Source organism: Palaemon carinicauda, chromosome 26 (genome assembly GCF_036898095.1).
Source record: "Palaemon carinicauda isolate YSFRI2023 chromosome 26, ASM3689809v2, whole genome shotgun sequence".
Lineage (NCBI taxonomy): Eukaryota > Metazoa > Arthropoda > Malacostraca > Decapoda > Palaemonidae > Palaemon > Palaemon carinicauda.
In genome coordinates this window covers 98,036,743-98,325,100 of record NC_090750.1, presented here as the reverse complement: position 1 = coordinate 98,325,100, position 288,358 = coordinate 98,036,743, and the positions used below count along the sequence as shown (strand labels likewise).

The 288,358-nt window shown below is 44.1% G+C and overlaps 3 protein-coding genes and 1 long non-coding RNA gene across 5 annotated transcripts in view; 2 read left to right on the top strand and 2 right to left on the bottom strand.

Annotated features, from left to right (window-relative positions):
- Positions 1 to 19,372: 19,372 nt before the first annotated feature.
- LOC137620343 (uncharacterized) lies at positions 19,373 to 96,099 on the bottom strand. 2 transcript variants are annotated; one of them, XR_011040048.1, is made up of 4 exons: positions 95,929 to 96,099; positions 51,886 to 52,124; positions 39,089 to 39,188; positions 19,373 to 19,495 (listed from the first exon to the last, which is right to left on the bottom strand). It is a non-coding gene; the product is annotated as an uncharacterized lncRNA (long non-coding RNA). The 2 variants fall into 2 exon arrangements; XR_011040047.1 differs by lacking the exon at positions 51,886 to 52,124 and having other exon boundaries at positions 95,929 to 96,064.
- Positions 96,100 to 109,832: 13,733 nt separating this feature from the next.
- Positions 109,833 to 110,348, bottom strand: LOC137620082 (uncharacterized). Its single transcript, XM_068350357.1, has one exon. It carries the CDS (start codon positions 110,346 to 110,348, stop codon positions 109,833 to 109,835), a length of 516 nt encoding a protein of 171 aa, XP_068206458.1.
- A 16,029-nt stretch (positions 110,349 to 126,377) lies between these two features.
- Positions 126,378 to 258,290, top strand: LOC137619717 (putative peptidyl-tRNA hydrolase PTRHD1). The gene is made up of 3 exons (XM_068350006.1): positions 126,378 to 126,534; positions 183,626 to 183,813; positions 257,794 to 258,290. Exons 2-3 carry the CDS (start codon positions 183,628 to 183,630, stop codon positions 258,013 to 258,015), a joined length of 408 nt encoding a protein of 135 aa, XP_068206107.1. The 5' UTR covers positions 126,378 to 126,534; positions 183,626 to 183,627; the 3' UTR covers positions 258,016 to 258,290.
- Positions 258,291 to 284,952: 26,662 nt separating this feature from the next.
- Positions 284,953 to 288,358, top strand: part of LOC137620341 (U-scoloptoxin(11)-Sm5a-like) — a 108,858-nt gene continuing 105,452 nt past the window's right edge. Inside the window, exon 1 of the mRNA XM_068350577.1 lies at positions 284,953 to 285,579. Within this exon, the coding sequence (XP_068206678.1) occupies positions 285,445 to 285,579 (135 nt within the window). The 5' untranslated portion in view covers positions 284,953 to 285,444. The remainder of the gene's footprint in view (positions 285,580 to 288,358) is intronic.

Here is a 288,358-nt window from a genome sequence, read left to right as displayed (position 1 = left end):
TTAAATGGTATTAGGGTGGAAGAATGGCCGTGTGATTTGGAAGCGTATAAGAAAGTTGTTAAAAGATTTATTGTTTGTAAGAATATTGTGTATTTTTTGCATAGGGGAATGGATGAAGATACATATGTTCCTGTATTTCCAATGCATGCAGCTGTAAGTATGTGTATGGTAGTGCATGACAGGTATGGGCATATGGGGAAGAATAAATTGTGGGAATGCATGCGAGAGAGGTTGTTTACGCCTGGGTTGAGTCAAATTTGTAGGGATGTAGCGACCACTTGTGAGGATTGTCAGAAGGGGAAGTATCAGAGCATGCAAGCAAGTCCGCCTGTTCTGAGATTACGTATGAAAGAGCCATTTGAGATGTTTGTGATTGATTGTGTTTCGTTGCCTGTGACTGCGAGGAGACATGTGGGAATGATTGTCATGGTCGATCATATGAGCAAGTTTGCGTATGCCGTACCCATCAAGAATAAAAGAAGTGAGACTGTAGCGAGAATGGTAAGTCAAGTGATGTTGCCGATGAGTGTGTGTAAGCCTGCGAAAATGTTAAGTGACAATGGTCTGGAGTTTGTTGGATGGGAGTTTGAGCAGATGTTGAGAGAATGGGGCATTGAACATGTGTATTCGACTCCGTATATGCCAAGTGCGAATGGTTTGGCTGAAAGGACTGTAAGAACTTTGACAGAAATTTTGCGGATGATGAGTACATGTGATAATGATTGGGATTTATATGTTGGGCGTGCGTTGTGGGCGTATAATGTGACGGTGCACAAGAGTACTGGTATGTCTCCGTGTAAGTTTGTGTTGAATTTTGAAAAGATAGTAAGACCGAGATTGAGTGTGTCCGAGAATGATAGAGATGTTTGGAAGAAAGCAAATGAGAGATTTGAAAGCTACAAAGTGGGAGAGAAAGTGTTAAAAGAAGTAATTGAAAAAGGAAGAATGAATGTCAATAAGGTACGTGATAAGTTTGAAGGTCCATATGAGGTGTTAGATGTTGGTTCTAGTGGGTTGAGTTATATTTTAGGTAAAGTAAGTGTGGATGGTAGTGTGGAAAAGGTTAGGGCACACCACAATCAGTTGCGGAAATGGAAGGAGGTACCAAGATATATTCAGGAGAATGGTATGAATAAATGGCTGAAAACTAACAAGTATGAACCGAGTATGTGTGAGGCATTAGGTTTAGAAGATAAGCAATTGGTGTTAGTAGAGTATGGAAAGAAAAAGAAGTCTGAGAATTTTACTGGGGATAAAAGACGGGAAAATTTTGTAGTTGTAGGCGGGAATCAGAATAAGCAAGACAAGGGTGTAAATGTACAGGTGAGTATGGAAGATAAATGTATTAATACAGATGAAACTTGGATGAGTATGAATGATACTTATAGTGTGTGTGGTTTTTCGTTAGATGAGGCAAGAGAACGTATGACGGACACGAGAATGAAAGATAGGAGAATGATAAGCAGTATGAATGATTCTTTTGTTAAAGTAGAAAATGGTTTAGATGTAATGGATGAATTGTTGACAGAAATTAGTGGGATTTTCGAGCCAGATGAAACTGAGGTAGATGAAATAGTGACTGATATCTTAGACGAGCAGAGCATAGACGGGAATCGTAATAGTACGTTGAATGAAAACGACATGGAAGAAGTGAATGAGAGAGTGCAGGTATATGAAGGCCCAGTTACCCGAAGCCGAGGCCCTGTTCCTGATTGCGACTGGGTAATGAGAAAATAGGTAAGTGTTGTGTGAGGATTTGGCAAAGTAAGGGGGGAGGAATGTGGAGGATTAATTTTATTTTAATTTATTTTTGTTTGCCAAATCGAGAGAGAGAGAGAGAGAGAGAGAGAGAGAGAGAGAGAGAGAGAGAGAGAGAGAGAGAGAGAGAGAGAGAGAGAGTGTGTGAGTGTGTTTATTTAAGTTTTGTCAGAGAGAGAGAGAGAGAGAGAGAGAGAGAGAGAGAGAGAGAGAGAGAGAGAGAGAGAGAGAGAGATTGTTTACAGTATTGGCTTTAGTTTTGTCACAGAGAGAGAGAGAGAGAGAGAGAGAGAGAGAGAGAGAGAGAGAGAGAGAGAGAGAGAGAGAGAGAGTTGTTTTAGTATTGTTAAATCGAGACATTTTATTTGCTTTAGTTTTGTCAGAGAGAGAGAGAGAGAATTTAATTTGCTTTAGTTTTGTCAGAGAGAGAGAGAGAGAATTTAATTTGCTTTAGTTTTATTAGATCGCGCGTGCGCGAGAGAGTATGTGTGTATGTGCGTTTGTGTGTGCGTGTTTTGTGTGTCCGCGGTGCGCGCTGAAGAAAAAGGGTAATTAGCGAATGATTGTTTGAAGTTGGAAAGATTGTTGGTATAATTGAGGTTGTTTGTTTACCTTTTTAGCTAGGATAGGGTGGTGATGAATGTCTTGGGCGAAAGCATTGGATATCGAACGATAGAAGGAGTCGGTTGTGTATTTTTTTTTGCTCTTCGAAAGCCGGCTGTGAAGCTTTTTTTTATATTCTGAGTAAGTACTGTTTTTATTTATTTTTGTTAGGCGCGTTCATGAGTGATAGAAAGTTTATTGTTTATCTTTGATTATGGTGCGATAGTTAAGTTAGTTAGGAGTGTTCATAAGTGTTTTTTTTATTTTGGCAGGCCGCGATTCCTCCTTTGGAGAGATTTAATTGATTTGAATGACGATCTTTAGTTGCTGACCTGGCCTGTAATCGATTATACTTAGACTGCTCTTGTGGATTGACCGACTGTAGATGACCTGGATTGTGTTCAAGAACCGGATTTGATTGTGCTTTTGTATTTCGATTGACGATGATGATGATGCTGATGAGGATAACGCGCACAACCCAAACCAACTAAAACATATACGTACTAATATTTAACAGTGATAAGGTTGCTGCAGAGTTGTGGTTTTGGGCTTTTAATGACTGTTGGCCCTTGTGTGGACAAAGTGGTCCACACATAAACAAATATTGGTTTTGGGTGTGTTAATTTTAAGTTGTTAAGGTTTTTTTTTATTTGAATGGTGTTACGGTTTATATTTAATATTGTTTGATTCGTGAAAAGTGTTATTTTGTCTGTTTTTGTGTTAATTTTGTTTAATGTATGATTTTTGTTTTGGTTGCGGTGAATATAGTTTTAAGGTTATGTTTTGTTTGTTTTTCCCTTCGTGCAATAGTCCAGTTTAAAGTAAAGTAAGGGGAAAGTTTGTGTTGTGGGATATTTTGAAAGAAGAGTGATCAAAGGTGTGGGGGTTTGTTTTTGTTGACATCCCGCTACATAATTTGGCGCCCGAACAGGGACGACTGTTGAAGGTGGGATTGAAACTGGACTGTTGGACAAGGGTAAATAGGTTTTGGAATTACTTGAAATATTAATGGTATCGAAATGGAAGAACTGGAAGAACAGTTGTATATTTTAAAGGAGGAATTGCGGTTGTCTAATGAGCGAGAGGAGAGGTTGTTGTTGGAGAATGCGAGGTTAAGTAGTGAGAATGAGGAGATGCAAAGGAAACTTAGGGAACTTCAGGGAACTGTAGAGAGAGTGGAAGAGGGTGTTGAGATGAGGATGCGAGAAAATGAGAAACGAATGGAAGCTATGATGGGGCAAGTAATGGGGATGATGAAAACTGTCATAGGTGAAGGTGCAGTCGGAGGAGTGGCTTCTGCTTCTGGTAACGGGTTGATGGTGGAAGAGGATAGGGTAAGTGATAATGGGGAAGGTAGTGATAGTGATATTGAAAGTAAAGGGCCTAGACATAGTAAGATTGGAACGAAGGGTGATAGGAAGAAGGAGAAGAAAGGTAAAGATAATGTGAAGAAAGAAAAGAAGAAAGGTCAGGGTGTGAGTGAGGATGATCATGAATGGGTGAAGGTGGTAAGTAAGAAAAAGGTTAAGAAGGGAATAGTTAAAGATAGGACTTTGAGTGTAGAACTAGATTCATTGTATTCAAATGAAGAAGGCAACAAGAAGGGAGTAGACAGTGAAGATAGTAGTGAGAATGAAGTAGAGGAAGTTTGTAAGACAGTGTTTATGAGAGAGGTTCCTAGGTGTGCAAGTTTTAATGAACATAGCAGTAGGGATGTATATGACTTCTTTAGGGAATATGAAAAGTTTTGTCAGGCTAAGTATGGGGATAGTAAGAGAGTTTGGGCTAGGGAGTTGGGAGAATTTTTGTCAGGATATTTGTTGACGATGTATGGGGTGATAATGAGTGTAGGAGAGGTTGAGTATGAAAGTGTAAAGAATAGGATAATTGAACAGGTAAAACGTATGAAAGGTAGTGTTAGGTATAAGCGAAAAAATGATTTTGATGAAGCACGAATGAAGGTGGGTGAAGCAATCTCGATGTATGTATGTCGGTTAGAAACATTGGCTAGAAAGAAGTATGGGGACGAAGGAATAAATGAAAATAAGGAACTAATGAAGAAGTTTTTGGGTACAGTACCAGAGAGTGTGTGTGAGTTTATTAATTTGAAACGGAAGGAGAAAATGAGATGGACTAGAGAGAGATTGACTTGGGATGATATTTTAGAGATAGTTGAGGATTACGAGTTGGATAGGTGTATGAAAGAAAGTAAATCTGTGAGTGTAAGAACTGGAATGGAGGAAAGTGTGCCAGAATTTGGTAGTTTTAGAGATGCTGTTATGAGAGGGCCAATGAGGGTAGCTGATAGTGTAGTAGATAGAAGTGTTAGGGTGAGTAATGTAGGAATACCCATTCCGAGAAATGACGGGTTTAGACAGGGAAATCAAGTTTGGAGAGATAGAAGTGCTAGTACGCAGCAAGTTAGGTTAGGTAGTGGTATCCGTGAAGAGAGGTGTTATAGGTGTGGGAAGGTAGGACATAAAAAGAACGAGTGTAGATGGGCATTAGGAGCATGTTTCGGGTGTGGAGAGACAGCTGCCTCCTTCGAAAACCCTCGAGCTCAAGAGAGTCTTTCGATAGTCTGAAGGCAGTTAGACGAAGCGTGGGGAGGCTTTGATGAAATCTCTTTACGTGAGGCTGTCGCAAGAGATCCATCCGTAACGGCAGACTTCTTGGAACGTCTACCAGCCATAGAAGTACCTCTGTGAACCACTCTCTCGCGGGCCAGAGTGGAGCAACCAATGTCAACCTGGTCCCTTCGTGAGAGGTGAACTTCTGCAGCACCTTGTTTAGGATCTTGAAAGGTGGAAAGGCATAAACGTCCAGGTGAGACCAGTCCAGCAGGAAAGCGTCTATGTGGGCTGCCTCTGGATCTGGAACTGGAAAGCAGTAAGTCGAGAGCCTCTTTGTCAGTGAAGTCGCAAAAAGATCTATGGTGGGTTGACCCCATGTCATCCATAGCTTCTCGCACAGTCTTATGCAACGTCCACTTCATGGAGATGACTTGTCCTCTTCTGCTGAGGCAGTCCGCCAAGACATTGATTTTTCCTTGCACAAATCTCGCCAAAGGAGAGATGTTACTTGCCTTAAATGGAGTCCCTTCTGATCCGTGGATCAAAGACCCGAGCATTCCAGACTGTCCAGTGGAGCTCCCTAACCCAAATCCGATGCATCTGAATACAACACATGGTTTGGGTTCTTGATCGCAAGAGAAAGACCTTCTCGAAGTCTGATGTTGCTGTCCCACCAAGTCAGACATGTCTAGACTGAGTTGGAGATTGGGAAAGAGATACTCTCTAAGCCCTTCTCCTTGTTCCAATGGTTTAGGTGAAATTGGAGATGGCATAGGTTGAGTCTCCCCAGAGAGATAAACTACTCCAGCGATGAAAGAGTTCCCACGAGGCTAGTTCAAACTCTTACAGAGCAACTGTTTTTCTCTTGCAAGTGAAGGACTTTTAACAGAGCTTGTTCCATTCTTGTGGGAGACGAAAAGGCCCGAAAAATCAGACACTGTATCTCCATTCCCAAATAAAGAATAGTCTGGGATGGGGTACTGTAAGTTACGACTTCTCTACGTTCACTATGAGACCTAGCTCCTTGGTTAGGTTTAATGTCCATTAGAGGCTCTCCAGACAGCGATATGATGACGACGCCCTGATTAGCCAGTCGTCAAAATAAAGGGAGGCTCTGAATCCTCAAAAAATGTAGAAAGCTTGCTACATTTTGCAAGGGCCTTGTAAAAACAAGAGGAGCAGGAATGAGGCCGAAGTACAGTGCTCGAAATTGGTACATTACTTTCCCGTCCACAAACCTCAGATGTTGTTGAAAGTTTGGATGAATCGGGATGTGGAAGTATGCATCCTGAAGGTCGAGAGAGACCATCCAGTCGCCTTCCCTTACTGCTGCCAAGACAGATTTGGTAGTCTTCATCGTGAAGTTTGTCTTGACAATGAACACATTGAGCGCACTTACATCTTAAGTACTCCTGCAGTGAACGTGGCTGCCAGATCATTGGAGCCATCCCTGATAGCCTTGTTCCTGCAGTGAACGTGGCTGTCAGATCATTGGAGCCATCCCTGATAGCCTTGTTCATGCATGACATAATTGTACAGCAATACATTGACAGCTGGAGAGACCTTCTTACTTAAGGCTCCCAGGGACCAATCCAACAAATAAAAACTTCAAACGCTCGAAAAAACTCCTAACAGGAGATGGTCTAGCTCTGAAGCCGACCATAAAATCTTGGAGCGTCTCATGGCTAGACGACGAGGAGAGTCCACAAGGCTTAAGAAGTCTCCCTGGGCAGAGGCAGGTACTCCCAAGCGAGAACTTCTCCTCGAGCTTCTCCTGTGTCACACCAGATGCCCGAGCGAGAAGCTAATTAAGAAGGAGGAAAAGCAAAAGCAGACTTTCCTAAACTTCTCCTGGATTCCAACCAGTCTCCCAGGGAGAGCATGGCCCTCTTGGAAGAACAAGAGAGAACTGACTTCGTAAAAGCAGGCGTCGAAGAAAGTCTAGGACAAAATTTCACTCAAGAAATTCATAATTACAATACAAGGGATTGTTGGACCACCCTAGGTTACTCCTCTTCTGAATGACTCCCCAAAGGTACATTAGTTGAAAGGGGGTCATCAACTTCTTCAGAAGGCACATCATCTGATAAAACTAAAGTCTTGCGAGAAGGAGATTTATATTCAGAATGACGTGAAGGAAAAGCCTGACAGGCTACATCCACTTGTATATGAACAGAAGTTAAAGTTGGAGGGTCGATGTCACGTTGTGACTGCAGAGAATGTTATTCTACTACACGTCGTGACAGAAGTAACTGACGTTCAAACGTCCCGTAGTAACAGCGGTGACTGCTGTTCGATGCTATATCGTGACTACGATGACTGACCCTCGATGTTACGTCATGTCTACGGCGTCCACCGCTCAACGTCACGTTCTGCATCTCAACGTCACGCTGTGACTGCGGTGGCTGACGTTCAAAGCGATCAAAGTTACATCGAGATTTATGCTCCGCATCTCGCTTAACAGCAAAGCTGTCACTAGAGATAACGTCAGCGTGGCGTAACAAAGCTCGTCTAGAAGGTTGAAGACCCGAATCACGTATCCCAGAACCGTGACGTACAAAAAGCAAAGGATCCTTTCGCACAGGAACAGGATCGAAAGCTTCTATTGAAGAAGAAAGCTTTAACAGCATATCTAACTTCGGATCAACCTGTGACTGCAGTGGCTGATGTTCAAACGTCACGTAGTAAACAGCAGTGACTGCTGATCGATGCTATATCGAGACTACGGTGACTGACACTCGACGTCACGTTGTGTCCACGGCGTCCACCGCAGAAACGTCTGTACATGAACGTCATCGCTATGAACGGGACTCTTATTATGACTACTGTACAGCTAGGACGTTGAACTTGTTCTGAAGGAACTAATAAACGTTTCAACCGTCTCGAAACTATACGCCCAGGCTTTTAAAGAGACGAATCATCGGAAGACGAGGAGAAACTTCGTCTCTCCTGTCTTATGGCAAGGATCTGCTTGCCGAGCAACGTCTGATATCTTTGAGGGAACGTCTGTTCGTTGGTTTACACTCCTCACTCCCTTAGGTCCTACGACATTCCTTCTCCCTGGTGCAGGGGAGCCTGAAAGAGGTCTCGGACTAGGCAAGTGACAAGCACGAACAAACGAACAGCTGGAGAGACCTTCTTACTTAAGGCTCCCAGGGACCAATCCAACAAATAAAAACTTCAAACGCTCGAAAAAACTCCTAACAGGAGATGGTCTAGCTCTGAAGCCGACCATAAAATCTTGGTGCGTCTCATGGCTAGACGACGAGGAGAGTCCACAAGGCTTAAGAAGTCTCCCTGGGCAGAGGCAGGTACTCCCAAGCGAGAATTTTTTTTTTTTATTTTTTTCATTTTGCACTTACTTCACTGATATCGTATTTTTCAATAATTTCACATTAGACATGAATAAAACTGATTTCTACCTGAAGCACGCAATTCTCCCTTACATCAAAAGGTTAGAATTGCGAAATGAGTCGTATAATGTAAGCACATTATTACAAAATGAAACACACATGCAAAAATCAATAAACATATACATATATATCGAATAAAACGGAAATATATAAAGTTAAAAAGATCAGTGACTGGGGAGGAGACTAAACACTAGTTCACTAAGGACTACGTTTTCAATCTCTCACCGTACAGTGCCTTGGGACGAGAATAAAAGCTAAAACATTTTATTCTCTCTCCCCGTACAGAGACTTGGGACGAGAGTAAAAAACTGAATCGAGAACAACGTTACTCGCTCCCAAACTCCTTGTACAGAGACTTGGGACGAGAATAAAGATCGGATCGTTCTCTCTTTCTCTCTCTCTCTCCGTCTCTCTCTCTCTCTCTTGTCACACACAAGAGAATGGCCCACTCACCCTTCGTCAATAACAGGTTAATTGACCAAAGGAAAAAACTGAAAGGACTAAGAAATTGAAAATTAACAAGTTCCTTTAAATTAGTATCTAAAACACTTCAGTTTGAAAGAAGAATGAACAAAACGTCAAAATCGATTTACTCTTTCTGCAAAGTGAAACCGTGATTCTCTCTTTCTCTATCGTAACGATAGAGCGCAAACTGCGTAGCATAAATAAACCAAACGTTAGTTCATCTTTGAAAACACAGCACGAAGACTATTCAAAGAATATATATCTTAAAATATTTCCTAAAAAATATTCATCTCATAACTCTTACAGAGCAATTGATTTAAACTTAACAAAAATAAAAGTTGAATGGGCTCAACGTTGTTTAACTTCGTTTTCCAAGTTAGGACCGCCTACAAGGAATAGGTAAAGGCCGCATATAAACAAAACATAAAATTTATCTTGATGTTTAATATAAATGGAAAGCTAATCGAAGAGGCCTAATAAAGGCGGGTGAGATATAAAATATATAGAGGAAAATCTATAAATATCAACAATAATTTATAAAGTGATAAAATAATTACTAAAAGCCTTAAACACACTTCCGTACACTGAGGGAAGGGTCGGCCATCTTTTCTCTATGGAAAAACCAGAGATTAAAAAAAAAAGCAAGGACAAAACACTTTTCCTCTCCTTTCAAAAGCATTTCTTTTGAAGATAGTATTGAATAATCCAACACGGCGAAAGCAATAAAACCAAAACCAAGTACTTCACCAATTCGGTAGAAAACTCGAGGTCATAAAGCGAGCGGAACCAACTTGTCGACAAGACCGACAGAGAAGAACTGGAGATGCTGACAAGTATATGCGGTATCTGGCCGATAGTCGGCGCTGGTGGTCACACCCGCAACCTTCACGGCGATCGCTCGCGAGTTTTTGGAATCTGTCGAGCCGTCGGAGACGTCAGCTATTATATATTCACCGGCTAAGTTTAATATTCAAAATATGAAAATCATATCTCCAAAATTCAAAATTGTTAAAATCCTTATACATGACCGAGAGTTTAATTGAGATGGATGATAGAAACTAGATATGGAAGTTAATACAGAAAGGAAGATGCCTTTCAAATATGATAATATAATGGACACAGAGCTAGAATTATTGCTACATGGATAATTTCCCATTTAGGAATTTGGCCACGGAATATTGACGTCCATTTTCATATTCAATTTAAATAAAAAAAAAGAACACATCAAATATGGGGAGAAATGAAACAATGAAAAGGCAAAATAAGTATTTTAAAAAGCTAAACCATGAAGAACACAGCTGATAATGATATTTAGAAAGACTTGTTTATATAACAATGTCCATGTTGTGAGGAGTAGAACATAAATTCCTCACTTTATCACCACAAATACCATATTCAGGACTACTGTATATTCTTTATTCTAGCATTCACATCTTTGTGCTTTTTATCATAAAGAAGTGAATCACCTCACTCAAAATTAATTTGCTCAACTGCTACTAGGCGTTTCTCATCTTTGAGTGCTGTAATTAGTCGAGATGAGTGCTGTAATTAGTCGCAAGATGTTTGAGTGTTAATGATTTTTTAAAGAAAACTATGAAATGCCTCCACATTGTTATTTCTGCGCTGTAAAGAATTGACATCGTGAATATAGACGTTCCAGAAACAGATCGGAAATGTGGATGTAGCTCTTCGTGTCTTATTCCGCATTCCTCTCTCTACTCCGAAGTATGTAGATTCAAAATATGTGAGAAATTCCTGCAATAGCAGAAAAAATTCACATTTTCAAAGAAAAGCCATTCTTGAGGTAGTCTTGTTTCAAACCAATGTCAACCCTTATCTTATAGAGTGATTGTGAAAAATATGAGAGAAAACTGCCATTAATCCATTGATATAAAACTTTTCACAATCAATTGTTATATTTTAAGTTTAATTAGCATCTACTCGATTTTTCGTTCATGAATGTCTGTTCGTTCACATTAAAAAATTTCAAAGTCATCGTTGAATATTTCTGTATGTAGTTTCAACTTGCAGATCCTATATTTTGTTGGCTACACACCCAGTATATGACTGTACTGTTATTATCTGACTCAGGTTTATAATACATAAACTGTTGCTCATCAATGAGGATGCCATTGCTGATGGATACCATTATGGGCTGAAGCTATCAGAAATACTAAATGGAATCAGTTGCTATAAACTCTATAAATGAGTAATTAGTATTCTTTTAATAAAGGGATTTTGACGTAGGAAAAATCTATTTCTGGGCGAAGGACCTGTGCCGCCCAGTGAATAAGCTCCATTTAGCACTTATTCTTAGGTAATTTACTGCTAAATATACCAGAGAAAAAATGTAAAGGAGTGCTAGGTTAACTAGCTCGCTCACCTATTGGTGTCGGTATAAAATTGGGCGTATAATCCAGAGGTCCCGCACTATTTAGATTCATCCACGACAGAAACCCCAATAGAGGAGAGCCGTTCAACCTCACTCGGTACTACTAACACTGCATCCGCTCAGAACCCAACTCCTTAGCACCCAAAGTTTGGGGACTCCAAGGGAGAGGAGCTGGGAGGGTTCACTGGGCGGCACAGGTCCTTCGCCCAGAAATAGATTTTTCCTACGTCAAAATCCCTTTTCTGGGCTCGAACCTGTGCCGCCCAGTGAATCTATACAAGAGAAATGTCACCAAACTTGCAAAATAAAGGAAAAAACATAAGCGTAAGGGAAATACAGGATGCTTTTAATCAGAGATGAGTACCAAAAAACAATTATAAGGGTATCTTAAATATGAACATAAATCCAATAAGGTAGGTATAATAATGCCGTGAGTGATAATATATACAGATACTCAGGAGTATAAAAATTTACAAATATAATAACAGTATTCAGGTGCGAGACCAACGAATACAATAGGGTATAAATGAGGCAGGTAAGAGGGAGAGATAAAGAGACAAGGCATTAACCTGTGAGTTACCTGGGAGTAACTACGCTCCCTGCGGCTACTGTAGAAAATTTTAGGGCTTCCAAATGTTTAAGGTAGTGTTTCTTGAACACTGACGGTGATTTCCACCCTGTATACCTGGAAAGGTCTGTAAAATTCATGTGGTGAAAAAAGTTCACCGAGGTAGCAACCGCCCTGATATCATGTGCAAGAGGAAAAGAGTCAGGGTTAGCTTGTTTAATAAAATACAAAATTTGTTGCCTGATCCCTTTAATAGTAATGGTACCGCCTTGTTCTCTAACGAATAGAGGCCCCGAGGAGTTAGAGGAGGTCCGGGATAAATAAGACCTAAGAGTAGTAACAGGGCACAGAGACGGATCTTGCGTGAGGGGAACAATTTTCCAGGAGGACCATCTGTTCTGAGGGTCTTCGTTCTTAGCCAAAAAGAATTTGTTAGGAGAAAGAAGGACTTCTCCCGAAGGCAGGAAGTCAATATGACCCGGGTCTCTCGACAAGGCTGCCAATTCAGAAATTCTTGCCCCGGAAGCCAAGCTCACCAGGAAAAGTGTTTTCCTGAGAAGGGGAATGTAATCACAAGAACTGTTAATGGTATCAGAAGCCAATTTGAGTACGTCATTAAGGAACCAGGTCACCGGGGTAGGACGAGTAACCGGTTTCAGTCTGGCACAAGCTTTCGGAATTGAAGCTAACAAAGAGTCGGTTAAGTCTATGTTAAAACCCACTAGGAAGATCTTTTTCAGAGCCGATTTAATAGTGGTGATAGTATTGGCTGCCAGACCTGATTCTAATAAAGATCTAAAGAAAGTGACTGTAAGGTTCAAGTTCATACAGTTCATGTCTGAGTCTATTAAAAATTTTGCCAACTTTTTAACTGCAGAGTCATACTGGCGGATGGTGGAATCCCGTTTATCCGATTCTAGGAACAAGGTGTTTTGAGGATCAATATTGGCACCATGCATAGCCGCAAACTTCATAAAGTCCATAAAGTTAGGGCGCTCTGAATGTTTGAGAAAGCGTACACAACGCGTGTTTGTACTATCTGAGACAGAACCGGATTGGGTATCGGGTGAGGGTATAGTCTCAACTCTCGCAGGAGAGGATACCAGTTGCTCTTGGGCCAGTTGGGTGCGACCAAGGCTACTTATCCCTTGAAGGATCTCAGCTTGTCTAGAACTTTCAGCAAAAGATTCACCGGGGGAAAGAGATAAATCTTTTCCCAGGTGTCCCAATTCTGTGACATGGCGTCTGTGGCGTAAGCCTGAGGGTCTAGATTGGGAGCCACATATACTCTCAATTTGTGGTTGGATTCCGTGGCGAAGAGGTCCACTTGGAGACCGGGAACCTGAGAGAGAATCCACCGAAATGACTTTAAATCGAGTGACCATTCCGATTCTAGAGGGGAGGTCCGGGACAGGGCGTCTGCCACTACATTCCGGACTCCCGCCAGGTGGACAGCTGAAAGATGCCAACGGTTCGAGGCTGCTAGGGAGAATATGGCTACTAGAACATGGTTCAGAGGCCCTGACTTTGACCCGCCTCTGTTGAGGCAGCGGACCACCACTTCGCTGTCGAGGACCAGACGAAGGTGTTGTTTCTTGGGAAGAGCGAGACGTTTCAGGGTTAGAAGAACTGCCATGGCCTCCAGCACATTGATGTGAAATTGGCGGAACAAGGGAGACCAAAGACCTTGAACTTTCTTGAGCTGAGAATAGCCGCCCCAACCTGATAAGGATGCGTCCGTGTGAATGATTAATTTCGGAGGCGGAAATCGAAGGGGAACTGACTTTGACAGACTGTTTGCTCTTGTCCAAGGAAGAAGTCTTTCCCGTAGAATGGGAGGAAGGCGGACTTTCCTGTCCCGGAGCTTCCGGTTCGCCCTCGAACGCCAGACACGATTGATATCTTTAAATTTTGCCTTCAGAAGAAGATCCGTCACTGAGGCAAACTGGAGGGACCCCAGAATCCTCTCTTGGAGTCGTCTGGAACTTACTTTGTCTTTGAGAAAGCGTTTGGTGTTCCATGCAATCTCTAACCTCTTGGGTTTGGGAAGACACAGAGTATGAGATATAAGATCCCATTGCAGGCCGAGCCATTGGAACTTCGATTTTGGAAGAAGACGGGACTTCTTGAAGTTGATCTGGAAGCCTAGAGATTGAAGATAATGGATGATTTTGTGAGTGGCTTTTAGGCAATTTTGGGAGGTGTCTGACCAAATGAGCCAGTCGTCCAGATAGGCTACTACTTGAATCCCTTGATTCCTGAGTTCCTGAACAGCGACTTCTGCTAACTTTGTGAAGATCCTTGGGGCGATGTTGAGCCCAAAAGGCATCACCTTGAAGGAGTAACTTTTGTCCCCTAAGCGAAAGCCTAGGTACGGACGGAAGTGTCTCGCTATCGGAACGTGATAATAGGCGTCTGTAAGATCGATAGAGGTGGTGACGGCCCCACGGGGAAGTAAGGTCCGCACCTGCGAGACGGTAAGCATTCGAAACTTGTCGCATTGAATGGACAAGTTGAGAAGGGATAGGTCTAGAATCACTCTTCTCTTGTCTGAATCCTTCTTCGGGACACTGAACAGCCGACCTTGAAACTTCAGGTGTTTCGTTTCTATTATGGCGTTCTTTTGTAAAAGATCCTGGACAAATTCGACCAGGTCCGGAGTGGAAAGTTGACGAAATTTGTTCGGAGGAGGAGGTCCTTGAATCCAACTCCACCCCAGTCCCTTGGAGATGATACTGAACGCCCAGGGACTGAACCTCCATTTGTTGCGGAAGGCATAGAGCCTCCCCCCTACCTGCTGCACCTCAGTACTGGTTTGAGGAGTTGCCTCCACGTCCGCCTCGGAAGTTCTTTCCTCTGCGAAAGGCTCTTCCCCTGCCTTTGTTCTGGTTAGAACCACGGTGGTAGCCTCTACCTCTACCATAACTCTGGGAAGAGCTATGAGCCTCATACGACTGGTTAAAGGCAGGAGAAGTGGCGGAGGCACCAGAAAGCTGGCTCTTAGGAAGCAGAACGGTGACATAGTCGTCCGAAGGAGCCTGAGAGGTGGAAGACTGTCCCGGGGCAACAGGAGATGGGGGAAGAGGCAGCCGGAAAATGGACGAACCACTCTGCTGTTGCCTGAACTGGGTGGAGGTATATGGACGGAGCTTCTTCCTACCCCGGGCTTGGTAATTTGCAGGGTCATATTTACGTTTAGGAGTCAAACCCCAACGGCCTTTAAGGCTCTGGTTGACTCTAGTGGCCTCCGCCAAGACTTCCTCTACAAGGTCCTCAGGGAAGAGGTTTGAACCCCAACAGGAGGACCGGATAAGCTTATTAGGTTCATGCCTAATAGTCGCCTCTGCCAGGACATGTTTGCGACACCTGCGTTTAGCAGTAGCGAAGTCATACAGGTCATAGTATAATGACTGCAACGTAGCCTTGTTGAGAGACTTAAAAATACTCTCAGTATCGTAAGTCAAGGCTATCGACTCCGTGGAAGTGGCCAAGTTCAGAGTACGGCCAACGCGTAGGCGGGAGTCATACTCCTGTTTAATGAGGGATTCCGGGAGACGGGGAAGCCGCTCACTAAACATTACTGAAGCACAGTCTGCTGCTAGCTTTCCAGAGGTAAAAGTGGTATGGACGTTGTCCCAACACTCAATGCCTGAAGGAAGAAGGAGGGAGATTGGATCCACCTCTCGGATGGGAGGCAAGGGCTTCTCCTCCAGAGCATATTGGAAGGCAAGCTCTGCTACCTTATTGACACATGGAGTCACGGTGTTTTTGTCCATTAAGAACATTGTGAAGGAGCTCATATAAGGCGTCAACATAGTGTTGGTGCAGCCGATGTCATTCAGGAATCTGGCCCACACAGATTGGGCTTGCTCTTTTGGGAAGATGACTGTCTCCTTGGGGACCTTGTCTAACCGAACCAAAGCTTCCTCGGTAAGCCTGGCATAACCATGAAATGGAAATGCCAGACCAGGAGGAAAGAATTCAAAGTCCTCTAGGGGACGAGTGCCAAGACCCTCCAAAGTTAACATTCCGTCTGAGAACGGGGAATGAAGAGCCATACGCCAAGGGTTATTTTTGGCAAACGGCGGGAGCTTAGAGGCATCCGGGATGAGAGAGCTTTGGACTCGCTCCGGAGCACCTTGCTCTAATGCCCCAAGTCTCTGACCGATGTTAGAGAACATCGTGTCCATCTTAGACTGCATCTCTGATACCAACTTAGCCTGCATCTCCGACACGATGCGAAGCATGGCTGATTCGGAAAGGCCCGGGCTAGCAGCAGGTGTGGCGGAATGAACTCCCGGGTCGCGAGACTTAGAGGAGGAGCCGGAAGCCTTAGATGACAGGTTTGTATTCTGTTTAGAACCATGAGAAGCCTTATGAGGCTTACGAACTTTAGGTAAGGTTCTAGACTTATTCTTGGGGGGAACCGGGTGTGATCGTTGGGACGACTCACGGTCCCCAGAAAAACCATGAAAGGAAGAGCGATCAGATGAAGAAGAAAGAGAGGGGCTGAGGATAGGAATCTCAGCGCCGGAAACACCTGCCTCACTTACCACCCTACCTGTATCTGGATCATCCAATAACATGGGTTCCACGTCAAGGTTCATGGAGGCAACATTGTCTTCTAGATCTCCGGGGGCGTCCGACGGATCCTGCTCTGGATCAATAAACCCCGCTATGGTGGCATCAATGTGGGCAATGATGGGAGCTGCAACATGCCTAGCCACAGCGGCTGAAGACTTGGCGTTGGGGTAAATCAAGGAACAGTAGTCCTCGGAGAGGACGTACGGCCGCTTGGACTTCACGTTCCGGGCAAAACCACCAACCCACACTTTCAGTGTGGCCCGAGCCGCAGACTTTTGCTCCGGGGATGCCTGAAATAATAGTGGGAATTAAAAAGGGAACACTCCCAGTGGTCCTTCAAGACCATAGATATCTTACTAAATAGTGTATGTATGCCAAAAAAGGTAAGATAAATAAGAAGGCAACATAGCCAACGGGACTCACCGAGTCAGATCCAAGGGTGGTAACGAGGTCAAAACAGACCATACAGTTATCCGGGTGCCATACCACGACATCCTCCAGCTGCACTCCGCAGAGGGCGTGAGACCGACAGACGGTATGGCCGCAGGGCTGATGTAGAACAGCTGCACAGGCCGTCGTCTGACAATGCACCATCTATAAAAAGAATAGTATATGAGAAACTGTAATTCTCTTAAGTAGGGGTGGGTCCGGAGGACCCGGGCCTAACATAAGCCTAACACAAGATTAGGGCTTAACTGTAATATTCTTAAGTAGGGGCGGGTCCGGAGGACCCGGCCTAAACATAAGTCTAGCTTAAGACTAAAGTATAGCCATCCATTCCGGTCGAGCCGGGAGCATAAAAAAGGATGCAACAACAAGAAATTAAGACACATGGTGTCTGATTTCCCAGGGCGAGGCTAAGCCCCGGGCCGGGAAATAAAAGTATCCATTCGTATAGGAACTCCGGGGTAGTGATCTGTCATATAATCATCATAGGAACTGTTATAAATTAATAGGGGGGGGCGGAACTGTAGATAAGAACCGCCAACCGAACCCAGAGGGTTTCATATAACATAAACCAGTGTGATAAGTGAATATAAAATAGGGTGCACCGGGATCCAACTCTGTTGACCGGTGGCCAACCAGACTAGACAGAGACGAACCCGCCGGGACACCCGGAGGACAAAGTCCATAAACACTGAACTACCCCCTCTACAAGGAGGGAAGGCAACGGTCCCCTAGGGGAGGGGGGGAGAGAAGTCTAGCCGCCCACCTAGCGAGAGGGGGAGCATGGGGGAGGATCACGTGATACGGAGCAGCAGGGCTACCAACTGACGATCCCCAACCAGACAGACCAAACGGAGTAATAGCACAATATTCATTATAATAGTAATAGCGCTAATAACATAAAATAAACACATAAAAATTTTTGGGCAAGGCATGCAACATAATAATTAAATCACAAAAGACACACCTGATGGCTTAAAAAATAACATTGCCGCCTAGCAACGAAGGTCGGCAGCCATAACGATACGTAAATGATATCGGCCCAAAAAGTGAACCACGAGGGTTCTAAACGCTAAATAATGAATATCCATAATAACAAATAAAATTTAATAATAAAAATAATACATATAGTAACACCGCGAGTGAAACTAAAAGCTCTCAAAACAGGAGTACCAACTGTAAATGGAATCAAGCAAGATCGGTATGAACGAAGAGAATAAACTCCTATAATTCAAATATTAAACGATCTAGGTTGCTCAAAACACATCAAAACCAAGCTTGGTACTTAACTTAGACGGTGTCTCCAGGGAAACCGACGAAGAAGCCATAATCCAATGAAAATAAGTGGAAAAACGAGAGCACAACAAAAAAGCGGGTTACACACAAGACGTGCTAAAAGGAGTTGGGTTCTGAGCGGATGCAGTGTTAGTAGTACCGAGTGAGGTTGAACGGCTCTCCTCTATTGGGGTTTCTGTCGTGGATGAATCTAAATAGTGCGGGACCTCTGGATTATACGCCCAATTTTATACCGACACCAATAGGTGAGCGAGCTAGTTAACCTAGCACTCCTTTACATTTTTTCTCTGGTATATTTAGCAGTAAATTACCTAAGAATAAGTGCTAAATGGAGCTTATTCACTGGGCGGCACAGGTTCGAGCCCAGAAATACGGGATTTGGAGACAGTTAACAAAATAATAATTAATGTGAGAGAATGTTGAATGATAAACATAGAAAAATTAGGAACAGAGTATATTAATTTTCCCAATGGCTATGTTCCCTGGTGGCAATATTCCTAGAAGGGCAATTTTCGCAGTGGCAATGATCCCATTGGCAATTGTCCGCACATGGACAGTCATATCTGAAGCCTCAAGAGCAAGTTGTTACTTGAAACTTCAACTTGCTATCAAGTTGAGAAAAAATTAAGTACAGTACAATCAGGACACTCATCCAAGGACAAACTGAAGGATGGGTAATATTGAAGCTAGAAGGTAATACAGTAAGAAAGTTACACTCCAAGTGTGATAGTCATATCATGATTCATGGTATGACAATGAAACAATCTCCAATAGATTTAGTAGATTTGAGAACATGGATTTGGGAGTTCAATGGCAGGATAGGATTAAAATGAAACTATAAGAGAGATTACTTAAGTGCCATATGTGGATATTATGATGAGGGGTATATGGAGATGGTTTGGTCATGCTCTTTGCACTCCCCAAGAGAGATTAGTTCATCAAACGTTCAGCTGGGCTCCACAAGGCACTAGTAGAGTTGGAAAACCCTTGCCTACATGGTTAAGGGCTGTGGAGCACGAAGAAGGAGATGATGAATGGAGAAGTATTGAATTAAAAGCTCAAGATAGAGACAACTGGCAAAATCTAACCGTGGCCCTTTGCATCAATAGGCGTAGGAAGAGATGATGATGATGATTATGAATGAGATTAGAAAAAAAAATGGCATTACAATACCTCTTTGATCACTTGTCCCACAGAACTATAGACATTTATGACTATTTATTGAAACTTAAACATGAATAAACTTTCTCAACAATATGTTAAATAATATTTACCTGCACAGAAATGGACGGTGCCTTATCTGGATAAGAATGCAAGAGCATGAAAGTAACAGTGATTTTCAAACTTGGGTCATTAATTGGATTTGTGGTGACACTGAAAGTTACAGAAGATTCTCCTAAAAAATAGGGAGAAATAAGTATCAATCTGAAATGTTTCAAAATCAAATACATTTAAAAAATTTCTGTTTCATCAATACAAACGTGTTAATTTACTAATACCAGGAGTTCTCAGGCTTAACAAGAGTCACATGAAATGGGCTGATATGGAACTTAGTTAATAAAACTATAGGCTGTATTCCACAAGGGAGAATTCTACAGTAAACAAAAATAGGCTCCTCCTCCTCCTCCTCCTCCTCCTCCTCCTCCTCCTCCTCCTCCTCCTTATTATTTGTTTACAAGAGCGCGCTCTCCATTTACTCCAAAATTATGCAATCCTCCAGCTCTCCTCTTTTTGTACAGTAATTAGGAGGTTCTTTAAATGCTGGGAAAGCACAAAATATCAAGATATGTTGCGCAAGGGGGAGAGGGGTTGGTTGGTTGAGGAGGTACTAAAAGACATTTTGCCAAAAGACTTTCAAAAAGTTTAGATAATATGGGAGTTATGGAAATTGGGCAGTAATCAGTTGGACTTGAGCTACCACAAACACATTCACCTAGTTGGGTAAGTCTGCTGTAGAGACTCACACCAAAATCCTAAAATGCAGATTAGCACTTGGGTTCCAACTTCTTTTAGAGCCTACGGTGACATGATTGATAGCGACCTGGCCTTTCCTTTAAAGGGGCTAGGGTGTGATTCCAAAATGAGATAGAAATCTATTTTTATTTCAGCATGATATTGTGTTGATTTTCATCCATAATGACTCATTAGGGGTAATTCAAATTAAAAAAAAGCTATCAATCGTGTCACCTGGTGGGTCAGGAAGTCACGTAAAAACTCGCTGGTATGAAACTGATGTCTCACCAGCTAAATCCTGAAATACAGATTTGCACTTAGGTTCCGACTTCTTTTAGAACCTCTGGTGACATGGTTGGTAGCGACTTGGCCTTTCATTTAAAAGGGCTACTGTTCGATCCCAATATGAGATAAAATCTTTTATATACATATAGGTTATGAGATGTACGAGAAGGGAAGGTGGTGCGATGTTGAATGGAGAGTTACTTGAGGAGGTGGATCAGTGTAAGTACTTGGGGTCTGTTGTTGCAGCAAATGGTGGAGTGGAAGCAGATGTACATCAGAGAGTGAATGAAGGATGCAAAGTGTTGGGGGCAGTTAAGGGAGTAGTAAAAAATAGAGGGTTGGGCATGAATGTAAAGAGAGATCTGTATGAGAAAGTGATTGTACCAACTGTGATGTATGGATCGGAGTTGTGGGGAATGAAAGTGACATAGTGACAGAAATTGAATGTGTTTGGGATGAAGTGTCTAAGGAGTATGGCTGGTCTATCTCCAGTAGATAGGGTTAGGAACGAAGTAGTGAGGGTGAGAACAGGTGTAAGAAATGAGTTAGCAGCTAGAGTGGATATGAATGTGTTGAGGTGGTTTGGCCATGTTGAGAGAATAGAAAATGACTGTCTGCTAAAGAAGGTGATGAATGCAAGAGTTGATGGGAGAAGTACAAGGAAGGCCAAGGTTTGGGTGAATGGATGGAGTGAAGGAAGCTCTGGGTGATAGGAGGATAGATGTGAGAGGCAAGAGAGAGTGCTAGAAATAGGAATGAATGGCGAGCGATTGTGACACAATTCCGGTAGGCCCTGCTGCTTCCTCCGGTGCCTTGGATGACCGCGGAGGTAGCAGCAGTAGGGGATTCAGCATTATGAAGCTTCATCTGTGGTGGATAATGTGGAAGGGTGGGGTGCGCCACCCTAGCAGTACCAGCCAAACTCGGTTGAGTCCCTTGTCAGGCTGGGAGGAAAATAGAGAGGAGACGTCCCCTTTTCTGTTTCATTTGTTTGATGTCGACTACCCCCCAAAATTGGGGGAAGTGCCTTGGTATATGTATGTATATGTGTGTGTGTGTATATATATATATATATATATATATATATATATATATATATATATGTATATATATAAATATATATATATATATATATATATATATATATATATATATATATATATATATATATCTATATATACCATGCTAGGCAGTATATCTTAGCAATCCATGTTTGCCAACAGTTATAGAAGCGGCTGAGCAACTTGGTGGAGTAACGAGAACTTTGGGTGTGGAGGAAATGCCCCTCTAAATCTCAATGAAGTCCCTGGCAGCAGGGTGATGGATTGGGTTTAAGGCAATAAACAAGATCTCAATTCAGCTTTTACTTCTTATGCCTGGCGGACGATCTTATTGGAATTAGTATGGACCAGCAGGGGTCACTTACCTTAGTTAGATATGCACTGCGCATCACAAAGGCCTAAGAAAAATGACATAATGGCTCCCAGTCCCATGCATAGAGGGGTTTAAAGATTTAAAGGCCATTCAAGAATGGCAGAGGCAAGGGACAGTGACATTATCCTGTCGAGCAGGACAATGCCCTAGAAATGATCAGCTCCCAAGCCACCTCTCCACTCAAGGTAGGACCAAGGAGGGCCAGGGGTGCTAAGAATCCCCCAGTTTATAAATACTAAAGAACAATTTAAAATTGGTAATTTGAATGTTAGAACCATGAATCAGATTGGGAAGTTACAGCAAGTGGAGAATGAATTTATGAAATATACTTTGAATATCTTGGCACTAACTGAAACACGTTGTAAGGGGATTGGTAAAGAAATCTTAGACCTAGGCTCTATATATATATATATATATATATATATATATATATATATATATATATATATATATATATATATATATATTTCTGGGCTTGAACCTGTGCCGGCCAGTGAATAAGCTCCTATTAGCACTTATTCTTAGGTAATTTACTGCTAAATATACCAGAGAAAAAATGTAAAGGAGTGCTAGGTTAACTAGCTCGCTCACCTATTGGTGTCGGTATAGAATTGGGCGTATAATCCAGAGGTCCCGCACTAATTAGATTCATCCACGACAAAGACCCCAATAGAGGAGAGCCGTTCAACCTCACTCGGCACCACCAACTCTGCATCCGCTCAGAACCCAACTCCTTTTTAGCACGCCTGTGTGGTAACCCGCTTGTTTGTGCTCTCGTGTTTTGCCTTATTTTTCACTGGATTATGGCTTCTTCATCGGTTTCCCAGGAAACACCGTCTAAGTTAAGTACCTAGCTATGTTTTGCTGTGTTTTGAGCAATCTAGATCGTTTAATATTTAAATTATAGGAGTTTATTCTCTTCGATCATATCGGTCTTGCTCGATTCCGCTTACAGTTGGTACTCCTGTTTTGAGAGCTTTTAGTTTCACTCGCGGTGTTACTAAGTGTATTATTTATATTATTAATTAAAATTTTTTATATGTTTTATTGTGGATATTCATTATTTAGCGTTTAGAACCCTTGTGGTTCATATTTAGGGCCGATATCAAGTTACGTATCGTAGATGGCTCGCCGACCTTCGTTACTGGGCGGCAATTTTTATTATATAAGCCATCAGGTTGTTGTCCTTTGGGATTTATTTATTATGTTGCATGCCTTGCCCTAATTTTTTATGTGTATATTTATAGATTTTCAACGCTATTACTTTTATAATGAATATTTGTGCTTATTACTCCGTATGATCTGTTTTGGTAGTGTTTGGGGATCGTCAGTTGGTAGCCCTGCTGCTCCGTATCACGTGATCCTCCCCCAAGCTCCCCCTCTCGCTAGGTTGGTGGCTAGGCTTCTCTCCCCCCTCCCCTAGGGGACCGTTGCCTTCCCTCCTTTTAGAGGGGGTAGTTCAGTGTTTATGGACTTTGTCCTCCGGGTGTCCCGGCGGTTTCGTCTCTGTCTAGACGGGTTGGCCACCGGTCAACAGAGTAGGATCCCGGTGCACCCTATTTTATATTCACCTATCACACTTTTATTATGTTATACGAAACCCTCCGGGTTCTGTTGGCGGTTCTTATCTACAGTTCCGCCCCCCTCTTAATTTATAACAGTTCCTATGATTATATATGATTATATATGACAGATCACTATCCCGGAGTTCCTATATATATTGGTTTATGGATGTACTTTTATTTCCCGGCCCGGGGCTTAACCTCGCTCCGGGAAATCAGACACCATGTGTCTTAATTCTTTGTTGCATCCTTCTTTATGATCCCGGCTCGACCGGAATGGATAGCTATACTCTAGTCTTAAGTTAGACTTATGTTTAGGCCCGGGTCCTCCGGACCCGCCCCTACTTAAGAGTATTACAGTTAAGCTCTAGTCTTAAGTTAGACTTATGTTTAGTCCCGGGTCCTCCGGACCCGCCCCTACTTAAGAGAATTACAGTTTCTCATATACTATTCTTTTTATAGATGGTGCATTGTCAGACGACGGCCTGTGCGGCTGTTCTTCACCAGCCTTGTGGCCATACTGTATGTAGGTCTCACGCCCTCTGCGGAGTTCAGCTGGAAGACATCGTGGTCTGGCACCCTGATAACTGTATGCTCTGTTTTGACCTCATCACCACCCTCGGATCTGATTCGGTGAGTCCCGTTGGCTATGTTGTCTTTCTAATTATTTTACCTTTTTTTTGGTATACATACACTATTTAGTAAGATTTCTATGGTCTTGAAGGACCGCCGGGAATCTTCCTTTCTGTAATTCCCACTATTATTTCAGGCATCCCCGGAGCAGAAGACTGCGGCTCGGGCCACACTGAAAGTGTGGGTTGGGGGATTTGCCCGAAACGTGAAATCTAAACAGCCTTACGTCCTATCTGAAGACTACTGTGCCATGATCTACCCTAATGCCAAGTCTTCAGCCGCTTTGGCTAGGCATGTTGCGGCACCCATCATTGCCGACATTGATGCCACTATAGCGGGATTCATCGACCAGGAACAAGATCCGTTGGATGCCCCCGGAGATCTGGAAGACAATGTTGCCTCCTTGAACTTGGATGTTGAACCTATGTTGTTGGATGATCCGGATGCAGGTAGGGTGGTAAGTGAGGCAGGTGTTACCGGCGCTGAGATTCCTATCCTCAGCCCCGCTCTTTCTTCTTCATCTGATCTCTCTTCTTTCCATGGTTTTTCTGGGGACCGTGATTCGTCTCATCGATCACACCCGGTTCCCCCAAAAGATAAGTCTATATCTAGAACTTTGCCAAAAGCTCATAAGCCCCACAAGGCTTCCCATAGTTCCAAGTCAAATACAAACCCGTCATCTAAGGCTTCCGGCTCCTCCTCCAAGTCTCACGACCCGGGAGTACAATCCGCCACTTCTGCTCCTAACCCGGGCCTTTCCGAATCAGCCATGCTTCGCATTGTGTCGGAGATGCAGTCTAAGATTGTGTCGGAAATGCAGGCCAAGATGGACACGATGTTCTCTAACATTGGTCAGAGACTTGGGGCATTAGAGCAGGGTGCTCCGGAGCGAGTTCAAAGCTCTCTCATCCCGGATGCCTCTAAGCTTCCGCCGTTTACCAAGAATAACCCTTGGCGCATGGCTCTTCATTCCCCATTCTCAGACGGGATGTTAACATTGGAAGGTCTTGGTACTCGTCCACTAGAGGACTTTGAATTCTTTCCTCCTGGTCTAGCATTTCCATTTCATGGTTATGCCAGGCTTACCGAGGAAGCTCTGGTTCGGCTGGATAAGGTCCCCAAAGAGACTGTCATTTTCCCAAAGGAACAAGCCCAATCTGTTTGGGCTAGGTTTCTGAATGATATTGGTTGCACCAATACCATGTTGACGCCTCATAAAAGTTCGTTCACAATGTTCTTAATGGACAAGAATACCGTGACTCCATGCGTCAATAAGGTTGCAGAACTGGCTTTTCAATATGCTCTGGAGGAGAAGCCCTTGCCTCCCATCCGAGAGGTAGATCCGATCTCCCTCCTTCTTCCTTCAGGTAATGAGTGTTGGGACAATGTCCATACCACCTTTACTTCTGGCAAGCTAACAGCGGACTGTGCGTCAGTAATGTTTAGTGAACGGCTTCCCCGTCTCCCGGAATCCCTTATTAAACAGGAGTATGATTCCCGCCTACGTGTTGGTCGAACTTTGAACTTGGCCACGTCTACGGAGTCGATAGCCTTAACTTATGATACTGAGAGTATCTTTAAGTCTCTTAATAAGGCTACTTTGCAGTCGTTATATTTTGACTTGTATGACTTTGCTCTGGCTAAACGTAGGTGCCGCAAACACGTCCTGGCTGAGGCGACTATTAGGCACGAGCCGAATAAACTTATCCGGTCCTCTTGTTGGGGTCCAAATCTTTTCCCTGAGGATCTTGTGGAGGAAGTCTTGGCAGAGGCTACTAGAGTTAATCAGAGCCTTAAAGCCCGTTGGGGTTTGACTCCTAAGCGGAAATATGATCCCGCAAGTTACCAAGCCCGGGGTAGGAAGAGGCTCCGCCCGTATACCTCCACTCAGTTCCGGCAACAGCAGAGTAGCTCGTCCGTTTTCCGGCAGCCTCTTCCTCCATCTCCTGCTGCTCCTGCACAGCCTTCCACCTCTCAGGCTCCTTCCTCGGACGACTATGTCACCGTTCTGCTCCCTAAGAGCCAGCTTCCCGGTGCCTCCACCACCTCTCCAGCCTTTAACCGATCTTATGAGGCTCAAGGCTCTTCCCAGGGTTATAACAGAGGTAGAGGCTACCACCGTGGTTCACACCAGAACAGAGGTAGAGGTAGATTCTTTCGCAAGGGAAAGAACTTCCGAGGCGGACGTGGAGGCAACTCCTCAAGCCAATACTGAGATGCAGCGGGTAGGGGGGAGGCTTTATGCCTTCCGCAACAAATGGAGGTTCATTCCCTGGGCTTTCAGTATCATCTCCAAGGGACTGGGGTGGAGTTGGATTCAAGGACCTCCTCCACCGAACAGATTTCTTCAGCATTCCACTCCGGACCTAGTCGAATTTGTCCAGGACCTGTTACAAAAGAACGCCATACAAGAAACGAAACACCTGAAGTTTCAGGGTCGGCTGTTCAGTGTCCCGAAGAAGGATTCGGACAAGAGAAGAGTGATTCTAGACCTATCCCTTCTCAACTTGTCCATTCAATGCGACAAGTTTCGAATGCTTACCGTCTCGCAGGTGCGGACCTTACTTCCCCGTGGGGCCGTCACCACCTTTATCGATCTTACAGACGCCTATTATCACGTTCCGATAGCGAGACACTTCCGTCCGTACCTAGGCTTCCGCCTAGGAAACAAAAATTACTCCTTCAAGGTGATGCCTTTCGGGCTCAACATCGCCCCAAGGATCTTCACAAAGTTAGCAGAAGTTGCTGTTCAGGAACTCAGAAATCAAGGGATTCAAGTAGTAGCCTATCTGGACGACTGGCTCATTTGGGCAGACACCTCCCAAAATTGCCTAAAAGCCACTCACAGAGTCATCCAATACCTTCAATCTCTAGGCTTCCAGATCAACTTCAAGAAGTCCCGTCTTCTTCCGAAATCAAAGTTCCAATGGCTCGGCCTGCAATGGGATCTTATATCTCACACTCTGTGTCTTCCCAAACCCAAGAGGTTAGAGATTGCAAGGAACACCAAACGCTTTCTCAAAGACAAAGTAAGTTCCAGACGACTCCAAGAGAGGATCCTAGGGTCCCTTCAATTTGCTTCAGTGACGGATCTACTTCTGAAAGCAAAATTGAAAGATATCAATCGTGTCTGGCGTTCGAGGGCGAACCGGAAGCTCCGGGACAGGAAAGTCCGCCTTCCTCCCATTCTCCGGGAAAGACTTCTACCTTGGACAAGGGCCAACAATCTGTCAAAGTCAGTTCCCCTTCGATTTCCGCCTCCGAAGTTAATCATTCACACGGACGCATCCCTATCAGGTTGGGGAGGCTATTCTCAGCTCAGGAAAGTTCAAGGTCTTTGGTCTCCCTTATTCCGCCAATTCCACATCAATGTGCTGGAGGCCATGGCAGTTCTTCTAACCCTGAAACGTCTCGCTCCATCCTAGAGACAACACCTTCGTCTGGTTCTCGACAGCGAAGTGGTGGTCCGCTGCCTCAACAGAGGCGGATCAAAATCAGGGCCTCTGAACCATGTTCTAGTAGCCATATTCTCCCTAGCAGCCTCGAACCGTTGGCATCTTTCAGCTGTCCACCTGGCGGGAGTCCGAAACGTAGTTGCAGACGCCTTGTCCCGGACCTCCCCTCTAGAATCGGAATGGTCACTCGATTTAAAGTCATTCCGGTGGATTCTCTCTCGGGTTCCGGGTCTCCAAGTGGACCTCTTCGCCACGGAGTCCAACCACAAATTGAGAGTATATGTGGCTCCCAATCTAGACCCTCAGGCCTACGCCACAGACGCCATGTCACAGAATTGGGACATCTGGGAAAGGATTTATCTCTTTCCCCCGGTGAATCTTTTACTGAAAGTCCTAGACAAACTGAGATCCTTCAAGGGACGAGTAGCCTTGGTCCCACCCAACTGGCCCAAGAGCAATTGGTACCCTCTCCTGCGAGAGTTGAGACTACATCCTCACCCGATACCCAATCCGGTTCTGTCTCAGATAGTACAAACACGCGTTGTGTACGCTTTCTCAAACATTCAGAGCGCCCTAACTTTATGGACTTCATGAAGTTTGCGGCCATGCATGGTGCCAATATCGACCCTCAAAACACCCTGTTCCTAGAATCAGATAAACGGGATTCCACCATCCGCCAATATGATTCTGCGGTTAAAAAGTTGGCTAAATTTTTGATAGACTCAGACGTACACTGTATGAACTTGAACCTTACAGTCACTTTCTTTAGAACTTTATTAGAATCAGGTCTGGCAGCCAATACTATCACCACTATTAAATCTGCCTTGAAAAAGATCTTCCTAGTGGGTTTTAACATAGACTTAACCGACTCTCTGTTAGCTTCAATTCCGAAAGCCTGTGCCAGACTGAAACCGGTTACTCGTCCTACCCCGGTTACCTGGTTCCTTAATGATGTACTCAAATTGGCTTCTGATACCATTAACAGTTCTTGTGATTACATTCCCCTTCTCAGGAAAACACTTTTCCTGGTGAGTTTGGCTTCCGGGGCAAGAATTTCTGAACTGGCAGCTTTGTCAAGAGACCCGGGTCATATTGAGTTCCTTCCTTCGGGAGAGGTCCTTCTTTCACCTAACAAATTCTTTTTAGCTAAGAACGAAGACCCTCAGAACAGATGGTCCTCCTGGAAAATTGTTCCCCTCACGCAAGATCCGTCTCTGTGCCCTGTTACTACTCTTAGGTCTTATTTATCCCGGACCTCCTCTAACTCCTCGGGGCCTCTATTCGTTAGAGAACAAGGCGGTACCATTACCATTAAAGGGATCAGGCAACAAATTTTGTATTTTATTAAACAAGCTAGCCCTGACTCTTTTCCTCTTGCACATGATATCAGAGCGGTTGCTACTTCGGTGAACTTTTTTCACCACATGAATTTTACGGATCTTTCCAGGTATACAGGGTGGAAGTCACCGTCAGTGTTCATGAAACACTACCTTAAACATTTGGAAGCCCTTAAATTTCCTACAGTAGCTGCAGGGAGCGTAGTTACCCCCAGGTAACTCACATGTTAATTCCTTGTCATTTTATCTCTCCCCCTTACCTGCCTCATTTATACCCTATTTGTATTCGTTGGTTTCGCACCTGATTACTATTACTATATTTGTAAATTTTTGACTCCTGAGTATCTGTATATATCATCACTCACGGCATTATTATACCTTACCTTTTTTGTCAATTGTTCTACCAAGTGGATTTATGTTCTTTTTAAGATACCCTTATAGCTGTTTTTGGCACTCATCTCTGATTAAAGCAACTTGTATTTCCCTTATGTTTATGTTTTTTCCTTTATTTTGCAAGTTTGGTGAAATTTCTCTTGTATATATTCACTGGCCGGCACAGGTTCAAGCCCAGAAAAGGGATTTTGACGTAGGAAAAATCTATTTCTGGGCGAGGGACCTGTGCCGCCCAGTGAACCCTCCCAGCTCCTCTCCCTTGGAGTCCCCAAACTTTGGGTGCTAAGGAGTTGGGTTCTGAGCGGATGCAGAGTTGGTGGTGCCGAGTGAGGTTGAACGGCTCTCCTCTATTGGGGTCTTTGTCGTGGATGAATCTAAATAGTGCGGGACCTCTGGATTATACGCCCAATTCTATACCGACACCAATAGGTGAGCGAGCTAGTTAACCTAGCACTCCTTTACATTTTTTCTCTGGTATATTTAGCAGTAAATTACCTAAGAATAAGTGCTAATAGGAGCTTATTCACTGGGCGGCACAGGTCCCTCGCCCAGAAATAGATTTTTCCTACGTCAAAATCCCTTATATATATACTCAGGAAGAACAGATGGAGTTGGAAAAAAGAGAGTTAGAGAGAGAGAGAGAGAGAGAGAGAGAGAGAGAGAGAGAGAGAGAGAGAGAGAGAGAGAGAGAAAATTGTGATTGGTGACTTCAATGCTAAAGTTGGAAGGAATAATCAAGGTATAGAGAATGTAATGGTTGTTGAGGGTCTTGGTAAAGTTGCAAATGAAAATGGGGTACATTTTATAAGTTTTTGTTCAACAAACAATCTTGTTATTGAAAGCACTCTTCTCCAGCACAAGGACATCCACAAATATACATGGACTTAACCATATGGCAATTACAAAAATCAAATATATCACATAGCTATTAATAAAGAGGGAAGGAGAACTCTATTAAATGTAAGAAGCTATTGGTAGTAATCACCAGCTCCTCATCGCCACACTGAAATTAAAACTGATATCGATAGAATACCTAGGTTTGATACAATTAAGCTTCTAGAATATGAGCACAGACAAACCTTTACACTTAAATGTAGGAATCGATGTGCAGTCTTAGAGACTTTAAGACACAAAGAGCAGACACTTAATGAAGAATGGTGTGATATTAAGAACATATAACACTTGGTAGTGAAGTTTTGGGACACGCAGTTATAAGGAGAAAACCATGGCTATCAAATGATACTTAGGCTACTATAAAATGAGGACAAAGACAGAAATTGATCATTAGAAGTTTTTGAGGAAGTCATGAAAATTACATGGTATAGCATGCTAAGTATTCCAGTATTGATAGTGAGGTCAAAAGAAAAGCCAGAAATGATGAAAGAATATTTAGACATGAAAGCAGATGGAGCTGACGAAGCTATGAATTCAGGGAGTGGCTATGGTGTAAGAGTTGCTCGCAAAATTAATAATGATATCTGTACTGGGGCAAAGAAGAAGAACCATATACCCCTTAAAAAGAGAGACGGATCTGTTATAACAACAGAAGATGAAGAAAGGCAACGTAGGATGGAACATTTTCATGAGGTAATGAATAGGAGATATGAAGGGAATAATTTGATTGATATACCTGAGGCTGAGGAAGACCTTGATGTGCAAATGAATTAATTCAGTGTGTTTGAAATTGAAGCTATCATTAAAAAACTCAAGAGATGGAAAGCTCGTGAATACAAGTGAATATCTGCTGAGATGATATTGCCGAAAATGAAATAACTCCCAGAATACGTACATAATTATTTAGTAGAATATGTCGTGAAGATGCAAAACCTGGTGAATGGGAGCTAGGAGTGTTGGTGAAAATGGCAAAAAAAGGAAATCAGATTGATAGCAATAAATACAGAGGCATCACACTTGGGCCAGTTGTCATGAAAATATATAGAATGCTCATTTTAAAGAGACTAGAAAGAAAGATTGATGAAAAGCTGAGAGATGAACAAGCAGGATTTAGAAAATGTATAAGTTGCACTGACCAAATTTAAGGATATTCGCGCCAGGAGTTAGAATTCTGGATACCTAAAGGTATAATTCTCTGGGAATATCACTGTAGTACATATATCCCTTAGGAAGCTACTTATAGGAACTTCCATCAGGACGACATGGCCATCTCACCCAAAATTAGATTTTTCGCTTCGCTAAAAATCCGTTTTATATATATATATATATATATATATATATATATATATATATATATATATATATATATATATATATATATATATATATATATATACAGAAGTATATTTCTTTTCTTGGCTCGAACCTGTGCCGCCCAGTGAATAAGCTCCATTTAGCACTTATTCTTAGGTAATTTACTGCTAAATATACCAGAGAAAAAATGTAAAGGAGTGCTAGGTTAACTAGCTCGCTCACCTATTGGTGTCGGTATAAAATTGGGCGTATAATCCAGTGGTCCCGCACTATTTAGATTCATCCACGACAGAAACCCCAATAGAGGAGAGCCGTTCAACCTCACTCGGTACTACTAACACTGCATCCGCTCAGAACCCAACTCCTTTTAGCACGTCTTGTGTTGTAACCCGCTTTTTTGTTGTGCTCTCGTTTTTCCACTTATTTTCATTGGATTATGGCTTCTTCGTCGGTTTCCCAGGAGACACCGTCTAAGTTAAGTACCAAGCTTGGTTTTGCTGTGTTTTGAGCAACCTAGATCGTTTAATATTTGAATTATAGGAGTTTATTCTCTTCGTTCATATCGATCTTGCTTGATTCCACTTACAGTTGGTACTCCTGTTTTGAGAGCTTTTAGTTTCACTCGCGGTGTTACTATATGTATTATTTTTATTATTAAATTTTTATTTGCTATTGTGGATATTCATTATTTAGCGTTTAGAACCCTCGTGGTTCACTTTTTGGGCCGATATCATTTACGTATCGTTATGGCTGCCGACCTTCGTTGCTAGGCGGCAATGTTATTTTTTAAGCCATCAGGTGTGTCTTTTGTGATTTAATTATTATGTTGCATGCCTTGCCCAAAAATTTTTATGTGTTTATTTTATATTATCAACGCTATCACTATTATAATGAATATTGTGCTATTACTCCGTTTGATCTGTCTGGTTGGGGATCGTCAGTTGGTAGCCCTGCTGCTCCGTATCACGTGATCCTCCCCCATGCTCCCCCTCTCGCTAGGTGGGCGGCTAGGCTTCTCTCCCCCCCTCCCCTAGGGGACCGTTGCCTTCCCTCCTTTTAGAGGGGGTAGTTCAGTGTTTATGGACTTTGTCCTCCGGGTGTCCCGGCGGGTTCGTCTCTGTCTAGTCTGGTTGGCCACCGGTCAACAGAGTTGGATCCCGGTGCACCCTATTTTATATTCACTTATCACACTGGTTTATGTTATATGAAACCCTCTGGGTTCGGTTGGCGGTTCTTATCTACAGTTCCGCCCCCCTATTAATTTATAACAGTTCCTATGATTATATATAATGATTATATGACAGATCACTATCCCGGAGTTCCTATACGAATTGGTTTTGGATACTTTTATTTCCCGGCCCGGGGCTTAGCCTCGCCCCGGGAAATCAGACACCATGTGTCTTAATTTCTTGTTGTTGCATCCTTTTTTTATGCTCCCGGCTCGACCGGAATGGATGGCTATACTTTAGTCTTAAGCTAGACTTATGTTTAGGCCCGGGTCCTCCGGACCCGCCCCTACTTAAGAATATTACAGTTAAGCTCTAATCTTGTGTTAGGCTTATGTTAGGCCCGGGTCCTCCGGACCCGCCCCTACTTAAGAGAATTACAGTTTCTCATATACTATTCTTTTTATAGATGGTGCATTGTCAGACGACGGCCTGTGCAGCTGTTCTACATCAGCCCTGCGGCCATACCGTCTGTCGGTCTCACGCCCTCTGCGGAGTGCAGCTGGAGGATGTCGTGGTATGGCACCCGGATAACTGTGTGGTCTGTTTTGACCTCGTTACCACCCTTGGATCTGACTCGGTGAGTCCCGTTGGCTATGTTGCCTTCTTATTTATCTTACCTTTTTTGGCATACATACACTATTTAGTAAGATATCTATGGTCTTGAAGGACCACTGGGAGTGTTCCCTTTTTAATTCCCACTATTATTTCAGGCATCCCCGGAGCAAAAGTCTGCGGCTCGGGCCACACTGAAAGTGTGGGTTGGTGGTTTTGCCCGGAACGTGAAGTCCAAGCGGCCGTACGTCCTCTCCGAGGACTACTGTTCCTTGATTTACCCCAACGCCAAGTCTTCAGCCGCTGTGGCTAGGCATGTTGCAGCTCCCATCATTGCCCACATTGATGCCACCATAGCGGGGTTCATTGATCCAGAGCAGGATCCGTCGGACGCCCCCGGAGATCTAGAAGACAATGTTGCCTCCATGAACCTTGACGTGGAACCCATGTTATTGGATGATCCAGATACAGGTAGGGTGGTAAGTGAGGCAGGTGTTTCCGGCGCTGAGATTCCTATCCTCAGCCCCTCTCTTTCTTCTTCATCTGATCGCTCTTCCTTTCATGGTTTTTCTGGGGACCGTGATTCGTCCCAACGATCACACTCGGTTCCCCCCAAGAATAAGTCTAGAACCTTACCTAAAGCTCGTAAGCCTCATAAGGCTTCTCATGGTTCTAAGCAGAATACAAACCTGTCATCTAAGGCTTCTGGCTCCTCCTCTAAGTCTCGCGACCCGGGAGTTCATTCCGCCACTCCTGCTGCTAGCCCGGGCCTTTCCGAATCAGCCATGCTTCGCATCGTGTCGGAGATGCAGGCTAAGTTGGTATCAGAGGTGCAGTCTAAGATGGACACGATGTTCTCTAACATCGGTCAGAGACTTGGGGCATTAGAGCAAGGTGCTCCGGAGCGAGTCCAAAGCTCTCTCATCCCGGATGCCTCTAAGCTCCCGCCGTTTGCCAAGAATAACCCTTGGCGTATGGCTCTTCATTCCCCGTTCTCAGACGGAATGTTAACTTTGGAGGGTCTTGGCACTCGTCCCCTAGAGGACTTTGAATTCTTTCCTCCTGGTCTGGCATTTCCATTTCATGGTTATGCCAGGCTTACCGAGGAAGCTTTGGTTCGGTTAGACAAGGTCCCCAAAGAGACAGTCATCTTCCCTAAGGAGCAAGCCCAATCTGTGTGGGCCAGATTCCTGAATGACATCGGCTGCACCAACACTATGTTGATGCCTTATAAGAGCTCCTTCACAATGTTCTTAATGGACAAAAACACCGTGACTCCATGTGTCAATAAGGTAGCAGAGCTTGCCTTCCAATATGCTCTGGAGGAGAAGCCCTTGCCTCCCATCCGAGAGGTGGATCCAATCTCCCTCCTTCTTCCTTCAGGCATTGAGTGTTGGGACAACGTCCATACCACTTTTACCTCTGGCAAGCTAGCAGCAGACAGTGCTTCAGTAATGTTTAGTGAGCGGCTTCCCCGTCTCCCGGAATCCCTCATTAAACAGGAATATGATTCCCGCCTACGCGTTGGCCGTACTCTGAACTTGGCCACTTCCACGGAGTCGATAGCCTTGACTTACGATACTGAGAGTATTTTTAAGTCTCTCAACAAGGCTACGTTGCAGTCATTATACTATGACCTGTATGACTTCGCTACTGCTAAACGCAGGTGTCGCAAACATGTCCTGGCAGAGGCGACTATTAGGCATGAACCTAATAAGCTTATCCGGTCCTCCTGTTGGGGTTCAAATCTCTTCCCTGAGGACCTTGTAGAGGAAGTCTTGGTGGAGGCCACTAGAGTCAACCAGAGCCTTAAAGCCCGTTGGGGTTTGACTCCTAAACGTAAATATGACCCTGCAAATTACCAAGCCCGGGGTAGGAAGAAGCTCCGTCCATATACCTCCACCCAGTTCAGGCAACAGCAGAGTGGTTCGTCCATTTTCCGGCTGCCTCTTCCCCCATCTCCTGTTGCCCCTGCACAGCCTTCCACCTCTCAGGCTCCTTCAGACGACTATGTCACCGTTCTGCTCCCTAAGAGCCAGCTTTCCGGTGCCTCCGCCACTTCTCCTGCCCTTAACCAGTCTTATGAGGCTCATAGCTCTTCCCAGAGTTATGGTAGAGGTAGAGGCTACCACCGTGGTTCTAACCAGAACAAAGGCAGGGGAAGAGCCTTTCGCAGGGGAAAGAACTTCCGAGGCGGACGTGGAGGCAACTCCTCAAACCAATACTGAGGTGCAGCAGGTAGGGGGGAGGCTCTATGCCTTCCGCAACAAATGGAGGTTCAGTCCCTGGGCTTTCCGTATCATCTCCAAGGGACTGGGGTGGAGTTGGATTCAAGGACCTCCTCCTCCGAACAAATTTCATCAACATTCCACTCCGGACCTGGTCGAATTTGTCCAGGATCTTTTACAAAAGAACGTCATACAAGAAACGAAACACCTGAAGTTTCAAGGTCGGCTGTTCAGTGTCCCGAAGAAGGATTCAGACAAGAGAAGAGTGATTCTAGACCTATCCCTTCTCAACTTGTCCATTCAATGCGACAAGTTTCGAATGCTTACCGTCTCGCAGGTGCGGACCTTACTTCCCCGTGGGGCCGTCACCACCTCTATCGATCTTACAGACGCCTATTATCACGTCCCGATAGCGAGACACTTCCATCCGTATCTAGGCTTTCGCTTAGGGGACAAAAGTTACTCCTTCAAGGTGATGCCTTTCGGGCTCAACATCGCCCCAAGGATCTTCACAAAGTTAGCAGAAGTCGCTGTTCAGGAACTCAGAAATCAAGGGATTCAAGTAGTAGCCTATCTGGACGACTGGCTCATTTGGTCAGACACCTCCCAAAATTGCCTAAAAGCCACTCACAAAGTCATCCATTTTCTTCAATCTCTAGGCTTCCAGATCAACTTCAAGAAGTCCCGTCTTCTTCCAAAATCGAAGTTCCAATGGCTCGGCCTGCAATGGGATCTTATATCTCATACCCTGTGTCTTCCCAAACCCAAGAGGTTAGAGATTGCAAGGAACACCAAACGCTTTCTCAAAGACAAAGTAAGCTCCAGACGACTCCAAGAGAGGATTCTGGGGTCCCTTCAGTTTGCCTCAGTGACGGATCTTCTTCTGAAGGCAAAATTGAAAGATATCAATCGTGTCTGGCGTTCGAGGGCGAACCGGAAGCTCCGGGACAGGAAAGTCCGCCTTCCTCCCATTCTACGGGAAAGACTTCTTCCTTGGACAAGAGCAAACAGTCTGTCAAAGTCAGTTCCCCTTCGATTTCCGCCTCCGTTAATCATTCACACGGACGCATCCTTATCAGGTTGGGGCGGCTATTCTCAGCTCAGGAAAGTTCAAGGTCTTTGGTCTCCCTTGTTCCGCCAATTTCACATCAATGTGCTGGAGGCCATGGCAGTTCTTCTAACCCTGAAACGTCTCGCTCTTCCCAAGAGACAACACCTTCATCTGGTCCTCGACAGCGAAGTGGTGGTCCGCTGCCTCAACAGAGGCGGGTCAAAGTCAGGGCCTCTGAACCATGTTCTAGTAGCCATATTCTCCCTAGCAGCCTCGAACCGTTGGCATCTTTCAGCTGTCCACCTGGCGGGAGTCCGGAATGTTGTGGCAGACGCCCTGTCCCGGACCTCCCCTCTAGAATCGGAATGGTCACTCGATCTAAAGTCATTTCGGTGGATTCTCTCTCAGGTTCCCGGTCTCCAAGTGGACCTCTTCGCCACGGAGTCCAACCACAAATTGAGAGTATATGTGGCTCCCAATCTAGACCTTCAGGCTTACGCCACAGACGCCATGTCACAGAATTGGGACATCTGGGAAAAGAAGATTTATCTCTTTCCCCCGGTGAATTTTTTGCTGAAAGTTCTAGACAAGCTGAGATCCTTCAAGGGACAAGTAGCCTTTGTCGCACCCAACTGGCCCAAGAGCAACTGGTATCCTCTCCTGCGAGAGTTGAGACTATACCCTCACCCGATACCCAATCCGGTTCTGTCTCAAATAGTACAAACACGCGTTGTGTACGCTTTCTCAAACATTCAGAGCGCCCTAACTTTATGGACTTTATGAAGTTTGCGGCCATGCATGGTGCCAATATTGATCCTCAAAACACCCTGTTCCTAGAATCGGATAAACGGGATTCCACCATCCGCCAGTATGACTCTGCTGTTAAAAAGTTGGCAAAATTTTTGATAGACTCAGACGTGTACTGTATGAACTTGAACCTTACAGTCACTTTCTTTAGATCTTTATTAGAATCAGGTCTGGCAGCCAATACTATCACCACTATTAAATCTGCTTTGAAAAAGATCTTCCTAGTGGGTTTTAACATAGACTTAACCGACTCTTTGTTAGCTTCAATTCTGAAAGCCTGTGCCAGACTGAAACCGGTTACTCGTCCTACCCCGGTGACCTGGTTCCTTAATGATGTACTCAAATTGGCTTCTGATACCATTAACAGTTCTTGTGATTACATTCCCCTTCTCAGGAAAATACTTTTCCTGGTGAGCTTGGCTTCCGGGGCAAGAATTTCTGAACTGGCAGCCTTGTCGAGAGACCCGGGTCATATTGAGTTCCTGCCTTCGGGAGAGGTCCTTCTTTCTCCTAACAAATTCTTTTTGGCTAAGAACGAAGACCCTCAGAACAGATGGTCCTCCTGGAAAATTGTTCCCCTCACGCAAGATCCGTCTTTGTGCCCTGTTACTACTCTAAGGTCTTATTTATCCCGGACCTCCTCTAACTCCTCGGGGCCTCTATTCGTTAGAGAACAAGGCGGTACCATTACTATTAAAGGGATCAGGCAACAAATTTTGTATTTTATTAAACAAGCTAGCCCTGACTCTTTTCCTCTTGCACATGATATCAGAGCGGTTGCTACTTCGGTGAACTTTTTTCACCACATGAATTTTACGGACCTTTCCAGGTATACAGGGTGGAAATCACCGTCAGTGTTCAAGAAACACTACCTTAAACATTTGGAAGCCCTAAAATTTTCTACAGTAGCTGCAGGGAGCGTAGTTACTCCCAGGTAACTCACAGGTTAATGCCTTGTCTCTTTATCTCTCCCTCTTACCTGCCTCATTTATACCCTATTGTATTCGTTGGTCTCGCACCTGAATACTGTTATTATATTTGTAAATTTTTAAAACTCCTGAGTATCTGTATATATTATCACTCACGGCATTATTATACCTACCTTATTTGTCACTTGTCTACCAAGTGGATTTATGTTCATATTTAAGATACCCTTATAATTGTTTTTTGGTACTCATCTCTGATTAAAGCATCCTGTATTTCCCTTACGCTTATGTTTTTTCCTTTATTTTGCAAGTTTGGTGACATTTCTCTTGTATAGATTCACTGGGCGGCACAGGTTCGAGCCCAGAAAAGGGATTTTGACGTAGGAAAAATCTATTTCTGGGCGAGGGACCTGTGCCGCCCAGTGAACCCTCCCAGCTCCTCTCCCTTGGAGTCCCCAAACTTTGGGTGCTAAGGAGTTGGGTTCTGAGCGGATGCAGTGTTAGTAGTACCGAGTGAGGTTGAACGGCTCTCCTCTATTGGGGTTTCTGTCGTGGATGAATCTAAATAGTGCGGGACCTCTGGATTATACGCCCAATTTTATACCGACACCAATAGGTGAGCGAGCTAGTTAACCTAGCACTCCTTTACATTTTTTCTCTGGTATATTTAGCAGTAAATTACCTAAGAATAAGTGCTAAATGGAGCTTATTCACTGGGCGGCACAGGTTCGAGCCCAGAAATAGATTTTTCCTACGTCAAAATCCCTTTTTTAAATTTTGAAGGAATGGCAATGAATTTCAGGTAAGATTTGTCATAATAATCAATTTTAGGTATGAAACAATGGGCAAGTTGTTTAAGAATTTTGCACAGTACAATCATACGCAGTTTGTGTGTTAATTCAAGAAAACAATTAAATTGTAGCCATAATACCATACCTTTTGAACATAAAGAGAATTCATTCTCTCCACAGTAAATTGCTTGGATGGCTTCAACTTCTTCAAGAACTTCTTCCATTCTTTAGCGTAGTAAAATGGTCTGAAATAAACAATTATATAAACTATCACAAATTTTTAAAGAAATTTGTATTTTTCCTAACTCTAAAAACCAGAGTCCTTTACTAGAAGTATTACTTCGGCGAAGCTAGAATGGCCATTTACAATTTTAACAAGATGATCATAGTTGCTGGTGGGTAGAGGATAGGCTCCTCCCACTTGCCAGGAATAGCAATACTCACTTTGACTTTAACCTGGGACTTGGTGGGTGGTTGAAGCAGGCAGTGTAACATAAAGATATGGTTCTTAACTTACGGTCTGCAGACCCGTGCTGGTCCGTGGTGTATGATTTACAAGTCTGCCAATTTGCTCTACTTGTTACATATCATATTATTCAAAATCTAATAAAAATAATATTCTGTCAAACTAACTTTAAATATTTTTATTTCAAGTCAGTAACAATTAAAAATTAATGAAATATATTGAGTGTGAATGTACAGTATTATTTGTACAAGACAGATGTACCATAAAGAACTGTACAATCAACGCCAAGGCCACTCCACTTCCGTTTTGATATGTTGCCTCATGTATTGATGATCAGAGAAAGGAGTTAAATATTGACAGTTTGAAATGTAACCTTGAAAATCATTTCAATCATCTTTCTAATCCCTTTTCTACTTATTTTCTGATGAAGGTAAATAAGGGATTAAAATCTGTATGTAAGTAGCACAACATTAGAGTACCTGCATTTTAGATCATACAACATTACCTGCATTTTAGATGATACGACATTACCTGCATTTTAGATCATACGACATTACTGTACCTGCATTTTAGATCATACAATATTACTGTACCTGCATTTTAGATCATGGCCAGGGAGATTTTCCTGAACTAAGTGCCATTGATTTGAAATTGTTAACTTCATTCTCTTCAAGTTACCTGTGTAGCAGTGTTCTCAGTATTGGTTTCAATAAAGACTAAATATAAATACAGTCTGAATATAAAATCGTCAGTTCATCTTGCACTTGGTGACATTGAACCACATCTTCAGAAAATTATTTCAACAAAGCAAATGCAGAAATCTCAATAATTTAGCTACCCTGGTTAAGCTAAGGGTATTATGTAATTTTGATTGCCTTTATATTTAGACCCATTTGGATTTAATGACACCCAGCAATCCACTTAAATTATGAATTATGGTAGATTTGCACATACAGTACATGAAATTGTATAAAATTTAAATGGCAAAATATGATGCATGATTTACATGTGTATTTTGTTATTGCTTATATATGTAGGCTTAAGTAGGCTTATATATGTATTGATAGTTTCTTGGAATACATGAATTTGTCACAATGACTCCTGTTTCTACTGTAGTAATTTTTTCCCACCATGGCATTAATTTGATTTTGAAATTTTGACCTTTTTAATCAATTTACTCTCTACAATGTGAAGTACATAATCTATATTATGATTACATGGCATTCTCACATAAATACTTCAACTGCTAAAAAAATAAATGAAATGTGTTGAGGATATGCGCAATTATTAAATCTTTGGTTGTTTTGATGATTATTTGGACTATTTAAATGTCAACGTATGCCTGGGTGTTTGTACCGGTCAGCAGGATTTTTTTTACTCTTTTGACTGATCCGTGAAATTCAAAAGGTTGGGAACCACTGACTGAAAGGACTTTATAAATTTGTGATTCGTTCCTGCAAGAATACAAATCACCATCCTTTATTAAGATACTCATTCTTTGGAGGGTGCAAGTCTCTAAAATAAAACTGGCTGATTTGATAACAAGGGAAATGTCAATGCCTTTTGGTCCTGTGGAGAAGCAAAAGTAATGACTCCTTTCAGCCTCCTAAAGGTTGGCCAGGGCACCAGCCACTCATTGAGATATTACCACTAGAGTTATGGGGTCTTTTGACTGGCCAGATAGTACTACATTGGATCCTTCTCTCTGGTTACGGTTCACTTTCCCTTTGCCTACACACTCACACGCCAAATAGTCTGGCCTATTCTTTACATATTCTCCTCTGTCCTCATACATCTGACAACACTGAGAATACCAAACAATTCTCCTTACTGCACTGTAATATGATATTTTCAATTTAAAATAAATTTTTGAATATACTTACCCGGTGAATATATATATAGCTTACGTCTCCGACGGTCGACAGATTCCAAAAACTCGCGAGCGATCGCCATGAAGGCTGCCAGGTGTGCCCACCAGCGCCGACTATCGGCCAGATACCGCATATACTTCTCCATAAGTTCAGTTCTTCTCAGTCCGTAGGGTCTCTATCGGGGAGGGAGGGCCTTTAATTATATATATTCACCGGGTAAGAATATTCAAAAATTTATTCTAAATTGAGAATATCATTTTTAAATATTAAACTTAGCCGGTGAATATATATATAGCTGATTCACACCCATGGTGGTGGGTAGAGACCAGTATTAAAACAATAAAGGCGTATATGCTCAAGAGTTTTTGACAAATATTCAAAAAAACAAACTTAAGTACAGTGAACCCTCGCTACTTCGCGGTTCGACCATCGCGGATTTTTTCCATAACCCATATATATACAGTAATATATATATATATATATATATATATATATATATATATATATATATATATATATATATATATATCTAAAGTAGGAAGATGTGATGTAGTTCTAAGGGAAAAGTATGGGAAATATGTCTGGGTAATAAGCAAAGCTCTACCTCCAGTTTGTTTCTTCATTATGATCAGAGATAAACGTAAACAAAACATTGGTTGCTATTTTTTATCATGCTTTTTAGCGTGTTTAGGAAACGCATGATATAAAATCGCCTTTAATATTTGTGCCTGTTTTAGTTCAGGGTACTGTAGTACATGCATTAAGTGTTCTGTACATTAAAGGGTAGTTTGTTAACAGTACTACGTACAAGGGAAGGTTTTAAAAATCTGAATATACATGTTGAATAAATAGGTAAATATGGTGTCACTACTTCGCGGATTTTCACCTATCGCGGCCAGGTCTGGAACCTATCTACCGCGATAAACGAGGGTTCACTGTATAGGTACCTGATAAGGAAGCTGACTCTGATGAATACTCTGACTCATTAGTCCGCTATCCTTATGAAGCCCAGCGATCCTCTCAGGATGCTGAAAGACTTCTAGGAGCTGTTATAATCAGGGTGAACTCCCCTACAACAGGACCTCATCAATACCCTTAATCTGGGCGCTCTCAAAAAACAATATTTTGACCACCCGCCAAATCAAAAGATTGCAAAAGACTTCTTAGTCTCCCGTACAACCCAAAACAAGATTAAAAATTTCAAGAGAAGATTAAAAGGATATTGGGATTAAGGGAATGTAGTGGTAGAACCTTCACCCACTACTGCACTCGCTGCTACGAATGGTCCCAACGTGTAGCAGTCCTCATAAAGAGTCTGGACATCTTTCAAGTAATATGAAGCGAACACCTACTTGCTTCTCCAAAAGGTCGCGTCCATAATACTTCTAAGGGATCTATTTTGTTTAAATGCTACTGAAGTTGCTACCGCTCTAACTTCATGAGCCTTAACTTTAAGCAAATTACGATCCTTCTCACTTAAATGAGAGTGTACCTCTGTAATCAATAGTCTAATAAAATAAGACAACGCATTCTTCGACATAGGCAAAGAGGGCTTATTAACGGAGCACCATAAAGCCTCTGAAAAACCTCGCAGCGGTTTAGTTCTAGATAAATAAAACTAAGAGTTCTAACGAGGCACAGCACTCTTTCAACTTCATTCCCAACAATCTCAGATAGACTGGGAAGTTCAAACGATTTAGGCCATGGACGAGACGAAAGTTCATTTTTGGCCAAAAAACCAAGCTGAAGAGAGCATACTGCTTTATTAGCGGAGAAGCCGATATTCTTGCTAAAAGCATGTATCTCACTAACCCTTTTCGCAGAAGCCAAGCTCACCAAGAAAAGTGTCTTGAGGGTAAGATCCTTCAGGGAGGCCGAACTTAACGGTTCAAACCTGTCTGACATAAGGAACTGCAGGACCACGTCCAAGTTCCAAGCAGGAGTAGAAATATGACGCTCCTTGGAAGTCTCGAAAGACTTAAGAAGGTCTTGAAGGTCTTTGTTATTAGATAGATCCAAATTTCTATGCCTGAAAACAGAAGCTAACATGCTTCTGTAGCCTTTAATGGTAGATGCAGAAAGGGAGCGACCATTTCTCAGATAAAGCAGAAAATCTGCAATCTGCGCTACAGAGGTACTGGAAGAGGAAAAAGAGGAGGACTTGCACCAGTCTCTAAATACCTCCCATTTAGATTGATAAATCCTGATGGTAGAGGATCTTCTAGCCCTCGCGATCGCTCTAGCTGCCTCCTTCGAAAACCCTCGAGCTCTAGAGAGTCTTTCGATAGTCTGAAGGCAGTTAGACGAAGCGCAGGGAGGCTTTGATGAAATTTCTTTACGTGAGGCTGACGCAGGAGATCCATCCGCAACGGTACACTTCTTGGAATGTCTACTAGCCATAGAAGTACCTCTATGAACCACTCACTCGCGGGCCAGAGGGGAGCAACCAACGTCAACCTGGTCCCTTCGTGAGAGGCGAACTTCTGAAGAACCTTGTCTAGGATCTTGAATGGTGGGAAGGCATAGATGTCTAGGTGAGACCAGTCCAGCAGGAAAGCATCTATGTGGGCTGCCTCTAGATCTGGAACTGGAAAGCAGTAAGTTGGGAGCCTCTTTGTCAGTGAAGTCGCAAAAAGATCTATGGTGGGTTGACCCCATGTCATCCATAGCTTCTCGCACACAGTCTTGTGCAACGTCCACTCCATGGAGATGACTTGTCCTCTTCTGCTGAGGCAGTCCGGTAAGACATTCATTTCTCCTTGCACGAATCTCGTCAAAAAAGAGATGTTTCTTGCCTTAAATGGAGTTTCTTCTGATCCGTGGACCAAAGACCCGAGCATTCCAGACTGTCCAGTGGCGCTCCCCAACCCAAATCCGATGTATCTGAATACAACACATGGTTTGGGTTCTTGATCGCAAGCGAAAGACCTTCTCGAAGTCTGACGTTGCTGTCCCACCAAGTCAGACATGTCTTGACTGAGTTGGAGATAGGGAAAGAGATACTCTCTAAGCCCTTCTCCTTGTTCCAATGGTTTAGGTGAAATTGGAGAGAGCAAAGGTTGAGTCTCCCCAGAGAGATAAACTGCTCCAGCGATGAAAGAGTCCCCACGAGGCTCGTTCAAACCCTTACAGAGCAACTGTTTTTCTCTTGCAAGTGACGGACTTTTAACAGAGCTTGTTCCATTCTTGTGGGAGATGAAAAGGCCCGAAAAATTCGACACTGCATCTCCATCACCAAATAAAGAACAGTCTGGGATGGAGTAAGTTACGACTTCTCTACGTTCACTATGAGACCTAGCTCCTTGGTTAGGTCTATGTCCATTTGAGGTTCTCCAGACAGCCATTTAATGACGACGCCCTGATTAGCCAGTCGTCAAAATAAAGGGAGGCTCTGATCCCTGAAAAATGTAGAAAGCTTGCTACATTTTGCATGAGCTTTGTAAAAACAAGAGGAGCAGGACTGAGGCCGAAGCCCAGTGCTCGAAATTGGTACACTACTTTCCCATCCACAAACCTCAGACATTGTTGAAAGTTTGGATGAATCGGGATGTGGAAGTATGCATCCTGAAGGTCGAGAGAGACCATCCAGTCGCCTTCCCTTACTGCTGCCAAGACAGATTTGGTAGTCTTCATCGTGAACTTTGTCTTGACAATGAACACATTGATTGCACTAACATCTTAAGTACTCCTGCAGTGAACGTGGCTGCCAGTTCATTGGAGCCATCCCTTATGGCCTTGTTCATGCATGACATAATTTGTACAGCAATACATTGTCCACTGGAGAGACCTTACTTAAGGCTCCCAGGGACAAATCCAAAAAAATAAATACAGTACTTCAAAAGCTCGAAAAAACTCCTTTCAGGAGATGGTCTAGCTCTGAAGACCATAAAATCTTGGAGCGTCTCATGGCTAGACAACGAGGAGAGTCCACTAGGCTTAAGAAGTCTCCCTGGGCAGAGGCAGGTACCCCCAAGCCGAGAACTTCTCCTGTGTCACACCAGACACTCGAGCGAGAAGCTAATTTAAGAAGGAGGAAAAGCAAAAGCAGACTTTCCTAAACTTCTCCTGGATTCCAACCAGTCTCCCAGTAGGAGCATGGCTCTCTTGGAAGAACGAGAGAGAACTGACTTCGTATATGTAGGAGTCGAAGTCAGTCATGCCAAGAGAAAACTCAGACGGCGGAGAACGTGGAGCAGCCGTTACAAAATGAGTAGGACAAAATTTCCCTAAAGAAATTCATAATTAAAAAAAACAAGGGATTGTTGGACAACCCTAGGTTCCTCCTCTCCTGAATGAATTCCCAAAGGTACATTAGTTGAAAGGGGGTCATCAACTTCTTCAGAAGGCACATCATCTGATAAATCTAAAGTCTTGCGAGAAGCAGCTTTATATTCAGAATGACGTGAAGGAAAAGCCTGACAGGCTACATCAACTTGTATATGAACAGAAGTTAAAGTTGGAGGGTCGATGTCACGTTGTGACTGCAGAGAAAGTTATTCTACTACACGTCGAGACTGAAGTGACTGACGTTCAAACGTCACGTAGAAACAGCAGTGACTGCTGTACGATGCTAAATCGTGACTTCGGTGACTGACGCTCGACATCACGTCGTGTCTACGGTGTCTGCCGCTCAACGTCACGTTGTGACTGCAGAGAAAGTTATTCTACTACATGTCGTGACTGATGTGACTGACGTTCAAACGTCACGTAGTAACAGCGGTGACTGCTGTTCGATGCTATATCCTACGGTGACTGACACTCGACGTCACGTCGTGTCTACGGTGCCTACCGCTCAACATCACGTCGTGTCTGCGGTGTCTGCAGCTCAACGTCACGTTGTGACTGCGGTGGCTGACGTTCAAAGTCTCGGCGGAACTGCAGTGACTGCTGATCAAAGTAATGACTCGACTTAACTGACTGTCGATCAAAGTTACATCGAGATTTATGCTCCGCATCTCGTTTAACAGCAAAGCTGACACTAGGGATAACGTCAGCGTGACGTAACAAATCTCGTTTAGAAGGTTGAAGACCTGAATCACGTATCCCAGAACCGTGACGTACAACAAGCAAAGGATCCTTTCGCATAGGAACAGGATCGTAAGCTTTCATCAAAGAAGAAAGTTTTAACGGCATATCTTGCAAAACACTTAACTTCGGATCAACCGCACTCGGAATAGATCGTGACGTCGGAAACATCTGTACATGAACGTCATCACTATGAACGGGACTCTCATGATGACTACAGCTAGGACGTTGATCTTGTTCTGAAGGAACTAATTTACGTTTCAACCGTCTCGAAACCTTACGCCAAGGTTTTTTAAAAGACGAATCATCGGAAGACGAGGAGAACTTCGTCTCTCCTGTCTTATGGTAAGGACGTGCTTGAAGAGCAACGTCGGATACCTTTGAGGGAACGTCTGTTCGTTGGTTTACACCTCTCACTCCCTTAGGTCCTACGACATTCCTTCTCCCTGGGGCAGGGGAGCCTGAAAGAGGTCTCGGACTAGGCAAGTGACAAGCACGAACAAACGAACCCTCAGCAACACTGAACATGTTTTTCGCACTTTCTTCACTAATATCGCATTTTTTAATAATTTCACATTAGACACGAATAAAGCTGATTTCTACCTGAAGCACGCAATTCTCCCTTAATCAAAAGGTTAGAATTGCGAAATATGTCGTATAATGTAAGCTCATTAGTACAAAATGAAACAGATGCAAAAATCAATAAACATATACATATATATAGAATAAAACGGAAATATATAAAGTTAAAAAGATAAGTGACTGGGGAGGAGACTAAAACTAGTTCACTAAGGACTACGTTTTCAATCTCTCACCGTACAGTGCCTTGGGATGAGAATAAAAACTAGAACGTTTTATCCTCTCTCTCTCTCTCTCCCCGTACAGAGACTTGGGAGGAGAGTAAATATCTGAATAGAGAAGAACAACGTTACTTACTCCCAAACTCCTTGTACAGAGACTTGGGACGAGAATAAAGATCGGATCGTTCTCTCTCTCTCTCTCTCTCTCTCTCTTGTCACTCACAAGAGAATGGCTCACTCACTCTTCGTCAATAAAAGGTTATTTGACTAAAGGAAAATACTAAAAGGACTAAGAAATTGAAAATTAACATGTTCCTTTAACCCTGGATAGGTACGGTCCTCGGACACCCCTTTAAGGGTATACTCGGACGCGAACGACCCCGACGCCAAAAAAAATTCTTGAAAAATCAGTTTTTGCAGTAACCTCCTTTTTTCTTTTGCCAAAAAAAACTTCAATGAATGCTTAAAACAACTGTAAAGATAAATACTACTCATCTGCAGAAAAACTATTTATTATAAATATTTTAAAAAATTAAGTAGAAAAAAAATAAGACCTGACATAAAAATTCATAAAAAAAAAGTTTATACATATATACACAAATCCTTTTAGGAATTGATTCTTGAATGTTTAGGACACATCTTGATGTATTTTGGATGAAGTCAGACCCATGGAGGTGAAGATCTGAAATGAGAAAAAAAGGGTAACTTTTTTTGGCCAAAAAAAATTGTCCAAATTTCATGAATTTTTTTGGGTACCCAAATGAAATAGGAAGTGGCTAATTTTTTTAGGGAATAAACATATGTTATCCTAAAATAGAAATATGTAAAAAAATCTTCATTATTTTGTAAATTACATTTATATCAGGGGCCATATCTAAAGGTAATTTTTTGAGTACTTAGAAATTTCGTAAAAAAATACATATATTTAATATATAATATGATATTTATGCAGGTAAAAATATAACAAAATATCACAAATTCTATAGGGAACAAGAATATATATAGATAGGGCAGCTTACGCTTCGGATATGTCCACAAAATGGCCGCCAACCACACTGACTCAGACTCCCTAATCTGCCACTTGAAATGTAGGAAGGGTATGTCAATTTCAAGGTGTTATTTACTAATCTAATTATTATTGGATATGCATAAAAATTGTATGGTGGGTTGCTGGATAATTGTCGATTATTTTACGACTATAAAATTAAAATTCTGACCCAAAAAATTTTTTTTGAAGGGAAATAAAATCGAAAAAAAAATGTAAAACAATATTTTAGCTAAAAAAATTTTTTTGATATTCAATCAAAAAAAAGTAAACAAAATTTTCCGACAAATAAACATCTAAAGGAATCATTACTCTGTGATAGTTCCTTAGTACGTAGTAATTTTGAAAGAATTGGGAAAAAACGAAAAAATGGCAATCACCGGAAAATCGAACACATACCTATATATACGCCATATCTGGCTAAAAAAAAGATAGGCATGGGTAGCCAGATCATCTAGAAACACTTTCCAACACTATAAAAATATAAGTTTTGCGACACTACTTGCCAATTCCTTACGGTAACATGACTAAGCAAAAAAATGCAAAACAAATAAAAAGGGGCACTCGTGGAAAAATGGCCATTCTAATATACGGCATTTCAGAAAAAAAAATTTCAGCCACGTGCTAGGCAAACCATCAAGGCATATTTTCCGACAAATAAACATATAAATGAAATATTACTCTGTGATAGTTCCTTAGTACGTAGTAATTTTGAAAGAAATGGGAAAAAACGAAAAAATGGCAATCACAGGAAAATCGAACACATACTTATATATATGCCATATCTGGCTAAAAAAAAAATAGGCATGGGTAGCCAGATCATCTAGAAACACTTTCCAACACTATAAAAATATAAGTTTTGCGACACTACTTGCCAATTCCTTACGGTAACATGACTAAGCAAAAAAATGCAAAACAAATAAAAAGGGGCACTCGCGGAAAAATGCCCAACATTCTAATATACGGCATCTCAGATAAAAAAAAAAGACATGCACGTGTTAGCCCAACCATCAAGGCACACTTTCTAACACATAAACATGAAAAAAAAATCAATAATATACGGCAATTCCTTACTACGTAGTAAATTTTTACAAATATTGAAAAAAAAACAGAAATTGGCAACCGCAGTTAAATACCCAATATACCAATAACTACGTCGTATCTGACAAAAACAAAATCACGCATTGGTAGCCAGATCATCTAGACACACTTTCCAACATTAAAAAAGCAAAAGTTTTACGACACTATTTCGCAATATCTTACGGAAAAATGACTTGGCAAAAAAATTAAAAAAAATTAAAAAGGGACACTCGCGGTAAAATGCCCGACATTCTAATATACGACATCTCAGATAAAAAAAAAGACATGCACGTGTTAGCCCAACCATCAAGGCACACTTTCTAACACATAAACATGAAAAAAAAATGAATAATATACGGCAATTCCTTACTACGTAGTAATTTTTACAAATATTGAAAAAAAAACAGAAATTGGTAACCGCAGTTAAATACCCAATATACCAATAACTACGTCGTATCTGACAAAAACAAAGTCATGCATGGGTAGCCAGATCATCTAGACACACTTTCCAACACTAAACAAGCAAAAGTTTTACGACACTATTTGGCAATATCTTACGGAAAAATGACTTGGCAAAAAAATGAAAAAAAATGAAAAAGGGGCACTCGCGGTAAAATGGTCCTCGTGGTGATGAACGACATTTTAACTAAAAAAAAAAACATGCACAAGGTAGCCAAACAATCCACCAAGACTTTCCACAACTGATAACCTATACAAGTTGCACCATTCTACGACAATTTCATAATACGTAATAACTTTGATAATTATGCAAACTACCTCAGAAGGGTAAACTCGGACGCGAACGACCCCGACGCGTCTCAGAAATCGGGGAAGGAGTACAGCTACAGCAATGCACATCTGGACACTACTAGAGCGTGTAGGGGAGACACCTCCTGCAGGTCGATCACCCACAAATTCAGTCACAGGGGTGAGTCACGTGAGAAAAACCTGTTTTTTTTTTACGCTCGGGGTCGCAAACGACCCACCGTACCTATCCAGGGTTAAATTAGTGTTTAAAAAAACTTCAGTTTGTAAGAAGAATGAACAAAACGTCAAAACCGATTTACTCTTTCTGCAAAGTGAAACCGTGATTCTCTCTTTCTCTATCGTAACGATAGAGTGCAAACTGCGTAGCATAAATAAAGCAAACGTTAGTTCATCTTTGAAAACAGCACGAAGACTATTCAAAGAATAAATTTCTTAAAATATTTTCTAAAAATATTCATCTCATCAATCTAAACAAATATAAAAGTTGAAAGGGCTCAACGTTGTTTAACTTCGTTTTCCAAGTCAGGACCGCCTACAAAGAAAAGGCATAGGTCGCTTATAAACAAAAATATAAAATTTATCTCAGTGTTTAGTATAAATGGAAAGCGAATCGAAGAGGCCTAATAAAGGCGGGTGAGATATAAAATATATAGAGGTAAATCTATAAATATCAATAATAATTTATAAAGTGATAAAATAATTACTAAAAGCCTTTAACACACTTTCGTACACTGAGGGAAGGGTCGGCCATCTTTTATCTATGGAAAATCCAGAGATATTAAAAAGAAAAAAAAAAAAAAAGGGTAATAAAAAAAAATTTCTCTCCTTTCAAAAGAATTTCTTTTGAAGATCGTATTGTTTGAGAATAATCCAACACGGCGAAAGCCATATAACCATGAACAAGTACTTCACCAATCAGTAGAAACTTGAGGTTAAGCGCGAGCGGAACCAATGCTGTCACTACCACCGACAGAGAAGAACTGAACTTATGGAGAAGTATATGCGGTATCTGGCCGATAGTCGGCGCTGGTGGGCACACCCGGCAGCCTTCATGGCGATCGCTCGCGAGTTTTTGGAATCTGTCGACCGTCGGAGACGTAAGCTATATATATATTCACCGGCTAAGTTTAATATTTAAAATGTTCAGTGGCCACTTTCCTCTTTGTAAGGGTAGAAGAGACTCTTTAGCTAAGGTAAGCAGCTCTTCCAGGAGAAGAACACTCCAAAATTAAACCACTGTTTTCTAATCTTGGGTAGTGCCATAGCCTCTGTACCATATTCTTCCACTGTCTTGGGTTAGAGTTCTCTTGCTTGAGGGTACACTCGGGCAAACTATTCTATCTTATATATTATTTCTCTTCCTCTAGTTTTGTTAGTTTTTATAGTTTATAAAGTGATATTTATTTTAATATTGTTGCTCTTCTTAAAATATTTAATTTTTCCTTGTTCCCTTTCCTCACTGAGCTATTTTCCCTGTTGGAGCCCTTGGGCTTATAGCATCATGCTTTTCCAACTAGGGTTGTAGCTTAGCAAGTAATAATAATAATAATAATAATAATAATAATAATAATAATAATAATAATAATAATAACTGCCTGAGAATGAAGTTGTTGCAGTATCTGAGCTATGTCCCTACCAAGGAACTGGTAGACTGTCAAGGATGAATCGATATCTGTAAAGGTATGATGTCCAAATGTTTGGTCATTTATAAGAAATGGGATTGCATGCTTCCCCTTGTCAGGAAGGATGGGGGGAGATACCTGATTAAAAAAAATCATAAAAATTTAAAAGTAACATTTTTCCTTGAATCCTTCAAGAGGAGTATGCTTCCAGTAAAGCTAGATATCACACATTATTGGTAATTTGTATTTTTCCTAACATACTTACCGAGAACTACTTTCTTAGGAGTTACCTGGAACCTCCTCTCAACCGACCAGAGTTTTGTGTAGATTACCCTACTTCCGTTTTCTGTGGTGATAGGCCTATGCGGATGGATACGTGCCCTGAGGGCAATCTCGAGGCAGGCCTCATGTTATCTTGGGTCTCGACCTTCAGTAAGTTCTCTGGTCGCGTCGTGATATCATCCCAACGCTTTCCATATCTCAGTGCGACCCTTTGTGTCCCAGCTGTTAAAACAAATAATGAAGTGGTGGCAGTTACTGTTGGATGGCAAGTATGCCCCACCTACCTGACAGGCACTTTGATCTTAACCTACAACCTGATGGGCGTTTAAAGTGGTAAGTGTAACTTAAAGGACTCAGGTTTGAATAGTTAGGACATTTTTTTTGGATAAATTTGTATTTGTTCCTACACATATACAAACCATTATCCTTTATGTAGGAAATATGTTTCAGTGCAAAAGTTGGATGGTCATTGCATTGTTTATTGGGCAGTTAAGCAACAGGTGACAGTGAAGGCGAGGAGCCCCACCCCCTTACCTGTCAGTCTCTTCATAATTATTATTATTATTATTATTATTATTATTATTATTATTATTATTATTATTATTATTATTATTATTATTATTATTATTATCATTATTATTATTACTTGCTAAGCTACAACCCAAGTCAGAAAAACAAAATATTATAAGCCCAAGGGCTCCAACAGGGAAAATAGCCAAGTAAGGAAAGAAAATAAATAAATAAACAAGAGAATTAATATAAAATTAAAACAAAATATTTTACGAACAGTAACAACATTAAAATAAATTTTTCATATCCATATATAAGCTATAAAATCTTTGAAAAAACAAGAGGAAGAGAAATTAGATGATACAGGTGTTATGGCACTAGCCAAGACCAGAGAGCAATGGTTTGATTTTGAGGCGTCCTTCTCCTAGAAGAGCTGCTTACCACAGCTAAAGTCTTTTCTACCTTAACATAAAAGAAAGTAGCCACTGAACAATTACAGTGCAATAGTTATCCCTTTGAGCAAAGAACTTTTTAGTAATCTAAGTGTTGTCAGGTACATGAAGACAGAGGAGAATATGTAAAGAATAGGCCAAACTACTTGGTGCATGTGTAGGCAAAGGGAAAATGAGCCGTATCCAGAGGATCCAATGTACTACTGTCTTGCCGTTTCACGTACTGATCTACCGATGTGCCCTCAAGCCAAATTTTAATTTTTTTTTTTTTCAGGAAGTGTGGGAGGATGGTCTTTATATCCAGTGATTTTTGTTAAACTGGCTGTAAATCCACATACTCTGTGCTCTTGCTAGGGGTACGATTGTTCTAAATCATCACCGTATGCTGAAAGTAGGTCCTGGGCTCCTTACTATGGTAGATGCATGAGATCTTTCAGGAAGGCTCCCCAGTGCCAGTGTCTCTAGTGATGCCAGTGGTAAAGGGCATATCAGTATGTCCCCAATGTCAATGTTACGGGGATGTCTGCAGTGGTTCCTCTCCCTAGGGGTCATGGCGTGGTCCTCCAGTGTTGGGTAAGGGAAGGGGGTTCCCTGCATCTCCCTAACCCGGTCACTCCTGCATCCCCTTCCCATGTGCTTTACCCCGATCGTTGTGCCTTGTGTTGCCAAGTGTTGTGGTTCCTGTTGGACCAACCACAGAGGTTTTTCCCTTTAGAAAGTGTTGTCGTCTGGATTTCTCAGACTTCGATTCCTCTGCTTGTAGATCCAGAAGGGAGGGTTGTTAAGAGAAAGAAAGATGTGCATTCATTTTTCTCCTCTACCTCCTGGTTCATAGCTCGGAGCCCCATTTGTCCTCTTCATCTTCCGACTGTCAGTACAGGAAGAGGTCAAGGAGGGCTTGTCATCCGTAGTTATAAGAAAAGATTCCTTTCGACACCACCTCTATTAAGAGGGGTAAGCAGTACCTAATGTCATGGGAACACAGCAGCACCTGCCCTCATGGGGAGCAAGCCACGGCCCAATACATAAATTATTACATGTACTGTACTCTACAATATGTAAATGTAGGCTACGTGTGTAATGAGTTGTCAAACAGTGCGAGTCGACCGAATGAAAACATTTGGTGCTGATCGAAGGACATCCACTGTCCACTTTTCTGCCCCACCTCCTCAAACTGGACTACAGGTATCCTCACTCTGGTGGTATAGTAGGACTAGCCCTCCTTAACAGGGTCATCATCCTTGACTTTTCCCCTGTCCCTAGCACCTTCCTTGGCCTTGGCGGGCCGAAAAGGGTTAGCTCGATGCCTTCTTAAGGATCAACACCTCAGGTAGAGAGTTGCCCCTCTGAGCCTTATGGGGCTGTGGTGGCTGAGATGTTACTCTAGCCTGACCTAAGGTGGAGGCAGCCTGTGGTTACCGAAAGAAAATGGCTTGATGCAGCAAAGAATCTTGACTATCCCTCCACTTTTCAGTTGTCGCTTCTACTTCTGATGCTGGAAACAGGATAGGACTCTTAAGGGAGGAATCACAAAGGTTCACTCAATCCCTCCCAGCAACCGATTCGTTTGCGAAATTTGAAAGTCACATCACGTCGCTTCAATACCCAATTGGCCCACTGGTTGGCAGTTTTGTGCATAAGGAATTCTATCGCTCTGGCCCCATCAGAACAATGTCTTTCAGACTTGTCTCTTGTCTAGGTCTGACAAGACTTCAGTGTCAGCTAGGTAGCGAACTGTTTCTGCCCAGTGGTTAATCCACAATGCTACTTGTAATATCACCATAGTCATGGCTTCCCTATTCAACACCTTCATCACCGAGAAGGAGATAGATGATGTTGCCAGCCACTCTATCATGACACCTGGCGTCAGAGTGGCCAAAGCAGAACCCAGAGGAAGAGAGGAAGGGAGAGCCTCCTACGTACTGTAGTATTTCTGCTGCCTTGAAAAGGCTGCCGGAAACAGGTGGGAGGATCTCTCCCCCTTCTAGGAGTCTTTCTCTCCATATACTTGTGTATCCACCTTGTCCAAAGCTTCCTTAGCCAAGATTTACCAAGGAAGCTTCAGATGAGGTCTAGAACTGCCAGATGCTCAACAAAGACAGTTGATAGCCACCTTCCTACCCTTTAGAGGGTAAGATAAGGCTTCTTCTAGGCCTAGACCATTGATCTTCTGAATACAGTGAAGGACTTGGAGGAAGGTTGAATCAGACTTACCCTCTTCTGTATCCAGAGGCTTTGATCCTGCTGGCTGAGGAAGAATACCCTCAGATTCTTTCAAGTCATATGCGGGTTCTTCTCCCTCAGAGATAGTCATCTAAAAAAATATCTCTCCCAATCACCCTGACGGATGACAATGACAGACGAGGAACATTTGCCATGTTCTTGCTGAACTATCCTAAAGACTAGGAGTCCTGAACTTGTTTGGGCATCCTTGGATCTGTTGGTCAAGATGACTTGGGACTGTCTTTCAATCCTTGCTCTCTTTGCAGCAAGAGACTGCCACTAAGGGAAAGAGGTGACTAAAAGAAACCTTTCTTGTTCCTTGGAAGTGTTCATGACCTGGGCAGGTTGTAGGTCACTGTCATCTTTCATTTGTCTCTTGGGTGATAGGGAGCAAGAGGAAGTCGCAAGTTCAATTGGCGAGAGGCGGTGGTTATCCACTAGGGTGATCTCCCTTGGAGAGAGATCCACTATGGGTCCTCAGCCAGGTATCTCCTCAAGGAGGCATATCCTGCATCTTTCCTTCATTATGTCTCCTAGTGTACAACTTAACGAGCATCAGATGCTGCTCTACGTATTTGGCGTTGAACTCTGGAGGAACCACTGGTCTGGTTGCTTTCAGCACTGAAGCTGGAGATGCAACAGCCGTTGAACACTTGATGCACTTGGATAACTCGCTTCTGTCGACAAGGGTCTATGAGAGGTGCCTTTTGAAGAAGGAGAGGGTTCCAGTGAAGAATGTTCTTGCAAAATGTGTCAAATACGTTCAAAACAGCATTCATTTAGGGCACGATTAGTGCATTTAGAGGTAGAGTGTCTAGCGCGTATGGGTGACCGGATTGTAGTGTGTTTTGAACAGGATTTTGCAGATTGGTCTCGATCAACGCATCGAGAGTGTTTAGTTGAGAAGTATCTAACGTGCTCAGGAGAAATGCGTCTAGCGTGTTCAGAGGAAATGCGTCTAGCAAATTCAGGGGAGAAGCGTCTAGCTCGTTCAGGAGTGAGCCATCTATCGCTTGCAGGAGTGACACATGTAGTCACTTCAGGAGTGACATGTCTAGTGTGCTCAGGAGAAACAAGCTTAGTTCTTTCCCTTGGACAGGAAGGACGATCGACACGTTGCCGATGTGGGCTGATCATCGCGGGAACAGAAAGACAGGTCCACAATAGTAGGTGAGAGGCATCTATCCTACAAGTGGGAATTTAGGCCTACACCTTGAGGAATGTCTGCAAAGAAATCTTACGAAGAGTATTCAAAGGAATCCTCCGAAGAGTATTCAAAGGAATCCTCCGAAGAGTATTCAAAGGAATACTCTAAAGAGTATTCGTACAGTACTGCACTGATGTTGTCAGCCAAAGCAGAATGAGGAGGGAAAGGCATTGAAGTTACTCCAGCTATGGAAACAAGAGATTGTTTCATTGCGCAACAGCTGGTGGGTCTAGGGGAAGGATTGGTTGACATCCTGGGTGAGTAAGCCTCACTCTCATCTCGTGTCCCTTCCCGGCGAACCTCTAAAAGGCATTCCCTAAAGGGGGCCACAGCTGACGTACTGCGACAGCGGATAAAGATTCCCCTGCAGAGAAAGTCCAAGTTGTTTCTCTACGGGAAGCAACAGGAACATCCGAACCACAAAATTGTTTTAACATCAAAATACATACACTCTCACCTGATTGATCCCCAGAGGAGACCGATCGGGCAGAGTCAGGGTGATGGGATTGAGCCGCAGGAGTAAGATGGGGAGGTTTCCTCGACTTCAAAGATGAACCCGAAAGAGAAGAATCCCTCTTAGCCTCTTTTTCCTATGTTTACCAAATCACTGCCACTAGGAGGGAGGCCACTCCTTACACAAGTTACATGGAGACTCCTGCGTACAGGTGTGCCCTCTGCATGCAGGACAAAGTGCATGCAGGTTCGTCTCCAAGGAAGACATGAAAGTACCACAACAGCGCCCTTCCCTGCATGGAGAAATCCACATTCTTTAAGAATGTACACACTCTTTTATACAAGAGAAAGGGAAAGTTCAAAATTTTATGCCAGTTGGTTCTTTAATAGGTTTCTAAACTAAGTAAAGCATAAGATATCGACTACAACTGTTCTCTTCCTAGCCAAAAAAAAGTGACGTGCTGGCTAACTAGCAGAGGTTAGTAGCACCTTGCTAAAAGTTTTATGGCTAGTTTCAGTTGTCGCCGAAATATGTTATTTTCATTAGTAAAATAAATTTTTGAATATACTTACCCGATAATCATGTAGCTGTCAACTCTGTTGCCGACAGAAATCTACGGTCGGGATACGCCAGCGATCGCTATACAGGTGGGGGTGAACACAACAGCGCCATCTGTGGTCAGGTACTCCAGTACTTCTTGTCAACACCACCTCAATTTTTTCCTCGGTCCACTGGTTCTCTATGGGGAGGAAGGGTGGGTCAATTAAATCATGATTATCGGGTAAGTATATTCAAAAATTTATTTTACTAATGAAAATAACATTTTTCAATATTAATCTTACCCGATAATCATGTAGCTGATTCACACCCAGGGTGATGGGTGGAGACCAGCATACATGTTAACAAAGAAGCTAAGTATCCCGTATTTTATTTTATTAGTTATTCAAAAATAACATAAAATAAATAAGTACCTGGTAAGGAAGACGACTTGAACCATTACTCTGCCTTTATTAAGTACGTCTTCCTTACTGAGCGTAGCGGTCCTCTTAGGATGCTGAACGACTCTTAGGTGCTGAAGTATAAAGGGCTGCAACCCATACTAAAGGACCTCATCACAACCTTTAACCTCGGCGCTTCTCAAGAAAGAATTGACCACCCGCCAAATCAACAAGGATGTGGAAGGCTTCTTAGCCGACCGTACAACCCATAAAAAGTATTCAAGAGAAAGGTTAAAAGGGTTATGGGATTATGGGAATGTAGTGGCTGAGCCCCCGCCTACTACTGCATTCGTTGCTACGAATGGTCCCAGGGTGTAGCAGTTCTCATAAAGAGACTGGACATCTTTGAGATAGAATGATGCGAACACTGACTTGCTTCTCCAATAGGTTGCATCCATAACACTCTGCAGAGAACGGTTCTGTTTGAAGGCCACTGAAGTAGCCACAGCTCTCACTTCATGTGTCCTTACCTTCAGCAAAGCAAGGTCTTCTTCCTTCAGATGAGAATGTGCTTCCCTAATCAGGAGCCTGAATAGGTAAGAAACTGAGTTCTTAGACCTTGGAAGAGAAGGCTTCTTGATATCACACCATAAGGCTTCTGATTGTCCTCGTAAAGGTTATGACCTTTTTAGATAGTACCTAAGAGCTCTAACTGGGCAAAGTACTCTCTCCAGTTCGTCCCCCACCAAGTTGGACAGGCTTGGGATCTCGAACGACTTAGGCCAAGGACGTGAAGGAAGCTCGTTTAGCAAAAAACCGAGCTGCAAGGAACATGTAGCCGTTTCAGATGTGAAAACTATGTTCCTGCTGAAGGCGTGGATCTCACTTACTCTTTTAGCTGTTGTCAAGCACACGAGGAAAAGAGTTTTTAATGTGAGGTCCTTAAAAGAGGCTGATTGGAGAGGTTCAAATCTTGATGACATAAGGAACCTTAGGACCACGTCTAGATTCCAGCCTGGAGTGGACAACCGACGTTCCTTTGAGGTCTCAAAAGACCTAAGGAGGTCCTGTAGATCTTTGTTGGTGGAAAGATCCAAGCCTGTGTGGCGGAAAACCGCTGCCAACATACTTCTGTAACCCTTAATCGTAGGAGCTGAAAGGGATCTTACGTTCCTTAGATGTAACAGGAAGTCAGCAATCTGGGTTACAGTGGTACTGGTTGAGGAAACTGCATTGGCCTTGTACCAGCTTCGGAAGACTTCCCCTTTAGACTGATAGACTCTGAGAGTGGATGTCCTCCTTGCTCTGGCAATCGCTCTGGCTGCCTCCTTCGAAAAGCCCCTAGCCCTTGAGAGTCTTTCGAAAGTGTGAAGGCAGTCAGACGAAGAGCGTGGAGGTTTGGGTGTACCTTCTTTACGTGAGGTAGACGTAGAAGGTCCACTCCTAGAGGAAGAGTCCTGGGAATGTCGACCAGCCATTGCAGTACCTCTATGAACCACTCTCTCGCGGGCCAGAGCGGAGCCAACCAACGTCAGCTGTGTCCCTTTGCGAGAGGCGAACTTCTGAAGTACCCTGTTGACAATCTTGAACGGCGGGAATGCATACAGGTCGAGATGGGACCAATCCAGCAGAAAAGCATCCACGTGAACTGCTGCTGGGTCTGGAATCGGAGAACAATACAACGGGAGCCTCTAGGTTATCGAGGTAGCGAACAGATCTATGGTTGGCTGACCCCACAGGGCCCAAAGTCTGCTGCAAACATTCTTGTGAAGGGTCCACTCTGTGGGGATGACCTGACCCTTCCGGCTAAGGCGATCTGCCATGACATTCATATCGCCCTGAATGAACCTCGTTACTAGCGTGAGCTTTCGATCTTTTGACCAGATGAGGAGGTCCCTTGCGATCTAGAACAACTTCCACGAATGAGTCCCTCCCTGCTTGGAGATGTAAGCCAAGGCTGTGGTGTTGTCAGAGTCCACCTCCACCACCTTGTTAAGCTGGAGGGACTTGAAGTTTATCAAGGCCAGATGAACCGCCAACAGCTCCTTGCAATAGATGTGAAGTGTCCTTAGCTCCTGATTCCATGTTCCCGAGCATTCCTGTCCGTCCAAAGTCGCACCCCAGCCCGTGTCTGATGCGTCAGAGAAGAGACGGCGGTCGGGTTTCTGAACAGCCAAAGGTAGACTTCCTTGAGAAGAAAGCTGTTCTTTCACCACGTGAGAGTAGACCTCCTCTCTTCGGAAACAGGAACTGAGACCGTCTCTAGCGTCATGTCCTTTATCCAGTGAGCCGCTAGATGATACTGAAGGGGGAGGAGGTGGCGTCTCCCTAACTCGATGAACAGGGCCAGCGATGAAAGTGTCCCTGTTAGACTCATCCACTACCTGACTGAGCATCGGTTCCTTCTCAGCATGCTCTGGATGCATTCTAGGGCTTAGTAGATCCTTGGGGCCGACGGAAAAGCCCGAAAAGCTCGACTCTGAAGATCCATACCCAGGTAGACAATGGTCTGGGATGGGACGAGCTGGGACTCCTCAAAATTGACCAGGAGGCCCAGTTCCTTGGTCAGATCCATAGTCCATCTGAGAATCTCCAGACAGCGACGACTTGTGGGAGCTCTTAAAAGCTAGTCGTCTGACGGAGCCGGACACAAGATCATGGTACTGCTGCACAGTCTGTGAACTGTCAACCATGGGGAAGCGAGGAAGTACAGCGACAACCCGAAGCTGTCTAGACTGTCTGGGTCGTACAGACAACTCCTTATCGGGTTGCTGAGGTTGCCGCACTGCGTCACAACAAGTCACTTCTGCTGGTTATTGAACGTCTTCCCAGTGACACACCGACTCCGTAAACAAAAAAATCCTCTAACAAGGACTAAGCTTGGACTGCATGTCTTGCAACAAAGCTCAAGGTCTATGGGAGCAGGTGTGGTAACAGACGGGGTTAGCGACTGAAGTGGAACCATTACCCTCCCTGGAAGCATGTTATGCTTAAATAAAAGTCCATAGGAGGCTAAGCAGCTAAAGGCTCCTCTCCAAATGACAGAGTCCTCAAGGGAATATCAGAAGGAGGGAGAATAGCACTTTCTCATCTACAGGAACCATATCCGAGAAAAGCTAAGTTCTCTCAGTGAGGGTTTCACTGGTGCAAAATCAGCAGACTAGAAGGCAACGTTATGAAACTGCTTGACAGTCTAGTGAGTTGGCAACAACCAAAGATGTGTGACTGAGGAGCATGCGGTAAGGTATGCAGAGCATGCTGTATGCAGAGCATGCTGTATGTAGAGCATGCTGTAAGGTAAGCAGAGCATGTTGCATGGCGTGCGGCTTATGCTGCATGGGAAGAGGCTCATGCTGCATGGGATGAGGCTCATGCTGCATGGTATGAGGCTCATGCTGCATGGGATGAGGCTCATGCTGCAAGGGATGAGGCTCATGCCGCATGCGTTGAGGAGGATGCCGCATAGTATGAGGCTCCTGCCTCATGGGTTGAGGCGGTTGCCGCATAGCATGAGGCTCCTGCCTCATGGTTTGAGGAGGATGCCGCATAGCATGAGGCTCCTCATAGCATGAGACTCCTGCCTCATGGGTTGAGGAGGATGCCGCATAGCATGAGGCTCCTGCCTCATGGGTTGAGGAGGATGCCGCATAGCATGAGGCTCCTGCCTCATGGGTAGAGGAGGTTGCCGCATAGCATGAGGCTCCTGCCTCATGGGTTGAGGAGGATGCCGCATAGCATGAGGCTCCTCATAGCATGAGGTCCCTGCCTCATGGGTTGAGGAGGATGCCGCATAGCATGAGGCTCCTGCCTCATGGGTTGAGGAGGATGCCGCATAGCCTGAGGCTGCTGCCTCAAGGATAGTGGAGGTTGCTGCAACGCATGAGGCTGCTGCCTCAAGGATGGAGGAGGTTGCCGCAACGCATGAGGCTCCTGCCTCAAGGGAAGAGGAGGTGAGTTGAGGTTCTTGCCTCAAGAGTTGAGGTTCTTGCCTCAAGAGTTGAGGCTCTTGCCTCAAGAGTTGAGGCTCTTGCCTCAAGAGTTGAGGCTCTTGCCTCAAGAGTTGAGGCTCTTGCCTCAAGAGTTGAGGCTCTTGCCTCAAGAGTTGAGGCTCTTGCCTCAAGAGTTGAGGTTCTTGCCTCAAGAGTTGAGGCTCTTGCCTCAAGAGTTGAGGCTCCTGCCTCAAGGGTTGAGGAGGTTGCCGCAACGCATGAGGCTCCTGCCTCAAGGGAAGAGGAGGTGAGTTGAGGCTCTTGCCTCAAGAGTTGAGGCTCTTGCCTCAAGAGTTGAGGTTCTTGCCTCAAGAGTTGAGGTTCTTGCCTCAAGAGTTGAGGCTCTTGCCTCAAGAGTTGAGGCTCCTGCCTCAAGGGTTGAGGAGGTTGCCGCATAGCAAGAGGCTCCTGCCTCAAGGAAAGTGGAGGTTGCTGCATAGCGCTGGTACCTGGCAACTCCCAATGCGGCAGCTCACGCATGGAGGCAGGAGGAGCCTCAACATCATACGTCTGGCAGGGTGGACTGCGCAGAGGTGGAGGAGCGCTCGCAGGAGGAGGTGTGCTAACCTTCTCGGCCTGAAACTCCTGCATCAACACCGCAAGCTGAGACTGCATTGTCTGCAGCATAGACCACTAGAGTCTAAGAAAGACAACAACAAACGGAGCTACTGTCCGTTGAGACTGAGGGTCTAAAACAGCTGGTGCGGCAACAGACGGAGTTACTGCCTGTTGCGGTACCACCTTGCCTCTCTGGGAGGTGTGCAGTTGTCGTACTGCAGCAAGTCCGAACTGACCCAGTGCTAATGGCTCCACCTAGGAGTTGGACTTGCGCGGAAGGGACCGACTTGCACTTAAAAGCTGCAAGATTTGGTCCATGGTTTCTGCGAGAAACCTCTTCCGCAGACGAGGAATAAATGGGCTCTCTCGTCTTTGTGTGGGTGGGGTGATCACGTCGGCTACGTGAGTTGGTTACACCCGAAACCACGGAGGGAAACGTCTGTTCGTCGATCAAGGCCTGATGAACCCATAAGTCCTTCGACGTTACTTCTCCCCTGGCTTGGGAGCTTGTAAGAGGTCCCAGACTAGGCGAACAACTGGCACGAACAGACGAACCCTCGAACGCAACACTGTAACACTTTATCACTTTTGATTTTCTGTTTGCACTTATTTCACTGAACTCGAAACTTTAAGTGGTTTGTACCTGAAACACGCAATTCTATCCTTCATTAAAAGTTAGTAATTGCGAAAACAGTATTACAATGTAACAGAAAAACATAATGAAAGATAAATAATTCAGTGGCTGGAAAAGAGACTAAACACTAGATCAAATAAACTACGTTTAAAATCTCTCACCGCATAAAGCCTGGGAACAAGAATAAAACTCTAGAAACGTTTACCTTCTTCCCCTAAAGAGACTAGGGAGAAGAGCAAAAACGATAACAACGTTACCCGCTTGAACGAAACGTTTATCCTCCTCTCTCTCCCTCCGTCTCTATCTCTCTCTCTCTCTCTCTTGACTTAGAACCTGAGAGATGAGCCCAATTATATATATCGTTAAAACATATTATTGTTAAAGGAAAAAAACTGAAAGATTTCCCAAATAAAAAGTTCCTTTATTAGAATTAAAACCATTTAAGCTAAGAAAGAATGAACAAAACGCTAGAATCGGTTTACTCTTACTGCAACGTGACACCGTGAATACTCTCTCTCTATCGTAACGATAGAGCGCAAGTTGAACGTTCTGAACGTCAACAACTGCAGAGACAAACAAAACGTTAGTTCAACTTTGAAAACAGTACGAGACTATCAAAGAAATTCTTTCAAAAACATTAAAATAGCATAATATGTTAACAGGTAAAAACGAAATGACGGGCTCAATGTTAATTAACTTCGGTTCCAAGAAAAGACCGCCTACTATTAGGAAAGGTCGAATATAAACATTAATTTTAATAAGTTTATAATAAAAGGAAGTTAATCGAAGAGGCCTATAAAAGGCGGAGAGATATAAAATAAATCTATAACTTTTGTTAAGCAAAATTAAGAAAGAGAGTCTATACTCTCTTCGACACCAACACTTCCGTCTAAGGGAAGGGTCGGCCATTAAAAGTGAAAGAGAGTTCATACTCTCTTCGTCACCAAAATTAAATCAAAAATTAAATCAAATTAATTCCAAAAACTTGCTAAGCTAATGATAAAGCTTCCTGAATAGCGAAGGCTAAACTCTAGAGCAAATACATCACCAAATCGTGAGCAATAACTCCAGAATCAACAGCGTATCCATGTAGGTCTAGCCGGAGGCACGACAGAGGAAAAATTGAGGTGGTGTTGACAAGAAGTACTGGAGTACCTGACCACAGATGGCGCTGTGGTGTTCACCCCCACCTGTATAGCGATCGCTGGCGTATCCCGACCGTAGATTTCTGTCGGCAACAGAGTTGACAGCTACATGATTATCGGGTAAGATTAATATTGAAAAATATCTCCATAGTAAAGAGCTGAATGATTTGTATTTGGTGCCAAAACAAATAAAAAATTAAAGATTATTATGATTGATAATTTTGAAAAAGGTCCTTTAAAAAACAGGCAAATTTTTTCATTAATGAGTAAGGAAGTTAAAGATTATCATAAATGGCCATTAGACTTTTAACAAGATAATCATAGTTGGTCGCTGGGTGACGTATAAGTCCACCTACCCAACAGGTAGAGCAACCTTCACTTTGCCCTTTCGCCTAGGTGTTTGTGGGGTGGTTGCAGCGGGCTGCATAACTTAAAGATCTCAAGTTTGTATAGTTAGGAAAAATACAAATAACTTTAAAATTTCTGATTTGTTCCTACATATAATGCAAGTCCTAAAATTTTAATAAGTGATTTATCCTAAGGAGGGAGGAAGTTCCTATGACCAAAACTGGCCTAGTTAACTAACTTGAAAATGTCAATGACCTTCGGTCCTAAAGAGGAGTGAATGAAAGTCCTAACTCCTGTCATCCCCTACCTTCTTGTGCTTAGTGATACAAATGGAGTTTTGGTAGGTTATTAACTAAATTGATAAGTGAGTGAAGAATCAATATCCATAGGATATGTTGTCCAGTTTACAGGCATTATATAATTATTGAAAGTGTATACAACAGGTCCAATATCTGCCTTGCTCGAAGAATGGGGAAAATACTTCAAATCCAAAAACAAAATGCAAAGAAAAGTCACTCTGGTACATAGCTTACCTACTATTAGCATCCCAGAAGAGGGGAAGACGAGAGAAAACAATGACAAATTAGAAAGTAGTTTGCATTTTTCCTAACGATACAAACCGGTAGCTATTCAATAGGGAATATCTTTCAGTGAAGCCAGAAGACTAGCCATTAAGACTTTAATGCAAATTGGCAACCACAAAGCCACTACTTAGTAGGAGGGTTGAGGGGGTTTAAAAGCCACTTATGACTGGCTGAGGCAAGGGACAGTGACATTGCCCTATCAAGCAAGACAATGCCCTGGAGACTGACCATATATACATATGATCAGCGCTCAAGCCCCTTCTCCACCCAAGCTAGGACCAAGGAGGGCCAGGCAATGGCTGCTGATGACTCGGCAAATAGACCTATAGGCTTCCCCAAACCTCCCATCCTTAGCTCACAAGAATGGCAAGGTTGCAGCGACCAAAGGAACTAAAGAGTTTGAGCGGGACTCGAACTCCAGTCTAGTGTTCACCAGTCAGGGATATTACCACATCAGCCACCACAACCCTGGCATCTGGTAACCCCTGGATTACCAGCTACCCCCACTCACTCACACATCAGTGATATTACACCACTTTTTATTACAGACAGGACTTACGGGGGACAGGTGATGGCAGGACAATTTGTATAAATAGCAACAGGTTTGTATCATTATGAAAAATACATATTACTTCCAAATTTGATTCAATAGCGATGACTCACCCATTAGGAGGGTAGTAGTCCAACCTCTGGCTTAGACTGTCACAGGGAAATAAACTTGACACATCGCTAAAAGGAAAACATTGTGTAATGCACTAGCTGTGTGGTTGTGAGAAACTAGAAATGTGACTGTCTAGGTAAGAATATTCTGAGTTTAAAAAATGGAATGTTAATTCAAAACATAGACGTTTCTCAATAACCCTCGTGGTGAGTATCGAGAACGTGTACAAGTATGAAAACTATGTTACACAAGGGAAATGGTTATTACCTGCAGATGGGTGAGGCCAGCTTGTAAAGGACCCATGGTGCTGTTCCCCAAGAGAGGGGAAGATGAAAGAAAAGAAATGAGCCAGACATTCTTATCATTCATACAGACTAATCCCAGCCAACCAGTGTCCTCAACCAACTGCTACTTGTCCAACAACTAGCCTGAGGAATTTTTAAACCATTTGTTGTGCAGCCACCACATGACCAATGGAAAATGTATCTATGTTCCTGTAGGTCATGTCTTGCAGGTGGTGAAGGTGGTGAAGGTCGTTTGACTCTTCCACACAACTGCTTGCAACATCTGCGCCAAAGAGTAGTTGCATTTAAACGGCAGGGACATGCCTACGCCCCTGATGTCATGAGCTCTAGGTCGGCAAGTAGGAGGAGGGTCCGGATTCAGTGCATGGTCTGGTCAATGACCCTGCGAATCCAGGGTGAGAAGGTATTCTAACTGACCCTCTCTGTGCTAACGAAGATTGTTGGCACACGAGGACGAGCTGCTGCAGTGCGTTTAAGGTAATATCTTAAACTCCTCACTAGACAAAGTAACAGTTGATCTGGATCCTCAGCTACAGAACGAAGACTCGCAATCCAAAAAGGCCCGAATTTAGGATCTGTTACCTCTGGATTTTGAATCTTGGCTACAAATTCATTTGCAAAGCAGAGTGTCACCTCCCCCCATCCCATTGAATGGGCAATGTTGTAGGGTAGACCTTGAAGTTCACTAACTCTCTTTGCAGAAGTTAAAGCGAGTGGGAACACCGTCTTCAAAGTGAGGTGGCAATCTGTTGCCTGGCGTAATAGTTCGTAGGGAGCGCCCTTCGGGGATCAAAGGACACGAACCACATTCCAAGGAGGAGGTCTTACTTCTGACTGAGGCAAGTGATCTCATAGCTTCGTATGAGAAAAGATAACTTCAACAAAAAGGAAAGATCAACTCGTTTTGGTCTAACCGAGCCGAGAGGAGCTTTTCGTGCCAAAAGTATATAAGGAACTGCTGTTACTGTACTGGAATAGTGGCATCGAGGGGAGAGATACCCTTTCTCTGTCACCAACCACGAAAGACTGTCCACTTTGCCTGGTAGACTGACGCAGAGGATCTTCGGAGGTATCCAGACATCCTTCTCACAACTAGTGAAAAGCCTCTCTGAAAGAGGATATGCTGGATAGTCTCCGAACTTGAAGACGAAGAGAAGCTACTGCTTTGTGGAAAATGTTCATGTGTGGTTGAGTAGATCTGGACGTTGAGGGAGTTCTCTCGGGACCTCTATCAGGGGCTGCAAAAGATCTGGGAACCACTTTGCGTGATGCCATACCGGAGCTATGAGCATGATGAATAGGTTTTTGAATAAACTGGTATTATTGAGCACCATTCTCCTCAGACAGAACAGGAGAGAGGCAACAAGTCGATGTTGTCCCACCGTTCATGGAATGTATCTTGCCACAGAGCCTGAGGGTCTGGGACAGGGGAGCAGTAAAGCGGGAGCCTGAAGTTCAGAGACGTCGCAAACAGGTCCACAGTCAGGGAACCCCCCTATAATGTCAAGACTTTGCTGGCTATCAGATGATTCAAAGACCATTCAGAGCCCACTATCTATGTTGCTCTGCTCAGTTTGCCTGTTAGCACATTCCTCTTGCCCCGAATGAAGTGAGCTGATAGGGACACCAAATGTTCTTCTGTCCATATTAGGGTATCTATTGCTAGATGGTATAGGGGCTGCGGAAAGGTACCGCCTTGTTTGTTTGTGTACTCCACTTCCGTGGTGTTATCGATCATCAAAACCACAGAACTGTTGAAGAACTAGAAAGGCTGGTTTTATCTCTAAGAATATGTGCTAGTACCTTTCAGATTCAGACAATAGCCCGAGGCCGTGTGATACAGCATGTTGGTCCCACACCTTTTGATGTGTCTGTATACTGTAGACCATCAATTCCGAGGGAGAGATGAGAAGGTATATCCCTATGCAGAGGTTTTCTGTCACCCACCAGTGAAGACCCATCCTCTGCTCCTGTCCTATGGGAACGAGTATCCGGGGAGCCGGTGTGTTAGCTCCACCTGGCTTTCAGTTGCCACTAGAGAGAACAAATCCTGAGGCGACTGTTAGGAACTAAACGGACCAGGGATGCTAGGTGACCTAGGAGACACAACTACTGTTGGGATGGAAGCGGTTCTCGTCTGAGGAAGGGGCTTGCCACCTCCCTCAGCCTGTGTACTCTGTCGACTGATGGAAAGACTTTCTGAAGATTGGTATCTATTATCATAGCAAGGTATACCAGTCTTTAGGAGGGAAGCAGTGCTGACTTCTCAAGATTTATTACAATCACCATATCCTAACAAAATTTGAGTAGTCTGTCTCGGTGTTGAATCTGGGTCGCCACCTAGTCTGCTGGAATCAGCCAATCGACGAGGTATCGAAAGAGACGAATGCTGATTCTGTGAGCCCAGGATGACACTAGAGCAAACACTCTCGTGATGACCTGAGGTCCTGTTGAAAGGCCGAAGCACAGCATTTTGAACTGTTATTGCCTGTTTTTATGTATGACCTGCAGATACTTACTTGAAGACGGATGGATTGGTATCTGGAATTAAGCATCTTTGTGATCCAGTGTGCACATAAAGTCCTGAGGCCTTACTGCTTGAATGACAGTGTCTGCCGTCTCCATCCTGAACGGAGTTTGTAAGACAAACTTGTTCAGGGGCAAGAGATTGATGACTGGTATCCAGCCTGCAGACGCATTTTTTTTCACAAGAAATAGTCGACTGAAGAAACCTAGGGAACCATCGAGGACCTCTTGGATATCTCTCTCCAACATCATCAGGACTTCGGCCAAAAGGGCCAGCTCCTTTGCGGATCCCTTCGTACAGGATCTTGATGGAACTGGATCCTGAGTTAGTGAAGGGGAGATTGTGTGAATGGGACGCAATACCCTACATCAATCACGTATATTGTCCCGGGATCTGCCCTGTACTGCAGCCCCCTCTGCCAGTGGCGTTGCAGGCATAACCCCACCGGTGGGCAGGTGAGAGGAATGCACCTCCTAGCGGGAGTGACTTCTGTCGCTTCCCTTACCACCTTTTCCTCCTCTGGGGGGTTTGGAGCCCTTTGGGTCTTTGGCAGGAAAGGAATGCCGAGACAGCTTTTTCTGGAGACCCTGCCATCCTACTTGTCGAGGGCTTAGGGGGCTGCGGCTGTTTCTTGAGAGGTGGAGGAGCCTTCCCGTAGGGCCTGGTCATTAAGGCCCTGTGAAGGAGAGAATCCTTAGTGGATTTCCTCCAACGCTCAGCCGCCCTCTAGACTTCATCCGGCTTGAATAGAGAGGTTCCGTCCAGAGAGGAGTTCCTGAGCTTGGACACTTCAGCTCTAGGAATTAGCCTGTGAAACCTTTACATCATGGCATCTCTTCGCTTCAGAATTACATTTGCCCATATGTTGACAACCTGGTGGGAAAGGAATTTCAAAGTCTGAGAGCCAGACAAGAGAAAGGTCTCTATGGACCTCCTTGTACTCTCCTTGGACCAATCCTCGGTTCGTACAAGGCGGCCACAGATACAGCCTACAGCCATGAAGCAGCTTACATGGCATACTTTGCGACTTTTTCTTAGCCTTCCGAACAACCTATAAAACAATATTAAAAACATTTCAAGAGACAGATTAAAAGGATATTGGAATTAGGGAAGTGTAGTGGTAGAACCCTCACCCACTACTGCACTCGCTGCAACGAATGGACCCAGTGTGTAGCAGTCCTCGTAAAGAGTCTGGACATCTTTTAAGTAAAATGACGCGAACACTGACTTGCTTCTCCAAAAAGTCGCGTCCATAATACTTTGCAGAGATTTATTTTGCTTGAAGGCCACGGAGGTTGCTATATCTCTAACTTCGTGCGTCTTAACCTTAAGCAAACATCGGTCTTTCTCATTCAAGTGAGAATGAGCTTCTCGTATTAAAAAAATCTGATAAAATATGACAAAGCATTCTTTGACATAGGCAATGAAGGTTTCTTAACTGAGCACCATAATGCCTCAGATTTCCCTCGTAATGACTTAGTACGAGCTAAATCGAACTTAAGAGCTCTAACAGGACATAATACTCTTTCCAGTTCGTTGCCTACGATCTCTGATAAGCAAGGAATATCAAAAGATTTAGGCCAAGGACGAGAAGGCAGTTCATTTTTGGCCAGGAAACCAAGTTGAAGTGAACAAGTGGCTTTTTTCTGTAGAAAAGCCGATGTTCTTACTGAAGGCATGAAGTTCATTGACCCTTTTAGCCGAAGCCAAGCACACTAGGAAAAGTGTCTTGAGGGTGAGATCCTTCAGGGAGGCTGAATGTAATGGCTCAAACCTGTCTGACATGAGGAACCTTAGGACCACGTCTAAGTTCCATTCAGGAGTTGCCAAACGACGTTCCTTAGAGGTCTCGAAAGACTTAAGGAGATCTTGGAGATCTTTATTGTTGGAAAGATCTAAGCCTCTATGTCGAAAGACCGAAGCCAACATGCTCCTGTAGCCCTTAATCGTGGGAGCTGAAAGGGAGTGAACCTTTCTCAGATGTAAAAGAAAATCTGCGATTTGGGCTACAGAGGTACTGGACGAGGACACAGATGCTGATTTGCACCAGTCTCGAAAGACTTCCCACTTCGACTGGTATACTCTAATGGTAGAAGCTCTCCTAGCTCTTGCAATCGCACTGGCTGCCTCCTTCGAAAAGCCTCTAGCTCTTGAGAGTCTTTCGATAGTCTGAAGGAAGTCAGACGAAGAGCGGGGAGGCTTTGATGGACATTCTTTACGTGGGGCTGACGTAACAGATCTACCGTTAGAGGAAGACTTCTTGGAAAGTCTACCAGGCATTGAAGTACCTCGGTGCACCACTCTCTCGCGGGCCAGAGGGTAGCAACCAACGTCAACCTTGTCCCTTCGTGAGAGGCGAACTTCTGCAGTACCTTGTTGACTATCTTGAATGGTGGGAATGCATATAAGTCCAGAAAAGACCAATCCAGTAGAAACGCGTCTATGTAGATTGCTTCTGTATCTAGGACTGGAGAGCAATAGATTGGTAACCTTTTGGTCAACGAGGAGGCAAAGAGGTCTATGGTGGGTTGACCCCAAGTAGCCCAAAGACTCTTGCCCACGTCATTGTGGAGGGTCCATTCCGTGGGTATCACCTGACCCCTCCGACTGAGACAGTCTGCCAAGACGTTCAAGTCCCCCTGGATGAATCTCGTCAACAGGGAGATGCCTCGAATACTTGACCATAAGAGAAGGTCCCTTGCGATCTCGAGCAGCGTGAAGGAGTGTGTGCCTCCATGCTTGGAGATGTACGCCAAAGTTGTGGTGTTGTCTGAGTTGCCTCTACCACTAAGTTTCGAAGAAGCCTTCTAATATCATCAAGGCCAAGTGGACTGCTAATAGCTCCTTGCCGTTGATGTGCATGCTCTTCTGACTTGAGGTCCACAGACCCGAGCATTCCCGACCGTCCAGGGTCGCACCCCAACCCAAATCCGACGCGTCTGAGGACAACACGTGGTTTGGGTTCTTGACTGCTAGGGATAGTCCCTCTCTCAGACTGATATTGCTGTCCCACCATTTCAGGCATGCCTTTACTGGTTCGGAGACTGGGAATGATACCGTCTCTAATGTCTTGTCCTAGTTCCAGTGAAAGGCTATATGGAACCGGAGAGGCAGAAGGTGTAGTCTCCCTAGTGAGACAAACTGCTCCAGGGATGAGAGAGTCCCTACGAGACTGTTCCAACTCCTGACTGAATAAACGTTTCGTTTCAGCATTAGTTGGACTTCGAGCAGGGCTTGACTGCGAATCTCCATCCCCAAATATAGAATAATCTGGGATGGGATCAGTTGTGACTTTTAGGTTGACCAAAAGTCCCAACTCCCTGGCCAGACTCAACGTCCAATGTAGATCCTGCAGACAGTGAAGACTGGACGATGCTCTGAGAAGCCAGTCGTCCAAGTACAGGGAGGCTCGTAAACACGAGAGGCGCAGGACTGAGGCCAAAGCACAGGGCTCGAAACTGGTACCCCACATTCCTGTAAACAAACCTCAGAAACGGTTGGGAATCCGGGTGTATAGGAATGTGGAAGTATGCCTCCTGAAGGTCGAGAGAGACCATCCAGTCGCCTTCCATAAATGCTGTCAAGACAGCCTGGTAGACTTCATCGTGAAGTTTGTCTTGACAATGAACACATTGAGCGCACTTGCCTCTTACGTACTCCTGCAGTGAACATGGCTGCCAAATCATGGAGCCATCCCTGAGGGACTTGTTCCTGCAGAGAACGTGGCTGTCAGATCATTGGAGCCATCCCTGAAAGCCTTGTTTATGCATGACATAATTGTACAGCAAAACTTCAAAGGCTCGAAAATAGCTATGAAGTCGACCTGTAAAATCTTGGAGCGTCTCATGGCCAGGCGCCAGGGAGAGTCTATGAGGTTTGAGAAGTCTATCTGGGCAGAGGCAGGAACTCCCAAGCCGAGAACTTCTCTCGTGTCATATCAGACTCTCGCTCTATAAGCCAGTTTAAAAGAAGGGAAAGCAAAGGCTGTCTCCCCCAAACTCCTCCTGGTGATAAACCAGTCGCCTAGCAAACGTAAAGCTCTCTTAGAAGAGCGAGAGAGCACTAGCTTATAAAACAACGGCTTCGAAGTAGCTAGGCCTAGTGTAAGCTCTGACGTTTAGGCGAACGAGGAGCAGCAGTTACAAAAAAGATCCGGACAAAGATCCTTAAAAATCAGCATGATTTATTTAAAGTCCATAGAGGGCTAAGCAGCTTTAGGCTCCTCTCCGTCTGACAGAGTCCTCAAGGGAATATCAGTAGGAGGGGGAACAGCAACTTCCTCATCTGAAGGAACCTTGTCCGATAATAGCCGAGTCTCAAGCAAGGGAGAGACCTACCGTGGTGGCAATGCTTTACAAGCAGAGTCCACACGCACTGGTGCATTAGTAGCGGACCAGGACGCAACGTCATGTAACTGCTTGACAGTCTGTGAACTGTCAACAACAGGTGCGTGAGACCAGGACGCAACGTCATGTAACTGCTTGACAGTCTGTGAACTGTCAACAACAACAGGTGCGTGAGGACGCACAGCGTCCACTCGAGACTGCTTTGACCGCCTAGACTGAGCAGTCAAAACAACTCTAGAATGCGGAGGTTGACGCTCAGCGTCAAAACAAGTCAACTCCGATTGTTAGCGAACGTCCTGAACGTCAACAGGAGCATCAGCAAGTGGCCTAACGTCCAAATGTGGCTGAAAATCCACACGAGACCGCATCGAGTGTGGTTCTAAACAACCTGACTGACGTGACTTGAACAAAGGAACGTTAGGGTGGCTGAAGGCCAGGATCTCGATGAGATAAACGGCTAGGCTCAACGGACTTATCGGCAGAATAGTCTTCCATAAGGGAGGCAAGCTTATTCTGCATGTCTTGCCGTACAACCCATTTAGGATCAACGGGAATGGTTGCGGTAAGAGACGAGGGTAACGTCTGTGACCGCAAAACCTTGCCTACAAAAAGACTCTCGGAGTCTGTGTTACGCTTTTGTTAGGCGGCGAGCAGTCTTCCGATGACTGCATAGGGTCAGAGCTGTCCTAATGGTTAAAACCAGGACGCTGGACCTGTCCTGAAAGGACTGACTTTCGCTTAAAGGGCCTCGAAACCTTGTTCCACGGTTTCTTATGCGAAAAGCCTTCGGATGACGAGGAGAAAATCGTCTCTCTCGCCTTATGGTAGGGGTGATCTTGGTAAGATACACCCGATACCATAGAGGGAACGTCTGTTCGCTGATCAAGGCCTCTCGAACCCATAAGTCGTACGACATTACTTCTCCCCTGGGCTTGGGAGCTTGCAAGAGGTCCCGGACTAGGCGAACGACAGGCACGAACAGACGAACCCTCGGTCGCAACACTGATAACACTTTGCGCAATATCACTTTATCACTACGATTTTCTGTTTTGCACTTATTTCACTGAAATATGATATTTTAATTATAAAATAAATTTTTGAATATACTTACCCGGTGAATATATAATAGCTGCAACTCTGTTGCTCGACAGACACATACAATAAAAACTCGCCAGCGATCGCTATACAGGTTGCGGGTGTGCCCACCAGCGCCAACTGTCGGCCAGATACCACTCTCGATGTAAACAAAGACTCAATTTCTTCTTATCCCACTGCGTCTCTATTGGGGAGGAAGGGAGGGTCGTTTAATTTATATATTCACCGGGTAAGTATATTCAAAAATTTATTTTATAATTAAAATATCATTTTTAAATATTTAACTTAGCCGGTGAATATATAATAGCTGATTCACACCCAAGGAGGTGGGTAGAGACCAGAGTTAAATATGTTTACATCGTATAAGCTAAGAGTTTTTTATTTCATTTTGGCAGTTATCAATATAACAAAACCAAAATAAATAGGTACCTGGTAAGGAAGTCGACTTAGACGATTACTCTGCCTTGTAAGTACGTCTTCCTTACGGAGCCCAGCGATCCTCTTAGGATGCTGACAGACCCCCAGGAGCTGAAGTATCAAGGGCTGCAACCCATACAACAGGACCTCATCAAACCCCTAATCTGGGCGCTCTCAAGAAATGACTTTGACCACCCGCCAAATCAACCAGGATGCGAAAGGCTTCTTAGCCTTCCGGACAACCCATAAAAACAACATTAAAACATTTCAAGAGACAGATTAAAAGGGTATGGAATTAGGGAATTGTAGTGGTTGAGTCCTCACCCACTACTGCACTCGCTGCTACGAATGGTCCCAGTGTGTAGCAGTTCTCGTAAAGAGACTGGACATCTTTCAAGTAAAATGACGCGAACACTGACTTGCTTCTCCAATAGGTTGCGTCCATGATACTTTGCAGAGATCTATTTTGCTTAAAGGCCACGGAAGTTGCTACAGCTCTAACCTCGTGCGTCTTAACCTTAAGCAAAGATCGGTCTTCCTCACTCAAGTGTGAATGAGCTTCTCGTATTAACAATCTGATAAAATATGACAAAGCATTCTTTGACATAGGCAAGGATGGTTTCTTAACCGAACACCATAACGTTTCAGATTGGCCTCGTAAAGGTTTAGTACGAGCTAAGTAGAACTTAAGAGCTCTAACAGGGCATAAGACTCTTTCTAGTTCATTGCCTACGATCTCCGATAAGCTAGGAATATCGAAAGATTTAGGCCAAGGACGAGAAGGTAGCTCATTTTTTGGCTAGGAAACCAAGTTGCAGAGAACAAGTAGCTTTTTCTGACGAAAACCCGATGTTCTTGCTGAAGGCACGAAGCTCACTGACTCTTTTAGCCGAGGCTAAGCATACCAGGAAAAGAGTCTTAAGAGTGAGATCTTTCAGGGAGGCTGACTGTAAAGGCTCAAACCTGTCTGACATGAGGAATCTTAGGACCACGTCTAAATTCCACCCAGGAGTAGCCAAACGACGCTCCTTAGAGGTCTCGAAAGACTTAAGGAGGTCTTGCAGATCTTTATTGTTGGAAAGATCTAAGCCTCTATGCCGGAAGACCGAGGCCAACATGCTTCTGTAGCCCTTGATAGTAGGAGCTGAAAGGGATCGTACTTTTCTCAGGTGTAAGAGAAAATCAGCTATTTGGGCTACAGAGGTACTGGTCGAGGATACGGAAACTGACTTGCACCAGTCTCGGAAGACTTCCCACTTCGATTGGTAGACTCTAATGGTAGACGCTCTCCTTGCTCTAGCAATCGCACTGGCTGCCTCCTTCGAAAAGCCTCTAGCTCTCGAGAGTCTTTCGATAGTCTGAAGGCAGTCAGACGAAGAGCGTGGAGGCTTTGGTGTACCTTCTTTACGTGTGGTTGACGTAGAAGGTCTACTCTTAGAGGAAGACTTCTGGGAACGTCTACTAGCCATCGAAGTACCTAGGTGAACCATTCTCTCGCGGGCCAGAGGGGAGCAACTAACGTCAACCTTGTCCCTTCGTGAGAGGCGAATTTCTGCAGTACCTTGTTGACAATCTTGAATGGTGGGAATGCGTAAAGATCTAGATGTGACCAATCTAGGAGGAAGGCATCTATATGTATTGCTGCTGGGTCCGGGACTGGAGAGCAATAGATTGGAAGCCTCTTGGTCAGCGAGGTTGCAAAGAGATCTATGGTGGGTTGACCCCAAGTCGTCCAAAGTCTCTTGCACACATCCTTGTGGAGGGTCCATTCGGTTGGAATTACTTGACCTTTCCGACTGAGACAATCTGCTAGGACGTTCAAGTCGCCCTGGATGAACCTCGTTACTAGGGAGATGCCTCGATCTTATGACCAGATGAGCAAATCCCTTGCGATCTCGTACAAAGTCAGTGAGTGGGTACCTCCCTGTTTGGAAATGTACGCCAAGGCCGTGGTGTTGTCCGAGTTTACCTCCACCACCTTGCCTCGAAGGAGATTCTCGAAGCTTATCAAGGCCAGATGAACCGCCAAAAGCTCCTTGCTGTTGATATGCATGCTCCTCTGACTCGAGTTCCACAGACCTGAGCATTCCCGACCGTCCAGCGTCGCGCCCCAGCCCAAGTCCGATGCGTCCGAGAAGAGAACGTGGTTGGGTATCTGAACTGCCAGGGGAAGACCCTCTCGTAGGCTGATATTGTCCTTCCACCAAGTCAGACAAGACTTTATCTTTTCGGAAATCGGGATCGAGACCGCCTCTAGCGTCTTGTCCTTTTTCCAGTGAAAAGCCAGATGGAATTGAAGAGGACGGAGGTGTAGTCTCAAGTCTCAAGCAAGGGAGAGACCTACCGTGGTGGCAATGCTTTACAAGCAGAGTCCACACACACCGGTGCATTAGTAGCGGACCAGGACGCAACGTCATGTAACTGCTTGACAGTCTGTGAACTGTCAACAACAACAGGTGCGAGAGACCAGGACGCAACGTCATGTAACTGCTTGACAGTCTGTGAACTGTCAACAACAACAGGTGCGTGAGGACGCACAGCGTCCACTCGAGACTGCTTTGACCGCCTAGACTGAGCAGTCAAAACAACTCTAGAATGCGGAGGTTGACGCACAGCGTCAAAACAAGTCAACTCCGATTGATAGCGAACGTCCTGAACGTCAACAGGAGCATCAGCAAGAGGCCTAACGTCCAAATGTGGCTGAAAATCCACACGAGACCGCATCGAGTGTGGTTCTAAACAACCTGACTGACGTGACTTAGCTACGCCAACGTCAACGGGACGCAGAAAGGAACGTTAGGTTGGCTGAAAGCCAGGATCTCGATGAGATAAACGGCTAGGCTCAACGGACTAATCGGCAGAATAGTCTTCCATAAGGGAGGCAAGCTTATTCTGCATGTCTTGCCGTACAACCCATTTAGGATCAACGGAAAAGGTTGCGGTAAGAGACGAGGGTAACGTCTGTGACCGCAAAACCTTGCCAACAAAAAGACTCTCGGAGTCTGTGTTACGCTTTTGTTAGGCGGCGAGCAGTCTTCCGATGACTGCATAGGGTCAGAGCTGTCCTAATGGCTACAACCAGGACGCTGGACCTGTCCTGAAAGGACTGACTTTCGCTTAAGGGCCTCGAAACCTTGTTTCAGGTTTCTTATGCGAAAAGCCTTCGGATGACGGAGAAAAACGTCTCTCTCGCCTTATGGTAGGGGTGATCTTGGTAAGATACACCCGATACCATAGAGGGAACGGAACGTCTGTTCGCTGATCAAGGCCTCTCGAACCCATAAGTCGTACGACATTACTTCTCCCCTGGGCTTGGGAGCTTGCAAGAGGTCCCGGACTAGGCGAACGACAGGCACGAACAGACGAACCCTCGGTCGCAACACTGATAACACTTTGCGCAATATCACTTTATCACTACGATTTTCTGTTTAGCACTTATTTCACTGAAATCGAAACTTTTACTGATTTCTACCTGAAGCACGCAATTCTAACCTCATCAAAAGGTAGTAATGGCGAAATCAGTCTTATAATGCAAGCACATTAATACCAGCAAAAAACAGTAAACATATTTTAAGATAAAAAATTCAGTGGACGGGGAAGAGACTAAACACTAGTTCATTCAAAACTACGTTATCAATCTCTCACCGTACATTGCCTGGGGACGAGAATAAAAAACTAAAAACGTTTTATCCTTTCTCCCCGTACAGAGACTAGGGACGAGAGTAACTCGAGAACAACGTTACCCGCTTGAACGGAACGTTTTCTCCCCTCTCTCTCCCTCCGTCTCTATCTCTCTCTCTCTCTCTCTTGATTACGCACCTAAGAGAAGAGCCCACTTACGTTTCGTCAAAAAAACATGTTATTTGACCAAAGGAAAAAAACTGAAAGGTTTTTCAATTAAAAAGTTCCTTTAAAATATAATTTAAAACATTTAAGCTTTGAAAGAATGAACAAAACGTCAGAATCGATTTACTCTTTCTGCAAAGTGAAACCGTGATACTCTCTTTCTCTATCGTAACGATAGAGCGCAAACTGCGTAGCATAAATAAACTAAACGTTAGTTCATCTTTGAAACAGTACGAAGACTATTCAAAGAAAATCTTTCATAAAATATCTATTAAAAAATATTCATTTAAAAAGTTTTAAATCATTAGCTCTTTAAAAGCTAATTACGATTGAAAGGGCTCAACGTTGTTTAACTTCAGTTTCCAAGTTAGGACCGCCTACTCTCAGGAAGGTCGCATATAAACAAATCATTAAAATTTATTTTTATGTTTATTATAAATGGAAAGTTAATCGAAGAGGCCTAATAAAGGCGGTGAGATATAAAATATATAGAGGAAAATCTATAATTAATTTATAACGTGATAAGATAATTGCTAAAAGCCTAAACACACTTCCGTCTAAGGGAAGGGTCGGCCATTTAAAAGTCAAAGAAAGTCCATACTCTCTTTGTCATCAAAAAATTAAATCTATCCAAAAACGAGTTCAAGATTTAAGATGAAGATAAAACACCTGCACTGCGAAAGCTCAAACCAAATTAAAGTACTTCACCAAATATGATGGGAAAAACTCCAGGTTCTACAGCGAGTAAAAGTACGTCTTGTCGACACGTCGACAGAGAAGAAATTGAGTCTTTGTTTACATCGAGAGTGGTATCTGGCCGACAGTTGGCGCTGGTGGGCACACCCGCAACCTGTATAGCGATCGCTGGCGAGTTTTTATTGTATGTGTCTGTCGAGCAACAGAGTTGCAGCTATTATATATTCACCGGCTAAGTTAAATATTTAAAATGTTATTTTCATTAGTAAAATAAATTTTTGAATATACTTACCCGATAATCATGTAGCTGTCAACTCTGTTGCCGACAGAAATCTACGGTCGGGATACGCCAGCGATCGCTATACAGGTGGGGGTGAACACCACAGCGCCATCTGTGGTCAGGTACTCCAGTACTTCTTGTCAACACCACCTCAATTTTTTCCTCGGTCCACTGGTTCTCTATGGGGAGGAAGGGTGGGTCAATTAAATCATGATTATCGGGTAAGTATATTCAAAAATTTATTTTACTAATGAAAATAACATTTTTCAATATTAATCTTACCCGATAATCATGTAGCTGATTCACACCCAGGGTGGTGGGTGGAGACCAGCATACATGTTAACAAAGAAGCTAAGTATCCCGTATTTTATTTTATTAGTTATTCAAAAATAACATAAAATAAATAAGTACCTGGTAAGGAAGACGACTTGAACCATTACTCTGCCTTTATTAAGTACGTCTTCCTTACTGAGCGTAGCGGTCCTCTTAGGATGCTGAACGACTCTTAGGTGCTGAAGTATAAAGGGCTGCAACCCATACTAAAGGACCTCATCACAACCTTTAACCTCGGCGCTTCTCAAGAAAGAATTGACCACCCGCCAAATCAACAAGGATGTGGAAGGCTTCTTAGCCGACCGTACAACCCATAAAAAGTATTCAAGAGAAAGGTTAAAAAGGTTATGGGATTATGGGAATGTAGTGGCTGAGCCCCCGCCTACTACTGCATTTGTTGCTACGAATGGTCCCAGGGTGTAGCAGTTCTCGTAAAGAGACTGGACATCTTTGAGATAGAATGATGCGAACACTGACTTGCTTCTCCAATAGGTTGCATCCATAACACTCTGCAGAGAACGGTTCTGTTTGAGGGCCACTGAAGTAGCCACAGCTCTCACTTCATGTGTCCTTACCTTCAGCAAAGCAAGGTCTTCTTCCTTCAGATGAGAATGTGCTTCCCTAATCAGGAGCCTGAATAGGTAAGAAACTGAGTTCTTAGACCTTGGAAGAGAAGGCTTCTTGATAGCACACCATAAGGCTTCTGATTGTCCTCGTAAAGGTTATGACCTTTTTAGATAGTACCTAAGAGCTCTAACTGGGCAAAGTACTCTCTCCAGTTCGTCCCCCACCAAGTTGGACAGGCTTGGGATCTCGAACGACTTAGGCCAAGGACGTGAAGGAAGCTCGTTTTAGCAAAAAACCGAGCTGCAAGGAACATGTAGCCGTTTCAGATGTGAAAACTATGTTCCTGCTGAAGGCGTGGATCTCACTTACTCTTTTAGCTGTTGTCAAGCACACGAGGAAAAGAGTTTTTAATGTGAGGTCCTTAAAAGAGGCTGATTGGAGAGGTTCAAATCTTGATGACATAAGGAACCTTAGGACCACGTCTAGATTCCAGCCTGGAGTGGACAACCGACGTTCCTTTGAGGTCTCAAAAGACCTAAGGAGGTCCTGTAGATCTTTGTTGGTGGAAAGATCCAAGCCTCTGTGGCGGAAAACCGCTGCCAACATACTTCTGTAACCCTTAATCGTAGGAGCTGAAAGGGATCTTACGTTCCTTAGATGTAACAGGAAGTCAGCAATCTGGGTTACAGTGGTACTGGATGAGGAAACTGCATTGGCCTTGTACCAGCTTCGGAAGACTTCCCCTTTAGACTGATAGACTCTGAGAGTGGATGTCCTCCTTGCTCTGGCAATCGCTCTGGCTGCCTCCTTCGAAAAGCCCCTAGCTCTTGAGAGTCTTTCGAAAGTCTGAAGGCAGTCAGACGAAGAGCGTGGAGGTTTGGATGTACCTTCTTTACGTGAGGTAGACGTAGAAGGTCCACTCCTAGAGGAAGAGTCCTGGGAATGTCGACCAGCCATTGCAGTACCTCTATGAACCATTCTCTCGCGGGCCAGAGCGGAGCCAACCAACGTCAGCCGTGTCCCTTTGCGAGAGGCGAACTTCTGAAGTCCCTGTTGACAATCTTGAACGGCGGGAATGCATACAGGTCGAGATGGGACCAATCCAGCAGAAAAGCATCCACGTGAACTGCTGCTGGGTCTGGAATCGGAGAACAATACAACGGGAGCCTCTAGGTTATCGAGGTAGCGAACAGATCTATGGTTGGCTGACCCCACAGGGCCCAAAGTCTGCTGCAAACATTCTTGTGAAGGGTCCACTCTGTGGGGATGACCTGACCCTTCCGGCTAAGGCGATCTGCCATGACATTCATATCGCCCTGAATGAACCTCGTTACCAGCGTGAGCTTTCGATCTTTTAACCAGATGAGGAGGTCCCTTGCGATCTAGAACAACTTCCACGAATGAGTCCCTCCCTGCTTGGAGATGTAAGCCAAGGCTGTGGTGTTGTCAGAGTCCACCTCCACCACCTTGTTAAGCTGGAGGGACTTGAAGTTTATCAAGGCCAGATGAACCGCCAACAGCTCCTTGCAATAGATGTGAAGTGTCCTTAGCTCCTGATTCCATGTTCCCGAGCATTCCTGTCCGTCCAAAGTCGCACCCCAGCCCGTGTCTGATGCGTCAGAGAAGAGACGGCGGTCGGGTTTCTGAACAGCCAAAGGTAGACTTCCTTGAGAAGAAAGCTGTTCTTTCACCACGTGAGAGTAGACCTCCTCTCTTCGGAAACAGGAACTGAGATCGTCTCTAGCGTCATGTCCTTTATCCAGTGAGCCGCTAGATGATACTGAAGGGGGCGGAGGTGGCGTCTCCCTAACTCGATGAACAAGGCCAGCGATGAAAGTGTCCCTGTTAGACTCATCCACTACCTGACTGAGCATCGGTTCCTTCTCAGCATGCTCTGGATGCAATCTAGGGCTTAGTAGATCCTTGGGGCCGACGGAAAAGCCCGAAAAGCTCGACTCTGAAGATCCATACCCAGGTAGACAATGGTCTGGGATGGGACGAGCTGGTACTCCTCAAAATTGACCAGGAGGCCCAGTTCCTTGGTCAGATCCATAGTCCATCTGAGAATCTCCAGACAGCGACGACTTGTGGGAGCTCTTAAAAGCTAGTCGTCTGACGGAGCCGGACACAAGATCATGGTACTGCTGCACAGTCTGTGAACTGTCAACCATGGGGAAGCGAGGAAGTACAGCGACAACCCGAAGCTGTCTAGACTGTCTGGGTCGTACAGACAACTCCTTATCGGGTTGCTGAGGTTGCCGCACTGCGTCACAACAAGTCACTTCTGCTGGTTGTTGAACGTCTTCCCAGTGACACACTGACTCCGTAAACAAAAAATCCTCTAACAAGGACTAAGCTTGGACTGCATGTCTTGCAACAAAGCTCAAGGTCTATGGGAGCAGGTGTGGTAACAGACGGGGTTAGCGACTGAAGTGGAACCATTACCCTCCCTGGAAGCATGTTATGCTTAAATAAAAGTCCATAGGAGGCTAAGCAGCTAAAGGCTCCTCTCCAAATGACAGAGTCCTCAAGGGAATATCAGAAGGAGGGAGAATAGCACTTTCTCATCTACAGGAACCATATCCGAGAAAAGCTAAGTTCTCTCAGTGAGGGTTTCACTGGTGCAAAAGCAGCAGACTAGAAGGCAACGTTATGAAACTGCTTGACAGTCTAGTGAGTTGGCAACAACCAAAGATGTGTGACTGAGGAGCATGCGGTAAGGTATGCAGAGCATGCTGTATGCAGAGCATGCTGTATGTAGAGCATGCTGTAAGGTAAGCAGAGCATGTTGCATGGCGTGCGGCTTATGCTGCATGGGATGAGGCTCATGCTGCATGGGATGAGGCTCATGCTGCATGGTATGAGGCTCATGCTGCATGGGATGAGGCTCATGCTGCAAGGGATGAGGCTCATGCCGCATGCGTTGAGGAGGATGCCGCATAGTATGAGGCTCCTGCCTCATGGGTTGAGGCGGTTGCCGCATAGCATGAGGCTCCTGCCTCATGGTTTGAGGAGGATGCCGCATAGCATGAGGCTCCTCATAGCATGAGACTCCTGCCTCATGGGTTGAGGAGGATGCCGCATAGCATGAGGCTCCTGCCTCATGGGTTGAGGAGGATGCCGCATAGCATGAGGCTGCCTCATGGGTAGAGGAGGTTGCCGCATAGCATGAGGCTCCTGCCTCATGGGTTGAGGAGGATGCCGCATAGCATGAGGCTCCTGCCTCATGGTTTGAGGAGGATGCCGCATAGCATGAGGCTCCTGTGAGGTTCCTGCCTCAAGAGTTGCGTCTGCCTCAAGGGTTGAGGAGGTGGCTGCGCAGAGAGAGGCTCTTGCCTCAAGAGTTGAGGCTCTTGCCTCAAGAGTTGAGGTTCTTGCCTCAAGAGTTGAGGTTCTTGCCTCAAGAGTTGAGGCTCTTGCCTCAAGAGTTGAGGTTCTTGCCTCAAGAGTTGAGGTTCTTGCCTCAAGAGTTGAGGCTCTTACCTCAAGAGTTGAGGTTCTTGCCTCAAGAGTTGAGGCTCTTGCCTCAAGAGTTGAGGTTCTTGCCTCAAGAGTTGAGGTTCTTGCCTCAAGAGTTGAGGCTCTTGCCTCAAGAGTTGAGGTTCTTGCCTCAAGAGTTGAGGCTCTTGCCTCAAGAGTTGAGGCTCTTGCCTCAAGAGTTGAGGTTCTTGCCTCAAGAGTTGAGGCTCTTGCCTCAAGAGTTGAGGCGGTTGCCGCATAGCATGAGGCTCCTGCCTCAAGGAAAGTGGAGGTTGCTGCATAGCGCTGGTACCTGGCAACTCCCAATTCGGCAGCTCACGCATGGAGGCAGGAGGAGCCTCAACATCATACGTCTGGCAGGGTGGACTGCGCAGAGGTGGAGGAGCGCTCGCAGGAGGAGGTGTGCTAACCTTCTCTGCCTGAAACTCCTGCATCAACACCGCAAGCTGAGACTGCATTGTCTGCAGCATAGACCACTAGAGTTTAAGAAAGACAACAACAAACGGAGCTACTGTCCGTTGAGACTGAGGGTCTAAAACAGCTGGTGCGGCAACAGACGGAGTTACTGCCTGTTGCGATACCACCTTGCCTCTCTGGGAGGTGTGCAGTTGTCGTACTGCAGCAAGTCCGAACTGACCCAGTGCTAATGGCACCACCTAGGAGTTGGACTTGCGCGGAAGGGACCGACTTGCACTTAAAAGCTGCAAGATTTGGTCCATGGTTTCTGCGAGAAACCTCTTCCGCAGACGAGGAATAAAAGGGCTCTCTCGTCTTTGTGTGGGTGGGGTGATCACGTCGGCTACGTGAGTTGGTTACACCCGAAACCACGGAGGGAAACGTCTGTTCGTCGATCAAGGCCTGATGAACCCATAAGTCCTTCGACGTTACTTCTCCCCTGGGCTTGGGAGCTTGTAAGAGGTCCCAGACTAGGCGAACAACTGGCATGAACAGACGAACCCTCGAACGCAACACTATACACTTTGCGCTTATCACTTTATCACTTTTGATTTTCTGTTTGCACTTATTTCACTGAACTCGAAACTTTAAGTGGTTTGTACCTGAAACACGCAATTCTATCCTTCATTAAAAGTTAGTAATTGCGAAAACAGTATTACAATGTAACAGAAAAACATAATGAAAGATAAATAATTCAGTGGCTGGAAAAGAGACTAAACACTAGATCAAATAAACTACGTTTAAAATCTCTCACCGCATAAAGCCTGAGAACAAGAATAAAACTCTAGAAACGTTTACCTTCTTCCCCTAAAGAGACTAGGGAGAAGAGCAAAAACGATAACAACGTTACCCGCTTGAACGAAACGTTTATCCTCCTCTCTCTCCCTCCGTCTCTATCTCTCTCTCTCTCTCTCTTGACTTAGAACCTGAGAGATGAGCCCAATTATATATATCGTTAAAACATATTATTGTTAAAGGAAAAAAACTGAAAGATTTCCCAAATAAAAAGTTCCTTTATTAGAATTAAAACCATTTAAGCTAAGAAAGAATGAACAAAACGCTAGAATCGTTCTACTCTTACTGCAACGTGACACCGTGAATACTCTCTCTCTATCGTAACGATAGAGCGCAAGTTGAACGTTCTGAACGTCAACAACTGCAGAGACAAAACAAAACGTTAGTTCAACTTTGAAAACAGTACGAGACTATCAAAGAAATTCTTTCAAAAACATTAAAATAGCATAATATGTTAACAGGTAAAAACGAAATGACGGGCTCAATGTTAATTAACTTCGGTTCCAAGAAAAGACCGCCTACTATTAGGAAAGGTCGAATATAAACATTAATTTTAATAAGTTTATAATAAAAGGAAGTTAATCGAAGAGGCCTATAAAAGGCGGAGAGATATAAAATAAATCTATAACTTTTGTTAAGCAAAATTAAGAAAGAGAGTCTATACTCTCTTCGACACCAACACTTCCGTCTAAGGGAAGGGTCGGCCATTAAAAGTGAAAGAGTTCATACTCTCTTCGTCACCAAAATTAAATCAAAAATTAAATCAAATTAATTCCAAAAACTTGCTAAGCTAATGATAAAGCTTCCTGAATAGCGAAGGCTAAACTCTAGAGCAAATACATCACCAAAGCGTGAGCAATAACTCCAGAATCAACAGCGTATCCATGTAGGTCTAGCCGGAGGCACGACAGAGGAAAAATTGAGGTGGTGTTGACAAGAAGTACTGGAGTACCTGACCACAGATGACGCTGTGGTGTTCACCCCCACCTGTATAGCGATCGCTGGCGTATCCCGACCGTAGATTTCTGTCGGCAACAGAGTTGACAGCTACATGATTATCGGGTAAGATTAATATTGAAAAACGAATTTTTTAACAATTCACATTAGGTATGAATAAAACTGATTTCTACCTGAAGCACGCAATTCTACCCTCATCAAAAGGTTGTAATTGCGAAATCAGTCGTATAATGTAAGCACATTAATACCAGCAAAAAACAGTAAACATATTTTAAGATAAAAAAAAAATCAGTGGCTGGGGAAGAGACTAAACACTAGTTCATTCAAAACTACGTTTTCAATCTCTCACCGTACATTGCCTTGGGACGAGAATAAAAAACTAAAAACGTTTTATCCTTTCTCCCCGTACAGAGACTAGGGACGAGAGTAACTCGAGAACAACGTTACCCGCTTGGGACGAGATAAAGATCGGTACGTTTTCTCTCCTCTCTCTCCCTCCGTCTCTATCTCTCTCTTGATTTCGCACCTAAGAGAAGAGCCCACTTACGTTTCGTCAAAAAAACAGGTTATTTGACCAAAGGAAAAAACTGAAAGGTTTTTCAATTAAAAAGTTCCTTTAAAATAGAATTTAAAACATTTAAGCTTTGAAAGAAGAATGAACAAAACGTCAGAATCGATTTACTCTTTCTGCAAAGTGAAACCGTGATACTCTCTCTCTCTATCGTAACGATAGAGCGCAAACTGCGTAGCATAAATAAACTAAACGTTAGTTCATCTTTGAAACAGTACGAAGACTATTCAAAGAAAATCTTTCATAAAATATCTATTAAAAAATGTTATTTTCATTAGTAAAATAAATTTTTTAATATACTTACCCGATAATCATGTAGCTGTCAACTCTGTTGCCGACAGAAATCTACAGTCGGGATACGCCAGCGATCGCTATACAGGTGGGGGTGAACACAACAGCGCCATCTGTGGTCAGGTACTCCAGTACTTCTTGTCAACACCACCTCAATTTTTTCCTCGGTCCACTGGTTCTCTATGGGGAGGAAGGGTGGGTCAATTAAATCATGATTATCGGGTAAGTATATTCAAAAATTTATTTTACTAATGAAAATAACATTTTTCAATATTAATCTTACCCGATAATCATGTAGCTGATTCACACCCAGGGTGGTGGGTGGAGACCAGCATACATGTTAACAAAGAAGCTAAGTATCCCGTATTTTATTTTATTAGTTATTCAAAAATAACATGAAATAAATAAGTACCTGGTAAGGAAGACGACTTGAACCATTACTCTGCCTTTATTAAGTACGTCTTCCTTACTGAGCGTAGCGGTCCTCTTAGGATGCTGAACGACTCTTAGGTGCTGAAGTATAAAGGGCTGCAACCCATACTAAAGGACCTCATCACAACCTTTAACCTCGGCGCTTCTCAAGAAAGAATTGACCACCCGCCAAATCAACAAGGATGTGGAAGGCTTCTTAGCCGACCGTACAACCCATAAAAAGTATTCAAGAGAAAGGTTAAAAGGGTTATGGGATTATGGGAATGTAGTGGCTGAGCCCCCGCCTACTACTGCATTTGTTGCTACGAATGGTCCCAGGGTGTAGCAGTTCTCGTAAAGAGACTGGACATCTTTGAGATAGAATGATGCGAACACTGACTTGCTTCTCCAATAGGTTGCATCCATAACACTCTGCAGAGAACGGTTCTGTTTGAAGGCCACTGAAGTAGCCACAGCTCTCACTTCATGTGTCCTTACCTTCAGCAAAGCAAGGTCTTCTTCCTTCAGATGAGAATGTGCTTCCCTAATCAGGAGCCTGAATAGGTAAGAAACTGAGTTCTTAGACCTTGGAAGAGAAGGCTTCTTGATATCACACCATAAGGCTTCTGATTGTCCTCGTAAAGGTTATGACCTTTTTAGATAGTACCTAAGAGCTCTAACTGGGCAAAGTACTCTCTCCAGTTCGTCCCCCACCAAGTTGGACAGGCTTGGGATCTCGAACGACTTAGGCCAAGGACGTGAAGGAAGCTCGTTTAGCAAAAAACCGAGCTGCAAGGAACATGTAGCCGTTTCAGATGTGAAAACTATGTTCCTGCTGAAGGCGTGGATCTCACTTACTCTTTTAGCTGTTGTCAAGCACACGAGGAAAAGAGTTTTTAATGTGAGGTCCTTAAAAGAGGCTGATTGGAGAGGTTCAAATCTTGATGACATAAGGAACCTTAGGACCACGTCTAGATTCCAGCCTGGAGTGGACAACCGACGTTCCTTTGAGGTCTCAAAAGACCTAAGGAGGTCCTGTAGATCTTTGTTGGTGGAAAGATCCAAGCCTGTGTGGCGGAAAACCGCTGCCAACATACTTCTGTAACCCTTAATCGTAGGAGCTGAAAGGGATCTTACGTTCCTTAGATGTAACAGGAAGTCAGCAATCTGGGTTACAGTGGTACTGGTTGAGGAAACTGCATTGGCCTTGTACCAGCTTTGGAAGACTTCCCCTTTAGACTGATAGACTCTGAGAGTGGATGTCCTCCTTGCTCTGGCAATCGCTCTGGCTGCCTCCTTCGAAAAGCCCCTAGCCCTTGAGAGTCTTTCGAAAGTCTGAAGGCAGTCAGACGAAGAGCGTGGAGGTTTGGGTGTACCTTCTTTACGTGAGGTAGACGTAGAAGGTCCACTCCTAGAGGAAGAGTCCTGGGAATGTCGACCAGCCATTGCAGTACCTCTATGAACCACTCTCTCGCGGGCCAGAGCGGAGCCAACCAACGTCAGCTGTGTCCCTTTGCGAGAGGCGAACTTCTGAAGTACCCTGTTGACAATCTTGAACGGCGGGAATGCATACAGGTCGAGATGGGACCAATCCAGCAGAAAAGCATCCACGTGAACTGCTGCTGGGTCTGGAATCGGAGAACAATACAACGGGAGCCTCTAGGTTATCGAGGTAGCGAACAGATCTATGGTTGGCTGACCCCACAGGGCCCAAAGTCTGCTGCAAACATTCTTGTGAAGGGTCCACTCTGTGGGGATGACCTGACCCTTCCGGCTAAGGCGATCTGCCATGACATTCATATCGCCCTGAATGAACCTCGTTACTAGCGTGAGCTTTCGATCTTTTGACCAGATGAGGAGGTCCCTTGCGATCTAGAACAACTTCCACGAATGAGTCCCTCCCTGCTTGGAGATGTAAGCCAAGGCTGTGGTGTTGTCAGAGTCCACCTCCACCACCTTGTTAAGCTGGAGGGACTTGAAGTTTATCAAGGCCAGATGAACCGCCAACAGCTCCTTGCAATAGATGTGAAGTGTCCTTAGCTCCTGATTCCATGTTCCCGAGCATTCCTGTCCGTCCAAAGTCGCACCCCAGCCCGTGTCTGATGCGTCAGAGAAGAGACGGCGGTCGGGTTTCTGAACAGCCAAAGGTAGACTTCCTTGAGAAGAAAGCTGTTCTTTCACCACGTGAGAGTAGACCTCCTCTCTTCGGAAACAGGAACTGAGACCGTCTCTAGCGTCATGTCCTTTATCCAGTGAGCCGCTAGATGATACTGAAGGGGGCGGAGGTGGCGTCTCCCTAACTCGATGAACAGGGCCAGCGATGAAAGTGTCCCTGTTAGACTCATCCACTACCTGACTGAGCATCGGTTCCTTCTCAGCATGCTCTGGATGCATTCTAGGGCTTAGTAGATCCTTGGGGCCGACGGAAAAGCCCGAAAAGCTCGACTCTGAAGATCCATACCCAGGTAGACAATGGTCTGGGATGGGACGAGCTGGGACTCCTCAAAATTGACCAGGAGGCCCAGTTCCTTGGTCAGATCCATAGTCCATCTGAGAATCTCCAGACAGCGACGACTTGTGGGAGCTCTTAAAAGCTAGTCGTCTGACGGAGCCGGACACAAGATCATGGTACTGCTGCACAGTCTGTGAACTGTCAACCATGGGGAAGCGAGGAAGTACAGCGACAACCCGAAGCTGTCTAGACTGTCTGGGTCGTACAGACAACTCCTTATCGGGTTGCTGAGGTTGCCGCACTGCGTCACAACAAGTCACTTCTGCTGGTTGTTGAACGTCTTCCCAGTGACACACTGACTCCGTAAACAAAAAAATCCTCTAACAAGGACTAAGCTTGGACTGCATGTCTTGCAACAAAGCTCAAGGTCTATGGGAGCAGGTGTGGTAACAGACGGGGTTAGCGACTGAAGTGGAACCATTACCCTCCCTGGAAGCATGTTATGCTTAAATAAAAGTCCATAGGAGGATAAGCAGCTAAAGGCTCCTCTCCAAATGACAGAGTCCTCAAGGGAATATCAGAAGGAGGGAGAATAGCACTTTCTCATCTACAGGAACCATATCCGAGAAAAGCTAAGTTCTCTCAGTGAGGGTTTCACTGGTGCAAAAGCAGCAGACTAGAAGGCAACGTTATGAAACTGTTTGACAGTCTAGTGAGTTGGCAACAACCAAAGATGTGTGACTGAGGAGCATGCGGTAAGGTATGCAGAGCATGCTGTATGCAGAGCATGCTGTATGTAGAGCATGCTGTGAGGTAAGCAGAGCATGTTGCATGGCGTGCGGCTTATGCTGCATGGGAAGAGGCTCATGCTGCATGGGATGAGGCTCATGCTGCATGGTATGAGGCTCATGCTGCATGGGATGAGGCTCATGCTGCAAGGGATGAGGCTCATGCCGCATGCGTTGAGGAGGATGCCGCATAGTATGAGGCTCCTGCCTCATGGGTTGAGGCGGTTGCCGCATAGCATGAGGCTCCTGCCTCATGGTTTGAGGAGGATGCCGCATAGCATGAGGCTCCTCATAGCATGAGACTCCTGCCTCATGGGTTGAGGAGGATGCCGCATAGCATGAGGCTCCTGCCTCATGGGTTGAGGAGGATGCCGCATAGCATGAGGCTCCTGCCTCATGGGTAGAGGAGGTTGCCGCATAGCATGAGGCTCCTGCCTCATGGGTTGAGGAGGATGCCGCATAGCATGAGGCTCCTCATAGCATGAGGTCCCTGCCTCATGGGTTGAGGAGGATGCCGCATAGCATGAGGCTCCTCATAGCATGAGGCTCCTGCCTCATGGGTTGAGGAGGATGCCGCATAGCCTGAGGCTGCTGCCTCAAGGATGGTGGAGGTTGCTGCAACGCATGAGGCTGCTGCCTCAAGGATGGAGGAGGTTGCCGCAACGCATGAGGCTCCTGCCTCAAGGGAAGAGGAGGTGAGTTGAGGTTCTTGCCTCAAGAGTTGAGGTTCTTGCCTCAAGAGTTGAGGCTCTTGCCTCAAGAGTTGAGGCTCTTGCCTCAAGAGTTGAGGCTCTTGCCTCAAGAGTTGAGGCTCTTGCCTCAAGAGTTGAGGTTCTTGCCTCAAGAGTTGAGGCTCTTGCCTCAAGAGTTGAGGTTCTTGCCTCAAGAGTTGAGGCTCTTGCCTCAAGAGTTGAGGCTCCTGCCTCAAGGGTTGAGGAGGTTGCCGCAACGCATGAGGCTCCTGCCTCAAGGGAAGAGGAGGTGAGTTGAGGCTCTTGCCTCAAGAGTTGAGGCTCTTGCCTCAAGAGTTGAGGTTCTTGCCTCAAGAGTTGAGGTTCTTGCCTCAAGAGTTGAGGCTCTTGCCTCAAGAGTTGAGGCTCTTGCCTCAAGAGTTGAGGTTCTTGCCTCAAGAGTTGAGGCTCTTGCCTCAAGAGTTGAGGTTCTCGCCTCAAGAGTTGAGGCTCTTGCCTCAAGAGTTGAGGCTCCTGCCTCAAGGGTTGAGGAGGTTGCCGCAACGCATGAGGCTCCTGCCTCAAGGGAAGAGGAGGTGAGTTGAGGCTCTTGCCTCAAGAGTTGAGGCTCTTGCCTCAAGAGTTGAGGTTCTTGCCTCAAGAGTTGAGGTTCTTGCCTCAAGAGTTGAGGCTCTTGCCTCAAGAGTTGAGGCTCTTGCCTCAAGAGTTGAGGCTCCTGCCTCAAGGGTTGAGGAGGTTGCCGCATAGCAAGAGGCTCCTGCCTCAAGGAAAGTGGAGGTTGCTGCATAGCGCTGGTACCTGGCAACTCCCAATGCGGCAGCTCACGCATGGAGGCAGGAGGAGCCTCAACATCATACGTCTGGCAGGGTGGACTGCGCAGAGGTGGAGGAGCGCTCGCAGGAGGAGGTGTGCTAACCTTCTCGGCCTGAAACTCCTGCATCAACACCGCAAGCTGAGACTGCATTGTCTGCAGCATAGACCACTACAGTCTAAGAAAGACAACAACAAACGGAGCTACTGTCCGTTGAGACTGAGGGTCTAAAACAGCTGGTGCGGCAACAGACGGAGTTACTGCCTGTTGCGGTACCACCTTGCCTCTCTGGGAGGTGTGCAGTTGTCGTACTGCAGCAAGTCCGAACTGACCCAGTGCTAATGGCTCCACCTAGGAGTTGGACTTGCGCGGAAGGGACCGACTTGCACTTAAAAGCTGCAAGATTTGGTCCATGGTTTCTGCGAGAAACCTCTTCCGCAGACGAGGAATAAATGGGCTCTCTCGTCTTTGTGTGGGTGGGGTGATCACGTCGGCTACGTGAGTTGGTTACACCCGAAACCACGGAGGGAAACGTCTGTTCGTCGATCAAGGCCTGATGAACCCATAAGTCCTTCGACGTTACTTCTTCCCTGGCTTGGGAGCTTGTAAGAGGTCCCAGACTAGGCGAACAACTGGCACGAACAGACGAACCCTCGAACGCAACACTGTAACACTTTATCACTTTTGATTTTCTGTTTGCACTTATTTCACTGAACTCGAAACTTTAAGTGGTTTGTACCTGAAACACGCAATTCTATCCTTCATTAAAAGTTAGTAATTGCGAAAACAGTATTACAATGTAACAGAAAAACATAATGAAAGATAAATAATTCAGTGGCTGGAAAAGAGACTAAACACTAGATCAAATAAACTACGTTTAAAATCTCTCACCGCATAAAGCCTGGGAACAAGAATAAAACTCTAGAAACGTTTACCTTCTTCCCCTAAAGAGACTAGGGAGAAGAGCAAAAACGATAACAACGTTACCCGCTTGAACGAAACGTTTATCCTCCTCTCTCTCCCTCCGTCTCTATCTCTCTCTCTCTCTCTCTTGACTTAGAACCTGAGAGATGAGCCCAATTATATATATCGTTAAAACATATTATTGTTAAAGGAAAAAAACTGAAAGATTTCCCAAATAAAAAGTTCCTTTATTAGAATTAAAACCATTTAAGCTAAGAAAGAATGAACAAAACGCTAGAATCGGTTTACTCTTACTGCAACGTGACACCGTGAATACTCTCTCTCTATCGTAACGATAGAGCGCAAGTTGAACGTTCTGAACGTCAACAACTGCAGAGACAAACAAAACGTTAGTTCAACTTTGAAAACAGTACGAGACTATCAAAGAAATTCTTTCAAAAACATTAAAATAGCATAATATGTTAACAGGTAAAAACGAAATGACGGGCTCAATGTTAATTAACTTCGGTTCCAAGAAAAGACTGCCTACTATTAGGAAAGGTCGAATATAAACAAATATAAAAATTAATTTTAATAAGTTTATAATAAAAGGAAGTTAATCGAAGAGGCCTATAAAAGGCGGAGAGATATAAAATAAATCTATAACTTTTGTTAAGCAAAATTAAGAAAGAGAGTCTATACTCTCTTCGACACTAACACTTCCGTCTAAGGGAAGGGTCGGCCATTAAAAGTGAAAGAGTTCATACTCTCTTCGTCACCAAAATTAAATAAAAAATTAAATCAAATTAATTCCAAAAACTTGCTAAGCTAATGATAAAGCTTCCTGAATAGCGAAGGCTAAACTCTAGAGCAAATACATCACCAAATCGTGAGCAATAACTCCAGAATCAACAGCGTATCCATGTAGGTCTAGCCGGAGGCACGACAGAGGAAAAATTGAGGTGGTGTTGACAAGAAGTACTGGAGTACCTGACCACAGATGGCGCTGTTGTGTTCACCCCCACCTGTATAGCGATCGCTGGCGTATCCCGACCGTAGATTTCTGTCGGCAACAGAGTTGACAGCTACATGATTATCGGGTAAGATTAATATTGAAAAATATTCATTTAATAAGTTTTAAATCATTAGCTCTTTAAAAGCTATTTACGATTGAAAGGGCTCAACGTTGTTTAACTTCGGTTTCCAAGTTAGGACCGCCTACTCTCAGGAAAGGTCGCATATAAACAAATCATTAAAATTTATTTTGATGTTTATTATAAATGGAAAGCTAATCGAAGAGGCCTAATAAAGGCGGTTGAGATATAAAATATATAGAGGAAAATCTATAATTAATTTATAACGTGATAAGATAATTGCTAAAAGCCTAAACACACTTCCGTACTGAGGGAAGGGTCGGCCATTTAAAAGTCAAGGAAAGTCCAAAAAAACAATCCAAAGTCATCATAAATTAAATCTATCCAAAAACGAGTTCAAGATTTAAGTTGAAGATAAAACACCTGTATTGCGAAAGCTCAAACCAAAATGAAGTACTTCACCAAATATGTTAAGAAAACTCCAGGTTCTACAGCGAGTATGAATACGTCTTGTCGTCAACGTCGACAGAGAAGAATTGAAGGTTTTGTTTACATACAAGAGTGGTATCTGGCCGACAGTTGGCGCTGGTGGGCACACCCGCAACCTTCATAGCGATCGCTCGCGAGTTTTTTGAGTGTGTTTTCTGTCGAGCCGCAGAGTTGCAGCTATTATATATTCACCGGCTAAGTTAAATATTTAAAACTAATGGTTCCTGCTATGACGTGCGATCGCTTCGCCAGCGGAAAAATTAAAACATCAAGCTCAGTATGTACTGGCAGGCAGTAATGTTGCGCTGCCCATGCCTACATCAACGATTGATTATTGTTTCTTAGTTAATTATTCCAAGTAATTTTTTTTTTCTAGAATAACTAATGGTTCTTGCTTCACCGTGCACGAGCGAACATCAAGCTCATATGTACTGGCAAGCAGTAGATGCTGAGCTTTGCACAGCCCCCCACCCCCCCCCCATTTGGTTCTTATTTCTTGGTAATTATTCGACAGATTTTTTAAAGCTGAAAATCACAGACCCTAAAATTCAATAAAAACAAACTAATGACTTACTTTATGATCAGGCCATTGAGGGTGCTTCTCTTCCCCGAAAGATAACAAAGAACGAAACCTCGGGCACTGTAATTTTTGCGGTATGACATTATGCGATTCTAGAAACGTGTTAGTTACACTTGGTGACACACATAAAAAGGGTCTGGAAAGGAGTGAAGCGAAGCACTTAAAGTGATAACAAAAGAAGGAAAAAATATAACCCCCCTATATAAGTTTCCATACGTGCAGTTACGTGATTGGTTAACGGAAACATCAGTGTAACAGTACAGTGTCTATAAAGTAAACTTGAAGGGTAAACTCGTTCAGAGCAAGTATTTTCTTTGTGAAAACTGAATGTAATACGGCAATGACAGGAAAAAACAGAAATGATGAACAATTAGTATGATAAAGTGTAGGAAAGAATAAATACTATTTTATAGGAATACATTAAAATGCTGTAATAACAGAGGAAACGACTTTAAACTTGAGAAAATGAGAAATATACACGTAGGTATTGCATCAACAAATATGTACATACAAACGGTATTAGGAGCGACAAATACTTGAATGCCGTGGGTAAAAATGAGGAGGGTTTATAAGAAAACGAGTAATCCTATTGGTCAAAATAAAGGGGGACGGGGGTTATGCCCCGAAGTTCTATAACTGGTTAACAAGCATGTACATACAAATGAAAGGGAGAGAATACAACCGCTATGTAAACTGTCATCAAACAAATAAAAAATATACCAATAGTATAGGATATAGATAATTTGTGCAGTTTTTCATGGATTTATTATAAGGACAAAAAAAAATAATGTTTAGAAAGGAAAATGTTTGTTTTACCAATATAAACCGTTTTCCCAGTATGTTTTCCCCACCCAAAAACCCCTCATTATCACCGGATATGGATACATATGTATTTAACCGAGTATTTATTTGCGGTGAAAAAAAGTGTCATTTCCGAGGAAAATGGCCACTTTTCTCGTAGGAAAAAGCTGTTTATAGTATTGAAGCTTTCCCCGTTCGTAAGTATAATAAAACCAAAAATCAAAGACCTTTTTCTTAAATGTCATTTCTAACGTCAAAGCATAATAAAGAAGATATTCATTTTATTATTAATTTAAACATGGTTTTTTATACAATAATAAGGGACATCATGATCGCTAACCTTGTCACTGTTCAGTTGGTTCCTAACCTCTGTTATTCTATAGGAATAGGATATCCATGATTCCATTCAGGTTCCAGGCTTCTAGTTGCTCTCTCAACACTACTGTGATTCCAGTTTCCTCATTGCTCTCTCCACAACAACACAGAGTGATTGTGGGCAGACTACTAGAAGCGCATTATCATTAGTTACCTCCTCCACAGACAACACAGCTTACATACTTTTACTTCTAACTTCAAAGGCCTTTCTAATATACCGGGCAATATCTTTAGTTGGTGTTTCTAAATTCCCTATTTCTATGTCATTTTTTTTTTTAAATTTTCTTAATTCATTACAGCAAAACATAGGCCACGTAGTATCCTCTGACGCCCTATACAACACACAAAGTCTATCTTTATCATTCCTGTTTCTATAATTTTTTCTTTTAATTCTATCATATTTAACCTGGTTTTCATAACAATTACTGCCTCATTAGGGTTATGTTATATGTAGTTTCTTCTGCCATGACTATTCACAAACCCTCAGTTTGGTCATCTGCTTTCTTTTCTTTTTTTTTTCTTATAATCTCATTTGCAACTTTTGTTTTTATTTCTTCTTTGAGTTCTTTCTTTTAAACCGTTTCGCCTCTTCTAATTTAATATGCTTATTGCATATTTCAATGATACTTCCCCCCCCCCAGATTCCCCGTAGGGTTCTCTTATTTGATCTTCCACTACCTCCTTAACTAGTCATTTGTCAACTGATGTTATGATCTTTTTGTTTGTTGTTGAAGATTGCCTGACCCTTTTGGCCAGACACGGGCTCTTGCATTTATGCAGCCCGTAGGTGTTTTGATAGTAGTTTTGGATAGGTAATTGGGGTAGGGGGTATTCTGCAACTTTTATTTTTAGGATATTGGGTTAGGTTTTGGGTTGTGGATGGTAACAGGCGATGGTTCGGTGCCTGTTTAGAGAGTGAAGAAGGTAACAGGGGGAAGGGGATGTCCTTCCCAGGAGCCCACTGGCTCCAGTCTTTACTTAGAGAAAAAGAGGTATAGTAGTAAGTCCCAATAAGTAGGAGGGCTCAGGAAAGAGTTGAAAAGTTTTAGTTGGAGATGTTGGTATAGGTGAAGTAAAAAAAACTTCGTAGTGGTTTAAGCTTAAGTTATTAGGGAGGGGTATAGTGTGAGATTTCAGCTGAGTAAGAGAGAGCTGAAAGGAGAAAATAGTAGCTGCTTAAGTAGTAGGGAAAGGGTGGAATAAAACATTCCTGTACCTGTAAAACTAGAACAAAAATAAAAATAAAAATTTACTTGTAATTGTGATTATTGAGACATCAGTGAATAAGTGGTTAGGGAGGATGCCTGAACTGAAAAGAGAGAGGTGTCAAGTGGAAGAGGTGTTAGGAAAAAAAAAAAACAGCCGACGGCTCCGCCCAACCCCCTCAACGTTGAAAGGAAGGGTGGGAGAGCAAAACTGTCTCCTTATAAGGAGTACAAGTTATTGCCCTCAGCCGCCAACAATCGTTTTGATTTCAACAGAGAAGTTGAAGGGGTTATTCAGATTGCAAACTGGTGCTGTTACTACGTTATCTTGGTGGAGGGTAGCTGCAGAGAAAGGCTGAGAGGGCATCAACATTGGCAATTATATGTCTAACAATTGCTTTTGCAGTTGCAGGATTGTTGGGGTTGAGATCCTGCCGAAGTAGTCTCATTTCCTGACAGTGCAGTAAGTAGTGCTGTAGCGGTTCTTCTATGTCTTGATCACAGTAATTGCACGGTCTTATTGGTCTATGCTGTGTTGCTGGGTCTTCACCGTTGTCCAGGATGTTTTGCCAGCTGCATAGATATCCTAGTCGCAGTCTGCAGATGATGACAGCGTCCTGGCGTGGTGTTTGTCTTGCAATTGGGTGTGTCTTGGGGTTGAGGAAGAAGAGTCGATGACGATTCATTGTTTAATAATCAGATACCCAGATTACAAGGGCCTGCAATAGGCTCCGCACGTCTTTATAAAAGAGCGGGAAAACATATCGTACACACGGATCCCACATGCCCCTCCAAGATTGACATGTAATAATTACAACAATTACACTGCAATCTGATAATTATCAAATGGGGTAAATCAGTAACAAAACAGATAGGATGCACGATGTAGCATCTAGCTACACAAAAATAATCAGAGTAAATAAATCAATAATTGCTTAATAAAATGGGTCGAATTGGCATAATAGCAATGGATCAACTGCATACTGCAAACATAGCCATACAAGAAAAAATTAAAACATTCACAGAACAAAGCAATGTGAGCAACACTATCAGATGTATAGTATAGCATGAATTATCAATAATTCTTTAAAAAAAAAAGAAAAAAAAAATCCATAATAACACGTGGACAAGGAAATCATCTATTTATAGGCTAGCAGTACACAAAAGCAATGACAATTACATATTATTTAACAAATTCAGTGAGCCAGCCAGGTTCTTTCCTGGAGCGTTGTGGTCTCGTAGCACGGGGTAGGCTGGGTGTGGGGGAGCTAGACCTGGGCGGGCTCTCACTGCTGCTGTCAGCTGGTGTGGTGCTAGGGGTTGGGTCAGACGGTGGGCTGGGCGTGGGACAAGCTATCTGTCCCTTTAAATGTTTTCTGTTGCGCAATGATAACCTTCCACTCCCGTCAAGCCTTACTGTGTACTGCCGGTATGGGTGATGGGAGATGATGACACCTGATCTGTCCCACCTTTTAGTCCCGGGATCTTGAATCCTAACCTGGGTGCCCACATGCAATGGAGTCATGTTGCAAGAGCGTTGTCTTGGTGATTGGGGAAATCTGTCACTAGACGATGCCATCAATATTTCCCGCTGTCGAAGGGTTCTTCTCCAGTGGCGATCTACCTTATACTGCTGTCTTGCTGTAGGAACACCATCACGAAGTGCTCTTCCTGTTGCTAGTTGAGCTGGTGACTTGCCTATCTCTCTCAAGGGCGTATTCAGGTATTGCAGCATTGCCTGTGTGCACCTGTCGTTGTCCAAACTACCGTTGGCCCCCGTGTTCGAGCGGATGATTCTTTTGGCGGATTTCACAGCAGCCTCTGCCCTCCCATTTGACTGTGGATAATGAGCAGATGAAAGGCGGACGGTAACCCTCCATTTCTTAAGAAAGTCCATCATCTCCTCACTAGCCAAGTTAGTGCCTCCATCAGTGGAGAGTTGCTCGGGAGCCCCCCACCTGGAAAAGTAGCCACGTAGTTTCGCTATAATTTTGTTGGAACCAGTTCCCTTGGGGAAATGCGCTATTTCCAGCCAACCCGTCAGTCTGTCAGCGTAGGCCAAATAAACTTGTCCTTCGAGTTGAAAGAGATCAGCCACCGTCTGCTGGAAGGGGTACTCAGGGGGAGGGGTAACAATCATGACTTCTGGCGGTGAAGAGGGCGTGTGCAGGTTGCAGACATCACAGGAAGCTCGGCATTGTTCCAAGTCGCCTGCTATTCCAGGCCAATACACGGTTGCTCTTGCACGACGTAACATCGAATCTAGCCCTTGATGGCTGGCATGCAGGTTCCTTGCTACTTTATTACGTAATGAGTCAGGTATCACTAATCTCACTGCCCCCTCCTCATGGGTATATGTCACCATACTTTGTGCAGCAGCCAACCTGTCCCTTACGCTGTAGAAGGGTCGAAGACACTGTAGTTCTTGGGATTTTTGCTTAGGCCAGTCCCCAGCACGGACTCTTGCGAGCAACAACTGGTATACGGGATCATTATTTGCTGCGTCCATGACCATCTCTTCGTCCATTGTAATACCGTCATCTTGGCTCAATACAGCTACTGTTGCTGCTGCTACCGCCGCAGAGATATCTTCTTCTTGTATGGTGTCCTCCTTATCTGGGACTGCCGTTAGGGAGGGGTACCGAGATAGAAAATCGGCTGCTGAATTCCACTTTCCTGGCAGGTACTTTATTGTGAACTTATATTGCAGAGTCTTTTCTTTAAGGCGGAATAACCTTGGGTTCACCACATCTGTGAGGGCCCTATCCCCCAAAAGCTTCACTAGTGGGCGGTGGTCTGTTACGATAATGAGGGAGGGGCATCCCAACAGAAACAATCTTGCTTTCCGTAGACACCAGGCCACTGCCAAAGCTTCTCCTTCCACTGCTGCGTATCCGGATTCGGCAGCAGACAGGTGACGACTCCCACACAGAGCCAGCCGCCAACCCCCTTTGCAACAAAAAGGGGTCTCTAGGGAGGTACAACCACAGTACTGTTGCAGGACAACGAAACCTATACCTTCCCTACTCCAATCTGTGATTACTGCTGTAGGCCTAGTCTTGTCGTAATACCGTAGTCCATCCTTTGCCAGCCGACAAATAATATCTTGAGCCTGTCGGAACTTGTGTTGCAGTTGTTCGTCCCAATATACCTTCTTTCCTGTAGATTTCTTCAGTAGTTCCCGGAAGGGCTCCATGAGGGGCGCGGTGGCCAAAAAGGGTGCCAGCTGGTTGACGAAACCATACCAGGATCTGATATCCGTAACTGATGGTTGGGCTGGCATGGGAAAGTCTCTTATGGCAGCCAACCTTTCACTTGTAGGCTCATACGAGTCCCACCCCAGGTGAAAACCAACAAAGGTAGCCTCTCTCCTACAAAATGAGAACTTTTCTGGTTTTAGGGTAATGCCTTTCTTCGCGCAGGTAGCCAGGAAATCAAAGGTGTGCCAAAAGGCTCCCTCAACACTTATGTCATGCAGAAGGGTGTCGTCTACACACTTGTACTTGCGAGGAATATCCATAATTGCGTCATCAAACCGTCGAGTGTAGGCATCGGAAGCTGCACAATGGCCCATCGGGGTGCGACGATACTGGTACCTGCCCCATGGGGTTATGAAAGTTGTCAGTCTTCGGCTGTCCTCATCCAACTCCACCTGGTGGAAACCCCAGAACGCATCTGCAACAGTCTTATAGCTTCGAACAGGTACACCAGATACTATATCAAAGGGTGCTGGTGTATGGTGCGTTTCCCTCTTGCAACATGCATTTAAGCGCTGATAATCCACTGTCCTCCTCGGGTGGCCATCCTTTTTGGCCACTACTACCATTCTGGCGCACCACTCTGTGGCCTCCCCCGGTGGTACTGGCTGGATGATGCCCCTACGTACGTCCTCCTCCAGCTGAGCCTTGACTTCATCTTCCCAGTGCTTTGGGACCGCTGCAGGTGTGTGGCAAGCATAGGGTATGGCCCCGGTGACGAGGTGGATGCGGTGGGGTGGGCCCTCCATAACTGGGAGGGGTGACTTGGAGGTGTTGAAGGTTGTCGCCGAAAAACGTTGGAGTAGCCAATCTTGAAGTAAGGGAACGTTTTCTTCCAGCGGGGGGAATGGTAACACTGTCGGACGTGAGAGATCCACCTCCTCTACTGTATCAACGGTGGCAACACTGGCGAGATGATAGGGGAACGTAGCTGGGACTAGACCCAACTCTTTACACATTGACAATGACAAGTATAAATTTGTTGCAGAATTCACGAAGAAAATCTCCTGCATAGAGGATCGACCATTTAATGATACACAACACTTAGTTGCCCCTAAACACTTCAAACGAATGCCTGCAACATCTCTCAGCGTCTGCTGCTTTTCAACTTTCGCGGGGTCGAGGTGCAGCAGCTGCAACAGCTCGCTGCCAGCGACGCAAACCTGGGCCCCCGTATCGGCAACGGCGGTGGTGGGTACACACTCCCTCCCCCCCGGCACTGACACTGATACATTCAATAACGGTTGTCCCGCAACGGCGGTAGATGCAATCACTACAGCACTAGATACTTCTGGCAGGACCTTACGTTTGCCCCTACAGCATTTCTTCAAATGCCCCACTTTCTGGCAATTATAACAAGTAACACCTTTGGCCAAACACGAATTCTTATCGGAGTGCGAACTGCCACAGTTGCCGCACCTCGTTGGCGGCGTACGATGCACAGCACGGTGGATAGTGGCGGCTGCACACTCCCCCTCCTCCGTGACATTGGCTGCCTCGACTGGCGGATAACTTGAAATTTGGCGGGAAATTTTCCCGCTCTCACCTACATCCCTAACCGCAGCTTCAAATGCTATGCACTGTGCCCTGAGGGCGTCTACGCTATCATACCTATGATAACTTTGAAAAATTTCTCTTTTAAGCACTAAATTATTCAACCCTACCATCACTTTACGCAATAGCATATATTCAGACAGATCGGAATTACACTGTGGGCACTCGAACTTGCAATCTAGAGCTAACTGAGAACACCTTTGAAAATACACATTGATAGGCTCATCCGTGGCCTGAACATCATTAAAGAATTCGCTCCATAGCACTGCTTGGTTGGATGACCGTAGTACTAGCTTTTCAACGCTATCTAATGCCTCCTTGGGGCTCACACATGACCATTGGGCCGCTGAGAACTTTGCATCTAAAGCTCTCTGTAGAGCTGGCACACACAGAAGACGGATGTGCATGACGGCCTCCAAACTAGGCCACCTGTTCAGGTGTATCCAGCACTCCATAGACCGCCTCCATGTCCTGAACGCCGCTGAAGACATTTCCACATCACACTTCTCAGGAGCTGAAGCATTGGACACACGTGGCACTCTGGCTACCGGCAGGTTAGCCACCTGGGTTCGCAGTGCAATGATAGCTTGTTGCTGGGAGATAATGGTGTCGCGGGCCTGACGAAGTGACGGAGTTGCGATGGCCCTCCTGGAGGGCGTTGCAAGACGAGGTCTAATAGGTGGTGCCATCCTGATCTACGCTCCACAGGCGTAGGTTCATATCTCACTGCGCCATCTTGGGGTTGAGGAAGAAGAGTCGATGACGATTCATTGTTTAATAATCAGATACCCAGATTACAAGGGCCTGCAATAGGCTCCGCACGTCTTTATAACAGAGCGGGAAAACATATCGTACACACGGATCCCACAGTGTGGTAATATGTTTGTAGCTTCAACATACCACTTTTCAGATCTTGATCCATCAAGGAAGGCTCGCCTTACTTCGCTAGTCTTTTGGATGTTGCAGTAGGCAGCCATTTGATTCTTGATGGTTTTAAGTGAAGGTTGCAGAGTAATGCTTATGGTCTGGCACATTAAGGCTGATTTGGCTAGGTGGTCGGCCTCGTCATTGCCAGAGATTCAGGTGTGTCTTAGAATCCAATTCAAAGTTACTTGCCTGTTGTTGCTTTGGTGGGCTAAGGCTAGGAATTGGATTGCTGTAATGAGATAAACATCCTCTGTGGGTTCTTTGTTGCTGGGGGTCAGGATGGCTCCTCTGGAGTCTCTATGGATTGTTGTTTCCATATTGTAGGTTGGCTGAGTGTTCTGGGGCTTTTGCAATAGCCACTAGCTCAGTTTGTAGTGTGGAGGCATGGTTAGAAAGTCTCCAATTTTTCTATATCCTGATGGAGAGACAACTGCAGCAGCTGCTGCAGGGATTGCGCGGTCCAGTGATCCATCGGTATAGTAGATGTTAGGTGCAGGTGTATTCCTGATTGCATTCTTTGCAGCTTCAGTGAGTTGCTCTGGTGTGCAGAGGGCTTTGCTTGCTGCTGGTAGGATGGTGAAGTTGTATTTGATGGGGTCCTGAGCCCAAGAGGCAGGAGTGTTGTAGCCATCGTGCTTTTGTTGTCCCTTGGTTTTGTGGGCCTCGTTTTGCATTTGCATCCTTCTGAGTGTGTCTAGTAGTTTCTTTGCACGAGAGTTCGGCGGGTCTACCTCTTCCGCTAGAGGTAGAAGTCTTTTCAGTTTGATGTTGAGTGGGCTTGTCCTGTCTGCAATGATTGACTTGAATATAATACTGCTATTCCTAATGTTAATCCTAGCTGACAGAGAAATTAGGTTGGGTTCTGCTTTAAGTAAGCAGTCTTGTCCACATTAGAGAGCCACTGATGAGTCTCATGGCGTTATTTTGCACTACTTCCAATGATTCCTTTCGGGTGTCGGTAAGTGTGGTAAGTGTAGGTGCTGCATAATCGATGTGGGATCGAATTGCTTGTAGATAGAACAGTCTTAGGAGATTGTTTGATACTCTTTGTTTGAGGGAGGTCATTCGTCTCATGGCTGATAGACGAATCTTTGTCTTCTCTCTGAGGTATGTTACTTCATTAGCAGGTGATAGGGTTTTGCTGATGATTACTTCAAAGTACATGGATTGATTTACCCATTCAATGGATTCACCCCTTAGAGTAAAATTCTGAGGGTTTTGCGGGTGTTTTATAGCCATGGCTTTGGTTTTGTTAGTGTTGATCTTTAGGCCAAGATCGTTGCATTTGGTCTGGATCATGCCCAATTCCTTTTGGGTGGCATTTCTTGCATGTGCTTTGTGTGGACATATGATACATATGTCATCTGCATATATGAAGATTTCCACTCCATGTTAAGATCTTATGAAAAACCTTTTTATACTCTATACTACTACTAGAAGAAGCGTAGTAGGTGCAAAGCACTGCAATCTGTAGAAAGTTCATTGTCATTAGTTACCTCCTACAAAGACAGCACAGCTTACATACTTTCACTTCTAACTTCCAGGGCCTGTCTAACATATCAGGCAACATCTTCAGTTGGTGTATCTAAATTCCCTAATTCTAAGGCATTGCTTCCAAATTTTCTTAATTTATTACTTACTTACCTTACTTAAAAGGATGTTTTTCTGGTCCCATACAACAGGGGAATCCTACCCTCTGCAGGACCTCCACAGTCATTTTATCATTATCATGTTCGTTTAAAAGCATTCAACATTTCATACCGCATATTGCTCGTTCATTGTTAAATCGTCACTGTCGAAGCACTCACAGAACAAGAAAGTCTTCAGTTTCCTCTTTATGGGTTACTACCCTACTATGGGATACTCTGTAGGTGCCCCTGTCGTTACTATCTATAATTTTAACTTCGGATATAATCTTTTGGGATTTTCATTTTATTTCCTTTGTAATTGATCGATTTAAACATTTATTCTCGATCTATTTATTTTACATTCCCAACGAAGTTACCTTGTTTATTAGTAACGATATACCCTCTTTCAGAGCTCGCAGTCTTCCAAAACTTCTACCTTGGCGACTCTTTAGATCTGGGTCGGCGGGTTCGCCTGGAGTGTCAGGGCAAAGAGACCCTGTGTCTCTTCCTTTTAGGGGTTTTCAGGGAAGCACGTGGCTGATGTCAGGCCACGTCCTGTTGTCCCTAAAGTTAAAGCTACCCGCCAGCCCCAAATGCAACGATCTTAGCCTAAAGATCAACACTAACAAAACCAAAGCCATGGCTCTAAAACACCCGCAAAACCCTCGGAACTTTACTCTGAGGGGTGAAGCCATTGAATGGGTAAATCAATTTATGTACCTTGGAGTAATCATTAGTAAAACCCTATCACCTGCTAATGAAGTAACATACCTCAGAGAGAAGACAAAGATTCGTCTATCAGCCATGAGACGAATGACCTCCCTCAAACAAAGAGTATCAAACAATCTCCTAAGACTGTTCTACCTACAAGCCCCTTAATATCTTCCACTAGCAGATCTAGGGGGGTCACGATCCCACCCTTTTTTTTAAGAAAAAATTTTGACTCAAACTTGGGGTTTTCAAAAAAGAAGTTTGACTTGGGATTTCTAATAATAAAAGTTTGACTGTCAGTTAAACTCAGCTTGTTGGTGGAAAATATTAATTTTGTTAATTATCTTTATTTTTAGGTTTCATTCATTAAGTTATTTTGTTTTCTACAGTTTTTCCTACGACGGTGATCTTGCTTAAAAGTTGTCACTAGGTGTAGCAAATAAATAAAAAAAAATAATTATGAGATGCAGTGAATTAGACGACTTTTACATCGTGAGAGGATGTATCGCCTAAGTTAATTTTCACAGAAATATGAGCAGAAATCTTCTCCAAAGTAGGTAAATTAATCTTATTAATGACATAGTTAATAGAACTTTAAATCTTGGCAATTACATAACAAGAAATATAAGACTTGTAAGGACATCGTTTTTCCCGTTGTGTTTCCTTCCCCTGGACACACTTCTGCAAATTGTGATTTAATTAATTCTGCCACGCAGTGGCTTTTTGTCTCACAATGTTGCGCTCTTTAAGAGCTTTGTTTTAATGTATATAATTGTATATTTCCTTAGGCTGCCGCCTTATTTTTTAATAATTTGTCTTGTGTAAAAAACAATGATTTTGGCGGTTGGAGCCGTTTCCCTCCCGGGGCTACTTTTTCGTCCGCACTCTGTAACTTAGTGACCATTGCAACTGTTTGCAAGTTTAGGAAACCGTCAGTCTCTCTCCATTCGTCTTGCTGTCCTCACAACTGGTGACCCCAGAGTGAGTGTCGAGCCGTGGGGAGATCTTGTCAAACACCTCCTCAAGGATGGAGGTCAGGACGATGTCAGCTTTGGCACAGGAGTCGTTTCGTTTAGCTTGGCCACCCTGAAGAGTACGCCCGCCCTCAGGAACCAGGAGGCGGAGTTGTGTTGTGAGAACGAGGTTCCTGGTTATTAACTGCTCACTCCGCAAAATAAGTTTGCGGGCACTCTATCACTTTATAGATAGGTGCAAAGCTTCTAAGCTTATTCTTATTATTGTTTTTAAGTTTATATTACCTGTGCCTTAAATAAATTAATACCGTAATGAGATTCTCAATCTTTACTTTTATTTCCTTCTTCCTTGAAATTAGATAGGATAACACCTTGCTATCATCAGTTTTAGCAACCTATTGTGGTCAGTTTGGACTTTTTAAATTCTTCTTTTATATGCATTGCCCTACCTATAAATGCAGCCAGATCTCTTCTAGGATTTTTCAGCGTACCTAATCTTATGTCTACATTCATTAGCAGTCCTAATTTTGGCCATAAAAATAAATTTTCTGTAGTATCTTCTTCATCTTTGCACAGGTCACAAATTATCTTCATATTTTCCTTTGAAATTCGGTTTCAAGTTGAGCATATTTAATCTTGCTTTCATCACAAGGGATGCCTTATCCAGATTCATTTCTCTGATATAAACCAATGGGCCATTTCCTTTAATAAATCTTAATTTTTTCATTACTTTCTTTATTTCTTCAATAGTTTCTTCTATTTTTTTCCATAATTCTTTTCTTGATTTCTTTTTTCAGGATCCTTTTCCCCCAACTTCTTATTTCTTCAACTTCCATCCCATATTTACAACAGATTTCTTCTATGCTCTTGCTCCAGCACTTTCCATACGGGTTCTTCAACTGATCCTCAATTATCTCTCTTACTAGTCTTTTTTCCTCAGAGTTTATGAGATTATGGAAGAGCATTAATTTCTTGCGAGGGCAGCTTGACTTTGGGCGCAGCTAAGTGGTTGCGGGGCACGATGGGCTGGGTAGTTTCGTCAGGGTCCATTGATGCATCGGGCCAAGGGCGTGAGCTGGGTGTGTCAGATATACTCATCGTTGCTGACTCACGAAAAAAAAAAAAAAACTGAAGTGTGGGATAAAGCCAAAAGACGTCATTAAACATTGATGGCAAAAGTAGATATACGAAGGTAACGCAGCCGTAATTAGTCCATTAATGGCAAGCCAAAACTGCTATGTGTTACCAACATCTCTCACTGACTTAAATTACTGGAACAGTTTATCGTCAATTGATCATAATGGAATATAACAATGAATGAAATGTAAAATACACACACACTCTGGGAGGACGGACGTAGAGGGGAAATGGTTATATGGATAAGATTGTTACAACAAAAAAGGACAGTTATTGGACGTCTCATGGCGCATCAATGCCACCCATAGCTGTGATAAGCCTACCATGGCTGGTGGGCCTACTATCAACTGCCCACTCGCGACTTGAGCTTGACTTGAACTCGAACTTAACTCGCACTTAATTGACTAATTTTGACTTCCAAGCTGGTCTTATGGGGTGCATACTGCTGGGGAAGGGGGGGGGGGGGGTTAATGAGGGCTTGTCTGGCCTCTGGGTAGCGGTGGCAGGTGATGCAACCGCATCAGGCTGGTTCTCCTTCCTTTCCGTCCACTCTGCCCGGTGTACCTGTTGACATGGAAACAGATTCAGTACACGTGTGCTAGGGTCAGCAGATACCTAGTAATCGGTTTAAACTGACTTCCACACTACCCAGGGATCGTGGAGATGAGGTCATAGGTCAACAACAACCTCCCTACTTCCTGCGCATTTACATTAACCCAGTTTTTGGCATTCATCTAAATTATCATAAAATTAATCATTCTAAACCCCTTATATGTGACAAATCCCCCTCTTCCAGACTCAAGGCCCTCGCGGGCCTTGCAGAATTCAAACCATTTTAAACAAAGAAAATACCTTTAACTTCCAAGAAAAAAAAAGGATTGAAAATTACTCTACTTAAAACAGTCTCTATGTTCCTGGGAAAGCCTTGTTCAACTCCAACAAGGACGAACAAGACTTAGATTAAAAATTAATTTGTAACAATTAACACATTTCACATTAATTAGAAACCGGTGAACAGTAATCAATAAAAAATGAAACACGTATTAAATTCAGTAAAAATACTTATTACCAGTGAACATATGTTAAAAATAATTATAAAAAGAATCAAGTGTTAATCAACACTACACATATATATGCTTTATATATGATCATGTATGAATACTGCACATCTTATTAAGGAATCATATTATAGAGGACAATAACTGTTAAATATCAATTACAACTTATGCAACAGAAAGTAATCTTCATATTATAAAATACTTAACTTGTCATTAGTTAATGCAGTCATTGTACAAAGATACTGAATGCCCTAATATGTAAAGCCTACACTCTGGCTCATTCATTGGCCTCTCAGTCTGGAAAATATCTAAGATATGGTACTGGTAAATAAAAATACACACAGTCATTACGTTCCTCGCCAGTAAAAAAAAAAAAACAAATGCTAGCAAACCACTCTATATCACAAGAGGAAACGTTTCAAAAAGCAAAGCAAACCACTCTATATCACAAGAGGAAACGTTTCAAAAAGCAAAGCAAACCACTCTATATCACAAGAGGAAACGTTTCAAAAAGCAAAGCAAACCACTCTATATCACAAGAGGAAACGTTTCAAAAAGCAAAGCAAACCACTCTATATCACAAGAGGAAACGTTTCAAAAAGCAAAGAAAACCACTCTATATCACAAGAGGAAACGTTTCAAAAAGCAATTCCTAGTAAAATCAACAACAAATGTGCACAGATCCTCAACATCCACTTTCCATAGATACTTGCAAGTCTTGCATATCCCTTATGTATATCTGGGTCCAAAACAGTCATTATTAAATAATGATAACAATAGTTATTAAGTATGGGCACAATATGCAAAGAAATCACAAGAAAAAAACATCATCATTAAACATAATGAAATACCATCTAACATCTTCAAACAGCTGTATCACAAATCAATGCGCATCATCATCATCAAAGAGTTACTTACTTGTTACTTGTGAAATTTTAAGTCCGTATTCCACCAGTGAGGAGGTGCTCCAACAGACCATCCTTTACTGATCTTGTCGTTTCAACATCCAGGTGTAGAGACGACTGGAGTGAATAGTCATCCCTGATTGTGAGATCTTGTAAATCCTATGTTAACGGGAAAAGATGAGTCTTCAACTTTTATTTTTTCGGAAGGCAGCTGGAGTGATGCATGATCTCAACTCATATGGCAGTTTATTAAAAGCTTTTGGTGCGGTAATTCTAAAAGCTCTAGAGCCATAACTTGTCGAGCAACGTGGTTCTTGTAACTTATAGCTGTCCATTTGCGATCTAGTTGATATAACAGGCCAAGGTTGCTGTAGGTGAAGCAGATTTCTTAAGTATGCTGGTTTTCCAGTCTTTAGGGCTATGGATGTTAGGACAGATTTTAAAAACTATTCTAGCTTTGATAGGTAGCCTAACCACTGTAGATTTATGAGGAAAGGAGTAATTCGTTCACGACTATAATATGACACCAATGATTAACCTTGTCGATCTATTGAAAATATTTTGCCGTTTGTTAAGGTGGTAATTTGGTAAGCCATAATATAAGGAGTTACAATAATCCAATCTACTGATGACGCAGTTGTGGACTAACTTCTTAGCAGAATCTTCATCCAGATATTTTCTAACAAAAGCAATGTTTCCTAAGTGATAGGCCGATGCTTTAACCACATTGTTAATTTGTGGAGCCACTGACAAACTATTATCAAGATGGACACCCAAATCCTTGACGTTATCAACGAGTCTCACATGAACACAATCAACATTCAACCCTAACACATTTGCATTTCTCAGGTCATGTCGTCTTCCAATCTGCAAATACTGGGTTTTACCAACATTTAGATTTAGCTGTTTATGATTCATCCAGTCTTTGATGAAATTCAAGGTGGCTACAAGTCTGTTACACGTGGCGTCAATGTCAGTTACTTTGAGATAAAAATTGAGCGTAATCCACCAGCGGATCCAGGGGTTCATGACGCCCGCCACTTTTTTATTAAGGAAAAAAAAGTTTGACTATTAAACTTGGGGTTTTCAAACAAAAAGTTTGACTATTAAACTTAGGGTTTTCAAAAAAAAAAGTTTGACTACTAAACTTGGGATTTTCAAGAATAAAAGTTTGACTGTTACACTCGGCATATTGGTGGGGCACAGTGTAAAATCCGGACGTCGGACGTCGGACGTCGGATGCCGTCCGGGAGAATAGTAATCGCTTGTATCACCGGGAAAGACGCGAAAATACACCTCTTTTTTGTGACTGGTAATGTTCACTGATACTTTCTGTTATTTTCTGAATAAATGTTCGAAAAATATTGATTTATTTTCATTTTATTGAGAATAATCTCAATCGGACGTCAACATTACACTATGTACTAAGTGATATTCTCAATAACATGAAAATAAACCAATATTTTTCGAACATTTATTCAGAAAATAACAGAAAGTATCAGTGAACATTACCAGTCACAAAAAAGAGGTGTATTTTCGCGTCTTTCCCGGTGATACAAGCGATTTTCTATTCTCCCGGACGGCATCCGACGTCCGGATTTTACACTGTGCCTATTGGTGGAAAATATTTAATTTGCCAGTTATCTTTATTTTCAGGTTTCATTCTTTAATTAAATTATTTTCTTTTTAATAATACATATAAAGTTATAGTCTAGATCTTCTGCAGTTGAAATCTCTATTTGGACTATTGATATTTGTCATTGTATTTCCAGAATCCCCCCCCCTTCTCTCTCTCTCTCTCTCTCTCTCTCTCTCTCTCTCTCTCTCTCTCTCTCTCTCTCTCTGTATATATTCTTTACTAAAACTTGTGTAATTTGCACTGATATTCATTGTAACTAAATTCAAGTGTAACAGTTTCATAAGGTAATTGATATCGCTTCATAGAAAATCAATTCAACGAACATTAATGTTTTAGGTTAGGATCATATTCTACGACCTTCCCCATTACTTTGACATTAGATATATATATATATATATATATATATATATATATATATATATATATATATATATATATATATATATACACACACATATATATATATATATATATATGTAAATATATTATATATATATATATATATATATATATATATATATATATATGTATATATATATATAAATATATATATAATATATTTACATATATATATATATATATATATATATATATATATATATATATATACATATATATATATATGTAAATATATTATATATATATAAATATATATATATATATATATATATATATGTGTGTGTGTGTGTGTGTGTGTGTGTGAGTGTGTGTGTGTGTGTGTTTTGGCAATTGATAAGCAATTCTTCTTGATATTGGTATAGAATGACTGTTAATTATTTTGTGATTATTATGATGATGGCAATGTAGAATGGTTACAACTGTATATTATTATTATTATTATCATTATTATTATTATTATTATTATTATTATTATTATTATCATTATTACTAGCCAAGCTACAACCCTAGTTGGAAAAGCAAGATGCTATAAGGCCAAGGGCTCCAACAGGGAAAAATAGCCCAGCGAGGAAAGAAAATAAGGAAATAAATAAACGATATGAGAAATTATTAACAGTAAAATATTTCAAAACAGTAACAACATCAAAACACATGTCATATATAAACTATAAAAAGACTTATGTCAGCCTGTTCATCACAAAAACATTTTCAGTGAGTTTGAACTTTTGAAGTTCTACTGATTCAACTATCCAATTACGAGATCATTCCACAACTTGGTAACAGCTGGAATAAAACTTCTAGAATAATGTGTAGTATTGAGCCTCATGATGGAGAAGGCCTGGCTATTAGAATTAACTGCATACCTAGTATTACGAACAAGATGAAACTGTCCGGAAAGATCTGAATGTAAAGGATGGTCAGAGTTATGAAAAATCTTATGCAACATGCATAATGAAAAAAATTGAACGACGGTGCCAAAGATTAATATCTAGATCAGGAATAAGAAATTTAATAGACCGTAAGTTTCTGTCCAACAAATTAAGATGAGAATCAGCAGCTGAACACCAGGAAGAATGAAAGAATTAACACACTGCTTCAGAATAGATTGATCACCGAAAATCTTAAAAGACTTTCCCAATAAGCCAATTGTTTTGTGCAATTGAAGAAGAAACAGACCTAATGTGTTCCTCAAAAGTACAGTAAATCTGTTGTCAAGAATCACACCTAAAATTTTAAAAGAGTCATACAAAGTTAAAGACACATTATCAATGCTGAGATCCGGATGTTGGGGAACCACTGTCCTTGGCCTACTTGCAATCATACTATGAGTTTTGTTAGGATTCAACTTCATACTCCATAATTTGCACCATGCACTAATTTTATCTAGATCTCTAATAAGAAATTCAGCAACCCTAGATCTACATTCAGGCGATGGAATTGATGCAAAGAGAGTAGCATCATCAACATATGCAACAAACTTGTTTTCTAGGCTAAACCACAGGTCATGTGTATATAGTATGAAAAGTAATGGGCCAAGAACACTACCCTGTGGAGCACTAGATATCATATTCCTAGACTCACTCTGGTGCCCATCAACCACAACTCTCTGAGATCTATTACTTAGAAATTCAATAATAATGCTAAGAAATGACCCACCCACTCCCAACTATTTGAGTTTGAAAACAAGCGCCACATGATTAACATGGTCAAAGACAGTACTAAAATTAAGGCCAATTAAACGAACTTCCTGACCATAATCAAGGGATTTCTGTACAGCATTGGAGATAGTAAGAAGGGCATCACATGCTCCAAGGCCTTTACGTAAACCAAATTGCAAACTGGGGAACAGATGATTACCTTCAGCAAACCCATTTAGACGATTTGCCAGAAGACGTTCAAAAACTTTAGATAATATGGGAGTTATGGAAATTGGGTGGTAATCAGCTGGACTTGAGCTACCACAAACACATTTACATAGAGGAGTAACATTACCAATTCTCCATTAAGTGCTAAAAACTCCTCTTCTTGCTAACTTGCTCAAAATAACAGATAACTTAAGAAATCTGGTCTTTATAAAAAACACCGTTTGGGTCTACACCTCCATAAGCATCAAGGTCCATCAACAGAGCTTTAATTTCACTAGATCGACTAGTTAAACTAGTAAGTTTAGCATCAGGAAAACAGGAAGGATGAAGTTCAAGTTTCTCATTGCTCTGTTTACTGTCAAACACATCAGCCAAAAGAGTTGCCTTTTCTTTTGGACAGTGAGTGACTGAGCCATCTGGTTTAAGTAAAGGAGGAACTGTTGTATCTACACCAAAGAGTGCAGATTTAAGGGTAGTCCACCATTTATGTTCCTGGGTTGTACCAGAAAGGGTTTCTTTTATGGTTAGATTGTATTCCTTTTCAGTTGAGGCATGAACTCTGAGAAAAAGCTCTAAGCTGAGTATAGTTATTCCAGGTCAAATCTGATCTGTTACCCTTCCAAAGATGATAGGCTTCCTGCTTCTCCAAATAAGCACGTTTACAATCATCATTGAACCACAGTTTGTCCTTTACTCAGTATCTTAGCATACGAGAAGGGATACGCCTATCAATTATGTTGACTAGATTCTCATTCAAAGGGACAACAGGATCAACACTACTATACAACTGTAACCAATTCAAGCCCAAAAGATCATGGAAAATCCTATTCCAGTCTGCCTGAGATTTCATATAAATCTTACATGAATATGATACATTAGGGACAGGATGCTCAGTCTTCACTACTATTGAAATCAAGTCATGATTAGATGTCCCAACTGGAGAACCAACCTTACTTGTTATAACTCCATGGAAGTCAGTGTATACGAGGTCCAAGCAGTTGCCAGACCTCTGATTAGTTTCACTTATGATTTGCTCACTGCCTGATTCAGAGGCAAAGTTTAAAGCTCTTAAGCAATAGCGATCAGTAGGAGAAATAGAACTTAACCACTCCTTATGGTGAGCATTGAAATCACCAACAAAGATGAAGGAGGCTTTTCTATCATATTCTTGTATCTTAGCCGTAATGGTAAGAAGTCAGTCGTAGATAGAATCATCCATGTCTGGATTTCAGTAGATCAAACAAATAGTTGTTATGCCTGTCACAAACTTTTATTACCCGAATTTCATGACATCTACATTCATAGCAGGACCTATGAGAAGCAAGGAACTCAGTCCTAATATACACCCCCATTCCCCTGGCCCTAGGGATGGCATCATGTTTCAACATTGTGGGCTTTCTAAAACCAGTTACACGAAGCTCAGATGAATGCCTCATACTAGACACCAAAGTTTCTGAGCACAAAAGAATATCATAATGTCTGGACGCAACTGTAAGGTCTTGAATATTTGCATGAAGACCACGAATATTGTAATACAGTAAACGACATTGACGAAATCTAGGACATACTGGTCCCGGATTTCGCTCAATGTCCCCAGACAGCATAAGAATTAACGGTAATAAAAGAGATACCATACTTAAAACTAGAATAACAAAAATAATGACAAAAAAACAATATGTACAGAAATATAAATAAAGTGATTGATCAAACCCATAGACTACAGAAAAAATGTCGGAAAAACTAGTCAACATGGAGGAGCTGATACACCATGCAAGGCTAAATACCCTCCAGGATAGCCACTTGAACTGAAGGGAGGACAGTAAGGATGGTTTTGAGACGAAAAAGAATCAGATAAAGAAAAGACAACCTCTTGATAAACCTCCAGGCATCCATGGCATCATCAACCACTCCAATAGATTTGAGGTCTTCAATGAGTAGATCATGAACCAATGTATCAAAAGCTGCACTTAAAGCAAAGAGGACTAAGATGGCACATTTTCCCTGATCCGTCATCAGAAGAAGATCATCGACTGCAGAGCAAATGGTAGTTTATGTAGAATATAATTCCTTGTAAGCTGATTGTTCATCAGAGTAAGTGGCCGAGATAACAAAATAAGAGAGCAGTTGTTTTAACATTGTATTTCCAATGATCTTGGATAAATTTGATAGGTTGGATACTGGTCTTCATGAAAGTCCTGATAGTTAAGTAAAGACTTAACAATAGGCGTGATGATAGAAATTTTTTAAGATACTGGAAATTTGCCAGAGGAAATACTCACATTGATTATCTTCAGAATTAGACATGATTAGAAGAAAATTTTCTGCATGGAGACTTTGCGACAATAGCACCGGATCAGGAAAGCAATTGGTTTTCTTAACTTTAATGATTGTATTTTTAAGTTCTAATTCATTGATAGTTTCAAAGCATGTGAGCCTACTGTTAGTTTGGTATTGGTCACTGGGTTGGTAAGTTACACCCGCATCAAAAGGATTAGCAATATTGTCCACTTTTGCTTTAAATACACTAAGAAACTTATCAGCCATTTGTTGGTCAGAATATCCATCAGGGAGTCTTATTTGCTGATTTAGTCAAGCCATTTAGTAATTGATTAGCCTAGATTGGACCTTTCCTGCAGCTAATATTTTTTATTTGTAATAATCTACCTTTGTTTGTTTAATTAAGTTATTGTAGCGATTTTTATGTCACAGTATATTATTATATTGCAGTGTCTGTCAGTGTTTTTCGCCATTTTCTTTCTTTTTCCTTCTTTCTTTTTTTTTTCATTCTTGATGTATCACCATTGAACCGCAGATTTTTATCAACGCCTTTGATTGTTTTATCAACTTTTGGACAGTTCAGGTCATACTGGGATCTACAGACAGCGTTATAAGCTCCAGTTTGACACTGAACACATTCTGATTTACTTCATAAATCAGTGTGAGGGCATGGAGTTACCAGGGCCTTATTTATCTTAGTTGTTGTCTCACTAATGAATTCACAGGGATCAAAATTAGATTTATTTCTATAAGATAGTTTTCAGTGCCTTGGTTTTGTATATGAAATGTAATGAGTTTGTGAATTGAAGTGAAGCAGAGTTCATCAACAGTAATAGTAGTTGGATTATTGTCTACATCACTGATTACTAGGTCGAGTATATGACCAGTGATAGAAGTACTGTCACTTACAAAGTTTTCAAGACAATAGGATTCCAACAGATCACTGAGTTTAACTGTGTTAGGATTTGTTATATCATCCGTGAGGAAATTGAAGTCACTTACTGCATAAGTATTATGACCAACAGCGTTTGTCAAAAATTGACATTTATTCCCCTTGAATAAAAGTATTCTTAGTTTTACGAGAGTTCGTTTTCTAATGTATTTCCCAGTTTCTATGAATATATGTTTAAAATGTGATTATTTTACTCCACAGAAGTAGTTTTATTATATTAACTATATCAATGAGTTTGTATGAATTAGTATAATAATATTTAAAGTAATAAGCTAACTTTCTTGCAAATTTTATCCATCTAGTTCAGATAAAATGACGTATCATCCCATTGTTGACAAACTTCTTCTTGTGGAGATTATATATATTGTTTGATTATTGTAAGGGCACATGCCAGTAATTTAAACTTGCCTTCTGGACGAAACCCCACTTTTCTTTTTGTGTATGTTGGGTTACGATTAGAGCACTTGATGTTTATCTTTAAATTGATGTTATGTTACGTAACCCTGTAATTTTGTAGATCTGACAACTGTGCTATGCCATATACTCCTCCTGAGTTTTCTTCCAGGGTGGAAAGGTGAAGCTAGGCCTCTTTGAGCAGTTAACTCCAAATGGCAAGTAACTAGAAGATATTCTCCTGAATCCGACCATCATCACCTCGTGAACCATCGCATCATTGCAAAAATATTCTTATAAGAATACTCTGTAACCCCATTTGATATTTGTTTAATTTTTTTTATCAAGTAACGTAAATTTTTGTTCATTTGTGGTAATGTTAATGTTCGCTCTTTAACGTAACTCTGATGATTTTTGTTTGTGTACTTTAAATATTAAATATATGTCAAACTTTTTAATTGAGTCTTTGTGAACCCGTGTGGCATCACCCCCAAAAGAATTGGTGCAGGAAATATAGTTTGAATCAAAGGTAAATGGCAGTTGTCTCTTAAGTAAGTGTGTTTCTCAGTTATGTAACTTGGCCTCGTGCGAAGTTGGTGCACGAGGGTTTACGGTTTAAAGAAAGTAATCATATGTGGTTGTAAATTCCCCAGTATTTCACCACAGCGTTAATTTTAGCAAGTAATTCTTCAAATTGTTGGAAAAAAATCTAAAATATTGGAGTTAGGTGAACAATAAACCACAACATACGAAAACACTTATCTATTTGCTTAAAATTAACCATAAACTATTCAAATGCATCTACAATGATTGGCCTAATCCCCCTGGTGTATGTAAAGGATTTGTGTAGAAAGATTCCTACACCCCTACCACGAGTTTCCCTAGGAATATGAAGGAAGGAATGGATGGGGTCATCTCGTTAATTACGGTCGTATCAAGCTTGTGTAACCATGTCTCTGTAACACAAAAAAAACATCTAGTAATTTTTCCTATATTAAGTCACGAATTTCGAGTCTTATTTACTACAGACTGGATGTTTACAAACGCACAATTATTGTGGTATGTTTTAGTAGAAATCATGATCAGTCTTAGCAGGTATTTCATGTTTTTCCAATTTAATGGATTCACAATTTATATCGCCAACTTTGTGATTAATATCATTCTGCCTTTTTCCAGTACAAGTTATACATTTAACAGTGGTTGCATTACAAACAGTAGTCGCATCCCTTTCGGCAAATTTACCACAATAGGGAGGTTCATCTTTGTGTTTGCAATTATCAGCTTTGTGGCCAAACCTCTGGCAATGCCTGCAAATAGTTACGTGGTATCTATCAACTACATTGTATATATCATAGTTTAGGTGCAATTTATCATGGCCTTTGTCATGAATAAGCTTTCTTATTTCTGGGTCACATTTCAAAACAACGTGCTTAGAATTAGCTTTCTTGTCTTCAAAACTAAATAGGATTTCAATCTTTTTGTCTAAGTCAGGGAATTCACTAAGAAACATGTTTTTATTCTTAAGCACTTGTATAAGGTCCTCCTTATCAACATCATCCACATCCTCTTCATCAACTAAGACATTAAGTAACATAATTTTAGGGTGTAATGGGCTAACTTGAATAACAGGGGCTTACGTCCGAATTGCACCAGCTACCAAATCCCTGCTATTCTTGTCATCAAAGTTTATGACTATGTCACCATTTTTCTTGAAATCACTGTTGATCACCAAGACATCCTTCAGGGCTTTAGCAATTGTTCGCTTATGATCCAAAGCCTTTTGATCTTGATTTGTATCTGTTATGGTTAATAGGTTCTTAGGCCTTGTTTTAACAGCAGCTGAAAAGGATCCAATGGCTCCGTTATCATTTCGTGTGTTCGTGACTACTTGAATTGGCATCATCAAATTGTCAACTTTGAGGACGAGATCATTCATACATGTCGTCAGCTGAGAGAGGCTAAATCAGTTGAGTCAGCTGTATAAATCTTGCTGGTTAGCTCAAAATAATGGGTCGAGAGGCGTTCAATAGTGTCAGTTTGATCATTGATTACTTTCTCTAGAGCAGATTGATGTTGTTTTAATTTAGTGATTTCTTGTTCGACTTTAGTAAGGTTTGATTTTCGAACGAGACCGATGGTTTTACAGGTAACACAAAAACCAATTTACTTCTTTCATCTGTTTGAGAGAGGGAGATAGTTTTTAACACTTTCTGTGGTAGTACCTTTTATCTCTCAGTACCTATTCAGGTCTGATTAATTTTAAAATGTATGCCCAAAGTGCCAGCCCTTTGCTAATTACTCATTTAAATTATTCATTCTTAGTATGCCAGAATAGGTAGGATTACTATGTATGTATATTCCACTAGAGCTGCAACATTTCTCTTTGTATTTTGTTCAAAATCCTGCCTCCTACTCACTTTTTACAATAATACAATGCCCTGCACAAAAGTCCTGATATGGCACCTGTTTGGAAGTTGAACCCAGGTGATAGCCATTGACCCAGGAGTCACCCCATTTGTTCACAAGCAGCCGTTATGACCGGCTGACCGCACTGGTCAGTCAATATCTGCATCTCTGTCTCACCCCAACTTCCCCAACAAACATAGGAGGACCTACTTACTTACTTTGATGGCTGCTTTTCCGGTCCCATACAGCAGGGGAACCCCACTCTCTACAGGACCTCCACTGTCGTTTTACCTTGTTCGTTCACAGTATTTATCTTTTCAAGTCACATATTGTTCATTTACTGTTAAATCGTCACTGTCAAAAGACTCATGAAATAAGAAAGTCTTCAGTTTCCTCTTGAAAGCCTTAATGTCTTCAATCATTCGAATGTTTCGTGGGAGCTTATTATATAGTCTCGGGGCCGCATATTTAAAGGCTCTGGAGCCCAAAGTGGACATAAATCTAGGTTCAAACAGTTTAAAGCCATCTGTAACTATTCTCGTGTCGACACGATTTGTTGGCTGCGCAATATGTAGCACTTCTCTCAAGTATTTTGTACGACCAGTTCTGATAACTTGGTGGGTTATTGTACATATTTCAAATTCAATTCTCGCTTTAATCGGCAGCCAGTGTAAATCGATTAGCATAGGGGTAATCCTTTCTCTAGGTGGGACACCTTTTATCAGTCTTGCTCCTCTGTTTATTATGTTTTGTAATTTCTTAAGTTGGACTTTTTGTAAATTGTAGTAGATAGAGTTGCAGTAGTCAATCCTGGTAATAACACGGTTTATCACAAGTTTCTTTACAGAATTTTCGTCCAGGTACTTTTTTATAAACGCAATATTTCTTAGATGATAACCAGCAGTTGTTATTACATTATTTATTCGGGCATTTAGAGACAGGTTAGTCAAGAAATACACCTAGATCACGAACTTTACTAGATATCGGCACCGAGTCCTTATTTATGTTCATTTGAATATTACCTAAGTTTCTCATGCTGTTTCTCTTTCCCACCACTTACTTTTTACTTTTACTTTTAGGGGTTTATTTCTCGCCCTCCACAAAACACTAAAGGTCTGTTCAGGCGGGCCTTGGTGTGTGAAAAAATAATTTCTTTCCAGTTAATATTTTGCTCTGTATCGTTATCAGTTATTTCGCTAGCATTTGTATTCAGGCTTAATAGTTTTCAGGTCACTATTATAACACTTTCTAAAAAGATAAGTCTTCAGGTTTTTCTTGAAAGCTGCCACATTATTGCTATTCTTGACATCGAGTGGAAGGTCGTTAAAGAGTCTCGGTGCAGCATAACTGAACGTTCTTCCTCCTATTGCATGATTCACACTAATTTCGAATAGTCTATGTGGGTCATCAGCATGTCTAACTCTTACAGCGGCGCTGGTAGCTTCAGGGTAGGGGACCAAGCAATCACGAAGATATTTAGGCTTATCACTTGTAAGTGCTTTGCGAGTCAACAAGCAAATTTTAAATTCAATTCTAGCCTTAACAGGTAACCAATGTAGATCGATCAATGCAGGAGTTATTCTCTCCCTTAGTTTAATGCCTTTTATCAGTCTAGCCGCCCGGTTTTGCACATTTTGAAGCTTTCTTAGTAGTGTATTGGGCAATTTGTAGTACAGAGAATTGCAATAATCAAGCCTTGATATTACATGACTCATCACTAAAATTTTTGTACTGCCCTCTGTTAAATATTTTCTAATAAATGCTATGTTTCTCAGGTGATAGTTACACACTTTCACTGTGTTCACAATTTGGTCCCTCATTGACAAATTACAGTCTATCAGTACACCCAAATTTTTCACAACAGGCACAATCCCAACATCAGCAGCACCAATTTTTATACTTTGAATTAACTGGTAATTCTTCAAAGCTACCTTTGTGCCAAAGAACATACATTCTGTTTTATCATCATTTAATTTGAGCTTTTTCCTCTGCATCCATGTTTTTATTTCAGTCATTATCTCATCAATTTTCTTCTCTGTATCTTGTGTTGTTGAAATTGAGAGGTAAAACTGAGTATCATCTGCATATAGTTTAAAACCCACTTTTTGTTTTTTCAAGATGTGTGATAGCTCGATAGTATATATGTTAAACAAGATAGGGCCCAGAACACTACCCTGTGGTACACCCTTCATAAGAATTCTCTCATTGGATCGGTTTCCAGAAACTTCTACAATAGTCTTCCTGTTCACTAAGTAACTTCGCAAAAATTTCAGTGCTTCCTCAGTCACTCCAATAGACTTTAAGTCGTCAAGTAAGTACTCGTGCACAACAGTGTCAAAAGCAGCACTAAGATCTAACATAATCAAAATTCCACACTTTCCCCCATCAAGAAGACTTATCATATCATTCATTATTGAGCATGAATTCAGTTTTGTTCTCATTTAATTTTAATTGTTTAAATGTCATCCATTCTCTAACACTATCAAGGATTCGGTTTAGAGTTTCAGTAGTGTCATGTATATCATTTATGGAGAAGTAAAATTGTGTGTCATCTGCAAATAGTTTGAAGTTCACGCCATGCCTTTGTAGCATTTTTGATAGACCAATAGTATAGATGCAGAATAAAATTGGGCCAAGTACACTCCCCTGGGGTACCCCTCTGTTTAAGGGTTCATATGATGAATAAGAGTTTCCAATTTGTACACAGTAATTTATACCAACCAAGTAGTCTTTTAGGTATTCGAAAGCTTGATCTTCAACGCCGATGGACTGTAGATCATTTAGTAGCAGTTCATGCACAACTGTATCAAAAGCAGCACTGAGATCGAGCAATATCTCCTGTCGGCTGGAGAGAGGGAAGAACTGAACCTGGGACCTGTTCCAGCGATATTCTATTTACCGAGAACCAGAGGTGGGCCAGTCCAGTCTGCCAAGGGTATAAACAATCCATTCAGCGGCCATTTTGTAGACAAAGGGCTTTCCAAGTACTTATGTGAGGAATGCAGGTAAAACACGTGGCCACTTGAAAGTTTCCCCCATTTCTAGAGTAGAGTTTCATTTTTACTTTATTTAGGTGACTGGCTTTTACATAATTCGGGCTGAGTGCGTGGGATTGTGTGTATAAATTTTGTTTACAATTTCTGCCTTTAGAGACAAGTCCAGTCTCAGGTCAAATGACCACGTGTCTGACCCCAGTTTAATCATTTGCCCTTGCAGAAGACCACAAGTTTAAAGAAACAATATTTTGATTACTATTTTGCATTTCTTGATCGGTTCAATTATATGCCTTGAATGCTTTACAATGTTAAGATGTCCGAGTCTCCACTGTATTTTTTGTGTAATAAAGTAACTAGATTGGGCTAATTGCACCTTTTCGTATTTCTACTCCTTTAGTTACATTTGGTTTCAAACTATTAGAACCTAGATACATGTCTACTGTAGGCTCTAGAGCCTTTAATTATGCGCCCCCTAGACTATACAATAGGCTCCCAGGAGACATCCGAATAATTGAAGATATTAAGGCTTTCAAGAGAAAACTGAAGACTTCCTTATTTTGCGAGTGTTTTGACAGTGATGATCAAACAGTAAGCAAACAATATGCAGTGCGAAATGTTAAATGATCCCAAATGAACATCATAAAATGACTTTGGAGGTCTTGTAGAACGTATGGTTCCCCCTGCTGTACAGAACCAGATGAGCAGCTGTTGAAGAAAAGTTTATTTATTGTGTCTGCAATATGAATATTTATTCTCGTGACAGCATACATGATATATTGAAAGGAATAAATTTAAATAACTTAAAAGTAACAGTGTGTTAGCGAGTGACTTCGTGTTCGTTCTTAGTTCTTCGAAGGTTAAGAACCTCATCTTTAACTTTACAATACATCCCTGTTCCCATCCATTGCCATTGTCGCCATTAACAAAGTAAAATTCCTGTCTAGCATCTCACTGGAGTCCCTGGGGCGGAGTCAAAACAGAGTCTTAGAGTGGGACAGCTTTAGACCTGACATAGCCAAAGTAGGCCATCAAATTACCCCCTTTTTCACGTGTGGAGTTGCTAGGCTCTGGCCAGAGTACACATTTCTATTTAGAGTGAATGTTTGTGAATTGCATCACCAAAGTATCTACCAGAGTGTTTGTGCCCTTAAGTGTAAATGGACTTATCTTCCCTGTTGATCTTTGTTGCTTGTTGCAAGAAGAAAATCTTGTAACAACAAGTTCCCATTTAATAAATAAATATCCTATACATAAGGCCGTGGACCATTTCCGTCTATGAATCTTAATTTTTCCATCACTTTTTTTTCTGTTCTAAAATAATTTTTTCTATCGAATAGGCTATTTAACCGGTCCCGGTGAAATAGACAAACATGCTTTGAAGCTTATTTTGCCGGACTCAAACAAATATGAATATTTTATTGTTTTATATGTTCCTGGCAATGTTGTAGGCAAATGTATAAAAAAGTACTAAGCAAGAAATTATCTAACAAGTTAATGGCAAATATATTGAAAAGTAGTTGTTGACCAAATGTAAAAAAACGAAAATTGGTTGTTGAACAGTTCTATCTTACAAACTTGAAAAGGCTCTTATCTAAAAGGCAATGTTTTTAAAATAGCACTTGGCAAGAATTCTTCTTACAATTATATTTCACAACATTGACACAGCTGCTAAGCTCAAACCTTCCACAGAAGTGAGCGAATTACAGCAGATTGCTGATTACTTGAAATCCCAGCCAGGGCTTTCTACAGATTACCTATTAGATAAGAACAACTGGCTGGCATATTTATCCAAGACGCATCCATGCAGCACACCTTCAGCCAGTTTCCTGAGCTCATACTTGCTGATGCAACTCACAAGGCAAATGAACTCAGGATGCCATTCTATCTCATGACTACTGTTGATGCCATTGGTGAAACAAATTATAGCAGCCTTCATAGATTCAGCTCTTCAAGACCAAAAATCCCAAATGGATTGACATCAGAGTTATTCTCACAGACAGAGATGTGGTCGAAAGAGCTGTATTCACTGAAGAAATTCCAAATGCTAACCTTCAAATATGCCTTTATCAAGTTCTTAGAACATTCAGGCGTGAAATTACAACTGAGAAAATGGGTATTACTGGTGGTGAGAAAACCACTATCTTGGAGATCATTCAGAAGTTGGCATATTCAAGATCTGAAGAAGCATACAATGTTCATTATGAAAAACTTAGAGCCACACAATTGCATAATGTACTTCGTTACTATGATTCTAACTGGCATCAAATAAGAAAGCAATGGGTAGAGGGGCTCAAACACCAACAGATGTCTCTAGGTGAGAGGACTAATAATAGGCTAAAGTCTCAGTTTCAGAAGTTGAAGTCTACGACAGCAAGCCATCATTCACTGCTTGAGTTCTTGTCTTACCTAAAGATGATAAGAACAGAGCGTGATAAGAAAGTGTTTAAGCTGTTTTACAAAGTGCCCTGCAATAGCACGGTGGACGTGTGAGCTCTGGGTTATTTATTTCCTTATTTCCTTTCCTCACTGGGCTATTTTTCCCTATTGGAGCTCTTGGGCTTATAGCATCTTGCTTTTCCAATTAGGGTTGTAGCTTGGATAGTAATAATAATAATAGTCAGGATTTGAGCAAGATGGATTCTGTGGTCTGTGACTGTTGTCTTCAGTTGGTGCACCTTAAGTGTATTGGTAAAAGAACGCTCCCGAAAGGAAAGTTTTGGATTTGCAGAGACTGTTATACCTAAAAATTCTGAGACAGTTGTATTTATTTTTATAATTAATTAAAGAATCGTTTTAATGATTTTTTTCTAATTTGTAGTGAACAAGATTCAAAATTGTCTTTAAAATTATATAAATAAATTTGTTTTAAGTGTTATGTGATTTTTTAGTTTTATTGTCATTATTTATATTTACCGGCAAAATAAGCTTAAAAGCAGGTTTGTCTATTTTACCGGGACCGACAAAATAAGCTTAAAAGTAGGTTTGTCTATTTTACCGGGGCCGGCAAAATAAGCTTAAAAGTAGCCTCTTCCTTCTTCTATCTCGCCTCTATAAACATGCACTTCTTATGGTAGCACTTAAAACATCTTATCTACTTTTTTTTTTCATGTCTACCCTCGAAAATTCACATAAGAAGGCAACCAGCCATGGTGTACTTTTACTTTTCACTCTAGTCTCTCGTAAGATTAACTGATATTTTCAAAGAAATCACAAACGAGAAATGTATGAGAACGAGAATTCGACAGAGCATTGCAGAAACGCATCTTCAATCGGCAAGGACCAACTTACTTTTACTTTTACTTTTAGGGGTTTATTTCTCGCCCTCCATCAAACACTAAAGGTCTGTTCAGGCGGGCCTTGGTGTGTGAAAAAATAATTTTTTTCCAGTTAATATTTTTCTCTGTATCGTTATCAGTTATTTCGCTAGCATTTGTATTCAGGCTTAATAGTTTTCAGGTCACTATTATAACACTTTCTAAAAAGGTAAGTCTTCAGGTTTTTCTTGAATACTGCCACATTTGTGCTATTCTTGACATCGAGTGGAAGAATACGGATTTATTAAAAAGAAAAAAAAAACTTGAGATAGTTAAAAGGAGTTAGACCATATCTTCGAACTCTGAACTTATATATCCAGGCCTCCTCAACTTAAAAGATCTGATTAAAGAAATAAAAGTGCTGGACTGAATATATATATATATATATATATATATATATATATATATATATATATATATATATATATATATATATATATATATATATATATAAAGTATACTACAACTTTACCATTGATAGAAACCACGTATGAAAACGAAAAAATAATTTATAGTAAAGGACAAGCTTCAATGCAAGATTTTAGAGCACACGTTAACACACTAGATCTGCATCAGAGGAAGGATTTTTAAGATACAGTTATAAAACGAAAATTATGTGAAACTGAAGAAGCAGCTCTTGCTGCAAATCTTATCAGACTACAAATAAAGTTAATACCAAAAACAATAAACGGTTTTTTACCAATGAAATGTCCAGACAATGAAAAAAACTCATAATACTTGCGATAGGCAATGCTATAACATATCAAAATGTAGGAATACCTTTTTAAAATTGCGGAAAGACAGAAATGTTAAACAAGCTTCAAACCAACTTTGAAAAAGAAAAAAAAGAAAAGTATCTAAAAACTACATTGGTTAGCCGTTACAAAGGAAACAACCCAACTCTGTGCTCAAGTAACCTGTATGTTCTTCTGTCAGTCCCTTTTAAATAAAGCTGTCAAAACCTTCATTGTAAGGTAAGTACATTTCGTTTTAGTCAAAAAAGGTTTGTGCTAATGTGATACGTATCTTGTGATATTTGATCCAAGTATTGGTTTTCTATACGAAAGATTTAACCCTTTTTAAACGTGATTCCTGGTTCCCAACAGCTCACTCAGCTAAATAACTTTGCAGCACTTTATCTCTTAATAGACAGGCGCAAAACGTCTGGGCTTATACCTATAATCGTAATTGAACTTTATCCTGTAATCACCAATGACAATCTTGATGAAAATCTAACTTTTGATTTAATTCCATTCTGCCTTGAACTAAGTGTTGATAGTACCTTATCAGGTTTGGCAACCTATTGTGACATCTTTAAAATTTTTCAGGGTTATGGCCTGACTTGTGTACAGTATTCCACCAGTTCTTTGACTAGGGTTTTACAACTTATCCACCTAGATCCTGATCTCTAAAGGCGGGTTTACTCGGTCGAAGGGTTCGACAAATATGTGTTTGAAGTGATGTTTGAACGTGTGAATGGAGTATTTGGTTGTCGAACACATTCGTCAAACGGTTTGAAGAAAGTCTGTTCTCTCCTGACTTTTGTTTGCGGCGGCTTCATTGATCACAAACCTTATGCATTCCTGGCTGACTCCGCCTCTTTGAACCATTTGATAAGCAGGTTCGACGAACCGTTTCGACCGTGTAAACCCCTCTTAACTTTTCTGATTTTGTGCTTCTGTCAGCACATAGGCTACTCACAATTTAGAATTCTACATTACCTCTTTTCCTACTTTCTTTCTTCATCTTGCTGACCAACTTGTCCCACCTTAGAATTAGTTGTACAACTTTAGGATTTTTTAACGTTTTCTCCTCGGTGAGAAAGGCTTCCCTTGTCTGCATAACTGCTATTCTAAAATATTGAGTACAGATTGAGCATTTGTTCCTACAGGTTTGTGAATACAAATCTTCATCCTTAAAACTGCTGTTGAATCTTAAACAAGGCAGGTGCTGCTAGGGGGATCATTAAGGGGTGTATGTATGATAGCGGCCACCTGTATGTATGATAACGGCTGATTAGGAATACGGCAGTCTAAGGGGGGTCGCAGGCGGATGTTAGCCGCCCCCCCCCCCCCCCCTTTAAATAAGTAGGTAAGGACACGGCCTGTAGGTTAGATTGGGGGGGGGGGTTTAAGTTGGGGTGTATTCTTTATGCACGTGGGGGGAACTGGCCGCTGCTATACAAAGGCCTCGGATCATCCCTTCCACCTGTCTGTCAAAGACAAACCACTTTTGTTTTCATCTTATCAAGTTTGGCTCAATTGCTGCTGCTCTTAATTTGTATTCTTGACTGCTGGGAGGAGGAGGTTGGTCACAGTTCAAAAATTAAGTTAAAACTTCCCAACTCCACTTAACCTAATCTGACTTACCCTACCCAATCTTACTTACGATGGCTCCAAACCCTTAATACAAACTGTAAACAAGGCTAGGCTACATAAAGTCCTGGATAGGTTAGGTAAACAAGGCTGCTGCTAAGAATCATAACAGTAACCATATATTAGATATATTAGCACTCTATAGCAGGCATATGTGACAGGCAGTGGTTCTTAACCTTTTTTCTGTATCAGTACAGTAGTCAGTTCATGCACGCCCTACCCCCATTTGCTGAAATACCCCAAAATTGGAAAAATGCAAAGTTGAAGTGATATGTATTAATTACAAAACTACATTTTTCAATATTAAACTTAGCCGGTGATCATATAAGCTGCAACTCTGTTGCTCGACAGAAAAACCTACGGTCAAAATACGCCAGCGATCGCTATGCAGGTGGGGGTGTACATCAACAGTGCCATCTGTCGAGCAGGTACTTAGTACTCCAAGTAAACAAAGAACCAATTTTCTCTCTGTCGGGCTACCGGCAAGACCTACTAATACGCTGTTACTAACTGGATTTGTTTTCACAACTATTTGGTGAAGTACACTATTCTAGTTTTGAGCTTTCGCTATGCAGGGGTTTTATCTTCATCTCGAAACTTGAACTCGTTTTGGATAGATTTAATTATGGTGACAAAGAGAGTATGGACTCTCTTTCACTTTTAAATGGCCGACCCTTCCCTTAGACGGAAGTGTGTTTAGGTTTTTAGTAATTTTGCTTAACACGTTATAGATCTATATATTTTATATCTCTCCGCCTTTATTAGGCCTCTTCGATTAACTTTCCATTTATTATAAACATATAAAAATAAATTTTTATGTTTTGTTTATATGCGACCTTTCCTGATAGTAGGCGGTCCTAACTTAGAACCGAAGTTAATCAACGTTGAGCCCGTTATATCGTATTTAGCCTTTAAAGAATTTAAAACTTTTTAAATTTAATGTTTTATGAAAGAATTTCTTTGATAGTCTTCGTACTGTTTTCAAAGATGAACTAACGTTTAGTTTTTTAGACTACGCAGTTGTTGACGTTCAGGACGTTCAACATGCGCTCTATCGTTACGATAGAGAGAGAGTGTATCACGGTTTCACTTTGCAGTAAGAGTAAATCGATTCTGACGTTTCGTTCATTCTTTCTTAGCTTAAATGGTTTAAATTCTAAATTAAAGGAACTTTTTATTTGGAAAACCTTTCAGTTTTTTCTTTTAGCCAAATAACATGTTTTTTTGACGATATATAATTGGGCTCTTCTCTCAGGTGCGAAATCAAGAGAGAAAGAGAGAGAGAGATAGAGACGGAGGGAGAGAGAGGAGAAAAAACGTTCCGTTCAAGCGGGTAACGTTGTTCTCGTGTTACTCTCCTCCCTAGTCGCTGTACGGGGAAGAAGGTAAAACGTTTCTAGGGTTTTATTCTTGTCCCCAGGCTATGTGCGGTGAGAGATTGTAAACGTAGTTTATTTGAACTAGTGTTTACAGTAGTCTCTTTCCCAGCCACTGAATTCTTTATCTTTATATATGTTTTCTGTTTTTGCTAGTATTAATGAGCTGCATTATACGACTGTTTTCGCAATTACTACCTTTTAATGAAGGGTAGAATTGCGCGTTTCAGGTAGAAATCAGTAAAAGTTTCGATTTCAGTGAAATAAGTGCAAAACAGAAAATCGAAGTGATAAAGTGATATGCGCAAAGTGTTACAGTGTTGCGTCCGAGGGTTCGTCTGTTCGTGCCTGTCGTTCACCTAGTCCGGGACCTCTTGCAAGCTCCCAAGCCCAGGGGAGAAGTAATGTCGAACGACTTATGGGTTCGTCAGGCCTTGATCAACGAACAGACGTTTCCCTCCGTGGTTTCGGGCGTATCTACCCAAGATCGCCCCACCCACACAAAGACGAGAGAGCCCATTTATTTCTCGTTTGCGGAAGAGGTTTCTCGTAAGAAACCATGGACCAAGGTCTCGCAGCTTATTAAGCGCAAGTCGGTCCCTTCCGCGCAAGTCCAACGGCCCAGTTGTAGCCACTGGGTCAGTTCGGACTCGCTGCAGTCTTCCGACGACTGCTCACCTCCTAAGAGAGGCAAAGCGGTACCGCATCAGGCAGTCACACCGTCTGTTGCCGCACCTGCTCCTGTAGACCCTAAGTGGTCTTTGCTGCAGACCATGCAGTCTCAGTTAACGTCATTGATGCGGGACTTTCGTGCGGAGAAGGTTGACACTGCACCAACCTCTAGCCTACAACCAACACGGTTGTGCGTCCTGTGGACGCTGAGGCGACCTTCTGCCGCACTCCAGCTGAGAGAGTCCCGCCACCCATGCGTTCCAGTGTACCCTGCCAGCCGCATGTTGACGTTCAGTAACGCACGGAACCTTCCGTTGACGTTCGCGAGGTACAACAACAGTCTAAGTTGTTTTGTTTTGACGCGGTGCGTCAACCTCCGCATTCTAGAGTTGTTTTGACTGCTCAGTATAGACAGTCAAAGCAGTCTCGAGTGAACACTGTATGTCCTCACGCACCTGTTGTGGTTGACAGTTCAGTTGTTGACAGTTCACAGACTGTCAAGCAGTTACATGACGTTGCCTTCTGGTCTGCTACTAATGCACCAGTGCTGTATGTCCTCACGCACCTGTTGTGGTTGTCAGTTCAGTTGTTGACAGTTCACAGACTGTCAAGCAGTTACATGACGTTGCCTTCTGGTCTGCTACTAATGCACCAGTGAGAGACTCACTGAGATAACCTAGCTTTTATCGGACAAGGTTCCTGTAGATGAGAAAGTGCTGTTCTCCCTCCTACTGATATTCCCTTGAGGACTCTGTCATTTGGAGAGGAGCCTTAAGCTGCTTAGCCTCCTATGGACTTTAATTAAATCATGATGATTTTTTAAGGATCTTCGTCCGGATCTTGTAACTGCTGCTCCTCGTTCGCCTAACGTCAGAACTTACACTAGGCCTAGCTACTTCGAAGCCGTTGTTTTTAAGCTAGTGCTCTCTCGCTCTCCTAGAGAGCGTTACGTTGGCTAGGCGACTGGTTTTTGCACCAGGAGGAGTTTTAGGGATACAGCCTTTGATTTCCCTTCTTTTAAACTGGCTTATAGAGCGAGAGTCTGATAGGACACGAGAGAAGTTCTCGGCTTGGGAGTTCATGCCTCTGCCCAGATAGACTTCTCAATTCTGGTAGACTCGCCCTGGCGCCTAGCCAGGAGACGCTCCAAGTTGTTTACAGGTCAACTTCTCTACTTTTGTCGAGCCTTTGAAGTTTTGCTGTACTATTATGTCACACATAACAAGGCTTTCAGGGATGGTAAATGGTTCCGCCTCAGTCGCTAACCCCGTCTGTTGCCACACCTGCTCCCGTAGACCCTAAATGGGCTTTGCTGCAAGACATGCAGTCCAAGCTTGCGTCCTTGATAGAGGACTTAAATGCGGAGAAGAACCTTCTGGCCAACAACCTTCCAACCGGTTGGTTGTGCGCCCTGTTGACGCTGAGGTAACCTACTCGCGTCTGCCAGTTGAGGTGGTTCCTCCTTCTGGCCAACAACCTTCCAACCGGTCGGTTGTGCGCCCTGTTGACGCTGAGGTAACCTACTCGCGTCTGCCAGTTGAGGTGGTTCCTCCACTGATGCGACCCAGTGTGGGTTGCCAGTCGCAAGTTGACGTTAAGCGACGCTCGGAGGTGGTTGTTGACGTTCAGGACGTTCAACAACCAGCAGAGGTAACTTGTTGTGACGCAGTGCGTCAACCTCAGCAACCCGGTAGGGTGTTGACTGCACAACCCAGACAGTCTAGACAGTTTCGGGTTGACGCTGTACTTCCTCGCGCACCCATGGTTGTTGACAGTTCACAGACTGTGCAGCAGTGCCATGATATTGCGTCCGGCTCCGTCACGCATCCACCAGTGCGACCGGATTCAGCGAGTCAGACGTTGCCCACTCCGTTGCCGTTTCCCCATCAGTTTCGGATGAGGAACCCTCTGATGAGGACGTTGCTGAACAAGACGATCAGCCCCCAGCCCTGCTATCCATCCAGAAGATGCTGAAGAAGGAACGCTGCCCAGTCAGGCTGTGAATGAGTCTGGTAGGGACACTGTCATCCGTGGATCAATTTGTGTCACTAGGAAGACTACACCTCCGTCCTCTTCTATACCATCTAGCTTTTCACTGGAAAAAGGACAAGACGCTAGAAGCGGTCTCGATCCCGGTTTCCGGAAAGATAAAGTCTTGTCTGACTTGGTGAAAGGACTATATCAACCTTAGAGAGGGTCTTCCCCTGACTGTTCAGACTCCCAACCACGTTCTCTTCTCGGACGTAGGCTGGGGTGCGACATTAGACGGTAGGGAATGCTCGGGATTATGGAACTCGAGTCAAAGGACAATGCATTTCAACTGCAAGGAGCTACTGGCAGTACGTCTGACCTGGAAAAGCTTCAGGTCTCTCCTTCAAGGCAAAGTGGTGGAGGTGAACTCGGACAACACCACGGCTTTGGCGTACATCTCCAAGCAAGGAGCGACCTACTCTCTGACATTGTACGAGATCGCAAGGGACCTCCTCACCTGGTCAAAAGGTCTAGACATATCACTAGTAACGAGGTTCATCCAAGGCAACTTGAATGTCATGGCAGATTGTCTCATTCGGAAGGGACAAATAATTCCAACAGAATGGACCCTCCACAAGGATGTATGCAAGAGACTTTGGGCCACCTGGGGCCAGCCAAGCATAGATCTCTTCGCAACCTCGATGACCAAGAGGCTCCCAATATTTTGCTCACCAATCCCGGACCCAGCAGCAGTTCATATAGATGCCTTTCTACTAGATTGGTCACATCTAGATCTATATGCATTCCCTCCGTTCAAGATTGTCAACAAGGTACTGCAGAAGTTCGCCTCTCACGAAGGGACAAGGTTGACGCTAGTTGCTTCCCTCTGGCCCGCGAGAGAATGGCTCACCGAGGTACTTCGATGGCTAGTAGACGTTCCCAGAACACTTCCCCTAAGGGTGGACCTTCTACGTCAGCCACGCGTAAAGAAGGTACACCAAGGCCTCCACGCTCTTCGTCTGACTGCCTTCAGACTATCGAAAGACTCTCGAGAGCTAGAGGCTTTTCGAAGGAGGCAGCCAGAGCGATTGCTAGAGCAAGGAGAACATCCACCCTTAGAGTCTACCAATCGAAGTGGGAAATCTTCCGAAACTGGTGCAAGTCAGTATCCGTATCCTCGACCAGTACCTCTGTAACTCAAATAGCTGACTTTCTCTTATATCTGAGGAAAGAACGATCTCTTTCAGCTCCCACTATCAAGGGTTACAGAAGCATGTTGGCATCAGTCTTCCGTCACAGAGGCTTAGATCTTTCCAACAATAAAGATCTACAGGACCTCCTTAAGTCTTTTGAGACCACGAAGGAGCGTCGTTTGGTTACACCTGGTTGGAATTTAGACGTGGTACTAATATTCCTTATGTCAGACAGGTTCGAACCGCTACAATCAGCCTCCCTGAAAGATCTCACCTTAAAGACTCTTTTCCTGATATGCTTAGCCACAGCTAAAAGAGTCAGTGAGATTCATGCCTTCAGCAAGAACATCGGATTCTCATCCGAAACGGCTACATGTTCTACAACTTGGTTTTCTAGCCAAACACGAGCTTCCTTCTCGGCCTTGACCAATATCGTTCGATATTCCAAACTTATCGTATGGTTGGAAATGAACTAGAAAGAGTCTTATGTCCTGTAAGAGCTCTTAAGTTCTATTTAAAAACCTTTACGAGGCCCGTCTGAAGCTTTATGGTGTTCAGTTAAGAATCCATCTTTGCCTATGTCAAAGAATGCTTTATCCTATTTTATCAGACTGTTAATACGAGAAGCTCATTCCCATCTGAATGAGGAAGACCAAGCTTGGCTGAAGGTAAGGACACACGAAGTTAGAGCTGTCGCAACTTCCGTGGCCTTTAAACAAAATAGATCTCTGCAAAGTATAATCGACGCAACCTATTGGAAAAGCAAATCAGTGTTCGCGTCTTTTTATCTTAAGAATGTCCAGTCTCTTTACGAGAACTGCTACACTCTGGGACCATTCGTAGCAACGAGTGCAGTAGTGGGTGAGGGCTCAACCACTACAATTCCCTAATTCCATAACCTTTTTAATCTTTCTCTTGAAATGTTTTATTATTGTTTTTGGGTTGTCCGGAAGGCTAAGAAGCCTTTCGCATCCTACTTGATTTGGCGGGTGGTCAAAGTCATTTCTTGAGAAGCGCCTAGATTAGAGGTTTTGATGAGGTCCTGTTGTATGGGTTGCAACCCTTGATACTTCAGATCCTAGGGGTCGCTCAGCATCCTAAGAGGATCGCGAGGCTCCGTAAGGAAGACGTACTTAAAAAGGCAGAGTAATTGTTCAAGTCGACTTCCTTACCAGGTACTTATTTATTTTATGTTTGTTATTTTGAATAACTGCTAAAATGAAATACAAAATACTTAGCTCATAATAATGTAAACATGTAATGCTGGTCTCTACCCACCCCCCTGGGTGTGAATCAGCTTATATGATCACCGGCTAAGTTTAATATTGAAAAATGTTATTTTTATTAATAAAATAAATTTTTGAATATACTTACCCGGTGATCATATATTAAAGGACCCTCCCTTCCTCCCCAATAGAGACCCAGTGGACCGAGGAGAAAATTGGTTCTTTGTTTACTTGGAGTACTAAGTACCTGCTCGACAGATGGCGCTGTTGATGTACACCCCCACCTGCATAGCGATCGCTGGCGTATTTTGACCGTAGGTTTTTCTGTCGAGCAACAGAGTTGCAGCTTATATGATCACCGGGTAAGTATATTCAAAAATTTATTTTATTAATAAAAATAACATTTTTTTTTTTATTCAATCTTCATCCATATAGCTTACATTTTCTTTGTGACAAAAATCCAGAGTACATATTAATAAAAATAAAATTACATTATTTTGCCTACACTGCACAGCAAACCTAGTGACTTCATTACAGCTGGTTTTTTTTTCTATGATGCCATCAAATCTTGGCTTTTTCCATAACTGGAATACAAACCATGCTTTCGGCGTTGCTGAAATGACGAGCCATTAAATTTTAATGAGGGTTAGCTACCCATACCGCTAGTTAGCAGGGATAGGGGAGAGTAGCTTGCTACTGCCCCCCCTCACACACCTGTGATTGAGCTCACTTTGCTTTCGGCTCGGATGGTGAACGGACGTTGCCGCTCTTTATCCTCGCCGAATATTAGCAGCCATTAATGACTTGCTTTTTCTTTTTCTCTTAGTGCGTGTTTGTGAAGTTGACTTCTGCAACCATGCCCACCTGCTCTTGTGGGACTTTTATGTCAGCAGTGGAAACTGATCCTCACACCATTTGTCCTGTATGCAGAGGTCAACGGCATGATAGCGTAAATAAGTGTAATGAGTGTAGGGAGTAGTCTTCCTCCCAGTGGGAGGGGTTTGGGCGACGGCAGAAGAAGTCTAAGCGGGATATTTCTTCTTCGAAGGTTCCTTCGAAGGGAGGAAAACCCAAGGCCTCTTCTTCTGTCTCCCGACCCTCCTCCGAAGCTCCTACTCGTTTGGCTTCTTACGAGAGACCGTCGAGTAGTAGCGTAGACCAAGTTAATGTCGGCCAACCCCGGTTCTCGAGAGATTATGTTGCTTCCCTAGCGAAGCAGCCCCAGCTCTCCCCCCGGGTGAGGCCTTGTCACTACTGTAACCCACATGTTGCAGAGTTGGTCTTCCTTGGGGCTTACCGGTCTGCCCTCCAAGGACGCTTTTCTACAGTTCATCCGCATAGGTGCTTCTGTTCAGCAGTCATCGTCGCCATCAGAGGTAGATCCTCTGACCCTCGTCGATGTTATAGTGTCAGAGGTGTCTCATGCATTATCATCCAACTCCTCTGCCCCTCCAGACTCTCAGCGGTTGCTGCCAACTTATTTTCCCCCGTTCCTGAACATCCTTCGAGGGGGAAACTAAGTCTGTCTGTCTCTCCTGCAAGTGTTTCTTCCCCTCAGGAGAGTTAACTTATAGAGGCTCCTCTTCGGAGGACTGCTGCGGCGCACGGTCAGCTTGCTGATCCAACGACCCCCAGAGGGCGCATTTGTCGGAAAGCACGCCTTCCACTTCGCCTTAGAGGTCTCCCTTCACCATCGGTGAAGAGGCGCCTCTTTGGTTCATCGTCGTCGCAGCCGTCCCCTGCAGAGGAGCCTCCGCTGCAGTCATCTGAACTTCATCCATCGATCGCCACTGCTCCTGAAACTAGTTCTGTGACTTCGGTACTGGACCTCTGTTGATCGTTCGTGATCCCCTTCGGTGGGTGCTCGCTCTTACAAAGGGCACATCTCAGTTCCCGACCATCTACCTTTCAGACCTGCTGACCTGCCATCAACGTTCCTGTCACGGGTAAAGCCTATTGAAGCTCTACCAAAGTAAGCAGCTGCGCGCCATCGCCCTGTAGCTCGCCAACCTACAGGACATCAGCGCTCACCAGCAGCTCATCAGCACTCTACAGCACTTTGGCGCGCCCCCTCATCTGCTCGCCCCCATAGAAGGCAGCAAGGTCATGCGCTTGCGCGCCAACGTTCTCCTGCGCGCCCTGCGCCCACGCTCACTTGCGCACCCTGCGCTCACACGCCCAAGGTCGCCCACGCGTCAGCGCACTACAGCGCGCTTATGCTCTCCTGCGCGCCCATGATCGCTTGCACATCAGCAATCTTCTGCGCACCCTGCGCCTGCGCGACAGCGCTCTCCTGCACGCCAGTGCTCTCATGCGCGCCAGTGCTCTCCTGCACGTCAGTGCTCTCATGCGCGCCAGCGCTCTCCTGCACGTCAGTGCTCTCATGCGCGCCAGCGCTCTCCTGTGCGCCAATACTCCTGCGCGCCAATTATCTCCTGCGCACTAGCCTATGCACCAATTCTTCTCTACTGCACACCAGCGCACGCCAGTACTCACCTGTGCGTCAACAAATGCCTCTGTAGGTGAAACAGCATGTTCAGTGCAGCACTCACCTGTGCGCCGGCGCTCTCCTGGACATCTGCGGTCTCCTGCACACCAAATCTCTCCCGCACACGCACAAAGACATGCGCACGCGCGAACTTTCACCTGCGCATGTGCGCCAATACTCTCCTGCGCACCCGTGCGTGTCAATATTCTCCTGCGCGCCCGCACGCCAATATTCTCCCGCGCACGCGCGCCAATATTCTCCCGCGCACGCGCGCCAACAAGCACAGGCGCAGGATCTACACCCGGCAAGGTCACCATCGCCTCATTCCCCTCCCCGCAAACGCATTCCAGCGCGCCCTGCGGGAGAAGGGAAACAGCCACAAGAAGAGGGGTTCAGGATCCCTAAACTGCCTTCTAAGGCGGACCCACCTATTACAGTGACTCCTCGTAGGGAACCTTCAGTCCCTTTCCCTTCATGGGATCTGTCTGACAGTGCATCAGTCAGTCAGCAGCCTTGGTTCAGTGCCTTAGTCAGAGCTGTAACACAGGCATTCAAGCCTGTCCAGTCCGCCTGCTCGTCAGAGCAACCTATAGCTCTGGACTCAAGACATGGAACCATGGCTTCCTCTACCCCTTTGAAGAGGAAAAGAGAAGTTTCCGACGCGGTCACTTCCCCGAGGGTGAAGCTGACTCCGTGCAGATCATAAAGGCTAGTCCCTCCAGTATCTCCCCAAGGATACTCTCCCTCCCTGTCTGATGAAAACCGTTCTTCACCAAGGGAATCGCACGAGGAGAGACACTCCTCCCTCCCACCATTGGAGGAAATCTCCCTTCACGCGGAGAGTTCCCCTCAATCTGAGATCAGGAGGGACATGACACTCAGGCCTTTGGTGTTGGAGTCTTACCTCCTTCCTTGGAAGGAGTCCAAAGACTGCCAAAGTCCTCCACCAGGACTAGAACGGAGACAGCCAGCCACTCAAGGAATGTCCGCGACTCACCCCAAGAAGAGCTCTTGGGGACAGAAGGAGACTTCGCTGTGAGTCCAACATCAGGAGGAGACCAACAAGAATCAGAACATGCATTCTGGCAGGTTCTGACTCTAATGAGGGTTCTCAATGGGTTTTCCGACTTAGAGATACCCCCTCAGGATGGTAAAGACACGGTCTTAGATCGTGTCTTCGGCACTCAGAAACCCTCAAAGACCAGTGCAGCCCTGGCCTGGTCTCAAGGGGTGAACAGTACCAGGGACAAGATCGCCCAACAGATCTCCGAGTTTGCCTCCTCCAACCGTGCCAGCTCTACGAACAAGCTCCTCCCACCTCCTCGCGTACAGCAAAGGAGGTACTTTGAGATCCTTGAGGAGCCCAGTTCAGCTCTTCCACTTCACCACTCTCTGGAAGAGCTAACCAGGGTAGTCCCTCTTCAGAGACTCTCCAGCCGGCAGGTATCGTTCTCGGCGGCTGAAGTCCTTAACCAGGAAAAGGTCACTAATTATGCGATGCAAGCTACTTTGTGGTTGGATATCTGGTTAGGGACCTTAGGTATCCTGATATGATACGAGGATTTTTCCATGGCGCATACCAGGAGGGAAATGGAGACCTTTTTACTCTCAGGCACTCGCATGATCGAGTTTCTTGCCCACCAAGTTTCGAACTTGTGGGCAAACACTATCTTGAAACTTCAAGATGCAGTGTCTGAGAGATTCCACCAACAGGTCCCCAGCGTCGAGATGAATAGGCTCAGATGTTCCTCCCTAGAGGGGGCCCAACTGTTTGAGCCTAAGGATGTGGAACTTACTGCTGAGAGGTGGAGGAAGTCTCATCGAGACTTCCTCCTCCATAGGGCTTTGACATCCAAGTCCTATAAACCTCCAGCACCCCAGCAGTCCCGTCCAACCAAGACCGTAACGACGAAACCAGCAGCGAAGACAACGGTGTCTAATAAGCCCTTTCCTGTCAAGGACAGGAAAGGCATAAAGTCCTCCAAGGGAGGAAAGAATCCTAGAGAGACCGGCCGAGGCTGTAGTGTAAACGCTAGGATAGGCACTCCCCCTGCGTTTCCACCAGTGGGGGTATGTCTACAAAGTTGCTCAGACAGGTGGAAGTAACTCGGGGCCGATTCCTGGACAATCTCTGTGATCCGTTTAGGATATCGCGTCCCGTTCATAATATCTCTCCCTCCCCTGACCAGGAATCCAGTGTCAATAGACTCCCTTGCCATGGGATCGGCAAGGGGGCAGGCCCTTTGGGCATTAGTCCAGACCTTGTTGAAGAAGGGCGCTCTGCAAGAGGTCCTCGACGGGTCCCCAGGCTTCTTCAGTCGACTCTTTCTAGAAAGAAAGGCGTCTGGAGGCTGGAGACCAGTCATCGACCTCTCAGCCCTGAACAAGTTTGTCAAACAAACGCCATTCAGCATGGAGACAGCAGACACGGTCAGACTAGCAGTAAGACCTCAGGACTTCAATTGTACAGTGCACCTAAAGGACGCGTACTTCCAGATCCCAGTCCATCCGTCTTCAAGGAAGTACTTAAGATTAAGCCTAGACAACAGAAAGTACCAGTTCAAGGTGCTGTGCTTCGGTCTTTCCACAGCACCTCAAGTTTTCACCAGTGTTTGCCCTAGTATCATCTTGGGCACCCAAGATTGGCACCCATTTCCTCCGTTATCTGGAAGACTGGCTAATCCTAGCAGACTCGGTGTCAACCCTTCTTCAACACAGAGACAAACTTCTGAGACTTTGCCAGGATCTGGGGATCATGGTAAATCTCGAGAAGTCTTCTCTGCTTCCTACACAGAGACTGGTATACCTAGGCATGATCATAGATACCAATCTCCACAAAGCCTTCCCATCAGACAACAGGATAACAAGGCTGAGAAAGGTCCCAAGACCCTTTCTCAGATGAGAAGAACTTCCAGCCCAAACGTGGTCACGTCTCCTCGGTCACCTTTCATCGCTAGCCCGTCTAGTTCCCAATGGTCGCCTCAGGATGAGATCCCTCCAGTGGCAACTCAAGTCCCGGTGGAATCAGACTCACGATTCCCCGGACATCCGGATCCCCAGTGGATCAGCGGAACTGACAGACCTCCAGTGGTGGGTGACAAACGAGAACCTAGGAAAGTGAGTGGATCTTCTCGTCCTTCCCGCGGATTTGATGCTGTTGTCAGACGCTTCAAAAAAAGTGTGGGGGGTGGGTGCCCACGTGCTGCACCACATGACCTCTGGTCAGTCAGAAGAGTTCCTCCACATAAATCTCCTTGAGATGAAGGCCGTCTTTCTGGCCCTTCAACAGTTCCAACAGTTCCTGGCGGACTACTCAGTGGTAGTGATGAGCGACAACACCACAGTAGTGGCTTACATCAACAAGCAAGTAGGTACTTTTTCGCAGCAGCTATCGCATCTAGCTGTAAAGATTCTGAGATGGGCCGAAATCCAATCGATACCACTATCGGCACTCTTCATTCCGGGCAAAAGGAATGTGCTCGCCGACAACCTGAGCAGAGTATCTCAGATAGTGAGTACTGAGTGGTCTTTGGATCATCTAGTAGCCAACAAAGTCCTGACTTTGTGGGGTTCTCCGACTGGACCTCTTCGCAACGGCCCTGAACTTCAGGTTCACGCTGTGTTGGTCCCCAGTCCCAGACCCCAAGGCTATCTGGCAAGATGCTTTCCTACAACGGTAGGACAACATCGAGGTTTACACCTTCCCTGTTCTGTCTGATGAGGAGGGTACTCAACAAGACCAGAACATCGGTCAATCTTTCAATGACCCTTATAGCTCCGCTATGGCATCACGCAGAATGGTTTCCGGACCTTCTGCAGCTCCTAACGGAGCCCCCAAGAGAACTCCCTCCATGACACAATCTACTCAAACAAACACATGCCAACATATGCCACAAAGCCGTAGCTTCGCTACGACTTCACGCCTGGAGACTATCCAGCATCTCCTCTCTCAGAGAGGATTTTCGCAACAAGTTGCGACTAGGATGTCTGGATACCTGCATAAGTCATCAGCAGCAGTCTCCCGGCAAAGTGGATAGTCTTCTGTGGTTGGTGTCGTGGAAGGGGTATCTCTCCACTAGATGCCACTATTCCAGCAATAGCGGAGTTCGTTGTGTATTTGCGTGAAGAAATGTGCCTGTCAGTCTTGGCAGTAAAAGGCTATCGCTCAGCCTTAAGCCTCGCCTTCAGACTGAAAGGAAGGGACATTTCCTCATCGCTAGACCTTTCCTTACTCATATGGAGTTATGAACTTACCTGCCCCCAGTCAGAAGTAAGACCTCCCCAGAGAACGTGGTTTGAGTTCTCAGGTCTCTTCAGAGACCTCCCTATGAACCATTACGCAAGGCAACCGATCGCCACTTAACTTGGAAGACGAAGTTCCTGCTAGCTTTAGCTTCGGCCAAACGAGTCGGTGAACTTCATGGTCTCTCATATGACATCGCCCATTCAAGGGGATGGGGAGAGGTAACGTTCAGCTTTGTCCCTGAGTTTATTGCTAAGACTCAGAACCCAGGAGTAGCGGATCCACGATTCGACTCCTTCTGGATTTCTAGTCTCCGTACTGTAACAGATGACCCAGACCATCTCTGACCATGCCCAGTGAGGAGTTGGAGGCTGTATCTTAAGAGAACAGCCGCAGCCCGTCCCCGTGTGCCTGCACTATTCGTTAGCACAGGAAGGACCAAGAGGGTGGTCACCAAGAACACCATCTCAGCATGGATTCGCAAGGTCATAGATCATGCATTGAATCCAGACACTCCTCCTTCACGTTGCCCCAGACCTCATGATGTCAGGGGCGTAGCTATGTCCCTGTCATTCAAGAAAAACTTCTCAGTGACGCAGATTCTTCAAGCTGGGGTGTGGAATCGTCAGACCACATTCACATCCCACTATTTGCAAGACGTGACCCACAGGAGACTTGATACGTTCACTATCGGTCCTGTGGTATCTGCACAACAGCTGGTTTAAAACTTCAAGCTCCTTATTGGACACGTAGCAGAAGGTTGAGGGCATTGTTACCCGGTTTTAGTCTGCGTGAATGAAAAGGTTTGACTGGCCGTTATTCTTTTCTTCATTCTCCCCTCTCTTGGGGAAAGCAGCATCCTGGGTTCTCTGCACAGCTGACCTCAAACCACTGCAGGTAAACCATGCTCCCTTGTGTACCTAGTATTAAGACTAATACTGTTGCGTCCCCATACCCTGACAAGTGGTATTGGGAAGGTACTAGTTACACAGTTTTTCCTTCTAAAGAACTCTGATTAACTTTACCTGGACAGTCACACTTCTACATACCTCAACACACAGCTTACGTAGGCCGCGGACCTTGCGTAGCAAGGTTTTAGCAAGGTGCAAGGACTCCTTATTTTTGAGTACTGATATACTCAGATAAGGAGCCCCCGGGTAAGGCCAAAGCCAGATTGGCTGGGACGTCCACCCTTCTTAATGGGTGTCACCCCTATTAAATAGCGTGGTTTGTATTCCAGTTACGGAACAAGTGACAAATTCGTAGATACAGTGATCCCTCGCTACTTTGCGGTTCGACCATCGCGGATTCACCACTTCGCAGATTTTTTTCATAACGCATGTATATACATATATCGCGGATTTTCCGGAAATTTCGAAAATACCGCGATGTGACCGATGGTGCGAGATTGGAGAAAGTAAGGAAAATTGAATCATGATTGATTTTCAATATAAATGAAACTTTGAGGAGCAACAAAGATATCATTTGTTAGAGAGAGAGAGAGAGAGAGAGAGAGAGAGAGAGAGAGAGAGAGAGAGAGAGAGAGAGAGAGAGTTGTTTTAAATGTAATACACAAAAAAATTTGATAGGTTATAACACATTGGTGCTTATGTAATATCAGCTGTATACTGTAGACGGTTTGAATAAGTTAAGAAATGGTATAAACGATACTTTGTTAGTGTATTCGTACACTCTCAAGAGCGGCAGCTAGACGTCAGCTGATCTAATCACAGCCAAAAGTAAAACAAAAAGAAGTCAACAATACTCGATTTTTAAAACACACCCGAAATTTAAAAACAAAAGTACACGCTTTCTTAATGTGCAATTAACTATTTAAAGAGTAGCAATTTTCTAGAATAAAATGATGTTTACATAAAAATAGTGGTTTGCTGATGAAATCGGATGCCGTATTTTTAGCAACGATTGAAATGGATGTAAACTCGGCATAATTTTTTCGTTTCATATTTAATTGACACTAAGAAAACTAATTTTAGTTTCTTCATCTATATGTAAGTATTGTATAACACGAAGAGAGAGAGAGAGAGAGAGAGAGAGAGAGAGAGAGAGAGAGAGAGAGAGAGAGAGAGAGAGAGAGAGAATCAGCTGTTGTAATCGAATGCCGTGTTTTTGTTTCATGAGAATTTCATGGCCACGACTATAACAACATACTGTACTGAACTTTACAGTATTATACAGACTATTGTAATATGATAAAGTAAAATTTTTCAATATTAATCTTACCCGATGATCATGTAGCTGTCAACTCTGTTGCCCGACAGAAATCTAAGGTCGGGATACGCCAGCGATCGCTATACAGGTGGGGGTGTACACAACAGCGCCATCTGTGAGCAGGTACTCAAGTACTTCTTGTCAACAAGAACTCAATTTTTCCTCTGTCGTGCCACCGGCAAGACCTACTTGGATACGCTGTTGATTCTGGAGTTGTTTTTCACGATTTTGGTGATGTATTCGCTCTAGATTTTAGCCTTCGCTATTCAGGAATCTTTATCATTAGCTTAGCAAGCTTTTTGATTTAATTTGGATTAATTGTTAACGAACTTTGCTAGATTTTGGAATTCCCCCTTGACTATTTCTACAATTCAAGATGTCTGACCAGTCTCAAGTCCCTAAGTACAGGCAGTGTAGTGTTAGGGCTTGTACTAGGCGTCTTCCGAAGGCCTCCATAGATCCTCACACCGTTTGTTCCAATTGTAGGGGTAAATCCTGTCAATTGGAAGATCGATGTGAGGAATGCGCTGGGCTTTCGGAATTCGATTTTAACGAATTCCTTAAAAATGCACGTAGGCTAGAGAAGGATAGGATCAGGAGGAGTTCTTCTCGCTCTTTTGATTTTTCCTCTCCCCATGCCCCTCAACCTATTCCTTCCCCTGTAGTGGTGACTCCCGACCCTGCTACTAGTGCTCAGCCCTCCATGGCGGACATGATGCGTGCCATTCAGGCTCTTGGTGACAGAGTGGAGTCATTGGCTAATGACCGTAATCAGCTTTTGGCTGATGTCAAAGAGCTGAAAGCGCAAAGTGCAGTGGGAAGTGTTGTGAGTGCAAGTGAAGTGAAAAGTGTCAGTGTCAGTGTTGCGCATGAGGGTACATCTGTTCGTGCCAGTCGTCCTCCCAGTCCGGGACCTCTTGCAAGCTCCCAAGCCCAGGGGAGAAGCAATGTCGAAGGACCAAAGGGTTCGGCAGGCCTTGATCAGCGTACGGATGTACCCTCAGTGGTTGCGGACGTATCTGTCAGAGATCGTCCCATCCACAAACAGACGAATGAGCCCTATCATTCCTCGTCTGTGGAAGAAGTTTCGAGGAAGAAACGTTGGACCAAGGTCTCACGACCTCTCAAGCGTAAGGTCCCTTCCGAGCGAGTCCAACGGCCCAGGTGTAGCCACTGGGTCAGTTCGGACTCGCCGCAGTCTTCCGAAGACTGCACACCTCCCAAGAGAGGTAGAGTGGTTCCGCAGCAGGCAACTACTCCGTCTGTTGCCGCACCAACCACGGTAGATCCTAAGTGGTCCATGCTGCAGACTATGCAGTCTCAGCTTGCTTCCTTTATGCAGGAGTATCGTGCTGAGAAGGTTGACACGGCACCAGTTAACCTACAACCTGCCACGGTTGTGCGCTCAGCAGATACTGCGGCTGCCTGCTCCCACACTCCACCTGTGAGAGCTCCACCTCCGATGCGCAGTCCACCCTGCCAGACGCATGTTCATGCTGCACCCTCCGTTGACATGCGTGAGCTACCGCATCAGCAGTGGGAAGGTGCTGTCGAGCTGCCGTGTTTTGACACAATGCGGCATGCTCCGCAACCCATGCGGCATGCTCCGCATCCCATACGGCATGCTCCGCAACCCACGGCAGTCCCTCCCACGCACCAGCACTCTGCTTTTGTTGTTGCCAGCTCGCAGACTGACCAGCAGCGGCATGATGTTGGATCCGCAGCAGCTACGCATGCACCCGTGCTGCCGGATTCAGCCGTTCAGCTTTCTGCTCCACCTTTGCCACTTCCTACTCAGCTTTCGGATGATGGAGTATCTGATGACGAAGCTGCACATTTGGACGATCCGCACTCCGACTTAGAAGGACCCAAGTCTACGCCTCCCTCCTTAGACTTTCGGAAAGTCCTTGCCTTGTTCAGGGACTTGTATCCGGAACAGTTTGTGTCTGCAACCCCTCGCTCTCCTCCCTCCGAGTTTGCTCTGGGCATGCAGTCAGCAGCTCCTGCCTTCACCAAACTTGTCCTCGCACGCTCATCCAAGAGAGCTTTGAGGGTTATGGGAGAGTGGTTGCAGTCCAAGAAGCAACTGGGAAAGACTGCTTTCATCTTTCCGCCTACCAAGCTTGCTTCCAAATCTAGCGTCTGGTATGCCACGGGAGAGGAACCCGGCTTGGGAGTTCCTGCCTCTGCCCAGGGCGACTTCTCAAGTCTGGTTGACTCTCCCCGCAGGCTGGCTATGAGACGATCTAAGATTTGCTGGTCCTTTTCTGACATGGATCATCTGTTGAAGGGAGTCTTTCGTGCTTTTGAGATCTTCAACTTCCTCGATTGGTGTTTGGGAGCGTTAAGCAGAAAGACTTCCCCTTCGGATAAGGACTCTGCCATGCTTATCATGTCTAGCATGGACAAAGCCATTCGGGATGGGTCTGGTGAGCTTGCGGCTTCGTACGTGTCGGGAGTGCTTAAGAAGAGAGAACATCTTTGCTCCTTCTTGTCGTCTGGGATCACTCCTTGCCAGAAGTCGGAGTTGTTGTTTGCTCCTCTCTCCAAGTGTCTCTTTCCGGAGGAGCTGATCAAGGGGATGGCTGCCTCGTTGATCCAGAAGGATACCCATGACCTGATGGCGTCTTCCGCACGTAAGGCTAAAGCTTTACCTTCCGTGCCTAGACCTTTCCGTTCTGCCGCAGTGGACACACCAGCGACTAGGTTCATCCTGCCCTTTCGTGGCAGAACCTCCAGCAGAGGAGGTACCCGTGCCGACAGTCACCGTGGCAAATCGAAGAAGGGTTCCAAGTCCGCAAAAGGCAGAATCTGACTGCCTTCCTCTCCAGACAGCAGTGGGAGCCAGGCTCAAGAACTTCTGGCAAGCTTGGGAGAGCAGAGGTGCAGACGCTCAGTCTGTGAAGTTGCTAAGGGAGGGGTACAGAATTCCGTTCTGCCGCAGTCCCCCTCTAGCAACGTCTCCCATCAACCTCTCTCCCAACTACAAGGAGAAGGACAAGAGGCTAGCGTTGCAACAAGAGGTGTCGCTCTTGCTACAAAAGGGAGCGGTAGTCATAGTCCGGGACCATCAATCCCCGGGCTTCTACAACCGTCTCTTCCTGGTAGCGAAGAAGACAGGAGGTTGGAGACCGGTGCTGGACGTCAGTGCTCTCAATGCTTTTGTCACCAAGCAGACGTTCACGATGGAGACGACGAAGTCGGTCCTAGCAGCGGTCAGGAAGGAAGACTGGATGGTCTCGTTAGACCTGAAAGACGCGTACTTTCATGTCCCCGTCCATCCAGACTCCCAACCTTTCCTAAGGTTCGTCTTTGGAAAGGTCGTGTACCAGTTCCAAGCCCTGTGCTTTGGCCTAAGCACGGCACCTCTTGTGTTTACCAAACTGATGAGGAATATTGCCAAATTCCTTCACTTGGCAGACATCAGAGCCTCCCTCTATTTGGACGACTGGCTTTTAAGAGCTCCGTCAAGTCGTCGCTGTCTGGAGAATCTCAGATGGACTATGGATCTGACCAAGGAATTGGGCCTCCTGGTCAATATAGAGAAGTCCCAACTCGTCCCATCCCAAACCATTGTCTATCTAGGTATGGAGATTCAGAGTCGAGCTTTTCGGGCTTTTCCGTCGGCCCCAAGGATCAGTCAAGCCCTAGAATGCATCCAGAGCATGCTGAGAAGGAACCGATGTTCAGTCAGGCAGTGGATGAGTCTAACAGGGACACTTTCATCGCTGGCCCAGTTCATCGAGTTAGGGAGACTCCACCTCCGCCCCCTTCAGTATCATCTAGCTGCTCACTGGAGAAAGGACATGACGCTAGAGGCGGTCTCAGTGCCTATTTCCGAAGAGATGAGGTCTACACTGACGTGGTGGAAGAACAGCATTCTTCTCAAGGAAGGTCTACCATTGGCTGTTCAGACCCCCGACCACCGTCTCTTCTCGGACGCATCGGACACGGGCTGGGGTGCGACACTGGACGGACAGGAATGCTCGGGCACGTGGAATCAGGAGCAAAGGACACTTCACATCAACTGCAAGGAGCTTTTGGCAGTTCATCTGGCCTTGATAAACTTCAAGTCCCTCCAGCTAAGCAAGGTGGTGGAGGTGAACTCCGACAACACCACAGCCTTGGCGTACATCTCCAAGCAAGGAGGGACTCATTCGAGGAAGTTGTTCGAGATCGCAAGGGACCTCCTCATTTGGTCAAAAGATCGAAAGATTTCCCTGGTAACGAGGTTCATTCAGGGCGACATGAATGTCATGGCAGATCGCCTCAGCCGGAAGGGTCAGGTCATCCCCACAGAGTGGACCCTTCACAAGAATGTTTGCAGCAGACTATGGGCCCTGTGGGGTCAGCCCACCATAGATCTATTCGCTACCTCGATGACCAAGAGGCTCCCGATGTATTGTTCTCCGATTCCAGACCCAGCAGCAGTTCACGTGGATGCCTTTCTTCTGGATTGGTCCCATCTAGACCTGTATGCGTTCCCTCCGTTCAAGATTGTCAACAGGGTACTTCAGAAGTTCGCCTCTCACGAAGGGACACGGTTGACGTTGGTTGCTCCCCTCTGGCCCGCGAGAGAATGGTTCACCGAGGTACTGCAATGGCTAGTGGACGTTCCCAGGACTCTTCCTCTAAGAGTGGACCTTCTGCGTCAGCCGCACGTAAAGAAGGTACACCCAAGCCTCCACGCTCTTCGTCTGACTGCCTTCAGACTATCGAAAGACTCTCAAGAGCTAGAGGCTTTTCGAAGGAGGCAGCCAGAGCGATTGCCAGAGCAAGGAGGACATCCACTCTCAGAGTCTATCAGTCAAAATGGGAAGTCTTTCGAAGCTGGTGCAAGGCGAATGCAGTTTCCTCAACCAGTACCTCTGTAACGCAGATAGCTGACTTCCTGTTACATCTAAGGAATGTAAGATCCCTATCAGCTCCTACGATCAAGGGTTACAGAAGCATGTTGGCAGCGGTCTTCCGCCACAGAGGCTTAGATCTTTCCACCAACAAAGATCTACAGGACCTCCTTAGGTCTTTTGAGACCTCAAAGGAGCGTCGGTTGTCCACACCAGGCTGGAACCTTGACGTGGTTTTAAGGTTCCTGATGTCAGCAAGATTCGAACCGCTTCAATCAGCCTCTTTTAAGGATCTCACATTAAAGACTCTTTTCCTCGTTTGCTTAGCAACAGCTAAAAGAGTCAGTGAGATCCACGCCTTCAGCAGGAACATAGGTTTTACATCTGAAACGGCTACATGTTCCTTGCAGCTCGGTTTTTTGGCTAAAAACGAGCTTCCTTCTCGTCCTTGGCCCAAGTCGTTCGAGATCCCAAGCCTGTCCAACTTGGTGGGGAACGAACTAGAGAGAGTACTTTGCCCAGTAAGAGCTCTTAAGTACTATTTAAGACGTACAAAGCCATTACGAGGACAATCAGAAGCTTTATGGTGTTCTATCAAGAAACCTGCTTTACCGATGTCTAAGAACGCAGTTTCTTACTACATCAGGCTTTTGATTAGAGGGGCCCATTCTCATCTGAAGGAAGAGACCTTGCTTTGCTGAAGGTAAGGACACATGAAGTTAGGGCTGTCGCTACTTCAGTGGCCTTCAAACAGAACCGTTCTCTGCAGAGTGTTATGGATGCAACCTATTGGAGAAGCAAGTCAGTGTTCGCATCATTTTACCTCAAAGATGTCCAGTCTCTTTACGAGAACTGCTACACCCTGGGACCATTCGTAGCAGCGAGTGCAGTAGTAGGTGAGGGCTCAACCACTACATTCCCATAATCCCATAACCTTTTTTAATCTTTCTCTTGAAATGCTTTTTACTTGTTGTTTTTTGGGTTGTACGGAAGGCTAAGAAGCCTTCCGCATCCTGGTTGATTTGGCGGGTGGTCAAATTCTTTCTTGAGAAGCGCCTAGATTAGAGGTTGTGATGAGGTCCTTTAGTATGGGTTGCAGCCCTTCATACTTCAGCACCTAGGAGTCGCTCAGCATCCTAAGAGGATCGCTAGGCTCAGTAAGGAAGACGTACTTAAAAAGGCAGAGTAATGGTTCAAGTCGACTTCCTTACCAGGTACTTATTTATTTTATGTTTGTTATTTTGAATAACTGCTAAAATGAAATACGGGATACTTAGCTTCTAATGTTAACATGTATGCTGGTCTCCACCCACCACCCTGGGTGTGAATCAGCTACATGATCATCGGGTAAGATTAATATTGAAAAATGTTATTTTCCTTAGTAAAATAAATTTTTGAATATACTTACCCGATGATCATGAATTTAAGGACCCTCCCTTCCTCCCCATAGAGAACCAGTGGACCGAGGAGAAAATTGAGTTCTTGTTGACAAGAAGTACTTGAGTACCTGCTCACAGATGGCGCTGTTGTGTACACCCCCACCTGTATAGCGATCGCTGGCGTATCCCGACCTTAGATTTCTGTCGGGCAACAGAGTTGACAGCTACATGATCATCGGGTAAGTATATTCAAAAATTTATTTTACTAAGGAAAATAACATATTTGTAATAACCTATTTTATATGAAATGGGGCTATTTTTTTGTTTAAAATTTACATTTTCGTACGTAAAACAACTCTCTCTCTCTCTCTCTCTCTCTCTCTCTCTCTCTCTCTCTCTCTCTCTCTCTCTCTCTCTCTCTCTCTCTCCTCTCTCTCTCTCTCTCTCGTAAATTGTTTTCCTGCTTTGCTACGTATGTATGATTTTATATAGATACGGTAAATAATATTTGTAATAACATATTTTCTAAAAGCTTTTACTGTAATATCATTATTTATCACTTTCATCATGCGCGTTAAATGCCTTCGTTTGTTTACTGAGTGTACTTTATGACGGCGTCGTTTCAGGCGGCGTCATAAAGAAAAACATTTCATTTGGAAGTCCTAAGAAAAATTAAGTAAAACCTTGGTAATAACAAAATCAACATACTGTACTGAATAATCAATATAATCGATGCAAAAACTAACCTATACACAGATGTGTAAATGCGTTTGTTTCTTCATTATGATCAGAGATAAACGTAAACAAAACATTGGTTGCCATTTTTTATCGTGCTTTTTGGCATGTTTAGGAAACGCATGATATAAAATCGCCTTTAATATTCGTGCCTGTTTTAGTTTAGGGTACTGTAGTACATGCATTAAGTGTTCTGTACATTAAAGGGTAGTTTGTTAACAGTACTACGTACAAGGGAAGGTTTTAAAAGTCTGAATATACATGTTAAATAAATACGTAAATATGGTGTCACTACTTCGCGGATTTTCACCTATCGCGGTCGGGTCTGGAACCTATCTACCGCGATAAACGAGGGCTCACTGTAATTTGTATTTTTATGAATAGAACTTACCTGGCAGTTATATATACATAGCTAATTATCTCTATTTCGGCAGAATTTTTCTAAAACTAGGCAACCGCCTTGTGGTGGTTGGGTGGTAACACCCGTTAAAGGGTGGTAGGAGGAATCATTCCCGTTTTTCTGTTCTTCAGTTCATCTCTGCCGGCCGGATCGATAACACGTTGGTCCGTCATTAAGAGTTTTTCTTCGCTTTCCCTGCTCTGTGTACCAGTCTGCTTTTTTGGTGAAGTACTCTGATTTGGGGTTTTGGCGATCGTTGTATTTTGTTTTCTCTTAGCTTTTTTTTTTTGCTGTTTTTTCATTATGAGTGAAAAGAGTCATTACCGTATCTGTGCGAATGCGGAATGTAAGGTGAGACTACCCAAAATGGCGGTTGATCCTCACACTGTTTGTTCTCATTGTAGGGGTTTTGTTTGTGCCCTTGATAATAGGTGTGGGGAATGTAAGGTTTTGGATGAGAAAGATTGGTTAATTATGAAGCGCTATGTGCGTAAGCTAGAGCTCGATAGAGTTAGGAGAGCTTCTAGGTCTAAGTCTAAGTCTGTTAGTGGTAAGGAAGACGAACTTAGCGTAGATTTATCTATTGATCCTATTATTGATTCCTCTTTGGAAGTTGATCCTTCCCTTGAGGTAGTAACTCCTGCACCTCCTACAGGTTCCGTATCTACGGATGACCCTCGGTACGATAGCCTGGCGGCCGAGTTGAAGGCCATTAAAGAACAGCTGGAGGCCTTTAAAGGTAAGGAAAGTGAAAGTGCTTGTGTTAGTGCTGTGGAGGTGGCGACCGACCGAATCTGTCATACCCCTAGGCCTAGACCTCTACCAAGCTCCCAGGACCAAGGGAGAAGGTACGTCGATGACCGAAAGGGGGTGAGAGGTACGTACCCTCGGTCAGCCGTCGCCTCAGACAGTCCTGTTGTCTATTCCCAGGCTGCTCTTGACCGTCACGGGAAAGACGAGTCGGATGTGTTGTTGTCTTCTCCGAATTCGTCCAGACGTAAATGGAAGTATGAAGCTTCAAGACCTACTAAGAGGAGATGGAACCGCGACGAACGGTCTCGTTCTTTCTCTCCCGGTTCTAGCAGTTATGAACCTTGTCCGTCGGAGGATGATTTCGACTCCGTGCCTGTGAAAAGGACGAAGCCTGCTGCCGAAGATACGAGTGTTATTCGTCAGCCCCCCCCTTCGGGTCCGCAAGACCCAGCTGATGTTGCTAAATCCTTTATGTCTGTCATGCAGGAACAACTTTTGACTTTAGTACAAGCCTTTAGCTGCCCTCACGCCCAGTCTGACAGACGTAAAGACGACTCGTTGCCGATTAAGAAGTCTGCTTCTAAGAGAGAACGGAGTTCTTCTTTAAAGAGAACTTCTCCGTCTCTACGCCAGGATGAGGAATGTGTGCTTTCGCCAGGCGATACTTCTTCGCGATACCAGGGCGATACGTTTTCTCGTTCTCGATACCGGGACGATACCTTATCGAACGACGCTGCTTCTCGTTCTCGATACCAAGACGATACCGCCTCCCGTTCGCTTCGACACGACGATACCTCCTCTCGTTCGCTTCGCCACGACGATACCTCCTCTCATTCGCTTCGCCACGACGATACCTCCTCTCGTTCACGACGCCACGACGATACCGACCCTAGTTCTCGACGCCACGACGATACCGCCTCTCGTTCACGACGCCACGACGATGCCGCCTCTCATTCTCGCCGCCACGACGATACCGCCTCTCATTCTCGCCGCCACGACGATACCGCCTCTCGCTCTCGACGACAGAACGACGCTGCCTCTCGTTCTCGGTCCCAGGGCGATACCACCCTGCCTCTTCGGGACGATACTGCCTCTCGTTCCAAGGATTCTTCTAGCGCGGGACTCCAGGATGCAACCCGTCTTTTGCAGGATGATGCCTTTGATTTGCCCTTTTCGGGTTCTAAGGATCCTTCTCTTTCGAAGGATATTGCAGATGTGGATCAGGCCCTCGAGGATGTTTCTGATGACGATGATAATCCTGCCGACGCTGTGGGAGATTACAAAGTTCTCTCTCGCTCCCTTCTTGAACTTTTTGGAGAGGAATTCCAACCTGCTGCCCCTCAATCTCCTCAGTCCCAATTTAACAGAAAGAAGGCCAAGAAACAGTCGGCCTTCATCAAGATGAAGCTGTCTATCTCCGCAAAGAAGGCTCTCACGAAGATTGATGACTGGATGATGGAGAGGAGACAAACAGTTAAGACTTCCTTCTCGTTTCCACCAGCTCGTCTTGCTTCAAGAGCGGGTATGTGGTATGCAACTGGAGAACCTTTGGGTCTGGGAGTGCCTTCCTCCTCCAAGGGTGACTTCTCTGGTTTAGTGGACTCTGCTAGAAGGCATGCTCTCAACTCAGCCAAGGTCATGTGGTCATTGTCGGAGCTGGATCATCTCGTCAAAGGTATTTTTAGAGCCTTTGAGGTTTTTAGTTTCCTAGACTGGTCGCTTGGGACTCTCGCAAGGAAAAATGAACAGATGGATGGATCTAGGGACCTTACCAGCATTATGTCCTGTATGGATAAGGCCCTCAGAGATGGGGCGAATGAGTTGGCTGCTCTGTTCTCAGCTGGGGTCCTAAAGAAGAGAGCTCTGCTTTGCTCTTTTGCTTCTAGGTCTGTTACCAATGCTCAAAAGTCTGAGCTTCTTTACGCCCCCCTCTCTCAACATCTTTTTCCCGAGTCCCTGGTTAATGACATTACGCGTTCTCTGGCCCAAAAAGCCACCCAAGACCTTTTATCTCGTTCTGCTCGTAAGCCCTTTGCAGCCCCTCCTTCTTCTTTGAAACGGGAGGAAAGGAGATTCCAGCAGCCCTTTCGGGGCAGGACTACTTCAAGATCAGATTTTAGAGGGAGAAGGCAAGATTCAGGACCAAGATCTACCAGGGGTTCTTTCAGACCTCGCTCCAGGAAATGAAGTTCGTCTCCTCCAGACAGTAGGCGCAAGACTGTCAGGTTTTTGGCAGTCCTGGAAGAGGAGAGGGGCGGACACCTGGTCCCTCTCAGTCATCAAGGAAGGATACAAGATCCCCTTTCTGAAAAAACCTCCTCTCGCAGATGCTCCGCTGGCCTTAGTAGCCCGGTACTCAGATCCTGGGAAACAGAAGGCTCTAGTAGACCTTGTCAACCAGATGCTAGACAAGGGGGCGATAGAACCGGTTCGGGATCTAGTCTCCCCAGGCTTTTACAATCGCCTGTTTCTGGTCCCCAAGAACTCGGGCGGATGGAGACCCGTCCTGGATGTCAGCGCTCTCAACGTATTTGTGGAGAAGACAAAGTTCTCCATGGAGACGACTCAGTCGGTGCTGGCGTCAGTACGTCCAGGGGACTGGATGGTGTCCCTCGACTTGCAGGACGCATATTTCCATGTCCCCATCCATCCGACTTCGAGGAAGTACCTGAGGTTTGTAATGGAGGGCAAGTGCTTCCAATTCAGAGCTCTTTGCTTCGGTCTCAGCACGGCTCCTCAAGTCTTCACCAGGGTAATGGCGAATGTGTCAGGTTGGCTGCATCAGGAAGGGATAAGGATATCCTTCTATCTGGACGATTGGCTGATTCGTTCACGATCGAGGGAGAAATGTCTGGAGGATTTACGGAAGACTTTTATGATGGCTCAGGATCTAGGCCTGGTCATCAACAGGGAGAAGTCTCAGATCAGACCGAATCAGACTATTCTCTATTTGGGGATAGTTCTGAATTCAGTTCTTTTTCGGGCTTCTCCCTCTCAGGAAAGACAGACCAAGTGTCTCGTAAAAGTCAGAACTTTCCTGGACAAGAAGAGATGCACAGCGAAGGAGTGGATGAGTTTGCTGGGGACTCTATCCTCCCTCGAACTGTTTGTCTCTCTGGGGAGACTCCACCTAAGGCCTCTTCAGCACTTTCTTTCGAAGACATGGAACAGAAAGATGCAGGAAGACTCCTTTTCCTTCCCCATTCCAATAGAAGTCAAGACTCTTCTGAAGTGGTGGCTGGACCCAACCTTGTTAGGGGAAGGGATCTCCTTACACAAGAAGAACCCAGACCTAGTGTTGTTTTCAGACGCATCAGAGTCAGGCTGGGGGGCAACACTAGGAAGCAAGGAGGTCTCAGGCTATTGGGAAGGAATTCAGCTGGGATGGCACATCAACAACAAGGAGCTGATGGCCATTTTTCTGGGGCTAAAGGCCTTCAAGGACTTGGTGTCTGGGAAGATTGTGGAGGTCAACTCAGACAACACCACAGCTCTTGCTTACATCAGGAAGCAAGGAGGGACTCACTCTCTGTCTCTCTTCGAGACAGCAAGAGAACTCCTTCTTTGGGCGAAGGAGAACAGGATAAGCCTGCTGACGAGGTTTGTTCAGGGACAGAAGAATGTGAGGGCGGACATGCTCAGCAGGAAAGGGCAGGTCCTTCCCACAGAATGGACCCTCAACCAACAGGTCTGTCAGAGTCTCTGGAGGCTGTGGGGGAGACCCCTCATCGATCTTTTCGCCTCCAATTTATCCAAGAGGATCCCCATCTATTGCTCCCTAGTTCCGGACAGAGAGGCAATAGCAGTAGACGCCTTTTTGATGGATTGGACGGGGCTGGACACTTATGCTTTTCCCCCGTTCAAGATCATCAATCTGGTAGTCAGGAAATTCGCCCTCCTCGATTCGGGACGGATGATCCTGATAGCTCCGTTCTGGCCGATGAGGGAATGGTTCACGGAGGTGGTGGACTTGTTGATGGACTTTCCAAGAAGCCTCCCTGCAAGTCCAAATCTGCTCAGACAACCCCACTTCGAGAGATATCATCAAAACCCCCTCGCTCTCAATCTGACTGCCTTCAGACTATCGAGAAGCTCGTCAGATCGAGAGGCTTTTCAGCGCAAGCTGCGAAAGCTATCGCCAGAGCGAGGAGGGTCTCTTCGCAGAGGGTCTACCAGTCCAAGTGGGAGACTTTTAGGGCTTGGTGTAGGAAGCACAAGATTTCCTCATCCACTACCTCTGTGAGCCAGATTGCGGAGTTCTTGTTGTACCTCAGACAGGACGCTAAGCTAGCTGTGTCCACTATCAAAGGGTACAAAAGTATGCTCTCTTCCGTCTGTCGGCATAGAGGCTTGGACTTGTCTCGCGACAAGGACTTACATGACCTCTTGAAGTCTTTTGAGACGACCAAGCAGACCCAGTTAAAGCCCCCTTCTTGGAACCTTGATGTAGTTCTTAAATTTCTGTGCACCAAGAGATTTGAGCCCATCTCACAGGCTCCCCTTAGGGAGGTTACCAAGAAGACCCTCTTTCTTTTGGCCTTAGCAACAGCTAAAAGAGTTAGTGAAGTCCATGCAATTGAAAAACAGGTAGGCTTCAATCTGAATGGGGCAGTTTGTGCCTTGAGATTAGACTTTCTCGCTAAGAACGAGAACCCTTCTAAGCCCTGGCCGAGGACCTTTGAGGTTCCTAACTTGACCAACCTAGTGGGTCAAGAGCAAGAGAGGCTGCTCTGTCCAGTACGAGCCCTCAAGACCTACTTGTCTCGCACAAAAAGTGTGAGAGGCTCTTCTAGCTCCCTGTGGTGTTCTGTGAAAGATCCTCAAAAGCCCCTTTCCAAGAACGCTTTATCCTTTTTCCTGAGGGAAGTGATAAGAGAAGCGCATCTCTTGTGTGAGGAGGAACACTTCGGACTTTTAAAAGTGCAAGCTCACGAAGTGAGGGCCATTGCGACCTCGCTTGCTTACCGCAAGAACATGTCGCTCCGTCAAATTATGGATGCGACATTCTGGAGGAGCAACTCTGTGTTCGCCTCTCATTACCTCAGAGAGGTGAGGGTGGATTATGAGAAATGTTATACCTTGGGACCATACGTAGCTACGGCTTCTGTATTAGGCAAAGGAGTTACTATCTCCCCTCAACCTTAGTTTTGTTTACTTGTACATAGGTTGGTGTATTTTTTATTGGTTGTCTGAGGGCTTCGACTTGTGTACAGTCACCTCAGTCTAGTTAGATTATTTTTATCTACTTTGCAAATGTTAGGTGGTTGGTTTGGTAAAGTTGCGGTTTTTTATTTTGGGCAATAGGTAGTCCTGAAGTCTAGTCAGATTGTTGGTCTCACCCCGTTGACAGACTCGATTGAGTGTTTTTCAGCACTGCAGGTCACATCCTGGCTGACACTCCTAAGGGAAAGCGACTCAAGAGGCAGGAACCTTTGAAGTCAGCTACCTTAGCAGGTAAGGAATCAAGGTGTTTATTTATCCTACAACTTTTTTGGTTGTTTCCCCAACGATGTTACTGTCTATCACCCTCCTCCAAGTGTGTTAATCAGCTATGTATATGTAACTGCCAGGTAAGTTCTATTCATAAAAATGGAGTTTTTATGATAAAACAAAGTTTTGTGAATACTTACCTGGCAGTTATATATACATTCGAAGGCCCACCCACCTCCCCTCAGGAGACAGGTCGGGCATAGCTGAACTGAAGAACAGAAAACGGGAATGATTCCTCCTACCACCCTTTAACGGGTGTTACCACCCAACCACCACAAGGCGGTTGCCTAGTTTTAGAAAAATTCTGCCGAAATAGAGATAATTAGCTATGTATATATAACTGCCAGGTAAGTATTCACAAAACTTTGTTTTATCATAAAAACTCCATTTTTCCTAAATATACAAACCTTAGCTATTTAAGCAAACTTACCTGCTAGCCCTATCCCCATTGAAGTCCTACCTCCATGCAAATTGAGCTCAATCACAGGTGTGTGGGGGGGGGGGGGTGGTAGCAAGCTACCCTCCCCTACTCCCACTAACTAGCGGTATGGGTAGTTAACCCTTGTTAAAATTTAATGGCTCGTCATTTCAGCTACTGAGTCCTACTGGCACGTCATTGTCAGAATTCAGCCGATTTTTGCTTTTTCAATATTAATCTTACCCGATAATCATGTAGCTGTCAACTCCGTTGCCCGACAGAATTCTACGGAAGGGATACGCCAGCGATCACTATACTAGAAGGGGGTGTACTCACCAGCGCCACCTGTGGCCAGGTACTGCAGTACTTCTTGTTGACACCACCTCAATTTTTCCTCTGTCGTGCTTCCGGCAAGACCTACATGGATACGCTTATAATTTTGGAGTCTTGTTCACGGTTTTTGGTGAAGTATTGCTCTAAGATTTCAGCTTTCGCTTTACTGGAAACTTGTCTATTAGCTTAGATAGCTTTTATATTGATTTGATTAATGGTTAACGATCTTTTGCTTTAATTGGAATCCCCCTTGACTGTTCTTTGATTCAAGATGTCCGACCTTTCTCAAGCTCCTCCCCAAAGACGATGTAGGACTTGTATTAGGCGTATTCCGAAGGCCTCGGTTGATCCTCACACCGTTTGTTCCGACTGTAGGGGAAAATCCTGTCAGTTGGAAGATCGATGTGAGGAATGCGCCGGACTTTCGGTACTTGATTTTGTTCGATTCCTCAAGTATACCACTAAGTTAGAGAGAGAGAGAGTTAGGAGGAGTTCGGCTCGCTCTTCGCTTTATTCCTCACCCCATGATCCTCAACCTTTTCCTCCCCCTGTAGTGGCTACCCCCGAACCTACTATTTGTGCTCAGCCTGATATGTCTGATGTTTTACGTGCCATTCAGGCTTTAGGTGATAAAGTGGAGTCGGTAGTGAGTGACCACAAGTTCCTCTTGGCGGACGTCAAGGAACTTAAAGTGAAAAGTGCAGTGGGAAGTGGTAGTGCCAGTGCTGTGCCGAGTGCTAGTGTCAGTGTCAGTGTTGTGCGTGAGGGTACTTCTGTGCGTGCCAGTCGTCCTCCCAGTCCGGGACCTCTTGCAAGCTCCCAAGCCCAGGGGAGAAGCAATGTCGAAGGGCAAAAGGGTTCGGCAGGCCTTGATCGGCGCACAGAAGTATCCTCGGTGGTTGCGGGCGTATCTTACAGAGATCGTCACTCCCACTCTCAGACGATTGAGCCTTTATTTTCCTCGTCTGCAGAAGAATTTTCGGGGAGAAAACGCTGGACTCAGGTCTCAAGACCTCTTAAGCGTAAAGTCCAGACCTCACGAGTTCAACAGCCCGGATGTAGTCATTGGGCTAGCTCTGACTCGCCGCAGTCATCAGGTGACTGCACACCTCCTAAGAGAGGTAAGGCGATGCCTCAACAGACCTCAACTTCTGTTAAGGCTTTGCCTCAACAGACCTCATCGTCTGTTGATCCCAAGATGGCTTTGCTGCAGTCCATGCAGTCGCAGCTTGCGGTCTTAATGCGTGAGTTTCAGGCAGAGAAGGTTACACCTCCTCCTGCGAGCGCTCCTCCTCCTCTCCGCAGTCCAGTCTGCCAGACGTACGAAGTTGAGGTTCCTCAAGCTACCTCCATGCGTGAGCTACCGGGTTGGGAGTTGCCAGTTACCAGCGTTGTGCAGCAACCTCCACCTTCCTTGAGGCAGGAATCTCTTACAACGCGACAACCTCCTCAACAATGGGGACAGGAGTCTTATGCCTTACAACCTCCTCTTCCTTTGAGGCAAGAGTTTCTTACAGTAAGCCCATCCTCGAGGCAGCAACCTCTTGAGGTACGACAACCTCTACCATCCTTGAGGCAGCCACCTCAGCTCTCGCAGCTGCTACCTCCACTTTCCTCGAGGCGAGAACCTCAACTCTCGAGGCAAGCACCTCAAGAACCTCAACTCGTGAGACAGGAGCCGCGTTCTGCGCAGCCGCCACCTCAACTCTCGCAGCTCACACCTCAAGAACCTCAACTCGTGAGACAGGAATCTCTTACTGCGCAACCACCTCAACCCTTGAAGCAAGCGCAACTCTTGAGACAGGAACCTCATGCAATGAGTCAGCCACCTCAACGCATACATCTACCACCTTCTCCTCTACTTGACCAGTCTTTGCAGCCTGAACCTCAGGTTTTACTTCAGTCGCCTCTCACCACACTTGCTCCTCAAACCTCCGCAGAACCTCCTTCATCCCAGCCTCATGACTTTGTCATTACCAGCCCTCATCCTCTTCAACAGAGACTTGAGGATGAGACCGCAAGTGTTTATGCACCCGCTTGTCAGGATTCTGCTGTTCAGCATACCGCTGTAACTTTACCTCTCGCTTCTCAACACTCAGGTGATGAGGTTTCTGAGGAGGAAGCTGCGCACCTAGATGATCCCTCTTCGGACGTGGAGGAACCCAAGTCGTTACCACCCTCCATTGACTTTCGCAAGGTCCTGGCTCTTTTCAGAGAGGTTTACCCGGATCATTTTGTTTCTGCTACCCCTCGCTCTCCTCCATCAGAGTTTTCTCTAGGCATGCAACCGGTTAAGTCGGCCTACACTAAGCTCGTCTTTGCTAGATCCTCTAAGAGAGCTTTAAGAATGTTAGGGGATTGGTTGCAGTCCAAACAGCAACTAGGGAAGACTTCATTTATGTTTCCTCCTACTAAGCTGACTTCTAAGGCGGGCGTATGGTATGCCACAGGAGAGGAACCAGGCTTGGGAATCCCTGCCTCTGCCCAGGCTGACTTCTCAAGTTTGGTTGACTCTCCACGTAGATCGGCTATGAGGCGCTCTAAGGTCTGCTGGACCTTTTCCGACTTAGACCACTTCTTAAAGGGTGTCTTTCGCGCCTTTGAGATTTTCAATTTTCTCGACTGGTGCCTGGGGGCCTTGAGCAAGAAGACTGCCCCTTCTGACAAGGACTCGGCCATGCTTATAATGTCCTGTATGGATAAAGCAATTCGCGACGGGTCCGGCGAACTTGCCTCCATGTTTGTTTCGGGAGTACTCAAGAAAAGGGAACAACTGTGCACTTTCCTTTCCACTGGTATCACCTCTTGTCAAAGGTCTCAGTTACTTTTTGCTCTGCTTTCTAAGTTCCTGTTTCCTGAGGAGCTTATCAAGGAATTGTCTGCGGCCCTTATTCAGAAGGACACTCATGACCTTGTGGCCTCTTCAGCTCGTAAGGCTAAGGTTGCTCCTTTGGTTCCTAGAACTTACCGCACCCCAGTGGCCGATACTCCTGCTACAAGATTTATTCAGCCCTTTCGTGGCAGAGCCCCCAGCCGAGGAAGTACCTGTCCAGACGCTTTCAGGGGCAGGTCTAAGAAAGGTCCCAAGCCTTCGAAAGGCAAACACTGACTCTCCTCCTCTCCAGACAGCAGTAGGAGCCAGACTCAAGATCTTCTGGCAAGCTTGGGAAAGAAGAGGTGCAGACGCCCAGTCTGTCAAGTGGCTAAGGGAGGGTTACAGGATACCATTCTGCCGCAATCCCCCTCTGACCACTTCTCCCATCAACCTCTCTCCCAACTACAAGGAAAAGGACAAGAGGCTAGCGTTACACCAGGAGGTGTCGCTCCTGTTACAGAAGAAGGCAGTGGTGATAGTCCGGGACCATCAATCCCCGGGCTTCTACAACCGTCTCTTTCTGGTGGCCAAGAAGACAGGAGGTTGGAGACCGGTGCTGGACGTCAGTGCGCTCAATGCTTATGTCACCAAGCAGACGTTCACTATGGAGACGACGAAGTCGGTCCTAGCAGCGGTCAGGCAGGAGGACTGGATGGTCTCGTTGGATCTGAAAGACGCTTACTTTCACGTTCCTATTCATCCAGACTCCCAACCTTTCCTGAGATTCGTTTTTGGAAAGGTTGTGTACCAATTCCAAGCCCTGTGTTTTGGCCTAAGCACAGCGCCTATGGTGTTTACGTGTCTGATGAGGAATATTGCAAAATTCCTCCACTTAGCGGACATCAGAGCCTCCCTTTATTTAGACGACTGGCTGTTGAGAGCCCCCACAAGTCGTCGCTGTCTGGAGAGTCTCAACTGGACTTTGGACTTGATCAAGGAACTGGGTCTTTTGGTCAACTTAGAAAAGTCCCAGCTTATTCCCTCCCAATCCATCGTTTACCTGGGAATGGAGATTCGGAGTCAAGCTTTTCGGGCTTTTCCGTCGGCCCCAAGAATCAACCAAGCCCTAGAGTGCATTCTGAGCATGCTGAAGAGGAACAGATGCTCGGTGAGACAGTGGATGAGTCTAACAGGGACCCTGTCATCGTTAGCCCTGTTCATCGAGTTAGGGAGACTCCACCTCCGCCCTCTCCAATTCCATCTAGCAGCTCACTGGGACAAGGATTTGACGCTCGAAGCGGTCTCTATTCCTGTCACCAAAGAGATGAAGACTACTCTCATGTGGTGGAAGACCAACATCCTTCTCAAGGAGGGTCTATCGTTAGCGATTCAGACCCCCAATCTTCATCTCTTTTCGGACGCATCAGACTCGGGCTGGGGCGCGACCTTGGACGGACAGGAATGCTCGGGAACATGGAACAAGGAACAGGAAACGCTTCACATCAACTGCAAGGAGCTGCTGGCAGTTCATCTGGCCTTAATGAACTTCAAGTCCCTCCTGCTAAACAAGGTGGTGGAGGTGAACTCCGACAACACCACAGCCTTGGCATACATCTCCAAGCAGGGAGGGACCCATTCGAGGAAGCTGTACGAGATAGCAAGGTACCTCCTCATTTGGTCAAGAAGTATAAACCTCACACTGGTAACGAGGTTCATTCAGGGCAATATGAACGTCTCAGCAGATCGCCTCAGCAGGAAAGATCAAGTCATCCCCACGGAATGGACCCTTCACAAGAGCGTGTGCAACAGACTTTGGACCTTGTGGGGTCAGCCAACGATAGATCTGTTCGCCACCTCCATGACCAAGAGGCTCCCTTTGTACTGTTCCCCAGTTCCAGACCCAGCAGCAGTTCACGTGGATGCTTTTCTGCTGGATTGGTCCCATCTCGACCTATATGCATTCCCGCCGTTCAAGATCATCAACAGAGTCATTCAGAAGTTCGTCTCTCACGAAGGGACACGGCTGACGCTGGTTGCTCCCCTTTGGCCTGCAAGAGAATGGTTCACAGAGGTACTACAATGGCTGGTCGACGTTCCCAGGACTCTCCCTCTAAGAGTGGACCTTCTACGTCAACCTCACGTAAAGAAGGTACACCCAAACCTCCACGCTCTTCGTCTGACTGCCTTCAGACTGTCGAAAGACTCGCTAGAGCTAGAGGCTTTTCGAAGGAGGCAGCCAGAGCGATTGCCAGAGCAAGGAGGATATCCACTCGTAGAGTCTATCAATCCAAGTGGGAAGTCTTCCGAAGCTGGTGCAGAGCCAACGCAGTTTCCTCTACCAATACCTCTGTAACCCAAGTTGCTGACTTCCTGTTACATCTTAGGAATGTTAGATCTCTTTCGGCTCCTACGATTAAAGGGTACAGAAGTATGTTGGCTTCAGTTCTCCGCCACAGAGGTTTGGATCTTTCCTCCAACAAGGACCTACAAGACATCCTTAAATCTTTCGAGACTTCTAAAGAACGTCGTTTGTCCACTCCAGGCTGGAATCTAGACGTAGTCTTAAGGTTCCTTATGTCTCCTAGGTTCGAACCTCTCCAGTCAGCTTCCTTCAAAGACCTTACTCTCAAAACTCTTTTCCTCGTCTGCCTTGCGACAGCCAAAAGAGTTAGTGAGGTTCACGCCTTCAGCAAGAACATAGGATTCACATCCGAATCAGCAACATGTTCTTTACAGCTCGGATTTTTAGCTAAAAATGAACTTCCTTCACGTCCTTGGCCTAGATCGTTCGAAATTCCTAGCCTTTCCAACATGGTGGGTAACGAGCTAGAGAGAGTTCTTTGCCCTGTCAGAGCTCTGAAATACTATCTTAAAAGGTCAAAACCTATACGAGGACAGTCAGAGGCCTTATGGTGTGCCATCAAGAAACCTTCGATGCCTATGTCCAAAAACGCAGTTTCGTATTATATAAGGCTTCTGATTAGAGAAGCTCATTCTCACATGAAGGATGAAGACCTTGCTTTGCTGAAGGTAAGGACCCACGAAGTGAGAGCTGTAGCCACTTCGATGGCCTTTAAACAGAACCGTTCTCTGCAGAGTATTATGGATGCAACTTATTGGAGGAGCAAGTCAGTGTTTGCATCATTTTATCTCAAAGATGTCCAGTCTCTTTACGAGAACTGCTACACCCTGGGACCATTCGTAGCAGCGAGTGCAGTAGTAGGTGAGGGCTCAGCCACTACATTCCCTTAATCCCATAACCTTTTTAACCTTTCTCTTGAATGCTTTTATTGTTGTTTTTTGGGTTGTTACGGTAGGCTAAGAAGCCTTCCGCATCCTGTTTGATTTGGCGGGTGGTCAATTCGTTCTTGAGAAGCGCCTAGGTTAGAGGTTGTGTAGAGGTCCTTTAGTATGGGTTGCAGCCCTTTATACTTCAGCACCTTAGGGTTGTTCAGCCTCCTAAGAGGAACGCTGCGCTCAGTAAGGAAGACGAACTTATTAAAGGCAGAGTAATGGTTCAAGTCGACTTCCTTACCAGGTACTTATAATTTCATTGTTATTTTGAATAACTGATAATATGAAATACGGGATACTTAGCTTACTGATATACATGTACACTGGTTTTCACCCACCTCCCTGGGTGTGAATCAGCTACATGATTATCGGGTAAGATTAATATTGAAAAATGTTATTTTCATTAGTAAAATAAATTTTTGAATATACTTACCCGATAATCATGATTTAATTGACCCACCCTTCCTCCCCATAGAGAACCAGTGGACCGAGGAAAAATTGAGGTGGTGTCAACAAGAAGTACTGCAGTACCTGGCCACAGGTGGCGCTGGTGAGTACACCCCCTTCTAGTATAGTGATCGCTGGCGTATCCCTTCCGTAGAATTCTGTCGGGCAACGGAGTTGACAGCTACATGATTATCGGGTAAGTATATTCAAAAATTTATTTTACTAATGAAAATAACATTTTCGTTTTGATGTGAAGTAAACAAGAAAATCCTCGCTCCCGCATGTAAGTTTTCGCAAATGGTAGTAGCACTTTGAGAGCTTTCTTCGCTAGTACCAGATATGCTTCCAGCTGAGAAGCCCAGAATTTCTCCAGCTAACCATGGGTGAACTCCATTTTGATTTCACGATTGTTTCGGGTCGATTAGATCTTCCTTGATGTCCTTGTCATCATTAACATGTTTGAGATTTGCATGAAAGGATTTAGGAACCAGTTGTCACAGGTTTGTAGCTCTCCATATGAGATGTAATCCTCAAATGAAGTACACAGCATCTGCATATGTCCAACAATTTTTGCCGTAAAGTTTGGATGCAGGGTAGCATTTTCTGTGACTGTCTCTTCCAGGCAGTAGAAATTTGCAGAATTCCCTGTTTTCACATACTTAATTCACAAGATAACTTTTTCTTTGAATGCAGCTAATTTCTCGTTTGGAGGCACAATTTCAAGTCCCCTTCCCTGCAGGGAGAGGTTGGGTACCCTGAGTGGTGAAAATACAAGCATCTGAACAAAGCTGAGTTCACTGGAATATATGAGTAAAACCAATTTGTTCCATCACTAAATACAAACCAACACCTATTTATAGAGGATATTGATTTCAGCAAAGCTGAAATTAGACTTTTTGCGAGTGTTAACTACCCACCCGCTAGTTAGCAGGGGGTTAGTTTGTGGGTGGTACTAGCTACCCCGCTCACTTACACACCTGGGTTGAGAACCCACTTTGCTTTTGGCTTGGGGAGATGCTGTGTGTCTCTCTGCTCTCCTTCCCGGCCATTTGACTTATTTCTTCTTAATCTTGTGTTTTTCTTTTATATATAGTAAATTAAAACATACTTTATGTGTTTATATATTTATTATGTAACTGGAATACAAACCTACGCCATTTATTAGGGGTATTACTTTTAGCGAAGCTGAAAGGACGAGCCATTGAAATTTAGCGAGGGATAACTACCCATCCCGCTAGTTAGCGAGGGGGGGGGGGGTGGCTTGGCTTGGCTTGGCTTGGCTAGCTATCCTTTCACTCATGCACCTGTGACTGAGCTCACTTTGCTTTTGGCTTGGATGGAGAATGGTTGTTGCCGCTCTTCCTCCTCGCATTTATTGGACTGCCATTTAATTCTGTTTATGCTTTTTCTTTTTAGTGTTTGTGTGTGTGTTGACTTCTTCCTGCAGCCATGCATACCTGCCCTGGTCCTAAGGGTCGCATCTGCGGTACTTTTATGTATGCCGAGGACACGGATCTTCACAGCCTGTGCCCGGTCTGCAAGGGTCTACGGTGTGACCAGTTGAATAAGTGTAGTGAGTGTAGGAAGTGGTCTGCCTCCCAGTGAGAGAGGTTTGGGCGACGGCGGAAGAAGTCTAAGCGGGATATTTCTCCTTCGAACGCTCCTTCGAAGGGGGAAAAACACAAGGCCTCTTCTTCTGTCTCCTGATCCTCCTCCGAAGCTGATACTCATTCGGTCTCTTCCGAAAGACCGTCGAATAGTAGCGTAGACCAATTTAATATCGGCCAACCTCGGTCCTCGAGAGATGGTGTTGCTTTCCCTAGCGAAGCGGCCCCACCTTTCCCCCAGGGTGAGGCCTTGTCAACAACTTCCCTGTTTCAGGTTTGGTCATCCTTGGGGCTCCCGGGTCCGCCCTCCAAGGACTCATTGCTGTAAATCATCCGCCGGGGTGCTAGTGTGCAGCAGTCATCGTTGCCGTCGGAGGTAGATCCTATGACCCTTGACATTGTGGTGTCAGAGGTGTCGCCTATGATGTCAACCAACTCTTCTGCTCCTCCATACTCTCCAGCTGTTGCTGCCGACGTAGTTTCCCCCGTTCCTTATCATCCTTCGAGGGGGAAACTAAGTCCAACTTCTGTCTCTCCTGCGTGTGTTTCTCCCCCTCGGGGGAATTAACTCATAGAGACTCCTCTTCGGAGGACTGCTGCGTCTCATGGTCCGCTTGCCGATCCAGCGGCCCCTAGAGGGCGTCTCTTCGCCTTAGAGGTCTCCCTCCATCATCAGTGAAAATGTGCCTCTTCGGCTCTTCTGCTTCGTTGTCGCACCCCTCACCGGCAGAGGAGTCTTCGCTGCAGTCGTCTTCTGCCCTCGACCTTTGACCGTGCCTAGACCTGTTACTAGTCCTCCAACTTTGGTCCTGGACCTCTCTGCAGATCGTTCGCGATCTCCATCGGTGGATGTTCGCCCTTCCCAAGGGCACATCCCGGTTCCTGATCTACCTAACAACTGACCTGCCGACCTTCCACCGCCGTTCCTGTTCCCGGTAAAGCCTCTTGAGGCCCTACCAAAGTGCGCAGCTGCGCACCATCGCCCTTCAGCTCGCCAACCTCCTGCAGTGCACCGGCGCACACCAGCAGCACATCAGCACCAGCCTGGTCGTCAGCGCTCTACAACGCCTCGGCGCGCTCCTTCACCTGCTGGCCCTCATAGACGGCAGCTGCAACATGCGCCTACTCGCCAACAATCTCCCTCGCGCCAGCGCTCTCCTGCGCACCAGCGCTCTCCCGTGCCCCAGCACTCTCCTGCGCGCCAGCGCTCTCCCACGCTCCAGCACTCTCCTGCACCTCATTGAGCTCATGCACGCCAGCATTCTCCTGTGCGCCAGCGCTCTCCTACGCGCCATCATTCGCCTACGCGCCATCACTCGCCCGCACGTATGCGCCATATCTCTCCTGTGCACCCGATCTTGCATGCACGCTCGCCCATGCGCCAGCACTCCCACACGCGCTCGCCATCTCTCTCCTATGCGCCAGTGGTCGCCCACGCGCCAGCACTCTCCTAAGTGCCAGATCTTTCCCACACGCACGCACCAGGTCACGCGCACCCGACACTCGCCCACGCGCGCCAACATTTTTGCCCATGAGCCACCACTCGTTCACGCACGCAAGCCAGCTCTTGCCCACGCGCCAGCTCTCACTTGCGCGCCAGCAATCCCCCGCAAGCTCGGGCGCCACCACTGTCCCGCACGCGTGGGCCAACGCTGGCCTGCGCGTCAGTGCTCACCAGCACGAGCACAGGAACTGCACTCGGTCAGGTCACCATCGCCTCACTCACCTCCCCGCAAACGCCTTTCAGCGCCCTCATCGGGAAAAGGGGAACAGGCTTCTGCAGAGGGGTTCAGGATCCCAAAACTACCTTCTTCTAAGGCGGACCCATCTTTAACGGAAACTTCCCGTAGGGAACCTTCGGTCCCTTTCTCTTCAGGGGATCTGTCTGACAGTGTATCGGTCAGTTAGCAGCCATGGTTCAGTGCCTTAGTCAGAGCTGTAGTACAGGCCGTCAATCCTGCCCTGTCTGGCCGCTCATCGGAGCAGCCTATAGCTCCAGACTCTCGGCACAGAACCATGGCTTCTTCCACCCCCCCTGAAGTGGAAAAGGAGTCTCTGACGTGGTCACTTCCTCGCGGGTAAAACTGACTCCGGTCAGATCATCAAGGCTAGTCCCTCCTGTATCTCCCCCGTGATACTCTCCCACCTCACCTTTGCCAAGGGAGTCGCGTGAGGAAAGGATCTCCTCCATTCGACCGTCAGAGGAAGCCTCCCCTCACGCAGAGAGTTCTCTACCTTTATCGGAGATCAGGAAGGACATGACATCTAGGCCTTCGATGTTGGAGTCCTACCTCTTTCCTCAGAAGGAGCCCAAACACTCCAGGACAGAGACAGCCAGCCACTCTAGGGATGTCTGCGACCCACCCCGGGAAGAGCTCTCGGGGTTGGAAGATGGAGACTTCACTGCAAGTCCGACGTTGGAAGGAGAGCAAAAAGAGTCAGAACATGCATTCTGGCAGGTCATGTCTCTTGTAAGGGTTCTCAATGGGTTTACCAACCCAGAGAATCTCCCCTTGAGAGGGCAAGGACACGGTCTTGGACCGTGTCTTTGGAACACAGATGCCCTCAAAGACCAGTGCATCCCTGCCTTGGTCTCAAGGGTTGAAGGGTGCTAGGGCTAAGATCGCCCTACAGCTCTCTGAGTATGCCTCCTCTCATCGTCCCGGCACAATCCAACAGAGGAGGTACTTTGAGATCCTGGAGAAGCCTAGTCCAGCTCTTCCTCTCCACCATTCCTAGGAAGAGCTCACTAAGGGGATCTCTCTAGAGAGACTCTCCTGCCGGCAGGTCTCGTTCTCGGCGACCGAGATCCTTAATCAGGGAAAGGTCACGAAGTATGCTATGCAGGCTACTTGTGGCTTGATATCTGGTTAGGGACCTTGGGAATCCTGGTACAAACTGAAGATTTCTCCAAGGAATGTACCAGGAAGGCAAGGGAGACTTTCCTTCTCTCGGGCACACGTACGATCGAGTTTCTCGCCCACCAAGTTTCGAACTTGTGGGCAAATACCATCTTGAAACGACGAGACACAGTGTCTGAGAGATTCCACCAACAAGTCCCTAACGTCGAGATAGCTAGGCTCAGACATTCCGCTCTAGAGGGAGACCACCTGTTTGAGCCTAAGGACGTCGAACATGCTGCTGAGAGATGAAGTCCCATCAGGACTCCCTCCTCCATAGGGCTTTGACATCTAAGCCCTATAAACCACCAGCTCCTCAGCAGTCCCGTCCAACCAAGAACACGATGACCGAGACAGTAGCAAAGACAATGGTGTCTAAGTCCTCCAGGGGACGGAAAAATCCTAGAGGGAGAAGCCGAGGCCACAAATGCTAGGATAGGCACTCCCCCTGCTTGTCCATCAGTGGGGGTGTGCCTACAAAGTTGCTCGGACAGGTGGAAGCAACTCGGGGCCGAACCCTGGACAATCTTCATGATTCGTCTAGGATATCACGTCCCGTTCATAACATCTCTCCCTCCCCTGACCAGGAATCCAGTGTCGATAGACTTCTTTGCCATGGAATCATTAAAGGGGCCTACCCGAATCCAAACCTTGTTGAAGAAGGGCGCTCTCCAAGAGGTCCTCGACGGGTCCCCAGGCTTCTTCAGTCGACCCTTTCTTGCACGAAAGACGTCTGGATGCTGGAGACCAGTCATCGACCTCTCAACCCTGAACAAGTTTGTCAAGCAAACTCCATTCAGCATGGAGACGGCAAACACGGTCAGACTAGTGGTAAGAACACAGGACTTCATGTGTACACTGGACCTAAAGGACGCGTACTTCCAGATCCCAGTCCATCCGTCTTCAAGGAAGTACTTAAGATTCAGCCTAGACAACAGGAAATACCAGTTCAAGGTGCTGTGCTTCGGTCTTTCCACAGCACCTCAAGTTTTCACCAGAGTGTTTGTCCTAGTGTCAACTTGGGCACACTGGATTAGCATCCGTCTCCTCCGCTATCTTGATGACAGGCTAATCCTAGCAGACTCGGTGTTAACCCTTCTTCAACACCGAGACAAACTTCTGTACACATTTCCCCTATTTTTTTCTGACGAGAAAAGTCCTCAACAAAGTCAGAATAAGCAAAAACTCATCAATTACATTATTAGCTCTGCTACGGCATCACGCATCGTGGTTCCCGGAATTTTTGCAGCTCTTGACAAAGGTACCTAAGGAATCTCCTCCAGGACAAGCTACTCAAATAACTACAGGCCAACATCTTCCACAAAGCCATACCTTCCCTTTGACTTCACGCCTGGAGACTATTCATCATCTCCTCACTCAGAGACTATTTTCGCAACGAGTAGCGGAAATTATGTCTGGACACCTCAGACGCTATTCAGTGTCAGTCTACCAGGCCATCTTGCTCTGTTTTCTGTGGTTGGTATCATGAAAGGGGTATCACTCCCCTTGATGCCACTATTCCATGAATAGTGGAGTTCTTTGTAGAAGTTTGGGAGTAAATGCTCCTCTTGGTTTTGGCAGTCAAAGGCTACCACTCAGCCTTGAGTCTCGCCTTTAAACTGAAGGGAGTGGATATTTCCTCCTCGTTGGAACTTTCTCTCCTCATACAGAGTTATGAGATACTTGTCCCCAGTCGGAAATTAGACCTCCTCCCTGCAATGTGGTTGGAGTCTTTCAGTCTGAAGGGAGCTCCCTACGAACATTACACCAGGCAAGTGACCACGTCAGAGACTCCTTTTCCACTTCAGGGGGGGGGGGTGGAAGAAGCCATGGTTCTGTGCTGAGAGTCTGGAGCTATAGGCTGCTCCGATGAGCGGCCAGACAGGGCAGGATTGACGGCCTGTGCTACAGCTCTGACTAAGGCACTGAACCATGGCTGCTAACTGACCGATACACTGTCAGACAGATCCCCTGAAGAGAAAGGGACCGAAGGTTCCCTACGAGGAGTTTCCGTTAAAGATGGGTCTGCCTTAGAAGAAGGTAGTTTTGGGATCCTGAACCCCTCTGCAGAAGCCTGTTCCCCTTTTCCCGATGAGGGCACTGAAAGGCGTTTGCGGGGAGGGGAGTGAGGCGATGGTGACCTGACCGAGTGCAGTTCCTGTGCTCGTGCTGGTGAGCACTGACGCGCAGGCGAGCGTTGGCCCACGCGTGCGGGACAGTGGTGGCACCCGAGCTTGCGGGGGATTGCTGGCGCGCAAGTGAGAGCTGGCGCGTGGGCGAGAGCTGGCTTGCGTGCGCGAACGAGTGGTGGCTCATGGGCAAAAATGTTGGCACGCGCGCGCGTGGGCGAGTGTCGGGTGCGCGTGACCTGGTGCGTGCGTGTGGGAAAGATCTGGTACTTAGGAGAGCGCTGGCGCATGGGTGACCACTGGCGCGTAGTAGAGAGATAGCGAGCGCGCGTGGGAGAGTGCTGGCGCGTGGGCGAGCGTGCAGGCAAGATCTGGTGCACAGGAGAGATATGGTGTATACGTGCGGGCGAGTGATGGCGTGCGTAGGCGAATGATGGCGCACGTAGGCGAATGATGGTGCGTAGGAGAGCGCTGGCGCACAGGAGAATGCTGGCGTGCATGAGCTCAATGACGTGCAGGAGAGTGCTGGAGCGTGGGAGAGCGCTGGCACGCAGGAGAGTGCTGGGGCACGGGAGAGCGCTGGTGAGCAGGAGAGCGCTGCCACGTAGGAGAGCGCTGGCGCGAGGGAGATTGTTGGCGTGTAGGCGCATGTTGCAGCTGCCGTCAATGAGGGCCAGTAGGTGAAGGAGCGCGCCAAGGCGTTGTAGAGCGCTGACGACCAGGCTGGTGCTGATGTGCTGCTGGTGTGCGCCGGTGCACTGCAGGAGGTTGGCGAGCTGAAGGGCGATGGTGCGCAGCTGCGCACTTTGGTAGGGCCTCAAGAGGCTTTACCGGGAACAGGAACGGCGGTGGAAGGTCGGCAGGTCAGTTGTTAGGTAGATCAGGAACCGGGATGTGCCCTTGGGAAGGGCGAACATCCACCGATGGAGATCGCGAACGATCTGCAGAGAGGTCCAGGACCAAAGTTGGAGGACTAGTAACAGGTCTAGGCACGGTCAAAGGTCGAGGGCAGAAGACGACTGCAGCGAAGACTCCTCTGCCGGTGAGGGGTGCGACAACGAAGCAGAAGAGCCGAATAGGCACCTTTTCACTGATGATGGAGGGAGACCTTTAAGGCGAAGTGGAGGGCGCGCTTTACGGCGAAGAGACGCCCTCTAGGGGGCGCTGGATCGGCAAGCGGACCATGAGATACAGCAGTCCTCCGAAGAGGAGTCTCTATGAGTGAATTCCCCCGAGGGGGAGAAACACACGCAGGAGAGACAGAAGTTGGACTTAGTTTCCCCCTCGAAGGATGATAAGGAACGGGGGAAACTACGTCGGCAGCAACAGCTGGAGAGTATGGAGGAGCAGAAGAGTTGGTTGACATCATAGGCGATACCTCTGACACCACAACGTCAAGGGTCATAGGATCTACCTCCGACGGCAACGATGACTGCTGCACACTAGCACCCCGGCGGATGATTTACAGCAATGAGTCCTTGGAGGACGGACCCGGGAGCCCCAAGGATGACCAAACCTGAAACAGGGAAGTTGTTGACAAGGCCTCACCCTGGGGGAGAGGTGGGGCCGCTTCGCTAGGGAAAGCAACACCATCTCTCGAGGACCGAGGTTGGCCGATATTAAATTGGTCTACGCTATTATTCGACGGTCTTTCAGAAGAGACCGAATGAGTATCAGCTTCGGAGGAGGATCAGGAGACGGAAGAAGAGGCCTTGGGTTTTTCCCCCTTCGAAGGAGCGTTCGAAGGAGAAATATCCCGCTTAGACTTCTTCCGCCGTCGCCCAAACCTCTCTCACTGGGAGGCAGACCACTTCCTACACTCACTACACTTATTGTTACAATCACACCGTTGACCTCTGCAGGTGGGACAAAGGGTGTGGGGATTGGTCTCCAATGCCAACGTAAAAGTTCCACAGGGTTGGCCAGTGAGTCCAGGGCAGGAGCGTATGCTTGCAGAAGTCAACGCACAAACACACACTAGAACAAAAAAAAAAGGAAAAACAGATTAATAGCAGTCCAATAAAGGCAAAGGATGAAAGGCGGCAACGTCCGTTCACCATCCGAGCCAAAAGTAAAGTGAGCTAAATCACAGGTGTGTAGGTGGGAGCGGTAACAAGCGGTGTGGGTAGTTAACCCTCGCTAAACTTTAATGGCTCGTCATTTCAGCTACGCTGAAAGTAATACCTCTTTTAAATAGCGTTGTTTTGTATTCCAGTTACGGAACAAATGAGCTTCGGAGGAAGGTCAGGTAGTGGAAGAAGAAGCCTTGGGTTTTTTCTGCTTCAAAGTAAGCTTCGAAGAAGAGTCTCACTTAGACTTCTTACTATGCCGTCCCCATAAACCTTTCCCACTGGGAGGCAGACCACTCCCGACATTCATTACACTTATTCAACTGGTCACACCGTAGACCCCTGCAGACCGGGCACAGGCTGTGAAGATCCGTGTCCTCGGCATACATAAAAGTACCGCAGATTCGACCCTTAGAACCAGGGCGGGTATGCATCGCTGCAGGAAGAAGTCAACACACACACAAACACTAAAAAGAAAAAGCATAAATAGAATTAAATGGCAGTCAAATAAATGCGAGGAAGAGCGGCAACGACCATTCTCCATCCAAGCCAAAAGCAAAGTGAGCTCAGTCACAGGTGCATGAGTGAAAGGATAGCTAGCTAGGCCCCCCCCCCCCCCGCTATCTAGCGGGATGGGTAGTTAACCCTCGCTAAATTTTAATGGCTCGTCCTTTCAGCTTCGCTAAAAGTAATACACCTAATAAATAGCGTAGGTTTGTATTCCAGTTACATAATAAATATATAAACACATTAAGAATCTTTTAATTTACTATATATAAAAGAAAAACACAAGATTAAGAAGAAATAAGTCAAATGGCCGGTAAGGAGAGCAGAGAGACACACAGCATCTCCCCAAGCCAAAAGCAAAGTGGGTTCTCAACCCAGGTGTGTAAGTGAGCGGGGTAGCTACTACCACCCACAAACTAACTCCCTGCTAACTAGCGGGTGGGTAGTTAACACTTGCAAAAAGTCTAATTTCAGCTTTGCTGAAATCAATATCCTCTATAAATAGGTGTTGGTTTGTATTTAGTGATGGAACAAATTGGTTTTACTCATATATTCCAGTGAACTCAGCTTTGTTCAGATGCTTGTATTTTCACCACTCAGGGTACCCAACCTCTCCCTGCAGGGAAGGGGACTTGAAATTGTGCCTCCAAACGAGAAATTAGCTGCATTCAAAGAAAAACTTGTCTTGTGAATTAAGTATGTGAAAACAGGGAATTCTGCAAATTTCCACTGCCTGGAAGAGACAGTCACAGAAAATGCCACCCTGCATCCAAACTTTAAGGATAGCCACTTCAACTGATGGTAGGACAGTAAGGATGGTTTCGAAAAGCAAATGAAACAGATAACGAAAAGAAAACCTCTTCACAAACCACCAAGCATCCACAGCCCTTCTATTAAGCCTGTCAAACACACCATTTAAAAAAAAAGAGCAAGAAATAAAATAAGATAGAATCAACTTTATTGCCATATTTATTAATATTTATGAACCTTTTTTTTAAGGGCTAATAGGGAATTACAACCTACAAACATTACTGTGGCCCCTAATCAGCCATTTCGTTTACCCTCTACCTTGGATCATAGAAAGAATAAGTATATGGTCTCATATTAATTTATCAAAGAAATATAATATATTCGAAGTCACCATAAACAACATGCCTTAGAACCTAGTTACTGGAAAGGTCCCCATTATGCAATATATACAATGTCCCAAAATTCTTAATGGGTGTTCGCTGTTCTTCATTATCCTCAGACAGAACAAGTCAGTTCTCGTAACCTACTGCAACATCATTATTTACATATGAACTAACAGCATTGTTATTAGCAATTATCATTATTAAAACAAAGATAAGCTAACAAATTAAATTGTTACCTATTCTGATTTGTGAGGTGCCTTAGAATCCCTAAGATTCCACACATAAGAACGAACCGGTATTACAAATTAAAGAGCTCCATAACAAAATTTTTCAATATTAATCTTACCCGATGATCATGTAGCTGTCAACTCCGTTGCCCGACAGAAATCTACGGTCGGAATATTATTATTATTATTATTATTACTATCCAAGCCACAACCCTAGCTGGAAAAGCAAGACGCTACAAGCCCAGGGGCTCCAACAGGGAAAAATAGCTCAGTGAGGAAAGGAAATAAGGAAATAAATAAATGAAGAGAACAAATTAACAATAAATCATTCTAAAATAAGAAACAACGTCAAAACAGACATGTCATATAATAAACTATCAACAACATCAAAAACAAATATGTCATAAATAAACTATAAAAAGACTATGTCTGCCTGGTCAACAAAAAAGCATTTGCTCCAACTTTGAACTTTTGAAGTTCTACTGATTCAACCACCCGATTAGGAAGATCATTCCACAACTTGGTCACAGCTGGAATAAAACTTCTAGAGTACTGCATAGTATTGAGCCTCGTGATGGAGAAGGCCTGGCTATTAGAATTAACTGCCTGCCTTGTATTACGAACAGGATAGAATTGTCCAGGGAGATCTGAATGTAAAGGATGGTCAGAGTTGTGAAAAATCTTATGCAACATACATAATGAACTAATTGAACGACGGTGCCAGAGATTAATATCTAGATCAGGAATAAGAAATTTAATAGACCGTAAGTTTCTGTCCAACAAATTAAGATGAGAATCAGCAGCTGAAGACCAGACAGGAGAACAATACTCAAAACAAGGTAGAATGAAAGAATTAAAACACTTCTTCAGAATAGATTGATCACCGAAAATCTTGAAAGACTTTCTCAATAAGCCTATTTTTTGTGAAATTGAAGAAGACACAGACCTTATATGTTTCTCAAAAGTAAATTTACTGTCGAGAATCACACCTAAAATTTTGAAAGAGTCATACATATTTAAAGAAACATTATCAATACTGAGATCCGGATGTTGAGGAACCACCGTCCTTGACCTACTTACAATCATACTTTGAGTTTTGTTAGGATTCAACTTCATACCCCATAATTTGCACCATGCACTAATTCTAGCTAAATCTCTATTAAGGGATTCACCAACCCTAGATCTACATTCAGGGGATGGAATCGATGCAAAGAGAGTAGCATCATCTGCATATGCAACAAGCTTGTTTTCTAGGCCAAACCACATGTCATGTGTATATAGTATGAAAAGTAATGGGCCAAGAACACTACCCTGTGGAACACCAGATATCACATTCCTATAATCACTATGGTGCCCATCAACAACAACTCTTTGAGATCTATTACTTAAAAAATCAATAATAATGCTAAGAAACGCCAGCGATCGCTATCCAGGTGGGGGTGTACACAACAGCGCCATCTGTGAGTAGGTACTCAAGTACTTCTTGTCAACAAGAACTCAATTTTTCCTCTGTCGTGCCGCCGGCAAGACCTACTTGGATACGCTGTTGATTCTGGAGTTATTGTTCACGATTTGGTGATGTATTTGCTCTAGAGTTTAGCCTTCGCTATTCAGGAAGCTTTATCATTAGCTTAGCAAGCTTTTGGAATTAATTTGGATTAATTGTTAACGAACTTTGCTAGATTTTGGAATCCCCCCTTGACTACTTCTAAATTCAAGATGTCTGACCAGTCTCAAGTACCTAAGTACAGGCAGTGTAGCGTTAGGACTTGTGCTAGGCGTCTTCCGAAGGCCTCTATAGATCCTCACACCGTATGTTCCAATTGTAGGGGTAAATCCTGTCAATTGGAAGATCGATGTGGGGAATGTGCTGGGCTTTCGGAATTCGATTTTAACGAATTCCTTAGATATGCACGTAGGTTAGAGAAGGAGAGAAATAGGAGGAGTTCTTCTCGCTCTGTGGATTTTTCCTCTCCCCATGCCCCTCAACCTTTTCCTTCCCCTGTGGTGGTGACTCCCGAACCTGCTACGAGTGCTCAGCCTGCAATGGCGGATATGTTGCGTGCCATTCAGGCTCTCGGTGACAAAGTGGAGTCATTGGCTAATGACCGTAATCAGCTCTTGGCAGATGTCAGAGAGCTGAAAGCGAAAAGTGCAGTGGGAAGTGTTAGTGCTAGTGATGTGCAAAGTGTCAGTATCAGTGTTGCGCATGAGGGTACATCTGTGCGTGCCAGTCGTCCTCCCAGTCCGGGACCTCTTGCAAGCTCCCAAGCCCAGGGGAGAAGCAATGTCGAAGGACCAAAGGGTTCGGCAGGCCTTGATCGGCGCACGGATGTATCCTCAGTGGTTGCGGACGTATCTGTTAAGGATCGTCCCATCCACATACAGACGAATGAGCCCTTACATTCCTCGTCTGTGGAAGAAGTTTCCAGGAGGAAACGGTGGACCAAGGTCTCACGACCGCTCAAACGTAAGGTCCCTTCCGAGCGAGTCCAACGGCCCAGGTGTAGCCACTGGGTCAGTTCGGACTCGCCGCAGTCATCTGATGACTGCACACCTCCCAAGAGAGGTAGAGTGGTCCCTCAACAGGCTACTGCTCCGTCTGTTGTTGCTCCAACCACAGTAGACCCTAAGTGGTCCATGCTGCAGACTATGCAGTCTCAGCTTGCGGCATTCATGCAGGAGTATCATGCTGAGAAGGTTAACACTGCTCCTGTTAACCTACAACCCGCCGAGGTTGTGCGCTCAGCAGATACTGCGGCTGCCTGCTCCCACACTCCACCTGTGAGAGCTCCACCACCGATGCGCAGTCCACCCTGCCAGACGCATGTTCTTGCTGCACCATCTGCTAACATGCGTGAGCTACCGCATCAGCAGTGGGAAGGTTCTGTAGAGCTGCCGGGTTCCAGCACTATGCGGCATTCTCCGCAGCCCATGCAGCATGCTCTGCATACCTTACAGCATGCTCCGCATACCATGCAGCATGAGCCGCATACCTTACAGCATGCTCCGCATACCATACCGCATGCTCCTCAACCCACCGCAGCCCCTCCCACACACCAGCCCTCTGCTTTTGTTGTTGCCAGCTCGCAGACCGACCAGCAGCGGCATGATGTTGGATCCGCAGGTACGCATGCACCCGTACTGCCGGATTCAGCCGTTCAGCTTTCTGCTCTACCTTTGCCACTTACAACTCAGCTTTCGGATGATGGTGTATCGGATGACGAAGCTGCACATCTGGATGAACCTCACTCTGATTTTGAAGGGCCCAAGTCTACTGCTCCCTCCTTAGACTTTCGTAAAGTCCTTGCCTTGTTCAGGGACTTGTATCCTGAGCAGTTTGTGTCTGCAACCCCTCGTTCTCCTCCCTCCGAGTTTGCTCTGGGCATGCAGTCTGCTGCGCCTGCCTTCACCAAGCTTGTTCTCGCCAGATCATCTAAGAGAGCTTTGAGGGTTATGGGAGAGTGGTTGCATTCCAAGAAGCAACTGGGAAAGACTTCTTTCGTCTTTCCGCCTACCAAGCTTGCTTCTAAGTCGAGCGTCTGGTATGCCACGGGAGAGGAACCCGGCTTGGGAGTTCCTGCCTCTGCCCAGGGCGACTTCTCAAGTCTGGTTGACTCTCCCCGCAGGTTGGCTATGAGACGTTCGAAGATCTGCTGGTCCTTTTCTGATTTGGATCATCTGTTGAAGGGAGTCTTTCGTGCCTTCGAGATATTCAACTTCCTCGATTGGTGTTTGGGAGCCTTAAGCAGGAAGACTTCCCCTTCAGATAAGGACTCGGCCATGCTGATCATGTCTAGCATGGACAAAGCAATTCGGGATGGGTCTGGTGAACTTGCGGCTTCGTATGTGTCAGGAGTCCTTAAGAAGAGAGAACATCTTTGCTCCTTCTTATCGGCTGGTATCACTCCTTGCCAGAAGTCAGAGTTGCTGTTTGCTCCTCTCTCCAAGTGTCTGTTTCCGGAGGAGCTGATTAAGGGGATGGCTGCCTCGCTTATCCAGAAGGATACTCATGATCTTATGGCATCTTCTGCACGTAAGGCTAAAACCTTACCTTCCGTGCCTAGACCCTTCCGCCCTGCAACAGTTGACACTCCTGCATCTAGGTTCATCCCGCCCTTTCGTGGCAGAGCCTCCAGCAGAGGAGGTACCCGTGCAGACAGTCACCGTGGCAAGTCCAAGAAGGGTTCCAAGTCTGCAAAAGGCAAGTTCTGACTGCCTTCCTCTCCAGACAGCAGTAGGAGCCAGACTCAAGACCTTCTGGCAAGCTTGGGAGAGCAGAGGTGCAGACGCTCAGTCTGTGAAGTGGCTAAGGGAGGGATACAGAATTCCGTTCTGCCGCAGTCCCCCTCTAGCTACGTCTCCCATCAACCTCTCTCCCAATTACAAGGAGAAGGACAAGAGGCTAGCGTTGCAACAAGAGGTGTCGCTCTTGCTACAAAAGGAAGCGGTGGTCATAGTCCGGGATCATCAATCCCCGGGCTTTTACAACCGTCTCTTCCTGGTAGCCAAGAAGACAGGAGGTTGGAGACCGGTGCTGGATGTCAGTGCTCTCAATGCTTTTGTCACCAAGCAGACGTTCACGATGGAGACGACGAAGTCGGTCCTAGCAGCGGTCAGGCAGGAGGACTGGATGGTCTCGTTAGACCTGAAAGACGCGTACTTTCACGTCCCCATCCATCCAGACTCCCAACCTTTCCTAAGGTTCGTCTTTGGAAAGGTTGTGTACCAGTTCCAAGCCCTGTGCTTTGGCCTAAGCACGGCACCTCTTGTGTTTACCAGACTGATGAGGAATATTGCGAAATTCCTTCACTTGGCAGACATCAGAGCCTCCCTCTATTTAGACGACTGGCTTTTAAGAGCTCCAACAAGTCGTCGCTGTCTGGAGAATCTCAGATGGACTATGGATCTGACCAAGGAACTGGGCCTCCTGGTCAATATAGAGAAGTCCCAGCTCGTCCCATCCCAGACCATTGTCTATCTGGGTATGGAGATTCAGAGTCGAGCTTTTCGGGCTTTTCCGTCGGCCCCAAGGATCAATCAAGCCCTAGAATGCATCCAGAGCATGCTGAGAAGGAACCGATGTTCAGTCAGGCAGTGGATGAGTCTAACAGGGACACTTTCATCGCTGGCCCTGTTCATCGAGTTAGGGAGACTCCACCTCCGCCCCCTTCAGTATCATCTAGCTGCTCACTGGATAAAGGACATGACGCTAGAGACGGTCTCAGTTCCTGTTTCCGAAGAGATGAGGTCTACTCTTACGTGGTGGAAGAACAGCATTCTTCTCAAGGAAGGTCTACCATTGGCTGTTCAGACCCCCGACCACCGTCTCTTCTCGGACGCATCGGACACGGGCTGGGGTGCGACACTGGACGGACAGGAATGCTCGGGCACATGGAATCAGGAGCAAAGGACACTTCACATCAATTGCAAGGAGTTGTTGGCGGTTCATCTGGCCTTGATAAACTTCAAGTCCCTCCAGCTAAACAAGGTGGTGGAGGTGAACTCCGACAACACCACAGCCTTGGCTTACATCTCCAAGCAGGGAGGGACTCATTCGAGGAAGTTGTTCGAGATCGCAAGGGACCTCCTCATTTGGTCAAAAGATCGAAAGCTTTCGCTGGTAACGAGGTTCATTCAGGGCGATATGAATGTCATGGCAGATCGCCTCAGCCGGAAGGGTCAGGTCATCCCCACAGAGTGGACCCTTCACAAGAATGTTTGCAGCAGACTATGGGCCCTGTGGGGTCAGCCAACCATAGATCTATTCGCTACCTCGATGACCAAGAGGCTCCCGATGTATTGTTCTCCGATTCCAGACCCAGCAGCAGTTCACGTGGATGCCTTTCTGCTGGATTGGTCCCATCTCGACCTGTATGCGTTCCCGCCGTTCAAGATTGTCAACAGGGTACTTCAGAAGTTCGCCTCTCACAAAGGGACACGGCTGACGTTGGTTGCTCCCCTCTGGCCCGCGAGAGAATGGTTCACCGAGGTACTGCAATGGCTAGTGGACATTCCCAGGACTCTTCCTCTAAGAGTGGACCTTCTGCGTCAACCTCACGTAAAGAAGGTACACCCAAACCTCCACGCTCTTCGTCTGACTGCCTTCAGACTATCGAAAGACTCTCAAGAGCTAGAGGCTTTTCGAAGGAGGCAGCCAGAGCGATTGCCAGAGCAAGGAGGACATCCACTCTCAGAGTCTATCAGTCTAAATGGGAAGTCTTCCGAAGCTGGTGCAAGGCCAATGCAGTTTCCTCAACCAGTACCACTGTAACCCAGATTGCTGACTTCCTGTTACATCTAAGGAACGTAAGATCCCTATCAGCTCCTACGATCAAGGGTTACAGAAGTATGTTGGCAGCGGTATTCCGCCACAGAGGCTTGGATCTTTCCACCAACAAAGATCTACAGGACCTCCTTAGGTCTTTTGAGACCTCAAAGGAACGTCGGTTGTCCACTCCAGGCTGGAATCTAGACATGGTTTTAAGGTTCCTAATGTCATCTAGATTTGAACCGCTCCAATCAGCCTCTTTTAAGGACCTCACATTAAAAACTCTTTTCCTCGTGTGCTTAGCAACAGCTAAAAGAGTAAGTGAGATCCACGCCTTCAGCAGGAACATAGGTTTCACATCTGAAACGGCTACATGTTCCTTGCAGCTCGGTTTTTTGGCTAAAAACGAGCTTCCTTCCCGTCCTTGGCCTAAGTCGTTCGAGATCCCAAGCCTGTCCAACTTGGTGGGGAACGAACTAGAGAGAGTACTTTGCCCAGTTAGAGCTCTTAGGTACTATTTAAGAAGGTCAAAGCCATTACGAGGACAATCAGAAGCTTTATGGTGTGCTATCAAGAAGCCTTCTCTACCGATGTCTAAGAACGCAGTTTCTTACTACATCAGGCTTCTGATTAGAGAAGCACATTCTCATCTGAAGGAAGAAGACCTTGCTTTGCTGAAGGTAAGGACACATGAAGTGAGAGCTGTTGCTACTTCAGTGGCCTTCAAACAGAACCGTTCTCTGCAGAGTGTTATGGATGCAACCTATTGGAGAAGCAAGTCAGTGTTCGCATCATTCTATCTCAAAGATGTCCAGTCTCTTTACGAGAACTGCTACACCCTGGGACCATTCGTAGCAGCGAGTGCAGTAGTAGGTGAGGGCTCAGCCACTACATTCCCATAATCCCATAACCTTTTTAACCTTTCTCTTGAATACTTTTTATTGTTGTTCTTTTGGTTGTACGGTCGGCTAAGAAGCCTTCCGCATCCTGGTTGATTTGGCGGGTGGTCAAATTCTTTCTTGAGAAGCGCCTAGGTTAGAGGTTGTGATGAGGTCCTTTAGTATGGGTTGCAGCCCTTTATACTTCAGCACCTAGGAGTCGTTCAGCATCCTAAGAGGACCGCTAGGCTCAGTAAGGAAGACGTACTTAAAAAAGGCAGAGTAATAGTTCAAGTCGACTTCCTTACCAGGTACTTATTTATTTTATGTTTGTTATTTTGAATAACTGATAAAATGAAATACGGGATACTTAGCTTCTTTGTTAACATGTATGCTGGTCTCCACCCACCACCCTGGGTGTGAATCAGCTACATGATCATCGGGTAAGATTAATATTGAAAAATGTTATTTTCATTAGTAAAATAAATTTTTGAATATACTTACCCGATGATCATGAATTAAAGAACCCGCCCTTCCTCCCCATAGAGAACCAGTGGACCGAGGAGAAAATTGAGTTCTTGTTGACAAGAAGTACTTGAGTACCTACTCACAGATGGCGCTGTTGTGTACACCCCCACCTGGATAGCGATCGCTGGCGTATCCCGACCGTAGATTTCTGTCGGGCAACGGAGTTGACAGCTACATGATCATCGGATAAGTATATTCAAAAATTTATTTTACTAATGAAAATAACATTTTAATTCCCTTTGGTTTAAATATTGAAATATGCTGGAAATCTGCCAACTTTGGGGATACTGGTAATGAAAAAAACTTACCAGAACTTGACAATATACTCCACATTAAACACCTAAATAACCACAATGAAATATTTTTTAGTAACTAAATTACAAATTTTGTGGATTATTGAATCACAAAATGATAAAATGAAACAAATCGACCAATTGCATCAGCATGGGAATCATTAATGCAGAGGGCCAGGAGACTTGAGGTCATTTTATCAAGATTGTGTATTACATTTTGATTTGCACACCACGATTTTAAGCATCATTAATATTTTATGCGAATTTACTTTTTAGAAGATGGAAAAAAATTATTTATTTTTCAGAAAATTGTCTGACATTCTGTTGGATTATGAAATTGTCTATATTTAAGATTGTAACATTTTTAGAAATCATAGGTTTAATGAATAAAATTGGAATTTTTATTCATATGTTTTCTTTTATCTAATTTACTTTTTATCCACCCCAAAAACATTCTGGCCAGCTGTGTAAGAGTCAAGTTTGACTTATTAAAATGGATAATCTCCCCCTTTTAATGATAATAACAATTAATTTTAATGAAATATAGATTCAATTTTTTATTATTTGATATTCTTAAACCCCACCTCTAACCTTAATCAATGTTGTCCTGATAGGTGAAGCAGGAAAAGTGAGGCTATGCAGTATGTGATAGGTGGTACTATCCCACTCGCCCTCCAAATTCCACTGTAACTATCTTCTTGATAAGGTTTGACAACCAAACTAGTTTGCCCCTAAAAGAGTACTCCTATATAAAAGATTTGCAAGTTGTATATTTAGAAAAATACCGTTTACACAAAATAAAAATTGTTTTAATGAAAGTTGTTTTTTCTTGGTTATAGTTATGTCGGGAGCAGCCCTTGGACTTGTGCAGTATGTGGTGGTAAGAAGCGATCTTTTAACAACATTACAATGGCCTGTTGGAGCTGTGATAGCTCAAGCTTGTCATGCATGTACTGCGGTAGCTCATATTTACAAAGATGACGACAACATGCAGCGATATCTCTCAGACATAGATAATATGCATAAGGTTTGTTATGAGCTTAGTTTGTTTTGAATTTGTACTTAGACATAAAATCCTAGTTTGTTTTAAATAAAACCCATCAAATATAGTATGTCTTCCTAATTGTTTGTAATGCTTCCCAGGCTCCAAGTATTTTGTTTCCAAAAGGAGAGAAATAGTACTTTTTCACAATCCCAATGTCACATTGATCCTTAGCCATTCCTTCCATCCACCAACCACCTCATATTTTTGGTTTTCTGAGTTCGAAAAGGCTCCATTGACTGCTGCAATATGTGTTCTTTTGCAAGAGAGTATAATTTTCCCTATTGGGCTTATGCTAATGATAATTGGCTCCCATGCTTTTCACTAGTGTCCCTTTTTGTTGATGGTTATTATTGTTGACTCCCCAATGATGAGGTCCACAGAGGATAGGTGTTTTAAGATGAGAATGAGAGAGGTGTGGAGATACAATTTATTTCTGTTATCCAATATTCAAATTGATACATACTTTGCAGCACAAGATTTTGTGACAAACTAAAGTAATAAAGCTATCTGAGTGGATCCGTTACTAGCTTTAAAGGTAGATACTGTAGAGAGAAGCCCCTCATAATGAGAGAATGCTGTGACGTAGTCACATGGCTTCAACACCTAGTTTCCTTGAAGCCTTGTGATGGGCAAAAGGGCTCTCGAACTGGGGAATATTTGTGTTTTTTAATGTAAATTTCTCTCATACGGTTTCCTTTACTTATATTTGCTTCAACCACCTTCATATTTGTCAAATGCCTATTACTTATTTGTTCCCACACTAAATACATACCCTCATTCTTTACTATAGGAGATATTCTAGTGCGAGCTGGAAAATACAGCAGAAAAACCTTAACGAGGTTATCCACCTGTTTAGGGGTGGGGGACTGCCAGCCGGTAGCTACTGAATACCTTCAATCGAATTCTAGCCGTCGCACTGGTAACAAAGCTGCTCCTGCTTTTGTTTGACTGGCAAACTAGCCTTTCTTTAGTGTGTTTTTGATTAACTTTTTCTTTTTCTTTCTTTATTAGATGTGATGTCCTCTAATATGAGGAAGTGTCCCGGGATTCCCCCGAAATCTTATGGCACATTTATGTCACCACCGGAGGTGGATCCTCATTCCCTTTGCCCTTCGTGTAGAGGTCATAGGTGTTCTGAAGGCTCCCCCTGCCAAGTATGTAGAGAATGGTCGCCATCGCAGTGGGATAAGTTCACGAAGAGGAAGAAGAAGAAATCCAAGAAGGATTTGTTACCTCCAGGTTCAACGTCAAAAGGTAAGGAGTCTCGGGCCTCTTCTTCGGCCTCCCTATCTCTTCCTTGCCTCCTTCCTCTAGGGGGAAGTCAAGGAAGAGCGGCACCATTGACTTGACCCCCATTCCCCCCGGGTCAGGCGGATCAAGTTGCCCCTCCCAGTGGGACATTTCCTTCCATCATCGGAAATAATCCATTTACCGCTTCTATTCCAGATCACGTACAAGTGGTATGGCCTGCCCTTGGACTTCCTGGTTCTCCTTCGGTGGAAGTGTGGAACCAGTTCTTCGCGGGCACAGTTTTACCTCAGGTCCCTTCCGTTTTGGAACCTTCGGGAGTTCTGGACCTCGCCTACATCCCGTCAGCCCAATCGGCGGCCGCTGAAGTGTCGGCAGATGTAATAACTTCAGCTCCCGCGGCGCCTACTTCACTCCTCGCTTGCGCTTCTACGAAGCAACGTTGCAAGCGCAATCATTGCGATACCTCCCCCTCCTCCTCCTCCGCCTCCTCATTGTCTTCATCCTCCTCGGAGGATTGGAGGGAGAGAGAGAAGAGGAAAAGGAGAGCTCGATTCCTTCGCCCAGACGTTTTCGTCAGAGAGGTGACATAGGAAGAGACGTCATCGTTCTCGCTCTTCCTCGCCTTCTATCTCTTCACGAAATGTCTTGCCGAGAAGCGATAAGTGCTCTCGTCATAAACATAAGAAGAGTACATCCTCGTGCCATCGTTCTGCTTCGCGAATGTCTTCCTCTCGCAAGGGATCACCTAGGCGCTATAAGAAGAAGAGCTCTACGATACGTTCTCGCTCTTTGTCACGAGAGTTCTCATAAGCGCAATAAGCGCTCCCGTTGGGGCGATGTTTCATCTATTCGCGCCTGGAGCGCGACCAAGGAAAGAGAGCACTCTGAGCGCGATTCCTCTCCTTCACATCTTATCTTGAGGAGCTCAGATCGCTCTAGGGAAGGGAGAAAGTACACTTCTTCTCGCCGTCGTTTCGTATCAACGGAGAGAGAGCGCTCCCGTCCTTCAACCTCCCGATCGCGTAAGTCTCCGGACATATCCGCGCGGGGTCATTCAACTCGCCCTCGCGTTTCAGACAGAACAGCTCTCGTTCCCATACTTTCTAACGAGTTACAGAATATGAATTTCACGAGAAGAAGACGCAGGGGTTCAACCCTTCTTCTCTGCGGCTGAGAACAGAGGAGAAAGGCCAGACCGCCGATCAATGCAACCTCTTATTGAGACTACCGTTAATTCGGTCACCTACGCCTAAACCATCAACTTCCCGGCAAGATCAGGCGCGCGGCGCCATTAGCCAGCGCCCAACCTTCCCTGGGAATATCGGCAATGGAGTATGCTACTTCGCCGTTACCTTCAGACACTCGGGCTTCTATCGCCCTCCCTCTCGAGGAATTAGCACGACTGGAAGATTCCTCAGAAGAACAACCATCAAAAGATTTAGAGTCCTCATATTTGAGGGCTCTAAGAACTATGTGTAATATCTCAGGCCTCGGACATCTACATCTGTCACCTCGACATACCGACACTCCAGCTTTAAACAGACTATGTCATCCTCCACCAAACCCTAAGACCAGAATCGAACTTCCCTGGTCTATTCACACTGCAGGCCATCTGAGGAAGGTCTCGCAGGCGGTCTCGGGGGAAACGGGTTTCTTGAAGTCTCAAGGATCCCATAAATTTCTGCAATTTCCTTTTTCGTTTTTACAAGGTCAGAGACGCCAACCCTTCTCCTCTGACCCTGGATCCCCTCACAGCAAGGCTCACACCTGGCTGCTCTGCAGAGAGACTCTCTTCTCTTCCAGTTTCCTTCACCGCCACAGAAGCCTCGGCAATTGAAGCAGCGTCAATGTCCCTTCTGGAGGCATTATCCTGGTTTGACACGTGGTCAGGCACAGTCGGCTACCTAGCAAGTCACGAAGACCTTTCAAACCAAAACTCCATGCAGTCCCTGCAGGAAGTCCTTGCTGCTGGGGACAAAACAATGGACTTCCTAACTGCTATGGCTGCAATGATGTGGGGCAACTGGATTCTCAAAAGGAGGGAATCAGTAGTCTCCAGACTTCATAGGAGCATCGGTAAGACTGAGAAGTCTGATTTGAGGAACTCGGATCTTCTGCAACCTCTCCTCTTTTCTAAGCAGGCAGTCTCCTCTGCCTTAGATACTTGGAGGAAAGAGACGCAGGACACCGCGATGCAAAAGGCTTCTTCCTTTCGCCCAATGCAACAGCAGCCAACTCCACAACCCAAAGCAACAATCGCAACTCCACTGCCAGCCAAGACCCTCAGCCACCCCTCTTTTACACCCAAACCTATGGGCAGAGGAAATTCGGCTCCTCCTAAGGCTAAAGGCAGAGGGAGGAACCCTAGACAGAAATAGGGTCACGGCTCCCCCCTCACAGTGCGTAGGAGGGTGCCTGCAGGGGAGTTGGAGGAGGTGGAAGGCTTTGGGTGCCATGCAATGGACCATCAAGGTGCTTCGTTGGGGGTACCGCATCCCCTTCATAGACTCTCCTCCTCCTCTAATTCCTACCCCGATCTCGTCCTCCCAGGTCCATCGAGATCCCGGGAAACAGCAAGCCCTAGCTCGGGAGATCCAGAGCATGCTTCTAAAAGACGCCATTCAAGAAGTCTCCAACGCTTCCCCGGGGTTTTTCAGTCGCCTCTTTCTGGTAGAGAAAGCCTCGGGAGGTTGGAGACCAGTAATCGATCTTTTGACCTTGAACCAGTTTGTGAAGCAAACTCCATTCAAAATGGAGACAGCTGCCTCCGTGATCCAAGTGGTGCGTCCAGGAGACTTTATGGTATCTGTGGACTTAAAAAGATGCATATTTCCAAGTGCCGATACATCGCACATCTCGGAAATTCCTGCGCTTTATGGTTCAGGGTCGAATCTTCGAGTTCAAAGCCCTGTGCTTCGGCCTTTCGACCGCCCCACAGGTCTTTACGAAGGTTTTTGAACTCGTATCTTCGTGGGCTCACAAGCACGGAATTCGTCTGCTAAGATACCTGGACGATTGGCTACTCCTGGCCTCGTCCAGGGAGCTAGCTCTGGATCACCTGAGAAGACTTCTGGGCCTTTGCAAGGACCTGGGGATCCTTGTAAATGCAGAGAAGTCTTGCTTGACTCCAACCCAAGTCTTAAACTATCCTGGTATGTCTATCAACACCCAGGTAGGGAGAGTGTTCCCTTCGGAAGACAGACTTCGGAGACTGGATCAGTCCATCATCCATCTCTTGTCTCCTCTACCGCCTTCAGCCAAGTCATGGCAGTGTCTTCTGGGCCATCTTTCCTCCCTGGAAAAACTAGTTCCAGGCAGAAGATTGAGAATGAGTAGTCTCCAATGGCATCTGAAGACCCATGGGTCTCAAAAGATAGATTCCCCATTCTTGGCAGTGGAGGTTCCAAGTCTGGTGTTACAAGATCTTCATTGGTGGTCGACCAGAGAGAACACCCAAAAGGGCATTCCCCTCCAAAACCCGAGTCCGAAGTTAAAACTTTTCGGGCGCATCGCTACGGGGCTGGGGTTCCCACCTAGGCCCGAAATTAGCATCAGGAGTTTGGTCTCCGGTAGAGCAGTCTCTCCACATAAATCACCTGGAATTATTAGCAGCCTGGAAAGGCCTAAAATTCTTTGTAGAAGATCTACAAGGACGAGAGGTGGTTCTGATGACCGACAACTCCACAGCCATCTCGTACATCAACAAGCAAGGGGGTACTCTGGCAAGCGGTCCAGATTTGCCAGTGGGCGGAAAGTCACAACATTTCTCTCACAGCCAGGTTTATTCTGGGCCGGAGAAACATCGTGGGGCGGATCAACTAAGCAGGCATCACCAAGTGCTGAGTGGCGAATGGTCTTTGGATCCTCGAGTAGCGAAGACAGTAATAGCTTTGTGGGGTTTCCCCACAATAGACCTGTTCGCCACCTCTCTGAATGTGAAACTTCCCCGCTACGGGTTCCCCAGTTCCAGACCATCAGGCAGCGATCCAGGACGCCCTTCAACACTCCTGGGACAACCTGGACGCATATGCCTTTCCACCCTTTTGCCTGCTCAGAAGGGTGATCAACAAACTCAGGACCTCCTGGAACTGCAAACTAACGCTAATAGCTCCGGCATGGCCAAGCAATGAGTGGTACGCAGACCTCCTTTCCCTGCTGGTTCAAGTGCCAAGGTTTCTACCTCCAGAACCCCTTCTGTTGACGCAGCCACACAGTGGTATCCCTCACGGGAGAATCCACTTCCTGAAGCTTCACGCCTGGAGGCTGTCCAGTCTCTCCTCAGAAGCAGAGGCTTTTCAGGGAAGGTGGCTGAGCACATGTCCAGGCATCTGCGCCAATCTTCCACAAACCTCTACCAAGCAAAATGGAGAGTGTTTGCAGCTTGGTTTAGAGGGCGAGACGTGTCTCCACTCGATCCCTCTCTTCCATTAGTGGCAGACTTCCTGGTGTACCTCAGGGAGGAGAAACTCCTATCAGTCTCGGCAATTAAGGGCTATCGTTCAGCCTTAAGCCTCATCTGTAGACTGAGAGGAGTTGACCTTTCCACCTCAGAAGATATCACCTTGTTGATTCGAGGTTTTGAGAGATCTTGCCCCCCAGTGGAGATTAGACCACCACCTTGGGACGTGTCCCTGGTCTTATGTTCCTTGAAGGGACCACCCTATGAGCCCTTATATAGGGCCTCTGACTACTTCCTAACCCTTAAGACCGTCTTCCTAGTAGCTCTGGCCTCGGCAAAAAGGGTTGGTGAACTTCATGGTCTATCCTACGAAGTCACCCATTCTAGAGAATGGGGGGAAGTCTCGCTCAACTTCGTACCAGGCTATGTGGCCAAAACTCAGAATCCTTCATCGGCCGATAAGAGGTTTAGAGAATTTCAATTTTCTAGCCTCAATAGGGTAACACAGGATACTGACCAATTGCTACTGTGCCCAGTCAGGGTGCTAAGGAAATACCTGAAGCACACCAGACCTTTCAGACCACATCTCCATCATCTCTTCCTCAGTACCAACAAGGTAAAGAAGAGAATCTCTCGCAACACCATCTCTTTCTGGCTCAAGAAAGTTATTGCGAGAGCCATTTACGGAGACCCAGAGACAGCTCAACCCAAAGCCCATCAAGTTAGGGGAGTGGCTGCCTCACCGGCGTATAAGAAGAATTTTTTAGTCCCAAGTCTTAAGAGCTGGAGTCTGGAAACGCCAATCTACATTCACCACTCACTATTTAACCGATGTGACACATAGGTCTCTAAACACCTTTCCTAAAGGGCACATTGTGGCAGGGCAACAGGTGCTGTAGCTACCTTTACGCCTTTTCAGGGGACAATAGCCATTGGTCGAGGATTCTGTGTTACACTAGGTTTTAGAAGAACTTCCATCTATCTTCTGCTCCTTTCTTCTTCCTCTCATCTGGGTATCCTAGTCTGTAACCAGTTTCGGCTGGACTCACCAATGGAAATAAGGTATGAAACTCATCTGACTCCTCTCACAGGGTATAAGTTATACTCGTAGTCACGAGGATTCCCCTTTTCAAGGTCAGGGGAATCCTAGGTATGAAAGGGTCCAAGTCATTGTTCCCGACCCTCTTCATACTGAAACATTTGTTTCCACGTAATTACAAACCTTCAATCGTACTAAGAGTATGGGGATCTACAAAGAAAAGTTAATGGGAGATTTGTTCATCAAAAGGGTCTAGTCTGAGGACTATCTTCCCTAGGAATAGGGAACCCTTCGTCCACCCTGACCTCAAGACTAAGTCTCCTATAGTAAAGAATGAGGGTTTGTATTTAGTGTGGGAACAAATGACAAACTTATAACAGAGTTTGCATTTTTCCTAGCATACAAACCCGAATTCTTTACTCAAATCTTCCCTCCGTCACCGCCCCTTAAAATAGTCCTAGCTAGAATCCGATTGAAGGTATTCAGTAGCTACCAGCCGGCAGTCCTCCACCCCTAACAGGTGGATAACTACCGGCATGGTCGTTAATGACCTTGTTAAGGTTTTTTCCAGCTCGCGCTAGAATATCTCCTATAGTAAAGAATTCGGGTTTGTATGTTAGGAAAAAAGGGATTTTGACGTAGGAAAAATCTATTTCTGGGCGAAGGACCTGTGCCGCCCAGTGAATAAGCTCCATTTAGCACTTATTCTTAGGTAATTTACTGCTAAATATACCAGAGAAAAAATGTAAAGGAGTGCTAGGTTAACTAGCTCGCTCACCTATTGGTGTCGGTATAAAATTGGGCGTATAGTCCAGAGGTCCCGCACTATTTAGATTTATCCACGACAGAAACCCCAATAGAGGAGAGCCGTTCAACCTCACTCGGTACTACTAACAATGCATCCGCTCAGAACCCAACTCCTTAGCACCCAAAGTTTGGGGACTCCAAGGGAGAGGAGCTGGGAGGGTTCACTGGGCGGCACAGGTCCTTCGCCCAGAAATAGATTTTTCCTACGTCAAAATCCCTTTTCTGGGCTCGAACCTGTGCCGCCCAGTGAATCTATACAAGAGAAAATGTCACCAAACTTGCAAAATAAAGGAAAAACATAAGCGTAAGGGAAATACAGGATGCTTTTAATCAGAGATGAGTACCAAAAAACAATTATAAGGGTATCTTAAATATGAACATAAATCCAATAAGGTAGGTATAATAATGTCGTGAGTGATAATATACAGATACTCAGGAGTATATAAAAATTTACAAATATAATAACAGTATTCAGGTGCGAGACCAACGAATACAATAGGGTATAAATGAGGCAGGTAAGAGGGAGAGATAAAGAGACAAGGCATTAACCTGTGAGTTACCTGGGAGTAACTACGCTCCCTGCGGCTACTGTAGAAAATTTTAGGGCTTCCAAATGTTTAAGGTAGTGTTTCTTGAACACTGACGGTGATTTCCACCCTGTAAACCTGGAAAGGTCTGTAAAATTCATGTGGTGAAAGAAGTTCACCGAGGTAGCCACCGCCCTGATATCATGTGCAAGAGGAAAAGAGTCAGGGTTAGCTTGTTTAATAAAATACAAAATTTGTTGCCTGATCCCTTTAATAGTAATGGTACCGCCTTGTTCTCTAACGAATAGAGGCCCCGAGGAGTTAGAGGAGGTCCGGGATAAATAAGACCTAAGAGTAGTAACAGGGCACAGAGACGGATCTTGCGTGAGGGGAACAATTTTCCAGGAGGACCATCTGTTTTGAGGGTCTTCGTTCTTAGCCAAAAAGAATTTGTTAGGAGAAAGAAGGACCTCTCCCGAAGGCAGAAAGTCAATATGACCCGGGTCTCTCGACAAGGCTGCCAATTCAGAAATTCTTGCCCCGGAAGCCAAGCTCACCAGGAAAAGTGTTTTCCTGAGAAGGGGCATGTAATCACAAGAACTGTTAATGGTATCAGAAGCCAATTTGAGTACGTCATTAAGGAACCAGGTCACCGGGGTAGGACGAGTAACCGGTTTCAGTCTGGCACAAGCTTTCGGAATTGAAGCTAACAAAGAGTCGGTTAAGTCTATGTTAAAACCCACTAGGAAGATCTTTTTCAGAGCCGATTTAATAGTGGTGATAGTATTGGCTGCCAGACCTGATTCTAATAAAGATCTAAAGAAAGTGACTGTAAGGTTCAAGTTCATACAGTTCACGTCTGAGTCTATTAAAAATTTTGCCAACTTTTTAACTGCAGAGTCATACTGGCGGATGGTGGAATCCCGTTTATCCGATTCTAGGAACAAGGTGTTTTGAGGATCAATATTGGCACCATGCATAGCCGCAAACTTCATAAAGTCCATAAAGTTAGGGCGCTCTGAATGTTTGAGAAAGCGTACACAACGCGTGTTTGTACTATCTGAGACAGAACCAGATTGGGTATCGGGTGAGGGTATAGTCTCAACTCTCGCAGGAGAGGATACCAGTTGCTCTTGGGCCAGTTGGGTGCGACCAAGGCTACTTGTCCCTTGAAGGATCTCAGTTTGTCTAGAACTTTCAGCAAAAGATTCACCGGGGGAAAGAGATAAATCTTTTCCCAGGTGTCCCAATTCTGTGACATGGCGTCTGTGGCGTAAGCCTGAGGGTCTAGATTGGGAGCCACATATACTCTCAATTTGTGGTTGGATTCCGTGGCGAAGAGGTCCACTTGGAGACCGGGAACCTGAGAGAGAATCCACCGAAATGACTTTAGATCGAGTGACCATTCCGATTCTAGAGGGGAGGTCCGGGACAGGGCGTCTGCCACTACATTCCGGACTCCCGCCAGGTGGACAGCTGAAAGATGCCAACGGTTCAAGGCTGCTAGGGAGAATATGGCTACTAGAACATGGTTCAGAGGCCCTGACTTTGACCCGCCTCTGTTGAGGCAGCGGACCACCACTTCGCTGTCGAGGACCAGACGAAGGTGTTGTTTCTTGGGAAGAGCGAGACGTTTCAGGGTTAGAAGAACTGCCATGGCCTCTAGCACATTGATGTGAAATTGGCGGAACAAGGGAGTCCAAAGACCTTGAACTTTCTTGAGCTGAGAATAGCCGCCCCAACCTGATAAGGATGCGTCCGTGTGAATGATTAATTTCGGAGGCGGAAATCGAAGGGGAACTGACTTTGACAGATTGTTTGCTCTTGTCCAAGGAAGAAGTCTTTCCCGTAGAATGGGAGGAAGGCGGACTTTTTTGTCCCGGAGCTTCCGGTTCGCCCTCGAACGCCAGACACGATTGATATCTTTCAATTTTGCCTTCAGAAGAAGATCCGTCACTGAGGCAAACTGAAGGGACCCCAGAATCCTCTCTTGGAGTCGTCTGGAACTTACTTTGTCTTTGAGAAAGCGTTTGGTGTTCCTTGCAATCTCTAACCTCTTGGGTCTGGGAAGACACAAAGTATGAGAAATAAGATTCCATTGCAGGCCGAGCCATTGGAACTTCGATTTTGGAAGAAGACGGGACTTCTTGAAGTTGATCTGGAAGCCTAGAGATTGAAGATAATGGATGACTTTGTGAGTGGCTTTTAGGCAATTTTGGGAGGTGTCTGACCAAATGAGCCAGTCGTCCAGATAGGCTACTACTTGAATCCCTTGATTCCTGAGTTCCTGAACAGCGACTTTTGCTAACTTTGTGAAAATCCTTGGGGCGATGTTGAGCCCGAAAGGCATCACCTTGAAGGAGTAACTTTTGTCCCCTAAGCGAAAGCCTAGGTACGGACGGAAGTGTCTCGCTATCGGGACGTGATAATAGGCGTCTGTAAGATCGATAGAGGTGGTGACGGCCCCACGGGGAAGTAAGGTCCGCACCTGCGAGACGGTAAGCATTCGAAACCTGTCGCATTGAATGGACAAGTTGAGAAGGGATAGGTCTAGAATCACTCTTCTCTTGTCTGAATCCTTCTTCGGGACACTGAACAGCCGACCTTGAAACTTCAGATGTTTCGTTTCTTGTATGGCGTTCTTTTGTAAAAGATCCTGGACAAATTCGACCAGGTCCGGAGTGGAATGTTGACGAAATCTGTTCGGAGGAGGAGGTCCTTGAATCCAACTCCACCCCAGTCCCTTGGAGATGATACTGAACGCCCAGGGACTGAACCTCCATTTGTTGCGGAAGGCATAAAGCCTCCCCCCTACCTGCTGCACCTCAGTATTGGTTTGAGGAGTTGCCTCCACGTCCGCCTCGGAAGTTCTTTCCTCTGCGAAAGGCTCTTCCCCTGCCTTTGTTCTGGTTAGAGCCACGGTGGTAGCCTCTACCTCTACCATAACTCTGGGAAGAGCTATGAGCCTCGTAAGACTGGTTAAAGGCAGGGGAAGTGGCGGAGGCACCAGAAAGCTGGCTCTTAGGTAGCAGAACGGTGACATAGTCATCCGAAGGAGCCTGAGAGGTGGAAGGCTGTGCAGGGACAACAGAAGATGGAGGAAGAGGCAGCCGGAAGTTTAGCACTCTGCTGTTGCCTGAACTGGGTGGAGGTATATGGTCTAAGCTTCTTCCTACCCCGGGCTTGATAATTTGCGGGGTCATACTTGCGTTTAGGGGTCAAACCCCAACGGGCTTTAAGGCTCTGATTAACCCTAGTGGCCTCCGCCAAGACTTCCTCTACGAGATCCTCGGGGAAGAGATTTGAACCCCAACAGGAGGACCGGATGAGTTTATTAGGTTCATGCCTAATCGTCGCCTCAGCTAGGACATGCTTGCGACATCTGCGTTTAGCAGTAGCGAAGTCATACAAGTCATAATATAAAGACTGTAATGTAGCCTTGTTGAGAGACTTAAAAATACTCTCCGTATCGTAAGTCAAGGCTATCGACTCCGTGGATGTGGCCAGGTTTAGAGTACGGCCCACACGTAGGCGGGAATCATATTCCTGTTTAATGAGGGATTCCGGGAGACGGGGAAGCTTCTCACTAAACAAAACTGAGGCACAGTCTGCTGCAAGCTTGCCGGAGGTAAAGGTGGTATGGATGTTGTCCCAACACTCAATACCTGAGGGAAGGAGGAGGGAGATTGGATCCACCTCTCGGATGGGAGGCAAGGGCTTCTCCTCTAGAGCATATTGAAAGGCAAGCTCTGCCACCTTATTGACGCATGGAGTCAAGGTGTTCTTGTCCATTAAGAACATCGTAAAGGAGCTTTTATAAGGCGTCAGCATGGTGTTAGTGCAGCCGATGTCGTTCAAAAATCTGGCCCAAACAGATTGGGCTTGCTCCTTCGGGAAGATGACCGTCTCTTTGGGGACCTTGTCTAATCGAACTAAAGCTTCCTCGGTAAGCCTGGCATAACCATGAAATGGAAATGCCAGACCAGGAGGAAAGAATTCAAAGTCCTCTAGAGGACGAGTGCCAAGGCCCTCCAGAGTCAACATTCCGTCTGAGAACGGGGAATGAAGAGCCATACGCCAGGGGTTGTTCTTGGCAAACGGCGGGAGCTTAGAGGCATCCGGGATGAGAGAGTTTTGGACTCTCTCCGGAGCTCCTTGCTCTAAAGCCCCAATTCTCTGACCGAAGTTAGAGAACATCGTGTCCATCCTCGACTGCATCTCCGAAACCAACTTTGCCTGCATCTCCGACACGATGCGAAGCATGGCTGATTCGGAAAGGCCCGGGCTAGCAGCAGGAGGGGCGGAAGGAACTCCCGGGTCGTGAGACTTAGAGGAGGAACCAGAGGTCTTTGAAGACGGGTTCGTACAATGTTTAGAGCCATGAGAAGTCTTGTGAGGCTTGCGAGCTTTGGGTAAGGTTCTTGAAGTAGACTTATCCTTAGGGGGAACCGGGTATGATCGTTGAGACGAATCACGGTCCCCAGAAAATCCAAGAAAAGAAGAGCGATCAGAAGAAGAAGAAAGAGCGGGGCTGAGGATAGGAATCTCAGCGCCGGACACACCTGCCTCACTTACCACCCTACCTGTATCCGGCTCGTCTAGTAACATCGGTTCGACGTCCAGGTTCATGGAGGCAACATTGTCCTCCAGACCTCCGGGGGCGTCCGATGGATCTTGCTCTGGGTCGATGAGACCCGTTATAGTGGCATCAATGTGGGCAATGATGGGAGCTGCCACATGCCTAGCCACAGCAGCTGAAGACTTGGCGTTGGGGTAAACCATGGTGCAGTAGTCCTCAGATAGGACGTACGGCCGCTTAGACTTCACATTCCGGGCAAACCCACCAACCCACACCTTCAGTGTGGCCCGAGCCGCAGACTTTTGCTCCGGGGATGCCTGAAATAATAGTGGGAATTATAAAAGGGAGACTCCCAATGGTCCTTCAAGACCATAGATATCTTACTAATAGTAAAATAAATAAGAAGGCAATATAGCCAACGGGACTCACCGAGTCAGATCCAAGGGTAGTGATGAGGTCGAAGCAAATCACACAGTTATCCGGGTGCCATACCACAACGTCTTCCAGTTGAACCCCACAAGGGGCGTGAGATCGGCAGACGGAGTGGCTACAAGGCTGGTGCAGAACAGCTGCACAGGCCGGCGTCAGACAATGCACCATCTATAAAAAGAATAGTATATGAGAAACTGTAATTCTCTTAAGTAGGGGTGGGTCCGGAGGACCCGGGCCTAACATAGGTCTAACACAAGATTAGAGCTTAACTGTACTATTCTTTAAGTAGGGGCGGGTCCGGAGGACCCGGGCCTAACATAGGTCTAACACAAGAATAGAGCTTAACTGTAATATTCTTAGGTAGGGGCGGGTCCGGAGGACCCGGGCCTAACATAGGTCTAACGCAAGGTTAGAGCTTAACTGTAATATTCTTACATAGGGGCGGGACTGGAGGACCCGGGCCTAAACATAAGTCTAACTTGAAACTAAAGTATAGCAATCCATTCCGGTCAAGCCGGGAGCATAAAAAAGGATGCAATAACAAGGAATTAAGACACATGGTGTCTGATTTCCCGGGGCGGGGTAGACCCCGGGCCGGGAAATAAAAGTATATCCAATACCAATTCATTTAGGGACTCCGGGGTAGTGATCTGTCATATATAATCATCATAGGAAATGTTATAAAATAATAGGGGGGGCGGAACTGTAGCTAAGAACCGCCAATCGAACCCGGAGGGTTTCGTATAACATAAGCCAGAATGAAAAGTGAATATAAAATAGGGTGCACCGGGATCCAACTCTGTTGACCGGTGGCCAACCAGACTAGACAGAGACGAACCCGCCGGGCCACCCGGAGGACAAAGTCCATAAACACTGAACTACCCCCTCTAAAAGGAGGGAAGGCAACGGTCCCTTAGTGGAGGGGGGAGAAGCCTAGCCGCCCACCTAGCTAGAGGGGGAGCGTGGGGGAGGATCACGTGATACGAGGCAGCAGGGCTACCAACTGACGATCCCCAACCAGACAGATCAAACGGAGTAATGGCACAAATATTCATTATAATAATAATAGCGTTAAAAATTATATGAATAAACACATAGAAAATTTTTGGGCAAGGCATGCAACATAATAGTTAAATCACAAAAGACACACCTGATGGCTAAAAATAACATTGCCGCCTAGCACGAAGGTCGGCAGCCATAACGATACGTAAATGATATCGGCCCAAAAATTGAACCACGAGGATTCTAAACGCTAAATAATGAATATTCACAATAACAAATAATATTTGATAATAAAAATAATACACATAGTAACACCGCAAGTGAAACTTAAAAGCTCTCAAAAACAGGAGTACCAACTGTAGTGAAATCAAGCAAGATCGGTATGAACGAAGAGAATAAACTCCTATAATATAAATATTAAACGATCTAGGTTGCTCAAAACACAGTAAAAACCCAGCTTGGTACTTAACTTAGACGGTGTCTCCTGGGAAACCGACGAAGAAGCCATAATTCAATGGAAAATAAACCAAAATCGAGAGCACAACAAAAATGCGGGTTACTATACTCGTCGTGCTAAAAGGAGTTGGGTTCTGAGCGGATGCATTGTTAGTAGTACCGAGTGAGGTTGAACGGCTCTCCTCTATTGGGGTTTCTGCCGTGGATAAATCTAAATAGTGCGGGACCTCTGGACTATACGCCCAATTTTATACCGACACCAATAGGTGAGCGAGCTAGTTAACCTAGCACTCCTTTACATTTTTTCTCTGGTATATTTAGCAGTAAATTACCTAAGAATAAGTGCTAAATGGAGCTTATTCACTGGGCGGCACAGGTTTGAGCCCAGAAATACAAACTGTTATAAGTTTGTCATATTTTCTTCAACCTCCTTCATATTTTTTAACTGTCTATTACTTATATTTGCTTCAACCTCCTTCATATTTATCAGTGCCTCCAACTTTGGTCAAAACACATTCACTCTTTTCACTGTCAGACTTTTTGGAGGAGATACCAAATCCGGGTTTGGAGTTTTCTCTAAACAAATTGTGGGGGCTACAGTGATTTTGCCAACTACCCGATAATGTTTACACCAAAGGAGTGTCAATATTCTTATACTGGCACACAAAAATATTCTAATGCTGAAATAAGACTCTTTGCACTCTTTGCCTGCCCTTATGATTAAATTGTGGATGATTTTATTCTTGAAATGCTCTGTCCCATCAAGCAGGTTCAGCTTACTCTTGAGCCACTCTAATCATAGTGGTACCATCCCTTCGCAGTAGGGTAGGGAGTGGTCATTTGAGAGTCGGGTCTCGCAAGTGTCAGTGGTGCAGAAATTAATTACAGGGGGTCCTCGGGTTACGACGCTGATCCGTTCTTAAGACGCGGTGTAACCCGAATTTCCGTGTAAGTCGGAACACCATAAATATACGTACAGTGGAACCTCTACATACGAATTTAATCCGTTCCAGAACCAACTTCGGATGTAGAAATTGATCGGATGTCGAAACGAATTTTCCCATAAGAATACATTGAAATAGGATTAATCCGTGGTTGAGCCCAAAAACCTATGATAACTTCTTAATAAACTACTACACATAACTTTCCCATGAGAATAATGAACACTAAATTAGATAATAGACATGTAAATAAGAAGAATAGACATGTAAATAAGAAGAATTAGCAAAAAATGATAAATAAGAAACGGGTTTTTAGCGTCACTTTACCTTAGAAACTCCAGCGCAGGTGTTGTTCGTCTTCGCTACGCAGAGAGGAGAGAGGAGACGTACGGACGGCGAGGAGGTAGAGAGGTTAACTACGATAAACGTAACACTACCGTAACTTATTCTAACTTACACTAAGTGAACTTTAACATAACTTAGCTTATTTTTTTTTTATTTTTATATTTTATATTTTTTTTTACATTTTCTTTTTTTCTTTTTGATGATTACGTAATTTTAATCACTATCACTTACATTTAAAATTGACTGAATTTCTTTTGCTTCACTCTTTTCCGTTTTCTGTGTTTCACTTTCTTCCTCTTCACTCTTTGCCGTTTTCTTCGGTTCACTTACATCCTCTTCATCGCGAGTTCGCTTAGCAGTTTTTTTAAAGAAAGCATCGATAGATAATTGATTCGTACGGCTTTTCAGAATGTTTCGAAAGTGCGTTAGGCAAACATCATCGAATTGAGAAACTACACGACAAACCTGCAATTTCTTTGGATGGTATTTGTCGATGAAGTCGACCACGTCTTGATATTTTCCTAACACCTCTTTTATTTGCGCTGAACCTAACACATGTTCTACCTCCTCGCTCTCTTCCTCGTCATCACTCATGTGCTCCGACATAGCATGGAGTTCCTTGAGCTCATCCATCGTCAGTTCGTCGTGATGTTCGGCGACGAGTTCCGTAACGTCATCTGCGTCGACCTCCAGACCCATGGACTTGCCAAGGGAGACGATTTCCTCTACGGCTTCCGCTGCACCGACCACGGGATCAGGTTCGGGGTCAAAACCCTCGAAATCTCGGGGAGAAACTGCATCAGGCCACAGCTGCTTCCATGCAGAATTGAGGGTCCGTCGAGTTAATCCCACCCAAGCCTGATCAATGATCTTTAAGCAGTGCACGATATTGAAGTGGCCCCTCCAAAATTCACGCAAAGTTAAGTTGGTGCTTTGCGTGACATTAAAGCACTGCTTGAATAAGTGCTTGGTGTACAGCTTCTTAAAATTAGAGATGACTTGCTGGTCCATGGGCTGGAGGATAGAGGTGGTATTTGGTGGAAGATACAGCACCTTTATGAACTTGAATTCATCGAAGATATCATCTTCAAGTCCGGGGGGGTGAGCGGGTGCATTGTCAAGGCATAGCAGGCACTTTAAAGGCAATTTCTGCTCATGAAGATACTTCTTCACAGAAGGACCGAAAACTTGGTTTACCCATTGCACAAAGAATTGCCTAGTGACCCAGGCCTTCGAGTTGGATCGCCAGAAAACATGAAGCTGATCCTTATCGACGTTGTGTGCTTTAAAGGCCCTAGGGTTCTCTGAATGGTAAACAAGCAAGGGCTTAACTTTAAAGTCCCCGCTAGCGTTGGCACATAGAGCAAGAGTCAACCGATCCTTCATTGGCTTATGCCCAGGCAATTTCTTCTCTTCAGCAGTGATGTAGGTTCGACTCGGCATCTTCTTCCAAAACAGCCCAGTTTCATCACAATTGAACACCTGCTGCTCTACGTAGCCTTCTTCCTTTACGATATTTTCGAATTTCTTAACAAAGTCAGTTGCAGCCTTTGTGTCCGCACTAGCAGCCTCTCCGTGGCGAACAACTGAATGAATCCCGGACCGTTTCTTAAATTTCTCGAACCAGCCACGAGATGCCTTGAAATCATCTAAGGAAGGCTCGGTTGAACTCTCCCCAGCATCACCCACAGAGCTCTCCTCCTTCAAGTCCGTAAAGATGGCGTGCGCCTTCTCGCAGATAACGGTTTCGGTGATGGTGTCGCCAACGATCTCTCTATCCTTAATCCACACTAGTAGAAGTCGTTCCATCTCTTCTATGATAGGGGTACGGCGTTTGGAAATTATAGTGATCCCCTTAGAAGGTTTCACTGCTTTAATAGCTTCCTTCTGTTTAAGGATTGTCGAGATCGTCGACATATTACGGCCATACTGTTTAGCAAGTTCACTCACGCGGATGCCACGCTCATGTTTTTCAATAATTTCCTGCTTAATTTCTATAGAAAGCATTTCCTTCTTCCTTTTCTCACCACTACCACTACCACTGGCAAAACTAAGCCTTTTTGGACCCATGATTTACGTAAATTATCGTTAATGGATGCACGTAAAAAATCACGATTAATTCACAGTTAATATCACAACGCAAAGAGCACAACCGCACGAAGCCGACGAGAACAGAGGACTGACCCAAGCCGCGCTAATTGAGCGTCCCTCCGAGGTCGATGTGCTGCCTTCTATCGGCGGAAATAAAAAACACTTCAGGCGCTATGAGCACCGACTACGCGTACGAGTATTGTTTACTTCGGGTGTCGAAAAAAACATTCGGGTGTAGAGTCGGAACGTGTTCGAATTGTACTTCGCGTGTCGAAAAATTCGGATACAACCGGTACGACGAAAATTGCTACTTCGTGTGTCGAAATAAAATTCGGGTGTAGAGTCAAAAATTTGCTCGAATTTTACTTCGGATGTTGGAAAATTCGGATGTAGATACGATCGGATGTAGAGGTTCCACTGTACTGTACTGTACTGTAAAGTATTACTGTATACTGTACTATAATAAAATGTATCAAATGACATAAAAACAATATTAGAAAAAGAGAAAACAATTCCTTACCACATGAATTAAAGTAAATATCAATAAAAAAAGAAAACAATTCCTTACCACATGAATTAAAGTAAATATCAATAAAAAAAGAAAACAATTCCTTACCACATGAATTAAAGTAAATATCAATAAAAAAAAAGAAAACAATTCCTTACCACATGAATTAAAGTAAATATCAATAAAAAAAGAAAACAATTCCTTACCACATGAATTAAAGTAAATATCAATAAAAAAAAAGAAAACAATTCCTTACCACATGAATTAAAGTAAATATCAATAAAAAAAGAAAACAATTCCTTACCACATGAATTAAAGTAAATATCAATAAAAAAAAAGAAAACAATTCCTTACCACATGAATTAAAGTAAATATCAATAAAAAAAAAAGAGAACAATTCCTTACCTTATTCCTATGGTTGGCTTGCACACTGGAAGGGATGTTGCAAGGGACGGAGAGACTGGTTTATTGTGGAGAGGAAGGTGCTTTAGGAAATTCACTTGCTGCTTTCTCATCCCCACTAGCAGCTTCACCTTGCACTTTAAGATTATGGTAATTGGCCCGAGCCTTAAATCGCATAAACCAACCCCTACTCTTCACTTTCACTTTCTCCCCCCCTTTCTTTTTTCAACGCTTCAAACAACCTTTTAGCCTTCTCTTGAATAACCATTAAGCTCACTGGAATACGCCGTTGATTTTGATCTTCCAACCAAAGCACTAATAACCTTTCCATTTCGATAATTAAACCACTACGCTGTTTCGTTATCACTGTTGCTTTCATTGGAGCAGATCCTTTTACGTGTTCAACAATGCGCTCCTTATCTTTAAGGATAGTAGCCACGGTCGAACGGCTAAGGCCAAGCGATCGGCCAATGTTCGTTGGCGTTTCACCGTTTTTAGACCGCTTAATAATGTCTAATTTCACTTCCATGGTGATGGCCTTCCTTTTCTTCGATGCACTACCATCAGAAGAATCTGCCTTGCGCTTTGGAGCCATAATGAAGGGCAAAAAGTTAAAAAAAACGATCAAACACGTGAGAGAAAGAACAGGCAATCACAACCAAAAATGGCGTATGAGTGGAACTGAGCGACGCCGTCTTCCTCGCCCACAACCACCGCAAAGCGTATTCATCCACCGCGCGCTAGAAACTAGTTCGCAATTGTTTACGTCGCTTACGACGCTAACGGTGTAAGACGGAACGACGCTTAATATTATTTTTATATTTTTATGGGGCGCGTTCGTAACGGCGAAACCGCGTAAGTCGGGACCGTCGTAACCCGAGGACCTACTGTACATAAAAGGCTAGTGAGGTCTTCTGTAGGATTTATATTTGTATCTTAATATTTTCTTTCCCCTATACCTATTATTTACATTTTGTTCATTTTCATTATTATTCTCTCTTCCCTCAAATAATAAAGAAAATAGTTTATGTTTCCCATACCCCCAGATCAAATGGCAAAACACAGACACCGTTGACAACCTTTGCTTGTTTAGATAAGGAAAATTGTTGACAACCTCGGCAATATAATGGATTCCTCCAACAATAGTTTTTTGTCCAGTCCAGTGTCCCTCTTAACGAGAGAATGCCTTGACGGAGTCATGTGGTTTCTTCATTTTGTGGAAGAATTGTGACGGGCAAGAGGGCTCTCGAACTTGGGGAAATTGCCTCCCCCAATTCGAATCTAAATTTCTCTCTCTCGCCTATTTCTTCTCTGTATTACTTTGACCTTCTCCTAATTTCATAAACTTGCTGTCCTAACTCTATAAGTATTATTTCTCTTAAATTTATATTTGTTCCGTAACCGATATACAAACCACGCTATTTACATAGAGTTTACTTTCGGCGTAGCTGAAATGACGAGCCATTAGAATTTTAACGAGGGTGTATTACCCCCGCGCTAGTTAGCAAGGGGGTAGGGGAGTGGTAGCTAGCTACCCCTCACCCCTCACACACCGGTGAACTGCTTCACTTCACTTTTGGCTCGGACGATGAACAGACGTCTCTGTCCCGTCCTCGCATGGCAGCCATTAATGTTTTGTCTTACTTAATTACTTACTTACTTACTTTTCTTATACTTAATATATATGTAAACATTCTTATGTTTATGTATATATTTGAGTATAGAAATACAGTAAGTTTCCTTTTCATTATTTGTGCTGTGTGTGTGTGTAGGAAGTCCACTCATTTGTATGACAACTTCTCCGTGTGGTCCCAGGCCACCACGGTGACATTTCATGGGTCGCGATCTCTCCCTTGGTCCTTCGGTCTCCCTTCGGCGGGCGCCGTGGGGAATCGTCTTCGCTGGACTTTTTTTATTAATCTGTTTCTCCGCTGTTCCTCCTTTCCTACGGGGAACTTGGTCTATCAGCGTAGGGAACATGGGAGTTTAGTTTGACTACGGTGTCTCTCTCTCTCCTTGAGGTCGTTCACCCTTTTATTTCCACTACGTATTACGGTAGCTTCCTTCCCGTTGCGGGATGTGTTGCTACTCCGTTTATTTTGTCTCAATTATTTTTAATTAAATCTAATTGTATTTGTTAACTTTTCAGCTTCTGTGTAGAACGCTTCCCTTCGGTTCGGGGTTCATTCGTTCTTACTATTAGTGAACATTCTTAGATGAATTACATAATTATAATTGTTATAATTCTGTTTTGTTACAGTTCTCTGCCTTCCCCCCCTTCCCGTGAGTGTCAGTGGGGGAGGAGGGCGCATTCCTGGTGTGTAATTCTTATGTTCTTTTCCCGCAGGGGTTCCTCTTCGGAGTTCCCCCGGGGGAATTAATGTTAACTAATTGTTTTATTTTCACAGTTATCTATCTAGTTTTTCATTTGCCTAACGTGCCAACGAAGCAGAGCTGTCCTGTTGGGGCCTGGGGAGTCTGCTGTTGTCGCCTCCTCTACGACTTCGTCATGGGCGTGTTCCCTTCTCCTAGAAGTTCTCCCATGACAACTGTCAGCTCCTTAGTTCATTTAGAACGCTCAGGAGGTTCGCCTCCTTGGGTGAGTAACTTCCCTTCCGAGGGAGGTTCCCTTCCCAGGTATGAGTTTTTTCCCCTTCAGGGGGGGCATCTTCTCTTACCTTATAATTTCTGGTCCTCAAGCGGTTATGCTCTTGGTGCTGAGCGACCGCTTTTGTAACCATGCTCAAGGGGCTGAGCGGTTACAAGGCCGGACCATGGTGTTCGTGCGATTATGCTCTTGGTGCTGAGCGGTCGCACTTGCAGCTACGCTCAAGGGGCTGAGCAGCTGCAGGAGCTCCTCTTCGGAGGGTTGCTTTTTATGGTCAGCTTGCTGATCCAACGGCCCTAAGGGGCGCCTTCATCAGTTCTTCCTGTCTCTTCTACAAAGTGTTCACCTCTCGTTCACGAGAGAAGACACTCATAGAGACTCCTCTTCGAAGGACTCCCCTGCTGTTGTTGCTGAAGGCTCAGTTCCCCCCTCCGAACATCTTCGAGGGGGCAGCTGAGTCCAACGGTCTCTCCTGCGAGTGTCTCTCCCCCCCGGGGGAGTTCACTAACAGAGACTCCTTTTCGGAGGACTGATGATGGTGCTCCTGTCCATGGTCGTCTACATCTTCAGCCGCAGAGGATCCTCCTCGACGAGAACAGACAGTTGCAGCTGCTTTGCTAGACCTGTCGGCAGTTCGTTCGTGATCTCCGATACCTGCCAGATCTTCTTGTCTTCCTTCTCCGTTCCTGGACGCAGAAGCGCAGTGGGCGCCTCTCCACCCCGTTTTCCAAACGGGCAGCGGTCCCTTCGGGGCAAAGGGCTTATCTCACAACGTGAGTAAGTCCCTTTGGTGCCAGGTTTTTTACCTGTGCAACCTCGTTCTACTTCGCGCTCGCGCGCAAAAGTTCGCAAATGCTCTCCTGCTGTGGACCAGACTTCTGCTGAATCAACTCCTGATCGCCGGCTACGCGCCATGTGCACCTACGGTCTCCTGAACGCCCACGATCGCCTGCTCGCCGACGCACATCTGATCGCCCTTTTCTGATGTGCGCAATGCGCGCCAACGTTCGCCCTCGCACCCACGATCTCCGGATCTGGGCGCAAGCAGGGACATTATTTCTTCATTGAACTCCACGTTCACCTGCTCGCCAGCGCGCATCTGGGCCCCCTTTCCTGATGTGCGCAATACGCGCCAACGTTCGCCCACGCGCCCACGATCTTCGGATCTGGGCGCAGGCAAGGAGTTTATTCCTTCGCCTCCTCGCCGACGATCTCTCTGGTTCTGCACCTTCGCTGATATTGTCTGGCCGCGCATATCTTCTGGCCACGCAACTACGCTCCTACGATCTCCTGGTTCCTGCCTCGTCGCGCGCAGTTTCTACGCTAGCGCACAGGCGCTCACAGGTTCTTCTGGACTCGCAGCGCCCTTCTGAAATTTCGCGCCCACGCGCGGTTCCAGTTCCTGCGCACCAACGCTCCAGCACGCTTCCACTTCACCCCGCGCCGCCCAGGAGACACCTAAGCTAGCGCACAGGTGCTCACAGGCACCCCTGGGCTCTCCTTACGCGCCAGCGATCTCCTACGTGGCCGTGCGATTCTTCGCCTGCGCGAAAGCGTTTTCAAGACGCCAACGCTTCAATCATCGTAGGTTTCCTACGCGCCCACGCGTTAACTCTCCTGTACGCGATCGGTCGCTACGCGCCACCGCTCGCCAACGCGCCATCGCTTGCCAACGCGCCTTCACCCGCCTACGAGCCACCGCTCGCCAAGACGCGCCATCGGTCTCCCGGCCGCCTGCGCTCGCCATTACGACCGCGCGCCAACGCACATGCGCACCCGTGCGCGAACCAACGGTTTTCCATCGTTCAAGCGCCAGCGCGATTCCCGCCAGCGAGCCGTCACTCGCCAAAATGCGCCATCGCTCGCCAACACGGCATCGCTCGCCAACGCGCCATCGCTCGCCAACGCGCCATCGCTCGCCTAAGCGCCATCGGTCTCCCGACCTCCAGCGCTCGCCCTTACAACCGCGCTTGCCCTCACCTGCGCGCCCATGCGCACTTTCACCTGCGCGCCCACGCGCCCGCACGCCCTCGCGCGAACCAACGATTTGCCATCGCGCGAGCGCCAGGGTGATTTCGACTGCGATTCCCGTCAGGTTTTCGCAACATGGGCAACCTGGCGAGTCTTCTGGAGCGCATGCTTCCAGATAACAATCTTCACCCCGTAAACGCAGAGCATGGCACGTGCAAGGGCAGGAAGAATCTTCAGAGAGGTCTGGGCAACATTCTTCTCCTTTTCAGGCAGGCCCCATCATCTCTACTCCTCAGGATCGTCCGATTCCCTTCCCCCCAGCGGGAGTCGCTGACACTGCATCTGTCAGCCGTCAGCAGAGGAGGTACTTCGAGATCATGGGGGAACCTGGTTTAGCCCTTCCTCTCCACCATTCCGTGGAAGGGTCTTACCAGGGAGTTTTTCTCTCGAGAAATTCTCCGCCCGGCAGGTGACATTCTCGTCTTCGGAGATCTTAAGCCAGGAGAAAGCCGCAAAGTGTGCCATGCGGGCCACTTTGTGGCTGGTCGTCTGGCTTGCATCTCTGGGCATCCTGTTGCGATCCGAGAATTTGTCCAAGGAGAGCTCCAGGAAGGTCATGGAATCTTTCCTCCTCTCGGGCACAAGCACCATCGTTTCCCGGCTCACCAAGTTTCGAACTTGTGGGCAAACTCGATGTTGAAGCATTGAGATGCAGTGACCGAGAGGTTCCTCGCGGAAGTCCCAACCATGGATGTCGGCAAGCTCAGACACTCTTCCACCCTTGGAAAGACCTTGTTTTGGGCCCAACGACGGGGAACGGACAGCTGAGAGGTGGAGAAAGTCGAATCACGATTCGCTCCTCCAAAGGCGCTTACATCCAGACCCTACAAGCCTCCAGCGCCTCAACAACAACAGCCTCGTCAGCCTAGGACATTGGAACCGGCCCTGGCAGCTAAGACAAGGTGTCTAAACAGCAGCCCCCTCCTGTCAGAGACAAGAAGGGCGGGAAGTCCTCCTGGGGAGGCAATAATCCTGAGGGAGCGGCCGAGGCCGCAAACGCTAGGATTGGCAACCCCCCTGCATGGTCCCCAGTGGGGGGATGCCTAAGGTTGCGCGCTCAGGTGGCAGCAACTCGGGGCCGATTCCTGCACGATCTCCGTGATCAGCCAAGGATATCGCGTCCTGTTCTTTACATCTCTACCTCCACTGACAGCGAATCCAGTGTCGATGAGCTCCTATGCCATGGGATCGGCAAAGGGGCTAGCCCTTCAGGCAGAAATCGAGACCATGCTCTAGAAGGATGCTCTCCAAAAGGTCATCGACGGCTCCCCCCCTGGCTTCTTCAGTCAACTCTTTCTTGTAAGAAAGCGTCTGAAGGCTGGAGACGTCTCGACCTCTCAGCCCTGATCAAGTTTGTCGAACAAACTTCGTTCAGCATGGAACAGCAGAGTCAATCAGGCTTGTAGTGAAACCACAAGACTTCATGTGCACACTGGATCTGCAGTACGGGTACTTCCAGATCCCTATCCATCCGTCTTCCAGGAAGTACTTGAAATTCAGCCTAGACAACAAGTTATACCAGTTCAAGGTGCTGTGTTTCGATCTCTCCACAGCACCGCAGGTGTCCACCAGAATGTTCACCCTGTTATCTTCATGGCCACACAGGCGCGGCATCCGTCTCCTTCGTTTTCTGGATGACTGGCTATCCCAGGCAGTCTCGGAATCGACACCGAGACAAGCTTCTGGGACTTTGCCAAGATCTAGGGATCATGGTAATTCTCGAGAAGTCTTTTCTGCTTCCATCTCAACAACTGGGATATCTAGGCATGATATTAGACTCCAATCTCCAAGCCTTCCCATCAGATGACAGGATAGCAAGGTTGAGGATAGTCGCAGAACCTTTCCTCAGACGAGGAGAGCTTCCAGCCCAATCTTGGTTACGCCTCCTAGGTCACCTTTCCTCCTTGGCCAGGCTAGTTCCAACGGCCGCCTCAGGATGAGATCCCTGCATCGGCGGCCCAAGTCCCGGTGGAATCAAGACAACGATTCCCCGGACATTCTGGTCCCTTTGGGACCTGCGGAACGAATGGACTTGCAGTGGTAGTTGACCTACGGAAACCTTTGCAAGGGAATGGATCTTCTTGCCCTTCCCCCGCATTTGATGCTGTTCTCGGACTCGTCAAAACAAGGGGGGGGGGGGCACGTTCTCAATCAGGCCTATGGTCAGAACCAGAAGGGTACCTCCACATCAATCTGCTAGGAATGAAGGCCGTATTCTGGCCCTTCAACACTTCCAACAGACCCTGGCGAGTCACTCCGTGAACGACAACTCCACGGTAGTGCCTTTTGTTTCAACAAGCAGGGAGGTACCTTTTCATAACAACTTTCTCATCTTGCAGTAGAGATACTGAGATGAACCGAAGTCCACTCAATACCCTATCGGCTCGCTTCATTCCTGACAAAGGAATGTGCTCTCCGACAGTCTGAGCAGAGTACTGAGTGGTCTTCGGCCCCCCCTGGTAGCCAACAAGTCCTGACCTTGTGGACCTGTTTGCGACAGTCTTGAATTCAAGCTGCCGCTGTACTACTCCCAGTCCCAGACCCCAAGGCACTCTGGCAAGATGCCTTCCTACACGGTGGGACAACATCGACGTCTACGTCTTCCCACCGTTCTTTCTGTTGGGAAGGAGGCTCAACAAGACCAGACTATTGGTCAACCTGTCGATGACTCTGATAGCTCCGCTGCGGCATCATGCAGAGTGGTTCCCGGAACTTCTGCATCTCCTGACGGAACTCCTGAGAGAGCTTCCCCCACGACACGAGCTACTCAAACAACCACACTGCAACATCTACCACGAGCCGTAGCATCGCTTCGGCTTCACGCCTGGAGACTATCCAGCATCTCCTCACAGAGAGAGGCGTTCCACAACAAGTTGCGGAGCGGATGTCTCGACACCTGCGAAAGTCATCCGCAGGGGTCTACCAGGCGAAGTGGAGAGTCTTCTGTGGTTGGTGTTGTGGGAGAGGTACCTCTCCCCTTGATGCCACTATTCCAGCAATAGCGGAGTTATTGTATATCGGCGGGAGGAAATGCGCCTTTCGCTCTCGGCGGTGGAAGCCTATCGCTCAGCTTTAAGCCTGGCCTTCAGGCTGAAAGGAATAGACATTTCCTCCTCGCTGGATCTTTCTTCGCTCATACGAAACTACGAACTTACCTGCCCCCAGTCGGAAGTGAGACCTCCTCCGTGGAACATGGTTCGGGCTCTTAGGGCTCTTAAGAGATCTCCTTGCGAACCATTACGCCAGGCTTCTGATCGTCACCTGTCTTGGAAGACGGTGCTCCCGCTCGCTCTGGCCTCGGCCAAGCGTGTCAGCGAACTTCATGGTCTCTCATACGTCGTCGCCCATTCAAGAGGATAGGTGGAGGTAACGTTCAGGTTCGGCCCTGAGTTGGTTACTAGACTCAAAATCTTGGAGTCCCGGACCTTCGGTTTCGACTCCTTCAGGATTTAGAGTCTCCTTTCTGTAACAGATGACCCAGACCTTCTCCTACTATGCCCAGTAAGGAGTCGGAGGGGTTATCTTAAAGAACAGCAGCAGTTCGTCCTCACGTGCAAGCCCTGTTTGGGAGCACGGGGAGGACGGAGAGGAGGGTCATCAAGAATGCCTTTTCAGCCTGGATTCAAAGGGTCATCCATCACGCCCTGAATCCAGACCCTCCTCCGTCACGTCGCCTTAGAGCACACGATGTCAGAGGCATCGCAACGTCCCTGGCCTTCAAGAGGAACTACTCTATGACGCAGGTGCTACAAGCTGGAGTCTGGAAGCGTCTAACGACCTTCACAGCCCACTACCTGCAGGACGTGACCCACAGGAGCCTCGATACATTTACTATCGGCCCTGTGGTGGCTACACAACAGCTGGTCTAACCTCAGGCTCCTTAATGGACAGGTAACAGATGGTTGAGGGCATTGTTATCCGGTTTTAGACTGCATGAATGAAAGAAGTATGTCTGGCCCTTACTTCTTTCTTCATCCTCCCCTCTCTTGGGGAAAGCAGCATCCTGGGTTCTCTGCATAGCTGACCTCAAACCTCTGTAGGTAAACCATACTTCATTGTGTTCCTAGTATTAAGTTAATACTGTTGCGTCCCCCATACCCTGACGAGGTGGTGTTGGAAACGTCCTAGCCTAGAATTCCAGCTGAAGGACTTCAGGTCGACTTCCTAGAACAAGTCACACTTCTTCCCTCCACACACAAGCTTATGTAGGCCGCACGTTTCTTGCGTAGCAAGAAACTTGCGAGGTGCAGGGACTCTTTTTCTCGAGTGCTGCTCACTCGGATTCTCAGTCCCCGGGTAAGCCAAACCCAGTAAGGCTGGGGACTTTCCACCCTACCTAAGGGTAAGTCACCCTATGTAAATAGCGTGGTTTGTATTTCGGTTACGGAACAAATGACAAATTCGGAGATAATTTGTATTTTTCCTAACCATACAAACCTTAGCTATTTACACATATTTGCCCGCCATCCCTGTCCCCCAAGGCAAGTCCTACCTCTAAGTGAAGTGAAGCAGTTCACCGGTGTATGAGGGGGGGAGGGGTAGCTAGCTACCACTCCCCTACCCCCTTGCTAACTAGCGCGGGGGTAATACACCCTCGTTAAAATTCTAATGGCTCGTCATTTCAGTTACGCCGAAAGTAAACCCTATGTAAATAGCTAAGGTTTGTATGGTTAGGAAAAATACAAATTATCTCCGAATTTGTCATATATATATATATATATATATATATATATATATATATATATATATATATATATATATATATATATATATATATATATATACAGTGGAACCTCTACATCCGAACGCATCTACATCCGAATTTTCCAACATCCGAAGTAAAATTCGAGCAAATTTTTGACTCTACACCCGAATTTTATTTCGACACACGAAGTAAGCAATTTTCGTCGTACCGGTTGTATCCGAATTTTTCGACACGCGAAGTACAATTCGAACACGTTCCTACTCTACACCCGAATTTTTTTTTCGACACCTGAAGTAAACAATACTCGTATGCGTAGTCGGTGCTCATAGCGCCTGATGTGTTTTTTATTTCCGCCAATAGAAGGCAGCACTTCAACCTCGGAGGGACCCTCAATTAGCATGGCTTGGGTCAGTCCTCTGTTCTCGTTGGTTTTCTGTGGTTGTGCCCTGTGCGTTCTGCTATTAATTGTGTTTTGATCGTGATTTTTTACGTTCATCCTTTTACGGTATTTTACGAAAATCATGGGTCCTAAAAGGCTTAGTTTTGCAAGTGGTAGTGGTAGTGGTGAGAAAAGGAATAAGGGAATGCTTTCTTTAGAAGTAAAGCAAGGAATTATTGAAAAGCATGAGCGTGGCGTCCGTATGAGTGAACTTGCAATAAGTTCCGCGCAAATAAAAGAGGTGTTAGGAAAATATCAAGACGTGGTCGACTTCATCGACAAATACCATCCAAAGAAATTGCAGGTTTGTCGTGTAGTTGCGCAGTTTGATGATGTTTCCCTAACTTATTTTCGAAACATTCTGAAAAGCTGTACCAAGCAACTTTCTATCGATAGATTCTTTAAAAAAACTACGAAGCGAACTCGTGATGAAGAGGAAGGAAGTGGTTCAAAGAAAACAGCAAAGAGTGAAGAGAAAAAAATTCAATCAATTTTAAGTGTAGAGAGTGAAAGTGATTAAAATTAATCATCTAAAAGAAAAAAAGAAAATGTAAAAAAAAAAATATAAATTATAAAAAAAAAAAAATAAGCTAAGTTATGTTAAAGTTCACTTAGTGTAAGTTAGAATAAGTTACGGTAGTGTACGTTTATCGTAATTAACCTCCCTACCTCCTCGCCGCCCGTCCGTCTCCTCTCTGCGTAGCAAGACTAACAACACCTGCGCTGGAGTTTCTAAAGTAAAGTGAGGCTAAAAACCCTTTTCTTATTTATCATTTTTTGCTAATTCTTCTTATTTACATGTCTATTCTTCTTATTTACATGTCTATTATCTAATTTAGTGTTCATTATTCTCATGGGAAAATTATGTGTAGTAGTTTATTAAGAAGTTATCATAGGTTTTTGGGCTCAACCACGGATTAATCCTATTTCAATGTATTCTTATGGGAAAATTCGTTTCGACATCCGAACATTTTCTACATCCGAAGTTGGTTCTGGAACGGATTAAATTCGTATGTAGAGGTTCCACTGTATATATATATATATATATATATATATATATATATATATATATATATATAGATACATATATATATTTTTCATTTATTTATTAATTTTTTATTTTTATTCTATTTAAATGACGTGGATATTTCCACATTCGTTATTAGTGCCTGCTTAGATGAATGGGAGAAGGGATCACAGTTGGGAGGTATTTGCATTCAAAGCTATATGTGAGAGTATTTGATGATCTTGGCCATCCCGAAGATGGTTTGGACCTTTTTGGCGGTACTATTCTCGAGGGTTGGGTCATCGGAATCCGGTGGGATTCAATCCTTGAGGTGGAGCTCCTGGCTTCTGGCCGGAAGCCCATCATTACAGATATAGGGAGGATGATTCCATATTTTGTTGGTCTCAGTCAACTGGCGGGTTTAGCTTACACCTGCGCCTCTATATCTGTTTTGGTGCTATCCTTCGGGTAGGGTATAAAGTGAACCATCTGGGAAGTATAGTTTCATTGTGCCGATAGTGTAAAAATGCAACTTTCCTTTCCAACGTGATACTTTCTTATTATTCTCAAGCAGGTAAACCGACCAAAAAAAATAAAAAAGGGGGAAAATCCTACCCTTGACTATATCCCCTGGATATGCTGAGCGATCTCTCTCTCTCCCCCTCCCCCACCAGCATTGTTGACAGCCTTCTGCTAAGGTGATTAGTGAAAATTCTGTTGATGACCTCGGAACTGGAAAGGACCATTCTACTGATATTCCAAAATCGAGTAATTTAGGTAATACGAGGAAACTTCAAATCCTTCTCATGTTACCCAAATTATAATAAAGACAAACTATGATAATCTATATATAGCATTTAAGTGCTATGGATGTATAAAAGAAATAAGAATGAAACTTGAAGATGAAAAATGGCTTTCATGGATATCTTATAGAAGTCATGACGAAGCATTTAAAGCGATAAGTAACATGAATAATTTTAAAATTAATAACTTGAATGTCATGTCTGCTCTTTGCGATAAAGTAGCAAATGTTTTGGATGTGTATAGGCCTGCCGACTGGTTTGAAAAAGACGATTTAGTTATGCCTTCCCAGAGAAAGCCAAAACCACCAATGTGATTTGTAGCTGAATGTAAGGGGGTTACAGGGAATTATTTCAAAATATGCAAATTAATTCACAAAAAAATTGGAAGTATTGCATGGGAGATATATACCGTTTTGGAAAAATTAGTTACCTTATCCATGCCAAATCAAGTACACAATCCGTAATACTGTCCAACCTAAAAACAAGTAATGATGATATTATATTAGATGTCAAACCCCTCCTAAATTTTAGCTACGGAAGGGGAGTAGTTTTTAACAAATATCTCTATGAATTTACAGAGGAGGAGATACTTGCCATGTATCCACTAAAAGTTTATAACCCTCTAAGTACACAAAGTCCCAGGTACATCAATGATTATTGTTACTTTCCAGGATGCTCATGTACCTTTCCATATTATTATAGAAAATGAAATGATTAAAGTACGACCATTCAAGCAGAAGCTACTGCAATGTTTTGTTTTAAATTTGGACACTCGTCTAAAGTTTGCAAAAAATGAAAAAATGTATGGTATTTGCTCCAAATCTTACCAAGGAGAATGTATACTTTGAGGCCAGGTATTTAAATTGCAACTTGAATCATAAATCCACTGACAGGAGCTGCGAGCTGTATAAGTTTGAATAAGCTGCCCTCAACAAATCCAGTTTAGACCATATAAGTGTGGGGCATGCCAAATGACTATTAGATAAATCAAAAAGCTATGCAAAGGCATTAAAACCAAACCCAGCTAGTACTGCGAGTAGTTCTAGTAAAAGAAATATACCATCTGATTAAATGCTGTATGACGAGGTAAGCATATTGCCTCCTGAGGGTTTGCCACGGTGTATTAACACTGGGGCATTGCCCATCTCTATACAACCTTCGTCCCCCATTACAAAAAATAGTACAAACTGCTCTCAGGCCATGTCCTTGCCTGATTTGATGGAGGTTCAGCCTAAAAGCAATCTACCTGATGCACCTGTAGTGGGGAAGGTGCAAAAACCTAGAATCTCACCATCTGTTAATCATAAAATAGAGACCTCCATCTCTCTCATCCCCTTCCAAGTTATGATATCAAATAAATTTGATGTTTTGTCCGTTGATGTTTCTGATCAACCGGAAGACAATTTGAATATATCAGAAATTCAAGTTGAGGTCCCCCATCCAGCTTGACAAATAGATCAAAAGGACACAAAGAAAAAGACAAATGTAAAACCCAATATTTCAAGACCATCACTAAAGAAACCTACAGGAAATAATGTTAAACCAAAAACTGCCAATGGGAAGACCTTATCCAAAATGTCTTCCAGAACTAATCCATAGTTGTTCCGTAACCGAAATACAAACCACGCTATTTACATTGGGTTTACCTTTTAGCGCAGCTGAAATGGCGAGCCATTAGAATTTAACGAGGGTGTATTACCCCCGCGCTAGTTAGCGGGGGGTAGGGGAGTGGTAGCTAGCTACCCCTCCCCCCCCTCACACACAGATGAACGCTCACTTTCACTTTTGGCTCGGACTGTGACAGACGTCTCTGTCTTGGTCCTCTCTTGGCAGCCATTGTTTGTTTTGTCTTTACTTAATCGCTTACTTTTCTTTTACTCAATATATATGTAAACATGTTTTCATGTTTGTATATATATTTGAGTATAGAAATCAGTAAGTTTCCTTTTCAGATTTGTGTGTGTAGTGTACGATTTCTACGTGGTGTCCTCGGCAGTTAGGCCTCCACGGCGTAATTTTATGGGTGGCGATCGAGTTTGACTCCGGTCTTTCTCTCTCTCTCTCTCTTGAGGTCGTTCACCCTTTTACTACGTGTTACTACGCCCTTGTAGCTTCCTTTCCGTGTGGGGGGTTGCTACGCCGTACGTTTGTCTCAATTAGTTTATGAATCTAATTGTAGTTGTTTTTTTCAGCTTGTAGAACGATTCCTTTCGGGGTTTTCGTTCTTTCTTTAGTGTTCATTCATTTTTAAATTACATAATTACATAGTTTCATAATTATAATTGTTATAATTCTGTTTTGGTTACAGCTCTCCTTCCGTGAGTGTAAGTGGTTGTGAGGGCACGTGCCTGTTGTGTAATTCTTGTTTCCTTTCCCTCGGGATTCCTCTTCGGAGCCTTCCCGGGGGAATGAATGTGTGCTAATGATTTTTGTTTTATTTTTTTACAGTTACCGATCTAGTTCGTTTCTGTAATATGGCAACGGTGTGAGCTGTCTTGTTGAGGCCTGGGGATTCGGCTGTTGCTGCCTCCCCTCTTGTATTTTCGTCAGGGGCGTGTCTACTTCTACTAGAAGTACTCCCGTGACGACGGACAGCTCTCCAGTTCATTTTAGAACTCTCAGGAGGTTTGCCTCCTTGGGCGGGTAACTTTCCTTCCGAGGGAAGTTTTTCCTGTCCAGGCTTGAGTTTTTTCTCCTTTTGGGGGGTTCTTCTCTTGCCTTTTTTTCGTGCGACTATGCTCTTGGTGCTGAGCGGTCACACCTGCAGTTTCGCTCAAGGGGCTGGGCAACTGCAGGAGCTCCTCTTCGGAGGATTGCTCCTTTTAGGTCACTGGCTGACCAGTCTCTTCTACGAAGTGTTTCTCTTTCGTTTGCGAGAGAGTACACTCATAGAGACTCCTCTTCGGAGGATTCTTCTGCTGCTGTTACTGTTGGCCTCCCTCGCCGTAAGGCCCACAGTCCGCCTCGTCGTAAGGGCCTCTCATCTCCCTATAAGGGTGCTTAGAGGCGCCTTTTTGAATCTCCGTTTGCAGCCTACAACTCCTTTTTCTTGATCTTCCGCCTTGGTGCAGATGGACAGCAGTCTGATCTCGTCTTCCGACGGGCAACGGTCTTCCCGACGGACAACGGTCTTCCAACGGACATCAATCTCCCGGCGGACAGGCTACGGTCTTCCGATGGACATCTGTCTCCCGACGGACAACGTTCCCTTCGGGGCAAAGGGTTGCCTCCCACGGGGGTTCTCCCCTTGCGTGTCAGGGTTCCCCTGCGCGCCCTTCTGCTGTGTTCTCTCCTGCTCCTGCTCAGTGTTAGCGCACAGGCGCTCTCCTGCTCATCAGCGCTTCCTGATCGCTAGTGCTCTCCTTTCGCCAACGGTCTCCTGTTCGTCAGCGCTCTCATGATGATCATCCCTGCTGTTCCTGTTGGTTCCTGTTACGCGCCCACGTTCGCCCTCGCGATCTAGAACTTCGGTTCAGGTCTGGGTCAAGGACTCTTCTTCTATGCGCAGACTTCCACGCGTTGCCTTCTGCTCGTCAGCGATCATCAGCTCGCCAGCGATCACCTGCTCGCCAGCGATCACCTGCTCGCCAGCGATCACCTGCTCGCCAGCGTTCACCTGCTCGCCAGCGGGCACAAGCGATTTTAGTATCGCCTATTCAACAGCGTTCTACACGTCTGCGATCTCCTGTCTCTCGGCGATCTCCGGATCGCCCGCGTGTGTTACAGCCGGCACGCCAACGTTCTCCAACACTTCTGAAGAAACATGGTTCGCCAGCTACTAGCTCGCCATCGCCCACCTGCGCATGCTGCTCGCCATCGCGCGATCGCCCACCTGCGCATGCTGCTCGCCATCGCGGGATCGCCCACCTGCGGATGCTGTTCGCCATCGCGCCGACATGCCACAACGCGCCATCGCCAATCTGCGCGTTAGCGCTCACCAGCTCACCACCGATCGCCTGTTGATCCATATCGCCAGCGGTCTTCCTCGCCCACGCGGCAGCGCGTTTCCTCGCCATCGCGCTAACGCTTGCGATCGCCGCCTCGGACTCGCGCTCATTCACCTGCCCACCCTCGCAACCGCTCGCCTGCGCGCCCGCGCGACCGTTCGCCTGCGCCCCGCGCGACCGCTTGCCTGCGCGCCCACACGCCCACGTGCCTGCACGTCTACGCTCATGCGCGTCCCCGCACATGCTCTCCAATGTTCGCCCACACGCGAACCAACGGTATTCCGTCGCGCGGACGGACGGTGTTCCGTCGCGCGGACCGACGGTGTTCCGTCGCGCGAACCGACGGTGTTCCGTCGCGCGAACCGACGGTGTTCCGTCGCGCGAACCGACGGTGTTCCGTCGCGCGAACCGACGGTGTTCCGTCGCGCGAACCGACGGTGTTCCGTCGCGCGAACCGACGGTGTTCCGTCGCGCGAACCGACGGTGTTCCGTCGCGCGAACCGACGGTGTTCCGTCGCGCGAACCGACGGTGTACCGTCGCGCGAACCGACGGTGTTCCGTCACTCGAACCGACAGTGTTTCTTCGCACGAATGTCGGCTTAATTCTTGCAGTATCCATTGCTCGTCTATGGGTTATCGCTCGCCGACTACCAGCTCTCGCCTTTCCTACCACGCTCGCCCTCCTTCTGCGCTCCTTCGCTCACCTTCGTTTGCGTTCCTGCGTGACCTCGCATGGGCGCTTCCACGTTCGCCCACGCGCAAATCTTTGAATTACCATCGCGCAAGCTCCAGGGCGATTGCGACCACGATTCCCATTGGGATTTCGCAGCATAGCCAGCCTGGCGAGTTCTTCTGGAGCGTATTTCCAGAACACGGCCTCACCCCGTAACGCAGAGCATGGCACTTGCAAGAATAGGAAGAAACTTCAGGGAGGTCTGAGCAACACTCCTCTTTCCAGAACCTGGGTTAGCCCTTCCCCGTCATTCCCTGGAAGGATTTTTGGCGGGGGGGCTTTCCATTCGAGATTTCTCCATCGGCCAAGGGGTGACTGCTTACCCCTTCCTCTGGGGGCCTACCAGGTCCTTTCCCTCCTCGGTTACGGCCCGAGGTTTGGTTCAAGGAAGCTACAGGAAGATCATGGGTACCTTCCTCCTCTCGAGCTCAGGCACCTTGGCCTTTCATCGTTAAGTATCTAACTTGCGGACAAGCTCGATGTTGTACCATCTGGACGCGCTGACTGAGGGCTTCCTTCGGGTGTCTCATCTGTGGAGGTCGACGACCTCAAACACCCTTCCATCCTTGAGAGAGTTTGTTTGTGCCCAAGGACAGAGACTTAGACAGCGGCTGTGCGGAAGAAATCGACTTCCGTTTTCACTCCTCCAAGGCGCTTTCTTCCAGACTCTGCAGGGCTCCAGCGCCCTTTTCTTTCAACCACGTCGGCCTAAGTTATCGGCTACGACAACTGGGACAAGGTGTCCAATTGCGGTTTCCTCCTGTCAGGAACAGATGGCACGGGAGGCTCCCCCGGGGGGGCATAGTCCTAAAAGGAGCGGCAGAGTTCACGAACTCTAGCAGGTTTCTCGCTGGGAGGATGCTTAAGGTTACTCATCCGGATGACAGCTTCCCGATGCCCATTCCCGCACAATCTCTGTGATCAGCCAAGGATATCGCGCCGGCCGTCTCTGTCAGCGAATTCAGTGTCTCTGAACCTCTATGCCATAGCGTCGGCAAGAGTTGCCCGGTTGGGCAGAATGATCCATACCTTAGGCGAAGGTCCTCCATAGGATCATCGACGGCTTCACCCCCGGCCTCTTCAGTCGATCCTTTCTTGTAAGGAAGGATCTGAGAGGGGAGTTCCGTAGTCGACCTCTCAGCCCTGATCAAGTTTGTCGAACAAACTTCGGCCAGCGTAGAACAGCAGAATCGATCAGACTGATAACGAGGCGACAGGACTCCTTAAACCCTGGATCGGAAGGATGGGTTCTTTCAGTTTCCTTTCCATCCATCTTCCAGGGAGCTCGTCGAATTCAGCCTAGACTGCAAGTATTCCTGCTTATGATGCAGTGTGGCTATCCCGCCGTGGCATAGCAGGTTTTTTTCCCCAGAGAACTCTCCCTGCTTTCCTCATGGCCGCTCAGGTGCAGGCTTCCGCCTCCTCTGCTTTTTGGAGGGCTGGTCAACTCCGGTAGGCTCGGGTTCGACCTTCTTCAGCGCCGGGACAAGCTTCCGGATGCTTGCCATGAGTGTGGGTTCATGGTATTTTGCTTGGAGCCTTCTCTTCTTCTGCCTCAACATCTGGAGTATCTGGCCATGATATTGAGTCAACGGCCTTACCACGTTGGAAACCCCGCTTCTCGTCCGTCCACCGAGGTTAAGCAACGTCGGTTCTGGTCGGTACTTGGATGGGTGACCACCTGGGGACGCCAGATTCTGTTGCCACATCCTCCGAGCCTTCCTTTCAGTTGACTGTGGCAAGACTGAGGAGAGTCGCAGTACCTGTTCTCAGTCAAGCAGAGCTTTCAGCCCTACCTTGGAACGTTTCCTAGTTCTCCTTTCCTCATTGACCCGTCTATAGTCCGAACGGTCGCCTCAGGATAAGTTCCATGTGGGGCGGTCCAAGTTCCGGTGGTTTCAGGCAACGTTTAACCGGACTTCTTGGCCCCTATGGGACCAGCGGAACTATTAGACCTGCAATGGGTGTTGACCTATGGAACCTCTTGATGGTAGTGGATATTCTCGTCCTTTCCCCACATTCTTGATGCTGTTCTCGGACTCGTCAAAGGAAAGGGGGGGGGGGAGGGGCATGTTCTGGTCCAGGCCTATGGTCAAGATCTGAAGGATACCTCTCCATCATCCAGGCAGGCTTAGGGGCCGTAGTCTGGCCCCTCTACAGATCCTACAGCTCCTGCCGAGTCGCCCCGTGCGCGTCGACTTCATGATTCTGGCGTGTTCTAACCAGCAGGGGACGCATTTTCACACCTTCACATCTTGCAGTAGAGATACCGTGATGATGGAGATTATCTCAATACCACCATTGGCTCTCTCATTCCAGGCAGAGGAATGTTCTCTCCGACTATCCGAGCAGAGCCTCGTAGAGAGAGTGTACCTGGGGGTCTTTGACCTTGAGTAACCAGCAAGTCCTGGTCTGGGGGACCTGATCGCGACAGCTTGGAACCTCAAGCTTCCGCTGTTCTTCCCCCCAGTCTCAGACCCCGAGACTCTGGCAAGATGCATTCCGGTGATGGTGGGACAACTTCGACGCCTGCGTCTTCCCTCCTTTTTGTCTGTGGACAACGGGTCTCAACAAGACCAGGTTGTCTGTCAACCTTTCAATGGGAGAGCTCCACTGGGACTATGCGCAGAACGGTTTCTGGACCCTCTGCTTCCCCTGACGGAACTCCCGGGAGAGCTTCTCCCACGGCGCAGACTACTCAAACAATCACACTGCGACATCTCTCCCGAACCGGGGCGTCGCTTCGGCTTCATGCCTGGAGACACTACGCCTCCTCCTCAAGAAGAGACAACCCGCTACAGTCGCGGTACGGAGGTCGCGTCATCTGCGATAGTCATCCGCAGGGGTCTTCCAGGCAAAGTGAAGAGTCTTCGGTGGTTGGTGCCGTGGGAGATATACCTCTTCCCTTGAGGCCTCTTCTCCAGCAATAACGGTCTTATTGCCTTTCGGCGGGAGGAAACTCCTTTCCGCTCTCGGCAATGAAGCCTGTCGCTCAGCCTTTCCCTGACCTTCAGGCTTAAAGGAATAACTTTTTCCTGCCCGCTGGATCTTTCCTCGCTCATGCAAAGCTACGATCGTCCCTGCCCTAGTCGGAGGAAGACCTCCAACTTGGAGCATGGCTCGGACTTTTAATCCTTGAAGAGATCTTCTCAAGACCCTTTACGACAGGCCTCGGATTGTATTCCGCCTTGGGTCTCCGGCTCACTCTGGCCACGGCCAGTGTGTAAGCAATCTTCTTGGTCTCGTACGACTCCGCCCTTTCCAAGGAAGAGGGGAAGGCAACATTCAGGTTCGCTCCTGAGTTGTTGGCTAGACTCAGAATCTGGGGGTCCCGGCCCTTCGGTCCAATTCCTTCAATATTTTGAGTCTCCATTCTGTATCTGATGTCCCAAGACCTTCTCTTTCTTACCAGTAAAGGAATCGAGAGGTTAGCTTTGGGAACAGCTGCAGTTTGTCCTCAGTTGCAGCCGATTTTGGAGCACAAGGAGGACACGGGGGAGAGTCACCAGTATACCTCTTCAGCCCTGACTCAAGGACATTCATCTCGACCTGTCTCCAGACCCTCCCCCGTCACGTCGCCCTACAGTACGATGTTGGATACATCGCAACGTCCCTCGCCTTCGAGTAATACTACTCTGTGACGCAGGTGCTACAAGCTGGAGTCTGGAAGCGTCTAATGACCTTCGCAGCCCGCTTCCTGCAGGGCGTGACCCACAGGAGTCTCGATACGTTTTCTATCGCTCTGTGGTGGCTACACAACAGCTGGTCTAACCTCAGGCTCCTTTTTGGACAGGTAGCAGAAGGTTGAGGGCATTGTTATCAGGTTTTAGTCTGCATGAACGAAAGAAGTATGTCTGGCCCTTATTTCTTTCTTCATCATCCCCTCTACGGGGAAGCAGCATCCTGGTCTCTGCATAGCTGACCTCGAACCTCTGCAGGTAAACCATGCTTCCTTGTGTTCCGAGTATTGAGTCAATACTGTCGCGTCCCCCATACCCTGACGAGGTGGTATTGGGAACGTCCTAACCCAGAGTTCCTTCTGGAACTCCAGGTCAATTGCCTAGGATGGGTCACACTTCTTCCTTCACACACAAGCTTATGTAGGCCACACGGTTCCTTGCGGAGCAAGGAACTTGTGAGGTGCAGGGACTCCTTTTCTCGAGTGCGACTCACTCTGATTCTGAGTCCCCGGGTAAAGCCAAAGCCAGTATGGCTGGGGACTTTTCACCCTACCTAATGGGTAAGTCACCTAATGTAAATAGGGTGGTTTGTATTTCGGTTACGGAACAAATGACAAATTCGAAGATAATTTGTATTTTTCCTAACCATACAAACCTTAGCTATTTACACATATTTTCCCGCCAGCCCTGTCCCCCAAGACAAGTCCTACCTCTAAGTGAAAGTGAGCATTCATCTGTGTGTGAGGGGGGGGAGGGGTAGCTAGCTACCACTCCCCTACCCCCCGCTAACTAGCGCGGGGGTAATAAACCCTCGTTAAATTCTAATGGCTCGCCATTTCAGCTGCGCTAAAAGGTAAACCCAATGTAAATAGCTAAGGTTTGTATGGTTAGGAAAAATACAAATTATCTTCGAATTTGTCATTTTTCTCCTCCCTTTTGCAATGGAATTGTCTGGGTTTACGGGCCAAATAAAAAGGACTTAAGCTCCTAATTCATGCTTATTCCCCTATGATTGTATGTCTACAGGAGAGCAAGCTTGATGCTATTACTCCTTGTCTTTGAGAGTATGATAGCTATAGAACATCATATAATCAACAAGCAGGGAGCTGTTGCGGAAGTCTCATGTATGTTCGTCGAGATGTCCCTCAAATATCTTTGTCTCTTCGTACACCTCTACAGGCAGTGGTTGTACAGGTTGATATAGGGAGAAAATATGCAATATGATCTCTGTACTTACCTCCAAATGATAACACATTGTATGATAATTTAGTAGAAGTGATTTAACAACTCCCACAACCTTTTCTCTTACTGGAAGATTTGAAGGGTATACATCCTTTATGGGGTGATGTTTTAGCAACACAAGGGGCAATATTATATCATCAATTGTGGAAAATGAGGATGTCGGACTCCTTAATACAGGAGAGCCAACGCACTTTCATGTCCAGACAGGTACCTTGTGCATTGACCTATCAATCGCAAGCTCTAATTGCCTTCTCAATTTTGATTGGAAGACATTAGATGATTGGCATACTAGTGATCATGCACTAATTATCATAAACACCAACAATGGTCCACCTTTACAGAGATTACCACGATAGAATCTTGAGAAGCGGACTGGGATAGATTTCGTGAGCTAAGTGAAACTGAAGGGAATGTAGAACAGTTTGAAAATATTGATGATGCCATAGGCTTACTGAATGGAACCCTTCATACAGCAAGAGTCAATTCAATTCCAAAAACAACAAGGTCACTTAAACGATGACCAGTCCCCTGGTGGTCTTTAGAACTAACTGGCCTGCACAGAGCCACTAGAAGGTCTCTAACTCGATTGCAAAGACGTCGTACCGAGGAGAATATAATTATATACAAGAAATGTAGAGCACAGTTCCGTCGTGCCTTGAAAGAAGCCAGGCGCCAGTCTTAGGTGTCCTTTGTTTCCTCAGTCAACAGTAGAACCCCACCATCTTCTGTGTGGAGGAAAGTAAAAAAGATAGCAGGCAAATTCACCCTCAACCCACCACCAGTGTTGAAGGTGAATGGTCAGTATGTGACTGAAGCAAATGAGGTTAGCAATGCCTTGGCTGAACATTTCTCAAATGTATTATATAAGTGTGTAACAGCTCCTGGTCATCAGTTTAGGAGCATTGAAGAAAAATTTTGAATTTTGCCACAGGAAGGGAAGAGTCATATAATTCTCCTTTTATTGGAAGATAATTTGATTTCGCATGTGCAACTTGTAATGATACAGCCCTTAGACCCAATGGAATTCCTTTTGCAATAATTAAACATGTATCTGTTAATACAAAGTTATTTATTTTAAGCCTTATTAACAGAATATGCCATGCACCTGAGCCACTCTAATCTCGCAGGTGACATCGGTGGAGGAATGAATTTCATGAAGGGATATTAGGTTCTCTTTTGGGATGTCAGACAGTCTAATTTTTTTTCTTTTCTCCAAACTTATTTCTTTTCCATTCCTTTTTTATCTTTATCATTATCCCCCTCCTCAAAAACAATAAACAATGAGTGAAATTGATGTTTCTTGTACCCCTGGACAGAATGGCGAACCCCAGATACTGTTGAGGATCTCTGCTAATTTAATAAGGGAAAATTCTGTTGATGATCTCAAAACTAGGAAGGACCATTCTGCTGTTATTCTAAAATTGAGTAATTTGGGTAACACAAGGAAACTTCAAATCCTTCATTTTACCCAAATTCCAATAGAGACAAACTATGATAATATATATAAAACATTTGAGTGCTATGGATGTATAAAAGAAATAAGAATGAAACTTGAAGATGAAAAATGGGATTCATGAATATCTTACAGTAGTCAGGACGAAGCATTTAATGCAATATATAATATTAATAATATTAAAATCAATAACTTGAATATAATGGCTGCTCTTTGTGATAAGGTACCAAAATATTTGGATGTTTATAGACCTGCGGACTGGTTTGAAAAAGATAGTGATTTAGTTATGCCTTCCAGAGAAAGCCAAAACCTCAAATGTGGCTTGTAGCTGAATCTTAGGTGGTTACAGGGAATTATTTCAAAATCTGCAAATTAATTGAAAAAAAAAAGTAGGAGCTATTGCACTGGGAGATGATCTCATTTTGGAAAGAAAAAATAGTTACCTTGTTCATGCTAAATTATGCACACAATCCGTAATACTGTCTAACCTAAAAACAAGTGATGATGATATTGTTAGGTGTCAAAGCCCACCTAAATTTTAGTTATGGAAGGGGAGTAGTTTTTAACACAGATCTGTATGAATTTAAAGAGGAGGAGATACTTGCCATGTATCCACTAAATGTATGGAAAGTTCACAAAGTCCCAGGTACATCAATGACCATCCTTACTTTCCAGGATGCTGATGTATCTTCCCATATCATCATTGAAAATGTAATGATTAAAGTTTGACCATTCAAGCAGAAACCACGGCAAAGTTTTAATTGTTTTAAATTTGGACACCTGTCAAAAGTTTGCAAAAATGAAAAAGTGTGATATTTCTTCCAAATCTTACCATGGAGAATGTGCACTTGAGGACAGGTGTTTAAACTGCAACTTGAATCATAAAACCACTTTGTTCCGTAACTGAAATACAAACCACGCTATTTACATGGGGTAATTACTTCGACGTAGCTGAATGACGAGCCATAAAAGTTTTAACGAGGGTTTCCTACCCCGCCGCTAGTTAGCGGGGGGGTAGGGAGGGGTAGCTAGCTACCCCCCCCCCCCTCACACACACCGGTGAAGGCTCACTTTACTTTTGGCTCGGGAAGAGAACAGACCTGTCTGTGCTCTCCCTCGCTTTGACTGCCATAATTAATCTGTCTTTTTTGCTTTTTCTCTTTCGCAGTGTGATTGAAGTTGGCCTCTGCCGTTATGCGTACTTGCCCTGGACTTCCTGGCCGCCCTTGTGGGACCTTTATGTCGGCGGTCGACACTGATCCCCACACCTTGTGTCCTCACTGTAGGGGCCAACGGTGTGATAGCGGTAATGTATGTATTGAATATAGGGAGTGGTCTACCTCCCAGTGGGAAAGGTTTACCCGGCGCCATAAGAAGAAGGCCAAAAGGGATCTTTCTCCTTCAGAGGCTTCTCTGAAGAGAAAAAATTCCAGGACTTCTTCTTCTGTTTCCCTTTCCTCCTCCGAAGCTCCCCCTCGAGCGGCCTCTTTCGAGAGGCCGGCGAGTGGTAGCGTAGACCGCTGTGCTGTTGACCGATCCCGGGGTGCGGGAGAGGTAGTTGCCTCCCATAGCGAGACAGCTGCCCCTCCTCCCCGGAGGAGGATTTTATGTCTAATAATGATTTGTTGCAGCTTTGGGGTTCCTTGGGGCTGCAGGGTTCGCCCTCCAAGGAAGCCCTGTTTGACATGATCAAACTGGGTGCAGCCGTCAAACAATCGCCAACTACAGCGGAGATAGATCCTCTGTCTGTGGTTGACGTTGTTGTGACGGAGACATCCCGTGGGTCTAGCCAAACCCCCGTTCCTGTGGCTGAGATAGCTGACGGCTTAGACTCTCCCTCCGAACATCTTTCGAGGGAGGATCTAAGTCCCATGGTCTCTCCTGCCGGTGATTCTCCCCCTCGGGGGAGTTCGCTTACAGAGACTCCTCTTCGGAGGCCCATCGATGGTCAGCTTGCTGATCCCACGGCCCCTCGTGGGCGTATAAGGCGGAAGGCTCGTCCTCCCCTTCGCCGTAGAGGCCTTCCTTCCCCTTACAAGGGGCTTAAGAGGCGCCTCTTCGGCTCGTCGTCACCACAGTCCTCTGCGGAGGAGACGACTCGCCGTTCACCAGTCCTGCCAGCTACCAACCTAGACCTCTCCGGGGATCGTTCGCGATCACCTTCGGAGGATGGTCGTCCTTCGGGACATAGTGACCTGTCTCCCAGACCATCCACTTCCAGAGCTCCTGATGCGCGTGACGCGCCACCTGATACTGCCACTGCGCAGTATCCGGGCCCTTCGGGGCTGAAGGGTCTTGAGCGCAAAACTGCGCCTCTTGCCCTCAAGCGCCAGGCTCCGCCTGAGCGCTCTCCTGTTGCTGACGCTGCTGTTCCTGACTTAGCGCCACGGCGCTCACCCTCACGCGTTCGCGCTACCGTTCCTGCTACGCACCAGGGTCCCCCTGCGCGGCCACGCCCTTCGGCGCCCTCCAGCAGTTCCTGATATAGCGCGCCAGCGCTCACCTGCGCATACTCGCCCACCAGCAGTTCCTGATACGGCGCTCCAGCGCTCACCTGCGCATACGCGCCCACCGGTGCCCCAGCGGCCACCTGCGCTCATGCGCCCAGCAGCGCCCCGGCGCCCACCAGTTCCTGCATCGTCACGCGCGGTCCAGGAGGCACCTCCGCTGGCCCACAGGCTCCTCCGGACTCGTCGCGCCCGTCTGGGGAGACGCGCGGCGCGATACGCGCGGTTTCAGCTCTAGTGCTCACGCGCTCACCAACGCGCTACGACATCTCAGCGCATCGCCCAGGAGGCTCCCAAGTTAGTGCACGGGCGCTCACGGCCGCCTCTGGGCTCTCCCTCCAGACCGCGCGAGCTTGCATATGATGCAACCGCGCACGACGCTCCGGTTACGCGCCCGGTTCCTGCTACACACCCCGTTCCTGTATTCAAGGCGACCAAGGTAACCCTTCAGCGTACACCGGAGCGCCCTCATCCAACTGCGCGCCCTGTGCGGCCGCCGCAGCAACGCACTCCGGTGCGACCGCATCCTGATGTGCGCCATGCGCGCTCACGATCGCCAGCGCGGCCAACGCGCCCACAGGCGAGCATGGCGGTCTTATCTGACCAGCGCCAACATCCGCTCCATCGCGCCATCCCGGCCGCTCGCGACCCTGATCCAGCGCTCACGCGCCCTCGCCCAGTTCTTCCGGACACGCACTCAGGCTCCCCCGTTATCTCGCGCCCTTCGGGGCCGCATCAGGTCGCTGCGCTCCCGCGCCGGTTCCTGCTCGCCACACGCCCTTGCCATCGCCTACGCTCTCTTGCGACCACGCTCCCGCTCCGGCTGCTGCGTGCTCACGCACCCACGCGCCCGCTCTATCACCAGCGCGCCCTCGTGCTCTCGTGCCCGCCCCGCCTGCGCGGATGCGCGCGCGCGCGAGATTCCAGTATCGCGCCAGCCATTCGCGGGCGACCCTGACCAGGGCCCTGCACACGAGCCCCAGCGCGAGCGCCGCCAGGTGGACAGTTCTTCGTCTCGTTCCTCTCCCCGCAAGCGCAGACCAGCGCGCTCGCCGGAGGAGGGGAGCTTCCCGGACAGGTCTAGGGACTCTTCTCTTTCAGCCCTACAGGCGAACCCTCGTTTGTCGACTCCTCCTAGGGATCCCTCGATCCCCTTCCCTCCAGAGGGGGTGTCTGACAGTGCGACTGTCAGCCAGCAGCCCTAGTTCGGCACCCTAGTCAGAGCCCTTGTGCAGGCTATTAAGCCTGCCCTCTCTGACTCGGGCCACAAACCAGCGGCAGCTTCCTCCCCCTGAAGAGGAAGAGAGGAGTCTCCCGTGGAACCTCCTCTGAGGCCTATTCTGTCTCCTCGCAGATCCTTGTGCAAGGCTCCTTCTCCCCCCCAGACCTTCTCTCCCTCCCCTACGGAGGAGGATTACCCCTTCTCAGGAGAGTCGGATGAGCCGGACCACTCCCCCATCGCACCAATGGGGGAGGCTCCGCCTCTCCCTGAGAGGTCGTCTCGTCCAGAGGTGGAGAAGAGCCTGCCCCCTTCGCTGCTCGAGTCATGTATCCCGCCCAGGAGGGAGCCTAAGGACTCTAAGACGATTCCCAAATCGTCACCGACGATCAGGCAGGAACCGTCTAGAGCCGTCGAGGATATCCACGTGTCCCCCCAGGAAGAGCCACTGGGGACGGGAGACTTCGCTGCCAGTCCTTCGGGAGGAGAGCACCAGGAGTCAGAACACGCGTTCTGGCAAGTCCTGACCCTCATGAGGAATGAGGATCCCGGACCCTGAGGTCCCACCTCGCGAAGGGAAGGACACGGTCCTGGACCGCATCTATGGTACCCAAAAATCCTCTAGGGCCAGTGCAGCTTTGCCTTGGTCTCAGGGAATGAAGAGTGCCAGGGACAAAGTCGAGGGCCAGCTCTCTGAGCTTGCTTCTTCCAGCAGATCGAGTGCCGGTAACAAGCTCCTCCCTCCTCCTCGAGTCCATCAGAGGAGGTACTTCGAGATCCTCGAGGAGTCTTGTCTGAGTCTTCCCTTACACCACTCCGTGGAAGAACTCACAGGGGGAGTCCCTCTTGAGAGACTCTCCAACCGGCACGTGTCCTTCTCAGCCACTGAGATCCTAAGTCAGGAGAAGGTCACCAAGTGTGCTATGCAGGCAACTTCGTGGCTCGACATCTGGCTGGGGTCTCTGGGCATCCTGGTGCGGTCCGAGGACCTCTCCAAAGAAAGCACCAGGAAAGCGCTGGAGACTTTCCTACTCTCAGGCACACGGACCATTGAGTTTCTGGCCCACCAAGTCTCGAGCTTGTGGGCCAATACGATCCTCAAGCATCGGGATGCTGTGGCCGAGAGGTTCCATCATAAGGTCCCCAGTGCAGAGGCTAGCAGGCTCAGACACTCTTCCGTTCTCGGTATGAGCCTCTTTAAGCCTAAGGACGTGGAGCTCACTGCTGAGAGGTGGAGGAAATCCAACCAGGATTCCCTCATCCACAGGGCCCTGACATCGAGGCCCTACAAACCTCCAGGAGTCCAGCAGCCCCGTCCGGCTAAGGACACAAAGAAGACGACCACAGCGAAGCCCAAGGTGTCTAAGCCCTTTCCTGCCAAGAGCAGAAGGGGCAAGAAGTCCTCCAGGGGAGGCAAAAACCCTAGAGGTACCAGCCGAGGCCGGAAACGCTAGGGTTGGCAATCCCCCTGCATGTCCACCAGTGGGGGGATGCCTACAGAGTTGCGCAACAAGGTGGCAGCAACTCGGGGCGGATGCTTGGACGATCTCCATGATCACTCTAGGTTATCGCGTCCCGTTCACAGCCTCTCTACCTCCCCTGACAGCGAATCCAGTGTCGTTGAGCTCTTTTGCCATGGGATCGGCAAAAGGGCAGGCCCTCCGGGCAGAAGTCCAGACCATGTTGATAAAGGACGCTCTCCAGGAGGTTGTAGACGGGTCCCCAGGCTTCTACAGTCGACTCTTTCTTGTGAGAAAGGCGTCTGGAGGCTGGAGACCAGTCATCGACCTCTCGACCCTAAACGGGTTTGTCAAGCAGACTCCGTTCAGCATGGAGACGGCAGACACGGTCAGACTTGCGGTGAGACCACTAGACTTCATGTGTAAACTGGACCTGAAGGACGCATACTTCCAGATCCCAATCCATCCGTCTTCAAGGAAGTACTTAAGATTTTGCCTAGACAACAAGATCTACCAGTTCAAGGTGCTGTGTTTCAGTCTCTCCACAGCCCCTCAGGTGTTCACCAGAGTATTCACCATCACCTCTTCGTGGGCTCACAGGATCGGCATCCGTCTCCTTCGTTATCTGGACGACTGGCTGATCCTAGCGGACTCGGAGGCAACCCTTCTTCGCCACCGAGACAAACTCCTCGAAGTTTGCCAGGATCTAGGGATCGTGGTAAATCTCGAGAAGTCCTCCCTGCAGCCCTCTCAGAAACTGGTATATCTAGGCATGGTCATAGACACCAATCTCCACAAAGCCTTCCCATCCGACGAAAGGACAGCAAGGCTGAGGAAGGTTGCAAGACCTTTCCTCAATCGAGAAGAACTCCCAGACCGTGCTCCACGGCCACCTCTCCTCCCTGACCCGTCTCGTTCCCAACAGTCGCCTCAGGATGAGATCCCTCCAGTGGCGACTCAAGTCCCGGTAGAGTCAAGGACACGACTCCCCGGACACCTTGATCCCTATGGGACCTGCGGAACGGGCGGACCTCAGTTGGTGGGTGGCAGACGAGAATCTACAAAAGGGAGTGGATCTTCTCGTCCCTTCCCCAGATTTGATGCTGTTCTCGGACGCATCAAACAAAGAGTGGGGGCCCCACGTTCTGAGCCACAGGACCTCAGGCCTGTGGTCAGAATCAGAAAAGTACCTTCACATAAACCTGCTAGAAATGAAGGCCATGTTCCTGGCACTTCAGAAGTTCCACCAAGTCCTGGCGGGCCACTCTGTGGTGGTGATGAGCGACAACACCACGGTGGTGGCTTATATCAACAAGCAGGGAGGTACCTTTTCAGAACAGCTATCCCATCTTGCAGTAGAGATCCTGAGATGGTCCGAAGTCCACTCGATTTCACTAGTGGCTCGCTTCATTCCGGGCAAGAGGAATGTGCTCGCCGACAGTCTGAGCAGAGCGACGCAGATAGTGAGTACCGAGTGGTCTTTGGATCCTCAGATAGCCAACAAAGTCCTGACTTTGTGGGGTTCCCCGACGGTGGATCTGTTCACTACGGCGCTGAACACCAAGCTCCCGCTGTACTGCTCCCCAGTCCCGGACCCCAAGGCTCTCTGGCAGGATGCCTTCCAACAACGGTGGGACAACGTCGATGTGTACGCCTTTCCCCCTGTCTGTCTGATGAGGAGGGTACTCAACAAGACCAGAACATCGGTCAATCTCTCAATGACCTTGATAGCTCCGCTATGGCATCATGCAGAATGGTTCCCAGACCTTCTGCAACTCCTCACAGAGATTCCGAGGGAGCTCCCTCCACGTCACGAGCTACTCAAACAAACACACTCCAACATCCACCACAAAGCCGTAGCTTCGCTTCGACTTCACGCCTGGAGACTATCCAGCATCTCCTCACAGAGAGAGGATTTTTGCAACAAGCTGCGAACAGGATGTCTGGCCACCTGCGCAAGTCATCTGCAGGAGTCTACCAGGCGAAGTGACGAGTTTTCTGTGGTTGGTGTCGTGGAAGGGGTATCTCTCCCCTCGATGCCACTTTACCAGCAATAGCGGAGTTCCTTGTTTATCTGCGGGAGGAAATGTGCCTTTCAGTCTCGACAGTGAAAGGCTATCGCTCAGCCTTAAGTCTTGCCTTCAGGCTTAAAGGAATGGACATTTCCTCCTCGCTGGAACTTTCTCTTCTCATACGGAGTTACGAAATTACCTGCCCTCAGTCGGAAGTGAGACCTCCTCCTTGGAACGTGGTTCGAGTTCTCAGGTCTCTTAAGAGACCTCCCTACGAACCATTACGCCAGGCTTCTGATCGCCACCTTACCTGGAAGACGGTGTTCCTGCTAGCTTTGGCCTCGGCCAAGCGAGTCAGTGAGCTTCATGGTCTCTCGTACGACGTCGCCCATTCAAGGGGATGGGGGGAGGTAACGTTCAGCTTCGTCCCTGAGTTTGTTGCCAAGACTCAAAACCCGGGAGTGCCAGACCCAAGGTTCGACTCCTTCCGGGTTTCGAGTCTCCGTTCTGTAACAGATGACCCAGACCATCTCCTACTGTGCCCAGTCAGGAGTCTGAGGTTGTATCTTAAAAGAACAGCTGCAGTTCGCCCCCAGGTGCGAGCTTTGTTAGTGAGCACCGGGGAGACGAAGAGGAGGGTCACCAGAAATACCATCTCGGCCTGGATTCGCAACGTAATACATCTGGCCTTGAATCCTGACCCTCCTCCGTCACATCGCCCTAGAGCGCATGACGTCAGGGGCGTCGCTACGTCCCTGGCCTTCAAGAAGAATTTTTCAGTGACGCAGGTCCTGCAAGCTGGGGTGTGGAAGCGTTAGACCACCTTCACGGCCCACTACCTGCAAGACGTGACACACAGGAGGCTCGATACGTTCTCTATCGGCCCTGTGGTGGCTGCACAACAGCTGGTCTAACCTCAGGCTCCTTATTGGACAAGTAGCAGAAGGTTGAGGGCATTGTTACCCGGTTTTAGTCTGCGTGAATGAAAAGATCTGTCTGGCCCTTATTCTTTTCTTCATCCTCTCCTCCCTTGGAGAAAGCAGCATCCTGGGTCCTTTGCACAGCTGACCTCGAACCTCTGCAGGTAAGCCAGGCTTCCTTGTGTTCCTAGTATTAAGATGTAATACTGTCATGTCCCCATACCCTGACGAGGTGGTATTGGGAGTCCTAGCCTAGATTTCCATCTGAAGAACTCCAGGTCAACTTCCTAGGACGAGTCACTTCTCACCTTCACACACAGCTTACGTAGGCCACAGCAGTTTCACAACTGCCAGCGAGGAGCAGGGACCCCCTCACCCCTTGAGTTCGTACAAACTCGGGTTCGGGGTCCCCGGGCAAGCCAAAGCCAGTATGGCAGGGTACTTACCACCCTTCCTAAGGGTTAAGTCACCCCGTGTAAATAGCGTGGTTTGTATTTCAGTTACGGAACAAATGACAAATTCGTAGATAATTTGTATTTTTCCTAACTATACAAACCTTAGCTATTTACACATATGTGCCCGCCAGCCCTGTCCCCCAAGATAAGTCCTACCTCTAAGTAAGTGAGCCTTTCACCGGTGTGTGTGTGTGTGGGGGGGGGGGGGGTAGCTAGCTACCCCTCCCTAACCCCCCCTAACTAGCGGCGGGGTAGGAAACCCTCGTTAAAACTTTTATGGCTCGTCATTCAGCTACGCCGAAGTAATTACCCCATGTAAATAGCTAAGGTTTGTATAGTTAGGAAAAATACAAATAATCTACGAATTTGTCATGTCAGGAGCTGCGAGCTGTATAAGTTGGAAGAAGCTGCCCTCACAAGATCTTGCTTAGAACACATAAGTTTGGGACATGCCAAAATACTACTAAATAAATCTAATAGCTTTGCAAAGGCATTAATATCAAACCCACCTGGTACTGCCAATAGGTCTAGAAAAAGAAATATACTATCTAATGATAAAATGCTTTGTGATGAGGTAAGCATATTGCCTCCTGAGGGTTTGCCACGGTGTATTAACCCTGGTGCATTGCTCATCTCTGTACAGCCTTCGCTCCCCATTATAAACATTACAAACCTCTCTCAGGCCCTATCCCTGCCTGATTTGATGGAGGTTCCACTTAAAGCCAGGTTACCAGGTGCATCTGTAGTTGGGAAATGCAAAATCATGGTAGCTCACTGTTATGTATTTTGTACTTTAATTCCATATGTGCTACATGTATTAAAAGTAATGTTGCACTGTATTGCATTGATAGAACACTTTTGAACATTAATAAGTGTAGTAGCGTATATTATGAAGGATCTAGTCATTTATTAATTGCCTCATAGATAGGAAATGATTTTTCTTATTTTTTTTTTTATTAGAGTAGGATCCAGTCTTTTAAGATTGATGCTCATTTGTTATTTTCATATTTTTTATACAAGAGTTTTGTTTACTATGATCTCACTCTCGATAAACATGCCATTGAAAGCTGTAGCAGTGATGCAGTTAAAGGAATAAATGTTGTTTTATAATACATTCTTATCATTCAATCCCATAAAGAAGATTCAGCAAATGTGCTGGGATTGTTAAATACAACACTAATTCCACTGATATTATTCCAGGTGTGTGTAAAAGCCATAATCCAATTACATATTCATCTTTATGGAAGGAAAAATTTCACACTTGTTACAGATCATAAACCTCTATTAACAGTATTCGGTCCAAAAGCAAGTTTACCTACGTTGATAGTTGCAAGACTACAACATAGGGCAATTACGTTAGTCGCATATCATTATGATATAGAATACTGTACTGTATTGTTCTACATCAAAGATGGGTAATGCTGAGACTTTATCTAGATTTCCAGTAGACAAACCACCAGAAGAGTATGATGACTATTTTTTAGTATATGATGTTCTCATAACCTCAAAAGATATTGCATACAATACGAAGAAAGACCCAATACATAGTAAGGTTTTATAGAGTTTAATGACGGTAGGGACTTTTGTGGAAAAGACGCAAATTGTATATCATATAAGGATATTTTGAGTGAATTAAGCATAACACAAGATTTTATATTAAAGGGATCACGAGTAATTATTCCTAGTTCACTGAGGAATAAGGTTTTGTCTGAAATACATGCTGATCACCAAGGCATTGTCAGATTAATGTGTATTGCAAGGGCTTTTGTCTGGTGGCTGGGTGTAGATAGAGATATTGAATTATTTGTAAGAAATTGTATGAATTGTGTTATGCAACAGCACAATCCTCATTTTGCTAGAATGCACCCATAGGAGTTGCCTAGGTATCCATGGCAGAGAGTGCACATAGATTTTGTAGGTCCTTTATTAAGTTATTTGTTTTTGATAGTTGTAGATGCTTACAGTAAGTGGCCAGAAGTAATTCCAAGGAAGACAACAACGTCTTATGCAACTGTAAAAGAATAAATGAAAATTTTTTCTACACATGTTATTCCAGAAAGAATATTAACAGATAATGATCTACTAAGCATTTATTTTCACCAACTTATCATCCTTCCATGAATGGAGAGGATGAAAGATTTGTTCAAACATGTAAGCATAACAAGAAGTGTAGAAAAGCAAATGTAAATAATATATTTTTGCATGTATCAAAGTTTTTATTGTCTTATAGAACAACAACACTTAGGTATGGCACCATCAAATTTGTTGATGGGGAGGAGGATTAGGTGTAAGTTAGATTTGTTGTATCCAAGTTTGCTAAGTGATTTAGAAGAAAAAAGGTATCAACAAATAGAAAGTCTCCCAAAAGTAAGAAATTTTTCTTCCGTATCTAATGTCATGGGAAGATCATGCAACACTTTAGAAAAGTGGGTACCAGGAGAAATTGTAAAAGAGTAGGAAATTTACATTATGATGCTCAAGTTGGTTGGAATATTGTAAAACGCCATGTTGATCAATTACAGCCGTTAAATAAAAATTCTGTTGATCATTTGAATGTTAGAGATGGACAATTTTCAGAAGTAGTTAGATCAAATGAATCAGATATTAATCAAGATGCTCAAACATCAAATATATATTCAGAACCTATTCATGTACCAGTACAGGATGACAGGATGAAGTTAGAGTACGTACCAATAGGATGAATAAAGGGAAGCCCCCTGAGAGATTACATTTGTAAAATCTAAACTATTTAATATTGTAGGGTAAGTTATTAACTGATTTGTAATCAGAGTATTGAAGGAATTCTATTCTTTCAATATAGGATTGGTCTCAGCAAAAGACTGTGCAAGGATACACAAAATATGTTGGAAAATAACTACTGTATAATATATACAATAGTTTTCTATCAGCAGTATATACTATACTGCAAATATACTGGCTACTGTATAATCATATACTGTAGTTCAGCCGGCATGTTGCCGGCTGGACTAGTACCTGGCAGCACCGGCCCGTCGCCGAGTACCGTAACAGTAACGAAGGAGGAGAACTTAGTAACGGCTCCTCCCATAACTTGCCACACTTCCCCCTCGAAGCGTAAACGCTATGTGGGGTGCAGATAGCTATGTGGTGTGTCAAGCATACGTCCCCTGTTATTATACGATATCCTAAAGGGAAACCTTATGGGTACTCGCGCCAGAAGTTAGAATTCTTTGAAACCTTTAGTTTAATTCTCTGGGAATATCTACTGTAGTCATATATACCCTTAGGAAGCTACTGAAGGAACCTTCCATCAGGATGACATGGCTTGAGCCCAAAAATAAAGGTGTAAGTATATGACCTTACTGCCTTCCTCTAGAAAGAGGGTTCAAATGGAAGGGGAGAATGCATCATTCAGGCTTCCATCTAGCCGCAAGATCTGTTGCTGGCATTGCCGGTTTCAGGAATGTGGATGGCAGTCCAAGGGAGGACTGAAGAACCTTCAGCAGCAGAAGGGTCTCCCACCGGTATCTGTCATAGCCGGACCAACCTTCCCGGAGCCTTGTGTCCATAAGGGAAAGACTGAGTGACTAAACAGCTGCTTGTGTAGGAGCCCGGCCGGCCCCGCAACCCACCCGGCAAGCGGTGAGATTGCAGGACAACAGCCACAGGATTGCGATGGTAAAGTCATTGCTAAAGGACAGAGAGGGGAAGGGAAAAGGGTCCTACATCAAGTGTAGAAGAAGGAAGCAGGATTGCCGCCACTTCCACACAAGAGTGAAACAATGTTCCAGTATCGGCGCCATCCTAGGCGGCAGAAGAATAACTATTCTTCAGCCTAGGGTCTGCCGAATCTATCAAGTGTAAAAGAAGGTGGCAGGATTGCCGCCGCCTCCACACAAGAGAGAAACAATGTTTCAGTATCGGCGACATCCTAGGCAGCAGAAGAATACTATTCTTCAGCCTAGGGTCTACCTACACAGGACTAGTCTTCTAGACCGCAGGGGAGAAGGTGGCGGCATCATACTACCACTTCAGGTGCGGCCTAGGGAGGCTTAGCCTCCTATGCCGGCAGCTGTAAGCCGGCAGGGGAGTGACTACTCACCCTGTAGCTCTGCCGCCGGCAGAAAGACTGAATACTCTGAGGTTCTGTCGAAAACCAAAGCCAGGATCTCGCCGGCAAAGGTGGGAGACAGAAAACCCTAGCCTAGTCAAGCCGAAGTGAACTTCTCTATGGCAAGACCAGATAGGGTTGCCGCCTGCGGCGGCACTCAGAGGGAAGGAGGGATTACCCTTAAATCTCCACAGGAGACAAGTATCGAGTTATATAATTCTAGATGTACTATCTCCCGTTGAATCAATAAAACGATACACGAGGGTAAACGGGGATAATGTCTGAAAGTATACTGCAGCGCTAGACTAGGTTGCCTAGCGCGAGATGGGATCTCGGTTACCTAAATCGCCGAAACTCTAACTTATACGATCGACAAAATGAAGAGGAAATTATGCATAAAATATATATATTTACTAGTATAATTGTACCTAAATAGCTTTCATAATTTATTAATGCTATTACAACCGGGAAAGTCGTTCTGCTAACTAAATAACACATGCATAACAAATGACAGCGCCCATGGCCCCTGCGGTGACAGGCCTAGCTCCTTAACACAATAAATTACTCTAATTTCACTGTGAAGCAGGAGCTAAAAATCATACTGTAAAGAATAAATACTGTACTCAACTTTCCAGTGGCAAAAGAAGCTGAAGATTGCATATTAAATCCTCTCAAAAGTGATCAAAACATTAGATCAACAGGGAACACTACCGTGCGAAATCGCTACAAAAATAGGAATGCGCGCCATCTTGGATACAGCCTCATCTAGATACTCAATAGTAGTACGGGAGGAAGGGTAACCTTGATAACGGCTCCCCTTCTATTTTTGCCACTTCCCCCTCGAAACGAAAACGCTATTCGGGGTGAAGATTGCTATGTGTCGTATCAAGATATACGTCCCTGAAATTATGCGATATCCTTAAGAGAAATTTTAAGGATATTCGCGCCAGGAGTTAGAATTCTGGAGACCTAAAGGTTAATTCTCTGGGAATATCACTGTAGCCAAATATCCCTTAGAAAGCTACCTATAGGAACCTTCCATCAGGACGACATGGCTTGAGCCCAAAAATAGATTTTTCGCTTCGCTCAAAATCCGTTTTGTAAAGTTTTGTCCAAAGTCAAGTTACGTGTACTGAAAGTAATGTTGCACAGTATTGCATTGAATAAACATGTTTAAATGTTAATCATAAGTGTAGTAGCCTATTTAATGAAGGATTTAATCATTATTGATTGCCTCAGAGATAGGATGTGATTCTTCTTATCTTTATATTACGGTAGGATCCAGTCTTTTAAGAGTGATGCTCATTTGTTATTTTCATATTTCTTATACAAGAGGTTTGTTTACGATGTTCTCACTCTCGAGACACAAGTCATTGAGAGCTGTAGCAGTAATGTAGTTAAAGGAATAATTGTATTTTAATAATATATACGTATCATTCAATCCCATAAAGAGGATTTGGTGAAGATACAGCAATAATTCACTGATAAAAGCCATAATCTAATTACATTGATAACAAATGTAAACCTCACCAACTCTTTATACGAAAAAAGAGAGAGAGACCTCCATCTCTCTTGCCCTCCCCCCATAAAGAATATTAAAGTTATGGCATAAATAAATATATTTTATCTGTTGATGTTTCAGATCAACCAGAAGAAAACTTAAATAAATCGAAAATTCAAGTTGAGGTTCACCATCCCCCTCAACAATTAGACCAAAAGGAGACAAAGAAAAAGACGAATGCAAAACCCAATTTATCTAAACCATGTCAAAAGAAACCAATAGGAAATCAGTGAATAAAAAAATGGGTCTTCCAGAAAATAAACCTTAGTTTTTTCCTCCATTTTTTCAATGGAATTGATAGGGTATAAAGGTCAAGTTTGAAGAACTTAAGCTCCTTATTCTTGAGCACTTCCTTAAAATTGTATGTCTAAAGGAAAGCAAGCTTGATGCTAATACTCCTAATCCTCAAGAGTTTACTAGCTATTGGACACAGTGTAAGCAACAAGCAGTGACACCTTTGCAGGCAGTAGCTGTACAAATAGATATAGGGAGAAAATAAAGAACTTGCTCCCTCTACTTTCCTCCAAATGATACCATTTTCTATGATAATTTAGCACTTCAATAACCCCCTCAACCTCTCCTCTTACTGGGAAATTTGAATGTTAGACATCCTTTATGGCGCAACGTTTTAGCAAACGCAAGGGGTAGTGTTATATCATCAGTTGTGGAAAATGACGATGTCTGACTCCTTAATACAGGACAGCTTATGCACTATCATGTCGAGACAGGTTCTCTGTCATGAATTGACCTTTCAATTGCAAGGTCTAACTGCCTTTTTGAGTTTGATTGGAGAACATTAGAGTATTGGCATTCTAGTAATCATGCAGCAATCATTATAAACCCAACAATAATCTACCTTTACAGAGATCGTCACTATGGGACCTTGACAGGGCAGACTGCGATAAATTTCGGGAGCTAAGCAAAATCGAAGGGAATGCAGATCAGTCTGTAAGTGTTGATGACGCCCTAGACTTATTGAATGGAACTCTCCATACAAAAGGAGTCAATTCAATTCCCAATGCCACAAGGTTATTCGAACAGTGACCAGTCCCCTGGTGGTCTTCATATGTAACTGCCCTGCACAGAGCCACAAGAAAATATTTGACACTATTGTGCAGATGCTGTACAAAGGAGAATTTGTTAATATTAACAAAAATATAAAGCATACTAAGAAGTTAGGTCTTGGATATATCTCGTTGTTTCCTAGAATATCACCGTCTTCTGTATGGAGGATAGTAAAAAAGATAGCTGGCAAATTTACGCACAACCCACCACCAGTGTTGAAGGTGAATGGTCAGTGTGATTGGAGCAACTGAGGATAGTAATGCTTTTACCGATAATTTCTCCAATGTATCATGCAAGCGTGAAGCAGCTCCTGGTCATCAGCATAGAAGCATTGAAGAATGGAAAATGACAAATTTTGCAATAGAAAAGGAATCATACAAAGCTCCTTTTTACTAAAATGGAATTTTCTTCCGCACTTGCTACTTGCAATGATATAGCGCCCGGACTCAATGCATTTCCACATGCAATGATTAAACATGTGCCTGTTAATAATAAGTTATTTATTTTAAGCATTATTAACCGAATATGGCATAATCAGTTATACAAGTGTTTAGGAACTAGCCGTTATTCTAGTATTTTTAAAACCTGGTAAGGATAAGTTTTTAGTAGCAAACTATCGACCAGTTGCATTTACATCTTGCTTATACAGTGATACCTCTACATACGATCTTAATTCGTTTCGTGAGCTGCTTCGTATGTTAAAACGATCGTATGTTGGAGCAAATATTCCCATAAGAATACACTGTAATTTGTTTAATTCGTTCCTCAGCCTAAAAACCCTTGATAACTCCTTAATAAATTGCTACACATAATTACACATAACATTAACACAATTGAATACGTAATACAGAAATATCTAAAACAGAATAATAAAGAAATAATAAATAAAAAAGGGGTTTTTATTAACACTTTACCATAGAGACAGGCCAGCGCAGGTGTAGGGATTGCTACGCAGGAGGAGACGAAAGATCAGCGAGGAGGTAGAGACGGCGACTGCGATAACGTACCGTAACTTACTCTAACTTACACTACGTGAACTTTAACCTAACTTAGCCTTTTTTTTATTTTCATTTTTATATTTTATATTTTTTTTTTACATTTTTTTTCTTTTCTATTTTTAATTTGCGAAACTTTCACTCAATTCGGTCTTAACTTTTCTTTGCTTTACTTTTTTTCTCTTCATCATGATCACTAGACCGTTTCGTAGATTTTTTAAAGAAACTATCGAGAGAAAGTTGCTTGGTACGGCTTTTGAGAATTTTTCTAAAGTGTGTTAAACAAACATCATCGAACTGCGCAACTACACAGCAAACCTGAAGTTTCTATGGGTGATGCTTATTGATGAAATCAACCACGTGTTGATGATATGCCAACATCTGTTTTATTTCAGCCGTACCTAAGATGTGACCTACCTCCTCGATCTCCTCTGACTCACTCAACTGTGCTTTGAACTCATCATGCTGCATGGCTTGCAGCAACTTGAGTTCCTCGGTGGTGAGCTCTTCATGATGCTCATCGACGAGTTCGGTGATGTCATCTTCATCCACCTCCAGACCCATGGACTTGCCAAGGGATACAATCTCTTCGACGTCTTCCTCGACGGCAAGCACAGGTCCAGGCTCGGGGCCAAAACCTTCGAAATCTCTGGGAGCAACAGCATCAGGCCAAAGCTTCTTCCAAGCTGAATTCAGTGTCCGACGAGTTACTCCCTCCCAAGCCTGATCTATGATCTTTAAGCAGTGCATGATATTAAAGTGGCTCCTCCAAAATTCACGCAAAGTTAAGTTGGTGCTTTGCGTGACATTAAAGCACTGCTTAAATAAGTGCTTGGTGTAGAGCTTCTTAAAATTAGAGATGACTTGCTGGTCCATGGGCTGGAGGATAAGGGTGGTATTCAGTGTAAGATACAACACTTTGATGAATTTGTATTCGTCGATGATATCATCTTCCGAGTCCTGTGGGTGAGCGGGTGCATTGTCCAAACAAAGCAAGCACTTCAAAGGCAAATTCCTCTCCTTAAGGTACTTCTTGATAGCAGGACCGAAAAATACGTTTACCCATTCCACAAAGATATGCATAGTGACCCAAGTCTTAGAATTAGAACGCCATATAACATGTAGCAGGTCTTTATTAATTCTATGTGCTTTAAATGCCCTAGGGTTTTCGGAATGGTAAACTAATAACGGCTTTATTTTGCAGTCCCCGCTGGCGTTGGCACAAAGCGCAAGAGTCAATCAATCCTTCATAGGCTTATGTCCAGGCATTTTCTTCTCTTCGGCGGTAATATATGTTCGACTAGGCATCTTTTTCCAAAACAGACCGGTTTCATCACAGTTGAAAACCTGCTGCTCTATGTAGCCTTCCTCCTCCACGATCCTTCCAAACTTTTTAACAAAATCATTAGCAGCCTTGGTGTCCGAACTTGAAGCCTCTCCATGCCGAACAACTGAATGAATCCCGGTCCGTTTCCTAAATTTCTCGAACCAACCTCGAGACGCCTTGAATTCCTCCGTTGTAGGATCGGTTGAACTCTCCCCCGCGTCACCCCCAGAGCCCGCCGCCTTCGAGTCACAATAGATAGCACTGGCCTTCTCACAAATTATCGTTTCAGTGATCGTATCGCCAACAATCTCCTTGTGTTTTATCCAGATCAACAAAAGGCGTTCCATCTCTTCCAGAGTAGGGCTACGACATTTAGAAATAATGGTGATCCCCTTCGATGGTTTCACTGCTTTAATGGCTGCCTTCTGTTTTAGGATCGACGAGATCGTAGACATATTCCGGCCATATTGTTTAGTCAGATTGCTAACACGCACACCTCGCTCGTGCTTTTCTATTTTTTCTTGTTCTAGTTCTAATGAAAGCATTGACTTCTTCCTTTTCTCACCACTACTACTTCCTGAACCGAAACTAAGCTTTTTAGGACCCATGATTATAAGTAAAATAAAAAATGAAACGTGAGAAAAGGAACATAAAAAACACTGTTAATAACTGAGTGAATAGAGAACAACCACACGATGCGCACGAGATGAGAGGACTGATCAAGGCGACGCTCAATTGCCGTCCCTCCGATGTGCTGCCGTTTACCGGCGTAAACAAGAAACTACGATCGACGCTTCGAGAAAATTCTACGCGTACGATCTACGTCGTATGTTGGAGCAAGACTTCGGGTGTCGAGACAGAAATTTGATCAAATTTTACTTTGGATGTTGGAAAATAAGTATGTAAAAACAATCGTATGTAGAGGTTCCACTGTAGAAGATCATGGAGAAGATTTTACCTCCTATCCAATGTGGATTTAGAAAAGTGCACTCAATGACTGATCTGTTGGTATGACTTGAGTCCTCTATTTGTAAAGCCTTTGCTTACAAGGGCATCATATAACAATCTTTTTCGGTCTTGAAAAAGTATATGAAGTTGCATGGAGACATGGCATTCTTAAAACCATTCATAATTTGGGTTTGAGAGGAGAACCACCATTGTACATTCAAACGTTTGTTTCACATAGATTTTTTCAAGTTAGAGTAGGTGAAACTGTCCGAGAGGAAAATTCAGGAAGAAGGAATTCCTCAGGGTAGTGTGCTAAGTGTAACCCTATTATTTTGCATTAACCATTAATGGGATATCCTCTGTCATTCCCCAAGATGTTCTCTCAACACTATTTGTAGATGATCTCTCCATATCATTTGCTGGAGCTAGAATGGCAATGGTTGAGAGAAAACTACAACTTTCAATTGAAAAGATTATTCACTGGGCTGTTATGAATGGATTCAAGTTTATGACAATTATGAATGGATTTAAGTTTATGACATAGCAAAACTGTTGTTGTCCACGTGTCGTATTCTGGGAGTACATTCAGACTTGGATATGTTCATTAAAAGTCAACGGATCCCATATGTAAGTGAGGCTATATTTTTTGTGGTTAGTATTTGATTGCTGGCTGACATGGATTCTTCATAGAAGTCTTGAAAGTAAAATGTCTTGAGGCTCTGAATCTTTAAAAAGTTTTGTCCCATATGTCATGGGCACTGATTGCAAAACTTTAATATTTTCAAAAACTAGCTATGGGTGTGAAATATACTCCTCAGCCATCCTAAGCCAATTAACGATTTTAGAACTTCGCCTATCCCAAGCCTCCTTGTTGACGCTTGAGAATTACCTTTCGACCTTTACCAAAAGTCTTCTATTGTTCGGTATTGGTTTAGGTTAGCCTATCAAACTGCATTGTAGATATTTGAGTTGCACCCAAAATCTTCTCAACCTTATGATTTTTGCATAAAATCATTAGTAAACAGTCTAAATATATCTAGAAATAATGTGCTCCCGTTTAAGATATCATAACTTTCTCCATGGAGATTACCAAAGATATCTTTTTGTAAATAATCTACTGTTATTAAAAAGAATAAGACTGACCTAAAAGCCAGGTCTCTTTATGGACCATGGATAACATAGGGGATCGACTTTTATATACACTGATGGCTTCAAATCTGATGCTGGCTTCAGACTAGGAGCATATATAGTAGTAGTACTTTTGACTGTAGAGGTGCAGTTTCTGTAGTATCTCACAGTAAAAAAAAAATCATGATTTAAATCAAAATGAAATATACTGTCAAAAATTATCTTAGAAAAAATAAAACTTCTAAAACTAGTTACAATTTATAACTATTGCAACTAATGAACAAAATCCTAGTTAATAGTTATAACACTTCAGGTAAACTTAGTTGTTATTGCAACTATACATATCATAAAGGTTAATATGAATTAAAAATTTTGTTGGTAGTACAGTATGCACATGAAGTCATAAATATGTTTTTAGTTTTATTACTTACTGTGTACTTTATGTTGAAATAAAACTGCTGTATATTCGTATTTTGTTTGATAGCAGTTTTGCTTATTTTTGTGTATTTACGTACTCGTTACTATAACTTTAAAGTCTTTAGATGCAATAAACACTCAAGGTCTGAGAATTTGTATTGGAGCCTTTAGATATTCCTCAAATATCTCGGCATAATATAAAAGTGGGAAACCACACTTGTCCTTAAATCAAGATTCTGTAACAATGCCAAGTAGATTAAATATCATATTCACCAATTCCCCAACAAAGAAGCTCTTCAACCAAAGCAATATATTTATAAACAATCATGAAGCACCATTCCTCATAAGAGCAAATAGGTTACTATCATCTATTCTATAAACATGAGAATAAACTGTATTCAACCCTCTCTTTTTTGGCCTCAGCCATGTCATGCTGATGGAAGGTTCCTTTAGGCAGCTTTCTAAGGGATATTTGACTACAGTGATACTCCCAGAGAATTGACCACAGGTCTCCAGAATTCTAACTCCTGGCGCGAGTATCCTTAAAATAACTCTTGAGGATATCGCATAATATCAGGGGACGTATTTCTGGATACAACACATGGCAATCTTCACCCCGAATAGAGTTTTCGCTCTGAGGGTGAAGAGTGGCGAATTTAAAGGGGAGCCGTCATCAAAGTTACCCGGTGGATCCCCTCCCAGTACCACCCTGGCTAACTATTCCTTTTGTAGTAGCGAATTAAGCACAGTGTATCTCCCAACTGCTCTCGGTTTTGTTACTATTTCAAGGATTATTACTATGCAATCTCCAGCATCTTCATCCTCTGGAAAGTTGAGTATTTAATCTTTCCTATGTATAATTTTTGGCTCCCTTCTCACAGTTAAATTAGCATAATTTAGATGTGTTTAGTGGAGCAGAGCCATCACCGGAGGCGGCCATTTTGGACCGCTGTCGTATGCCATAGACGCTTTATTTAGTTAGTAGTACGACGTCCCCGGTATTTAGCTTTAATGAATTATAGCTATTTAGGCAAATTATACTAGTGAAGATAAGATTACACATGTAATATTTCCTCTTCTGTTAAACGTTTCGATTGTATACGATAGGGCCTCGGTGACATAACATAACCGAGATCCAGACTCGACTTAGGCTAGCCTAATACGTTTTAGTATACTTTCATAACGTTATCCCCGTTTATCCTTTTGTATCGTTTTATTTATTCAATCGGAGATAGCACATCTCCTAGAATTACTACATAATTCGATACTCGTCTCTTTTAGAGAGTTAATGATAAACCCTCTTCCCTCTGAGTGCCGCCATTAGGCGGCAACCCTATCTTTGGTCTTGTTATGGACTAGTGTACTCCGGCTTGACTGGCATAGTGTTTCTATCTTTTCTCTTAGCCGGTGAGTATCCCGGCTTTGATTTACGACAGTAACTCAGAGTATTCAGTCTTGTTGTTGGCAACTCTACCGATAGGGGATTAGTCATTCCCCTGCCGGTTTCATAGTTGCTGGCATGGGAAACCTGGCTTCGCTAGTCCACAACTGAAAGTCGTAGTACAGTTGCCGCCACCTTCTCCCTTGTGATCTAGAAGACATGTCTTATATCCAGCAATGTCTTAGGCTGAGGAATCGTTATTCTTCTACCACCCAAGACGGCGCCGGCATAGGAAACTATGTTTCCTTGTTTTGCTGCTGACAGCAAAATTATGAGACCCTTACCCTTCCCCTTCTGTCCTTTAGTGACGGCCTGGCCCTCACAACATCTGTGGCCGGTATTCTACAATCTCCCCGCTTGCCGGGCTGATTACGATGCCGGCCGGGGCTCCTACAAAGGCGGCTAGATTGCCGCTTCGACCTTTCCCCTAATGGAAGCAAGGCTCCGGGAAAGATTGTGCCGGCCATGACGGCTGCCGGTGGGAGACCCATTACAACTTTGAGTATTCTTCAGTCCTCTCTTGGACTGCCATCCACAAAGCCTGTAACTGGCAGTGCAGCTGGCAACAGATTTTGTGGCTGGATGGAAGCTAGAATGAATACATTCTTTCCCTTTCCATTTGAATCCTCATTCTGGAAAGAAGGCAGTAGAGACAGTTGTCCCTACAACAATTATTATTGTACTAAACTATAATAATACGGTAGCCCTTCTATCCATTCTTTCTCTGTCGGCTAGTGCCACCAGGTACTAGCCTAGCCAGTAGTATGCCAGCAGAACTACAGTATAAGACTATACAGTAGCCAGTATTCCTGCAGTATAGAAATACAGCAGTTACAAAACTACAGTATATAATATACAGTAGTATGATTTCCCAACATATTCTGTGTGTCCTTTCACAGTCCATTGTTGAGACTGCTAAGCAAATGTTGAAGTGAAGCATTCCTTCGACATTCTGATGTATCCTGGGTCATCAAAACATAAAATCTTTACCCTACAGTATTAATATTCACTTGTGGGAGAGTTAGTGCTAGTATACACTGACTCCAGCTCTACGTACGAGAGCTATTCCACCCTATACTGTATATCCCTAATAAGGAAATTTTAAAATATTAATAGTGAGGGAGGTCACAGCAATTGCCTGGACAGGAAACACAGATATGTGTCTTTCCTATTTCCTTTCTAGCTTACTATCCTAAGCTATAATTATAATAGTAATGATTACCATTTACTACATTTGAATATTTATCAGTATGATAAATTATCCCATACTCATTTCACTCTTTCCTTCCTTACAGGAGGAGGGCAAGGTGAAATGTGTAGCCCTGTCCTGCAACCACAAAAGTAGGACCTTTTATGGCCACAAGATGTGCAGGTCTCATGCTCCCCGCTGCATCGTATTTAGATCCCTGAGGTACTGGAACCCGTATTTTTAGCATATATTATTTCAATAGTATAAACAACCTAATACTCATTCACCCTTCTCTTCCTTACAGGAGGAGTTGATGGCGAAGTGTACAAGGGTGTTCTGCAACCACAAGAGTAAGAACTTTTGTGGGCATACGATGTACGGGTCATATGCCCCTGCCGCATCGTATCTGGATCCATGAGGTTCTGGGACCCGAAAGGTCACTCCAATCGTTTGACCTTGCTGACCAACGGCTTTATAAAAGACATCCCTGACACTATGGAGTCAAGGGTTACAGCAAGGGAAACCCAACAACGGTGAGTATGAGGCTTCCAGAAGAACTTTCAGGGACCTTGACTAACTAACATATTTTGAAGTGCCTACTATTCCCTAAGGCTCAATCAAATACGTTTGTGCCTGTCCAGCCTCCCTCTATCCAATGGACGGTGGACACGGACATCAATAGGCACTACAAGGCTTGGACATCCACCAAGATCGGATGCCAGAGGCATCCATTGACACCAGACAGGACCTACTGCAAGAAGGCCCTGTATAAGGAGTAGTTCAACCACCCATGGAGGAAGAAGGATCCGTTTCGTCGATGACTGAGGTACCTCACCTCACTGTGCCGGCATATTAACTTATGCCATCAACCTCTTCAACCCCAACTCCCCAACTGGCTAGACAGTTTGGCAGGAACGAAACGCTTCTAGAGTCGATCCACCAGATGCTGACACTGTTCCGGAAGGAACGAGGGGAGAATAAGCAAGATCTCAAAGAGAGGAAAGAAAGGTACAAAGAAGGAAACGCCCTGGCGCTTCCAGGGGCTCTGTTAAGCCCCTTAAAATATCTGACCTCCCTCACTGTTCCTAACCAACCCTCGGGGGTAGACAGAACACATGCCCAGGTTGAATAGGAAGCTTTATATCTCCTAGAAGTTGGGGCCCAATCCCCTTGAAGAGCTTCAATTCTGGCCCAGCTTTCAGCGTACCCAGATTGCTTCGTGAGACTACGAGATGAACCTACACCCCGCGAAGAGGCTATACCGAAGGAAGTCATTTTCCTCGAACATGACAAGGCCCAAGCCATCCTTACCAAGACCCAGAAAGGGGCCGGATATAGCTCCAAAGTCTCAGCAGTGAACAAGAAGCATCCAACTGTCATTGCTCCTTCCTCATGAGCCTTCCTCCCTTTCGGGGAAGGCCCTAGACTGTGTTAGAAGAGCAGGCGAAGAGGGCAAACCCTGCCCAATCCTAGAGAAAGGTCTCTAGCTATGCCCACCTGCGAGGTGAAGTGGAAAGAAGTACATCTAACCTTCTCCGTCTTGAAGTTGGATCCAGAGATAGCAGGTCAGCAGTTTAACAAGAACCAAATCATCCCTTGAGAAGGGAACAGGAGACAAAAGATAAACTCATTACCTCCCTGTCTCGTCAGAACCGCTTAAGAAATGTGTGCAGGCCTTTAGTAACGCCCCACCCTTATGATGGATTGGTAGGTTTTTTCTCAGGTCAAAAAAGGACTGGTAGAGACCATGTGTTTGCCGCATCAACGGTGAAACACGAACCCAGAAAACTGATTTCATCATGTATCTGGGGCATAGACCCTTTCCCACTGGAAATGGTCCAAGAGGTCATTACCAAAGCCACCACGGAGAATGGGAACCTGCTCCAAAAGTGGGGCATGTCCTCAAAGAGGAAATTATTTTTAGAACTGCACAATTTCTGACCGTGACCATGACCACGGTGCCTCAAATGGTAGCCCCGCCGCAAACCACCTTCCAGATGGTCCCTGAACAGCTGGTAGCCAGTCACCTGTGTTTAATCCAGGCTTTGAAAGGCAGTCGACCACCTTTTGGACCTACAAAGGCAAGGGCCCATAAAGAGGATCCTCCGGAAACCCCCCAAGGGTGGAGGAGGACGCGGTCACAGAAACAAGTCCTCCGGAACCTCTAAATAATGAGAGGTTCCAGGTAGGAGGCGGACTTTTCCACTTTCGGGATCGTTGGACCTTCGATCCCTGGTCCACAGCCAAATTATGATTGGACTTGGTTGGAAATGGAACAAAAATCTACCCCACTTTTCCAAAATTCTTCCAACACTCCACCCTCCTTATTGGAAGAATATACCTCAGAACTCTTGAATAAGAAGGTAATGAGAAAAGCGAAGTCCATCAAAATTCCTGGGAAGGCTGTTTTGTGTTCCCAAGAAAGATTCGGACAAACCCAGAGTCATTCTAGACTTGTCTCCACTCAAGTTCATTGAGAATAACAAGTTCCGGATGCTTACATTGCAACACATAAAGACCTTTTTCTACCAATAGACCTGGCAGATGCTTGCTGGCACTTACCAGTCAGTCGCCCCTCCTCCTCCTACCTAGGATTCAGGCTACAGAAGACAGAATTTGTCTTCATTGGACTAAATATAGCGCCAAAGGTATTCACAAAATTCCCGGACACGATCGTCCAGCACCTACGCTCCAAAGGAGTACAGGTAGTAGCATACCTGGACGATTGGCGAAAGCGGGCAGCATCCAAGACTACTTGTCTGCAAGCGGCCGGAATGGTGATCCAGTTCCTGGAACACCTGGACCTCAAGACCAGTCGCTAGAAGTCTCGCTTTTCTCCAGCTCACAAGTTTCAATGGTTGTGAATCCATGGGAACTTGCAGTCACAACACCTCTCCATTCTATTAAAGAAGAGGAGAAAAATAGAGGTATCTGTCAGGAGACCAATCCAACACGAGAGGATTTCAAAATGCCAACAGGAAAGAGCACTGGGCTCTCTCCGGTTCGCAATAGTGGCAGATCAGGTGCCAAGAAGCACAGCCAAAGAATGCGCCAGGAGTCTGGAGAAGATACGCATCAAATGCTCGAAGAGATCGACAAGGTTGACACCGACCCGATCGCGCACCCTACTGAGGCCGTGATCAATGAATAAGAGCCTAGCACAGACAATTTTCTTGCAACCACCACAAACACCAGTGGTGATACACACGGAAACCTCCCTGAAAGAACGGGGAGGCCATCCGTATGAAAAGAAAGGGCAAGAAATTGATCATTCCAGTTCAAAACTTTCACATCAACATCTTAGAGGATATGACAGTCCTCCTGACATTGAGGAGACTATCCCCTCGCAGAACAGTCCACATGAGATTGGCTCTCAACAACGAGGTGATAGTAATATGTCTAATCCATAAGGCTCGAGTTCACCTCACATAAACCATGTGATGCTAGCCATCCTCCACCTGGCAAGGAAGAGTAGATGGCATTATCAAGCAGTTCACCTTCAAGGGTTCCGCGATGTGAAGGCGGATCTCTCTCCAGGTGAAAGGCGATAGAGACAGAATGGTCCCTAGACGTAGACCCATTCTCCTTTATTCTCAATAAAAGTCCCGGAACTGCAGATTGACCTCTTCGCAACGAGCGACAACAAGAACTAGTAGCCCCTTACGAGAACCTTAAGTAGAAGCGATAGACGTCATGTCTTTCGACTGGAACGGATGGAATCGAATGTATCTGCTTCCACCAACCAATCTCCTGCTAAAAGCCCTCGACAAGCTAGTATCCTACAAAGGAACAGCTCCTGTAGTGGCCCCCAAATGGCCCAAAAACAATTGGCTTCCTCTAATTCTAGAATTGAAACTGTAGCTGTTTCTTCTGCCGTACCCAGCTTTATCAAATCTGGTGCAGAAGTCAGTTGTTACATTTCATCCCCAAGAACCAACAACCTGCATTTCAGGATTTTTTCGCCCTAACAGCGAACAAAAGTTCGGGATCTCGAAGAATGTGACCGACTTCATTGTACAGTACAAGTCAAGTCCAACCAGGAGACAATGTGAATTGTCTTGGAAGGAAGGGGCACCCCTCGTGAAAGGTTTCTGTCTTTCTTCTTTTACCTACTTAACGAGGCCTGACTTCCATTACGATAACCACGTGTAAGTCGGCCTTGACTAGACCTCTTCTATACACCTTTGAGACAAACCTCATAAGCGAAACCTTTTTTAAGGTACCAAAGCACACACTAGACCCAAGCCGACAACCCCTCTAAAGCCCATTACAGGGTCGTTGGTCAAAGTCTTACACTATGCTTCAAACCTAAACAATAAGGATTGTACTCTAAAAGAGCTAATATAGAAAGTCAGTTTTTTGTTTGCAATAGCCTCAGGGGCTAGAGTTAATGAAATATAGGCCATATTCAGTTCACAGAAGTGGGAGAACTGAATCCTTTCCCGATCTGACTTTTCTCGCCAAAACGGGCTGCCCACCAAAAGGTGGGGTCCTTGGTGAGTCTGCCCACTGAAGGAAGATGTCTCCCTATGCCCATTAGGGGGTCTTAGATCTATCTTCATAGAACTTCAGACTTCAAGGAAGGACAGCCTTTCCAAGGCAATACCTCAGGATGAAAAATCTATCCATAAAATAACTGAGAGCAGTGCTCACCTACTTATTCGCAGAACGGATCCTGACAGCTCACCCGCAGTTCATGATCCTAAGAAAATTGCTTTTTCACGGAACTTCTCCCAACACTATTTGAAGCAAGTACATAAGATAAGACATGTTGTGGTGGCGGCGGATAGTTCTAAATAACCCGTCGTCTAAGCCTGCGACGAACAGTGAACTGCTTTGGGACTTTCCAGTGCATCAGGTGCATGGGTACATTTACCCTCAAGTGCAAATCATAACTATGATTAACACACTGTTCCACATAGGTGAATATCTGACCGATAACACCAGTGCCGAGTGAACGTTGCGTCACGGTGTTCATGCATTCCCAAAATCTGTACAAGTCAGTCAGATTTGGTTTCACATCTCCATTGAGTGGCATCATTTTGATGAAATTATATATTTTCCCAAAAGGAGAAAAATATGGACCCTGATGTGTTTTCAATGCCGGATCAGATTCATACCTGATTGTAACTACAGTTGATAATTTAGCTACAAGGTAAAATACTGAACGTATTTGCGTCTTATTGCTGCTATCTCAGTAACAGACGAATAAAGCATACTAGTTTTAATTAAACCCTGGAAGGGCCCAACTTGAAATCTGAGTACAGATTTCCAAGGGATAAAGGGTAATCTCTAAGATATACCGTCCGTCCCTATGGAGATACAAACTTTGAATCCTTATAGTCAAAGTCAACACTTTCCCTGCAGGGGGCAGGAAGCCCTAAGCTAGTTCCAAGCTTAGTGGATATGACAAATAACGGTACAGTCATATATAAAGGTCTAGGAAACCATATAAGGAACTCATTCAAAGTAAAGGCACTTATACAAACCCACAGATATAGTATTTTCAAGTTAATTCTCTGGTAAGCTTCCATCAGCACGACATGGCTGAGCCCAAAAAACGGATTTTAAGCAAAGCAAAAAATCTATTTTTTTAGGTGAGATAGCCATGTCGTCCTGATGGACCCACCCTCCTTTCTAAAAAAGGAGTATACATATATGTAACAAATCCCACCCGAAACTACTCTATCTGCGGCTATCCATGCTTAATTGCAACAAGGAATAGTTCGCCGGGGTGGTACTGGGAGGGGATCCACCAGGTAACCTTGATGACGGCTCCCCTTCAAATTCGCCACTCTTCCCCCTCAGAGTGAAAACTCTATTCAGGGTGAAGATTGCCATGTGTCGAATCAAGAAATACGTCCCCTGATATTATGCGATATCCTTAAGAGTTATTTTAAGGATACTCGTGCCAGGAGTTAGAATTCTGGAGACCTGTGGTCAATACTCTGGGAGTATCACTGTAGTCAAATATCCCTTAGAAAGCTGCCTAAAGGAACCTTCCATCAGGACGACATGGCTATCTCACCCAAAAGTAGATTTTTCGCTTTGCTCAAAATCCGTTATCTCCACCTGGGATCATTAAGTAAACAAAAATGTGCTCTCTTCTTTTTCAAATATCAAAGAAATAAAGCCATACTCCAAGTCACCACAAACAACACGCCTTGGAACGTATTAAAAGAAAACAACTTCATTATTCTGCATATACTGATGGTTCTAGATCTTCTATGGGTGCTGGCTGTATAGCACTGCAGTATCCTCGGATAAAATAAGTCAACAGTTACTACCTAGTGAAGCATTAGTATTCACATTTGAATTATCCGTAATTTTACTAGTAATTGGCATTATAAAAACAATTTAAAGATGGAGTTCATCATAAGTTTGTCCTCTATACTGATTCAAGAATTGTTATAGAATCTTTAAAAGGTTACATGCATTGGAACCAACTAGTATTGAAAATTAAAGGGTTCCTTGGCTGGCTGATGCTGCTTAATCATCTATTCATTTGCCATGAAAGAACATTAAACTGCCCTTTAAAGATTATATAACTATCATAAATCCAACTAAAGTAGTAAAATGGCAATCAATCTGGAATAATCAGTCAAATAACAATAAATTAAAGCAAATAAAGCCAATCGTTTCTCCAATAATTTTGTAATAAACTGTTCTCCCTATACCATTGAATCAGCCATGAACAATGAGGCAGTGTGACAATACCTAGACAGATTCCTAGCTTCGTGTGGGTCATCATGTCAGAAGGATAGAAGAATGGAGTCAATTTTGGCAAGATTGCGTATTGGTCATACAAAACCGATGCATGGATTTTTAATGTGTACACCTCAGGAAACTGTCCCCAAGTGCAGTGAGTGTGACACAATTTTACCTATGCAACATATGCTTTTGGAATGAGGTGTTTTTAAAACACTTTGAAATTTATGTAATGGTTAGAAAACTATTTGACATTTTATTTGACTCTGAGTATTTCTATGTTTTTAAGATTTTAACATTTTTATGAAACAGGCTTAATAGATAACATTTGAATACCTATTTATTGTAGGCTTTATTTCATAACTTTAATTTTCTATCAATAATATTTAACTTTATATATATATATATATATATATATATATATATATATATATATATATATATATATATGTGTGTGTGTGTGTGTGTGTGTTTATTACATTTATATATATGTATATATACATTTATATATATGTATATATACATTTATATATATGTATATATACATTTACATATATGTATATATACATTTACATATATGTACATATATATATATATATATATATATATATATATATATATATATATATATATGTATGTATTTATGTATATGTATGTACTGTATATGTATATATACATATATATATGTATGTACTGTATATGTATATATACATATATATATGTATGTACTGTATATGTATATATACATATATATATATATATATATATATATATATATATATATATATATATATATATATATGTATGTACTGTATATGTATATATACATATATATATATATATATATATATATATATATATATATATATATGTATTTATGTATATGTATGTACTGTATATGTATATATACATATATATATATGTATATATATACATATATGTGTATATATATATTCATATACACACACAGTAGTATTTTATCTCCCGAACTTATTTGGACCAGCTTTGTAGAGCTATTAAATCTCCATCCCTTTATTAATAATAGTCTTCTGTTTGGGGAGAGGTGAACGACCTGTCTTTTTCAAACTTGACACTCTACGACGATAGGCCGTGCAGAACATTGAACTAAAGTCAAGCTCTTGTGGACCTTCTCTGTGAACATTACCTCTCTCTGACCTCATAGAACCAAAAGATGAAACCAACCTATAGCAGTGAAAAGGTTCCCGTTATACGGATATTAGCGGTCACAAGGAGCCACAATTGACCTCAACAATTAACCAGTTTAGAGCACACGTGAGTTTAAGAGGCTTCACTATATAGCCACATTCCTTTAACACGGGAGTTGAGGAGGTGTCACTATGTGGCCACATTCCCATTGGGATCTATAAGATGCGAGTTACTATATGGCCACGTTCCGCATTAGAGTAAGCTGTAATTCCTTTGGTTCTAGATAACTGTCTGGCTTAGAATATTTGGGCATGTGTGCGGAGTTTGTTGTGATTTAGATATCATTATTTTGATTTTTTTATAATCTTATGGACATTAGACACTATTCAATCAATCATCATCCACGCGTCTGACTAAACCCCTTAATTCATGGGACAATCAAGTAGATCATTGGTCCTGTTGTATTTTATGCATTTGACTAACTCCTTTCATCCATGGGATTATCGATGTTATATGTCGAATCTCTTTATGTTTTAAATTTTGACTAACCCTTTGTTTATTTTTGAATTTTGTGTACCCTGTGAAGATGACCATATGAAGATAAGTGTATTTTGTAAGAATAAAGGTGTGTTAGGTGAAGGGAATCTCCGATTTTTCATTTAACCAATTTGTGTCTATTTACCTTTTTATTGAGTTTAAATTGATTACCAGATAAATTGTTTTGGATCCCGCCTCGGAGGTAATTAAGATTATTCCATGCTCCAACTGCATTATTTAAAGGATTTGAGTTAAAGAAACTGTGTTAGTGATGGCTGGTTGAAGCATATAAGAGTGATTTCCTCTTGAAGTTTTTGAAGTAAACAATACTCATTCTAAAATTGGCCCAATGGGAGATTTTGGGATAAATTAAAAAACTCATACACTACTGCTTTAATTCATGCTCTTGTGGTATTGTCCTTGGACTTATAATTATTTTTTCCAGCACTCTCAGTTGGGGTGTATTATCTGAACGTGGCATAGTGTCTGCACATTGAGGTGATGCTGATACCGACAAATCCAGTCACTAATTATCTGGACTTGAAATTATGTGTATGGTTTATGATGACGCTCCATTCCTCTAGGGTAGGGTTTTAGATATCTGTTGTGGGGAGGCTCTCCTGGAAAGCAAATTTAGCACAGTTGATAGATTATTTAACATTGAGTATTGGTACTACTAGATTAACCCATGGGTTTTTAATGTTCTCACTTCAATAGATAAGTGTTACACTACTGTAGCTATATAACATCTTTTTAGGGAGTTTAGAGTTTTTAGAAGATAAGGAGTTTCTGTTTTTATTATTTTTAGTATTATAAAGTTTTTATCCCTATTTTATTTTTACATCACTTAGATATATTTTTTCCTGAATTTATTTGGGTCAGCTCCTTAAGAATCGTCTGACTCATTGAAATGGTTACTCTCCTCCCTTTTGATAATAATATAAATGAAGTTATACCAGCGTAATCATTGTAATGAACCTTGCAGCTGCAAAATGACCTGTGATGGTGTCAACCAGTAGATGTTTTTATAATATTTACATTAGGTTTCATGCTACAGAGTGCCTATCCCTAACTCAACTGATTGGCTTAACTTCACTTAGTTCTGCTGATAGAGCAAAGAAGTGAAGAGGTATTGGAAGTATAATTAGGTGCTTACCTTTGTGATTATGTTTTCTCCTAAAAACTAACAAATGTGTTATACCCATTTCACTTGTTCCTAATCAACAATTCGTGATGAAGTTAAAATGCAGAGCAATAGTAATGGAATTTGTAAAGTAAACATGATGAGTTTGTATCTAAGAAAGTTTTATGTCTGTTCTTTTTTTCAGTTTTAAAGCCTTGGACTTTTGCATGAGTTCTCAAATTTATGCTTTCTTTTTTAATCTCCCAGGTTGTCCTAGGCATTGAAAGTGAAACGAAGCTCCGTAATCTTTCAGAAAAATTAAAGGAAGCTGTTGTTGATCATAAATTGTGGATAGAACAACCGGAGGATATCCCAACATGCTTAGTAACAAAACCTTATCCAAAAGAAGAAGTCAGCCGTTTATTTAAGAAGCTGAAACTTTTAAAATCAGATTCTTCATCAAGTCCAAGTGAAGCTGCACAGAATTAGGATTGATTTATGTTATAAGCTTTCATATTTATATTTGTGCTGTTGCTACAAATTGTTTTAGCCATGTGAATAGAGCAAGTGTCTTAAAATTTACATTAAACTGCTAATTCTGCTTATTGGTATGAGTGGTATTATCACTTTCTGATAGCTCTGTGATTTCTGCTTATATATATTGTTACTAGGAATAAACGATTGTTTGTTTAATTTTAAAAGGACTCTTTGCATCATATTGTTTCATGAAGGTACAAAAACAATAATCAGTACATCAGCAAAAATTATAGTTTCTTTATATTAACCTGTAATTCAAATATGGGCACAAAATGGATAGGGATGTTCCCAGGATCACTGGTCTTTTTTGTGACAGAAGAGGGAAAATGTAGTCTCACTACAAACCTCACCTCAGGCCCCTCAGGTATGTATTAACCAAATATTCCCACTTCCCAGGGGGAATGAGATTGATGGGTTAAGAGGCCACTCATTTTATTATTAGTGAGTTTGTGGAAAAATGTTTCATGTCTCAGAAACCTAGTTTGTTTCATCATAAATCACTCAATCATAATCACCTGGAGAGCTATTAAAGGGGAGGTAGAGTTGTAAAGCCTCACAACACAAAATTAATTCGTTCTGAAGAGGCTTTCGTAAAGTGATTTTTTTCATGTTGTGAGTCACATTTCACATGCAAATTGCCTAATACATTCCAAACCCTACAAAACACCATATTAAATCTCATAATGAAGCTACAGTATAACTACAATGAAATACTGTACAGCCAAATACATTTGAACCATTCAATATACCTAAACTAAATGTTAATACCTGTAAATTAAGTAGTAATTACAACATAATGTAATAATAAATGGAAAATAATACAATACATACAGTACAATACTGTACATAAACTAAATATACTGTTCCATGTGTACTGTGCTATTACAGTAACCCCTATTATAGACTACAGCTACATTTTCTGTTGTCTGAACCCATTTTCTTCAACTCTGTGGTGGGTGACTATTTTATTCTTGGCCTGGCTGGCAAATCTCTTTTCTTAAAGTGAAATTTTTTTCGTAAAGTGAGTCATAAAAATCTTCGCATCTCGTTTAGCAGCTTGAAAATTTCGTAAGCAGAGTCTTTCGTGAAGAGAGGTATGACTATACATTGGGTACCAAGTATTACAATAGTATGACGAGGGGGTACCAGAGTATTTGGAGATAAGGAGTCATGAAGTAAGACCTTAGTAACTGGAAGAATTTATATTACTTCAAGACCGTGAAACGTAAATGGGGCTCATGACACAGTCTTTCAGGACTGTAAAAGAAGAAATATTTTCTTTAACATGAAAGGTAGTAGGTGAATATTCGAAAAACTGCATCTCTTAGCAGTGCCATAAATCAATGAGGAAACTGATAGCGCTGAGTTTTAAGCCTCTACTCCTCAGGTAAACGTATTTTTGTCTTGCTGTCCTAACTCAGTAATATTCCCTTTTATATATTATATATATATATATATACACATACATACATATATATATATATATATATATATATATATATATATATATATATATATATATATATATATATTCTTAGCTTAATCTTTTATTCATTTAGTTGCTTAAATAGCATCAATATTTTCACATTTGTTATTACTGCGTGCTTAGATGAAGGGAAGAAGGAATCATGGTTGGGAGGTGTTTGTATTCAAAGAAATATGTGAGAGTATTGAAGTATTTCAGACATCCCGAAGATTGTTTGAACCTTTTTTGGTGGAAGTATTCTTGAGGGTTGGGTCATCATAATCCTGGGTGATAAGAATCCTTGAGGTAGGTCTCTTGGCTTTTGACCAGAAGCCCATCATTACAGATATAGGGATAATGATTCCATATTTTCTTGGTATCAGTTCTAACAGGTGGGCTCAGCTTACACCTTTGCCTCTATATCAGTTTTTGTGCTCTCCCACAGGTATGGTATTTAGTTGACCATCTGGGAAGTATACTTTAGCTGCGCCGATAGTGGAGAATACACGTATCCAACGTATGATACTTTCTTAATATTCTTCAGGTAAATCAACCAAAACCAAACCAAAGATGGCCCTTTCTTACTCCCTCCCCCCCCCCACACCACTGTTGATGACCTCTGCTAGTTTAATTAAGGAAAATTCTGTTGACAACCTAGAGAATAATAAGGACCGCTTTTCAAGTGTTCAGAAAACTGATGGTAATGTAAGGAAATTAAAGTCATTCACATACGGGATATACCCCTAACTTGCCATTATGAAGCATTATGGGTGGCTTTTAAACGTTACGGTAAAATTGACGAAATCAGGATGAATTTCAAAGAAAATTATGATAAATGGGAAGTATGAATTTGTTGTATTAACTACGAGGAGGCTTTCAAAGCAATATGTGAAATCTAAAAAAAGACAATAGTGAGATTACAGGAGCACTGTGCAATGCAGCTCCTAGAAACCTGGACATATATTCCCGTAGTGACTGGTAGTGGTATCAGAGTGAATATGCTGATACCAAAATAAATCTCATAGAGAGCTTAAGCCACCAATGTGAATTATTGCAGCAGCTAAAGTAGCAAAATATAATCACTTTAATTTTATTTGTGATTATTCAAAAAGAAAGTGGATACTATAGGGCATGGATACATTTCTAGATTTGGCAAGAAGTCCATCTTGATTCCTCCCATATCTAGAACACAGTCTTTTATGCTAAATAATGTAAAACAATAAGGACATTTAATGGTGGATATCAAACCATACTTAAATTTTTGTTATGGAGGAGGTATGGTTTTTAATAAAGACTTTTATGAGTTTAGCAAGGATGAAATCTTCGATATGTGTCCAAAAGAAATCTTGAATGTTCATAAGATTCCCAGAACTATTATGGTTATTTTCCTTTTTGAAGACCATGATGTACCCTCTCATGTAAACACCGAAAATTAGAAAATACCAGTTCGTCTGTATAAAGAGAAACCTTTGTAGTGCTATAATTGTTTCAAATTTGAACATCCATCTTGGGTATGTAAAAATGTAAAGATCTGTGACAGTTGTTCTTGATCCTAAGCATGGACCTTACACTTATATTGAAAGATTCACTAATTGTTGCCAGGATCAAAAGCTAACCAATAAGAAATGCCCACCAATATCAAATATCAGAAGCAGTTGTTCAGAAGTCTGATGCAGAACATAGTGTGCAATATGCTAGGTAACTTCTGAGCAAGGCAAAAAGTTATGCCAAGGCCCTAAAATCTAAGGATACAGGAAATCCAGAGAGCACTGTAACACTAGTTAGACCAGGTAATGGAAACCTTGCTCTTTCTAAACCATCTTGTAAGGATAATACCATGCCTCATACTTTAGATTCTGGGCCTATCGTCAAAAAGGCACCACCTCCGTCCTCTGAATCTATAACGCCTCAAATGAACTACCCAAGGCTTTCATCTCAGATAGTGTCATTGCCGGATAAAGGGGAATAAACTTATGCTAGAGAGCTATTGGATGCACCTGTCAATATAGAGGTACACAATCCACATAGCTCTCCATCTTTTAATTGAAAAAGAAGAATACCACCATCCTTCTCCCCTCCAACGAGAAATACGAAAATACCTATTGCAAATAGGTACGAAATCCTATCTGAAAAAAGATAAACCTTGAAAGGATCAATGTCGAAGTTCACCATCCCCCTCACCAAATACATAAGAAGGCTGCTAAGAAAAACACTTTTGCAGGAAGAGTATCAGACTCCATCAATTCCAAAAACTTTGATAGAAAGACTTCTAAGGAATCTTCCAAAAAGTAAACTTTTTGTTTTCTTTTCAATATTACAGTGGAATTGTCAAAGTCTGAGTGCTAAATATGAAGACCTGAAACTCCTATTTCATGACCATTCACCTGTAGTTGCATGTCTACAAGAAACAATGCTAGATGTTTTTACTCCATGCCCAGAAGAATACATTAATTATAAGTCACCATATATTAATCAGGGAAGAGTTCATAGGGGGAAGTTTCGTGTATGTTCACCATTCCCCCAAAACATTTAAATATACATACTATCGTAAAAGCTGTAGCAGTATAAATAGATCTAATTAGGACATATCACATCTTCACTGTATTTACCACCTAATGACAGTATTTTCTATGATGATGTGGATGAGGTGTTAAACCAACCCCCTCAACCATTTCATCTTCTGGGTGATATGAACACCAGACACCCATTATGGGGAGATGTTTTAGCAAACTCAAAGGGCAATCTGCTGGCATCACTAATAGAAAATTAAAGATATTGAAATTCTAAATTCAGGTGAGCCCACTCCCTTCCATATTCAAATACTGTAGGTACTTTGTCATGCATTGATCTTGAAATAACAAGCTGTAACTTCTGGCCAACTTAAACTGGAGAACATTGGAAGACTGGATGACCTTTGCTATGATTGCTTGCTTCCCCTTACTGCTAGACATTTGCTCAATGAATATCCCAGTCTTGGGGATATCATTGAATGATTCCTCTCTGACGCTCATAATGAGGATGGCGAGTACATCCTCAACAAAATTCTTGTGGGATGAGGTTTTATATGATGCCAGTGGCATTTTTAAGTTTATATTGGGAGCTGGCCTTACTCGTTTTTAAATGGTATAACCAATTTTAAATATTTCATTATAATCATTTATTGATTTCTGTTTTTTTAATTGATTATTCGTTATTAATCATACTCCCATCGGCATCAATGACCAGTAATGTTATGATTCCAGATAATCGACAATCATTCATTTATTCATCACAAACCTCTCAATCAGTCACCTGGAGAGTTATTAAATGGGAGGCAGAGATACATTGGGTACCAAGTGTTACAATAGTATGATGAGAGGGTTCCAGAGTATTTAGAGATGAAGGTCAGGACCTAGAAGTATTCGTATTACTTCAAGACCTTGAAATATAAATGAGGCCCGTAACACACAGTCTTTCAGGATTGTAAAAGAAGAAATATTTTCTTTAACATGAAAGTTAGTAGGTAAATATTCTGAAAACTGCATCTTTTAGCAGTGCAATAAATTAATGAGGAAAATAAAACTGATGAATTTTGAACCTCTACTCCCCAGGTAGTCCGACCCATTATGACTTCTTGTACTGAAGTGTAAAAGTCCGACCATCTATGTCAAAAGTAGGTGTATAATATGCACTTTATTTTGCTCAGTAATTTGCCTTATAAGTGTAGGATTCGTGAAACTTGCTTTCTTCAAAAGATATAGAAAATTAAGAGCATTGCTTCTTCCTGTACTCTATGGAAATTGTGGATACATACCATATACTGTACATACTCATTAAAAACTGGACCTCCATAGCATAGCCTAATAGCTATCTCAGAGCATAGTAAACCCTGTTGTCTCTGACAGGAGAGGGAGGATAACGAAGGGATTGCAAAGAGAATAAGAGAATGGCAAAGGTTTTTTCTTCCATTCATTTGGATCTTCATGTGAAGTAGTTGAGAAATTACCATCCATAAAAAAGTTTGAAAATTAGAAACTTGGGAGAAAGAGAATTTGGGGGAATGTGTGGGTACAAAGTACTTCAATGGCTAATTCAAGCTAGTCTGATTACCAGATATGTGGGTGCTGCCAGTCCATCTTCTGAATAATATAAGGGGACACTTGTGACATTTATCAGGACATTACTACTTTTACTTTAAGAGCTTTTGGATCAGCCATATCTGATGTAACGGACGCCATAAAGTTACAATATTGCAAGATTACCACTTTGTTGCCCTTTTAATGACAAAATGTCTTGACAGAGTCATATGGTTTCAACATGGAATATCATTTCCATATTGAAGCCTTGTGATGGGTAAGAGGACTTTCGTACTTGGGAATGATTATTTCTTCATTTTGAATCAAAATATATCTCAAATACTTTTTCTACTTATATGTACTACAGCCTTTTTCATATTTTATAAGCTTTCTGACACCTTCCTCTCCAACCTTTCTTCAACTTTTCACTGTCCAGATCACTCATAACAAGTGAATGCCTCAGGAAAGTCATCATACGTCAACAGTGAATGTCGTGTCCTCGTCGAAGCATTGTGATGGTCAAAAGTGCTCTGGAACTTAGGGAAACTTCTCATCCAGCTCAAATCTAAATTCCTCTCTCTTCTATCTCTTCTTCTTACTATTACCAAAGGTTGGATTATTGGAATCCAGGGGGATCGAATCCTTAAGGTAAGACTCTCGGCTTATGACCGGAAGCCCATCATTACGGATATGAGGAGAATGGTTCCATATTTTCTTACTCTCAGTTCTAACAGGCTTGTTCATCCTACACCTGTGCCTTTATATCTGTTTTGGTGCTATCCCACGGGTAGGGTATGAAGTGGGCCATCTGGGAAGTATACTCTCGCTGTGCCGATGGTGGAAAATGGAAGTTTCTTTCTAAAGTATAATACTTTCTTGATATTCTCGAGCAGGTAAACCAGTCAGCTAACCAACCAACAACAAACTAAACTCTTGAAAATGTAACCTTCTAATGACAAACCCTAATCCCCTAGATATGCTGACTGTCCCCGGCACTGTTGATGACCTCTGGCAATTCTATTAAGCAAAATTTTGCTGATGACCTGGAAACTAAGGATGGCTCTTCAAATGTACAAAAACATAATGGAAATATGAGGTAATTGAAAGTCACTTATATATGTGATTTACCAATAACTTGTCATTTTGAAATGTTATGGATGACTTTTAAGCCTATGGTAAGATTACTGAAATAAAGGTAAATTTCAGAGAAGAAGATGGAAAATGAGAAGCATGAATCTGCTTTAATAATCATGAGGAGGCTTTTAGAGCGATATGTTATGTTTCAAAAATTCAAATTGATAATATCGAGATTACCGGAGTACTATGCAATACTGCTCCTGGAAACTATGATATTTATGGAAGAAAGAGGATTTTTAACAAAGATTTTATGAATGTATGTGCCCTAGAGAAATATGGAATGGTTATTAGATTCTCAGAACCACTAGGGTAATTTTAACATTTGAAGACCACGATGTACCCTCCCATCTATACATTGAAAATAAGAGGATTCTAGTTCCCTGATATAAATGGAAACCTTTATAGTGCTACAATTGCTATAAATTCGGTCATTCATTTAGGGAATGCAAAAACGAAAATATCTGCAAGAATTGTTCAGATCTTGAGCATGGACTCAGCATTTATATTGCAAAGTGCACTAGTTGTAGCCAAAATCACAAAGCAATTAATAAGAAATGACTTCAGTATGAAATAGAAGAAGTTGCTGTTCAGAAGTCAGATGTAGAGCATATCAGTGTGAGATACGTCAGGCGACTTCTAAGCAAAAACCAAAATTTATGCCAAGGCCTTAGAATATAAAGATGCTGGACATCTGGAGAGAATTGCAACACCACCTAGACCAGACAATGTAAAGCATCCTCATACTGAATTAACTTCTAAGGCTATTACCATGCCTCATAAGTCAGATTCTGTGCCTCTCTCATAGAAAAGGCACTGCCTCCTCCCTCTAAATCTGCCACACCTCGGATGAAGAGCCCTAGGCTTTCATCTCAAGTAGCATCATTGCAGATTTAGGGGAAGAATCCTATGTTAGAGTGCTATTAGAAGCACCTTTCATAGTGGAGGTATATAATCCTAATAACACTCCATCTTTCAATCGAAAAAGAGGAAGACCACCATCCCTCTCCCCTCGAACGAGAAATGCAAAGATAACCATTGTAAATAGGTACAATATTTTATATGAAAAAGATAAAACCTTAAAAATTCCATATCGAAGTTCACCATCCTCCTCGACAAATAGATAATAAGTCTGCTAAGAAAAACATCAAACCAAGCTTAGCAAGACCTACTTCTTCAAAGAGAGTATCAATGACTCCCATCAATTAAGAAAAAACCCTGATAGCAACACTTGTAAGGAATCTTGCAAAATATAAACTTTTTATTTTCTCTTCAATATTATAATGGCACTGTCACGGTCGGATAGCTAAATATGAAGAGCTGAAGCACCTATTTTATGACCACTCACCTGTAGTTGCATGTTTACAAGAGATAATGGTGCATGTTTTTACTCCTTGTCCTAAAGAATACATCAACTACACGCCACCATATAATGGTCAGGGAAGAGGTCATGGTGGAAGTCTCATGTATGACTGCCGTGACATTCCCCAAAAACATTTAAATCTACGTACTATTTTACAAACTGTAGCAGTATAAATAGATGTACAGTAAGTAGGAAATATACCATATGTTCACTATATTTTCCCCCTAAAGACAGTATTTTCTATGATAATGAGGTGTTAAACCAACCCCCTCAACCATTTCGTCTTCTGGATGATATGAAAAGCAGACACTCATTATGGGGAGATGTTTTAGCAAATTCAAAGGGCAATCTGATAGCATCATTAATAGAAAATGAAGATATTGGGATTCTAAACACAGGTGAGCCCAGTGAGCCCATGTATTGGTCTTTCAATAGAAAGCTCTGTCTGAATGGCTGACTTTCAGTGGAGAACATTAGATGACTGGTATACAAGTATTCATGCAGCGATATTAATTAAAACTAACAATGGTCCACCTGAATACAGATCACCGTGATGATGATTGGATAGAGCTGATTGGAAAAAAATTAAAGAACTAAGCAGAGTAGAAGGCAATGCAGACAAATTCAAAAATGTTGATGATGCCATTGATTTACTAAATGGAACTCTTCACACCGCTGGAGTGCATTCCATCCCAACAACGACAGGTCTGTTCCTTCGACGACCAGTCCCTTGGTGGTCACCAGAAATTCAGACATTACACACACCTACTAGAATAGCAGAAATTGCACTTAAGAGATAGTTGTTAGTTACAAGAAATGCAGAGCACAATTTCAAAGAGCAATCAAAGCAGACTGACGATAGTCATGGTTATCTTTTGTTTCTTCAGTGAATAAAAGAACACAACTTTCTGCCGTTTGGAGGAAATTCATAAAATTTCAGACAAGTATACTACAAATCCTTGCACCAGTGTTAAAAATTAATGAACAATATATTACTAATCCACTGGAAGAGAGTAATTCAGTTACTGATCATTTTGAGAAAGTATCTCAAAAGTCAGTAGACTCTCCAGGGTACCTTTATAGATGCAGAGAAGAAGAAAAGACTCAACTTCACATCAAATAAAGAAGAGACATACAATCATCTGTTTACGGAGAGAGGTAAGGAAGTTAAGCTTTGCTGGGTTCCAGCTCATGATAGTGTAACTGGAAATTAGACAGCGGAAAATATAGCAAAAAAAGCCATCAGAAAAACTGTCTAGCTGACTTTGACCGGCAAACATTGGATGACTGGTCTACTAGTGGTCATGCACCAATAGTGATTACAACTAATAATGTTCCACCTGAATGCAGATCACCTCCATGGTGCATTGGTAGAGATGACTAGCAAAAATTAAAAGAATTGAGTGAAGTAGAAGGCAAAGAAGATGAATTAAAAAATGTTGATGATGCCATTGATTTAAGAAATGGAAGCATCTACACAGATTGAATGCATTCCATCCCAACAACGACAGGTCTGTTCCTTCGACGACCAGTCCCTTGGTGGTCACCAGAAATTCAGGCGTTACACAGATCTACTAGGATTGTATTAACAAGGTGTCGCAGAAATCACACAGAAGAGATTATTGTTACTTAAAAGAGATGCAAAGCACAATTTCGACGAGAATTAAAAAAGCTCGACTTCAGTCATGATCATTATTTGTTTCTTCAGTAAATGAAAGAGCCCCACCATCTGCCGTATGGAGGAAAGTCCATAAATTTGTTGGCAAATTCTCCTTGTTAAAAATTAATGAATAATATATTACTAATCCTCTGGAAGTGAGTAATTCACTAAGTGATGATTTTGAGAGTATCCCAAAATTCAAAAGGCTCTCCAGGCTACCTTTATAGATGTAGAGAAGAATAAATATCTCTCTCTCTCTCTCTCTCTCTCTCTCTCTCTCTCTCTCTCTCTCTCTATATATATATATATATATATATATGTATATATATATATATATATATATATATATATATATATATATATATATATGTATATATATATACATATATATATATACATATATATATATATATATATATATATATATATATATCTATATATATCTATATATATCTATATATATAATGCATATATATATCTATATATATATATATATATAAAAATATATATATATATATATATATATATAAATATATATATATATATATATATATATATATATATATATAAATATATATATATATATATACATATATATATATATATATATATATATATATATATATACAGTATATATATAGATAATTGTAGATATATAGATATAAATACATTATATACTGTATATATCTATCTATATATATATATATATATATATATATATATATATATATATATATATATATATATACAGTTATCATAAGACATAAGAACACATTGTTATCATCAAGTTTATTTAAAACACGTCAAAAGAAGTAATGAGGTCTGTTCAAACAACAACAACAGGAAAGAAAAAATTATTCCTACTCATCACCTCGATAAATGTCGCGTATGCAGGGGTAAGGAAGTACAATCAGCCATATTGCAACGACTGTTTGGTACCCCTTATAGTGAGGTATTTGTTGACCGAATGCCCTACTTTTAGTACCCTGAGAAGTAGATTTCTCTTAGAAGCTCGAGTTGAGGTTGGCAGGTTCATCCTTGCCAAGACTCTTGGGTAGGATGTGTTGTACTATGTTAGCAGTATTTTTAGATGTATTTCAGAAGCAGTTCTTCTAAAGGCTATTTAACTTTTACAAGGATATCTTTGCTTTTATGGTTTTAAATTGAATTTTCTGTTATTCTTTATTCATAACAAACTAGCCTATATCAGCGTCAATGACCTTCGATGTCAGAATGCCAATAAACTCCTAATCAATCAATCAACCAATCATTCACCCATCCCTAGTCTTTTAGTTGATGTACATAAGTGGCCTCTGGACTTATATTGCCAGTCTATCATGATTACATATTGGTATAGGTTATAGGGGCCAAGAAAGAGAATTTCTTTCCGTACTATGAGGCCCATTCTATATCCCCAAAGCCTTATGGATTCAGAGTAAAACCACTGCTAAATAACCTAAATCTTTCCAGAACTAGTGTTCTACGTTTTTGGTTATCAGTCACCCCTCCCTGGAAACTTCCTGTAATACCCATCTGCAATTATTTTACTGGCTCTAATGGCAACATGATAAATGAAAAAATGCAATTCAACTTTTTAGAACACAGAACTACATAGTGATAGTGGATCTATATGTGCGGACAGCTCTAAATCCAGTGATGTGCACTTCTTGTTTTAATTGTAAACTTGTACTCCCTTTAGCATCATCTATCTTTAGAGGAGTGTTGTGTGGTATCCTGACTGCTATTGGAAAAATATCACTTATAAAAGAGGATAATTTTACTGTTTAAAGTGACACAAAAAGTTTGTTGCAGGCATTGACAGTTTTATCCAACCAACTGTTTAGTTTAAAAAAACCATAGGGCTATATATTTGTAGCACTTCGGGTAAGGAAGTTAAGTTTTGCTATGATCTAGCTCCTGTAGGTGTGTTAGGAAATGAAGAGGCAGACAAATTAGCTAAAGAGGCTGCAGACAAGTTACTTCCTGGAAGATATTTTCTCCCATGTAATTACTTCTTGCCTCATATAAAAAAAGTCTCTTGGTGAAATTTGGCAACATTACCGGAATTCTGTTGATTAATATAAGATGAAGGTTATTGCAAATGCTATACCTCTATGAAAATATGATATGCTCAGAAGGTGGGAAAATGCCCTCTGTCGCCTTAGAATAGGGCACACCCATTTAACACACTAGTTTGTGATAACTGGTAGGTGTCAGCCATTGTATGATTATTACTCCGTTCTCCTGACTGTTAGACATTACTTATTGAATGTCCCAGTCTTGTGGATATCAGAGAAAGATTCTTGTCTGATGCTCATGGTGATTCTTGGAGGAGACGTTTCATATGATGCCAGTACATTCTTAATTTCATACTGGAAGTGGGCCTTCTTACTGGTTTTTAAATGATATGTTTCAAATGTTTCAATGTTGAGTTATTTATTAATTTTCGCTTTTTTAAAAGTTATTAACTTTTTGTTAAGCACACACTAATGAGCATTAACGACCATTGATGTTATGATGCCTGATAAGTACCAATCATTCCTTCATTCTTTGTTCCAATAATATTGTTGATAGGTTTGAATGGAACATGCTAGATGACCTACGTTAATGACCGTGTCCCTCTTACCAAGAGAATGCCTTGACATTGTCATTTGGCTTTAACACGGAATATCATTTTTGTGTTAAAACCTTGTGATGGGCAACAGGGCTCTTGAACTGTGGAATAATTTTTTTTCTCAGTTTGAGTCCCAATTCCTTTTATACTTTTTCTATTGCATATTATTACTTCAACCTCCTTCAACCTTGCTGTCCAACTTCTCTTCCCTTTTCACTGTCTATATTTTTGGTAAGGGATACCATTGCTTGGATTAGACTATTTTTTTAAGGCAATTGTAGGAGCTGTGGTAGTCTAGCCAACTTCCTGATAATGTTGTGATCAAGGAGTGACAGTATTCCAATATTGGCATGCAGAACTATTGTCATGGAAAAAATGTGGCCCTTTAATTCCAGGGGTGGGTTATTTTCATAGAAATAGGATTCTCAGCATTCTGTCCGGTTTGCCTGCCACTATGATTAAAGTGGGGATGATTGTATTTTCAAAATACTCTGTCCCATGAAACGGGTTCGACTTACACTTGAGCCATTCTAATCATAGCGGTACCATCACATCATGGTAGGGTAGGCAGTGGACATTTGGAAGTCAGCTCCCACGTGTTTCATTGATGGAGAAATTAGTTCCATGAAAGGCTACTAGGGTCTCTTTTAGGATGTCACTCTATAATCTTCTTTCCCTAAAACTTTTCTTTTGTCCAACACTTATCCTGCATAACTTCATTCTGCCGATCACATATATCTAATTAGATGACTAATTATCTTACCCTCATTGCTTGTGACCAACCAATATCAAGTCCAAAATGTCTCATTTTGATTGAGTCAATTAAGGAAACCTCGACAAAGAATTAAACGAGAATTAAGCTAACAGTCGTCCAAATCAACAGTATAGACCTTTGTCGGCTCTATTATGTTTTTAGAGGTAACCCCTTGTCTGTTGGGAAGTTCAACAGTTAATCACGTGATCCTCTCTCCATCAACCAGTTACTAAGGCATTCTTTAATCGTCTGTTATCACAGAAGCACGTTTGTGCTGTTGCTCCAACATTCTGATATGATTATTGAATTTATTTAGAATTCTTTTTGGTTTACTGATACACCAATCCACTCTCGACTGCACCTAGGATTGTACGCCTTCAGTAGATTTTGAATCCATTCATGGTCGTGAGACATGGCGTCTATCGCTTTTTACGGTTTTCGTAAGGGGCTACATAACGAGGTAGTTTCTTGTCGCTCGTTGCGAAGAGGTCGATCTGCAGTTCCGGTACTTTTATCGAAATAAAGGAGAATGAGTCTGCGTCTAGGGACTATTCTGTCTCTATCGGCTTTCGCCTGGATAGAGCATCCACCGTCACACCGCGGAACCCTTGAAGGTGACCTGCTGATAAATGCCATCTTCTCTTCCTTGCCAGGGGGAAGATGGCTAACATCACGTGATTGATGTGAGGTGATCTCGAGCCTTTGATTTAGACATTTTACTATCACCTCGTTGTCCAGGACCAGTCTGATGTGGGATAGTCTCTTCAACGTCAGGAAGACTGGCATAGCCTCCAAGATGTTGATGTGAAAGTTTTGAACTGGTGTGACCAATTCCTTGCACTTTCATTTCTTGCGAATGGCCTCCCCATTCTTCCAGGGAGGCGTCCGTGTGTATCACCACTGATGTTTGTGGTGGTTGCAAGAGAATTGTCCATGCTAGGCTCTATTTGTTGACCACGGCCTTAATAGTGTGCGCAATCGGGTCGGGGTCAACCTTTGTTGATCTCTTCGAGCATTTGATGCGTATCTTCTCCTGACTCCTGACGCATCCTTTAACTGTGCCTTTAGCAACAGGTCTGTCACTACTGCGAACTAGAGAGAGTCCAATACTCTTTCCTGTTGGCGTCTTGAAATCCTCTTGTGTTGGATTAGTCTCTTGACAGATGCTGCAATTTCTCTCCTCTTCTTTAATGGAATGGAGAGGTGGTGTGACTGCAAGTTCCCATGCTGGAGAAAGGTGAGACTTCTAGCGATTGATCTTGAAGCCCAGGTGTTGCAGGAACTGGATCACATTTCCGGCCGCTTGCAGACAAGTAGTCTTGGATGCTGCCCACACCAGCCAATCGTCCAGGTATGCTACTACTTGTACTCCTTCGGAGTGTAGTTGCCGGACGATTGTGTCCGCTAGCTTTGTGAATACCCTTGGGGATATGTTTACTCCAAAGGGCATGGCTGTGAAGTCATATTTTGTCTTCTGTAGCCTGAAAACTAGGTAAGAGGAGAAGGGCGTCTGACTGGTAGGTGCCAGTAAGCATCTGCCAGGCCTATTGAGACTGTGTACGCCCCTTTTTTGGTAGAAGGGTCCTTATGTGTTGCAATGTAAGCATCTGGAACTTGTTGTTCTCAATGAACTTGTTGAGTGGAGACAAGACTAGAATGACTCTGGGTTTGTCTGAGTCTTTCTTGGGAACACTAAACAGCCTTCCCTGGAATTTGATAGACTTCGCTTTTCTTATTACCTTCTTGTTCAATAGTTCTGAGGTATATTCTTCCAACAAGGGGGGTGGAGTGTTGGAAGAATTCTGGAACAGTGGGGTGGATTTTTGTTCCATTTCCAACCAAGTCCCTTCGTAATTTGACTGTGGACCCAGGGATCGAAGGTCCAACAATCCCAAAAGTGGAAAAGTCTGCCTCCTACCTGGAACCTCTCATTGTTTAGAGGTTCCTGAGGACTTGTTTTCGTGACCGCGTCCTCCTCCACCCTTGAGGGGTTTCTGGAGGATCCTCATTTTGGGCTCTGAGAGGTGGTCGAGGGCCTTTCAAAGCCTGGATTAAACACAGGTGACTGGGCTACCAGCTGTTGAGGGACCATCTGGGAGGTGGTTTGCGGCTGGGATACCATTTGAGGCACCGTTGTCATGGTCACGGTAGGAAGTTGTGCAGGTCTAATGAAGATTTCCTCTTTGAGGACATGCCCCACTTTTTAAGAAGGTTCCTATTCTCCGTGGTGGCTTTGGCAATGACTTCTTGGACCACTTCCTGTGGGAAAGGGTCTTCGTCGCAGATACATGATGAAATCAGTTTTCTGGGTTCGTGTTTCACCGTTGCTGCGGCAAACACATGCTCTCTACAGGTCCTTTTTTTGATCTGACAAAAGCATACAAATCCATCACAAGGGTGGGGCGTTATTTAAGGCCTGCACACATTTCCAAGCAGTTCTGATGAGACAGGAAGGCGGTAAGTCTTTCTTTCGCCTCCTGTTCCCTTCTCAAAAGATGGTCTGGCAACTTTGGAAGGTTCTCATTAAATTGCTGGCCTGCTATCTCTGGATCCAACTTCGAGACAGAGAAGGTTAGATGTACCTCTTTCCACTTCTCCTCGCAGGTGGGCATAGCTAGAGATAATGGTTTGCATTTCTCTAGAATTGGGCATGGTTTGCCCACTTCGACTGCTCTCATGACACAGTCTAGGGCTTTCCCCGAAAGGGGGAAGGCTCTGGAGGAAGGAACAATGAAGGTTGGGTGCTTCTTGACCAATGCTGAGACTTTGGAGTTGATATATCTGGCCCCTTTCAGGGTCTTGGTAAGGATGGCTTGTGCCTTGTCATGTTCGAAGACAATGACTTTCTTCGGTAGAGTCTCCTCGCGGGATACAGGGTCATCTCGCAGTCTCACAAAGCAATCTGGGTACGCTGAAAGCTGGGCCAGAATTGAAGCTCTTCAAGGAGTTTGGCCCCCAACTTCTCGGAGATATAAAGCTTCCCATTCATCATGGGCATGTGTTCCATATACCTCCAGGGGTTGGTTTTGGAGCAGTGAGGGAGGTCAGATATTCTAAGGGCTTAGCAGAGCCCCTGGAAGTGCCAGAGCGTTTCCCTTCCTGTACCTCTCTCTTCATCTCTTTGAGATCTTGCTTATTCTCCTCTTGTTCCTTCCGGAACAGTGTCAACATCTGCCAGATCGACTCTAGGAGCACTTCGCTCCTGTCGACCTGTATAGCCAGTTGGGGAGATGGGGCTGAAGAGGTTAACGGCATAGGTTGATATGCTGACACAGTGAGCTCAGGGTCCTCAGTCACCGTCGAAACGGATCCTTCTTCCTCCGTGGGTGGTTGAACCACTTCTTCTTCAGGGCCTTCTTGCAGTAGGTCCTGTTCGGTGTCAGTGGACACCTCCGACATCCGTTCTTGGTGGATGTCCAAGCCTTGCAGTGCCTTGTTGATATCCGCATCCACTGTCCGTTGGATATAGGGAGGCTGGACCTGTACCTGATGCACAACCATTCTGGATTGAGCTTTATGGAACAGCAGGCACTTTAGAGATTCGGTAGAGATTTGTTAGGTAGGTAAGGTCCCGGAGAGTTCTTCTGGAAGCCTCTTACTCACCTTCGAAGGGTTTTCCTTGCTGTATCCCTTGACTCCGTGGTGTCAGGGATATCTTCTCCAAAGCTGTCGGTCAGCAAGGTCGAGCAGTTGGAGCAACCCTTCGGGTCCCAGTACCTCAGGGATCCAGATACGATGCAGCAGGGGGTATGAGACCTGCACATCGTATGCCCACAAAAGTCTTTACTCTTGTAGTTGCAGAACACAACTGTACACTTCACCATTGGCTCCTCCTGTAAGGGAGAGAAAGGGTGAAATGAGTACTCAGTTGTTTATATCATTGATATAATGCATACTTAAAAATAGTAATACTTACTATTATATTTAATAGCTTAGGATAGTAAGCTAGAAAGGAAATAGGAAAGACACATATCTGTGTTTCCTCTCCCAGGCAATTGCTGCGACCTCCGTCAATATTAATATTTAGTTTCCCTATAAGGGAAAATACAGAGTGGAATAACTCCCGTACGTAGTGCCGGAGTCAGTGAATATTTACAATAACTCCACTTGTAGAATATTAATACTGAACAGTGATTTATAAGTGTCCCGCTAATCAAAGGATTCATCAGGGTGTTGAAGGAATACTTCACCTCAACATATACGGTCCAAACAATACACTGAAAGGATACACAGAATATGTTAGAAATACTTGTACTACTGTATTATTGTATACTGTAGTTTTCTAACTGCTGTATTGTTATCTACTGCAGATATACTGGCTACTGTTTTGTTGTATACTGTAGTTTTATCGGTATACTACCAGGGTTAGGCTAGTGCATGGTGGCATAAACTGATAGAGAGAGAGAAAGAACGGAAAGGATGATTTCCTATTATTATGGTTTAGCACAATAATTGGAAGTGTAGGTGGCCTACTGCCGCCTACTGTCTCCTTCCCAGAATGAGAGTTCTAATGGAAGGGGAGGAATGCATCTGATTCTAGCTTCCATCCAGCCACAACTTTTGCTGCCGGCTGTACTACCGGTTGCAAGGTTGTGGATGGCAGTCCAAGAGAGGACTGACAAATTCTCAACATTATAATTGGTTTCCCATCGGCAGTCGTCAGGGCTGGCTCAGTCTTTCCCCCCGGGGCATTCACTTCCGATGAAGGAAGGACATAAGGGAGAGTTGGCCGAGGAGGCAACCCAACCGCCGCTGGTAGGGTCCCGGCCGGCAACTTAGTCAACCCAGCAAGCCGGGATGGTTGTAGAATAGCGCCCAAAAGAACATTGTGACGGCTAGGCCGACACTAAAGGACAGAGGGGGGAGGGAAAAGGGTCTTATAGTTTGCAGGGGAGAAAGGCGGCGGCAAGCATGCCGCCTACTTTCGGCTGTAAACCAAGAAAGCATGGCTTCCTGTGCCGACGCCGTCATGGTTGGCAGAGGAATAAGAATTCCACTGTCGGCAAAATTGTCGGCTATAAGACGTGTCTTATAGTCTACAAGGGAGAAAAGCGGCGGCAAGTATGCCGCCTACTTTCGGTTGTAAACAAAGGAAGCATAGCTTCCCATGCCGACAACATCGTGGGCGGCAGAGGAATCACGATTTCCCTGTTGGCGACATTGTCGGCTGCATGACAATACACCCTGAGTTACCATCATCTATCGAAGCCGGGATACTCGGTGGCAAAGAAGATCGATGGTAAAAAGCTATCTAAGTCAAGCCGAAGTTAACTACTCGGTGGCGATAACGAAAGATAAGGTGGCTGATTAGGATGGCGGCGCTCAGGGGAAGGAAGGGTTTATCCTCTTTTCTCTAAAAGAGAAACGTATCGAATTATACCAATAAATTCTAGGGGATATATATCCCCAACCGAATTAATAGGAACGATACAAGAGGTTAAACAATGGGATTTACATTACTAACGTATACATAACGGGTTATGCTAGCCTAACTCGGGTGGGGACCGCGGCTACGAGTGATACCGTCGGGGTCCTCATCATATACGAAAGTAACGTTACATATCGGAAGAGGAAATATATGTATGCAATCTTCACTAGCATTATTTGCCTAACTAGCTAAAAGTTCCTTTATAGATAATTACTGGAAGCGTCACACTACTAACTAAATAATTTACATTTATGACATGCGACAGCGGTCTCAAAATGGCCGCCTCCAGGGTTGGCTGCGCTGCACTTAACACACTTAATTATACAAATTCAACTGTGAGAATGGAGCTGTAAATTATACACAGGAAAGATCAAATACTCAACTTTCCAGAGGATGAAGATGCTGGAGATTACATGATAATAATCCAATAAACCGTAACAACACCGAGACAAACGTGGGAGCGCACTTAGCTTAAATGCTACAGCTGAAAGGAATGATGGGCCGTAGTAGTACGGGGAGGGGGTCCATCACGTACCTTGATAATGGCTCCCCTTTCTTTCGCCACTCTTCCCCCTCAAAGAGTTAAATCTATTCAGGGTGAAGATTGCTTTGTGTCGTATCAAAAAATACGTCCCGATTTTATGCGATATCCTTAAAGATATATTAAGGATAATCGCGCCAGGAGTTAGAATTCTGGAGACCTATGGTTAATTCTCTAGGAGTATCACTGTAGCAAATATCCCTTAGAAAGCTACCTAAAGGAACCTTCCATCACGACGACATGGCTGAGCCCAAAAATAAAACTTTGAAAGGTTGTAATGGTTATGATATTCAGGTAATAGATGCTTCGAACTTGAAGTACAGTATAAAGATCAGAAGTTAGATAGAATGCCATTAACTTTAGTTAAAGGTAAAGGAAAATCTTTACTAGGTTTGCATTGGTTAAATTATTTAAAATTAGATTGGCCTAGTTTTTTAAAGGTTACAGGTACACAAGATGAACACAAGAATGAAGTGACCGAGGATAATATCCTATCAAAGTTCAAAGAGGTATTTGAATACAACCTCAGTACAGTAAAAAACAAAAAGGTAATTTTAGAGTGGAAACCAGAGGGTACTCCTTGATTTTTTGCTCCAAGACCAGTACCATATGCATTGAAAAGTGCAGTTGAAACAAAAATCAGGAGGTTAGAACTGAAGTTTCATGTCCCATAGTAGGGCATTTCGTTTATAGACATTGTGTACAAATTATAATTGGTCACATAGAAATAGTTCAAATATGATTTTGCTGTTGCTACAATCTGCTGTCAGATGCCCGGAAGTCGCATCTAAGGGTGTTTCAAGACCCCTTCCGTTAGTGCCATTTCAAACTTTAGTCCCCCCCCCATCCTTGTAATGAGTAGAAAAACTCACCATTTGTTATTAGGTCAGACATAGATTTTTTTCCCAGATGATTCTTTTGATTTCCCCCCGAAAATAAGATGCTAGAAGCCCAAGGACTTCAGCAGGTATAAATAGCCTAGCAAAAAAAAGGAAATAAATAAAATATAAGAGAAGTAATGAACAATCAAAATAAAATACTTCACGAACAGTAACAACATTAAAACTGATCTTCATATATAAGATATAAAAAAAAGTTTTGTCGGCCTGTTCAACATAAAAACTTTTGCTGCAAGTTTGAACTTTTAAAGTTCTACCGATTCAACTAACCAGTCAGGATGGTCATTCCACAACTTAGTTACAGCTCTAGAAACTTCTTGAATATTGTGAGTATTGAGCCTCATGATGGAGAAGGCATGTCTTTTAGGATTAACTGCATACCTTATATTATTATCAGGCTCGTACGGTCTGGTAAGATCTGTATCTAATGGTTGGTCAGAATTATGAAAAATCTTATGCCACATGCATAACAAATTAATGGAACGACAGAGCCAGAGATTAATATCTACATCAAGAAGAAGAAATCTAATGTACCATAAGTTCCTGACCAACAAATTAATATGAGAATTAGCAGCTAAAGATCAGACATTAGAGTAATACTCGAAACAAGGTAAAATAAAAGAATTACCACAATTCTTCAAAATAGCTTGATCTCCAAAAATCTTACAAGGTTTTCCCAGTAAGCCAATTTTAGAGCAATTGAAGAAAAGACAAACCTAAAATGTTTCTAAAAAGTAAATTTGCTGTGGAGAATCACACTTAAAATTTTAAGTCATACAGAGTCAAAGCAATATTATCAATGCTGAGATCTATATGTTGAGGAGCCCCTTTCCTCGACCTACTCACAATCATACTTTGAGTTTTGTTAGGATTCAACTTCATACCCCATAATTTGCACCATGCACTAATTTTAGCTAGATCTCTACTAAGGGATCCAGCAACCTCAGATCTACAATCAGAAGACGGAATCGATGCAAAGAGAGTAGCATCATCTGCACACACAACAAGCTTGTTTTCTAAGCCAAACCACATGTCAAGTGTATATGGTAAGAAAAGTAATAGGCCAAGAACACTACCCCAAGGAACATCAGATATCACATTCCTATACTCACTATTGTGCCCATCAACAACAACTCTTTGCGATCTATTACTTAAAAATTCAATAATGATAATAAGAAAAGACCCACCCACTCCCAAAAACAAGGGCCATGTGATTAACACAGTTAAAGGCAGCACTAAAATCAAGACCAATCATACGAACTTCCTGATTACATTCAACATTCAAGGCCTTTTTGTTCATCATTGGAGATAGTAAAAGGGCATCAAATGTTCCAAGGCTTTTACATGTATACATTATATAAATATATATATATATATATATATATATATATATATATATATATATATATATATATATATATATATATATTATATATATATATATATATATATATATATATATATATATATATATAATTATATATATATATATATATATATATATATATATATATATATATATATATATATATATATATATATATATATATTCATATATATACATATATTCTTACATAGCTGGTCTAGCGTAAAGTAGATAATTTATTCATGTATTTTATTCATATTTTTCTTTGTACTCCTCTCATGTAAATATAAATTTGTTATGTAAATTATGTAAGATTTTCGTCATTAATTTCACTGTATTTTCCATTCAAGTCAGTATGTAAATTTACGATATTTTCAAGAAATAACGCTTTATTTCACGTATTTTATTACAAAGTCTTACATAATTTGTTTAAGAGTGCTATATGATTCATCTGAGATATGAACAAGAGCTTATGTAAATGTTTTTTTTTTTATGAGGTATTGCATCATGTTTGTGAGAAAAAACGCAATTCTTATATTTGCCACGTGTTTTGGAAGGTTATCGAAAACCCCAGCCTTAGATTTTATCTTTTTTTTTATTTCAGAAGCCAAAGCTGGGCACAGCTAGCTGAGGGAGAGTCGTCTCGCTGTTGCGTTGGTATGCGTCCCAGAGTTGCCTGAAAGCAAGGTTTGTCCCCTTGAATTTTTATCTAGTTGATAACTCTGGCGTCGCCGTTAGGCCAACACCCAAGCTTCCAGACCTCAGACCTAGAATATTCTGGAAGTAGCTAAGTTGATATATAAGCTTCCCAGGAATGCGTGGAGCAGATGAGAAACAGCCGTCCTGTGAAAGAGCCAAAATTCCCCCCCACCCCCCCTCTCTCTCTCTAGTAACTATAGTGTGTCCTCTCCAAAGTGATTCTGTGCCCTAACGTAATTCGTGTGTTGAAACGATATGAAAGACATTAAAGGTGATTTTAAATTTATTGTGTTGGGGTGAGTGTTGGCATTGTGTAAACATTTGTAATTGGCCCAGTGAGATTTATGAAAATACATGAAGTTAGTAATTTTATCAGTTACTTTATGTAAGTTCTTTAAGAGTTTAAGAACTAGAGTATAATTATTTCTTTTGTCTTAGTCTAAGGTTTTATTCAGATTTAATATTTTAAGTCAAGTGATTATATAATTCTCAGTGTAAAATTTCTTTTGTCTTAATCTAAGTTTTGTTTAGACTTAATATTTCGAGTGATTTTTTTTATGTAAATTTTTTCAAAGTGTTGTAATTTTTATAGAATATATCTATTTTTTTAAGAAGTGTATTATTTCAATCACCAGTGTTTATTTTAGCACTCACTCGTATCCCTGTTAAAGAATCGAAGTAAGAAGTTGTTTGAATAATTCTTAAAAATAATTATCCAATTTTGTTTTGAGTGTACTGAAGAGACTGGATATTCAGTGTTTTTATATATTGCTGTCTGGGAGTTATATAATCGTCTCAGAGCTTGGGTATTAATATTTTCATGTGTAACAGATTTAATGTAAAAACAAATGGACGAGTTTGGAACCCGAGAGGTTGTGTAGCTTGCCAGCCGTAATATATAATATGATATTCTTTTGGTTCCCAGGTAAGGAACTATAGTATAATATATATATATATATATATATATATATATATATATATATATATATATATATATATATATATATATACCTATGAACTCTTTCTTATCTACTGATAAGCATGTGTGTATGAGGGTGGGAGCGTCCATTTAGTTATAATTTTATTTCTGAAAACTAATTCGAAGGAATCTTTTAAATTAAAATTCTAGAAGATTGAATATTCTCATTCAAGATGACTTTTGATTGGCGAGTGAAAGTCCTATTAAGGTTTCTGTATAAAAAAAGAAAAAAAAAACCAGAAGTGTCAAACAGAGGGAAGTAAACGGAAAAAGGAATCAAGACCTTTTTAAGGATGACAGGCGAGGAATCTCATATGTGAAAGGTTTACAAGGTAATCTTGATAACATGCAGACAAATACTACTACTACTACTAATACTACTACTACTACTATCACTAATAATAATGATAATAATTATCACCATCATCATCATCATTGTTATTTTTGTCTTTGTCACTATCATCATTAAAAGTACTAGAACAATTGATATACTAAATAATGCTAATAAATATTAGGAAAGAGCCAATATTAATTGATAGATAGTCAAAGGAAACTGTATTTGAGTGATCACTAGAGTAAGAGAACTTGACCCAAAACTGTAGGTTTCTGGTCACCATACGAAGTTTAAGTAATAGCTATACCATGATTTGAGATCGTTGGTTAAACTGTGGTTCGATGTGTGAGAGAGAGAGAGAGAGAGAGAGAGAGAGAGAGAGAGAGAGAGAGAGAGAGAGAGAGAGAGAGAGAGAGAGAGAGAGTAATGCTCGCGACAGCTCAGCTGTAGCAAATAGCGACTCAGAAACTACTCATCAAATAAGTTAAACATGCTAAAAGATATGCTAAGTGCCCCGTCTGCTTGAAAGATCGCTACTTATAGTTGCAGCCTCGGTGTAGAAGGTAAGTGCACCTTTTGCATGTTTACACCAAACACCAAACCTTTCTAAGGTAGTATGTTGGGCCAGGGCATCAACCACTCGTTGAGATACTACCTCCTAGAGAGTTTCTGGGTCCTTTAACTGGTCAGACAGTACTACATTGGATCCCTCTCTCTGGTCATGGCTTATATTTCCTTTGCCTACACATATACCGAAGAGTCAGGTATATTCTTTCTACATTCTCCTCAGACCTCATACTCCTGACAGCATTATGATTACCAAATAATTCTTCTTCTTCACTCACGCGGTTAACTACTGCACTTTAATTGTTCAGTGGCTACTTTCCTCTTGGTAAGGATAGAAGAGACTTTAGCTATGGTAAGCAGCTCCTCTAGGAGGACACTCCAAAATCAAACCATTGTTTTTTAGTCTTGGGTAGTGCCATTGCCTCTGTACCATGGTCTTCCACTGTCTTGGGTTAGAGTTCTCTTGCTTGAGGGTACAATCTAGCACACTATTCTATCTTATTTCTCTTCCTCCTGTTTTGTTAAAGTTTTATAGTTTATACAGGAAATATTTATTTCAATGTTTTTACTGTACTTAAAGTATTTCATTTTTCCTTGTTTCGTTTCCTTACTGGGCTATTTTCCCCGTTGGGGCCACTGGCTTATAGCAGCCCGCTTTTCCAACTAGGGTTGTAGCTTAGCAAGTAATGATAAAAATAATAATAATAATAATAATTATAATAATAATAAAAACGAAATTGGAAACGAAACTACAATGTAATCTTTCGTATCTCACTAGGCAGGCAGTTAATTCTAATACCCAGGCCTTCTCCATCACGTGGCTCAATACTACGCAGTACTCTAGAAGTTTTATTCCAGCTGTTACCAAGTTGTGGAATGATCTTCCTAATCGGGTTGTTGAATCAGTAGAACTTCAAAAGTTCAAAGTTGCAGCAAATGCTTTTTTGTTGACCAGGCGGACATGAGTCTTTTTATTGTTTATTTATGACATATTTGTTTTTGATGTTGTTAATAGTTTATATATGACATATCTGTTTTGACGTTGTTACTTATTTTAGAATGAATTATTGTTAATTTGTTCTCTTCATTTATTTATTTCCTTATTTCCTTTCCTCACTGGGCTATTTTTCCCTGTTGGAACCCCTGGGCTTATAGCATCTTGCTTTTCCAACTAGGGTTGTAGCTTGGATAATAATAATAATAATAATAATAATAATATTGACCTTTGTAGTAACTGCTATCATATGCAGCTTTTGGGATGACATTGGGCAACACTGAACGTTAAAAGTGTCAGACTTGAAAACATCTTAGTCTCGAATAACAATCAATCCGTCTTGATAGAATTGTGTATTCAATAAGTTCACAATTTGAAAGCAATACTGCCTCTCCTTTCGGTTCAACTTAAATTTGATCTTTCCCAAAGTTTGAATAATCGCGAAAAGACTGCCAATTCTCCAGCACATTTCCAGAAAATAATTAACCTTAGTGTCGTATAATAATTCTAACAGAAGTATCTTCTTTACCTGGTCATCCTGACTGTGAAATTAAAGACAAACAATGACAACGATCATTGTAAAGTCAATCATTTTTATTATTATTATTATTATTACTATCCAAGCTACAACCCTAGTTGGGAAAGCAAGATGCTATAAGCCCAGGGACCCCAATAGAGAAAAATAGCCCAGTGAGGAAAGGAAATAAGGAAATAAATAAATGAAGAGAACAAATCAACAATAAATCATTCTAAAAAAGACAACAACGTCAAAACAGATATGTCATATATAAACGATTAACAACGTCAAAAACAGATATATCATATAAAAACTATAAAAACTCATGTCCGCCTGGTCAACAAAAAAGCATTTGCTGCAACTTTGAACTTTTGAAGTTCTACTGATTCAACTACCCGATTAGGAAGATCATTCCACAATTTGGTAACAGCTGGAATAAAACTTCTAGAGTACTGCGTAGTATTGAGCCTCAGGATGGATGATACTATCAAACAAATTAAAGTGAAATATTAATATTAACTGGTCTTATATGAAAATTAAGTCTCTACAATTCTATTCGCTTTGAGAGACTACAGGAAATGAAAAAGACTCATGTATAGCCTACAGCAAGGAGAAATCTCATTGTTGGATACATTCATTCATTCATTCACTGACTCATTCCAGTGGGATTTAGGTCTGAATAAGTTTTATCTTTTTAAGGGATGTCTGTCAAAATTTTCATCTACAATTATCTAAAAAAAAAAAATAAATAAATAAATAAATAAATAAAAAAAGGGAAAGAAAACTATAGATATTTATGCACTGATAACTCCGTGACGAGAAATTACTTTCTGGCATATCGAGCTGCTTTAGTTTGATGTGTTACAACGATTAACCTTCTTTCGCAGTGACTTCTATAAGGTTTATCATACCGGCTTAGCTGACGTTCGAGTGTGATTGGTTATAAGAGCCCCGATTACTGTGTAAAGAGTAAGCTACTGTAGCTATGGTAAGCAGCTCTTCCAGGAGAAGGACACTCCAAAATCAAACCATTGTTCTCTAGTCTTGGGTAGTGCCATAGCATCTGTACCATGGTCTTCCACTGTCTTCGATTAGAGTTCCCTTGCTTGCGGGTACACTCGGGCATACTATTCAATCTAATTTCTCTTCCTCTTCTTTTGTTAAAGTATTTATAGTTTATATAGGAATTATTTATTTTAATGTAGTTACTGTTCTTAAAATATTTTTATTTTTCCTTGTTTCCTTTCCTCACTGGGCTATTTCCCCTGTTGGGGCTTGGCTTATAGTATTCTGCTTTTCCAACTAGGGTTGTAGCTTAGCAATCAATAATAATAATAATGATAATAATACTGTGCATGTGAGGCGTGGGTGGAGTGGGCGGGAGCGGTGGAGAGTAGGGCGGGGAGCGCTAGAGAATAGGGCGGGGATAGCGCTTGCGTGGTTGGCGAGGTGGGCGGTTATCCCTTAGGCACAACTTATAAAACAGTTGGGTTCGGCAGGGAAGAGCCCATACAGTCCCGATAAGTCAAGCTGCGTCGACCAAACCCATCATCATCACCCTTTTCATCTGCCGACTCTTTCTATCTCTCGATCCGTCGTGACGGTCACCAGACTGTTCCGAGGCCGTGGACAACACATACATATGCAAACTTACGCAGACGCGCGCACATAAACACCTTTTCTCGTTCCAACTCGTGTTTTTATCGCTGGAACTTCAACTAAATCAGTAACGTAATTAAAAGAGGCAGATAACCCCCGAATAACAACTTTTTTTCCTTACTTTCTCCATTGGGTCTCGCGACAGAATTTCCCTGCCTGCAACCACGAGAGAGAGGAAGAGAGAGAGAGAGAGAAAACATTTTTTGTTCTTTGGAAATCGTGAGGTGAAGTCACCATGGACAACGTCATCTTTACCGCCTACTAAAAACTTGTGTCACGGACTTGTGGGAACGTCGACTTTGTCACGTGATCGGCTTAAAGTCTGAGGGAGGGTAGCCTGCTAGGTATAAGCCATGGCTTTCACTAGGGGCATGAGCGTGGGCATTAGGGCCACGCTGGCGACGCTCCTCATGATACCCATGGCACTGGGCACTCCATTGGTAACTGGCAATGTTGCGACCAACGAGCTGATAGAGCCTGCAGTACAGGTGAGATTTTGGGATTCATGAAATCTCATTGTTTGCCTGTGTCATTTTGTGTAAACAAAAATTGTCGTGCTTCAAACCTGTGGGATATGTATCTCGTGGGTATGGTTATCTTTTTTCTGTTTCTTAATTATTTCTACGACGAAGATTCATTTAAATATTGGGCCCTTCTGTAATTCACTTTTTATGATATATGATTTTCTTTGACGATGCAAAACTAATATAGAATGATGCCCTATAACTCATTTCAATGGCTCTGAAGACCTTCTCAGCCTCAAAGGCCTTCAAAACGCCCTTGACTTACAGTCACTGCCCATTTTGGTAGTTTAGCATCATTTATCAGATTTTTTAATGTACAAGTACGGTTTTGTAGCATTCAGGTTTCAATCTTTCTATCTTTTAATAAGACTTAGGACTTGACACATTATTTAAGAACACACACACATGTATATATGTATATGTACATATATATATATCTATATATATATATATATATATATATATATATATATATATATATATATATATATATATATATATATTATATAATGTGTGTGTGCACACACACACACAGAGAGAGAGAGAGAGAGAGAGAGAGAGAGAGAGAGAGAGAGAGAGAGAGAGAGAGAGAGAGAGACTTCTATGTTTAGTCAACAGAGAAATGTCTTCAGGTCAGTACGTGATTTTCTGCCGTGGTCACAAATATCTCAGGACTTTGAGAGCAAGAGAGCTTACAACGATTCTCTTCACATAGTAATTACACACACACACACACACACACACACAGAGAGAGAGAGAGAGAGAGAGAGAGAGAGAGAGAGAGAGAGAGAGAGAGAGAGAGAGAGAGAGAAACTTCTATGTTTAGTCAACAGAGAAATGTCTTCAGGTCAGTACGTGATTTTCTGCCGTGGTCACAAATATCTTAGGACTTTGAGAGCAAGAGAGCTTACAACGATTCTCTTCACATAGTAATTACGAAAGAGGATGCGATACAATAGCAACTGACTTTCATCTAATCAATAAGTTAGCAAAACATACTATTTATTATAGTGGTGGAAAACTTGCTATATATTTTGATTTTAAGGGGAGCGAAACAATTTTCAACTAGTAGAAATTCTAAGCATGGTTTTTTTGTAGCTTTACACATTATGGAAAAAACATCCATCTTTTCTAATAAATCTAAATCAGCGTGGTAATGTATTATTATTATTATTATTATTATTATTATTATTATTATTATTATTATTATTACTATCCAAGCTACAACCCTAGTTGGAAAAGCAAGATGCTATAAGCCCAGGGGCTCCAACAGGGAAAAATAGCCCAGTGAGGAAAGGAAATAAGGAAATAAATAAATGAAGAGAACAAATTAACAATAAATCGTTTTAAAATAAGTAACAACGTCAAAACTGACATGTCATATATAGACTATTAACAACATCAAAAACAAATATATCATAAATAAACTATAAAAAGGCTCATGTCCGTCTGGTCAACAAAAAAGCATTTGCTCCAACTTTGAACTTTTGAAGTTCTACTGATTCAACCACCCGATTAGGAAGATCATTCCACAACTTCGTGCATAGTCAGATCATTAGCACGAAATGTACCAGATCCAATCTGTTTTGCATGTTTATTATTGGTCTATCAAAAACATTGAAGACGCAGAGGTATAATTCAGGTTCTTTGAAAATGATGAACCAATTAGATTTTCCATAAATGACATTGATGGTATAGCTGAGAATTTAAACCATGCTACCATCCTTTACATCTAGAACTTCCCGGATACCTCCATCCTGTTCGTAATATTACCCATGCAATTAATTCTAATACTTAGGCCTTCTCCATCATGAGGTTCAGTACTACACACTATTCTAGAAGTTATACTAGGCATGCAGTTGATTCTAACAGTCAGGCCTTCTCCATCATGAGGTTCAGTACTACACACTATCCAAGAAGTTATACTAGGTATGCAGTTAATTCTAACAGTCAGGCCTTCTCCATCATGAGGTTCAGTACTACACACTATCCTAGAAGTTATACTAGGTATGCAGTTAATTCTAACAGTCAGGCCTTCTCCATCATGAGGTTCAGTACTACACACTATCCTAGAAGTTATACTAGGTATGCAGTTAATTCTAACAGTCAAGCCTTCTCCATCATGAGGTTCAGTACTACACACTATTCTAGAAGTTATACTAGGTATGCAGTTAATTCTAACAGTCAGGCCTTCTCCATCATGAGGTTCAGTACTACACACTTTTCTAGAAGTTATACTAGGTATGCAGTTAATTCTAACAGTCAAGCCTTCTCCATCATGAGGTTCAGTACTACACACTATTCTAGAAGTTATACTAGGTATGCAGTTAATTCTAACAGTCAGGCCTTCTCCATCATGAGGTTCAGTACTACACACTATTCTAGAAGTTATACTAGGTATGCAGTTAATTCTAATAGCCAGGCCTTCTCCATCACGAGGTTCAATACTACACACTATTCTAGAAGTTATACTAGGTATGCAGTTAATTCTAACAGTCTGGCCTTCTCCATCATGAGGTTCAGTACTACACACTATCCTAGAAGTTATACTAGGTATGCAGTTAATTCTAACAGTCAAGCCTTCTCCATCATGAGGTTCAGTACTACACACTATTCTAGAAGTTATACTAGGTATGCAGTTAATTCTAACAGTCAGGCCTTCTCCATCATGAGGTTCAGTACTACACACTATTCTAGAAGTTATACTAGGTATGCAGTTAATTCTAATAGCCAGGCCTTCTCC

Coding starts and splice junctions, on each gene's coding strand:
- LOC137620082 (XM_068350357.1), bottom strand. CDS start 110,348: ATGAACCCCTGGATCCGCTGGTGGATTACGCTCAATTTTTATCTCAAA.
- LOC137619717 (XM_068350006.1), top strand. CDS start 183,628: ATGTCGGGAGCAGCCCTTGGACTTGTGCAGTATGTGGTGGTAAGAAGC. Junction 183,814..257,793: donor ACATAGATAATATGCATAAG/GTTTGTTATGAG, acceptor TTAATCTCCCAG/GTTGTCCTAGGCATTGAAAG.